Below are 275370 nucleotides of genomic sequence, written 5' to 3'. Positions count from 1 at the left end.
ACAGAAACACGGGAAGGCAGAGAGAAAGAGAGAGAGAGAGAGAGAGAGAGAGAGAGAGAGAGAGAGAGAGAGAGAGAGAGAGAGAGAAAACACACACATACACATACACATGTGGAGAAGAGGGGGCAGGGAGGTGGTTCAGGCCTGAGAGCTGCTCAGGTGCAGCTAGGACAGGGCTGAACTTCCCCAGCAGGTAAGGCCTGGCCTGCAGCCCAAGGTCTGAGCCCTCCCCTCCCTCCCCAGCATCCAGCTCTCTCTGTACTCAGTTACCTCACCCAGCTCCAGTTCTGACCAGCCCTTCTCTGTGTGTCCTAGAGTAGACAGAAGGTCCTAAAGGCAGAGCTGCTCTGAGGAGAGTGGGGACTTCTCTCACAGCCTACCTTCAGGGACAGCACTTTCTAATCTCAAGGGCCCTTTGGGTCTTGTTCGCACTATGGTCAGTAGTGATAAAAGACAACACATGAGATCCAGACCCAGACAGATGTTGTCAGAGTCCCAAGGGAGATACACACAGTGACAGATGACCACCGAGACACGCAGATGTGGATTCAGATAGGAGACAGACAGACAATAAGACAGAAAGGCAAGACACGGGACTTGGTACACAAATCTGGAGGGTGGAGTAAAGAGATCATGGATAGATTTTCTGCCAGTCCCACCTGCCTGCCCTCTAGTACCCCAGCCTGTCCTGGAGTCATGTTCTCTGGCTGCCACCCTGCTTTCCTGTTTCCACCCTTACTCACTCGTCATAGCAGTGGGCAGCTGTGAGAACCCAGTTGGGGTCCAACAGGACACCCCCGCATAAATATTGGGTGTATCGGTACACAGCCACATGCCAGGGTTGGGAATTCTTCTCACATTTAAATCCTCCAACAATTCGAGACTGGACAGGAGGTGCAGCATCTGCAACAGGGGCAGTGGGGGAGGGGAGGTTTGGCACAGATATTGAGGTTTACTGTTGCAGGACACAGTTAATCAGGGGAAATTGTCAGGGGATCCAGGCAAAGGACTTGTATATGGCTGGTCTTGTATATGGTGATCTGTGGGGACAGAAATAATTCTACAATCAGGAATTGGGTATAATGTCAGGCCACTTTATTGTTTTGGACCAAGGGTTGGAAGGGCAATGAGAGAGACAGAGAAAGACAGAGAGAGTGAGAGCGAGAGCGCGCGCGCGCGAGAGAGATTCATTTCATTTTTCCAATGAGAATCCTCTGATTTGGAATTTAGAGTCTCCAAGGCTTGAGAAGAAGTCAGAGCCTTGTCTGGGTTTTGGGAATTCTGGAAAGGGTGAGGTCTCAGGAAACGATTTCAATGAATAAATGAATCCAGGAAAGGGAGCTTGGGGTTGATTTGGGCTTTCTTGGATTGGGTATGAAGTGGCCAGTTGGGATGGGAGAGAATGAAGGTTTATAGATCAAAGGGGCAGGGTTAAGGCTAGGGTGTCTGCTCCTGTTCATGTCTGTGGTGGAGATGACATCTAAGAGGGGTGGGGCTCCCTAATAAAGGAGTTTGAGATGGGACGAGCAGTGAGAATTGGAATTTCTGAGGGTCTGTGACAGACAGGCTCTGCTTCCTGTGGAGGTGGACAAATGATATGGGTATTGGAGATGCTCAGGGTTCTCTTAGAGGCAGCCTCTGGACAGGAGTGGAAACTTAATTAGATCACATCAGACCACTGTGAGGCAGAGAGGAGGACCCAGCTGATATGAGGTACTAGGGTTAGGCATTGGGGTATTTGGGGAGTCCTGCACAGAGTTAGAACTAGAGCTGTGCAGTGGGGCTCCGATGAGAGGAGAGAGGAGCCTGCTGCGCAGGAAGGGAGGCATGAGGGGGAAGAGCAGGCCAAGGCACAGCATTTGGAAACAGAGGAAATCTTGGCAAGCCATGCATAGCCACACTTCTCTGTAACCTCAGTACACAGCAGGCTGAGGCAGAGGGATTGCCATTGACTGAAGTCAAGCCTGGGATACATCATGAGACACTAACTCAGAACTTATTCTCAAGAGCTGGGCAGGAGATGGCTTTGTTGCTACAAGATTGGCCATGTAAGCGTTAGAACCTGTGCTGAAGCTTCCAGAACCCAGGGAAAAAGTCAGGTGTGATGCTGTGTGCCTTTAACCCCAGAGCTGGGGAAGTGGAAACAGGAGGATTTCACCTGAGGCTTGCTGCATAGTCATCATAGCCTAACAGGAACTCCATACAGTGAGAGACGCAGCCCTAGGTGGTGAGTGATTGATGATCACTTGATGTCCACTTCTGGCGTCTACCACCTGACTCCTTCTCCAAAACCAGACTAACCCAAAAAGCCATTGGAAAGGTTCATACACATTTTCCCCACAGGACAAAGGGAACCCATCTTTTGTCACAAGCCAATTTGAGAAGTGATAGTTTTGGTAGAAATTGGGCAACCTAAGATGAGGGGGGCCAGTTGTCATCATGTGTAGAACACAGCTGAAAGATGGCAGCTGGTGAATAGCCAGTGACAATAGTGTGAGATTTAGGCAATCCCTGATTCAGGGGCTGTGTTATGAGGCTCTAGGAAAAACAATGAATTCTAGGGACATCTGATGTCCTAAGATCGGTAAGAGGTTGGGTTCCTTAGAAAGACTGGAGAAGCCCAGAGATGGTCAGCTATCTAAGGAAGAGGTGAAAGTTCTGGAAAGTGGGAGGGAACAAGGGCCTGTCCTGGGAGCAAGAACTGTGAGGGACTTGGCAGTGTACAGGGCCAGAGAGGAGCAGGTGGTGCTCATGATGTAGCTGGGGTGAGGAGAGAGGGGAAAGGGATGGCCAGGGCCAAAGGCAGCAGGAGAGTCAGGGCTGTGATCCCTCCCATTCCCTCATCTCACCAATCCCTCCTAGGGACAGGGCTAGGAACAGGATCAGGAACCACATGGTGACAGGTGTCCAGGAGCTGCAGGCAGTGAGCTTGGAGCTGTTGAGGCACCTCAGGGAGACTTTAAAAACCCTTATACTCCTCCCCTGTCCTGTTGCCACCCAGATGCTGACCAAAGCTATGTTCTTGCTGACAGAGTTGTACTTCCTTCTTGCACCCTCCTGGCTGTGGGAGGGGAGGGCCTCGTTGCACCTGCTGTCCTGTAGGCCTTAGGTCATCCTGGATATCTTCCCAGGGATGCGATTGGGTGGGGTAGGTCCTGCTGTTTCTGGAGCTGTTCGAGTTCTGGGGAACTTAGCCAGGTGACAAGGTCAGGGGCAATGTTGAGTTGGGTTGAAAGGCAGAGGAGCAAGTGATGCCCAACCCACAGCTCTAAGGAAGTTCCTGTACCTCAATACCTAGATTATTCTCAGAAAGTTGCAGTTAGAACAAAATCTTTTCACCAGTGATAGCCAAAATGGGTTCTAGTTCCCTGTAGATACAAACCATTTTTTTGGAATGTCAAAATGCTTGCTTTTCTGGACTTGGAACCCTGGATCACTGGTTTTATTGTTCCTATGAGAAGTTTGGGAGCTGGGTGTAGTGGTTCACACCTTTAATACCAGCATTTTGAAGCCAGAGCCAAGTGGATCTGTGTGATTTTAGGCTCTAGTATTCTGTGATGTAGACCAATCTATCTACATAGTGACTTTCAAGACAGTCAGGGTAATATGTAGAGCTTTCTCAAAACAACCCCCCAAAAATATAATGAGTAGAAGTTATGGTACACATTACCATTGCTTGATTACACATTACCCGCATCCCTGGGAAGATATCCAGGATGACCTAGGGCCTACAGGACAGCAGGTGCAACTCTTTTATTCAAAAGTATGAAAATTCAGGTTATTCCAGTGGAGTGTCACCCACCCTGAACCGTTTTGGGATAACAATGACCTTTCTCTTCCTCATTTCCTAGATCCTGAGCTACATTTTGAGAGTAGAGCAGCCCGGCTTATTTGAGACCCTTTCTCAAGAAACAGCAAACAGAAAATGTCACTTGCCTCCAGAAGCTTCAGGGTTAAGCTTGGTGGCTACATATTTTTGTGCATAACTTTGATCCCAGAACTTAGGTGTTAGGGGCTGGTGGATCTTTGTGAGTTCCAGGTTAGACTGGTACACATAGTGTATTCTGGCTAGTGAAACAACATAGGGAGACTTTGTCTCAAAAGTTAAAACATCAAGAATTCAGCATGGGTTCTGGTACAGAGAAGGAGAAATACCTAGCTTTATACACTTAGTTACTGTTGCAGGTTTCACACCAATCCCCTCTCATTGAGCATTTAGACTATTTCAGTTCTCATGGTAGTTAGCACATTTTACCTGGGTGTATGCATGTGTGTCCTGTAAGCTCCAATATGGGCAAGCTAGTCCTAATATGGGCAACTGAGGGGCTGGTGATCAATTGGCCACCTAGTTCTCCTCTGAGTCCTTGGCCTCTGTGTCCAAGTTCTTCTGAAAACTACACTGTTCTTTGCTCTAAAGTATGAGAGAGGAACCATGCATTCATCCACTTGTGAGTTCATTCATGCACTCCATCTTTTATGTATGTCGTCAAGGATACATAATCATGCTGGAGTGCAGCAGAACCTTTTGGTCCCTATCTGCATAGAATGGATCTCTGGTTGCAGGTGGACAAGGAGTCGGCAAATGAATGACAGATAGATCAACACGAGAGATTGTGTACAATCTGACTGTAATTTTTCAAGTCGAGATCATACTTTTTATATAGAAGAGTGACAAGAAACCAGGCGAGATTCATCCACCGAGTTACAGTGATACAATACAACAGGAATGTATACATCAAAAGAAGGAGGGGACCAGGCCACTGCCACTAAGAAGGGAGCCAGGTGTAATGCTAGTCTATTGTTAAGCCCAACACCAGGGGTTCTTAGTAAATGCCTGATTATGCTGTTTCTTTTGGACTAGTGAAGAAACCTGTCTCAGGGGGATTCCCTAACTCTTTCATGGTAAACCTACCTGTTTGCTAGGCCATTGTGTATTCCCTTGTTTGGGTGAGACTGGCTACTGTCCTAAGTAATCACTCTGCAGACCAGACTTGAGCTATTCCAGCTCCGTTTAGCTATGTCAGAATTCAATCTTTAAAGGCACTTATAATAAAAGAATACTAAAAGAGAGCACGTGGATCCATATACCACACTAACGCGGGGATATGGTATGAGTATACGGGTTATAAGAATGCCAGGGTTCCAGGAAGTTGAGTTTCCTTGAAACTCTTTGCCTTGTGAGTGCTTCCAGGCCTCTTGGCCTGTCAAGCAGACTTTCACTGGAGTGTGCATAGCACTGGAGTGTGAGATAGGTGTACTACATCAGAAGCGGCCAGTGCATGAGAACTGAAAGAGTAGAAGTGTTGCTGGAGATGGTCTGCAAAAAGCTTCCCCAGGGAACTGGTTGTAGATGAGAGGGGGAAATGGAAATGAGGAAGAGGATGAAGGTTTGCATGCCTTGACAGAGAGTGGAGAAATGATCCAGGTCCCGAGAACCTTCTCCCTCCCCAGCTGACCTGCTCTGTTCCTGGGTGGAGGGCTAAAATTTTGTTCTACATGGCTAGTCTCAAAGTTACATCTTCCTGGCAATTTTGTTGGTGTTCAATGTAATGGATGCGCAGATTCCCTATGTGCACCGTGCATACACTGGCTTCATTGGATTAACTTCAGGGAGCATAAGTGTGCCAATGTGGGACAATTCACTGGTCAGTGAATATATAGACTGGGGTTCCTTCAATTGGGTGGAAAAGGTGACTGTGGGGGAGAACCACTGGCTCCCTCCCAGTAGTCTTTCTCTGGGAGTTGGTTAGGGTTCAGAGTGGGTGCATCATTGATGGTGGGTAACTCTATGAGTGGCAGTAGAATTATTTTTGAATTTCTAGGTAGTGATTTTGGTATTGTGAATGGAGATGATTTTTTTCTTCTTCGTTTTCATTTGTTTTCTTTTCTTTTTTCTTTTCTTTTTTTTTTTGTGGATGAGGGTGTTGCTGAAGGCTGAACCCTGAACCTTACACACACAGGCCACAGGGTCTCTATCACTAAGATACAACCCCAGAAGAACCTCATTGGAGAACTCGAGACCAGTGCTGTACCTCTGAATCATTTCCTGCTCCTCCTTGTGGGATGGATTCTAGACAGCTACATTCCCTTCCTCTACCTTGTTTGTGACAGGCCTATGTAACCCAAGCTGGCCTCCAGCTCAATGTGCATCTGTAGACAACCATGATTTTCTGATCCTCCTCCCAAGTGCAGGGATCACAGGCATGTGCTGCAGACTCAGCTCAGCACAGTGCTGAGGATGAAATGCAGGATGTTCACAGCTAAGCAAGCATTCTGCCAACTAAGACACAACACCAGGACCCTTCGACTGGTTTTACCTCGTTTTTGGAGACAGAAGATCTATGTGTCTCTAACTGCTCAGGTAGAACATGAAAAGACACTCCTCCTCAGCTGCTGGAGTACCTAGCTTGGGCTCCCCATGCTGTGAGAGGAAGGAGAGAGAGAGAGCTAGAGAGAGAGAGAGAGAGAGGGAGAGAGAGAGAGCTAGAGAGAGAGAGGGAGAGAGAGGGAGAGAGATAGCTAGAGAGAGAGAGAGAGAGGGAGAGAGAGGAAGAGAGAGAGAAAGAGAAAAAGGGAGTGTTAGGGAGAGAGAGAGCTAAAGAGAAAGAGAGAGGGAGAAAGAGGGAGAGAGAGAGGGAGAGAGAGAGAGAGAGAGAGAGAGAGAGAGAGAGAGAGAAAGAGAGAAAAGGGAGTGTTAGGGAGGGAGAGAAAGAGAGAGACAGAGAGAGAAAGAGAGAGAATTGGGAGTGACTGTAGTTATCTCTCCAACTTCCTTCCCCAGTTTACATTCACATAAACAAGGGCTTCATATTTCTGGCCCTGGCACTATGCCTCATCCTCCTGCCCACCATGTTCCTCTCCTTTCCACCAATCTGCTGACACCTGAACAAGATAGACTTCATCTTCAGTTTCCTTAGCATTGGCATCGGTAGTGTTGGCAAAGAAAAGGGTGACTGTGATCCTCCACCCAACCCAACCCCAGAGCCTCCTCCTACTCAGAGGTGTGATTAGATTTCCAGTTCTGCTGCTCCTAGGGAGAGGGGGTGTCTCTGTGTCTTTCTTGGGCTTTCTCTGTATCCCAGGCTGGCTGTGGACTCACTTTGTAGTCCATGCTGGCTTTGATCATGCCATTTTCTTGCCTCAGCACCATAACTAGCTGCTTTTAAAATCTTCTGCCTACTATTGTGACTGATGCACTTTTCTCCCATTATCCTTTCCTCTCTGAGTATGTATCCATTTGTGGTGTGTGTGTGTGTGTGTGTGTGTGTGTGTGTGTGTGTGTACTTTTGGCAGGTCAGGGAGTTTTTTCCTTCTCTTTTTGGGTGTGATGGTGTTCCCTGTCTAGCCTTCTGTCCTTCTCTGGCCCCACCCCAATACAGGGCTCCTTATTCTCCTCAACCCAACTCTGTTTGTGATAAACTTCAATAGGCTGTGCCTGAGGCCACAGGTTTCCTACCAACTGGCCTTCTACCTGTGCTGGTGTGCCAGTGTCTTGATGCTGTGGCCAGGTGAGGTCCGGGCCTTGGATGGAAGGGCAGTGCCTAGGCTGGGCAGGGGCAGAGTCCAGGAAAGGGGGTCAGCCCCCAGGGCTCAGTTAGGGTTTGGGGTAGGGCTCTGAGTCAAGTGCTCATGGGGTCCCTTCCCAGAGGAACTTTGTCCTTCATCAACCAAGTAGTAATGTGGAGCTACAGTTTGCCTTCCATGGAGCAGAGGCTCAGCTACTTCTGTTGGGCCTTGAGACATCACTCATTGAAGTTGCAGCAGCAGTCCATTTTGGACAGGAACTTGGAGCCTGCCCAGAGGTTGTCTGTTGTAAACAGCTTTGTGCACTACCATGGAACTCTCCAACAGAGGGACTTGTCATCTTCTCAGGACACTGATGAGTTCCTGCAGCCAGATGTCTCAACCTCTGTCCCTGTAGTTCAGTTTCAATCAGACCTCCCTTGATGTCCCATTCTTCCCCTGAGAGCAGGTAGCACCCTCAGCACACAGGTGGCAAGACCAATTCCACTCGCTAAGGCCTACTTTTTTCTGACTATTGGCAGGGACCCTTCTCCCGAAGTTCTCTGATACTCTTAGCTGTGGCGTGTCCCTCTAAACAGACAGTGTTTTGTGGTCCTGTGCAGCAGCAGCAGCGTGGCCTTTTTCCCAAGATGGGTGATTCTCTGCACCACAGGACATGGTTCTACGTTACTCTTCATCTTTTGGTCCAGCCCTACCAAAGAAATACCCTCCAATGTCCCTTGGTTGAGACACTGCAGTCTAGCCTTTGGGGCAGTCTCTGCCCTTCTGTGGACAGATTCTTCTTCAGCTAGTTAAGGTTTTATTAACATAAAACCCCAGGCCAGTTCAAAAAACCCTGTTTGGCAGTCTGAATTCTCAGTGTCTGACTGTTTATCATCTCTTCCACTTCCAGTATAGGGTCAGGCCTAGCTGGAGTCAATCATTCTGATGTCTCTTATCTTTTCCTGTGTGATTTGCACATTTTTCTTGCCATAGGAGACACATGTGGCATCCCTGAGTTGGTCTGAGCCTTTTGTCTGCATTTGTCTCAACCCCATCCCCTTAGCCAACAGTACTTGTACATCTGTCCTTTGCTGATCTACTTTGGAAGTCCAAACCTTAGCTGAGGGATCCTTGATTTGGTCCTGCACTCCAGTAGGACAGAGAATGTCAGATCTTGAACTCATTTGTTGCATGGTGCATTTTATTGAGAACAGCAGATAATGTGACACTCAGGGGTTTTTGGCCATAGTGTCTTTTATCCAGGAGGCAAACTTAATAAGTTTGGTGTAGATGGCCGGCGCATTGGGTTTACCACATGGGACAGGACCCCATGATGTGATACCGTGGAGAATACCATCACAGATCAGTGGGCCTCCTGAGTCACCCTGAGAGAAGGACAGGGACAGGCATAAAGAAGCACCTGGCAGTTGGATTCTACTAGACAACCTGGAACTGACTCCCAGGGAGGAACACAGGGACTCTAAGAAGCAGCTCTGTTCAATAAGTGAGAGAATCCAGCTCTTGGGAGGCCAGATCTTACGAGGACATTGGGTTGTGGTGAGGGCCTCACAGGACCATCCACTAAGCCAAGTCACAGAGGAGAAATTGTACCAGCTACAGGATCCTCCCCTCCCAGGGCGCGTCCCTTCCATAGGGAAGGATGCAAAGAGCCTGCCTAGTCAGGGTGTTAAAGTGGGAACCCAGAACCTCAGTTCTCTCAGCCCTTCACCTCACTGCAGAGAGGGTCTGTCTTACCGCACAAGTGTCTTTGCCTCCACCCATCTCTCCTGCACACAGCATGACATCTGTGACTTTATGTAAGTAGGGTTTGGTACAGTTCTCATTGGGCAGGAGCTTGATGAACACACACTGAAGGTCATTTGGCTTTTGCCCTGTGGATCAGGGAGAAAGTGGGTGGTGAGCAGGGCCCAGTCCAGTTTTCTCTGCCCCTCCCCGACAACACGCTGTATCCTTGGACCATACTCACATTTCGTGGGTGTAATGCTGCCCCAGCCTGAGGCTAGGCATGTGCTCCCCAGCTTGGGCTCCTCAGTGGGCAGGTCGATGGGCTTCACAGCATCTGTGATGTCAGCAGGCTCGCTGAGACGGAGCAGCATCAGGTCATTGCTCTTGTCCTTAGGTTGCGGGATGTCATCATTCAGGAGGCTCATGTTGTAGTCAGGGTGAGGGAAGCTTTTGCTGACCCATCGGTGCTGAGCAGAGGGTTCACGTTGGAATAGCTTGTTTTTGCCCAGCCAAACATTATACTGGCTGGTGGCACTGGAAGGAGATGCAGGGAGTGAGAAGAGAGAATCAGGGTGATTGGTCAGAGTCAGAAGAGGGGGAGGAGGGAGGGAGGAAGGAAAAGAGAGTCAGGGATGGAAACACACAGAGACAGAAAGATACACACACACACACACACACATATACACACACACACACAGAGACAGAAACACAGAGAGACAGAAGGGTATATACATACATACATACATACATACATACATACATACATACATGCATACATAAGGAGTCAGAGAGGTAGAAAGAGACAGAGACAGGAAGGGAAGACAAAGGAAGAGGGGGCAGGGAGGAGGGGTAGGCATGAGAGCTGCTCAGGTGCAGCTAGGACAGGGCTGAACTTCCCCAGCAGGTAAGGCCTGGCCTGCAGCCCAAGGTCTGAGCTCTCCCCTCCCTCCCCAGCATCCAGCTCTCTCTGTACTCAGTTACCTCACCCAGCTCCAGTTCTGACCAGCCCTTCTCTGTGTGTCCTAGAGTGGACAGAAGGTCCTAAAGGCAGAGCTGCTCTGAGGAGAGTGAGGACTTCTCTCACAGCCTACCCTCAGGGACAGCACTCTCTATCCTCAGGGGCCCTTTAGGCCTGGTCCCCACTATGGTCTGTAGTGATATATGAGAACACATGAGACCCAGAACCAGAAAGGTGTGCCTAGTGTCCCAAGGCAGAGACACACAGTGACAGATGACCACGGAGACACTCAGACTTGAATACAGACAGGAGACAGAGAGATAAAAAGACAGAAAAGAAAAAAATAGGACTCTGAACACAAATCTGGAGGGTGGAGTAAAGAGAGATCAAGGAGGTCATGGATAGACTTTCTGCCAGTCTCACCCCACAGTCCTTCAGTACCCCAGCCTGGCCTGGAGTCATGTTCTCTGGCTGCCACCCTGCTTTCATGTCTCCACCCTTACTCACTTGCCATAGCAGTGGGCAGCTGTGAGAACCCAGTTGGGGTTCAACAGGACTCCCCCGCATATATATTTGTTGTAGCGGAACACAGCCACATGCCAGGGTTGGGAATTCTTCTCACATTTGAATCCTCCAACCACACGAGACTGGACAGGAGGTGCAGCATCTGCAACAGGAGCAATGGGGGAGGGGAGAGTTGGCACATGTAGGGAGGTCAACCCTTGATGGACACAGTTAAGCACTGCTGGGATCAGGGGAAATGGCCAGGGGATCTAGGGAAGGGACCAATATATGGGTGGTCCTGGATAGGGAGATCTATGCTGTGGTTACAGAAAGAACTCTTGAATCAGGGATTGGGTATAATGTCAGGCCAGTTTAGAGTTTCAGGTTAAGGGATGGCAGGTAAGCTTCAATTTTAGTCCAATGAGAATGAAATTCTCTGGTATGGAATTTAGAGTCTTCAAGGCTTGAGAAGAAGTCATGGCCTTGACTGGATTTTGGGAATTCTTGAAAGGTGAGGCCTCAGAAAATTAGATTTGAATGAATAAATGAAGCCAGCAAAGGGAGCTTGGGGTTGATATGGGGTTTCTTGGATTGGGCATGAAGTGGCAGCTGGGATGGAGAGATTGAGGAATTTCCAAGTAAAAGGAGCAGGGTCAAGGGTAAGGCTTGGGCTCCTGTTAGGGTCTGAGGTGGAGATCACATCTAAGAGGGGTTGGGCTCCCTAAGAAAGAATTTTGAGTTGGGATATGAAGTGAGAGAAGGAAATTCTGGGGGACTGTGAGGAAAAGGCTCTGCTCCTGTGCAGGTGGGCAAGTGGTCTGGGCATTGGATAGGATCATTGTTCTCTTAGGCAGCCCCAGGACAGGAGTGGAAAAGGAATTAAAGCCTCTGGACAGAAGTAAAAACTGTTAGATCAAGCGAGGCCATTGGGAGGCAGAGAGGAGGATACAATTATGTGAGGTACAAGGGTTAGGCATTGGGGTCTTTGGGGTGTGCTGCACAGAGTGGGAACTAGAGCTGTGCACTGGGCCTTTGATGAGATAGGATAAGAGTCTGCAGCTCAGGGAGTGAGGCATGAGGGGGAAGAGCAGGCCAAGGCACAGCATTTGGAAACAGAGGAAATCTTGGCAAGCCATGCATAGCTGCACTTCTCTGTAACCTCAGTACACAGCAGGCTGAGGCAGAGGGATTGCCATGGACTGAAGACAAGCCTGGGCTACATCATGAGACACTAACTCAGAACTTATTCTCAAGAGCTGGGTTGGAGATGGCTTGGTTGCTACTCGATTGTTCATGCAAGCATTAGGACCTGAGCTGAACCATCCAGAAAACAGGTTAAAAAGTCAGGTGTGAAGCTGTGTGATGGTAAACCTAGAGCTGGTTAGGTGGAAACAGGAGGATTCCCTTGAGTTTTGCTGGACAGCCATCTTAGCCTAAACAGAAGTCTCCATTCAGTGAGAGACCCTGCCAATGTTGTGAGTGATTGATGAAGTTACTTGTTCAAGTCTGGTGTCTGCCAACTGACCCCTTGTCCAAAAATGAGACTAAATCAAAAGGCCAGTGAGAAGTGACCCGGGCATTCTCTCCACACCAGAAAGGGAGGGGGAACCCATCTGACTTTATAAGCCAATTTGAGATGAGGAAGTTTTGGTAGAAATTGAGCTTCTTGGGAAGATGGGGGAATCAATTGTCATCAGGTAGCGAACACACATGAAAGCTGGCAGCTGCTGGACAGCCTAAGGTTCTAGTGGGGGATTTAGGCAAGCCTCTGATTCAAGGTTTGGGCTATGAGGCTCTAGGAAAAACAATGTACTGTAGTGAAATCTGATGTTCTAAGTTTGGTAAGAAGTTGGGTTCCTTAGAAAGACTGGAGAAGCACAGAGATGGTCAGGTGTCTAAGAAAGAGGAGAAAGTTCTGGAAAGTGGGAGTGGACAGACATCTGTCCTGGGAGCAAGGACTGTGAGGGACCTGGCACTGTGCAGGGCAGAGAAGGAGGAGCAGGTGGTGCTCATGATGTAGCTGGGGTGAGGGGAGAGGGGAAAGGAATGATCAGGGCCAAAGGCAGCAGGAGAGTCAGGGCTGTGACCCCTCCCTTCCCCTCATCTCACCAATCCCTCCTAGGGACAGGGCTAGGAACAGGATCAGGAACCACATGGTAACAGGTGTCCAGGAGCAGCAGGCAGTGAGCTTGGAGCTGTTGAAGATCCTCAGGAGACTTTAAAACCCTCATTCTCCCCACAGCCCCTCCCCTGTCCTGTTGCCACCCAGATGCTGACAAAGCACTGCCCTTGCTTACAGATTTGGACTCCCTGCTTCTACCCTCCTGGCTGTGGGAAATGGACAAAAATATGTACCCTCTGTACAATAGGCCCTAGGTCACCCTGGATATCTTCCCAGGGAGATTGGGTGGGGCAGGTCATGCTGTTCTTGGAGCTCTTGGTGTTCTGGGGACCTTAGCCAGATGGCAAGGTCAGGGGCAATGGTGAGTTGGTGTGAAAGGCAGATGGAGGAGCAAGTGATGCCCAACCCACAGCTCTAAGGAAGTTCCTGTACCTCACGTCCAAGATTATCCCCAGAAAGTTGCAGTTAGTACAAAATTTTTTACCAGTGATACCCAAAACGGCTGCCAGTTCCCTGTACATACAAATCCTATTTCTGAAAATGCCAAAATTCTTGCTTTTTTGGACTTCGAACTCTGTGTCACTGATTTTATTTTCCTATTAGAAGTTTGGGAGCTGGGTGTAGTGGTTCACACCTTTAATACCAGCACTTTGAAGCCAGAGCCAGGTGGATCTGTATGATTTTAGGCTCTAGTATTCTGTGATGTAGACCAATCTAGTCTACATAGTGACTTTCAAGACAGTCAGGGTAAAATATAGAGCTGTCTCAAAAAAACTAATAAAATAAAATAAATTAAAATGAAATAAAATAAACAAATAGAAGTTCACATTACCATGGCCTAATCACTCTTTTATTCAAACGCATGAAAACTCAGGTTATTCCAGGGGAGGGTCCCCCAGCCTGAACCATGTTGGGATAACTATGACCTTTTGCTTCCTCATTCCCTAGATTCTGAGCTACATATTGAGGTTATCCCAGCCTGGGCCATGTGAGACCCTTTCTCAAGAAACAGCAACCAGAAAATGTCACTTCCCTCCAGGAGCCTCATTGAGGGTTCAGCTTGGCAGCTGCATATTTTGGTGCACACCTTTGATCCCAGAACTTAGGAGTCAGGGGCTGGTGGATCTTTGTGAGTTCCAAGTTAGACTGCACACATAGTGTATTCAGGCCAGTGAAACTACACAGGGAGACTTGGTCTCAAATGTTAAAACATCAAGAAGTCAGCATGGGTTCTGGTACAGAGAAGGGGAAATACCCAGCCTTTGACACCTACTTACTGTTGCAGGTTTCAGACCCATCCCCTCTCGTTGAGCATCTAGACTATTTCAGCTATCATGGCAGTTAGCACATTTGACCTGGGTGCATGCATGTGTGCCCTGTAAGCTCCAAGAAGACCAGGCTAGCCCTAATCCAGGGTAAGTGAGGAGCTTGTGATCAATTGGCCACCTAGTTCTCCTCTGAGTCCTAGGCCTCTGTGCCCAAGTTCTTCTGAAAACTACACTGTTCTTTTTCCTACATGACACGTTGTAACCTCCCCCACCCCCTCAGCCTGAAACTCGTTTGCTCAGGTTTTACTGTTTGCCTGCTGCTCAATCGTTCTGCCACACCCACTGCTGGAGCCTGCCACCTTGCTGTTCTGGAGCCATACACGTGGTCACCCTGCAACTGGACTCCAGGATTATTTGGCGGGAACAACCCCCTCCTCCCTGCTTCATAACTCGGTGCTTGAATTAGTAAAATTGAGCTTTGATCAGAACACGATTGACTTAGCTCCGTTCTTTTTCCTGTCTGTCTAGTTCCTTTCTTTCAGCTAGAGCTGCCATCTCAGTCGTATTGTTCCTTTCGAGCTGCTGGTTGGTCCGCAACAGTTTGGTGCCAGAACAGAGACCTGAAGAATGGCAGAAGGACACTGAGAGAACGCTGTCCATGTGGAGCTCCACAGGAAAAGCAAATGGTCTTCATATGGGGCACCTGAGCAATGAATAAGTACATATGCTAGCGCTAGCTTAAAATTTCATTTTTTAAAAAGTGTTGCTGAGGGTGCGGTAGGATATGAACCAAGCTTGAATTGGTGCTAACCCAACGCTGGTTCTGCTTTGGTCAGCAGCGTATTAATCGGAACTAGAAACTGGAATTAGCAGCTTTTAGGAGCTGTTTCAGGCTGGAGAAGGTAGGATTTAAAGTTATGGATCAGGTTGTCCTTAGTCTTCAGGAGCTGTTTCAGGCCAGAGTAGTAAGGCTTGAAGTACAATTGGTAAGAAATTTTTTAGGTAGGATAGATAGCTGTTGCCCATGGTTCAAGGAAGAAGAAACAGTAGATTGCAGAACCTGGGAGAAAGTTGGTGAGGCCTTGAAAATCATTCAGGCAGACAATTTTACCTTAGGCCTCTGGGCGCTCGTAAATGATGCTATAAAAGATGCCACTTCTCCAGGGTTAAATTGTACCCAGGCAGAGCTTGCAGAATCTCAGGAAGAGTGCCTATTGGAGAAGGCTTTCTCAGAAAAGGGTCCTCTTAATTCTAAAATTGATAAATGTGAAAACTCTGATGATGAACTAATTTCTAACAAAAATCACTCAGATAGAGGAGCTGCCCATTATTTTGATGAGAATTGGTTTTCTTGTGAGTCTCCTGCTCCTCCTATGGTCCCCACCTCAGGAGGTGCTACTCATGGGGACATGCGACTAAGCAAATTAGACTTCAGAAACTGACAAATGAACTTCGGGAGCTAAAAAGGATGTCAGAAGGGGGGAAGAGTAACTCTTCTGAAGTTCACCAGGTGCCGCTAGAAAGAGCTGTGAGTCAGGGTCGTGGGAGAGGACAAAATATGTCTGATATGCTAGCCTTTCCTGTGGTCGAGGTAGTTGATCAGCAAGATACTAGGGCCAGACATTACCAGACTTTGGATTTCAAGTTGATAAAAGAGTTAAAAACGGCTGTTGTCCAATATGGCCCTTCAGCCCCATTTACTCAAGCGTTACTGAATACAGTTGTGGAGTCACACTTAACTCCCTCAGGTTGGAAGACTCTTTGTAAGGCTATCCTGTCAGGAGGAGATTTTTTGCTTTGGGATTCTGAATGGCGAGACGCCAGTAAGAAAACTGCCACTTTAAATGCTCAGGCTGGTAATTTAGACTGGGATAGCAACATGCTTTTAGGAGAGGGTCCATATGAGGGACAGACAAATCAGATTGATTTTCCCGTTGCAGTGTACACGCAAATTGCGGCAGCTGCATGACGTGCTTGGGGACGGTTGCCAGTCAAAGGAGATATTGGTGCAAGTTTAGCTAGCATTCGGCAGAGTTCTGATGAGCCATATCAAAACTTTGTGGACAGGCTTTTGATTTCAGCTAGTAGAATCCTTGGAAAGTCGGACATGGGAAGTCCTTTCATTATGCAATTGGCTTATGAGAATACTAACGCAATGTGCCGAGCTGTGATTCAACCGCATAAGGGACAGACAGATTTGGTGGGATATGTCCTTCTTTGCGCAGACATCGGGCCTTCTTGCGCGATTTCGCAGGGGACCCACGTACAAGCAATGTTCTCTCGGAAACGAGGGAATAATGATGTTTTAAATGTGGAAGTTTGGATTATTTTAAAAGTAATTGTCCTAAGAACAAAGGTGCCGAGGTTAGACAAGCAGGCTGTGCCCCAGGAATTTGTCCCTGGTGCGGGAAGGGCCGCCACTGGGCAAGAGAATGCAAGTCTAAACCAGGCGTTTTGAGCCGCCTGGTGCCAGGAAACGAGGGAAGGGGTCAGCCCCAGACCCTGACTTACTCGAAGAAAACAGCTATGGGGCTATAAATCTGCTGCCCAGCCAACAAGATCAGTTTTTGAGCTTGTCAGGTCAAACCCAGGAAATCCAAGACTGGACCTCTGTTCCATCATCCACGAAGTATTAACCCCAGAAATGGGAGTCCAAACTCTGCCTACCAGAGTCTTTGGACCGCTACCTGTAGAAACCTGTGGCTTTCTTTTAGGACGAAGCAGTTCTATTGTAAAAGGCCTGCAGATTTATCCAGGTGTTATAAATAATGATTATGAGAGAGAAATTAAAATCATAGCTGCTTCCCCTCATGGTGTTATAACTGTACCCGCTAATCAGAGAATTGCTCAACTTACTTGGATCCCTTTACGTCAGTCACTGTATAAATTCTTTAAAAATGAGAGAGGACAAAATAACTTTGACTCCTCTGGCGTAAACTGGGTGCAATCTATCACTAATCAGAGACCTAACCTTAAATTGACATTTGATGGAATAAGCTTTGAAGGATTAATAGATACTGGGGTCGATGTAACGATTATAAGAGGGCAGGACTGGCCCTCAAACTGGCCCTTGACTGATTCCTTAACTCACCTTCAAGGAATTGGTTATGCTAGTAACCCAAAACGTAGTTCCAAATTGCTAACCTGGAGAGATGGGGATGGGAAATCAGGAAAAATTCAGCCGTATGTTATGTCAAATTTGCCTGTAACTCTGTGGGGAAGAGATCTGTTGTCACAGATGGGCGTTATAATGTACAGTTCAAAGGAGATGGTGACTAAGCAGACATTCAGGCAGGGACCCCCGCCTGGTCATGGACTAATAAAGAAGGGACAGGGAATTAAGGTTTTTGAGGATCCTAAACCTCACTCTAACACAAGAGGTTTAAAGTATTTTCAGTAGCGGCCACTATCTTGCCTGCATCCCATGCCGAAAAAATCCAATGGCTTAATGATATTCCGGTGTGGGTAGATCAGTGGTCTTTACCTAAAGATAAAATAGAGGCCGCTTCTTTGCTAGTGCAGGAGCAGTTAGAAGCAGGACATTTGGTGGAGTCTCATTCTCTTTGGAATACACCAATTTTCATCATCAAGAAGAAATTGGGTAAGTGGAGACTGTTACAAGATTTAAGAAAAGTTAATGAAACCATGGTACTTATGGGAATTTTACAACTGGGGCTTCCCTCCCCAGTAGCCATTCCTAAGGGATATTATAAGATTGTTATAGATTTGAAAGATTGTTTCTTTACCATCCCTTTGCATCCAAAGGATTGTGAAAGATTTGCTTTTAGTGTTCCTTCTATAAATTTCAAGGAACCCATGAAAAGATATCAATGGACGGTTCTCCCACAGGGCATGGCTAATAGTCCCACCTTATGCCAAAAGTTTGTGGCACAAGCCATTCAGCCTGTTAGACAACAATGGCCAAATATTTACATCATTCATTTCACAGATGATGTCTTGATGGCGGGAAAAGACTCCTAAGATTTGCTTTTGTGTTACAAGGACTTACAAAAAGCCTTAGCTGATAAGGGATTGCAAATTGCTTCTGAAAAGATACAAACTCAGGATCCTTATAATTATTTGTGTTTTAGACTCACTGATCAAGCTGTTTTCCCCCAGAAGATTGTTATTCGTAGAGATAACTTAAGGACCTTAAATGATTTTCAAAAATTGTTAGGTGATATTAATTGGCTTCACCCCTATTTAAAGCTTACTACAGGGGAGTTGAAACCTTTATTTGATATTCTTAAAGGGAGTTCTAATCCCTCATCCCTAACCTCAGAAGGATTGCTGGCCTTACAGCTAGTGGAAAAGGCTATTGAAGAGCAATTTGTCACTTATATAGATTACTCCTTGCTGTTGCATCTGTTAGTTTTTAATATGACTCATGTGCCTACGGGACTGCTATGGCAGAAATTCCCTATAATGTGGATACATTTGAGGATCTCTCCTAAACGTAATATCTTGCCATATCACCAAGCAGTGGCACAAATGATTATCACTGGAAGAAGGCAGGCATTAACTTATTTCGGCAAAGAGCCAGATATCATTGTTCAGCCTTACAGTGTAAGTCAGGACACTTGGCTGAAACAGCATAGTACAGATTGGTTGCTTGCACAAATAGGGTTTAACAGAACTATAAACAGCCACTACCCCCAAGATAGGTTGATAAAAATTTTAAATGTATATGATGTGATATTTCCTAAAATGACTTCCTTACAGCCTTTATATAATGCTCTATTGATTTTTACTGATGGCTCCTCTAAAGGGCAAGCTGGATATCTTAATAATAATCAACAAGTTATCATAGAGACTCCTGGCCTTTCAGCTCAGTTAGCCGAATTAACAGCAGTACTAAAGGTCTTTCAGTCTGTACATGAGGCTTTTCATATCTTTACTGACAGTTTATATGTTGCACAATCAGTACCCTTATTGGAAACCTGTGGTACATTTAACTTCAGTACGCCATCAGGATCCTTATTTTCAGAATTGCAAAACATCATTCTCACCTGGAAAAATCCATTTTATATTGGCCACATACGATCTCACTCTGGTCTTCCTGGACCTTTAGCTGAAGGCAATGATTGCATTGACAGAGCTCTAATAGGAGAAGTCTTAATTTTGGATCCTGTTGCTTTGGCCAAATGTGATCATGAAAAGTTTCATCTCTCTAGCCAGACCTTAAGGCTCCGACATAAGATCACTAAGGAGCAAGTGAGAATGATTGTAAAACAATGTCCTAAATATATTACATTATCTCCAGTGCCACATTTAGGAGTCAATCCTAGAGGCCTTATGCCTAATCATATTTGGCAAATGGATATAACCCATTATGCAGAATTTGGAAAACTAAAACATATACATGTTTGTATCGATACTTGTTCAGGATTTCTTTTTGCTTCTCTGCATACAGGAGAGGCTACTAAAAACGTAATTGATCATTGCCTACAAGCCTTTAATGCCATGGGATTGCCTAAACCTATTAAGACAGATAACAGGCTGTCCTATTCTAGTAAAACTTATATTTCATTCTGTAAGGAATTCGGTATCAAACATAAAACTAGAATTCCTTATAACCCTATGGGACAAGGAATAGTTGAACATGCTCATTGCACCTTAAAGAATTGGCTTTTTAAGACAAAACAGGGCAGTTATATCCTCCATGGTCACCAAAGGCACACCTTGCCTTTACTTTATGTGTTCTAAATTTTTTGCAAACTGATATTAAAGGTCAGTGTGCAGCGGATCGCCACTGGCATCCAGTTACTTCTAATTCTTATGCATCGGTAAAATGGAAGGACCCGCTGACTAGTGAATGGAAGGGTCCAGATCCGGTTCTAATCTGGGGAAGGGGCTCGGTCTGTGTTTTTTCACGAGCAGAAGATGGAGTGGGGTGGCTGCCTGAGAGATTAATTAGTCAGCTGAATACAGATCCTGAATCTTCTTGTAAGTATCACTCTGAGGACTAAAATTCCTCTTTTGCATAGAATTCAGTTGGGAACTCAGGCTCCCAGGAGAGCTGTTTTCTTGCTACTCTCAGAGCCAGCTCCCCCACAGGAGGCTGGAGACTGAGCTTTAGCTTTACAATTTGCAACTGAATAAAGTACCTGGACTTCCCCAAAAGAAGCTTTGCATTGCTACTTTCTCATTGTCTAGATCTCATTTTCTCAAGCAGGTCAATCAACATCCTTCAGCCGGACTGCAGCTGGTGTGCATCCTGACCCCCAAGAGTGTACAGGTAGCGACTGCTATTTTCATTCAAAGGACATTCCAGCACGTTTTGTGGCTTTAGGTCTGATTTGAGATTTAGGTTTACTACAAGGGCTAGAAAGGCAGATATTTCAAATATTAGAAGAGATTGGTTTTTATTCTGATAGATGGGCTTAGTCCCTTAGCTGGTCTCTGGTTTTCCACCCTTGCTGTTACTGCAAGGTCCCCTTAGTTCCTCAGGCTGTGGAAATAACAGAGATGAGGAGGGTGATCTCCAGCTCTTAATTTAGCCACAAATTGTGGTGTTACTAATGACATAATTCTTGTCTAGGCCTTGCTAAATCTGAGGTTGACAATTCTCCTTTAGGAGTTGCACAGTACTCAGAACTGTGCATACTGATTCGTGATCATATGAATATAGTATGGGTACCACTTGGGTGCAGAAATTTACTGCAGGGGAAGGTCCAGCTTGACCATTTTTGGTTCCCTGTGAGATACACCTGGTTTGGATGGAGGTTGGTATCTAGTTCCAGTTACAACCAAAAATATCTTTCTAAGGCTCTGCCTCCCCTCCCCAAAAGATACCAAGAGCCACAAGTGTGGGTCGTGACAGCACCCACGGGAGGAATTGGGTCAATTTCCCCCCAAGCCAAGGTTAAAGCCCACTCATTACGGATGAGAAAATCATTTGATATCCTCAGTTAAGCGTGGCCTTATTAAACTTAATTAATATGGGGGGGGGGAGAGGTTGGAGACCATACCGTTAGAAGGGCAAGCCCTTCACAGCCTCCCACCCTAATATGCCAATTGTCCTTGTACTACGGAGCCAGTCATCACCCCCTCCTCCCTGTTCCCCAGGGAGGAATATCCACGTACTCTCCAGTGTTATTCATAATAAAGTGCCTTTCAAATTCGTACAGTCAACCTTCACCAGGGTTCCAACGCCCTGTAGCTGACTACTTAAAATTCAACGAGGAAGTTACCTATTCAGTAACTAATTAACATTATAAAAGACAAAGCCAATGGCTCAGGGCTAGTCTGCTAGTTGTTTACTAGGACAGAAAGGACAGTCTTTTCCAGATACGGTTTACCATAAGAAAAGTTAGGAAATCCCATGGAGACAGGTTTCTTCATTAAGCCCTAAGAATTCAGGCAGAACTATTGAGCATACATAAATTTTATGCCTCAGGCCAGCCTTTCCCTTTTTTTTTTTTTTTTTTTTTTTGATTAACAACAGGGAGGAGATGTAACCTCCCCCACCCCCTCAGCCTGAAACCTGTTTGCTCAGGTTTCACTGTTTGCATCTGGGTGGAGCCTGCCACTCAATTGTTCTGCCATGCCCACTGCTGGAGTGTCCCGCCTTGCTGTTCTGGAGCCATACACGTAGTCACCCTGCAACTGGACCCCAGGATTATTTGGTGGGAATTAACCCCTTCCCCCTGCTTCATAACTAGGTGCATGAATTAGTAAAATTGAGCTTTGATCAGAACATGATTGACTTAGCTCTGTTCTTTTTCCCGTCTGTCTAGTTCCCTTCTTTCAGCTCGAGCTGCCATCACAGTCATACTATTCCTCCCGAGCCGCTGGTTGGCCTACAACAACAAGTGAGGGAGGATGCATTCATCTACTTTTGTGTACATTCATGAGCTTGTTATTTTTTGTATGTCTTTATGCATATGTTATGATGCTGGAGTTTGAGATAGTTGTACTGCACCGGAAGAGCTCAGTGCATGAGAATAGAAAGAGTAGAAGTGGTGCTGGAGATGAGCTTCAAACAGTATCCACAGGGAACAGGTTGTAGATGAGAGGGGGATATGGAAATGAGGAAGAGGATGAAGGTTTGTATGCATTGAGAGAGGCGAGAAAAGATCCAGGTTCCCAGAATGTTTCCCTCCCTTGCTGACCTGCTCTGTTCCTGGGAGGAGGACTGAAATTTTGTCCTATGTGGCTGATCCCTCATGTTCATTTTCCTGGAAACTTGTTGGTGTTCAGTGTAATGGATGTGCGATTACCTATGTGTACTGAGCATACACTGGATTCATCTGCCTGCCTCTGGATTGACTCCAGGGGGCATAAATGTGCCAGGTGGGACAAATCACTGGTCAGTGAATATGTAGACTGGGGGTACATTCCATTGTGTTCTAGAGGTGACTGTTGGGGTGGGATACTGGCACTCTTTCACGACTCTCTCTGGGAGTCTAGGTTTGGGCTCACAGTGGGGACATCATTGTTGGATCACTCTATGAGTGGTAGTAGAGTTATTCTAGAACTTTTAGGTAATGATTTTGTTAATGTGAGTGGAGGTGATGTTTTTTCCTTTATATCTATTTTCTTGGGGGGGGGAGCAAGAGGGGGTTTCTGAAGTCATAACCCAGTGCCTTACAAAAACACTCCACAGGTCTCTACCACTGAGCCACACCCCTAGAAGAACCTCATTGGAGACTCTAGGCAGGTGCTGTACCTCTGAACCATTTCCTGACCCTCATTATGGAATGGATTCTAGACAGCTACATTTCCTTCTTCTGCACTGTTTGTAACAGGTCTATGTAGCCCAGGCTGACCTCCAGCTCAATGTGTACCTGTGGAGAACCATGATTTTCTGATCCTCCTCCCAAGTGCAGGGATCACAGGCATGTGCTGCAGACTCAGCTCAGCACAGGATCTGCATAGCTAAACAAGCATTCTGCCAACTAAGACACAACAAGACCCCTCGACTGCTTTTACCTTGTATTTGGATAAGATCTATGTGTCTCTAACTGCTCAGGTAGAACATGAAAAGACACTCCTCCTCAGCTGCTGGAGTACCTAGCTTGGGCTCCTCATGCTGTGAGAGGAAGGAGAGAGAGAGAAAGAGAGAGAGAGGTATATATAGAGAGAGCTAGAGAGAGAGGGAGAGAGACAGTGTTAGAGAGAGAGAGAAAAGAGAGAGAGAGAGAGAGAGAGAGAGAGAGAGAGAGAGAGAGAGAGAGGTTTGAATGTGTAATGACTGTAGTTATCTCTCCAAGTTTTCTTCCCAGTTTACATTCACATGAGCAAGGGCTTCATATTTCTGGCCCTGGCACTATGCCTCATCCTGCTGCCTACCATGTTCCTCTCCTTTCGACCAGTGCTGCTGCCTGAATATGATAGACTTCATCTTCAGTTTCCTCAGCATTGCCATTGGTAAGTGTTGGCAAGGACAAGGGTGACTGGGGATCCTCCACTCAACCCCAGAGCCTCCTCCTACCCAGAGGTGTGGCTAGATTTCCAGTTCTGTCTAGTATTTTGTCCTTCTCTCGCCCTTCTCTGGAAGAACTCTGATACACTTAGCTGTGCCCCTCTAAACAGACAGTGGTTTGTGGCCCTGTGTAGCAGCAGCAGTGTGGCCCTTTTCCTAAGATGGGTGATTCTCTGTGCCACAGGACATGGTTCTAAGTCACTCTTCATCCTTTTGTCCAACCCTACCAAAGAAATATCCTCCAGTAGCTCCTGGTGGAGGGACTGCAGCCTACCTAGCCTTTGGGGCTGTCCCTGCCCTTCTGTGTACAGACTCTTCTCCAGCGAGTCAAGGCTTTATTAACAAAACACCCCAGCCCAAAGCAAGAAACCCAAGAGCTGGGCAGGAGATGGCTTGGTGCTACAGGATTGGCCATGCAAGCATTAGGACCTGAGCTGAACCCCCCAGAACACAGGGAAAAAGTCAGGGGTGATGCTGTGTGATGGTAACCCAAGAGCTGGGTAGGTGGAAACAGGAGGATTCCCTTGAGGTTTCCTGGACATTCATGTTAGCCTACATAGGAAGTCTCCATTCAGTGAGAGATGCTGCCAATGTTGTGAGTGATTGATGAAGATACTTCTTGTCCAAGTCTACACCCACAGTGACATACCTATGCCAGCTGCGTCACATCTCCAAATGGTGCCACTCCCTGGTCTAAGAATATACAAACCATGACATTCCACTCCCTGGTTCCCATAGACTTGTTCAAACACATGAATCTATGGGGGGTGGGCATACTTAAACATAGCATAATGCAAAATGCATTTAGTCCAACTTTTAAGGTCCTCATAGTCTATAGCATTCTCAACAATGTTAAAAATCCAAAGTTCAAGGTCTCTTCTGAGATTCATCCAATCACTTAACTGTAATCCCCAAAGAAAGACAGGAAACCAGCTGGGCAAATTCCAAACTCTGTATCTCCATGGATGATGTCAAAGCGGTCTTCAGATCTCCACTCCTTTTTCATCTTTGTTGACTGCAACAAACTGCTTTCTCCTGGGCTGGTTCCACTCTCTCTGTTAGCAGCTTTCCTCAGCATGTATCCCATGGCTCTGGCATCTTTAACATCTTTGAGTCTCCAAGGCAATTTCATTGTTACAGCTTCTTGTTTCAGTGTCTGGGATTCCACTTGATCTTTTGGACTCCTCCTAAGGGCTGGCATCACTTCTCCAGCTCTGCCCTCTGTAGCATTCTAAGCTCAGATTGATCCACTCCACTACGGCTTCTGTTCTTGGTGATCATCACATAGTACTGACATCTTCCATACACTGGGGAGTTCCACTCCAACTAGGCTTCACAAATAGCCTCTCATAGGCTCTCTTCTTGGTGCCAAGCCTCAAATTCTTTGTATGACCCCTTCATTCCTGGGCCATCAACTACAGCTGAGGCTATACCTTCTCCGATGGCTTTCCATGACCTCTCACAGTGCCAAGACTCAGCTGTTCTTCATGACACCTTCATGCCTTCAAAACCAGTACCACCTGGGCTATTCTTACCAAGTCCAGCTGCAGCATGAGGTACAACCTTGGCTATCTCGGGAACACAGCTTCTTTGTGCTCCCAGAAAACACTTCCCAGAATATTTCACCTCAGTGATGCTGGTCTCTTCATTATCACTGCTAATTTCTTAGCTCCAGCTAACCAGCATCAATTGTCTCAGTAGTTCCTTTCCTCCTGTTCCTCTTCCTCCTCCTCCTCCTCCTCTTCCTCCTCCTCCTCCTCCTTCTTTGATATATGGAAGCTTATTAGCATCTTCTTCTTCTTTTTTAAAAATTAGATATTTTCTTTATTTACATTTCCAATGCTATCCCGTAATTTCCCTGTAACCTCCCCATGCCTTGCTCCCCTACCCACCCTCTCCTATTTCTTGGCCCTGGTGTTCCGCTGTACTGGGGCATATAAAGGTTGTAAGACCAAGAGGCCTCTCTTCCCAATGATAGCCGACTAGGCCATCTTCTGTTACATATGGAGCTAGACACATGAGCTCTGGGCGTACTGGTTGGTTCATATTGTTGTTTCACCTATAGGGTTGCAGTTCCCTTTAGCTCCTTGGGTACTTTTTTTAGCACCTCCATTGGGGGATCTGTGTTCCATCCAATAGATGACTGTGAGCATCCACTTCTGTGTTTGCCAGGCACTGGCAAAATAGCCATTCTGACTGGTGTGAGGTGGAATCTCAAGGTTGTTTTGATTTGCATTTCCCTGATGGTTAAGGATGTTGAACATTTTTTCAGGTGCTTGTCAGTATTCCTCACTTGAGAATTCTTTGTTTAGCTCTGTACTGCATTTTTAATGGGGTTATTTGAATTTCTAGAGTCCAGCTTCTTGTGCTCTTTGTATATATTGTATATTAGTCCCCTATCAGATTTAGAATTGGAAAAAATCCTTTACCAATCTGTTGGTGGCCTTTTTTTCTTATTGATAGTGTCTTTTGCCTTATAGAACCTTTGCAATTTTATGAGGTCCCATTTGTCAATTCTCAATCTTACAGCACAAGCCATTGCTGTTCTGTTTAGGATTTTTTTTCCCCTGTGTCCATATCTTCAAGGCTTTCCCCCACTTTCTCCTCTATAAGTTTCAGCATCTCTGGTTTTATGTGGAGTTCTTTGATCCCCTTAGACTTGAGCTTTGGACAAGGAGATAAGAAAGGATCAATTCGCATTCTTCTACATGATAACCACGAGTTGTGCCAGCACCATTTGTTGAATATGCTGTCTTTTTTCCCCACTGGATGGTTTTAGCTCCCTTGTCAAAGATCAAGTGACCATAGGTGTGTGGATTCATTTCTGGATCTTCAATTCTATTCCATTGATCTACCTGTCTGTCGCTGTACCAGTACCATGTAATTTTAATCACAATTGCTCTGTAGTGCAGCTTGAGGTCAGGCATGGTGATTCCACCAGAGGTTCTTTTATTGTTGAGAATAGTTTTTGCTATCCTAGGTTTTTTGTTATTCCAGTTGATTTTGCAAATTGCCCTTTGTAACTCATTGAATAATTGAGTTGGAATTTTGATGGGGATTGCATTGAATCTATAGATAGCTTTCGGCAGGATAGCCATTTTGACTATGTTAATCCTTCCAATCCATAAGCTTGGGAGATCTTTCCATCTTCTGAGATCTTCAATTTCTTTCTTCAGAGACTAGAAGTTCTTATCATACAGATCTTTCAATTCCTTTGTAAGAGTCACACCGAGGTATTTTATATTATTTGTGACTATTGTGAAGGGTGGTGTTGTTTCCCTAATTTCTTTCTCAGTCCGTTTATCCTTTGTGTAGAGAAAGGCCATTGATTTATTTAATTTCATTTTATATCCAGCTACTGCACTGAAGCTCTTTATCAGGTTTAGGAGTTTCCTGGTGGAACGTTTAGGGTCACTTATATATACACCATCATATCATCTGCAAATAGTGATATTTTGACTTCTCCCTTTCTCCCTTGATCTTTTGTTGTAGAATTGCTCTGGCTAGGACTTCAAGTACTATATTGAATAGGTAGAGAATAAGTGGGCAGCATTGTCTAGTTCCTTATTTTAGTGGGATTGCTTCAAGTTTCTATCCATTTAGTTTGTCGTTGGCTATTGGTTTGCTGTAGATTGCTTTTATTATGTTTTGATATGGGCCTTGAATTCCTGATCTTTCCATGACTTTTATCATGAAGGGGTGTTGGATTTTGTCAAATGCTTTCTCAGCATCTAATGAGATAATCATGTGTTTTTTGTCTTTGAGTTTGTTTATATAGTGGATTACGTTGATGGATTTCCATATATTAAACCATCCCTGCATCCCTGGGATGAAGCCCACTTGGTCATGATGGATGATCGTTTTGATGTTTTCTTGGATTATGTTTGTGAGGATTTTATTGAGTATTTTTGCATCAATATTCATAAGGGAAATTGGTCTGAAGTACTTTTTCTTTGTTGGTTCTTTGTGTGGTTTAGGTGTCAGAGTTATTGTGGCTTCATAGAATGAATTGGGTAGAGTACCTTCTGTTTCTATTTTGTGGAATAGTTTGAGGAGAGTTGGAATTAAGTATTCTTTGAAGGTCTGATAGAACTCTGCACTAAACCCATCTGGTCCTGGGCATTTTTTTTGGTTTGGAGACTATTGATGACTGCTTCTATTTTTTTTTTTTAAGGGGAAATGGGACTGTTTAGAAAGTTAATCTGCTCCTGATTTAACTTTGGTACCTGGTATCTGTCTAGGAAGTTGTCCACTTCATCCAGGTTTTCCAGTTTTGTTGAGTATAGCCTTTTGTAGTAGGATCTGATGATGTTTTGGATTTCCTCAGGTTCTGTTGTTATGTCTCCTTTTTCATTTCTGATTTTGTTAATTAGGATACTGTCCCTGTGCCCTCTAGTTAGTCTGGCTAAGGGTTTATCAGGGTTTATCTATCTTGTTGATTTTCTCAAAGAATCAGCTCCTGGTTTGGTTGATTCTTTGAATAGTTATTTTTTTTCCACTTGGTTGATTTCAGCCCTGAATTTGATTATTTCGTGCAATCTACTCTTCTTGGGTGAATTTCTTCCTTTAGTTCTAGAGCTTCTACATGTTCTGTCAGGCTGCTAGTGTATGCTCTCTCTAGTTTCTTTTTGGAAGCACTCAGGGCTATGAGTTTTCTCCTTAGGACCTCCTTCATTGTGTCCCATAAGTTTGGGTATGTTGTGGCTTCATTGTCACTAAACTCTAAAAAAGTCTTTAATTTCTTTTTTTATTTCATCCTTGACCAAGTTATCATTGAGTAGGTTGTTGTTCAGTTTTCATATGAATGTTGGCTTTCTATTATTTATGCTGTTATTGAAGATCAGCCTTAGTCTGTGGTGATCTGATAGGATGCATGGAATAATTTCAATATTTTTGTATCTGTTGAGGCTTGTTTTGTGACCGATTATATGGTCAGTTTTGGAGGAGGTACCATGAGGTGATGAGAAGAAGGTATATCCTTTTGTTTTAGGATAAAATGTTCTGTAGATATCTATTAAATCCATTTTTTCCCATAACTTCTGTTAGTGTGCATGTGTCTCTATTTAGTTTCTGTTTCCAGGATCTGTCCATTGGTGAGAGTGGGGTGTTGAAGTCTCCCACCATTGTTGTGTGAGGTTCAATGTATGCTTTAAGCTTTACTAAAGTTTCTTTAATGAATGTGGCTTTCCTTGCATTTGGAGCATAGATATTCCAAATTGAGAGTTCATCTTGTAGATTTTACCTTTGATGAGTATGAAGTACCCCTCCTTGTCTTTTTTGATAACTTTGGGTTGGAAGTCAATTTTATTCAATATTAGAATGGCTACTCCAGCTTGTTTGTTCGGACCATTTGCTTGGAAAACTGTTTTCCAGCCTTTTACTCTGAGGTAGTGTCTGTCTTTTTCTCTGAGGTGGGTTTCCTGTAAGCAGTAAAATGTTGGGTCCTGTTTGTGTAGCCAGTTTATTAGTCTATGTTTTTAAAAAAATTTTTTTATTGGAGAACTGAGTACATTGATGTTAAGAGAAATTAAAGAAAAGTAATTGTTGCTTCCTGTTATTTTTGTTGTTAAAGTTGGGATTCTGTTCTTGTAGCTGTCTTCTTTTAGGTTTGTTGAAGGATTACTTTCTTGCTTTTTCTAGGGTGTAGTTTCCGTCCTTGTGTTGATGTTTTCCCTTTATTATCCTTTGAAGGGCTGGATTCATGGAAATGTATTGTGTGAATTTGGTTTTTATCATGGAATACTTTGGTTTCTCCATCTATGGTAATTGAGAATTTTGCTGGGTATAGTAGCCTGGGTTGGCATTTGTATTCTCTTAGTGTCTGTATAACATCTGTCCAGGATCTTCTGGCTTTCACAGTCTTTGGTGAGGATCTGGTGTAATTCTAATAGGACTACCTTTATATGTTACTTGACCTTTTTCCCTTACTGCTTTTAATATTCTATCCTTATTTAGTGCATTTGTTGTTCTGATTATTATGTGTCAGGAGGAATTTCTTTTCTGGTCCAGTCTATTTGGTGTTCTGTAGGCTTCTTGTATGTTCATGGGCATCTCTTTCTTTGTGTTTGGCAAGTTTTCTTCTATAATTTTGTTGAAGATATTTGCTGGACCTTTAAGTTGAAAATCTTCATTCTCATCTACTCCTAGTATCCTTAGGTTTGGTCTTCTCATTGTGTCCTGGATTTCCTGGATGTTTTGAGTTAGGATCTTTTTGCATTTTGCATTTTCTTTGATTGTTGTGCCCATGTTCTCTATGGAATCTACTGCACCTGAGATTCTCCCTTCCATCTCTTGTATTCTGTTGCTTGCATCTATGGTTCCTGATTTCTTTCTATCTCCAGAGCTGTCTCACTTTTGGTTTTCTTTATTGTTTCTACTTCCTTTTTTTAGGTCTTGGATGGGTTTTTTCAATTCCATCGCCTGTTTGGTTGTGTTTTCCTGTAATTCTTCAAGGGATTTTTGTGTTTCCTCTTTAAGGACTTCTACATGTCTTTGAGTCATTAATGCCCTTCTTAAAGTCCTCTACCATCATCATGAGATATGCTTGTAAATCTGGCTCTAGCTTTTCAGGTGTGTTGGGGTATCCAGGACTGGTTGAAGTGGGAGTGCTTGGTTCTGATGATGGTGAGCAGTCTTGGTTTTTCTTAGTAAGATTCATACATTTGCGTTTTGCCATCTGGTAATCTCTGGCGTTCGTTGTTATAGTTGTCTCTGGCTGGAGCTTGTTTCTCCTGTGATTCTGTTAGCCTCTGTCAGTAGTCCTGGGAGTCCAGCTCTCTCCTGACTCTCAGTGTTCAGAGTACTCTCTGCAGGCAAGCTCTCCTCTTGCAGGGAAGGTGCACAGAGATTTTGCGTTCAGACCTGCCTCCTGGCTGAAGATGAAGGCCCGAATCAGGGCCTGTCCCAGAAGATGTGTTGCCTTCTGCAATCTGCATGCTCACCTGTACAGACTGGACTCCAAGGGACCTGAGAAACAAGATGGCTCCCTCACCTGCTCCAGGAGTCAGAACCCTTCTAAGCGGCTAACTCTCCTCTGGTGGGGAAGGTGCTCAGATATCTGGAGCCCAGAATAGGGCCTGTCCCAGAAGCTGTGTTGCTTCTGCAGTCCGCTCATTCACCGTCCTGTGGAAAGCCTTTTAGGGTACCACTTGGCAGGACTCTGACATTGGCTAAGGACAAAGAAGTGGGCTTCAGACAGGAATCTGACATTGGCCTAGGACAAGGAAGTAAGCTCAGGTAGGAATCTGACATTAGGGCAAGACTTTACCCTGTGATAGGGAAGTAGTATAAGGCAGGAATTTTAGTCTTAGGGTGGAACTAGGCCTCCAACAAGATTTTTGGGCTTGGATGAGGAAGTGGGCTCAAGTATTTTGGTCAATATGACAAGCCCTTTTGAACGTCTCTCAGGAGTAATCACAGGACTTAGCTTGCTGGTTTGTTAGTAGTTTCTTATCGTACTGCAGCTTTGTTCCTTATTGCATTGCTTGCCCAAAATACTTGCATGTATCCCATCCTGCAGGATTCAGTTATTTGTGTGTGCAAGGGGGACCACAAACCTGGAAGGAAATGGGAGGAAGTGAAGGAGAGGCAGGAGACCAAGTAGATTTCACCTATCAAGGTCTCAGTTTATTATGCTGAGGTGCCTTTAAAGCATACATCGAGGGGAATAAGAAGGGGTTGAAGGGGAATTTTACAAAGAACAAAGAAGCGGGCATCTGCTGACATGGGGCCCGAAGTCAGGCTCTGGGCAGCGGGCACTCTGCATCTTATCTCCAGAACATATATCCTCCTTGATAGCCTTGCATGTCAGGCCTGGCTCAGGCATAACTCATGTCCTTGGATGGCATGAGAATTCAGGAAGAGACAGGAAAGAGGGTACTATAATTCAGCTTTTACAGACTCAGGTGCCAGGAAGGGAATAGGGAGGAGGGAGTGATAACCAGCTCCTAGCATGAGGCCATTTGGCCTGTTAGGGAGATTGTGAAGGGCTCGCTTTCTCACGGGATGGTCTCTGACATGCATGTAATTAAAGTGGTATAAAAAGTGGGTTGGAAAATAAAAATTTGCCTTCAGGCTCATAATTGACTGGGGTCATGCTACAATGTTGTCTAACTGTCTTTTTTTTTTTTTTTTCTTTTTAATCCTCACACCTACGCTGGAGAACCTGTTGACTGACTGAGCAGGCTTGGTCAGATGGTGCCTCAATGTTGGAGCTCCAGTAAGTGGGATAGAGTGATGGACACTGCGGGAACTGGAAACATGTGCAAAGGAAAGTAAAGAAGATTTGGGCCAGCAGTGAATAAACCTTGGAGAAGGACAAGGGACAAGGTAAAGGCAAAATGTGTTTGGTGAAGAAACCTTGTAGAAGAACAAGGTAAAGGTAAAATGTGTTTTGTGTATGTGTTTAGAACTATGTGAAAATCTAGAGAAGCAAAGATAATTCTCATAGGTGCTTTTTACCCTGACTAGAGATAGTTTATACCTGAGACATGAGATAATGGGTTTGAGAAAAACAGTCCTCTCTGACTATCTGGGGATGATTTGGTGAAAGAGAAGGGAAATGAAGATAAGCTATTTCAGAGCTCTCCTAGAGACAGGAGGAGGTCGGGAGATGTACTGTCTCCTCTTTGGCTCCTACTGGAAGAATGTTTGGTTCTCGGTTTCTTAAGAAGGATATCTGGGTCCCTTTGGGACTTCTAGTTCTCTTTCTTCTTTGTCTATTGTCTGTCCTTGGCGAGCCAAGCCGTCCATGTCTGTCAAAACATGTGAAGTCTGTTTTCATTTTGTGGTTTGATAGATTGTTTGTTGTTCTGTGTTTCATGTTCAAAAGAAAAACCAGTTAAAACTTTATCTTCTGGTTGTTCAGCCCTTCATTTGGTTTTAACTCATTAAAAAAAAAAGAAAAAGAATAAACAAACAAACAAACAAACATTATCAGTTGGTCTTTGGAGCCTGTAATTAGGAGTCTAGCACAGCTGGAGAAGCCCTGCCAGGAGCATCTCTGAAAAGCCACTCTTAAAGGGATAAGGCGCTTTTTGAGTTCTATGGTAAGGGATCTGATGGCCGTTTCTCCTACAAAAACCTCTGTGACTGTGATGATTGTGTTCAACAGGTAGCAAGGAGCTCCTTTCTTGAAATTATAGCTAGAAAAATTAAGAATTTTGTTTGGTTTAAATAAGTAAATGTATGCAGCCATTTTCTTGTGCACGCCTGACTCGCCAGCAAGAACGACGCTGCAACAGGATCCTTCTGCACATGTTTATTGGGAGAGCTTGATTGCAGAGGTGAACAGACCCCAAGCCCCGAACTGGTGCTGCTTATATAGGCCTAGGAGAGGCGTGTGTCACACCCGGATTGGTTATGCATGGGTTAAGTTTACCACCTCATTTGCATGTCTCACATCTGATTGGTTAACTTGTCTCTCATCTGATTGGTTAACTTGTCTCTCATCTGATTGGTTAACTTGTCTCTCATTTGATTGGTTAATTCTCAAAACCTCATCTTGGCAAAAAAAACTTTACTGCCTATGTATACATGGTGGCCAGTGGTAGCCAGCGCCACCCTGTAACGGCACATGTGGCTTCCCACATCTCCCCCTTTTTGTTTTAATAAAATGAGGCTGAACTAAGCCTGTGCAATTATGTCCATCTGCAGCGGCTCCTGTTTTAGGTCGTTCCTCTAATGTCACAGCCTTACCCTTCATAGGGTAACCCTATCGCCACCGGGCCCCGTGTCTTAGGTTGGTCTATGCATGAAGAAAGTTGCCCATCTCTGGATACCGCAGTGCTGTGTGACAGTAACTGCTAAATGACCTAGGGCGAACTCTACAAAAGAGGCCAGCCAAAAAATGAATTAGTGGGGAAATCATGATCACCCTATCAAGTGCAATGAGGAAACCTCAGCCATGTGCAAGGGCTGATCAATGATCGTTGAGTCTCTCTCATCCCAGTGCAATGGATCCATAAATCCGTGGGGTGCAAGAGCAGAGAACTCAGATGCCGACTAATTCTTGAGCATAGATAACCAAACTTCAGGGGAGGCGCCATTTTCAATAGCTAAAAGTGCCTGAGTTATAATCACCTTGTCACGTTTTTGTTGGGTTCTGAATTTGCATACCAACCAGAGCATGAACACCAGTCCACAGCATATGGCAGCACCAAACAAAATCACTCCCACCCATTCCTTAAAGTAAGAAAAAGCAGAGGTAAGCCAAGAGGTAAAGTCTCCAAAGGTCACTGGTTCCACTCTGGTTCCATTAAGGTTCAGGATCTGTATCTGCAGCCTCGTCTGCAACCTTTCCAGCTCCTGCGACCAGTTCCCCTTCAGATAATTCGATAAGTCTGTACTTCTAATAAACTAATTATTAATATACCTAATGGGAGTAATGCACACATGCGGAGTGGATGCCACACAACTCATTTGTATGACATCCATCATCTGTTCCATGTTAATTTGTAAAATATCCACTCTCTGATTCACTAACATCAACCCTGAGGTGATATGAGAATCTGCTCTTTGAAGGGTAAGCAATGCCTCAGACGTTTTTTCTGCTATCTGACTTATGTTGTCAGCTGTATTAATTTGATTGGCCATAGCAGTTCCTGTGGTAACTGCTGATGCTGCGGACACCACAATGGCTGTAACGATGGCTGCTGTGACTCCAAAACCCCTCTTTTGCCGAACAAGACTCATAATTGGGAACTTCTCTGGATCTGCCTCAACAGGCACAGGGACAAAGGTTGGTAAATGTACCACTAAGGCTAAGAAATTAGTTCCATTCCAGCATTGTGTCAAAAAACAAGTGACATTTGTACAATCTAACCATTCTGTATTATTTTGAAATTCAGCCAAAATAAAGAAAAATGGAGGATTGACACAGACTTCTACTGGAGAAGTAGTCATATTTCTGATAACTCTATTAGATGTCACATTATCTAAATGAGCAGAGGTATTGGAAAGTGTGGCAGAAACATTCAATATCTCATGAAAGGTTCCAGTCAGCAATGCAAAGGCTGACAAACTGGTACTAGCACCTGCCTCATTACTTAAAATCCATTGGTATTATGGTCAAATATTTTCTTTCCCTGTAGCATCTCCTTTATCATTCATTACAGCAAAATCCAATGGTGGTGACAAAACAAAACCCTTTGCTATTTCTTTCCGAGGAAAAACATTTGATTGACAAGGTGAAAAAACTATAGGAAATGCAAGGTCCGGATGGCACCAAGGCACGATGTGTATAGCAGTAGCATTGCCAATAGGCCATCGTGATCTTTTGGGAATAGTCACATTTCCCTTTATCATAATAGTGGTGATGTTTATAGGTGAAGTTACATTATTTCCAACATCACCTGAGCCTGATTGTGCTCCTTGAACAACCTGCGTTAAAGCATTAAACAACACTCCAGAGCTCACTTTATTTTGGCTAATGGGATCTTCCCAATTAGAGATAATCTTTTTATTTAAAAATATACAGGGTGTAAAAGGTTTATCCAAATTATGCACAAAGCATAGTGTATAATTTAAATGAAAACTTGTACTATTATACACCCATGGCTCTCGAGGAGTTTGTCGTGCACAAGGCGCATCAAAAAAAAAAAAAAAAAAAAAAAAAGAATTGGAATGTACCGGTAAAGGTACTGGCCATGATCTTACTATGGCCCACAAAGGTATACTTATCCCTTTCTCAATCCTCAGGAGTAAGACTAACAGGATCATTTTGGGATTCATCTTGATCTTTCATGGTCCTTGTCAGTCGCTTTGGAACCCAAAGTGGATTTTCTTCACCCTGCGGAAAAACACAAATAGCTCCCCGGGATCTGATTAATATGGGATCCGGACCATACCATTTATTATCAAGGACATTTTTCCATTTTACCATTTCAATGGGCGATTGAGGCCATTGTCCGTGCCTTTCTGCTGGTGATCTTCCAGCATCATCCAATTTTTAAAAATTAAGAGTAAATATTGTAAGGGATAGAGCCATCTTTGGTGTCATAGCCTCTATTCCCCCTCTTTGTTTTTGCAAGTATTGTTTCAAAGTACGATGAGCTCTTTCAATAATGCCATGGCCCTGTGGATTATAGGGCAACCCAGTAATATGTTTCACTTGCATTTGTTTGCAAAATTGACTAAATTTAGAAGAAGTATATGCAGGATCATTATCTGTCTTTAGCACCAGGGGCTTGCCCCATGCAGCCCACGCCTCTAAGCAGTGGGATATGACATGAACTGCCTTTTCCCCTGTCAAGGTAGAGGCATGTAGGATACCAGAACTGGTATCGATGGACATAAGTACATATTTTAATTTCCCAAAAGCTGGGATATGTGTGACGTCCATTTGCCAAACATCTAGGGATCGCAATCCGCGAGGATTAATGCCCACGGAAGGTGCATTAATAAATTCTACACATTTACAATGTGTAGGACAATATCTCGGACTTCTGTTCGTGTGAGCTTAAACTTTTGTCGTAATGTAGAAGCAGGGACATGATAAAGTTGATGAAAATTTTTAGCACTTTCTATAGAACTTTGTGATAGGAAAACCATATCTCTGGTGGCTGAATCAGCAATTGCATTTCCCTTAACCATAGGTCCAGGTAATGATGTATGTGCTCTAATATGTTGAATGTAAAAGGGGTGCTCACGCATCAAAATACAATCTTATATTTTCATCAAAATTTCAGATACTGGACTAGACTGCTTAAAATTTCCGGCAGTCTCTAATGCTAGTACAGCATTAACCACATAAACAGAATCAGAGATAATATTTATGGGCATAAGAAATCTTTTAAAGACTTCTAAAACCACCAAACATTCTACTAATTGAGGGGCTCCTGGTGTAAATTGCAAACTTACAGCCTTTTCATTTATCACATAACTTCCAATTCCTGTTTTGGATCCATTGGTATAAATATCAATGGCTCCCTTTATAGGGGTATTAGCTGTTACCTTTGGAAATATCACTGGATACAATAACATAAAATGTAATAAAGGATGTTTAGGATAATGATTATCAATTAAGACAGAATAATTGCATCTAAGAATGGCCCATTCATCTATAGTCGCACACAATATTTGCATTTGTGCGGCAGTATAGGGAACAAATATGCTATCAGGCATTTTTCCAAAGTGAGTAATTGAACTTTTTATACCTTTATGGGCCATATTTGCCACCATGGTGGGATAATGCTCTATAGTCTTATTAGGGGATATATGTGGATGTATCCATACTAAAGGACCATCTTGCCATAACACAGCAGTTGGCAAATTTATGGTGCGTAATATGCATAGGCACAAAGGTTCTTGCTCATTTATACGATTTAACTGTGCTGTTTGGATCACTTTTTCTATCTTCCTAAGAACATCAGAAGCCTCAGGTGTTAATTGTCTCAATGAGGTAACATGTGATTCTCCTTCTAAAATTCGAAATAAAGGTTTTAATTCCGAAGTAGGGATCCTTAAGTAAGGTCTAATCCAATTTATATCTCCTAATAATTTTTGAAAATCATTTAGTGTCTTTAGATGATCTTTTCTTATACTAATCTTTTGTGGGGTGACACACCGTAAAGTAATAGTGGCTCCTAAAAAATGACTAACATTAGACTGCTGTACTTTTTCTGGTGCAATAATCAAGCCATTATTCTTTAAGTTTCATTAAACAAGCCATAAGCCTGCTGTATACTTTCTTCTTCAGGTCCACAAATCACAATATCATCCATGTAATGGCAAATTTTTAAGGAGGGGAAACCATCCCTAACCGGTTGCAAAGCTTTTCCTACATATAACTGACATATGGTAGGGCTATTTGCCATTCCTTGGGGTAATACCTGCCATTGATACCTTCTATCAGGCTCCATATGATTAATAGAAGGCAGGGTAAATGCGACTCTAGGTTTATCTTTCTTATTTAATGGAATGGAAAAGAAACAATCTTTAATATCCACTACTATAATTCTCCAATCCTTAGGTAGAGCTGAGAGTAGGGGGAGTCCTCTTTGTACAGGACCCATAACTTGCATTTGTGCATTAATGGCTCTTAGGTCATGTAACAATCTCCATTTACCTGACTTCTTTTTTTACAACAAAAATAGGGGTATTCCAGGTGATTGTGTGGGTTCTACATGTCCCAGGTCTAATTGTTCTTGTACTAATTCTTTAGCTGCTTTTAACTTCTCAGAGGGTAAAGGCTACTGAAGCACCCACACCACATCCTCCGTACACCACAGAATGGGCAAAGGCTCCTCAGCAGCCCCTAGAAAAACCCCAGCCCTTTCTTGTCTGCTTTTTTTGTGGCTTTAACTGGTGAAATTCTACCTTGTAAGTTTTTTACAAGACCTAGTCCAGGTATATATCCCATTCCTTTCATCATTTGCTTGCTTTTCTGAGAGTAATCACTAGTCAGTATAAAGTTCATGGCTGACAACACATCTCTTCCCCATAAATTTACAGGTAAAGGGAGTACATAAGGTTGAAAACGCCCTGTCCTTCCTTCTTTATCTTTCCATTGTAAGGATTTTGCACTCATAGTTGGGGTAGCCTCATATCCTAATCTTTATAAGCTATGTGACGATTGATTAACAGGCCAAGAAGCAGGCCACCAATTACTGGATACAATGCTTTTATCTGCTCCTGTATCCATTATACCTTGAAAGGTTTTTCCTTCTATTTGTAATTGTAAGGTGGGACGATTATCCAAATCTAAAGATATGTAGGCCACATTAGTTCCTGTAGAACCAAATCTCTTATCTCCTCGGGAGTTCTGGCTACTAGGGAACATGTTATGCAAACTAGGAAGAATCAGCAATTGAGCAATGTGATCTCCAGGAGAAATGGCTACGATACCTCGGGGTGCAGAACACATAATCTTAACTTGTCCCTCATAATCTGAGTCTATAACTCCAGGATGTATCATCAATCCTTTCAAAGCAGAAGAGGACCTACCCAACAGTAGGCCCACTGTATCCCTCAGTAAGGGACCTCTAAAATCTGATGAAATAGGCTGGCACTCCATTTGAGGTGTAAGAATTACTCTGGAGGTGGCACAGATGTCCAATCCTGCTGAACCCGGAGTGGCTCTCCTTGGTCTCTGGGTGGTCTCATAGACACTGTGGTCTGGAGTGCCCCATACATTTGGGGGCCCTGGGGACGGGGGCCTGTATTAGTCAGGGTTCTCTAGAGTCACAGAACTTATGGATAGTCTCTAGATAATAAAGGAATTTATTGATGACTTACAGTCGGCAGCTCAATTCCCAACAATCGTTCAGTCACAGCTGTGAATGGAAGTCCAAGGATCTAGCAGTTACTCAGTCTCACGCAGCAAGCAGGCGAAGGAGCAGGAGCAAGAGCTAGACTCCCTTCTTCCAATGTCCTTATATTGTCTCCAGCAAAAGGTGTAGCCCAGATTAAAGGTGTGTTCCACCACACCTTTAATCCCAGATGAAAGGCATAGCCCAGATTAAAGGTGTGTTCCTTAACTCGGAGATTCAATCTTCTGGAATCCATAGCCACTATGGCTCAAGATCTTCAAACCAAGATCCAGATAAGGATCTCCAAGCCTCCAGATAAGGGTCACTGGTGAGCCTTCCAATTCCGGATTGTAGTTCATTCCAAATATTGTCAAGTTGACAACCAGGAATAGCCACTACAATCCACCCCTTGTCAACTTGACACAAATAATATCTCATGTTCACATGAAACAATAACAAGGTTGTAAATACGCCTAACATGATATAACTATCCCTCGTACAATCGCAAACGCATTAGTAAATTTACAATGGGCATTCATATTACTTTATAATCCTCGTTTCTGCAACTGGTTACGTGGCCTTAATTGGTATTTATAACTACCTTCCTCTACTACCCATTCTGTATTTCCTTCACCTTCAGCCAGCACCTCAGCAGGTCTTGGCTCTTTTCCTGGAGGATTGACCCATACCTTCATTCCTGATGGGTCTGCGTCCTTTGTCATCCTGCTTGGATTAGGCTGTTGTAGTTTCCCATTGACTTTAATCACAGGACATGGTAGTACTAAGAGACGCCCTAAGGGATCTCCTGCACTCCAGACATAATCTTGCTTACCACCATTGTGAAGAGGTAATCCAATTTCCCCATGGTAATCTGGATCTATCACCCCTCCTAACACTGTTATTCCTTTTTTAGCCTGTTGGTTTAAGGGCATTAGAAGCCCAAAATGACCAGGGGGAAGTCTGAGCTTCCAGTTCAATGGAATGTTTGTTGTAGCTCCTGGTAGGAGCACTCCCCTCTCTGGAGCCAAAACTTCTAGGCCAGCAGAACCTAGAGTTATGGGGACAGGAAGCAAAAATTTTCCTAGAGGGTCACTAGGAGTGATAGTAAGTGGAACTATTCCGTTTTCCACCCCTTGATTCCTGGACCCATGAATCCTGGCTATGGGTGAAACTGTACCATATATCGAGCGCTGATTCAAAGCATATACTGCCTTCTGAAGAACTCTGCCCCAGCCTTCCAAGCTGTTACCACCTAATTGGCGCTGTAACTGCGTCTTCAAAAGGCCATTCCATCTTTCTATCAGCCCAGCTGCTTCAGGATGATGGGGAATGTGGTAAGACCAGTGTATTCCATGATCGTGGGCCCACTGTCGTACTTCTCTGGCTGTGAAATGAGTTCCTTGGTCAGAAGCAATACTGTGTGGAATACCATGACGATAGATGAGGCATTCTGTCAGTCCCTGAATGGTGGTTTTAGCAGAGGCTTTACGTGCAGGAAAGGCAAATCCATAACCAGAATAAGTATCTATTCCAGTAAGAACAAAACGCTGTCCTTTCCACGAAGGAAGTGGTCCAATGTAGTCAACCTGCCACCAGGTTGCTGGCTGGTCACCTCGAGGAATGGTGCCATATCTGGGGCTCAGTGTTGGTTTCTGCTGTTGGCAGATCTGGCAATCAGCAGCAGCTGTAGCCAGGTCAGCTTTGGTGAGTGGAAGCCCGTGTTGCTGAGCCCAAGCATAACCTCCATCTCGACCACCATGGCCACTTTGTTCATGTGCCCATTGAGCAATGACAGGGATGGCTGGGGAGAGAGGCTGACTGTCCACAGAACGGGTCATCTTATCCACTTGATTATTGAACTCCTCCTCGGCTGAAGTCACCTTTTGGTGAGCATTTACATGGGACACAAATATCTTCACATCCTTTGCCCATTTGGAGAGATCTATCCACATACTTCTTCCCCAGATGTCTTTCTCACCAATTTTCCAATTGTGATCTTTCCAAGTGCCTGACCATCCAGCCAATCCATTGGCTACAGCCCATGAGTCAGTGAATAATCGTACATCTGGCCATTTCTTCTTGCAAACAAACTGTAATACCATGTGTACTGCACGAAGTTCTGCCCACTGTGAAGATTTCCCTTCACCTGTGTCTTTCAAGGTTGTCCCAGAAAGGGGTTGTAATGCTGCAGCTGTCCACTTCTGGGTGGTGCCTGCATAACGTGCAGAGCCATCAGTAAACCAGGCTCTAGTCTTCTCCTCTTCGGTCAGTTGATCATAGGGAACACCCCATGAGGCTATAGGCGCATGCTTGGCAGCAGATGGCATTGTAACAGGAGTAGAAACCATAGGCATTTGAGCAACTTCTTCATGTAACTTGCTTGTGCCTTCAGGACCTGCTCTGGCCCGATCACGTATATACCACTTCCATTTGATAATAGACTGCTGCTGTGCGCGTCCCACTTTATGACTTGCAGGGTCTGATAGTACCCAGCTCATGATGGGTAGTTCAGGTCGCATAGTAACTTGGTGTCCTATTGTCAAACGTTCAGTTTCCACTAAGGCCCAATAGCAGGCCAAGAGCTGTTTTTCAAAGGGAGAATAGTTGTCTGCAGATGATGGTAGAGCTTTGCTCCAAAATCCCAAAGGTCTTTTCTGTGATTCACCTACAGGGGCCTGCCAGAGGCTCCAAACAGCATCTCTATCAGCCACAGACACCTCAAGTACCATCGGGTCTGCTGGGTCATATGGTCCAAGTGGTAGAGCAGCCTGCACAGCAGCCTGGACCTGTTGAAGGGCCTTCTCCTGTTCCAGGCCCCACACAAAGCTAGCAGCTTTCCGAGTCACTTGGTAAATAGGCCTAAGTAACACACCCAAGTGAGGGATGTGTTGTCTCCAGAATCCAAATAGGCCCACTAAACGTTGTGCTTCTTTCTTGGTTGTAGGAGGGGCCAGGTGCAATAACTTATCTTTCACCTTAGAAGGAATATCTCTGCATGCTCCACACCACTGGACTCCTAAGAATTTCACTGAGGTAGATGGTCCTTGAATTTTGGTTGGATTTATTTCCCATCCTCTGATACGCATATGTGTTACCAATGAGTCCAAAGTGGTTGCTACTTCCTGCTCACTTGGTCCAATCAGCATAATGTCGTCAATATAGTGCACCAATGTGATATTTTGTGGAAGATCCAAACGATCAAGATCCCTTCTAACTAAATTATGACACAGGGCAGGAGAGTTAATATATCCTTGAGGCAAAACTGTGAAGGTATACTGTTGGCCTTGCCAACTGAAAGCAAATTGCTTCTGGTGGTCCTTATGGACAGGTACTGAGAAGAAGGCATTTGCCAGATCAATAGCCGCATACCAGGTGCCAGGAGATGTGTTAATTTGCTCAAGTAACGAAACTACGTCTGGTACAGCAGCTGCAATTGGAGTTACTACCTGATTTAGTTTTCGATAATCAACTGTCATTCTCCATGATCCATCTGTTTTCTGCACTGGCCAGATAGGAGAGTTAAACGGAGATGTGGTGGGAACCACCACCCCTGCGTCTTTCAAGTCCTTGATAGTGGCAGTAATTTCTGCAATGCCTCCAGGAATACGATACTGTTTTTGATTCACTATTTTCTTTGGCAAAGGCAACTCTAAAGGCTTCCATTTGGCCTTTCCAACCATAATAGCCCTCACTCTACAGTTCAGGGAACCAATATGAGAATTCTGCCAATTTCTGAGTATATCTATCCCAATTATACATTCTGGAACTGGGGAAATCACCACAGGATGTGTCCGGGGACCTACTGGACCTACTGTGAGTCGGACATCAGTCAAAACTCCATTAATCACCTGCCCTCCATAAGCCCCTACTTTAACTGGAGGGCCACAATGTTTCTTGGGATCCCCTGGGATCAGTGTCAACTCAGAACCAGTATCCAGCAGACCCCGAAAAGTCTGATTATTTCCTTTTCCCCAGTGTACAGTTACCCTTGTAAAAGGCCGTAGGTCCCTCTGGGGAAGAACTGGAGAAAGGGTAACAGCAAAACCTTTGAGTGTCTTATCAAGATCCTTCCTCAGCGGAACCTGGCCACCCCTTCATTCAAGGGGTTCTGGATCTGCAAACTGTCTCAAGTCTGGAAATTGATTCACTGGCCGAGATTGCTGTTTACCACGATCTAATGTAGCCTTTCTTTCATTTGGCTGTTTACCACGATCTAATGTAGCCTTTCTTTCATTTGTTTGAGAATTTTTCTGCTTATACAGATCAAACAAATATGCAGTAGGCTTCCTATGTATTTCATTCCTGGAAACACCATGATTGGTTAGCCAGTACCAAAGGTCCAACCGAGTCATGCCATTATAAATTTCACCTCTCCTGTGCTGACCATTACTGGGTATGTTATTATAAACATTCTTTTGTCTACGCTGTCCATTATAATAACTAGAATCACCTTGTCTCGGGCGATTCAATGCTGCCACCTGGCCCTTGTTACCTCGGAATCCAACTAAACCCAGTGAATTTAATTCATCTAATTGAGCAGAAGCATCTCCAATGCTAAGATCTGGCACAAGGAAAAGGGAAAGAACAAAACCCTTCAAATGTGCTGGTGCCCCTCTCACCAATTTGCGTCTTATAGAGCTGGTGAAAGGCATATCTTCTGGACCTTCCCATTGTGGACAATTATGCTTTACACAATATATCCACTCTAGCATTGCAATTTCCCTAAGTCTTAAAATCCCTTCATCAACACTAAGCCATGGAATATCAGGCATCTCCAAGTCATTTCCAGTAGGCCATCTTTTGATAAACACCTCAGCCAACCATTCAAACAAACTTTTGACACCTTTTTTAACTATGCGAGCTTCCGTATTAAACCTAGAATCTCTACTCAGAGGACCCATGTCAATAAACTCAGCCTGCTCTAGTTTTATGTTCCTTCCACCCTTATCCCACACCCTTAAAATCCATTCCCACACATATTCACCAGGTTTCTGCTTGAATGAATTAGCAAACTCATTAAGCTCCTTAGTAGTGTAGCGAATTTCCTCATGGACTACACTTTCTACCTCCCCTCTAGGAGCCTGTTTTGCTTTGAGTCTGGTTACAGGTCTAGAAGAAACTATTGGTGGGCCGTGAGCAGACTCTGCAAAATTAATTTCCTCATGTGGGGAAGGCATTATTTCAAGAGGTGGGGCTGAGGGTACTACTTCCTCAGGTGGGGCAAACCCTTGAGAATCTGAGGATTCAAAATTCTCAGCTTCAACATGGTCTTCCCACACATCCCCATCCCATGTTGTAGGATCCCATTCTTTGCCAATTAGAGCCCTTACTTTAACTGTCGACACACTCTGAGGCTGAGACTTGAATTTTCGCTGTAGTTCAGCCAACCTTACAATGAGAGTTTCTGTTTGATTTTCTGCAACTTGAGCTCTATTGCTACAAGAGAGAAGATTCTCCTCAAGGACACACTTAGCAACTTTTAGATCGTTTACTTGTGTCTGGAGCCTTTCGATTTTATCACACAACTCCTTCCTTTCATTCATCATTTTTTCCACAGATACTAAGAGCAGCCAGCCAGTAAAATCATTTTTCGATTTTTTCCCCATCTTGTAGAAAGCTTTGTGCACTGAATCACCTAATTCATTAAGAAAATCAAGGGCATTAGCTTCTTTAAGTTCGGAATATAGTTTCAACCATGGGTCTTCAAAATTCTCTGAGCTCCCAGGAGGGAGAGAATCTGGAGAGGTTTCAATAGTTGAAAGTGCTGGTGGATCAACAAGCCAATTCCAGAATTTTAAAAGATTCATCCTTGTACTTCTGTTACTCTAGAACCACTCCTGGTACCAACTTCTGTATTAGTCAGGGTTCTCTAGAGTCACAGAACTTATGGATAGTCTCTAGATAATAAAGGAATTTATTGATGACTTACAGTCGGCAGCTCAATTCCCAACAATCGTTCAGTCACAGCTGTGAATGGAAGTCCAAGGATCTAGCAGTTACTCAGTCTCACGCAGCAAGCAGGCGAAGGAGCAGGAGCAAGAGCTAGACTCCCTTCTTCCAATGTCCTTATATTGTCTCCAGCAAAAGGTGTAGCCCAGATTAAAGGTGTGTTCCACCACACCTTTAATCCCAGATGAAAGGCATAGCCCAGATTAAAGGTGTGTTCCTTAACTCGGAGATTCAATCTTCTGGAATCCATAGCCACTATGGCTCAAGATCTTCAAACCAAGATCCAGATAAGGATCTCCAAGCCTCCAGATAAGGGTCACTGGTGAGCCTTCCAATTCCGGATTGTAGTTCATTCCAAATATTGTCAAGTTGACAACCAGGAATAGCCACTACAGGGCCCCTCACTCCATTTTTTGGCTGTTGCACTTTAAACTGAGGTATTGGCCTTCCTTTTATATCTCTGACTGATCTTCATTCATTTGCCCAATGTCTTCCTTTCCCACATTTTGGGCAAATACCTGGTACTTTCTTTTCAAACCTACTCTCTCTACCCTTTGTACCCTGCTTTTGCATATGACCTGTTTGTCCACAGTTATAGCAGGTTATTTCTTTTGTTTGTGCCATCAAGACTGCGGCAGCCAGCCCTGCATTTGAAAGGGGTTCTCTTATTTATCTACAGGCTTTCATCCACACTTGTAGTCCTTTGCCAAGGTGTGATAGCATTTCTGCATTCTTTGGTACATTGCTCATAAACTAGTTGTTCAATTAATGGCATTGCAGCCTCAGAATCACCAAATATGCTTCCTGCTGCTTCCATCATGTGAGCCACAAATTCAGAGAATGGCTCATTAACTCCCTGAATAATTTTTGTCAAATTACCAGATACCTCGATTAGGCAATGCTTTCCAAGCTTTCACTGCTGCCTGATTGATTTGATCATAGACCTGTACTGGGTATGCTAATTGATTGTTTGTCCATATACCCTGACCTGTAAGCATTTCAAAGCTCCATGCTGGTTTCCCTGCAGTAGCATTAGCACGGGCCTGACTCAAACACAGATCATGCCATATAGACTTTCAATCTAGATACTGTCCCATCGTAAGACATGCCTTTACCACACTCATCCAATCAAAAGGAGTCATGGCATTGTGAGCCAGTCTATCAATTTGGGACTGAGTAAATGAGGCATTAACTCCATAGGTCCTTACTGACTCTGCTAGCTCTTTCACTTGTTTATGCGATATTGGCTCATAATATCGCTGTTGAGCATGATCCTGAAAAACAGGAAAAGCCTGACATATTTTTCGCAACACTCTAGGAGTGCAAAAAGAGTGGCTATTGCCAATTGCTTTCTTATCTGCATAAGGCGGAGGAGGTGGGGGAGCACCAAAACTCCTCCCTATTGGACCAGATCTTTCTGCCTCATACTCCGCAGCCGCCTCCTCCAAATCTTCCTCCTCCCCTGCTGATAATTCCGAATCCTCTGAGCTAGACAATTCTAACAACTCAAAGTCCTCGAGAGGAGGGTAAATTGACTTAATTTTCTGTTCTTTATTTTTTTATACTATCTTTTGTATCTTTACATTTTGGTTTCCTTTTCTCCTTTTATTTCTCTTCCTTTACTTATCTTTCTGTGCACATCTTCTTTTTCATATCTCTCTGTTTCTGACATACTTTCCTGTTGCTCCTGTAAAAGTTGCTGTCCTTCCTTAACAGCTAGCTCACATTTCTTGTCCTGGATACAAGCCTTAATTAATTTCCATAACGGCCTTGTTCCTGCTTTCACTTTCCTGTCTGCTTCCTCTCTTGCTATATCTTTTCCCAGCTTTTCCCAACTACGTAGCGTCAGCGACCCAGTGTGGGCAAACCAAGGAGTGAGTCTGTCTGTCTATTTCTTTTAAAAACCTGCTCACTGTGCTTTCCGAAATTTTTAAACCCCTTTCTTTAAGCAAGGCTTGCACTGGCCCTTCTAAGGGCATAGACTGGCCAGTACCCATGATCGTCCTAGACTAAAGTGTTATCTATGTGAAATTATTCCCAGCAGATACACTCGTGCCCAGGGTGATGACAATTAAGGCAATGGCATAAAATTAAGGCAAGAAAGATAGCAAGCAGCACAACCCCAGTGACAATTATCGGATCTATTTCATAGGAGAGCATGCCTCTCAGAGACTCACATTAATTTCTTTATACTTACCGGTACCACTGTTCCCCAGCTGAAGAGTTCTGAATCCACACAGTCAAATCCTTCTCAACAGTCTGTTTTACGGAAACACTTCATTAACTGCTCCTTCCCCGCGATGCAGTTCTGAATCCTCCCTGTAGCAGGGGGTCTTCGCTTGTGCCTGAAGATGTCTCTTTTCCCGGGTTTCAGCACCACTTCTTGCGCCCTGACTCGCCAGCAAGAACAACGCTGCAACAGGATCCTTCTGCACACGTTTATTGGAAGAGCTTGATTGCAGAGGCGAAGAGACCCCAAGCCCAGAACTGGTGCTGCTTATATAGGCCTAGGAGAGGCGTGTCTCACACCTGGATTGGTTATGCATGGGTTATGCTTACCACCTCATTTGCATGTCTCACATCTGATTGGTTAACTTGTCTCTCATCTGATTGGTTAACTTGTCTCTCATCTGATTGGTTAACTTGTCTCTCATCTGATTGGTTAACTTGTCTCTCATCTGATTGGTTAACTTGTCTCTCATCTGATTGGTTAACTTGTCTCTCATCTGATTGGTTAATTCTCAAAACCTCATCTTGGCAAAAAAACTTTACTGCCCTATGTATACGTGGTGGCCAGCAGTAGCCAGTGCCACCCTGCAACGGCACATGTGGCTTCCCACACCATTTCATTTTTGTTTCTGAATGGTTTTAAAAGTATAAATATGTTCTATATGTCTTGATTACAGATTATTGACTTATAAGTTATAGGTTATGATTAAATTTTGTAACATTGGTAACAGAAAGTTGGCTTGAAACTGGCAACTCTGGTTTGGAATAATTCAGAACTACAAAACATGGCATGAGACAACCCTGGGAGACAGATCTCTAAAGATACACCTAAATTGGGCAATATTTTATGTAATTCTTATCCTAGAAACCAGATTTATAAAAGATGGGATAAATCCCTAAAGGGCAGTGTCTCTTTGAGGTATTAGAGGCTGAACCTTCTTGCATTTGCGTGCAGGAACGAGCAGCCAAGCTTTGTAGCATGGAGGTGATTCACTTGGTGTCTTTTGGAGAGACTGGATTGTTGGAAGTTGAGTTTTGTTTTCCAAAGTTCTGGCATGCTGTGTCTAGGCCGCCATCTCAGAATGACCCAGGCTTGCTAACTGCAGTTCAAAAGTGGGGAGACACTTAAAACTTGTAACATGAATGTAGTGCTTTTGGTATTGATTTTTAAAGAGAATGGATTGTTTACACTGTTAAAATTAGGGTTTGCTTCCCAAAATTGTGGCTGTGCTCTGGTGTTACAAGAGAAACTTAAAAATTATGGTTAAACTGCCAGTGTTCCATTCTCTGCAGTTTGCTGTTCAGGCACAGGCTCAGGATTCTGACTCGCACATATTTGTAATTGAGAAAAAATCTGACAGGTGGAGATTGTTGCAGGGTTTGCAAAAGGTTAATGAGACTATGGAACTTGTAGAGGCATTGTAATCTGGCCTGCCTACTCCATATAGAATTATTATGGATTTGTATTTATTACATTATGTAAAAAAATTTTGTCGCTGCTTCAATACAAGAAGTTAGGACTTTGTATCTTCCAGTGTATAGTATTTATTATATGGATATTTTATTAGCTGATCCTTCTGAGGAGGTTTTACTGCAAACTTTTGTTCTTATACAACAAGCTTACCAATTTTGGAGTAGTTGTTGCTCCAAAAAAGATTCAAAGGCAAATTCTTTTTCAATATTTGGAATATAAGTTATATCCTAAGCAAATTGTGGCACAGAAAATTCAAGTAAGAAAAGATAATCTACTTACTCTAAATGATTTTCAAAGGTTCTTAGGAGATATTAATTGCCTAAAACCTCATCTTTTTTTAAAAATATTTTTTATTAGGTATTTTCCTCATTTACATTTCCAATGCTATCCCAAAAGTCCCCCATACCCTTCCCCCCACTCCCTTACCCCCCCACTCCCACTTTTTGGCCCTGGTGTTCCCCAGTACTGGGGCATATAAAGTTTGCAAGTCCAATGGTCCTCTCTTTCCAATGATGGCCGACTAGGCCATCTTTTGATACATATGCAGCTAGAGTCAAGAGCTCCGGGGTACTGGTTAGTTCATAATATTGTTCCACCTATAGGGTTGCAGATCCCTTTAGCTCCTTGGGTACTTTCTCTAGCTCCTCCATTGGGGGCCCTGTGATCCATCTAATAGCTGACTATGAGCATCCACTTCTGTGTTTGCTAGGCCCTGGCATAGCTAAAACCTCAATTAAGGTTACTACAGGAGAACTTAAACTCTGTTTGATACCCTCAAGGGGATGCAAATCCTAATTCCTCTAGACAATTAACAGATGTGGGACGAATAGCTTTACAGAAAGTAGAGGAAGCTATTAGCCAATAACATACATTATATTGACTATGATCAATTGTTGAGTGCTTGTGTTATTGCTATAACTCATGCGCCATTGCAGCCCTTTTGCAAAAGGGACCATTAATGTGGATTCATCTTGTTCATCTCCAAAGAAAGTCTTAACACCTTAATATGAAGCTGTTGTTGTGTTAATGCAGAGTTGTAGGATGGAGTCACAGAATATTTTGGGAAATAACCTGATGAAATATTTATCCCTTATTCCAAACAGCAATTAAATTGGTTATTGCAATATTCTGATATTTGGCCTATTGCATGTACAAATTTTTTAGGCAAAATTAATAACCATTATCCAAAAGACAAATTGTTACAATTTGCCTCTATGCATGCTTTTGTATTCCCTGTAAACTTATGCATGCAGCCCATTGACAACACACTTAATGTATTTACAGATGGTTCATCTAATGGGAAGGCAGCATATGTGATTGGATCACATGTTCATTCTCTTGAATTCCCCCCTGCTTCAGCACAAATAATTGAGCTACATACTGTAGCTGCTGATTTTGAAATGTTGAAAAACCAAACATTTAATTTATATACTGGCAGCCAATATATAGCTCATGGTTTACAACTACTTGAAACCTTTCCTTTTTTAGATACTGGTAATTCTCAAATTTTACAATTATTTATGCAAATACAATTCAATTCAAGAGAACTTACAGTTCTTTATTTTGTAGGTCATTTAAGAGCTCATACTGGATTGCCTGGACCCCAGAGTGAGGGCAATGCCACAGCAGATTTGTATACCAGGATGGTTATAGGCCTTACACAGGAACAACTGGTCAAACAATCTCATTCTTTAATCATCAAAATAGTAATAGCTTGAGACAACAATTTGGTATTTCTAGAGAATGTACACGTCAAATTGTAAAGACTTGTTTTCAGTGTCCTCAGCTTCTACCTGTACCACATAATGGTGTTAATCCTCAAGGACTTATACCTAATCAATTATGGCAAATGGATATTACTCATACTTTTGATTTTGAAAAAAATCAAATGTATGTACATGTGACTTGACACCTTTTCAGGCTTTCTAATTGCAACTGTTTTAACAGGAGAAGCAACTAAAACTGTAATTAGTCATTGCCTATATCATTTCTCTCTGCTGGTTGTTTCAAATCAGATTAAAACAGGTAATGGAAATGGCTGTTACAGTCAAGCATTTGAGACTCTCTGTCAACAATTTAACCTTACCCATATTACTGGAATTCCTTGTAATCCTCAAGCACAGTGTATTGAGAAACAGGTATTGTGAAACTATCTTCATAAAATAAAAAAGGGGGAGTCATATCCACGTACACCACAAATTTATTTAAATCATGTTCTTTTTATTAAATTTTAAAAATTTGGATGCCAAGAAACTCTCTGAGTGTCTATGCCACTCTACAATCAGGCATACTCATGCCTAGGTGAAATGGAAGGATCCACAAGCACATGGCATGGTCCTGATCAGGTATGTTTAATATGGAGAAGAGGAAGGCACGTTTGTGTTTTTCCTTCAGGATGAGGAAGGAGCATGCTAGCTGCCAGACTGATTGGTGAGACATGCTAATGCTGGGGACAAAGAATGATGCTGACCTGTGAGCTTGCTGAGTGTCCTGACAATGGAGACAGGAAAGCTGTTTTGGGCATACATTCCTGACCTATCTTTGCTTGCCTATAACCCAGATTGGACAAGCTGCCTTGCTTCATGCTTTTAGACCTTGTGGGACAGAAAACATGGAGACTGGAAACTGCCTTCAAAAATTTAATAAAAAAGAAGTTATGATGAATCTTCCCTTTCCTTTAATGTAACCAGTTATTCTGATTCAATCATAGACTGGCCTACAAATCATCCAATATTGGACATAACAGTCTACATTTGGAAGGCTGCTTCTGGACATTTTTAGAGACATATTTGAAAGTTAGCTACAGTTCTCTATGATGCTATGTTAGTAAGAGATTGGGACAGGATCTAGTTTTCAAAGAAATGTTAGTGCTTGTTGTGTTAAAGTTCCTAATCTTTTATTAATTGGTCATGTCAAAATCACTTTTGTTTCTTCTACAGTATTTAATATGAGTTGTATTGAATGTACACTTTCTTTTTTTTTCTTTCCATTTTTTATTAGGTATTTAGCTCATTTACATTTCCAATGCTATACCAAAAGTCCCCCATACCCACCCACCCCCACTCCCCTACCCGCCCACTCCCCCTTTTTGGCCCTGGCGTTCCCCTGTTCTGGGGCATATAAAGTTTGTGTGTCCAATGGGCCTCTCTTTCCAGTGATGGCCGACTAGGCCATCTTTTGATACATATGCAGCTAGAGTCAAGAGCTCCGGGGTACTGGTTAGTTCATAATGTTGATCCACCTATAGGGTTGCAGATCCCTTTAGCTCCTTGGGTACTTTCTCTAGCTCCTCCATTGGGAGCCCTGTGATCCATCCATTAGCTGACTGTGAGCATCCACTTCTGTGTTTGCTAGGCCCCGGCATAGTCTCACAAGAGACAGCTACATCTGGGTCCTTTCGATAAAATCTTGCTAGTGTATGCAATGGTGTCAGCGTTTGGATGGTGATTATGGGGTGGATCCCTGGATAAGGCAGTCTCTACATGGTCCATCCTTTCATCTCAGCTCCAAACTTTGTCTCTGTAACTCCTTCCAAGGGTGTTTTGTTCCCACTTCTAAGGAGGGGCATAGTGTCCACACTTCAGTCTTCATTTTTCTTGAGTTTCATGTGTTTAGGAAATTGTATCTTATATCTTGGGTATCCTAGGTTTTGGGCTAATATCCACTTATCAGTGAGTACATATTGTGTGAGTTCCTTTGTGAATGCGTTACCTCACTCAGGATGATGCCCCCCAGGTTTATCCATTTGGCTAGGAATTTCATAAATTCATTCTTTTTAATAGCTGAGTAGTACTCCATTGTGTAGATGTACCACATTTTCTGTATCCATTCCTCTGTTGAGGGGCATCTGGGTTCTTTCCAGCTTCTGGCTATTATAAATAAGGCTGCTATGAACATAGTGGAGCATGTGCCCTTCTTACCAGTTGGGGCATCTTCTGGATATATGCCCAGGAGAGGTATTGCTGGATCCTCCGGTAGTACTATGTCCAATTTTCTGAGGAACCGCCAGACGGATTTCCAGAGTGGTTGTACAAGCCTGCAATCCCACCAACAATGGAGGAGTGTTCCTCTTTCTCCACATCCTCGCCAGCATCTGCTGTCACCTGAATTTTTGATCTTAGACATTCTGACTGGTGTGAGGTGGAATCTCAGGGTTGTTTTGATTTGCATTTCCCTGATGATTAAGGATGTTGAACATTTTTTCAGGTGCTTCTCTGCCATTCGGTATTCCTCAGGTGAGAATTCTTTGTTCAGTTCTGAGCCCCATTTTTTAATGGGGTTATTTGATTTTCTGAAGTCCACCTTCTTGAGTTCTTTATATATGTTGGATATTAGTCCCCTATCTGATTTAGGATAGGTAAAGATCCTTTCCCAATCTGTTGGTGGTCTCTTTGTCTTATTGACGGTGTCTTTTGCCTTGCAGAAACTTTGGAGTTTCATTAGGTCCCATTTGTCAATTCTCGATCTTACAGCACAAGCCATTGCTGTTCTGTTCAGGAATTTTTCCCCTGTGCCCATTTCTTCAAGGCTTTTCCCCACTTTCTCCTCTATAAGTTTCAGTGTCTCTGGTTTTATGTGAAGTTCTTTGATCCATTTAGATTTGACCTTAGTACAAGGAGATAAGTATGGATAGATTCGCATTCTTCTACATGATAACAACCAGTTGTGCCAGCACCAATTGTTGAAAATGCTGTCTTTCTTCCACTGGATGGTTTTAGCTCCCTTGTCGAAGATCAAGTGACCATAGGTGTGTGGGTTCATTTCTGGGTCTTCAATTCTATTCCATTGGTCTGCTTGTCTGTCTCTATACCAGTACCATGCAGTTTTTACCACAATTGCTCTGTAGTAAAGCTTTAGGTTAGGCATGGTGATTCCACCAGAGGTTCTTTTATCTTTGAGAAGAGTTTTTGCTATCCTAGGTTTTTTGTTATTCCAGATGAATTTGCAAATTGCTCCTTCTAATTCGTTGAAGAATTGAGTTGGAATTTTGATGGGGATTGCATTGAATCTGTAGACTGCTTTTGGCAAGATAGCCATTTTTACAATGTTGATCCTGCCAATCCATGAGCATGGGAGATCTTTCCATCTTCTGAGATCTTCTTTAATTTCTTTCTTCAGAGACTTGAAGTTTTTATCATACAGATCTTTCACTTCCTTAGTTAGAGTCACGCCGAGATATTTTATATTATTTGTGACTATTGAGAAGGGTGTTGTTTCCCTAATTTCTTTCTCAGCCTGTTTATTCTTTGTGTAGAGAAAGGCCATTGACTTGTTTGAGTTAATTTTATATCCAGCTACTTCACCGAAGCTGTTTATCAGGTTTAGGAGTTCTCTGGTGGAATTTTTAGGGTCACTTATATATACTATCATATCATCTGCAAAAAGTGATATTTTGAGTTCCTCCTTTCCAATTTGTATCCCCTTGATCTCCTTTTGTTGTCGAATTGCTCTGGCTAATACTTCAAGTACTATGTTGAAAAGGTAGGGAGAAAGTGGGCAGCCTTGTCTAGTCCCTGATTTTAGTGGGATTGCTTCCAGCTTCTCTCCATTTACTTTGATGTTGGCTACTGGTTTGCTGTAGATTGCTTTTATCATGTTTAGGTATGGGCCTTGAATTCCTGATCTTTCCAGAACTTTTATCATGAATGGGTGTTGGATCTTGTCAAATGCTTTTTCTGCATCTAACGAGATGATCATGTGGTTTTTGTCTTTGAGTTTGTTTATATAGTGGATTACATTGATGGATTTTCGTATATTAAACCATCCCTGCATCCCTGGAATAAAACCTACTTGGTCAGGATGGATGATTGCTTTAATGTGTTCTTGGATTCGGTTAGCGAGAATTTTATTCAGGATTTTTGCATCGATATTCATAAGAGAAATTGGTCTGAAGTTCTCTATCTTTGTTGGATCTTTCTGTGGTTTAGGTATCAGAGTAATAGAGGCTTCATAAAATGAGTTGGGTAGAGTACTTTCTACTTCTATCTTGTGAAAAAGTTTGTGCAGAACTGGAATTAGATCTTCTTTGAAGGTCTGATAGAACTCTGCACTAAACCCGTCTGGTCCTGGGCTTTTTTTGGCTGGGAGACTATTTATAACTGCTTCTATTTCTTTAGGGGATATGGGACTGTTTAGAAGGTCAACTTGATCCTGATTCAACTTTGGTACCTGGTATCTGTCCAGAAATTTGTCTATTTCGTCCAGGTTTTCCAGTTTTGTTGAGTATAGCCTTTTGTAGAAGGATCTGATGGTGTTTTGGATTTCTTCAGGATCTGTTGTTATGTCTCCCTTTTCAGTTCTGATTTTGTTAATTAGGATTTTGTCTCTGTGCCCTCTAGTGAGTCTAGCTAAGGGTTTATCTATCTTGTTGATTTTCTCAAAGAACCAACTCCTCGTTTGGTTAATTCTTTGAATAGTTCTTCTTGTTTCCACTTGGTTGATTTCACCCCTGAGTTTGATTATTTCCTGCCGTCTACTCCTCTTGGGTGAATTTGCTTCCTTTTTTTCTAGAGCTTTTAGATGTGTTGTCAAGCTGCTAGTATGTGCTCTCTCCCGTTTCTTCTTGGAGGCACTCAGAGCTATGAGTTTCCCTCTTAGAAATGCTTTCATTGTGTCCCAAAGGTTTGGGTAGGTTGTGGCTTCATTTTCATTAAACTCTAAAAAGTCTTTAATTTCTTTCTTTATTCCTTCCTTGACCAAGGTATCATTGAGAAGAGTGTTGTTCAGTTTCCACGTGAGTGTTGGCTTTCTGTTATTTTTTTTTGTTATTGAAGATCAGCCTTAGTGCATGGTGATCTGATAGGATACATGGGACAATTTCAATATTTTTGAATCTGTTGAGGCCTGTTTTGTGACCTATTATGTGGTCAATTTTGGAGAAGGTACCATGAGGTGCTGAGAAGAAGGTATATCCTTTTGTTTTAGGATAAAATGTTCTGTAGATATCTGTCAGATCCATTTGTTTCATCACTTCTGTTAGTTTCAGTGTGTCCCTGTTTAGTTTCTGTTTCCATGATCTGTCCATTGGTGAAAGTGGTGTGTTGAAGTCTCCCACTATTATTGTGTGAGGTGCAATGTGTGCTTTGAGCTTTACTAAAGTTTCTTTAATGAATGTGGCTGCCCTTGTATTTGGAGCATAGATATTCAGAATTGAGAGTTCCTCTTGGAGGATTTTACCTTTGATGAGAACGAAGTGCCCCTCCTTGTCTTTTTTGATGACTTTGGGTTGGAAGTCAATCTTATCAGATATTAGGATGGCTACTCCAGCTTGTTTCTTCATACCATTTGCTTGGAAAATTGTTTTCCAGCCTTTTATTCTGAGGTAGTGTCTATCTTTTTCTCTGAGATGTGTATCCTGTAAACAGCAAAATGTTGGGTCTTGTTTGTGTAGCCAGTTTGTTAGTCTATGTCTTTTTATTGGGGAGTTGAGACCATTGATGTTAAGAGATATTAAGGAAAAGTAATTGTTGCTTCCTGTTATTTTTGTTGTTAAAGTTGGCATTCTGTTCTTGTGGCTGTATTCTTTTAGGTTTGTTGAGGGATTACCTTCTTGTTTTTTCTAGGGCATTGTTCCCGTTCTTGTATTGGTTTTTTTCTGTTATTAACCTTTGAAGGGCTGGATTCGTGGAGAGATAATGTGTGAATTTGGTTTTGTCGTGGAACACTTTGGTTTCTCCATCTATGGTAATTGAGAGTTTGGCTGGGTATAGTAGCCTGGGCTGGAATTTGTGTTCTCTTAGTGTCTGTATAACATCTGTCCAGGCTCTTCTGGCTTTCATAGTCTCTGGTGAAAAATCTGGTGTAATTCTGATAGGCTTGCCTTTGTATGTTACTTGACCTTTTTCCCTTACTGATTTTACTATTCTATCTTTATTTAGTGCATTTGTTGTTCTGATTATTATGTGTCGGGAGGAATTTCTTTTCTGGTCCAGTCTATTTGAAGTTCTGTAGGCTTCTTGTATGTTCATAGGTATCTCTTTCTTTATATTTGGGAAGTTTTCTTCAATAATTTTGTTGAAGATGTTTGCTGGTCCTTTGAGTTGAAAATCTTCATTCTCATCCACTCCTATTATCCGTAGGTTTGGTCTTCTCATTGTGTCCTGGATTTCCTGGATATTTTGAGTTAGGATCTTTTTGCATTTTCCATTTTCTTTGATTGTTGTGCCGATGTTCTCTATGGAATCTTCTGCACCTGAGATTCTCTCTTCCATCTCTTGTATTCTGTTGCTGATGCTCAAATCTATGGTTCCAGATTTCTTTCCTAGGGTTTCTATCTCCAGTGTTGCCTCACTTTGAGTTTTCTTTATTGTGTCTACTTCCCTTTTTAGGTCTAGTATGGTTTTGTTCATTTCCATCACCTGTTTGTATGTTTTTTCCTCTTTTTCTGTAAGGACTTCTACCTGTTTGATTGTGTTTTCCTGTTTTTCTTTAAGGACTTGTAACTCTTTAGCAGTGTTCTCCTGTATTTCTTTAAGTGATTTATTAAAGTCCTTCTTGATGTCCTCTACCATCATCATGAGATATGCTTTTAAATCTAGGTCTAGGTTTTCGGGTGTGTTGGGGTGCCCTGGACTGGGCGAAGTGGGAGTGCTGGGTTCTGATGATGGTGAGTGGTCTTGGTTCCTGTTAGTAGGATTCCTACGTTTACCTTTCGCCATCTGGTAATCTCTGGAGTTAGTAGTTATAGTTGACTCTGTTTAGAGATTGTTCTTCTGGTGATTCTGTTACCGTCTCTCAGCAGACCTGGGAGACAGATTCTCTCCTCTGAGTTTCAGTGCTCAGAGCACTCTCTGCTGGCAAGCTCTCTTACAGGGAAGGTGCGCAGATATCTTGTTTTTGGACCTCCTCCTGGTCGAAGAAGAAGGCCCAAAACAGGGCCTCTCTCAGAAGCTGTGTTGCTTTGGCAGTTCCCAGAAGCTGTCCGGTTCTCTGGCGCACCCTCTAACCTGTTCAGACTAATTTCCTAGGTCCCGCGGAGTCCCGGAACCCAGATGGCGACCGCTGCTGCTGAGGCTGAGGCCGCCTCCCAAGCCAGGCGGACACCTGTCCTCTGGTCCGGACGGTGGCCGGCTGTCTGCGGCCCGCCAAGGGTGCTGCCTCAGCGGCTCTGTGCTTCTGCCCGTCCCAGAAGCTGTCCGGTTCTCTGAATGTACACTTTCTAAGTGTGTTAGTGTGCTGAAACCTGGCTTGTCTGTTATGGTGGTCTATCAGCCAGATTTTGTTTTATTGCCTGTGAATATTACAGGACCATGGTATTCTGAAAAAAAGCTTTCAGGTACTAGAAGAAGTGAGTCAGGTTTTAAGCACAAACAAGAGGATTGTGGGCTTCATTATTGCTGGTATAGCAGCTTTAATTAAGTTAGTAACTGGCACCACTACCCCAATTGCTTTGATAAAAGAAGCTTAGACAGCTACTTTTGTTAATCATTTAGCAAAAAATGCTACTAATGTCCTGAGTATTCAGGAGGATTTAGATAGGCATTTGGAACAATGGATTGACTCTTTACAATACTATTCAAATTATTAGATAGGAGGTCCAGTGCTTAAAAATAGAAAGACATCTTCATTGTCATGCCAAATAACCCGTGGATTTGTGTTACTTCTAAAATTTACAATGATAGTCACTACAGTTGGGAAAGGGTTCAAAGCCACTTGCAGGGTGTTTGGCATAAAATCCCAACACCTCCCTGGATATTTTACCTTTGAATAGTGAGATTATGAATTAAAGACTGCTACTCTGCTAAGCTTTGCTGCAGATACTGGTAGGATTATTCATGGCCTGATGTCAGTATTTCTGTCATGGTCAAGCTTCAAGAATGGCATATATGACTTGATCATGCTAGCCCTTCTTGTCCAAGGAATACTCTTATTCCTGCCCATCGTGTTAAAGTTTGCCTTTAACAGCATCAACATGTTATCAGCCCAAGTACATGGCTAGAAACTAAGAATGAACCCACAAACAGAGTTATCAAATTAACAGGCTGGCAAGCCAAGGATGGGTAAGATTCTGCACAAGGACTTTGCCAACCTAAGACAGAGGCATGTGCCAAAAGGCCAAGTTTGTTTATATGAGAGGAAGGAGAGAGGGAGGTAGGGAGAGAGAGAGTGAGAGAGGAAGATAGATGGATAGATAGATAGATAGATAGATAGATAGAGAGATTGGAATTCCTAATGACTATAGTTATCTTCCTATCTACCTTCCCAGTTTTTATTCACATGAGCAAGGGCTTCATATTTCTTGCTCTGGCACTGTGTCATCCTCCTGCATACTATGTTCCTCTCCTTTCTACCACTCTGCTGCTGACTGAACAAGATAGACTTCATCTTCAGTTTTATTAGCATTGGCATCTGTAAGTGTTGATAAGGACAAGAGTGACTGGGGAGGCTTCACTCAACGCCAGAGCCTCCTCCTACTCAGAGTTGTGGCTAGATTTCCAGTTCTGTCTAGCCTTCTGTCCTTCTCTGGCACTTCTCCAGAAGTTCTCTGATACTCTTAACTGTGGCAAAGTCCCTCTAAACAGACAGAGGTTTGTGGTTCTGCAGCAGCAGCATTGTGGCCCTTTTTCCAAGATGGGTCATTCTCTGCCCCACAGGACATGGTTCTAAGCCACTCTTCATCCATTGGTCCAGCCCTACCATAGAAATCCCCTCTAATGGCCCCTGGGAGTGGAGCCTACCTAGCCTTTGGGGCAGTCCCTGCTCTTCTGTGGACAGACACTTCTCCAGTAAGTCTATAGTTTATTAACATAACACACCAGCCCTACTCCAGAAACCTAGGTAGGCAGTCTGAATTCTCAGTGTCTGACTGTTTATCATCTTTTTGGCTTCCAGTATAGTGTCAGGGCTAGCTGGAATCTCCCATTCTGATCTCTCTAGCCTTATCCTCTGTTATCTGAACATTTTCTTTGCCAGAGGAGACTCAAGTGGCATCCCTGAGTTGGTCTGAGCCTTTTGTCTGCATTTGTCTCAACCCCATGTCCTCAGCCAACAATACATGTACTCCTGTCCCTTACTCATCTACTTTGGAAGTCCTGACCTTAGCTGAGGGAACCCTGGTTGTATACCGCACTCCAGTAGGACGGAGAATGTCAGACCTTGAACTCATTTGCTTCATGTTGGGTTTTATTGAAAACATGGAACAATGTGACACTCAAGCATTTTTCATCATAGTATCTTTTATCCAGGAGTTGAACTTAACAAGGTTGGTGTAGATGGCTGATACACCAGGTATACCGCATGGGTCAGGGCCAATTGATACGGTTCCTTGGAGAACACCATCACAAATCAGTGGGCCTCCTGAGTCACCCTGAAAGAAGGACAGGGACAGGAGTAAGGCAGGGCCTGGCAGTTGGATTCTAGTAGACAACCTGGAACTGACTCCCAAGGGGATTAATACAGGGACTCTAAAGATAGCTCTATTCAGTAGCTGAGGGAATCCAGCTCTTAGGTGGCCATCTCTTCCAGGAACATGAGGTTGTGGTGGGGGTGGATTGAAAAATCCCTAAGGCAAATCACATTGAAGAAATAGTACCAGCTACAGGATCCTCCCCTCCCAGGGCACATCCCTTCCATAGAAAAGGATGCATAGAACCTGCCTAATCAGGGTATTGAAGTGGTAACCAAGAACCTCAGTTCCATCTTTCAGCCCTTCACCTCACTGCAGAAAGGGGCTGTCTCACCACACAAGGGCCTTTGTCTTCACCCATCTCTATTGTACACAGCATGACATCTGTGACTTTCAGTAGGTAGGCTTTGGCACAGTTCTCATTGGGCAGGAGCTTGGTGAACATACACTGAAGATCATCTGGCTTTTGCCCTGTGTTTCAGGGAGAAAGTGGGTGGTGAGCAGGGCCCAGTCCAGTTTTCTCTGCCCCTCCCTTACACCAAGCTGTATCCTTGGACCAGACTCACATTTTGTGGGTGTAATGCTGCCCCAGCCTGACACTAGACATGTGCTATCCAGCTTGGGCTCCTTTGTGGGCAGGTCGATGGGCTTCACAACATCTGTGATGTCAGCAGGCTTGCTGAGGCGGAGCAGCATCAGGTCATTGCTGAAGTCAGCCCCAGGAGGTAACTTTTCAAAGGTCAGGAGGGTCATGTTGAAGCCAGGGTGAGGGAAGCTTTTGCTGACCAATCGGTTTTGAGCAGAGGGTTCCTCTTGGAATAACTGGTTTTTGCCCAGCCAAACCTCACACTCACTGGGGGGTAGGGAAGGAGATGGAGCAAGTAAGAGGAGGCAATGGGGAGATTGGTTAGAATAAATAGGAAGGGGTGGGGGAGGAGGGAGAGTGGAAGGAAGAGAGTCAGGGAGAGAAACACATACAGACAGAAAGATACACACACACACACACACACACACACACACACACACACACTCAAAGAAACAGATATAGAAAAACAAACAGAGAGACAGAAAGGCACATACATACACAAACACATACATACATACATACATACATACATACATACATACATATAATCACACATACATACATATAGAGTCAGAGACACAAAGAGATAAAGAAAAGAACAGAAGACAAGGGAATTGGGGGCAGGGAAGAGGGGTAGGCCTGAGAGCTTCTCAGGTGAACTTCCCCAGTAGGTAAGGCCTGGCCTGCAGCCCAAGGTCAGAACTCTCTCAACTCATCCCTCATCATCCAGCTCTCTCTGTACTCAGTTACCTCACCCAGCTCCAGTTCTGACCAGCCCTTCTCTTTGTGTCCTCAGAGTGGACAGAAGGTCCTAAAGGCAGAGCTGCTCTGAGGAGAGTGAGGACATCTCTCACAGCCTACCCTCAGGGACAGGATGTTCTATCCTGAGAGGCCTTGTAGGCCTGGTCCCCACTATTGTCAGCAGTGGGAAAATAGAACACATGAGACCCAGTCCCAGACAGTTGTGGGCAGAGTCCCAAGAGACACACAGTAACAGATGTCCTTGAAAACAGAAAGATGTGAATACAACATGAGACAGAAAGACAATAAGGCAGAAAAGAAAGAAACAGGACTCTGAACACAAACCAAGATGCAGGAGGAAAGAGAGACCCAAGAGGTCATGGATAGACTTTCAGCCAGTCCCAACCCACTGCCCTTCAGTACCCCAGCCTGTCCTGGAGTCATGATCTCTGGCTGCCACCCTGCTTTTCTGTCTCCACCCTTACTCACTCGACATAGCAGTGGGCAGCTGTGAGAACCCAGTTGCGGTCCAACAGGACTCCCCCGCAAATGTGTTCCTTGTGGTAGTACACAGCCACCTGCCAGGGTTGGGAATTCTTCTCACATTTAAATCCTCCAACTATTCGAGACTGGACAGGAGGTGCAGCATCTGCAACAGGAGCAACGGGGGAGGGGAGAGTTGGCACATGTACCATTTGCAGGACACAGCTAAGCAGGGCTGGGATCTGGGGACGTGGCCAGGAGATCTGGGGTAGAGACCAATATATGGCTGGTCCTGGATAGGGAGATGTATGCTGTAGGTACAGAAATAACTCTTGAATCAGGAATTGGGTATAGTGTCAGGCCATTTTATAGTTTTGGGTTAAGGTATGTAAGGGAAGCAAAACAGACAGACGGAAAGAGAGAGAAAGAAGAGAGAGAGAGAGAGAGAGGGAGAGAGAGAGAGAGAGAGAGAGAGAGAGAGAGAGAGAGAGAGAGAGAGAGAGAGCTTTCCAGTTTTTCTTAGTCCAATGAGAATGATATCTTCTGATATGGATTTTAGAATCTCCAAGGTTTATAAAGAAATCACAGCCTTGGTTGCGTTTTTGGAATTCTGGAATGTTGAGGCTTCAAAAAACTAGATATGAATGAATAAATCCAGGAAAGAGAGCTTGGGGTTGATTTTGGGTTTCTTGGATTGGGCATGAAGAGGCAGCTGGGATGAAGAGATTGAAGAATTTCCAGGTAAAGGAGCAGGGTCAAGGCTAGGGCATGGGCTCATTTTAGGTTCTATGGTGGAGATGACACCTAAGAGGTGTGGGGCTCCCTAAGACAGGAGTTTGAGACAGGACAAGCAGTGAGAGAAGGAAATTCTAGGGGTCTCTGACAGACAAGCTCTTCTTCCTGTGGAGGTGGAGCAAATGATCTTGGTATTTAAGAGGCTCAGGTTTCTCTTGGACGCAGTCTCTAGACAGACCTGGAGACACAGTTAGATCAAGTGCGGCCACTGTGAGTCAGATTGGAGGACACAGCTGATATGAGATACTAGCGTTAAAATTGGGGTTTTTGGGGTGTCCTGCACAGAGTGGGAACTAGAGCTGGGCAATGGGGCTCTGATGAGATAGGACAGGAGCCTGCAGCACAGGGAGGGAGGCATGATGGAGAGGAGGCAGGCCAAGGCACAGCACTTGGAAACAGAGGAAAGTTTAGCAAACCACACATAGCTGCACTTCTCTGTAACCCTAGTACAGAACAAGCTGAGGCAGAGGGATTGCCATGGACTGAAGACAAGCCTGGGGTACATCATGAGACACTAACTCAGAACTTATTCCCAAGACTTGGGCAGGAGATGGCTTGGTTGCTACATTATTGGCCATGTAAGCGTTAGGATCTGACCTGAATCCTCCAGAACAGAGGTAAAAAGTCAGGTGTGATGCTGTGTGCCTGTTACCCCAGAGCTGGGGAGGTAGAAACAGGAGGGTTTCCCTGAGGCTTGCTGCGTAGTCATCATAGCCTAAGTGGAACTCTCCATTCAGTGAGAGATGCTGCCAATGTTGTGAGTGATTAATGAAGATATTTGTTCTCCACATCTGAGGTCTGCCACCTGATTCCTCTTCCAAAAACCAGACTAAACCTAAAAGCCAGCGAGAAGTGACCCGGGCATTCTCTCCACACAAGAAAGGGAGGGGGAACCCATCTGACCTTTCAAGCCAGTTTGTGAAGTGAATGTTTTGGTAGAAACTGCACATCTACAAAAGAGAAGATGGGGGAGCAATTGTCAGGATGTGGAGAACACAGCTGAAGGCTGGCAGTTGCTGGACAGCCAGTGGCACCAGTGTGAGAATTAGGCAATTCCTGATTAAGGGGTTGGGCTATGAGGCTCTAGGAAAAACAATAAACTTGAAGGACATCTGAGGTCCTAAGATTTGTAAGAGTTTGGGTTCCTTAGAAAGACTGGAGAAGGCCAGAGATAATCAGGTGTCTAAGGAAGAGGGGAAAGTTCTGGAAAGTGAGAGTGGACAGGGGCCTGTTCTGTGAGCAAGGACTGTGAGGGACCTGGCAGTGTGCAGGCAGAGAAGGAGGAGCAGGTGTTGCTTCATGATGTAGCTGGGATGAGGGGAGAGGGGAAAGGGATGGCCAGGGCCAGAGCCAGCAGGAGAGTCAGAGCTGTGACCCCTCCCATTCCCTCATCTCACCAATCCCTCCTAGGGACAGGGCTAGGAACAGGATCAGGAACCACATGGTAACAGGTGTCCAGGAGCTTCAGGGAGTGAGGTTGGAGCTGTAGAGGCTCCTCAGGAGATTTTAAATACCTGAGTTCTCCCCACAGCTCCTCCCCTGTCCTGTTGCCACCCAGATGCTGACTAAGCCCTGCCCTTGCTGACAGAGGTGGACTCTCTGCTTGCACCATCCTGGCTGTGGAATGGGAGGGCCTCGTTGTACCCACTGTACAGTAGGCCCTAAGTCACCCTGAATACCTTCCCAGGAATGAGATTGGTTCGGGCAGTGCCTGTTGTTCCTGGAGCCATTTGAGTTCTGGGGACCTTAGCCAGATGGCAAGGTCAGGGGCAATGGTGAGTTGGTGTTAAATGAGGATGGAGGAGCAAGTGACTGCCAACCCCCAGTTCTAAGGAAGTTCCTGTACCTCAAGTCCAAGATTATCCCAAGAAAGTAGCTGTCAGAACAAGTTTTTTCACCAGTGATAGCTGAGAAAACTCCAAGTTCCCCGTAGATACAAATCCTGTTTTTGAGAATGTCAAAATGCTTGCCTTTCTGGACTTGGAACTCTGGATCGCTGATTTTATTGTTCCTTTGAGAAGTTTGGGAGCTGGGTATAGTGGTGCAAATCTTCAGTACCAGCAAGCTGAAGCCAGAGCCAGGTGGTTCTGAGTGATTTTAGGCTCTAATATTCTGTGATGGAGACCATCTTAGTCTACGTAGTGACTTTTAAGACAGCCAGGTTTATATATAGAGCTGTCTCAAAACAAACCAATAAAACATAATAAATAGAAGTTATGGTACACATTACCATGGCCTGATCACTCTTTTATTCAAAAGTATGAAATCTCAGGTTATTCCAGTGGAAGGTCATCCACCCTGAATAGAGTTGGGATAACAATGACCTTTCACTTCCTCATTTCGTAGATCCTGATCTACATTTTGAGGTTAGCGCAGCCTGGGCCATGTGAGACACTTTCTCAAGTAACAGCAAACAAAAAATGTCACTTCCCTCCAGGAGCCTCATTAAGGGTTCAGCTTGGCAGCTGCAAATTTTGGTGCACATCTTCCATCCCAGAACTTAGGAGTTAGGGGCTGGTAGATCTTGGTGAGGTCCAGGTTAGACTGGTACACATAGTGTACTCAGGCCAGTGAAACAACGCAGGGAGACTTTGTCTCAATCATTAAAACATCAAGAAGTCAGCATGGGTTCTGGTGCAGAGAAGGGGAAATACCCAGCTTTTGACACCTACTTACTGTTGCAGGTTTCAGACCCATCCCCTCTCGTTGAGCATCTAGACTATTTCATCTCTCATGGCATTGAGCACATTTGACCTGGTTGTATTCATTTGTCCCCTGTAAGCTGCAAGAAGGCCAGGCTAGCCCTAATCCAGGCTATATGAGGAGCTGGCAATCAACTGGCCTCCAAGTTCTCCTCTGAGCCCTAGGCCTCTGTGCCCAAGTTCTTCTGAAATCTACACTGTTCTTTTCTCTAAAGGACAAGAGAGGAAGCATGCATTCATCCACTTGTGAGTACATTCATGCCCCTGATCTTTAATGTATGTCTTCAAGCATACATAATCATGCTGGAGTTTGAGATAGGTGTACTGCACCGGAAGAGCTCAGTACATGAGAATAGAAAGAGATGAAGTGGTGCTGGAGATGAGCTGCAAACAGAATCCACAGGGAACTGGTTGTAGATGAGGGGGATATGGAAATGAGGAAGAGGATGAAGGTTTGTATGCATTGAGAGAGAGGGGAGAAAAGATCCAGGTTCCCAGAATTTTTACCCTCCCCAGCTGATCTGCTCTGTTCCTGGAAAGAGGACTGAAATTTTATCCTACGTGGCTGGTCCCTCATGTTTATCTTCCTGGTAACTTTGTTGGTGTTCAGTGTAATGGATGTGCAATTATCTATGTACACTGAGCATACACTGGATTCATTTGCCTCTGGTTTGATTGCAGGGGGCATAAATGTGTCAATGTGGGACAAATCACTGGTCAGTGAATATACAGACTGGGGGTTCCTTCCATTGTGTTCTAGAGGTGACAGTGAGGGTGGGATACTGCCACTCTTCCAGGAGTCTTTCTGGGGGTCTAGGTTTTGGCTCCCAGTGGGGACATCATTGTTGGTGGGACACTCTATGAGTGGCAGCAGAGTTATTTTACAATTTCTAGGTAATGATTTTGTTAAGGTGAGTATAGGTGATGTTTCTATCTTTATATCTATTTTTTGTGGGCGAGCAGGATGGGGTTGCTGAAGTCAGAACCCAGTGCCTTACACAAACCCTCCACAGGGTCTCTACCACTGAGTCACAACCCCAGAAGAACCTCATTGGAGGACTCTATGCAGGTGCTGTATCTCTGAACCATGTCCTGCCCCTTATTGTGAGATGGATTCTAGACAGCTATATTTCCTTCCTCTGACTTGTTTCTAACAGGTCTATATAGCCCAGGCTGTGCTCCAACTCAATGTGTATCTGTGGACAACCATGATTTTCTGATTCTCCTCCCAAGTTCATTAATCACAGGCATGTGCTGCAGACTCAGCTCAGCACAGTGCTGAGGATGAAATGCAGGATGCTCACAGCTAGGCAAGCATTCTGCCAACTAAGACACAACACCAGGACCCCTTGACTGCTTTTACATTGTATTTGGAGATATATAAGATCTAAGCGTGTCTAAACTGCTCATCCAGGATTTGAAAAGACACTCCTCCCTAGTTGTACCTAGGTTGGCCTCCTCATGGTGTGAGAGGAAGGAGAGAGAGATCGAGAGAGAGATCGAGAGAGAGAGAGAGAGAGAGAGAGAGAGAGAGAGAGAGAGAGAGAGAAAGAGAGAGAGAGATATGTTGGAATGACTAAGTCCTGTAGTTATCTTTCTAAACTTCTTCCCCAGTTTATATTCACATGGGCAAGGGCTTCATATTTCTGGCCCTGGCACTATGCATCTTCCTCCTGCCTACCATGTTCCTCTCCTTTTGACCAGTCTGCTGCTGACTGAATAAGATAGACTTCATCTTCAGTTTCCTCAGCATTGCCATTGGTAAGTGTTGGCAAGGACAAGGGTTACTTGGGATCCTCCTCTCAACCATACAGCTTCCTCCTACTCAGAGTTGTGGCTAGATTTCCAGTTCTGTCTAGCCTTCTGTCCTTCTCTGGCCCTTCTCCCGAAGTTCTCTGATACTCTTAGCTGTGGCTATGTCCCTCTAAACAGACAGTGGTTTCTGGTCTGAGCAGCAGCAGCATAGTGGCCCATTTTTCAAGATGGTTGATTCTCTGCCCACAGGACATGGTTCTAAGTCACTCTTCAACCTTTGGTCCAGCCCTACCAAAGAAATCCCCTCCAGTGGCCCCTGGTGGAGACACTGCAGACTACCTTTTGAGGCAACTCCTGCCCTTCTTGGGATAGACTCTTCTTCAGTGAGTCAAGGTTTTATTAACGTAAGTCAAAGCTTAATTAATCTAACACCCATGCCACCTTCCTGGCTTCCCCAACTCAATACGACTTGATCTGTTGTCTAAATCTTTGTGTCTGACTGTTTATCATCTCTTCTGCTTCTAGTGTAGGCTTGAGCATAGCTAGAGTAGACCTTTCTGATGTCTCTAACCTTTACCTGTCTGATCTGAACACTTTTCTTGCCATAGGAGACTCATGTGGCATCCCTGACTTAGTCTGAGTCTTTTGTCTTCATTTGTCTCAACCCTATCCCCTTAGCCAACAGTACATATACACCTGTGCCTTGCTGATCTACTTTAGAAGTCCTGATCTTAGCTGAGTGAACCATGACTGGGTACCGCACAGCAGAATGTCAGGACTTGAACTTACTTGATGCATGGTGTGCTTTATTGAGAAAAGGGGACAATGTGACCCTCAGGTGTTTTTTGTCATAGAGTCTCTTATCCAGGTGTTGAACTTAACAAGTTTGTTGTAGATACTTGGGAAAGCAGGTGTATCACATGGAACATAACCCCATGATTTGATACCTTGGAGAAAACCATCACAGATCAGTGGGCCGCCTGAGTCACCCTGAAAGAGGGACAGGGACTGCAGTAAGACAGGTCCTGGCAGTTGGATTCTACTAGACAACCTGGAACTGACTCCCAGTGGAGGAATACAGGGACTCTAAGAGGCAGCTGTGTTCAAAAGGTGAAAGAATACAGCTCTTAGGGGGCCATCTCTTCCAGGGACATGGGGTTGGGGTGAGGGGCTCACAGGACCATCCCCTAAGACAAGTCACAGGGAAGAAATAGTACCAGCTACAGGATTCCCCCCTCCCAGGGCGCATCCCTTCCTTAGGGAAGGATGCAAAGAGCCTGCCTAGTCAGGGTGTTGAAGAGGGAACCAAGAACCTCAGTTCTCTCTTTCAGCCCTTCACCTCACTGCAAAAAGGGGCTGTCTCACCTTGCAAGTGTCTTTGCATCCATCCATACTTCATGCACACAGCATGACATCTGTCACCTTCATTTTATGTGTTTTGTCACAGTACTCATTAGGCAGGAGCTTGAGGTTCACACATTGGAGAGCATCTGGATATTTGAGTGTGAATCAGGAGGCAAGAGGTTGTTGAGCAAGGGCCAGCTCAGTCCTCTCTGTCCCTCACCCCCACCCTTCTCTGTTGCTTGGACCAGACTTACAATTGACAGGTGTAATGCTGCCCCAGCCGGAGGCTAGGCATGTGCTCCCAGCTTGGGTTCATATTTCTGGCCCTGGCACTATGCCTCATCCTCCTGCCCACCATGTTCCTCTCCTTTCCACCAGTCTGTTGCAGCCTGAATAAGATAGACTTCATCTTCAGTTTCCTCAGCATTGGCATTGGTAAGTGTTGGCAAGGACGGGGGTGATTGTGACCCTCCACCCAAACCCAGAGCCTCCTCCTACCCAGAGTTGTGGCTACGTTTCTAGTTCTGCTGCTCCTAGGGAGAGGGGTGTCTCTGTGTCTTTCTTGGGCTTACTCTGTATCTCAGGCTGGCTGTGGACCTACTCTGTAGTCCATGCTGGCTTTGAATATGGCATTCTCTTGCCTCAGCCTCAAAAGTAGCTGGGATTAAAAGCTTATGTCCAGAATAGTGATTGATGGCCATGTCTCCCATTTTCTATTCCCCTCTGACTATGTATCTATTTGTCCTGTCTGTGAGTGTGTGTGTGTGTGTGTGTGTGTGTGTGTCTGTGTGTGTTTGTATGTATGTGTATAAAAACCTGTGTCTATTTGTGTCAAGTCAGGGAGGTTGTCTATGTATCTCTCCTTTTGGTGGGGGATGGTGTTCCCTGTCTAGCCTTCTTTCCTCCTCTCGCCACACCCTAGTGCAGGGCTCCTGATTTTCCTTAGCCTGACTCTCTTTCTGGTAAACTGCAATAGAATTTGCCCGAGGCCACAGGTATCCTACCAGCTGGCCTTCTACCTGTGCTGGGGCACCAGGACTTGATGCTTTGGGCTGGTGAGAGTGCGACCCTGATGGAAAGGCAGGGTCTGGGCAGGGCAGAAGTGGAGCCCAGAAGAGGGGGACAGCATGCAGAGTGGAGTTTATGCACAGACTGGGGCTCAATGGGCCTTACTCAATCTGTGTGAATTAAGGTCTCAGACAGATTGGCATAGAGTCAGGGAGCATTGATAGACAGACACAGACAGGAGAGAGTGTGTTGTATCTGAATGTAATGCCACAAAGTGAACATCAGTCTTATATAATACAGAAAAGAAAGGGGTAGGATATCACAGCAGGCAAAGTACACTGAAGCTATCTGAGTCAAAATAGGGGAATGACTTCAAAAGGACTTACAGGTACCAGGTAATATTTACAGTAAAGATAAAACAGCCCTCCCTATGGTCAGCTAATGACAGATAAGGATTTCACACCCTTGTCACAATTTGTGTTACTCCTTTGAGCCTTGTGAAAGCTAGCACCAGGGGGTTCTGCTCTAGCAGACCTTCTCATGAATAATGCAATATCAAACCCCCCCCCCCCATTTCCTAGGCCTTGGTAAATTCTTGCATATGAGTATAACTTGGCTGTTCTTTTAAGTATCTGTAGGGAATCTCCATTTGTCAGAAGAATTCACCATCTTGCTTCTAATATGCAATGTAGCCTGCTATACCTGGCTGTACTGGAGATTCTTAGTATACTTTGCTAAGCTTGCTCTGAGATTTCTAACTCTTATCCAGTAAAATACTGTAAGAACACATGCAAGATCCTCCAGATTGCAGGGACAAATCTGGAGCATTCTAGCTATGGGAATGAAAGCCAAGGTTCCAGGAGGCTGAGTTTCCATGAAACTCTTTGCCTCGTGAGTGCTTCCAGGCCTCTTGGCCTGTCAAGCAGACTTCACTGGAGTGCGCAGAGCATTCTCCCCCTTTCGTTTTATTTTTCAGCCGAAGTTCCAGAATGTCCTGCTTCATTGTAGCTACAGATCTCAGAAGTACTCTAAAGATGAGTGGAAACACAATGATTACCAATAAAATGATCCGTTCAGCAGGTCCAGTTAATCAAGGTTCTTGAGGGGACCTTCTCCTAAGAACCAAATGGGGGTTAGAGAGAGATGAGAACCTTGTGCAATGAACGACACACGGAAGCAGTCTGAGTAACATCAAGGTCTCACTGTATTAGCAAGGCTCAAGGTTTAAATGCACAAGCAAAAAGGGGAAGTACTTCTCAGCAGGAGGAATGGGGCAGCAGACAGTGAGACAGTTCCCTGCCTCTTCGCTCGAGTGTCGCAGACGTTGGGAGGTAAACCTAGGCATTCAGTTGTTGTCCCATTAACTATCCAAAGAGGCAGTCTTTTAAGGAGAGAGGAATAAGAGTTTAAAAAAAGGGATTTAATAAAATATTTTTGTTTTGTGGACGAGAGATGTCCATGGCTGGTATTGAATGGTTCTGAAATACACCCTTTAACTTAGAATAAAGTAGGCAAAGAAATCAATAGTTTAATAAAACAAGGAGAAGATGTCCCTGAGTCCTTTTTTAGTTATTGGGGAATCATCAGAGATCTCCTTAAACAGGCAGAAGAGGGCGGAGAAGGTGCTCGCCTCCTAGCCCTTACTAAAGATTTTTTAGAAAACTCCCGATCACTGTCTCGCAAAAGCTAAACTAAGCCGCAGGCGAATCGGAGGTCATCGATTATCGATGCCCGTTCACAGTATCTGTATTAGAAGGTTTAGCAGGAGAAGGCTACTTGATACCCAGTGAATGGAATAAAGTTGTTCAGTCTGTCCTCACTAGAAGCCAATATTTAACTTGAAAGTCAGAGTTTGTGGAAGACAGCCTCCTGGACTGCTGATAAAATCTGTGGTAAAGGCAATTTCGCTGCAGACATAAAACAATTAGGGCTCTCCCCTGGTGTCCTTGCCCAGACAGCACAAGCGGCCCTGAGAGCTTGGCGCACTGTCCCTGCAGCAGGGACGCTAACTACACCCCTAACCAAGATTATACAAGGGCCCCAAGAGTCCTATGCACAGTTCGTTGCCAGATTGCATGAAGCAGCTGAGAGAATTTTGGGACTTGAGGAAAGTGAGGGTCTGTTAGTCCGACAACTTGCTCTTGAAAACACCAATTCGGCATGTAGGGCTGCCCTGAGAGGTAAAACCAAGAGTTTAGATATAAATGGTATGATCAAGCTTTGTAATGAGGTAGATGTGTTTTCTCAACAAGTTTCTATTAACCTGGCCATTGGGGCTGCTCTAACTCCAGCTCCAAGATTGGTGTCAAGCCCCATTGGCCCGAGTTAGAAGTAGACATCTGTGTCCTCACATTGGGTGCAGATGCTGCCTGGGGCACCCCTGATTATTATATGCCTCAATTAACAGCAGTTAACACAGGTGAATTTGGTCCCCCTCCCCAAAAGACGTTTTTTCTCGTCATCGGCCGAGTGTCCAGACTTTTACAAGGCCTAACAGTGACTCCTACAGTGGTTGACACTGACTACCATGGGGAGATAAAAATCTTAGTCACCGCCATGCAGGGGCCATTTACCCTTAAGGCTACAGAGCGCATAGCCCAAGCCCTACCACTCCCACTATTCGGCCATTTCCCTTATATGAAAGAGGAGCAAAGACCATCCTCCCCGGGATCCTTGGAAGTCTACTGGGCACAGAAAATAACTGATTCACGGCCCATGCTGACTTTGTTTCTAGAGGGCAAACAGTTTCAAGGGCTCCTAGATACCGGGGTAGATGCGACAGTAATTTCCTCAACACATTGGCCTGCAGCCTGGCCCTTACAGCCCACTAAGGGATGGTGTAATCCACTGATCATAAAATTTACTGCTAAGGGGAAGAACTTAGAGGCTTGGGAAAGTTCTCGACCTCTCACCTGGGGCCTAAGATTGTATCAAGATAACTATGATAATGGCCTGACCTTTAAGGTTCAGCTTCTTAAAACCATCCCTAACAATCATAAAGCATCCATAGGACTTCCAGGCACCCGCCCCCCTGTTCCTGCCCCAGGGTGTGCTACAACCCTGTTTCAGCCCACTCTCCCTGCGGGGAGGCCCCCCTCTTCCACTGATTTACTGTGGTCTATATTGAATGCTTCTGCTTTAGCCTTATTTGGAAATTTTACCCTGCTTTCAGATGCTAGGCAGCTTCCCTTCGAGTCAGTTCAGCTTACCTTGACAGAACTCTCTGGGGTAAGAAGTTGTGTGTTGGGCCCAGACATGCTTCCTCCGAGGCCCTTGCTAGAGATTTGCAATAACACATTTAGAGTGAATAAAAATGGGTTTTAAAGAGATTTCGTAAAGGTCAAAATATAGCTCAATTCTTACTGTTACCTTATTTACAACTCCCCAATCCTACATTGTGTCAAAAAATTTATAGATTAGGTTTTATTGAAAGTTAAGAAATCATTTCCTAAAACATATATAATTCATTTTGTCGATGGTGTTTTTGTTGGTTGCAGAAAATAGAGAGCATTTTTGCAGATGGCTATAAAATATTTGACTAAGTGTGGACTGATGATGGCTTCAAAAAAGATTTAGCATGGTAAACTTTTAGGCTATTTGAGACATTTAGTGTATAGAGATTGTGTGTTTTCTCAAAAATTTGCCCTCAGATTAAATAAATTAAAAGTTTTGGATGCTTGCCAGAAGCTGTTAGAAAATTTTGGATTTTAAGCTTGGTTTGACAAGCTGCCTCTTACAAGCAGGAAAGGAAAGGAAGGGATAGAGGAAAATGGATTTTAGAACTCTCCCAGGGACAGAGAGAAATCGGGGGACGCCCTGTTTTATCCTCTCTGGCCCCTACAGGAGGAGTTCTCTACCCTCTTTATGTTGTCTATGTTTGGTGCACAAATCATGTCAATTCATGTATGTTTTTTGTCTCGTTGTCTGAATGATTGTTTCGTTGTCTGAATGACTGACTGACTGTTTTATGTTTCCTGTTAAAAAGAAAAGAAAAAAATGGTTAAAAACTTTACCTGCTAATTCACTCTCAGTTTGCACAACAGAGGCTGAGAGAGGCCCCTCACTTTAGCCAAAAATCAAGCACAGCAGGAGAGGTCCTGCTGAAAAACTTGTTTTTAAAGAAAAAGAATCTACAACCTCTTAGTTCTAAGGCAAATAAGATAATAGTTGTTTTTTCCTTAAAAAAAAATCTCTGCAATTTTGTGATTATTGTGTTTAGCAAATGACAAAGTGTGTTTTTATCTTATAGCTATAAAAAGTAAAATTCTTTGATTGATCTAAATTTATAAGATTTGTGTAGCCACTTCATTTGGTTTTTGATTGGTCTTAAAGGTATAAATATGATCTGCATATCTTGGTCATAGAGAATTGGCTTATAAGTTATTTGGGTATGATTAAAAAGGTGTAACACTGGTTACAAAGTTAGCTTAAAAGTAGTAACTCAGGGCTAGAGTCATTTTCAAACAAAAGCACCTGGCATAAACCAGCCCAGAAAACTGGTCCTCTAAAGATACTTCTAAATTGAGATAAAATTTTATGTAATTCTTATCCTAGAAAGTAGGCTTATAGAGATAAGATTTTAAAACTATGTCTCTTTAATGGAACATTAAAATTTACACTGTCACGCATTCATAAATTGGCAGCCAAACTTCATAACGTGATAGTGATGTTTCTAGTATTGACTTTAAGGAGAATAAATTGTTTAAAATTGGGTCTTGCTTTCCACAGGTTATAGATATATTCTAACATTGCAACAGAAACTTAAAAATTATGGTTAAAATTGCCAGTGTTCCATTGACTGCAGCTTGCAGTTTGATTACAAATTTAAGATCTTTAATTCACCTGTATATTGTAATTAAGATAATTATAAGAGTAATCATCCTTAAGAAAGAGTATCAAAAATTAGAGACATAGACAGTTAAATTGTTTCTCTAAAATTGGTCCTTATTGCAAGAGGGCCAAGATGCTCAGATTAAAAAATATTTTATGTTTAAGTTAATGCAGGGCTCAAGACAGCCCCAAGGAAGCTTGTGGCCTTCTTTTATTTTGCAAACAGTGCCTGAGAAAGTTTCCCCTGTGTTCAAAGGGAATTTCTTCTTAGCTTTGTTGCAGATCTATTCAGATGTTTAAAATAATGCTTAAATTCAAAGAGTTTTGCTTTCAGTGAACTGGTGATCACTAGATAATTTTGCCTGTAGGTATGGCTAACATAGCTTTACAATATGTAAAAAAATTTTATTGTCTGCTTCAATTAAAAAAAGCAAAGAGTTTAAATCTTTCAGTATATATTGTTTCCTAGGTAGAAAGTATTTTATTAGCTAATGCCTCTAAAGGGAAGTTTAAAGTTCTAGGGAATAGTTGTTGCTCCATAAGATTCAGAGGCAATATATTTTTAATATCTAAGATTTTAGTTACAGAAAAATCTAAGAAAGAGAAATTAATCTAAGAGAAGAGAAATGCTTCAAAATTTTCATTTTCAAAACCTCCAAGAGATGTTTTGTCAACAATTTAATGTTACACATGTTACTGAGATATTTTATAATTCTCAAAGACAAGGTATTGTAAAACTTTAAAAACTATACCTTCTTTAAAAACAAAGAAGGGGGGGAATTATATCCCTGTGCACATTATTTGGATCACATCTTTGTTTTTGGAAAAACTGGATATAATAGTGTCTAGGGCAGATAAAAAGGATCCACTTATTGGCACTTGCCATGATCCTGTTCAGATACTTAATATGGGGAAAAGGGGGAATGTTTCTGTTTTTTCCACAGAATGCTACAAGAGCATGCTAGCTTCCAATGTGACCTGTGAGTGCCCTGACAGTGGTGACCAGAAAACTGTGTTGAGTGCACAAAAGAGGAGGAATCGGAGAGCAGCCACTTACAAACAGATAAAGAAACTTCGTATCTCCACCATGGGCTGCAGCAAGGAGTACCAACCTGGTGCCAACTTAAAATAAAAACAACTAAAAAAGCTGACTTGTGAGGCAAAAAGACTGGTACAGAGAATGTACAAAGATGCTTTCGTCAGAGACACTGTTTTTTGCCATTCAGGCCAGCTCCTTATAGCTATGAAAGTTTGTGTACCTTACCTATATGCTTATTGTTAGATAATTTTAAGAGTTAAGATCGCCAATCTTGGCAAGTCTTTTTATATTCATTGTAATTCTTGTCAATTAACTAATTGTGCAGAGCCTAATTTAGATAAGGAATCTACCGTTATGTTTTTGTTAGAGAACTGCTTATGTTTTGCTGCCTATTAGAGTTAGGAAACGATCCTTGGTTTAAAGATCTGGGAATGCAAACTTTGAAAAGGTATCTACCACAGCCTTAGTTCAGCAGCTGCATACTGCACATTTTTGTTAATGATAAGCATAGGAATATTTCCATAGTTTTGTCAGAGCAACATATTATATAGATAAAAATTTGGAGGCAAAGGATGCCTTAGAAGTAGTAGTCTTAGCATAGGACAGGATATAGCATCCTAGAAAGTCCTTGAGCTGATCATGGGCTTGGAATTCAGGGAGAGTGTTGCCTATTCAGTGACATTCAGAATAGCCTCTGGCATTACACTATCACTTTGAATAAAAGCTAGGTCACTGCCTTACACAGGAATTTACCATCAACTAGGAAGAAGGAAGTTAAGACCTAAAGAGGAACCAGAGTAGATACTTAGAGCTATAGATAGCTGAGTTGCACCCATACACAAATATTTACAATGGCCTAGGGGGAAGGTAGACTACCAAAACTGGTTTTTCAACCTCCCCCTGGCTTTCGACCTTGTTGCCCTCCCTTTTGGGGCCCCTATTGGGACTCCTATTATTGATTTCCTTAGGTCCTTGGGCATTTCAAAAATTGACCCGATTTGTTAAATCTCAAATTGATTCATCTCTTTCAAGCGCATTTGTTTCAGTTCATTACCATCGGCTGGACGTTGGTGATAACAAGCAGGTTACTGGAGAAGAGGCAGACGCAGATGCCGATTCATCACCCTCTTCTTGGGGAGAGAGACTCAATTTCCATAAAATGCTTAAGTAAGACCATTCCCCTCCCCCTAAATTTGGCCATTAGTCTCATGCCATGAATCATTTATAGATTGCCGTAGTCTGTGCTTCCGACATGGTTATATACATTCTCGCCACATTGAAAACTAAACAGTCATCCCAGGCTAGACACATCGTAAAATTAGAACTTAAAGCCGTCGCCCATGAGAGTTGTAAGACTAAGTACTGCACAGAGATTAGTCTGGAAGCTGTTAGACAGTCTCTGAGAGGCATGTCTGATTGCATGAAGGTTGAGTGCCCTAGGGTCGTTCCCCCAGAAAAAACGGCACGGGAGCAGGTTGGGGTTACTCTGGGTAAAGATCTGTGGGCCTGAGAGTCAATCCTGTACATGGCCCCTAACATTACACACTGGGGATCAGACCTCTACCTCTACCCACAGAGCTTGCTTCGTTCCTAAATCCCTTGGCTGGCCCAGGTTATACCCAACAGACTGGGACCATTAATTCAAGCCTCATAGATGACTTGTCTTTGTGTCCTTTGTGGTTTTAGAGAATCACCCAGTGAGCAAACAGACGTTTAGGCAGTCATTAAAAACGTGGCTACAAATTTATTATACAATATGCCTTTATAAAAATATTAAAACGGGGGAAATATTGGGAGCTATTAAGACAACACAATTGTCCTGATCTCTCAATTGGGCCTCTCCCCCCGAGAAGAGAAGGGGGTCAAAAGCGGGCCACTGGACGCACCGCTCCGAGAACAACCACAGATTGTTCCAGCCCTAAGTCAGCGCCGGATGTCCTGACCTCAAGATGTACCCTGATACCGCCAAGTTCCTGCTTCCCCCTGTAGTCACCAAAAGAAAAATTTCTGCTGCCCCATCCCTCCTGCTGAGAAGTACTTCCTCTTTTTCCAATGCCCCATCCCTCCTGCTGAGGTGCATTTCCTCTGCACCATTCCTCCCGCTGAAAGGCACTTCTCCTTTTGCTTGTGCATTTAAACCTCGGGCGTGGCTAATACATTGGGGGTCTTGATGAAATCCAGAACAATTCCGTGTCGTTATTCACACAAGACCCTCGTTTCTCTCTACCCCACCCCCCCAATTTGGTTATTAGGAGAAGGTCCCCTCAAGACCCTCGAATAACTGGACCTGCTGGACGGGTCAGATTGTACCCTAGGCGACAGGTATCCTATCAGCTGGCCTTCTACCTGTGCTGGTGCACCAGGTCTTGATGCATTGGGCTGGTGAGGGTGGGGCCTCCGATGGAAGGGCAGGGTCTAGGCAGGGCAGAAGTGGAGTCCAGAAGAGGGGGACAGCATCCAGAGTAGAGTTGGGACTTGCGGTGTGGCTTTGATTAGAGTACCCACGAGGTCTCTTCCCTCAGGAAATTTGTCCTTCCTCAACCATGTGCAGATGTGGACCTACAGTTTGCCTTTCATGGAGTGGAGGCTCAGCTATTTCTGTTGAGCCTCATGACACCAATGATTGCTGTTGCAGGAGCAGACCATTTTGGGCAAAAATGCTGGGACCCTGCTCAGAGGCTGTAAGCTGTAACCAACTCTGTAAATTACCACAGGGCTCCCCAATTGAGGGACACGGCAACTTCTAAGGACTCTGATGATTCCCTGCTGCCAGATGCCTGAAGCTCTATCCCTGTGATTCAGTTTCCATCAGACCTCCCTTGAGGTCTTGAGGAATTGCCATGGACTGAAGACAATCCTGGGCTACGTCATGAGACACTAACTCAGATCTTATTCCCAAGAGATGAGCAAGCCATGGCTTGGTTGCTACAAGATTGGCCATGTAAGCATTAGAACCTGTGTTGAAGCTTCCAGAACCCAGGGGAAAAGTTAGGTGTGATGCTGTGTGCCTTTAACCCCAGAGCTGGGGAGGTGGAAACAGGAGGATTCCCCTGAGGCTTGCTGCACAGTCATCATAGCCTAACAGGAACTCCATACAGTGAGAGACGCATCCCTAGGTGGTAGTGATTGATGATCACTTGATGTCCACTTCTGGTGTCTACCACCTGACCCCTTCTCCAAAACCAGACTAACCCTAAAAGCCATTGGAAAGGTACATACACATTTTCCCCACAGGACAAAGGGACAGAACCCATCTTTTGTCACAAGCCAATTTGAGAAGTGATAGTTTTGGTAGAAACTGGGCAACCTAAGAAGAGGGGGGCCAGTTGTCATCATGTGTAGAACACAGCTGAAAGCTGGCAGCTGCTGAATAGCCAGTGACACTAGTGTGAGATTTAGGCAATCCCTGATTCAGGGGCTGTGTTATGAGGCTCTAGAAAAAACAATGAATTCTAGGGACATCTGATGTCCTAAGATCGTTAAGAGGTTGGGTTCCTTAGAAAGACTGGAGAAGCCCAGAGATGGTCAGCTATCTAAGGAAAAGGTGAAAGTTCCGGAAAGTGGCAGGGAACTGGGGCCTGTCCTGGGGGCAAGAACTGTGAGGGACTTGGCAGTGTACAGGGCCAGAGAGGAGCAGGAGTTGCTCATGATGTAGCTGGGGTGAGGGGAGAGGGGGAAAGGGATGGCCAGGGCCAAAGGCAGCAGGAGAGTCAGGGCTGTGACCCCTCCCATTCCCTCATCTCACCAATCCCTCCTAGGGTCAGGGCTAGGAACAGGATCAGGAACCTCATGGTAACAGGTGTCCAGGAGCAGCAGGCTGTGAGCTTGGAGCTGTGGAAACTCCTCGGGGAGACTTTAAAACTCTCATTATCCTCCACAGTCCCTCCCCTGTCTTATTGCCACCCAGATGCCTACCAAAGCTCTGTTCTTGCTGACAGAGTTGTACTTCCTTCTTGCACCCTCCTGGATGTGGGAGGGGAGGGCTCTGTTGCACCTGCTCTCCTGTGGGCACTAAGTAATCCTGGATACCTTCCCAGGGATGAGATTGGTGGGGCAGGTCCTGCTGTTTCTGGAGCTGTTTGAGTTCTGGGGACCTTAGCCAGGTTGCAAGGTCAGGTTCAATGTTGAGTTGGATGAAAGGCTGATGGAGGAGCAAGTGACTCCCACCCACAGCTCTAAGGAAGTTCTTGTACCTCAAGACCAAGATTATCCCCAGAAAGTTGCAGTTAGAACAAAATTTTTTCACCAGTGATAGACAAAACGGGTTCTAGTTCCCTATAGATACAGACCATTTTTTTGAGAATGCCAAAATGCTTGCTTTTCTGGACTTGGAACCCTGGATCACTGATTTTATTGTTCCTATAAGAAGTTTGGGAGCTGTGTTTAGTGGCTCACACCTTTAATACCAGCCTTTTGAAGCCAGAGCCAAGTGGATCTGTGTGAATTTAGGCTCTAGTATTCTGTGATGTAGTCCAATCTAGTCTACATAGTGACTTTCAAGACAGTCAGGGTAATATGTAGAACTGTCTCAAAACAAATTAAGAAAAACATAATAAATAGAAGTTATGGTGCACATTGCCATGGTTTGATCACTCTTTTATTCAAAAAAAATATGAAAACTAAGGTTATTCCAGTGGAGTTTCACTCAACCTGAACAGTGTTGGGCCAACAATGACCTTTCTGTTCCTGATTTCCTAGATCCTGAGCTACATTTTGAGGGTAAATCAGCCCGGCTTATTTGAGACCCTTTCTCAAGAAACAGCAACCAGAAAATGTCACTTGCCTCCAGAAGCTCCAGGGTTAAGCTTGGCAGCTGCATATTTTTGTGCATAACTTTGATCCCAGAACTTAAGAGTTAGGGGCTGGTGGATCTTGGTGAGTTCCAGGTTAGACTGGTACACATAGTGTATTCAGGTCAGTGAAACAACATAGACTTTGTCTCAAATGTTAAAACATCAAGAATTCAGCATGGGTTCTGGTACAGAGAAGGAGAAATACCTAGCCTTATACACTTACTTACTGTTGCAGGTTTCACACCAATCCCCTCTCATTGAGCATCTAGACTATTTCAGTTCTCATGGTAGTTAGCACATTTTACCTGGGTGTATGCATGTGTGCCATGTAAGCTCCAAGATGGGCAAGCTAGTCTTAATATAGGCAACTGAGGGGCCGGTGATCAATTGGCCACATAGTTCTCCTCTGAGTCCTTGGCCTCTGTTCCCAAGTTCTTCTGAAAACTACACTGTTCTTTGCTCTAAAGTATGAGAGAGGAACCATGCATTCATCCACTTGTGAGTTCATTCATGCACTCGATCTTTTATGCATGTCTTCAAGCATACATAATCATGCTGGAGTGCCCCAGACCCTTTTGGTCTTTGTCTTCGTAGAATGGATCTCTGGGAGCAGGTGGACAAGGAGTCGGCAAATGAATGACAGACAGATCAACACGAGAGATCATGTAGAATCTGAATGTAATTTTTCAAGTTGAGATCATATTTTTATACAGAAACCAGGAGAGATATATCCAAGAAGTTACAGCGACACACTACAAAAGGAATGTATACATCAAAAGAAGGAGGGGACCAGGCCACTGCCACTAAGAAGGGAGCCAGGTGTAATGCTAGTCTATTGTTAAGCCCAATACCAGGGGTTCTTAGTAAATGCCTGATTATGCTGTTTCTTTTGGGCTAGTGAAGAAACCTGTCTCAGGGGGATTCCCTAACTCTTTCATGGTAAACCTACCTGTTTGCTAGGCCATTGTGTATTCCCTTGTTTGGGTGAGACTGGCTACTGTCCTAAGTAATCACTCTGCAGACCAGCCTTGAGCTATTCCAGCTCCGTTTAGCTATGTCAGAATTCAATCTTTAAAGGCACTTATAATAAAAGAATACTAAAAGAGAGCATGTAGATCCATACACCAGACTAATGCGGGGATAGGGTATGAGTATACGGGTTATGAGAATGCCAAGGTTCCAGGAGGTTGAGTTTCCTTGAAACTCTATGCCTCTTGAGTGCTTCCAGGCCTCTTGGCCTGTCAAGCAGACTTTCACTGGAGTGTGCATAGCACTGGAGTGTGAGATAGGTGTACTACATCAGAAGCGGCCAGTGCATTGAGAACTGAAAGAGTAGAAGTTTTGCTGGAGATGGTCTGCAAAAAGCTTACCCAGGGAACTGGTTGTAGATGAGAGGGGGAAATGGAAATGAGGAAGAGGATGAAGGTTTGTATGCCTTGACAGAGAGTGGAGAAATGATCCAGGTCCTGAGAACCTTCTCCCTCCCCAGCTGACCTGCTCTGTTCCTGGGTGGAGGGCTTAAATATTGTTCTACATGGCTGGTCTCACAGGTCCATCTTCCTGGCAATTTTGTTGGTGTTCAATGTAATGGATGTGCGGATTCCCTGTGTGCACCATGCATACACTGGCTTCATTGGATTAACTTCAGGGAGCATAAGTGTGCCAATGTGGGACAATTCACTGGTCAGTGAATATATAGACTGGGGTTCCTTCAATTGGGTGGAAAAGGTGACTGTGGGGGAGAACCACTGACTCCCTCCCAGTAGTCTTGCTTGGAGAGTTGGTTAGGGCTCACAGTGGGTGCATCATTGATGGTGGGTAACTCTATGAGTGGCAGTAGATTTATTTTTGAATTTCTAGGTAGTGATTTTTGTAATGTGTGTGGAGATGATTTTTTTCTTCTTTGTTTGTATTTGTTTTCTTTTCTTCTTTTTCTTTCTGTCTTTTTTTTTTTTTTTTTTTTTTTTTTTGTGGATGAGGGTGTTGCTGAAGGCAGAACCCTGAACCTTACACACACAGGTTAAAGGGTCTCTATCACTGAGGCACACCCCCAGAGAAACCTCATTGGAGAACTCTAGGCCAGTGCTGTACCTTTGAACCATTTCCTGCCCCTACTTTTGGGATGGATTCTAGATAGCTACATTCCCTTCCTCTGCCTTTTTCTGTGACAGTTCTATGTAACATGTCTATGAAAGATCTAAGCGTGTCTAAACTGCTCATCCAGGATTTGAAAAGGCACTCTTCCTCAGCTGGTGGAGTACCTAGGTTGGGCTCCTCATGATGTGAGAGGAAGGAGAGCAAGAACTAGAGTGAGAGACAGACAGAGAGACAGAGAGAGAGAGACAAAGAGAGAGACAGAGAGAGAAAGAGACTGACACACAGAGAGAGACAGAGAGAGAGAAAAAAGGGAGGGTTGGGGAGAGAGAGAGAAAAAGAGAGAATTGGGAGTGACTGTAGTTATCTCTCCAACTTCCTTCCCCAGTTTACATTCACATAAACAAGGGCTTCATATTTCTGGCCCTGGCACTATGCCTCATCCTCCTGCCCACCATTTTCCTCTCCTTTCCACCAATCTGCTGACACCTGAACAAGATAGACTTCATCTTCAGTTTCCTTAGCATTGGCATCGGTTAAGTTATGGCAAAGAAAAGCGTGACTGTGATCCTCCACCCAACCCCAGAGCCTCCTCCTACTCAGAAGTGTGGCTAGATTTCCAGTTCTGCTGCTCCTAGAGAGAGGGGTGTCTCTGTGTCTTTCTTGGGCTTTCTCTGTATCCTAGGCTGGCTTTGAATATGCCATTCTCTTGCCTCAGCATCATAACTAGCTGCGATTAAAATCTTCTGCCTACTATTGTGACTGATGGACTTGTCCCCCATTATCCTTTCTACTCTGAGTATGTATCCATTTGTCGTGTGTGTGTGTGTGTGTGTGTGTGTGTGTGTGTACTTTTGGCAGGTCAGGGAGTTTTTCTCTGTCTCTCTCCTTTTGGGTGTGGTGGTGTTCCTGTCTAGCCTTCTGTCCTTTCCTGGCCCCACCCCAATACAGGGCTCCTTATTCTCCTCAGCCTAACTCTGTTTGTGGTAAACTGCAATAGGATGTGCCCAAGGCCACAGGTATCCTACCAGCTGGCCTTCTACCTGTGCTGGTGTGCCAGTGTCTTGATGCTGTGGCCAGGTGAGGTCCAGGCCTTGGATAGAGGGGCAGTGCCTGGGCTGGGCAGGGGCAGAGTCCAGGAAAGGGGGTCAGCCCCCAGGGCTCAGTTAGGGTTTGGGGTGGGGCTCTGAGTCAAGTGCTCATGGGATCCCTTCCCAGAGGAACTTTGTCCTTCATCAACCAAGTGCTAATATGTAGCTATAGTTTGCCTTCCAAAGAACAGAGGCTCAGCTACTTCCATTGGGCCTTGAGACACCACTCATTGCAGTTGCAGCAGCAGTCCATTTTGGACAGGACCTTGGAGCCTGCCCAGAGGTTGTCTGTTGTAAACTGCTTTGTGCAATACCACGGGCATCTGCAACAGAGGGACTTGTCATCTTCTCAGGACACTGATGAGTTCCCGAAGCCAAATGTCTCAACCTCTATCTCTGTGGTTCAGTTTCCATCAGACCTCCCTTGATGTCCCATACTTCCCCTGAGAGCAGGTAGCACCATCAGCACACAGGTGGCAAGACCAGTTCTACTCACTAAGGCCTACTCCTTTCTGACTGAGTATTGGCAGGGACCCTCCTCCTGAAGTTCTCTGATACTCTTAGCTGTGACTTGTCCCTCTAAACAGACAGTGTTTTGTGGTCCTGTGTAGCAGCACTAACAGCAGTGTGGCCCTTTTCCTAAGATGGGCGATTCTTCGTCCCACAGGACATGGTTCTAAGTCACTCTTCACCTTTGGTCCAGCCCTACCAAAGAAATCCAGTCCAGTGTCCCTTGGTTGAGACACTGCAGCCTACCTAGCCTTTGGGGCAGTCCCTGCTCTTCTGTGGACAGACTCTTCTCCATTGAGTCAACACTTCATTACAATAACACCCCAGCCCAGCTCAAGAAACCCAGGTAGGCGGTCTGAATTCACAGTGTTTGACAGTTTATCATCTTTTCTGCTTCCAGTATAAGGTCAGCCCTACTTGGAGTCAATCACTCTGATGCCTCTAACATTTTCCTTTGTGATTTGCACATTTTTCTTGCCATAGGAGACACATATGGCATCCCTGAGTTGGTCTGAGCCTTTTGTCTGCATTTGTCTCAACCCCATCCCCTTAGCCAACAGTACTTGTACATCTGTCCCTTGCTGATCTACTTTGGAAGTCCAGACCTTAGCTGAGGGATCCTTGATTTGCTACCCCACTCCAGTAGGACAGAGAATGTCAGACCTTGAACTAATATGTTGCATGGTATATTTTATTGAGAACAGCAGATAATGTGACACTCAGGGGTTTTTGGCCATAGTGTCTTTTATCCAGGAGGTAAACTTAATAAGTTTGGTGTAGATGGCCGGTGCATTGGGTTCACCACATGGGGTAGAGCCCCATGATGTGATACCTTGTAGAACACCATCACAGATCAGTGGGCCTCCTGAGTCTCCCTGATAGAAGGACAGGTACAGCAGTAAGGCAGGGCCTGGCAGTTGGATTCTAGTATACAATCTGGAACTGGCTCCCAGGGAGGAATACAGGGACTCTTAAGAGGCAGCTCTGTTCAATAGGTGAGGGAATCCAGCTCTTGGGATCCCAGATCTTGTGAGGACATTGGGTTGAGGTGAGGACCTCACAAAACAGTCCCCTAAGACATGTCACAGAGGAGAAATAGTACCAGCTACAGGGTCCTCCCCTCCCAGGGAACATGCCTTCCACAGGGAAGGATAAAAAGAGCCTGCCTAGTCAGGGTGTTGAAGTGGGAACCAAGAAACCCAGTTCCCTCTTTCAGCCCTTCACCTCACTGCAGGGAGGGGCTGTCTCACCTTACAAGTGTCTTTGCCTCCATTCATCTCTCCTGCACACAGCATGACATCTGTCACCTTCAGTATATGGGCTTTCACACAGACCTCATTAGGATGGAGCTTGATGGACACACACTGGAGATCATTTGGGTTTTGGTCTTTGGATCAGGAAGAAAGTGGGTGGTAAGCAGGGCCCAATCTAGTCCCGTCTGCCCCTCCTCCACACCAAGCTGTTGTGCTTGGACCTGACTCACATATTAACTGGTTAATGCTGCCCCAGCCTGAGGCTAGGCATGTGCTCCCCAGCTTGGGCTCCGTAGTGGGCAGGTCGATGGGCTTCACAACATCTGTGATGTCAGCAGGCTTGCTGAGGCGGAGCAGCATCAGGTCATTGCTTAAGTCGGCCCCAGTAGGTACACTTTGGAGGAGGCTCATGTTGAAGTCAGGATGAGGGAAGCTTTTGCTGACCAATCGGTGCTGAGCAGAGGGTTCATCTTGGAATAGCTTGTTTTTGCCCAGCCAAATATTATACTTGCTGTGGGGCAGGGAAGGAGATGGAGGGGGTGAGTGGAGAGAAACAGGGAGATTGGTCAGCATCAGCAGAAGAGCTGGAGGAGGGAGGGAGGAAGGGAGAGTCAGAGACAGAAACACACACAGACAGAAAGATACACACACACACACAATCACACACACACACAATCACACACACACACACAATCACACACACACACACAGAGAGAGAGACAGAGACACACAGAGAGAGAGAAATAGAGAAATAAACAGAGAGAAATAAACAGAAAGGTACATACATACATACATGCATTCATACATACATATAGATTTAGAGAGGCAGAGAGAGCAAATACAGGAACAGAAGACAAGGGTAGAAAGGGTAGGCCTAAAATCTGCTCAGGTGCAGCTAGGACAGGGCTGAACTTCCCCAGCAGGTAAGGCCTGGCCTGCAGCCCAAGGTCTGAGCCCTCCCCTCCCTCCCCAGCATCCAGCTCTCTCTGTACTCAGTTACCTCACCCAGCTCCAGTCCTGACCAGCTCTTCTCTGTGTGTCCTCAGAGTGGACAGAAGGTCCTAAAGGCAGAGCTGCTCTGAGGAGAGTGAGGACTTCTCTCACAGCCTACCCTCAGGGACAGCACTCTCTATCCTCAGGGGCCCTTTAGGCCTGGTCCCCACTATGGTCAGTAGTGATATAAGAGGACACATGAGACCCAGAACCAGAAAGTTTGTGCCCAGTGTCCCAAGGCAGAGATACACAGTGACAGATGGCCACGGAGACACTCATATGTGAATACAGACAGGAGAGAGACAGATAATAAGAGAGAAAAAAAAAAAGAAACAGGACTCTGAACACAAACCTGGAGGATGGAGTAAAGAGAGACCCAGGAGGTCATGGATAGTTTCAGCCAGTCCCACTCCCCTGCCCTTCAGTACCCCAGCCTGTCCTGGAGTCATGATCTCTGGCTGCCATCTTGCTTTCCTGTCTCCACCTTTACTTACTCTTCATAGCAGTGGGCAGCTGTGAGAACCCAGTTGCGGTCCAACAGGACTCCCCCGCATAGGTACTCATCTAAGTAGTACACAGCCACCTGCCAGGGTTGGGAATTCTTCTCACATTTAAATCCTCCAAGTATTCGAGACTGGACAGGAGGTGCAGCATCTGCAACAGGCGCAATGGGGAAGGGGAGATTTGGCACATGTAAGGAGGTGTACCATTGGGGGACACAGCTAAGCAGGGCTGGGATCTGGGGACATGGCCAGGGGATCTGGAGTAGGGACCAATATATATGGCTGGTCCTGCATAGGGAGATGTATGCTGTGGGTACAGGAAGAACTCTTGAATGAGGAATCGGGTATAGTGTCAGAGCACTTTAGAATTTTAGGTGAAGGGATGGCAAAGAAGCTTCATTCTTAGTCGAATGAGAATGAAATCCTTTAATATGGAATTTAAAGTCTCCAAGGCTTGAGAAGAAGTCTTGGCCTTGGCTGGGTTTTGGGAATTCTGGAAGGTGAGGTGTCAGAAAATTAGATTTGAATGAATAAATGAATCCAGGAAAGGGAGCTTGGGGTTTATTTTGGGTTTCGTTGATTGGGCATGAGGTGGCAGCTGGGTTGGAGAGATTGAAGAATCCCAGGTAAAAGGAGCAGGGTCAAGGCTAGTGCGTTGACTGCTGTTTGGGTCTGCAGTGGAAATGACATCAAGAGGGGTGGGGCTCCCTCAGAAAGGAGTTTGATATGGGACAAGCAGTGAGAGAAGGAAATTCTGGGGGTCTGTGAGGAAAAGGCTCTGCTCCTGTGGAGGTGGGCAAATCATCTGGGTATTGGAGAGGCTCAGGGTTCTCTTAGGCAGCCCCAGGACAGGAGTGGAAAAGGAATTAAAGCCTCTGGACAGAAGTGGAAACATAGTTAGATCAAGACAGGCCACTGTGAGGCAGAGAGGAGGAGCCAGCTGATGTGAGGTACTAGGGTTAGGCATTGGGGTCTTTGGGGTGTCCTGTAGAGAGTGGGAACTCGAGCTGTGCATTGGGGCTCTGATGAGATGGGACAGGAGCCTGCAGCACAGGGAGGGAGATATGAGAGGGAAGAGCAGGCCAAGGCATAACATTGGGAACAGAGGAAATCTTGGCAAGCCATGCATAGCTGCACTTCTCTGTAACCTAAGTACACAGCAGGCTGAGGCAGAGGGATTGCCAGGGATGAAGACAAGCCTGGGCTACATCATGAGACACTAACTCAGAACTTATTCCCAAGAGCTGGGCAAGCGATGGCTTGGCTGCTACAGGATTGGCCATGCAAGCATTAGGACCTTAGCTGAACCTTGCAGATCCCAGGAAAAGAGTCAGGTGTGATGCTGTGTGCCTGTAACCCCAGAGCTGGGTAGGTGGAATCAGGAGGATTCCCTTGAGTTTTGTAGAACAGTCATCTTAGCCTAAACAGAAGTCTCCATTCAGTGAGAGCCCCTGCCAATGTTGTGAGTGATTGAGGAAGATACTTGTTGTCCAAGCCTTGTGTCTGCCAATTGACCCCTTGTCCAAAAATGAGACTAAATAAAAAAGCTAGTGAGAAGTGACCCGGGCATTCTCTCCACACCAGAAATGGAGGGGGAACCCATCTGACCTTACAAGCCAATTTGAGTAGAGGGAGTTTTGGTAGAAACTGAACATCTTGGGAAGATGGGGCACCAGTTGTCAGGATGTGGAAAACATATCTGAAGGCTGGCAGCTGCTGGACAGCCTAAGGCTCTAGTGTGGGATTAGGCAAGCCTCTGACTCAGGGTTTGGGCTATGAGGCTGTAGGAAAAACAATGAACTGTAGGGAAATTTGAGGTCCTAAGTTTAGAAAGAGGGTGGGTTCCATAGAAAGACTGGAGAAGCCCAGAGACGGTCAGGTGTTGAGAAAAAGGAGATAGTTCTGGAAAGTGGGAGTGGACAGGGGTCTTTCCTGGGAGCAAGGACTGTGAAGGTCCGATCACTGCATAAGGCAGAGGAGGAGGAGGAGCAGGTGGTGCTCATGATGTAGCTGGGTTCAGGGGAGAGGGAAAAGGTATGGCCAGGGCCAATAGCATCAGGAGAGTCAGGGCTGTGACCCCTCCCCTTCCCGTATCTCACCAATCCCTCCTAGGGACAGGGTTAGGAACAGGATCAGGAACCTCATGGTAACAGGTGTCCAGGAGCTGCAGGAGGTGAGCTTGGAGCTGTGGAGGCTCCTCAGGGAGACTTTAAAAACCCTCATTCTCCCCCACAGCCCCACCCCTGTCCTGTGGCAGCCAAATGCTGACCAAAGCTCTTCCCTTGCTGACAGAGGTGGATTCCCTGCACTTACCCTCCCTGCTGTGGTAAGGGGCGGTCCTGTTGCACCTGATGTCCAGTAGGCCCTAGGTCACCCTGGATACCTTCCCAAGGATAAAATCGGGTGGGGCATGGACTTTTGTTTCTGGAGCTGTTAGTGTTCCAGGGACCTTAGCCAGATGTCAAGGTCGTGGCAATGGTGAATTGGTGTTAACGGAGGGTAGTGGAGCGAGTGCTGCCTAACCCACACCTCTAAGGAAGGTCCTGTACCTCAAGTCCAAGATTATCCCAGAAAGTTGCAGTTAGAACAGAGTCTTTGCACAAGTGGTAGCCTAGAGGGCTGCAAGCTCCCTGTAGATACAAATCCTTCCTTGGAGAATGCCAAAATGCTTCATTTTGGACTTGGAAGTTGGATCACTGATTTTACTTTTCCTATTAGGAGCTGAATTCCAGAAATTCAAATAACCTCATTAAAAATTGCTAAACAAAGAATTCTCAATCAAGGAATACTGAAAGACTGAGAAGTACTTGAAAAAATGTTGAGCATACTTAATCATCAGGGAAATGCAAATCAAAACAACCCTGAGATTCCACCTTACACCAGTCAGAATGGCTAGGATCAAAAATTCTGGTGACAGCAGATGCTGGCGAGGATGTGGAGAAAGAGGAACACTCCTCCATTGCTGGTGGGTTTGCAAGCTTATACAACCACTCTGGAAATCAGTCTGGAGGTTCCTCAGAAAACTGGACACTACTGGTAGATCCAGCAATACCTCTCCTGGGCATATACCCAGAAGATGTTCCAACTGGTAATAAGGATACATGTTATACTATGTTCATAGCAGCCCTTTTTATAATAGCCAGAAGGTGGAAAGAACCCATATGTCCCTCAACAGAGGAAATGGATACAGAAAATGTGATGCATTTACACAATGGAGTACTACTCAGCTATTAAAAACAATGAATTTATGAAATTCTTGGGCAAATGGATGTATCTGGAGGATATCATCCTGAGTGAGGTAACCCAATCACAAAAGAAGTCACTAGATATGCACTCACCAATAAGTGGATATTAGCCCAGAAACCTAAAATACCCAAGATACAACTTCCAAAACACAAGAAAATCAGGAAGATAGACCAACTCATGGATACTTCATTCCTCCCTAGAATAGGGAATAAAATATCCATGGAAGGAGTTGCAGAGACAAAGTTTAGAGCTAAGAAGAAAGGATGGACCATCCAGAGACTGTCCCACCTGGGTGTCCATCCCATAATCAGCCACCAAACACAGACACTATTACATACGCCAGCAAGATTTTGCTGAAAAGACCCTGATATAGCTGTCTCCTATGAGGCTTTGCCAGTGCCTGGCAAATAAAGAAGTGGATGCTCACAGTCATCATTGGATAGAACACAGGGCCCCCAATGAAGGAACTAGAGAAAGTACCCAAGGAGTTGAATGGGTCTGCATCCCTATAGGTAGAACAACAATATGAACTAATCAGTACCCCCAGAATGCGTGTCTCTAGCTGCATATATAGCAGAAGATGGCCTAGTTGGCCATCATTGGGAAGAGAGGACCCTTGGTCTTACAAACCTTATATGCCCCAGTACAGGGGAAAGCGAGGGCCAAGAAGTGGGAGTGAGTGGGTAGGGGAGCAGGGCAGGGGGGAGTGAATAGGAGACTTTTGGGAAAGCATTTGAAATGTAAATGAAGAAAATATCCAATTAAAAAAAGGAAGTTTGGGACCTGGGTATAGTGGTGCACACCTTCAATACCAGCACTTGGAAGCCAGAGCCAGGTGGATCTGTGTGATTTTAGGCTCTAGTATTCTGTGATGTAGACCATCCTAGTCTACATAGTGCCTTTCAAGACAGCCAGGATTATATATAGAGCTGTCTCAAAACAAACCAATAAAATATAATAAATAGAAGTTATGGTGTACATTACTATGGCCTGATCACTCTTTTATTCAAAAGTATGAAAACTCAGGTTATTTCAGCTTAGAGTCACCCACCCTGATCAATGTTGGGGTCACTATAACTTTTCCCTTCCTCATTTCCTAGATCCTGAGCTACATGTTGAGTAGAGCCAAGCCTGGGCCATGTGAGACCCTTTCTCAAGAAACAGCAACCAGAAAATGTCCCTTCCCTCCAGGAGCCTCATTAAGGGTTCAGCTTGGCAGCTGCTATTTTGGTGCACACCTTTGATCCCAGAACTTAGGAGTTAGAGGCTGGTGGATCTTGGTGAGGTCCAGGTTAGACTGTGCACATAGTGTACTCAGGCCAGTGAAACTACACAGGGAGACTTTGTCTCAAACGTTAAAACATCAAGAAGTCAGCATGGGTTCTGGTACAGAGAAGGGGAAATACCCAGCCTTTGACACCTACTTACTGTTGCAGGTTTCAGACCCATCCCCTCTCGTTGAGCATCTAGACTATTTCAGCTCTCATGGCAGTTAGCATGTTTGACCTGGGTGTATGCATGTGTTCCCTGCAAGCTCCAAGAAGGTCAGGCTAGCCCTAATCCAGGGTAAGTGAGGAGCTGGTGATCAATTGGGCCCCTAGTTCTCCTCTGAGTCCTTGGCCTCTGTGCCCAAGTTTTTCTGAAAACTCCACTGTTCTTTGCTCTAAAGGACAAGAGAGGAAGCACGCATTCATCCACTTGTGAGTTTTTTCATGCACTCAATCTTTTATGTATGTGTAGTGCATCAGAAGAGGACAGTGCATAAGAATGGAAAGAGTTGAAGTGGTGTTGGAGATGAGGTTCAAACAGACTCCACAGGGAAATGGTTGTAGAGGAGAGGGGGAAAAATGAAAGGAGGAAGAGGATGAAGGTTTGTAGGTGGAGAAGCATACCAGGTCCGCAGAACCTTCTCCCTTTCCAGCTGACCGGCTCTGTTCCTGGGAAGAAGACTGAAAATTTGTCCAACGTGTCTGGTCCCAGAGGTCCATCTTCCTGGGAAATTTCTTAGTGTTCAGGGTAATGGATGTGTGGATTACATATGTGCCCCCTGCATACAATGTCTTCATTGGCCTCTGGATTGGCTTCAGGGGGCATAAGTGTGCCAATGTGGGACAATTCACTGGTCAGTGAATATATAGACTGGGTTTCCTTCCATTGGGTGGTAAAGGTGACTGTGGGGTTGCACTGGCTCTCTCTCATGATGCTTTCTGGGGGAGTAGGTTAGGGCTCACAGTGGGTGCATCATTGATGATGGGTAACTCTATGAGTGGCAGTAGAGTTATTTTTGAATTTCTAGGTAGTGATTTTAGTAATGTGACTGAAGATGTTTTCTTTTCTGTTTTTTCTTTTTTGTGTGTGTGTGTGTGGGAGGGTGTTGCTGAAGGCAAAACCCTGAACCTTACACACAAAGGCCACAGGGTCTCTATCACTAAGCTACACCCCCAGAAGACCCTCATTGGTGGACTCTAGGCAGGTCCTGTACCTCTGAACTATTTCCTGCTCCTCATTGTGGGATGGATTCTAGACTGCTACATTCCCTTCCTCTGCCTTGTTTGTGACAGGCCTATGTAGCCCAGGCTGGCCTCCAGCTCAGTGTGTATCTGTGGACAGCCATGATTTTCTGATCCTCGTCCCAAGTGCAGGGATCACAGGCATGTGCTGCAGACTCAGCTCAGTGCTGAGGATGAAATGCAGGATGCTCACAGCTAGACAAGCATTCTGCCAACTAAGACACAACACCAAGACCCCTCAACTGCTTTTACATTTTATTTAAAGACAGATAAGATCTATGCGTCTGTAAATGGCTCAGGCAGGATATCAAAAGACACTCCTCCCCAGCTGCTGTAGTACCTAGGTTGGGCTCCTCATGGTGTGAGAGGAAGGAGAGCAAGAACTAGAGAGAGAGAGAGAGACAGAGACAGAGACAGACAGACAGACAGACAGACACAGAGATAGATTGAGAGACAGAGAGACAGAAAGAGAGAGAGAGAAAGAGAGAGAGAGAGAGAGAGAGAGAGAGAGAGAGAGAGAGAGAGAGAGAGAGAGAGAGAGAGAGAGAGAGAGAATTGGGAGTGACTGTAGTTATCTCTCCAGCTTCCTTCCCCAGTTTACATGCACATGAACAAGGGCTTCATATTTCTGGACCTGGCACTATGCCTCATCCTCCTGCCCACCATGTTCCTCTCCTTTCCACCAATCTGCTGACACCTGAACAAGATAGACTTAATCTTCAGTTTCCTTAGCATTGGCATCCCTAAGTGATGGCAAAGAAAAGGGTGCTGTGATCGACCACCCAACCCCAGAGCCTCCTCCTACTCAGAGGTGTGGCTAGATTTCCAGCTCTGCTGCTCCTAGGGAGAGGGGTGTCTCTGTGTCTTTCTTGGGCTTTCTCTGTATCCTAGGCTGGCTTTGAACTCACTCTATCGTCCATGCTGGCTTTCATTATGCCATTCTCTTGCCTCAGCATCATAACTAGCTGCGATTAAAATCTTCTGCCCACTATTGTGACTGATGGACTTGTCCCCCATTTTCCTTTCTGCTCTGAGTATGTATCCATTTGTGTGGTGTGTGTGTGTGTGTGTGTGTGTGTGTGTGTGTGTGAGTGTCTACTTTTGGCAGGTCAGGGAGTTTTTCTCTGTCTCTCTCCTTTTGGGGGTGTGGTGTTCCCTGTCTAGCCTTCTGTCCTTCTCTGACCCCACTCCAGTACAGGGCTCCTTATTCTCCTCAGCCTGACTGTGTGTGGTCAACTGCAATAGGTTGTGCCCGAGGCCACAGGTATCCTACCAGCTGGCCTTCTACCTGTGCTGGTGTGCCAGTGTCTTGATGCTGTGGCCAGGTGTGGGAGGGGCCTCAGATGGAAGGGCGGTGCCTGTGCAGGGCAGGGTCGGAGCCCAGGAAAGGGGGTCAGCCTCCTGGGCTTAGTTAGGGTTTGGGGTAGGGCTCTGAGTCAAGTGCTCATGGGGTCCCTTCCCAGAGGAACTTTGTCCTTCATCAACCAAGTAGTAATATGGAGCTACAGTTTGCCTTCCATGGAGCAGAGGCTCAGCTACTTCCATTGGGTCTTGAGACACCACTCATTGCAGTTGCAGCAGCAGTCCATTTTGGACAGGAACTTGGAGCCTGCTCAGAGGTTGTCTGTTGTAAACATCTTTGTGCACTACCATGGAACACTCCAACAGAGGGACTTGTCATCTTCTCAGGACACTGATGAGTTCCTGCAGCCAGATGCCTCAACCTCTGTTCCTGTGGTTCAGTTTCCATCATACCTCCCTTGATGTCCCTTACTTCCCCTGAGACCAGGTAACACCCTCAACACACAGGTGGCAAGACCAGTTCCACTCTCTAAGGCCTACTCCTTTCTGACTGAGTATTGGCAGGGACCCTTCTCCCGAAGTTCTTTGATACTCTTAGCTGTGACTTGTCCCTCTAAACAGACAGTGTTTTGTGGTCCTGTGCAGCAGCAGCAGCGTGGCCTTTTTCCCAAGATGGGTGATTCTTCGTCCCACAGGACATGGTTCTAAGTTACTGTTCATCTTTGGTCCAGCCCTACCAAAGAAATCTAGTCCAGTGTCCACTGGTTGAGACACTGTAGTCTAGCCTTTGGGACAGTTTCTGCCCTTCTGTGGACAGGCTCTTCTCCATCAAGTCAAGGCTTCATTAACATAAAACTGCAGCCCAGCTAAAAAAAACCCAGTTTGGCAGTCTGAATTCTCAGTGTCTGACTGTTTATCATCTCTTCTGCTTCCAGTATAGGGTCAGGCCTAGCTTGAGTCAATCATTCTGATGTCATTAATCTTTTCCTGTGTGATCTGAACATTTTTCTTGCCATGGGAGACACATGTGGCATCCCTGAGTTTGTCTGAGCCTTTTGTCTGCATTTGCCTCAACCCCATCCCCTTAGCCAACAGTACATGTACATCTGTCCCTTGCTGATCTACTTTGGAATTCCAGACCTTAGCCAAGGGATCCTTGATTTGGTCCTGCACTCCAGTAGGACAGAGAATGTCAGACCTTGAACTCATTTGTTGCATGGTGCATTTTATTGAGAACAGCAGATAATGTGACATTCAGGGGTTTTTGGCCATAGTGTCTTTTATCCAGGAGGTAAACTTAATAAGTTTGGTGTAGATGGCCGGCGCATTGGGTTTAGCGCATGGGATAGAGCCCCATGATGTGATACCTTGTAGAACACCATCACAGATCAGTGGGCCTCCTGAGTCACCCTGAGAGAAGGACAGGGACAGGAGTAAGGAAGCACCTGGCAGTTGGATTCTTGTAGACAACCTGGAACTGACTCCCAGGGAGGAACACAGGGACTCTAAGAGGCAGCTCTGGTCAGTAAGTGAGGGAATACTGCTCTTGGGAGCCCAGATCTTATGAGGACATTGGGTTGTGGTGAGGGCCTCACAGGACCATCCCCTAAGCAAAGGCACAGAGGAGAAATAGTACCAGCTACAGGATCCTCCCCTTCTAGGGCACATCCCTTCCATAGGGAAGGATGCAAAGAGCCTGCCTAGTCAGGGTGTTGAAGTGGGAACCCAGAACCTCAGTTCTCTCAGCCCTTCTCCTCATTGCAGAGAGGGTCTGTCTTACCGCACAAGTGTCTTTGCCTCCACCCATCTCTCCTGCACACAGCATGACATCTGTGACTTTATGTATGTAGGCTTTGGCACAATTTTCATTAGGCAGGGGCTTGATGAACCCACACTGGAGATCATTTGGGATTTGCCCTGTGGATGACAGGGAAAGTGGGTGGTGAACAGGGCCCAGTCCAGGCCCCTCTGCACCTCCCCTACACCTAGCTATGTTTCTTGGAGCAGACTCACATTTCGTGGGTGTAATGCTGCCCCAGCCTGAGGCTAGGCATGTGCTCCCCAGCTTGGGCTCCTCAGTGGGCAGGTCGATGGGCTTCACAGCATCTGTGATGTCAGCAGGCTTGCTGAGGCGTAGTAACATCAGGTCATTGCTGTAGTCATCCTCAGGATGTGGGGTGTGGTCATTCATGAGGCTCATGTTGTAGTCAGGGTGAGGGAAGCTTTTGCTGACCAATCGGTGCTGAGCAGAGGATTCATGTTGGAATAGCTTGTTTTTGCCCAGCCAAACATTATACTGGCTGGTGGCAATGGAAGGAGATGCAGGGTGTGAGAGGGGAGTATCAGGGTGATTAGTCAGAGTCAGAAGAGAGGGAGGAAGAAAAGAGGAAGGAAGGGAGAGTAAGGGAAAGAAACACACAGAGACAGAAATATACACACACCACACACACACACACACACACACACACACACACACACACACACACACACACGAAACAAATACAGAAAAACAAACAGAAACAGAAAGGAACATACATACACAAACACATACATACATTTATACATACACACATACATACATACATACATACATACATACATACATACATACATACATACATATTGAGTCAGAGAGGCAGGAGGGACATAGAAGGAACAGAAGACAAGGGAATTGGGGACAGGGAGTCCGGACAGACCTGAGAGCTTTTCAGGTGAACTTCCCCAGCAGGTAAGGCCTGGCCTGCAGCCCAAGGTCGGAACTCTCTCGACTCATCCCTCATCATCCAGCTCTCTCTGTACTCATTACCTCACCCAGCTCCAGTTCTGACCAGCCCTTCTCTGTGTGTCCTCAGAGTGGACAGAAGGTCCTAAAGGCAGAGCTGCTCTGAGGAGAGTGAGGACATCTCTCACAGCCTACCCTCAGTGACACCACTCTATCCTCAGGGGCCCTTTAGGTCTTTCCCCCACTATGGTCTGTAGTGATATAAGAGAACACATGAGACCCAGAACCAGAAAGGTGTGCCTATTGTCCCAAGGCAGAGACACACAGTGACAGATGACCACGGAGACACTCAGACTTGAATACAGACAGGAGACAGAGAGATAAAAAGACAGAAAAGAAAGAAATAGGACTCTGAACGCAAACTTGGAGGGTGTAGTAAAGAGAGACCCAGGAGGTCATGGATAGACTTTCTGCCAGTCCCACCCACCTGGTCTTCAGTAATCCAATCTGTCCTGGAGTCATGTTCTCTGGCTGCCACCCTGCTTTCATGTCTCCACCCTTACTCACTTGCCATAGCAGTGGGCAGCTGTGAGAACCCAGTTGGGGTTCAACAGGACTCCCCCGCATATATATTTGTTGTAGCGGAACACAGCCACATGCCAGGGTTGAGAATTCTTCTCACAGTTAAATCCTCCAACAATTCGAGACTGGACAGGAGGTGCAGCATCTGCAAAGTGGCAATGGGGGAGGGGAGAGTTGGCACATGTAGGGAGGTCAACCCTTGATGGACACAGTTAAGCACTGCTGGGATCAGGGGAAATGGCCAGGGGATCTAGGGAAGGGACCAATATATGGCTGGTCCTGGATAGGGAGATCTATGCTGTGGGTATAGAAAGAATTCCTGAATCAGGGATCAGGTATAATGTCAGGCCAGTTTAGAGTTTTATGTTAAGAGATGGCATGTAAGCTTCAATTTTAGTCCAATGAGAATGAAATTCTCTGGTATGGAATTTAGAATCTTCAAGGCTTGAGAAGAAGTCATGGCCTTGGCTGGGTTTTGGGCATTCTTAAAAGGTGAGGCCTCAGAAAATTGGATTTGAATGAATAAATGAAACCAGGAAAGGGAGCTTGGAGTTGATTTGGGGGTTCTTGGATTGGGCATGAAGTGGCAGCTAGGATGGAGAGATTGAGGAATTTCCGGGTAAAAGGAGCAGGGTCAAGGCTAGGGCGTGGGCTCCTGTTAGGGTCTGTGGTGGAATTGACATCTAAGAGGTGTGGGGCTCCCTAAGAAAGGATTTTGAGTTGAGACAAGCAGTGAGAGAAGGAAATTCTGGGGGACTGTGAGGAAAAGGCTCTGCTCCTGTGCAGGTGGGCAAGTGGTCTGGGCATTGGATAGGATCATTGTTCTCTTGGAGGCAGCCCCAAGACAGGAGTGGAAAAGGAATTAAAACCTTTGGACAGAAATAAAAACAGATCAAGTGAGGCCACTGGGAGGCAGAGAGGAGGATCCAATATATGAGGTACAAGGGTTAGGCATTGGGGTCTTTGGGGTGTGTTGCACAGAGAGAGAACTAGAGCTGTGTATTGGGGCTCTGATGAGATAGGACAGGCACCTGCAGCTCAGGGAGTGAGGCATGAGGGGGAAGAGCAGGCCAAGGCACAGCATTTGGAAACAAGAAATCTTGGGAAGCCATGCACTGTAACCTCAGGACACAGCAGGCTGAGGCTGAGGCTGAGGGATTGCCATGGACTGAAGACAAGCCTGGGCTACATCATGAGACACTAACTCAGAACTTATTCCCAAGATCTGGGCTGGAGATGGCTTGGTTGCTACTCGATTGGTCATGCAAGCATTAGGACCTGAGCTGAACCATCCAGAACACAGGGAAAAAGTCAGGTATGATGCTGTGTGCCTGTAAACCCAGAGCTGGTTAGGTGGAAACATGAGGATTCCCTTGAGTTTTGCTGGACAGCCATCTTAGCCTTAACAGAAGTCTCCATTCAGTGAGAGCCCCTGCCAATGTTGTGAGTGTTTGATAATGATACTTGTTGAAGTCTGGTATCTGCCAACTGACCCCTTGTCCAAAAATGAGACTAAATCAAAAAGCCAGCGAGAAGTGACCCGGGCATTCTCTCCACACCAGAAAGGGAGGGGGAACCCATCTGACTTTATAAGCCAATTTGAGATGAGGAAGTTTTGGTAGAAACTGAGCATCTTGGGAATATGGGGGATCAGTTGTCATCAGGTGGTGAACACAGAGGAAGGCTGGCAGCTCTGGACAGCCTAAGGTTTTAGTGGGGGGTTTAGGCAAGTCTCTGACTCAAGGTTGGGGCTATGAGGCTGTAGGAAAAACAATGTACTGTAGGAAAATTCTTGTTTTAAGTTTGGTAAGAAGTTGGGATCCTTAGAAAGACTGTAGAAGAACAGAGATGGTCAGGTGTCTAAGAAAGAGGAGAAAGTTCTGGAAAGTGGGAGTGGACAGGGGCCTGTCCTGGGAGCAAGGACTGTGAGGGACCTGGCAGTGTGCAGGGCAGAGAAGGAGCAGCAGGTGTTGCTTCATGATGTAGCTGCGCTGAGGAGAGAGGGGAAAGGAATGATCAGGGCCAAAGGCAGCAGGAAAGTCAGGGCTGTGACCCCTCCCTTCCCCTCATCTCACCAATCTCTCCTAGGGACAGGGCAAGGAACAGGATCAGGAACCTCATGGTAACAGGTGTCCAGGTTCCGCAGGCAGTGAGCTTGGAGCTGTTGAAGATCCTCGGGAGACTTTAAAACCCTCATTCTCCCCACAGCCCCTCCCCTGTCCTGTTGCCACCCAGATGCTGACAAAGCACTGCCCTTGCTTACAGATTTGGACTCCCTGCTTCTACCCTCCTGGCTGTGGGAAATGGACAAAAATATGTACCCTCTGTACAATAGGCCCTAGGTCACCCTGGATACCTTCCCAGGGAGATTGGGTGGGGCAGGTCATGCTGTTCCTGGGGCTGTTGGAGTTCCGGGGATCTTAGCCAGATGGCAAGGTCAGGGGCAATGGTGAGTTGGTGTGAAAGGCAGATTGAGGAGCAAGTGATGCCCAACCCACAGCTCTAAGGAAGTTCCTGTACCTCAAGTCCAAGATTATCTTCAGAAAGTTGCAATTAGAACAAGATTTTTTCACCAGTGATATCCAAAACGGCTGCCAGTTCCCTGTAGATACAAATCATTTTTTTGAGAAAGCCAAAATTCTTGCCTTTTTTCACTTTGAACTCTGTGTCACTGATTTTATTGTTCCTATGAAAAGTTTGGGAGCTGGGTGTAGTGGTTCACACCTTTAACACCAGCACTTTGAAGCCAGAGCCAGGTGGATCTGTGAGATTTTAGGGTCTAGTATTCTGTGATGTAGACCAACCTAGTCTACATATTGACTTTCAAGACAGTCAGGGTAAAATATAGAGCTTTCTCAAAACAAACCAATAAAATAAAATAAAATAAAATAAAATAAAATAAAATAAAATAAAATAAAATAAACAAATAGAAGTTATGGTGCAGATTACCATGGCCTGATCACTCTTTTATTCAAAAGTATTAAAACTCAGGTTATTCCAGGTGAGTGTCACCCACCCTGAGCAGAGTTGGGGTCACAATGTCCTTTCTCTTCCTCATTTCCTAGATCCTGAGCTACATTTTGAGGTTAGCCCACCCTGGGCCATGTGAGACCCTTTCTCAAGAAACAGCAACCAGAAAATGTCCCTTCCCTCCAGGAGCCTCATTGAGGGTTCAGCTTGGCAGCTGCATATTTTGGTGCACACCTTTGATCCCAGAACTTAGCAGTCAGGGTCTGGTGGATCTTGGTGAGGTTCAGGTTAGACTGTGCACATAGTGTACTCAGGCCAGTGAAACAACACAGGGAGACTTTGTCTCAAATGTTAAAACATCAAGAGGTCAGCATGGATTCTGGTACAAAGAGGGGGAAATACCCAGCCTTTGACACCTACTTACTGTGGCAGGTTTCAGACCCATCCCCTCTCGTTGAGCATCTAGATTTTTTTCAGCTCTCATGGCAGTTAGCACATTTGACCTGGGTGTATTCCTGTGTGCCCTGTAAGCTCCAAGAAGACCAGGCTAGCCCTAATCCAGGGTAAGTGAGGAGCTGGTGATCAATTGCCCACCTAGTTCTCTTCTGAGTCCTAGGCCTCTGTGCCCAAGTTCTTCTGAAAGCTACACTGTTCTTTGCTCTAAAGGACAAGAGAGGAAGCATGCATTCATCCACTTGTGAGTACATTCATGCACTTGATCTTTTTGTATGTCTTCAAGCATACATAATCATGCTGGAGTTTGATAGGTATACTGCACTGGAAGAGTCCAGTGCACGAGAATGGAAAGAGATGAATGGGTGCTGGAGATGTGCTTCAAACAGCATCCATAGGGAACTTGTTGTAGATGAGGGGGATATGGTAATGAGGAAGAGGGGAGAAAAGATCCATGTTCCCAGAATGTTTCCCTCCCCTGCTGACCTGCTCTGTTCCTGGGAGGAGGACTGAAGTTTTGTCCTATGTGGCTGGTCCCTCACGTTAATCTCTCTGGTAACTTTGTTGGTGTTCAGTGTAATTGATATGCACCTATGTGCACTGTGCATTCAGTGGATTCATCTGCCTCTGGATTAATTGCAGTGGGAATAAATGTGCCAATGTGGGACAAATCACTGTTCAGTGAATATATAGACTGGGGGTTCATTACATTGTGTTCTAGAGGTACCTGTTGGGGTGGGATACTGCCACTCTCCCAGGAGTCTTTCTGGGGGTCTAGGTTTGAATTCATAGTGGGATATCATTGTTGGTGGATCACTCTATGAGTGGCAGTAGAGTTATTTTAGAATTTTTAGGTAATGATTTTGTTAATGTGATTGGAGGTGGTGTTTTTTCCTTTATATCTATTTTTTTTTTTTGCGGGGGAGAAAGAGGGGGTTTCTGAAGTCAGAACCCAGTGCCTTACACAAACACTCCACAGGTCTCTACCAGTGAGCCACAACCCCAGAAGAACCTCATTGGAGACTCTAGGCAGGTGCTGAATCTCTGAACCATTTCCTGCCCCTTATTGTGGGATGGATCTAGACAGCTACATTTCCTTCTTCTGCACTGTTTGTGACAGGTCTATGTAGCCCAGGCTGACCTACAGCTCAATGTGTATCTGTGGACAACCATGATTTTCTGATCCTCCTCCCACTTGCAGACATCACAGGCATGTGCTGCAGACTCAGCTCAGCACAGTGCTGAGGATGAAATGTAGGATGCTCACAGCTAGACAAGCATTCTGCCAACTAAGACACAAAACCAAGACCCCTTGACTGCCTTTACCTTGTATTTGGAGACAGATAAGACCTATGTGTCTCTAAACTGCTCAGGCAGGACATGAAAAGACACTCCTCCCCAGCTGCTGGAGTACCTAGCTTGTGCTCCTCATGCTGTTAGAGGAAGGAGAGAGAGAGAGAGAGAGAGAGAGAGAGAGAGAGAGAGAGAGAGAGAGAGAGAGAGAGAGAGGTTTGAATGAGTAATGACTGTAGTTATCTCTCCAAGTTTCCTTCCCAGTTTACATTCACATGAACAAGGGCTTCATATTTCTGGTCCTGGCACTATGCCTCATCCTCTTGTCTACCATGCTCCTCTCCTTTCGACCTGTCTGCTGCCGCCTGAACATGATAGACTTCATCTTTAGTTTCCTCAGCATTGCCATTGGTAAGTGTTGGCAAGGACAGGGGTGACTGGGGTTCCTCCACTCAACCCCAGAGCCTCCTCCTATCCAGAGGTATGGCTAGATTTCCAGTTCTGTCTAGCCTTCTGTCCTTTTCTGGCCCTTCTCTGGAAGAACTCTGATACTCTTAACTGTGGCTATGTCCCTCTAAACAGACAGTGGTTTGTGGCCCTGTGTAGCAGCAGCAGTGTGGCCCTTTTCCCAAGATGGGTGATTCTCTGCCCCATAGGACATGGTTCTAAGTCACTCTTCATCCTTTTGTTCATCCCTACCAAAGAAATACCCTCCAGTGGCTCCTGGTGGAGGGACTGCAGCCTACCTAGCCTTTGGGGCTGTCCCTGCCCTTCTGTGTACAGACTTCTCCATGAAGTCAAGGCTTTATTAACCTAACACCCCAGCCCAACTCAAGAAACCCAAGTAGGCAGTCTGAATTTGCACTGTCTGACTATTTATCATCTCTTTTGTTTCCAGTATAGGGTCAGGCCTAGCTGGAGTCTCCCTTTCTGATCTCTCTAGCCTTATCCCCTGTGATCTGAATATTTTCTTTGCCAGAGGAGACTCAAGTGGCATCCCGAGTTGGTCTGAGCCTTTTGTCTGCATTTGTTTCAACCCCATGTCCTCAGCCAACAGTACATGTACTCCTGTCCCTTGGTGATCTACTTTGGAAGTCCTGACCTTAGCTGAGGGAACCCTGGTTGTATACCACACTCCAGTAGGAAGGAGAATGTCAGACCTTGAACTCATTTGCTTCATGGTGGCTTTTATGGAGAACATGGAACAATGTGACACTCAGGCACTTTTTGTCATAGTGTCATTTATCCAGGAGTTGAACTTAATAAGTTTAGTGTAGACGCTTGGTATACAAGGTGAACTGCGTGTTATAGTGCCATTGATGGAGAACACCATTATAATATAGTGCCATGATGGAGAACACCATCACAGATCAGTGGGCCTCCTGAGTCACCCTGAAAGAAGGACATGAACAGGAGGAGGGCAGGACCTGGCAGTTGGATTCTTGTAGACAACCTGGAACTGACTCCCAGGGGAGGAATACAGGGACTCTAAGAGGCAGCTCTGTTCAATAGGTGAGGGAATACTGCTCTTGGGAGCCCAGATCTTTCGAGGACATTGGGTTGTGGTGAGGGCCTCACAGGACAGTCCCCTAAGCCAAGTCACAGAGGAGAAATAGTACCAGCTACAGGATCCTCCCCTCCCAGGGCGCATCCCTTCCATAGGGAACGATGCAAAGAGCCTGCCTAGTCTGGGTGTTGAAGTGGGAACCAAGAACCTCAATTCCCTCTTTCAGCCCTTCCCGTCACTGCAGAAAGGGTATGTCTCACCTTGCAAGTGTCTTTGCCTCCATCCATCTCTCCTGCACACAGAATGACATCTCTGACTTTCTCTGTGGGCTTTGGCACAGTTCTCATTAGGCAGAAGCTTGAGATTCATACACTGGATGTCATCTGGCTTTTGGATTGCGGATCAGGGAGAAAGTGGGGGGTGTGCAGGGCCCAGTACCGTTTCCTCTGCCCCTCCCCCACACCCAGCTGTGTTGATTGGACTAAACTCACATTTGGTAGGTGTAATGCTGCCCCAGACTGAGGCTAGGCATGTGCTCCCCAGCTTGGGCTCCTCAGTGGGCAGAGCGATGGGCTTCACAACATCTGTGATGTGAGCAGGCTTGCTGAGGCTGAGCAGTATAAGGTCATTCTGTAGTCGTCCTCAGAATGTATGGTATAGTGCATCAGGAGACTCAGGTTGAAGCCAGGGTGAGGGAAACTTTTGCTGACCAATCGGTGCTGAGCAGAGGGTTCATCTTGGACTAGCTTAATTTTTGCCCAGCCAAACCTCAAACTGGCTGGGAGACAAGGAAGGAGATAGAGCAAGTAAGAGAAGGCAATGGGGAGATTGGTCAGAATAAATAGGAAGGGGTGGGGGAGGAGGGAGGGAGGAAGGAAGAGAGAGTCAGGGACAGAAACACAGAGACAGAAAGATACAACCCCCCCACCCCTCCCCACAGAAACAGATACAGAAAAACAGAGAGATAGAAAGGCACATACATACGTACATACATACACATACACTCTCTCTCTCTCTCTCTCTCTCTCTCTCTCTCTCTCTCTCTCTCTCTCTCTCAAAGAAACAGATACAGAAAAACAAATAGAGAGACAAAAAGGCACATACATATACAAACACACACACACACACCTACACACACACACACACAGACACACACACACAACCTAGAAATAAATACAGAAAAACAAACAGAAACAGAAAGGCACATACATACACAAACACATACATACATACATACATACATACATACATACATACATACATACATATTGAGTCAGAGAGGCAGGAGGGACATAGAAGGAACAGAAGACAAGGGAATTGGGGGCAGGGAGTCCGGACAGACCTGAGAGCTTTTCAGGTGAACTTCCCCAGCAGGTAAGGCCTGGCCTGCAGCCCAAGGTCAGAACTCTCTCAACTCATCCCTCATCATCCAGCTCTCTCTGTACTCAGTTACCTCACCCAGCTCCAGTTCTGACCAGCCCTTCTCTGTGTGTCCTCAGAGTGGACAGAAGGTCCTAAAGGCAGAGCTGCTCTGAGGAGAGTGAGGACATCTCTCACAGCCTACCCTCAGGGACAGCACTCTCTATCCTCAGGGGCCCTTTAGGTCTTTTCCCCACTATGGTCTATAGTGATATAAGAGAACACATGAGACCCAGAACCAGAAAGGTGTGCCTAGTGTCCCAAGGCAGAGACACACAGTGACAGATGACCACGGAGACATTCAGACTTGAATACAGACAGGAGACAGACAGACAATAAGGCAGAAAACAAAGAAACAGGACTCTGAACACAAACCAAGATGCAGGAGGAAAGAGAGACCCAGGAGGTCATGGATAGACTTTCAGCCAGTCCAACCCCACTGCCCTTCAGTATCCCAATCTGGCCTGGAGTCATGATCTCTGGCTGCCACCCTGCTTTCCTGTCTCCACCCTTACTCACTCTTCATAGGAGTGGGCAGCTGTGAGAAACCAGTTGGGGTCCAACAGGACATCCTCTCATCTGTGTTCATTGTTGTGATACACAGCCATCCGCCAGGGTTGGGAATTCTTCTCACAGTTAAATCTGCCAACCACACAAGACTGGATGGGAGGTGTAGCATCTGCAACAGGGGCAATTGGAGAGGGGAGATTTGGCACATGTAGGGAGGTGTACCATTGGGGGACACAGTTAAGCTGGGCTGCAATCACAGGACATGTCCAGGAGATCTGGAGTAGGGACCATTATATGGCTGGTCCTGGATAGGGAGATCTATGCTGTGGGGACAGAAATAACTCTTGAATCAGGAATCGGGTATAGTGTCAGGTCACTTTATAGTTTTGGGTTAAAGAGTGGTGGGGAAGCAAGAGAGAGAATGAGAGAGAGAGAGAGAGAGAGAGAGAGAGAGAGAGAGAGAGAATGAACTCCAGTATATTCTTAATCCAATGAGAATGATATCCTCTGATATGGAATTTAGAGTCTCCAAGGTTTAAGAAGACGTCACGGTCTTGGCTGAGTTTTGGGAATTCTGGAATGTGAGGTGTCAGAAAACTAGATTTGAATGAATACATGAACCCAGGAAAGGGAGCTTGGGGTGGATTTGGGGGTTCTTGGATTGGGCATGAAGTGGCAGCTGTGATGAAGAGATTGAGGAATTTCTAGGTAAAAGGAGCAGGGTAAAGGCTAGGGCGTGGGCTCATTTTAGGGTTTGTGGTGGAGATGACATCTAAGAGGGGTGGGGCTCCCTAAGAATGGAGTTTGAGATGGGATAAGCAGTGAGAGAAGGAAATTCTGGGTGTCTGTGACAGACAGGCTCTGCTTCCTCTAGAGGTAGGCAAATGATCTGGATATTGGAGAGTCTCAGGGTTCTCTTGGAGGCAGGCCCATGACAGGACCCATTCCCTCTTGTTGAGCATCTAGACTATTTCAGCTCTCATGGCAGTTAGCATATTTGACCTGCGTGTATTCATGTGTGCCCTGTAAGCTCCATGATGGCCAGGCTAGCCCTAATCCAGGGTAAGTGAGGAGCTGGCAATCAATTGTTCACTACCTCTCGGCCTCTGTATCCCTGTTCTTCTGAAAACTCCAGTCTTCTTTGCTCTAAAGGACAAGAGAGGAAGCATGCACTTGTGAGTTCATTCATGCAGTTGACCACTTATGTATGTTGTCAAGCATACATGATCATGCTGGAGTTTAAGATAGGTGTACTGCATCAAAAGAGGACAGTGTATGAGAATGGGTAGAGTTAAAGTGGTACTGGAGATGAGGCTCAAACAGCTTCCACAGGGAACAGGTTGTAGATGAGGGGGAAAAGGAAATGAGAAAGAGGATGAAGGTTTTTATGCATCAAGAGAGCAGAGAAAAGATCCAGGTCCCCAGAACCTTCTCCTTTCCCAGCTGACCTGTTCTATTCCTGGGAGAAGGAAGGATAGTTGGTCCTACATGGCTGGTCCCTCATCTCCATCTTCCTGGCAACTTTGTTGGCGTTCAGCATGGTGGATGTGCAGATGGCCTATTGAAAATCGGTACACTGGCTTCATAGGTCTCTGAATTGACTGTATTGGGTATATGTGTCCCAACATGGGCCTGTTTGCTGGTCAGTGTATACATAGACTGGGGGGGGGGGGTTCTTCTATTGGGTTGTAGAGGTGACTGTGGGGGAGGGCCACTGGCACTCTCCCAGGAGTCTCTCTGGGGGTGTAGGTTGGAGCTCACAGTAGGGGCATCACTGATGGTGGGTAACATTATGAGTGGCAATAGAGTTATTTTAGAATTTCTAGGTAGTGATTTTGTTAATGTTGTGTAGGTGATGTTTTTCTTCTCTTTTTTGGAGGGGGGAGGGGCGGGTGTTGGGGTTGCTGAAGGCAGATCCCAGAGCCTTACACATACAGACCACAGGGTCTCTACCACTGAGCCACATCCCCAGAAGAATGTCTTTGGAGGACTCTTGGCAGGTGCTCTACCTCTGTACCATTCTCTGCCCTTTATTGTCCCATGGATTCTAGACAGGTAGTGAGGCACATTCCCGTCCTCTGCCTTGTTTGAGACAGGATTTCATGTGACCCAGGCTGGTCTCCAGCTTAATGTGTAGCTGTGGACAACTATAATTTTCTGATCCTCCTCCCAAGTGCAGGGATCCCAGGCGAGGGCTGCCAGACTCAGCTCAGCACAGTGCTCAGGGTGAAATGCAGGATGCTCACAGCTAGGCAAGCATTCTGCCAACTAAGACCCAACACCAGGAACTCTGGACTGCCTTTACCTTGTATTTTGAGTTAAGATCTACGTGCCTCTATACTGCTCAGACACAGCCTTGAAAAGGCACTCCTCCCCAGCTGCTACAGTATTTATTTTGGGCTTCTCAGGGTGTGAGAGAAATAAGAGAGAGAGCTAGAGAGCAAGAGAGTGAGGTAGAGAGAGAGATGGGGTAACTGCAGTTATCTCTCTGACTCTCCTTCCCAGTTTACATTCACATGAGCAAGGACTTCATATTTCTGGTCCTGGCACTATGCCTCATCCTCCTGCCCACCATGTTCCTCTCCTTTCGACCCATCTGCCACCACCTGAACAAAATAGACTTCTTCTTCAGTTTCCTCAGCATTGGCATTGGTAAGTGTTGACAAGGACAGGGGTGACTGGGGATCCTCCACCAACCCCAGAGTTTTCTCTTATCCAGAGGTGTGCCTAGACTTCCAGTTCTGCAGCTCTGAGGTAGAGGGGTGTCTCTATGTCTTTCTTGGTCATACTTTTTTGAACAGACAGTATGACCAAGGCAAGTCTTATTAAAAAAAAACACTTATTTGGGGCTGGCTTACAGATTCAGAGGTTCAGTTTGTTACCATCAAGGTGGGAGCATGGCAACATCCAGGCAGGCATGGCGCAGGCAGAGCTTAGAGTTCTATGTCTTCATCCATTGGCTGTTAGTGGAAGACTGACTTCCAGGCAACTAGGGTGGAGGTCTTAAGCCCGCATCCACAGTGACACACCTATTCCAACCAGGTCACATCTTCAAATGGTGCTACTCCCTGGTCCAAGAATATAAAAAACATGACATTCCACTCCTTGGTCCCCATAGATTTGTTCAAACACATGAATCTATGGGGAAGGGCATAATTAAACAGCATAATGCAAAATGCATTTAGTCCAACTTTTAAAGTCCTCATAGTCTATAGCATTCTCAACAATGTTAAAAATCCAAAGTTCAAGGTCTCTTCTGAGATTCATCCAATCACTTAACTGTAATCACCAAAGAAAGACAGGAAACCAGCTGGGCAAATTCCAAACCCTGTATCTCCATGGATGATGTCAAAGTGGTCTTCAGATCTCCACTCCTTTTTCATCTTTGTTGACTGTAACAAACTGCTTTCTCCTGGGCTGGTTCCACTCTCCCTGTTAGTAGCTTTCCTCAGCATGTATCCCGTGGCTCTGGCATCTTTAACATCTTTGAGTCTCCAAGGCAATTTCATTGTTACAGCTTCTTGTTTCAGTGTCTGGGATTCCACTTGATCTTTTGGGCTCCCCCTAAGGGCTGGCATCACTTCTCCAGCTCTGCCCTCTGTAGCATTCTAAGCTCAGGTTGATCCACTCCACTACAGCTTCTGTTCTTGGTGATCATCCCATAGTACTGGCATCTCCCATACACTGGGGTGTTCCACTCCAATTAGGATTCAGAAATAGCCTCTTATAGTCTCTCTTCATGTTGCCAAGCCTCAAATTCTTTGTATGACCCCTTCATTCCTGGGCCATCAACTACAGCTGAGGCTATACCTTCTCCGATGGCTTTCCATGACCTCTCACAGTGCCAAGCCTCAGCTGTTCTTCATGACACCTTCATGCCTTCAAAACCAGTACCACCTGGGTGATTCTTTCCAAATCCAGCTGCAGCATGAGGTACAACCTTGGATATCTCTGGAACACAGCTTCTTTGTGCTCCCAGAAAACACTTCCCAAAAGATTTCACCTCTGCGGTGCTGGTCTCTTCATAATCACTGCTAATTTCTTAGCTCCAGCTAACTAGCATGTGAGGAGCGGGTGTGGATGTGGCCCCAAGATGGTATCCGGGACTGCTGCCAAGTCTTATGACTGGCACCTGACTTCCTCATATCCCCCAAGAAAGCCATGTACCTTGAGCTGCATTGTGCAGATGCACCACGACGTAAGATCGGATGATGTGATGAATGTAGTCCTGAGCCAATGAACTGTGCCTACATGGACTGGGGTGAGGGGGAGTGCACTGGAGGTGATAAAGGGGGAAGGCCGAGAGAGGTCGGGGCATTCTTTTTCCTGCACATTGTGAAGTTCCTGAATAAACTGCCTTGAGAAGGACGTCAGTTTCGTCGCTTCTTTTCTCCTGGTTGGAGATGGTAGCGACAAGTGGTGGCCCGTACGGGGATGTGACGAGTCCAGAACTCTCAGCAGTCAGGGTAGCAGGCTGGAAAGCTCCCAGGTAAGTGGGACAATTCAAGTTCTCGGTTAGAGACTATTAGGTTCCAGGATTAGGAACTATTGAGGTTCTCAGAGTGAGACAATTAAAGTTATACCAAGCACTATGGGAAACACAATATCAGGACATTCTGTTTGTCAGGCCTTAAAAGACCTCCTAAAGGTAAAAGGCATTGGGCCAAAAAAGGAAGCCCTAGAAAATTTTCTGGAAGCAGTAGATCAGGTGGCCCCATGGTTCCCAGTCTCTGGTCACCTTACTGGACTAAGCTGGGAGAAGTTAGGTAAAGATTTGAAGTTTGCAGAGGAACAGGGAATCCTCACAAAAATGGTTCTACCGGTATGGAAGTTAGTTCGCAACTGTATAGAGGACAAGGAAAGATATGGAGCTGAGCTGCAGAAGGGGAATGAGGCGTTGAACCAAGTAAGAGAGGAGAGATCACAGAAGTCTGATGCCGAAAGCAATTCTAGCGAAGGGGACATGTCTGAAGATGACTTGGAAAGCATAGCAGACAGTTTAGAAAAAGTGAAAGTAAAAGTACAGCCATTGGCTCCCGGCATCTGCGTTATGTTCCAGAAGGTGCCACAGGGCGTAGTTTGCATCCTGAAGCATGGTGAAAGCTAAGTGCTCATTGCTTCCCAGTTTTCCAGGATGCTCAAGGAGCTTGATTCCATGAGCCACTAGATTGGAAGGTAATTCAAAGACTGGCGGAAGGGGTATGAGCCTACAGGGTCAGTGCTGCTTTCGTTATTGCTCAACTTGAATCTCTGCATCACTATTGTCTAACTCCTAGCGATTGGCAGAATCTGGCACGAGCCTGTCTTTCCTCTGGACATTATCTTGACTGGAAAACATTCTTTATAGAATATTCAGGTGAACAGGCCACTCAGAACGCGAGTGCAGGACAAGCGGCCTGGGATCAGGATATGTTATTAGGTCAAGAAAGATTCGCCGCTGCACAGATTAACTACCCTATACAAGTTTATGAACAAATTAATAAAATAGGAACTAAGGCTTGAAAGTCCCTCCCTAACAAGGGAGAGGTTAGTGGTAATTTAACAAAAATCCTTCAAGGACCCACGGAGCTGTTTGCAGACTTTGTGGCCAGAGTGGTAGAAGTGGCAGGGAGGGTGTGTCTGGAGATCCTGATACGGTGATGCCATTAGTGAAACAGCTGATTTTTGAACAATGTACAAAGGAATGTAGAAAAGCCATTAACCCATATGAACATAAGGGGCTTGAGATATGGATGAGGATCTGTAGAGAGCTAGGAGGCCCGTTAACTAACGCAGGGCTGGCTGCTGCAGTTGTGCAGGTCTCCCAAGGAAAGAATGGGTCTAGGAATACAGGCCGTTTAAAATGCGGGCAACCTGGTCATATAAGGCGACAATGCTCACAACAGACTGGAACAGGAGGCCAGCGGCCTCGGGTACCTGGACTTTGTCCAAAATGTAAAAAGGGAAATCATTGGGTCCATGAGTGTCGCTCAGTGAAGGATATTCATGGGCAGCCAATCGAGGATTGCGGCACTTGGCCAAAAAATGGGAGACAGGGGCCCCGACCTCAGGGCCCTCAAATATATGGGGTAGTCACAGAGGGATGGCCTAATTTGAGACCACCAATGCAGTGCAACAACCCAGAAGGGCCACAAGAGGAAGCGCAGGGCTCAACCTCAGTTCTGCCACCCTACTCTTATTAACCCCCCCCCCATGGGAGTCCAGCTGATGGATTCAGATTTCAAAGGCCCTCTACCAGCAGATACAGTAGGGTTGATCTTAAGAAGGAGCTCTGTAACAATGCAGGGCCTGATAGTCCATCCTGGAGTCATAGATTCAGATTATATAGGACAAGTCAAGATCATGGTCTCTTCACCTATGGGCATAGTAGCCATCTCCCCCAGAGATCACATAGCTCAGTTGCTTTTATTACCTAGTTGTCATTCACAGTTCCCAGCTAAGGAGGAAGAAAGAGGGGACAAGAGATTTGGCTCTACTGGCACTTCTGCCAATTTTTGCTCCCTAGATTTAGATGAAAGACCTTTATTGCAGCTTATCATAGAGGGAAAATCTATTTCTGGGCTGTTGAACACTGGCGCAGATCACAGTATCATCAGCGTCAAGGATTGGCCCTCTGGTTGGCCAAGTCAGCGATCAGAGCAAACCCTGAGAGGACTTGGATATGCTCAGATGCCAGAAATGAGTTCTCACCATCTAAGTTGGTGTGACAAGGAAGGGCATTCAGGGCATTTCCAGCCCTATGTGCTGCCCGTCCCTATTTCATTATGGGGACATGGTTTGATGAAAAAGATGGGTTTTAAACTGACCAATGAAGGACCATATAGCACCCAAACCCAGCGAATGATGTTGCATTCGGGATATAAGCCTGGTAAAGGTTTGGGTCGCCATTTAAAGGTAGGCTATCCCTGATACCGTTTGAGAGGAAGAATGACTGAGCCGGTTTGGGTTTTTCCTAGGGGCCACTGAGGGAGCTCTACCCATTACTTGGAAGACTGAGGAACCAGTGTGGGTTCCTTAGGGGCCACTACCCTCAGAGAAATTAACAGCAGCACAAGAGCTGGTTAGGGAACAGTTGAACCTAGGCCATATCAGACCCTCTACTTCCCCCTGGAATACCCCGATTTTTATTATCAAGAAAAAGTCGGGAAAATGGAGGTTATTACATGATTTGAGAGAAGTTAATAAACAAATGGTAATTATGGGACCTGTACAGAGGGGATTACCCCTTCCTTCTGCCTTACCCAGAAATTGGCCTTTAATTATTTTAGATATTAAATATCCTGAGCTTATCCCCGTCCCACAGGAAATAAACACAGGACATGCCAGATTCTTCCGTGGTTAACTTTACTTCATAAAATATTGAGGTAGATAAAGAAGGCTCAGAAAGTGTGTGGCTTAAATACTTTTTGGTGACGTGTCTAAACTAGGACTGGTAGCTACACCCACGAACCTCATGCACCCTAGGGATAGGCTAAACGCCCCAGGGGTTGGGCTAGTGCCCTGGGGGATGGACCGGTGCCCCGGAAATGGGCTGGTGACTTTTGGCGGGTTTTTGCTCTTTGCACATGCGCATATAGCTTGTTCTTTGTTTAGGTGGCATAAGGCACTGCAGAGCCAGCGCCATCTTATGATGGTAAATGTTATTGCGGCTCTCCACATCTCCCCCTTTATGTTTTAATAAAAATGAGGCTGGTCTAGGCCTCTGTAGTTACATCCATCTGCTGTGGCCCCTGTTTTAGGTCATTCCTCCAATGTCACAGCCTTACCCGTTATCGGGTAACCCTATCACCACCGGGCCCCATTGTCTTAGGTTGGTCTGTGCATGAGGAAAGTTGCCCATCTCTGGATACCACAGTGCTGTGTGACTATAACTGCTAAATGGCCTAGGGTGAACTCTACAAAAGAGGCCAGCCAAAAATGAATTAGTGGGGAAATCATGATCACCCTATCACATGCAATGAGGAAACCTCAGTGATGTGCAAGGGCTGATCAATGACCATTGAGTTTCTCTCATCCCAATGCAATGTATCTGCAAATTCGTGGAATGCAAAGGCAGAGAACTCAAATGCCAACTAATTCTTGAGAATAGATAGCCAAATTTCAGGGGAGGTTCCTTGCTCTATGGCAGCAAGTGCTTGAGCAATTACCACCTTGTCACGTTTTTGCTGAGATCTGAGTTTGCATACCAGCCATAGAAGAAACACTAGTCCACAACACAGGGTTGCGCCAAACAGAGCCACCCCCACCCATTCTTTGAAGTGAGAAAAATGCAGAGGTAAGTCAAGAGGTGAAGTCTCCAAGGGTCACTGGTTCCACTCTGGTTCCAATAAGGTTTAGGATCTGTATCTGTAGCTTTGTCTGCAACCTTTCCAGCTTCTGCGACCAGTTCCCCTTTCAGATAATTCGATAGATCTGTACTTTTAATAAAAGAATAATTAGTATATCCAACAGGAGTAATGCACATCTGTAAAGTTGATGCCACACAACTCATTTGCATGATCCTGAGGCAATATGAGAATCCACCCTTTGCAGGGTAAGCAATGCCTCAGATGTTTTTTTCTGTTATCTGACTTATGGTATCAGCAATATTGACTTGATAGGCCATAGCAATTTCTGTAGTAACTGTGATGCTGCAGACACTGCAATGGCAGTAACAGTGGCGGCTGTGATTCCAAAATCTCTCTTCCGCCGGACAAGACTCATGATTGGGAACTTCTTTGGATCTGCCTCAACAGGCACGGGGACAAAGGTTGGTAAATGTACCACCAAGGCTAAGAAATTAATTTCATTTCAGCATTGTATCAAAAAACAATTGACATTTGTAGAATCTAACCATTCTGTATTATATTGAAATTCAGCCAATATAAAGAAACGTGGAAAACTGAAACAGACTTCTATTGGAGGAGTAGTCATATTTTCGATAACTCTATTAGATGTCACATTATCCAAATGAGTAGAGATATTGGAAAGATTGAGGCCATTGTCCATGCCTTTCAGCTGGTGACCTCCCAGCATCATTACCTTTTTATGAACTTTTTCCTTACTCAAAGCCTCTAGTTCCTTTACCGGATAACGGCTTTTCTTTTCCTGAACTTTCTCCTTATTTCTTTTCTCTCCCCGGGAATTTATTCCCAAACTTTTCACTTCCTCAGACTCAAGGTCTTTGGAAGGGCTTTGCTTCCTGTGCACATTTTTCCTTTTTAGAGCTCTTAACCTTTCATACCACTCCGTTTCTGCCATACTGTCTTGTAACTCTTCCAATATTCCCTGCCCTGTTATTATTGCTGGACGGCATCTCTCATTTTCCAGGCATAATCTCACTAGTTTCCATAATGGCATGGTCCCTGCCTTTAATTTCCCATTCTGTTGTTCCTTAGCTAAGTCTTTCCTTAATTTCTCCCAAGAGGAAAGAGTTAACGACCCTGAACACACGTACCAAGGTGATATACGTTCAATTTTTTCTGATGAATGTCTCTAAGGTTTTTGTAGAGATTTTTATCTCACGCTGCTTTAAGACACACTGGAGCGCTGTAATCACAGAATGTGTAGTTCCCATACTGCTCCTTTATCTACAGGAGAGGCTTAAATATGGGACAAGCACTGCGGCTTATCTACGTCCGTCTGACCGTGCTTAACAGCAGTTAAAAATTTTTCAGCACCACTTCTGGTGAGTGCAGGATTAAACCAGGAGAAATAGGGTTAACACAGCCAGCACAAGAACAAAAGGCTTTCAGTGCTGCCTTCCAGTTAAGGGGAGGGATTAAGAAGGATCAAAAGTTACTCACAGTATCCACCACGGTTCTGAACCTGTTCCGGTTGGTCGGAGGGTCTCCTCTCTGGTGCTGCGCGTTGTTAAGGCGTTTGTTCCCGGGTTTCGGCACCAAATATCCTGAGCTTATCCCCGTCCCGCAGGAAATAAACATAGGACACGCCAGATTCTTCCGTGGTTAACTTTACTTCATAAAATATTGAGGTAGATAAAGAAGGCTCAGAAAGTGTGTGGCTTAAATACTTTTTGGTGACGTGTCTAAACTAGGACTGGTAGCTACACCCACAAACTTCATGCACCCTAGGGATAGGCTAAATGCCCCAGGGGTTGGGCTAGTGCCCTGGGGGATGGACCCGTGCCCCAGAAATGGGCTGGTGACTTTTGGCGGGTTTTTGCTCTTTGCACATGCACATATAGCTTGTTCTTTGTTTAGGTGGCATAAGGCACTGCGGAGCCAGCACCATCTTATGATGGTAAATGTTATTGCGGCTCTCCACAATTAAAGATTGGTTTTTTTCCATTCCATTGCATCCTCAGGATGCAGTCAGATTTGTTTTTACAGTGCCCTCTATTAATCATGTGGAGCCTGATGAGAGATTTGAATGGGTTGTTTTGCCTCAGGGCATGGCTAATAGCCCCACATGTGTCAACTTTATGTAGATTCTGCTCTTAAAGGGGTAAGAGATCAATTTCCTAGGTTGAAGTGTTATCACTATATGGATGATATACTTCTTGCTGCACCCACAGAGGAGATGTTGGAACACGCATATAGTGCAGTGATCCAAAAATTAAAAGAAAAGCAGTTGGTTGTAGCCCCGGAAAAGGTTCAGAAAGGAAAAGTGGTGAATTATTTAGGAACTAAAATTTTTGATAGTCAAGTATCTCCCCAGAAAATTCAGATTCGGATGGATAATTTGAGGACATTGAATGATTTTCAAAGGCTATTGGGGGATATACAGTGGGTACGTTCCTATTTGGGCCTAACCAACAAACAATTACAACCATTATATGATATTTTACCGGGAGATATAGAATTAAATTCTCCCCGGCAGCTTATTGATTCTGCCCGCGTAGTGTTAAGTTTGGTCAAAAAGGGCATTCAAACAGCAGCATTAAAGAGAAGAGATCTGTTCAGTCCTATTATTTTGTGCATCCTGCCCTCGGAGACCCAGCCTACTGGAGTCCTCTGGCAGAGCGCCCCTTTGCTATGGATACATCCCAAGATTTTACCCGCAAAAATCTTGTCTTATTATCCTGCCTCAGTAGCCTTTGGCCTTGATTGGCCTACAACAATGTATTCAATATTTTGGCAATCCCCCTCAGGAATTGATTGTTCCATATAATATGAAGCAAATAGAAGTATTATCAGCTACTGTTGATGATTGGGCAATTTTGAGATGTAGCTTTATGGGGAAGATGGATAATCATTTCCCTAAGGATCCCATTTTGCAGCTGATTAAAGCTCATCCAGTTGTTTTTCCACAAATTACTTCTTGAGTGCCATTGCCTGGTCAGACACAACAGATCTGGTGCCCACACGGGACTGAGAAATGGCAGAGGACATTTGGAAGAAGCACTGCTGATTTGGAGCTCCATAGAAGAAGAAAATAATTAAAGGAAATTCATACCGGAGACGGTCGGTATGGGCTAAGTTGAAACAGTGTTTAACCTGAGAGCTAATTCACTTAGGTTCAGCAGTGAAGCTTATCAGGAGCTAGGAACTTAACAGGCAGTTAGCTGTAGCTCCCAGAAGCTACATTTTTTAAGTGTGAGAAAAGAAAGGGTTTATTAAAAGGAAATTAATAATCAGGCGGATGGCCACAGTTAAAAACTGCATCATGCAGGAGGAAAATGTCCCAAAAAGCAGAGAGAAATTTCAGGAGTGCCATGCTTTGTACTCTCTTGGCTCTACAGCAGAAGTACTCTGCCCCTTTTGTGCCTTTGTCTAATGTCTGGTGCACCAGTCTGTTCATGTGTTCAATTCATGTATGTTCATGTTCCAGTCTGAATGAATGGATGTTCTATGTTTTATGTTGGATAATAAAGATGGCTAAAATACTTTATCTGCAATGCTGCCACGTGCTTCAACCAGGAAACAGACACATGGCAGGAGGGCCCCTGCTGGAAAAACTGTTCGTTATAGGAAAAAAGGGAGAGTCTACAGCCTCTTAGTTTTGGGGTAAAAAGCTGATAAATGGTTTTTTCCTGGAGGGTTCTCTACAATCGTGATTAATGTGTTTGGCAAATGATAAAGTGCTTTTTACTCCATGATTGTAGCTAGAAAAATTTATATTCTCTGATTGGTCTAAATGTAACTGCTTCATTTGTTTGTTTGTTTGTTTTTATTGGTAATGTGCTCTGCGTGTTTTCACTATCAGCTCATAAGTTATGGGTTAAGATTAATAATTGTTACATTGTTAACAGATTGTTAGTCTTAAAATTGATAACTCAAGTTTAGAGTCCTTCCAACACATGGCATAGGGCAGGCCAAGAGGCTGGGTCTCTAAGGATATTTCTAGTTGAGATAATAATTAATGTGGTTCCTATCCTAGAAAGTAGAATTTAAGATAAGATTTAAAGCAATGTCTCTTTATTAAAGCATTAAAGCTTGCATGTATTCATAGGTATTAATTGGCAGCTAAACTTCATAATATGATAGTAATGCTTCTAATATTAATTCTAAAGTAATAAATTGTTTTGAAATTGGGTTTTACTTTCCCAAAGTTAATGTTACAAAAATAAACTTAATAATTCTTTACAGATCTAGCCAGATGCTGTTTTAATAAAGTTCAAATTCATAGTTTATAAAGAGTCAATCTGACCGTAAAATTTATCAAGGCATTACAATCTGGTTTGCCTAACTTTTATATAGTTATTATAAATCCGAAAGTTTGTTTCTTTTTCTCTCTCCTTTGCATCTTAACGATTGTAAAGGTTTTGCTTCTAGTGAGTTTGTAATAACTAAAATATTTTGCCTCTAGTATGGCTAAATATTGATCTAAATTATGTAAGAAATTTTTATCATTTCTGCTTCTATACAAGAAGCCAAGAGTTTTAACCTTTCAATGTATATTGTTTCCTAAGTGGAAAATGTTTTATTAACTAATGCTTCTCAAGGGAAGTTTACTTTAAATCCTTGCTCTCACCCAAAAGATTCAGAGACAATATCCTTTTATTACTTAGGGTTTTAGTTTACTACAAAAGGTTTTACAAAAAATAAAGAAAGCTTTTACAATTGTTATTAATAATATTCATTGGTAATTAAATATTAGCTGTGCCCAAAACAATTCCTTGGCCAAAAAAAACATTATTGTAAAGCCATTTTTTTCATCCTCCCAGCCGATTGTTGGCCCACGTGGGCCCAGCTAGCTGCTGGCTGCTGTGGGGCAGGGCCCTGAGACACACAGTTTCCCAGAGCTATAGTAATGCGACATAAGGCGGGCAGCTTTACAAGGAACTCAGGAGAGGGCAGCGCTCACCTTTGCCCCATGAGCCCCGAGCCTCCACATGTCCCAACCAGAGTAGCCATATTTTCAAGAGTAGTCATATTTTTTCCGCTAAGGCCCGGGGTGCTCTGCCACCCTGGTTTGAGTTTTCTAGCCTGAGAAAAAGGCCGAATTGGCGGCAGCGGTAACAAAAGCGGCTGTGGCAGCAGGGCCAGCTCCGCCCCAGTGCCAGGACCATAGCTGCCGCTTGACATAGTGGTGCTTCAGGCGCACTTCTCTTCTTTAGAGATACAGGCCTCAGCAGCGGGTTATAATCCAGAGTCCTTTTCAGAGTGACTCCACATGCAAGGTATAAGGCGGCCAGGGCTAAAGAGGACTTAGGGCAAAATCCCCCCCACCCCCAAGTACCCTGTGGTTATCAGGCCCTAGACCACAGAGCCATGACAAGGCAGGTGGGCAGGACCGAGATAGCACTCACCTCAAAACACAGTTTCAACATCCTATTTATACCACTGTAGTACTAATAAAAAATTGTAAAGTATATTTGTATATTTTTTAAAAAACCTATACAAAGGTTCCTTGTTCTATACAGCAATTTATTTGGTTATTACAAAATATTAATAATTGACCTATTACACACCATCATTTTAAATAGATTAACAATCAATATCTCAAGGATAAGTTAATTGTTTTTATACATGCTTTTATATCTTCTATAAATTCATGCATGCATACATCCCAATTATTGTGTTTAATAACAACCCCTATATGAGACGTAAGTAAATGTAAATTAGATCACATGCTTAGTCTCTTAAGTTTCCCCCTGTTTTAGCACAAATAATCTGGTTGTGTGCTATAGATGGTGTTTTAAAATGTTGAACAATCAAACCTTAATTTGTATATTAATAGTCAATGCTATATCTCAGAGCTCACAATTGCTTAAGATTGTTCGTCCCTCAAATGCTATTATTCTCAAATGCTATTATTCTCAAATTTGCAATTGCTTATGTGTATACAACTCATAGTAAAAATGCTGTCCTTTTAAGAAGGCGGTTTTTAGACATTTATTAAATTGTTCTAATACCTGGACATTTTAAAACAATGCCAGGATAGATTTATATCTCAGACAGTCTATAGGTCATACATATAAGGTAGATTAAATATATAACCTCGTTCTTTGTATATTGATAACAGCAATGGTTTAAAATAATATTTTAATATTCTTAAAAATTGTGCATGTATAATTCTTTCCTTTTAGTGTCCTCAGTTACTACTTGTTTCCACATAATAGTGTTAATTCTTGAGGACTTATACTTAATGATTTGCTACAAATAAATGCTCTTATTTCTAGTTAATAAATAAATAAATTATGCACATATGACTCTTAATAACTTTTCAAGCTTTCTAGTTACAACCGCTCCTTAAGAGAAACGATTAAAAGTACAATTAGTCACTGCCCCCTATTCAGTCAAGTATTTATAATGTTTTGTCAACAAGTTATTAAGTCGAAAGATTAGACATTGTAAAACTTTAAAACTTTAACTTCTTAAAAGACAAAGAAGGGGGAAATTGTATCCCCATACATACTATTTAGTGCAGTCCCATGCACACTATTTAAATGATACCTTTATTTTCAAACCTTGAAATTTAAATGTCAAAGAATTTAATAAATGCTTTATAGTATCTTAAAAGGATCTACTTATTGGCTTATAGATTGATCCTAAACAGCTACCTTATTAGGGAAGGGAAAAACAGGTTCTCTCCACAGAATGCTGCAGAACCATGATGGTTAATTCATGTAATGAGCTGGCAGGTAAGTTGACTCAGTGCCCTGATTGAAGTGACTAGGACACTAAATTAGATTCATGTTTTAGATCCATCCTTGCTTGCCATTTTTCCAGTTTAGACTAGCTTCAAGCCTTTTAACTTTATGGCAAAAGAACATCAAAGACTATATTCTGAGTTAATAAGATTAGTCCTTTAATAGAGTCATAATGATTTTTCTCTTTTCTTCATTGTGACAAGTCATTCTAACTCAATCTTAGACTGGTCTAATATTTAGTCCAATATTAGAGATTCCTATTGTAGATAACTATATTCTTAATTACCTAGCAAAGTTAATTCAGAGCACATCCCCCACTTCCAGAGAATCTCTGGCCTTTTTACTAATTCTAAAACCAGCCCAGAGACTGAGCTTGAGCATTACTAATTTGAAAATGAATAAAGTACCTGAACTTCCCCAAAAGAAGCTTTGTGATGTTACTCTTCACTGTCTAAGATTTTTGTCTTTCAAGCAGGTCAATCTACACCTTCAGCTGGCCTGCAGTAGACCTGCATCCCTGCCCCCAAGAGCGTACAGGTGGCAACTGCTATTTTCATTCTAAAGACATTCCAGCACGTATTGTAGCTTTAGGTCTGATTTGAGATTTAGATTTACTACGAGGGCTAGAAAGGCAGAAATTTCAGATATTAGAAGAGATTGGTTTTTATCCTGATAGACGGGCTTAGTCCCTTAGCTGGTCTCTGGTTTTCTACCCTTGTTTGTTATTGCAAGGTCCCCTTAGTTCCTCAGGCTGTGGGAATAACAGAGATGAGGAGGGTGACCTCCAGCTCCTAATATAGCCCAAGAGCCACAAATTATGGTGTTACTAGTGATGTAATTTTGGTCGAGGCCTTGCTAAATCTGAGGTTGACAATTCTCCTTTAGGAGCTGCACAGTACTCAGAACTGTGCATACTGATTCATGATCATATGAATATAGTATGGGTACCGCTTGGGTGCAGAAATTTACTGGAGGGGAAGATCCAGCTTGACCATTTTTGGGTTCCCTGTGAGATACACCTGGTTTGGATGGAGGTTGGTATCTAGTTCCAATTACAACCCAAAATATCTTTGTAAGGCTCTGCCTCCCCTCCCCAAAAGATACCAAGAGCCACAATTGTGGGTCGTGACAGCACCCATGGGAGGAATTGGGTCAATGTTACCCCAAGCCATGGTTAAAGCCCACTCATCTAAGGATGAGAAAATCATTTGATCACCTCAGTTAAACGTGACCTTATTAAACTTAATTAATAGGGGGGGACAGAGGTTGGAGACCATACCTCTAGAAGGGCAAGCCCTTCACAGCCTCCCACCCTAAAAAGCCAATTGGCCTTGTGCTACGGGCTGGTCGTCACCCCCTCCTCCCTGTTCCCCGCCTGTCATCCAAGAATGTGGAGGAATATCCACGTACTCTCCTTCAGTGTTATTCATAATAAAGTGCCTTTCAATTCGTACAGTCAGGCTTTGCCAGGGTTCCAAAGTCGTATAGCTGACTACTTGGTTTTCAGATAAAAATTTCTACAAGGAAGTTACCTATTCAGTACTAATTAGCATTATAAAAGTCGAAGCCAACAGCTCAGGGCTAGTCTGCTAGTTGTTTACTAGGACAGAAAGGACAGTCTTATCCAGATTCAGTTTACCATAAGAAAAGTTAGGAAATTCCACTGAGACAAGTTTCTTCATTAGGCCCTAAAATTCAGGCAGAACTATAGGGCATGAATAAATTTTATGCCTCAGCCCAGCCTTTTCTTTTTTATAATAACAACAGGGAGGAGAGGTAACCTCCCCTCCCCAACCTGTTTGCTCAGGTTTCAGTGTTACAGAGCATAGGGGCAGAGCTTGCCGCCCTATCTTCCTGCCACTCCCACTGCCACTGCCTGCCAACTAGCTGTTCCGGAGCTATCACGTGTTCACCTGCAACTTTACTCCAAGATGATTTGGCGGGAAAGGGCCCCTTCCCTTGCTTCATAACTGAGTGTCAGAAATAGTAAAATTGAACCTTGATCAGACTGACTGTCTTGGTTTCGTCTCTCTCTCACGCCGCCTAGCCCTCATCTTCTCTTCCAGGTTTCCAAGATGCTTTTCCAGACTAGAACACAGACATGTGAGCCGCTGGTCGCATACAACAACAGGAACTGGTTGTTGATGAGAGGGGTAAATGGAAAGGAGGAAGAGGACAGAGGTTTGTATGCTTCAAGAGAGAGTGGAGAAAAGGTCCAGGATCCCATAGCTTTCTCCATCCACAGCTGACCTGCTCTGTTCCTGGGAGAAGGAAAGTTGGTTCTACGTGGCTGGGCCCTCATCTCCATCATCCTGCAACCTTTGTTCCTGTTCAGTGTAGTAGATGGCCACATGGCCTAATTGGTCAGTCTTTACACTGGCTTCATCTGTCTCTGCATTGACTGCAGGAGGCATAACTATGCCTTCGTGGGCCAATTCACTGGTCAGCTTATACATCACTGGTGGGTCCTTCTATTGGGTGCTAGAGGTGACTCTGAGGGTGGAACATTGGCACTCTACCATTTGTCTCTCAGGAGGAGTAGGTTCCGGCTCACAGTGGGGGCATCATTGTTGGTGGTTAACTCTATGAGGGGCAGGAGAGTTATTTTACAATTCATAGGTAGAGATTTGGTCATGTGAGTGGATGTGATGTTTTTCTCTTTTTCTTTTTTGGGGAATTTGGGAAGGGGATTGCTGAAGGCAGAATCCAGAGCCTTACACACACTCCCCAGGGGCTTTACCACTCAGCCACACCCCCATAAGAACCCCATTGGAGGACTCTAGAACTCTGAACCATGCCCTGACCCTCATTGTGGGATGTATTCTAGACTAGGGCTGGCGTCCATTACCTTCCTCTGCCTTGTTTGAGACAGGGTCTATGTAGCTCAGGCTGGCCTCCAGCTCAATGTGTAGCTGCCGACAACCTTGTGTTTCTGATCATCCTCCCAAGTGCAGGGATCCTAGGCACAGGCAACCAGACTCAATCAGACTCAGTTCAACACAGTGCTCAGAGTGAAATGCAGGACTGCTCACCCGCTAGGCAAGCATTCTACCAACTAAGAGCCAATATCAGGACGCCTCGACTGCTTGTACCTTGGATTTTGAGATAAGATCCATGTGTCTCTAAACTGCTCAGGCACATCTTTGAAAAGGCACTCCTCCCCAGCTGCCTCAGTACTTAGGTTAATCTCCTCATGGAAAGAAGAGAGAGACATAGAGAGAGAGCAATCGAGTGAGAGTGAAAGAGGGAGGGAGGGAGGGAGGGAGGGAGGGAGATATTTTGAGGTAACTGCAGTTATATCACTGACTCTCCTTCCCAGTTTTCATTCACATGAACAAGGGCTTCATATTTCTGGCCCTGGCACTATGCCTCATCCTCCTGCCCACCAGGTTCCTCTTTTTTCCACCAGTCTACCTCTGCCTGAATAAGATAGACTTCATCTTCAGTTTCCTCATAATTGGTATCATTAAGTGTTGGAAAGGACAGGGGTGATTGGGGATTCTCCACCCAACCCCAGAACCTCCTCCTACTCAGAGGTGTGGCTAGATTTCCAGCTCTGCTGCTCCTAGGGAGAGGGGTGTCTCTGTGTCTTTCTTGGGCTTTCTCTGAGGCTCAGGCTGACTGTGGACTCATCCTGTAGTCCATGCCAGCTTTGAATATGCCATTCTCTTGCCTCAGCTTCATATGTAGCTGGGATGAAAAGCTTATGCCCACTATTGTGACTGATGGCCTTGTCCCCCAGTTTCCTTTTTCCTCTGAGTATGTATCCATTTATCGTGTGTGTGTGTGTGTGTGTGTGTGTGTGTGTGTGTGTGTGTGTTTACTTTTGGCAGGTCAGGGAGTTTGTCTCTGTCTTTCTCCTTTGGGATGGTGGTGTTCCCTGTCTAGCCTTCTGTCCTCCTCTTGACCCACCCAATGCAGGGCTTCTGATTCTCCTAAGCCTGACTCTCTTTGTAGTCAACTAGAATAGGCTGTTCCCTAGGCAACAGGTATCCTATCCACTAGCCTTCTACATGTGCTGGTGCACCAGGTCTTGATGCTGTGGGCCCGTGAGGGCGGGGCCTCTGATGGAATATCAGGATCTGGGCAGGGCAGAAGTGGAGCCCAGAAGAAGGAAAAAGCATCCAGAGTGGAGTTGGGACTTGGGGTGTGGCTTTGAGTAGAGTAACCCATGAGGATTCTTCCCTCAGGAAATTTGTCCTTCCTCAACCAAGTGCAGATGTGGAGCTATAGTTTGCCTTCCATGGAGTGGAGGCTCAGCTATTTGTGTTGGGCCTTGTGACACCAGTGGTTGCTGTTGCAGGAGCAGTCCATTTTGGGCAAAAATTTCAGGAGTTTGCCCAGAGGCTGTCAGCTGTAACCAGCTCTGTAAATTACCATAGGGCTCCTCAATATAGGGACACGGCAACTTCTCAGATCACTGATGAGTCCCTGCATCCAGATGCCTCCACCTTTATCCCTGTGATTTAGTTTCCATCAGACCTCCCTTGAGGTCCCATACTACCCCTGAGAGCAGGTTGCACCCTTGGGACATGGGTGACAAGCCCAGTTTCCCAGGCTAGGGCTTACTCATTGCTGCCTGAGTCTTCCCTGGGACCCTCCTCAGGAAGACCTCCAGTACTCTCAACTAAAGCTATGTCCCACTTAGCAGACACTGGTTTGTGGTCCCATGCAGCTGGAACAGTGTGTCCCTTTACCCAAGATGGGTGACCCTCTGCCCCACAGGACATGGTTCTAACTTACTCTTCATCCTTTGGTCCAGTCCTACCAGAGACATCCCCTGCAGGGTCCCAGGTGGAAACTGTGCAGTCTAGCCTTAGGACTAGTCCCTGCCCTTCTGTGGACAGACTCCTACCCAGGAAGTCAAAGCTTAATTAATCTAACACCCCTGCCTCCTTCCTGGCTTCTCCAACTCAATACAACTTGGTCTGTTGTCTAAATTCTTTGTGTCTGACTGTTTATCATCTCTTCTGCTTCTAGTGTAGGCTTGAGCATAGCTAGAGTAGACCTTTCTGATGTCTCTAACCTTTACCTGTCTGATCTGAACATTTTTCTTGCCATAGGAGACTCATGTGGCATCCCTGACTTGGTCTGAGCCTTTTGTCTTCATTTGTCTCAACCCTACCCCCTTAGCCAACAGTACATATACACCTGTCCCTTGCTGATCTACTTTAGAAGTCCCGATCTTAGCTGAGTGAACCATGACTGGGTACCGCACAGCAGAATGTCAGGACTTGAACTTATTTGATGCATGGTGGGCTTTATTGAGAAAGGGGGACAATGTGATGCTCAGGTGTTTTTTGCCATAGTGTCTCTTATCCAGGTGTTGAACTCAACAAGTTTGTTGTAGATGCCTGGGAAATCAGGTATACCACATGGAACATAACCCCATGATTTGATACCTTGGAGAAAACCATCACAGATCAGTGGGCCTCCTGAGTCACCCTGAAAGAAGGACAGGGACAGCAGTAAGACAGGACCTGGCAGTTGGATTCTACTAGACAACCTGGAACTGACTCCCAGTGGAGGAATACAGGGACTCTAAGAGGCAGCTCTGTTCAATAGGTGAAAGAATACAGCTCTTAGGGGGCCATCTCTTCCAGGGACATGGGGTTGGGTGAGGGGCTCACAGGACCATCCCCTAAGACAAGTCACAGAGAAGAAATAGTTCCAGCTACAGGGTCCTCCCCTCCCAAGGCGCATCCCTTCCTTAGGGAAGGATGCAAAGAGCCTGCCTAGTCAGGGTGTTGAAGTGGGAACCAAGAACCTCAGTTCTCTCTTTCAGTCCTTCACCTCACTGCAGAAAGGGGCTGTCTCACCTTGCAAGTGTCTTTGCCTCCATCCATACTTCATGCACACAGCATGACATCTGTCACCTTCATTTTATGTGTTTTGTCACAGTACTCATTAGGCAGGAGCTTGAGGTTCACACATTGGAGATCATCTGGATATTTGAGTGTGAATCAGGAGGCAAGAGTTTGTTGAGCAAGGGCCAGCTCAGTCCTCTCTGTCCCTCACCCCCATCCTTCTCTGTTGCTTGGACCAGACTCACACTTGCAAGGTGTAATTCTGCCCCAGCCGGAGGTTACATGTGCTCCCCAGCTTGGGTTCCTCAGTGGGCAGGGCGATGGGCTTCACAACATCTGTGATGTCAGCAGGCTTGCTGAGGCGGAGCAGCATCAGGTCATTGCTGTAGTCATACTCAGGATCTTGTATGTGGTTCTTAGGGTTGCTCATGTTGTAGCCAGGGTGAGGGAAGCTTTTACTGACAAGGTGCTGCTGAGCAGAGAGTTCATCCTGGCGTAAGTTGTTTTTGCCCAGCCAAATCTCATAATTGCTAGAGGGCATGGAAGGAGATGGAGGGATTGAGATGAGGTAACCAAGGAGAGTGGGCAAGGTACAGGGGAAGATGTGGAGAAGGGAGGGAGGAAGAAGAAAGACTCAGAGACAGAAACACGGGAAGATAGTCAGTCACACAGTCAGAAAGACAGACAGGCAGGCAGACAGACAGACAGACAGACACACACACACACACACATACATGGAAGAAGGGGACCGAGAGAAGTGTCAGGCCTGAGTGCTGTACAGGTGCAGCTAGGACAGGGATGAACTTCCCCAGCAGGTAAGGCCTGGCCTGCAGCCAAAGGTCTGAGCTCTCTGCTCACTCCCCAGCATTCAGCTCTCTCTGTACTCAGTTACCTCACCCAGCTCCAGTTCTGACCAGCCCTTCTCTGTGTGTCCTCAGAATGGACTAAAGGCTGATCTGGTCTGAGGAGTGTGAGGACTTCTCTTACAGCCTATCCTCAGGGACAGCACGTTCTAATCTCAAGGGCCCTTTAGACCTGGTCCCCACTATGATTAGTAGTGATAAATGAGAACACACGAGACCCAGAACCAGACAGGGCTTTGCAGATTCCCAAGGGGGAGACACACAGTTTCAGATGTCCAAAGAGACACTCATGTGAATACAGACAGGAGACAGACAGACAATAAGACAGAAAAGGTAGTAACAGGGCTCTGTACACAAACCTGGTTGAAGAAGTAAAGAGAGACCCAGGAGGTCATGGATAGACTTTCAGCTAGTCCCACCTGCCTGCCCTTCAGTACCCCAGCCTGTCCTGGAGGCATGTACTCTGGCAGCCACCCTGCTTTCCTGTCTCCACTCTTACTCACTCGTTATAGCAGTGGGCCGCTGTGATAACCCAGTTGGGGTCCAACAGAACACCCCCACATGAATAATTGTTGTAGCTGTACACAGCCACATGCCAGGGTTGGGAATTCTTCTTACATTTAAATCCTCCAACCACACGAGACTGGACAGGAGGTGCAGCATCTGCAACAGGCGCAATGGGGGATGGGAGGTTAGGCACAGATAGAGAGGTGTACTCTTGGAGCACACAGTAATCAGGAGAAATGGTCAGAGAATCTGGGCAAAGGACCCGTATATGGCTGGTCTTGGATATGGTGATCTTTGCTGTGGGGACAGAAATAACTCTAGAATCAGGAATTCGGTATAGTGTCAGTCCAGTTTATAGTTTTGGACTAAGGAGCATAATGAGAGAGAGAGGGAGAGAGAGAGAGGGGAGAGAGAGAGAGAGAGAGAGAGAGAGAGAGAGAGAGAGAGAGAGAGAGAGAGGGAGGGAGGGAGAGAGAGAGAGAGAGGGAGAGAGAGAGAGAGAGAGAGAGAGAGAGAGAGAGAGAGAGAGAGAGAGAGAGAGAGAGAACACCAGTTCATTTTTAGCCCAGTGAGAATCCTCTGTATTGGAATTTGAAGTCTCCAACTCTTGAGAAAAAGTCACCCTCTTGGCTGGGTTTTGGGAATTCTGGAAGGTGAGGTGTCAGAAAACTAGATTTGAATGAATAAATGAATCCAGGAAAGGGAGCTTGGGGTTGATTTTGGGTTTCTTGGATTGGCCATGAAGTGGCAGTGGGATGAAGAGATTGAGGAATTTCCAGGTAAAAGGAGCAGGGTCAAGGCTAGGGCATGGCTCTTGTTAAGGTCTGTGGTGAAGATGACATTTAAGAGGGGTGGAGCTCCCTAAGAAAGGAGTTTGAGATGAGACAAGTATTAAGAGAAGGAAATTCTAGGGTCTCTATAGGAAAGGATCTTCTTCCAGTGGAGGAGGGCAAATGATCAGGGTATTAGAGAGGCTCAGGTTTCTCTTGGAGGCAGCCTCTGGACAGGAATGGAAACATAGAGCAAGTCAGGCCACTGTGAGGCAGAAAGGAGGGCACAGCTGATGTGAGGTATAAGGGTTAGGCATTGGTGTCTTTGGGGTGTCCTGCTCAGAGTGGGAACTAGAGATGCTGTGGGACTCCAGCAAGACAGGATAGGAGCCTGTGGCCCAGGGAGTGATGCATAAGGGGGAAGTGCAGCCAAGGCACAGGATTTGGAAACAGGAAATTTTGGCAACCCATGCATAGCTGCACTTTTCCGTAACCCCAGTACACAGCAGACTGAGGCAGAGGGATTGCCATGGATGAAGACAAGCCTGGGCTGCATCATGAGACACTAACTCAGAACTTATTTCCAAGAGCTGGGCTGGAGATGGCTTGGTTGCTACAGGATTGGCCATGCAAGCATTAGGACCTGAGCTGAACCATCCAGAACACAGGGAGAAAGTCAGGTGTGATGCTGTGCACCTGTAACCCCAGAGCTGGGTGGGTGGAAACAGGAGGATTCCCCTGAGTCTTGCTGGACAATCATCTTAGCCTAAACAGGAAGTTTCCAAACAGTAAGAGACGCTGCCTGAGGTGGCGAGTGATTGATGACAATAATTGATATCCACACCTGGCTTCTGCCACTGGACTCCACTTACAAAACCCAGACTAAACCAAAAAACCATTGAGAAGGGATATGGACATTTTCCCCACACCAGAAAGAGGGGGAACCAACTTATGTCACAATCCCATTTGAGAAGTGAAAGTTTTGGTAGAAACTGAGCAACTTGGGAAGATGGGGGACCTGTTGTCAGGATGTGGAGAACACAGCTGAAGGCTAGAAGCTGCTGGACAGCCTAAGAGCTACTGTGGGAATTAAGCAATGCCTTGACTCAGGGGTTGGGCTATGAGGCTCTAGGAAAAACAATGAACTCGAGGAACATCTGAGGTCCTAACTTTGTTAAGAGGTTCGGTTCCTTAAAAAGACTGGAGAAGGACAGAGATGGTCAGGTGTCTAAGGAAGAGAAGAAAGTTCTGGAAAATGGGAGTGGACAGGGGCCTGTCCTGTGAGCAAGGAATGTGAGGGACTTGGCAGAGTGCAGGGCAGAGAAGGAGGAGCAGGTGGTGCTCATGATGTAGCTGGGGTGAGGGTAGAGGGGGAAAGGGATGGTCAGGGCCAAAGGCAGCAGTGGAGTCAGGGCTGTGATCCCTCCCATTCCCTCTTCTCACCAATCCCTCCTAGGGACAGGGCTAGGATCAGGATCAGGAACCACATGGTAACAGGTGTCCCAGAGCTGCAGGCAGTGAGCTTGGAGCTGTTGAGGCTCCTCAGGGAGACTTTAAAACCCTCATTCTCCCCACAGCCCCTCCCCTGTACTGTTGGCACCCAGATGCTGACCAAAGCTCTGTCCTTGCTGACAAAGTTGTATTTCCTGCTTGAACCCTCCTGGGTGTGGGAGAGGAGGGCCTCGATGCACCCAGTGTACAGTAGGCCCTAGGTCACCTTGGGTACCTTCTCAGGGATGAGATTGGATGGGGCAGTGCTTTTTGTTCCTGGAGCTGTTCGAGTTCCGGGGACCTTAGCCAGATGGAAAGGTCATGGGAGATGGTGAATTAGTGTGAACCAAGGGTAGTGGAGCAAGTGATGTCTAACCCACACTTATAAGGAATGTCCTCTATGTCAAAACCAAGATTATCCCCAGACAGTAGCAGTTAGAACAAAATCTTTGCACCAGTGATAACCAAGACGGCAGAAAGTTCTCTGTAGATACAAATCATTTTTTTGAGAATGCCAGAATTCTTGCCGTTTTGGACTTGGAAGTTGGGATCGCTGATTTTATTGTTCTTATTAGAAGTTTAGGAGCTGGTTGTAGTGGTACACACCTTCAATACCAGCATATTGAAGCTAAAGCCAGGTGGATGTGTTGATGATGAGAGGGGGAAATGGAAATGAGGAAGAGGATGAAGGTTTGTATGTATTGAGAGTGAGTGGAGAAAAGATTCAGGTCTCCATAGCGTTCTCTCTACCCAGCTGACCTGCTTTATTCATGGGAGGAGGAACAATAGTTTGTCCTTTCTGGCTGGGTCCTCATGTCCGTCCTCCTGTCAACTTAGTTGGTGTTCAGCTGGATGTTTGGATTATCTATGTGCACGATCCATACACTGGCTTCCTCTGCCTCTGGATTGATTGCAGGAGGCATATGTGTGCCAATGTTGACCAATTTGTTCATCAATGTATACATAGACTGGGAGGTCCTTCCATTGGGTGCTAGAGGTGACTGTGAGGGTGGGACACTGGCATTCTCCCAGGAGCCTTTCTGAGGAACAGGTTAGTGCTCTCAGTGGGTGCATCATTGTTGGTGGGTAACTCTATGAATGGCAATAGAGACTATTTAGAATTTCTAGGTAGCGATTTTTGTAATTTGAATGGATGTGATGTTTTTTCTTTTTTCTTTTACTTTTTGGGGATTGGTGGTTGGAGTTGCTGAAGGCAGAACCCAGAGCCATATACACACAGGCCACAGGGTCTCTACTACTGAGCCACACACCTAGAAGGACTTCATTAGAGGATTCTAGGCAGATGCTCTACCTCTGAACTATGCCCTGCCCCTCGTTGTGGGATGGATTCTAGACAGCTACATTCCATTCCTCTGACTTGTTTGAGACAGGGTCTCATGTAGCCCAGGATGGCCTCTAGCTCAAAAATGTATCTGTGGATAACCATGATTTTCTGATCCTCCTCCCAAGTGCAGGGATCACAGCACGTGCTGCAGACTCAGCTCAGCACAGTGCTGAGGATGAAATGCAGGATGCTCACAGCTAGGCAAGCATTCTGTCAACTAAGACACAACACCAGGATCCCTGGAATGCCTTTACCTGGTATTTGGAGACAGATAAGATCTATGTATCTCTAAACTGCTCAGGCAGGTCATGAAAAGGCACTCCTCACCAGCTTCTGGAGTACCTAGGTTGGGCTCCTCATGGTGTGAGAGAAAGAAGAGAGAGAACGAGAGAGGGAGAGAGAGAGAGAGAGATAGAGAGAGAGAGAGAGAGAGAGAGAGAGAGAGAGAGAGAGAGAGAGAGAGAGAGAGAGAGATGTGGGAGTGACTAGTTATCTCTCTAACTTCCCTCCCCAGTTTACATTCACATAAAAAAGGGCTTCATATTTCTGACCCTGGCACTATACCTCGTCCTCCTGCCCACCATGTTCCTCTCTTTTCCACCAGTCTGTTGCAGCCTGAATAAGATAGACTTCATCTTCAGTTTCCTCAGCATTGGCATTGGTAAGTGTTGGCAAGGACAGGGGTGACTGTGACCCTCCACCCAAACCCAGAGCCTCCTCCTACCCAGGGGTGTGGCTAGATTTCTAGTTCTGCTGCTCCTAGGGAGAGGGGTGTCTCTGTGTCTCTCTTGGACTTACTCTGTAGCTCAGGCTGGCTGTGGACTCACTCTGTAGTACATGCTGGCTTTGAATATGGCATTCTCTTGCCTCAGCATCATAAGTAGCTGGGATTAAAAGCTTATGTCCAGTATAGTGACTGATGGCCATGTCTCCCAGTTTCTATTCTCCTCTGACTATATATCTATTTGTTCTCTCTCTCTCTCTCTCTCTCTCTCTCTCTCTCTCTCTCTCTCTGTGTGTGTGTGTGTGTGTGAGTGTCTGTGTGTGTTTGTATGTATGTGTATAAAAACATGTGTCTATTTGTGTCAAGTCAGGGAGGTTGTCTCTGTCTCTCTCCTTTTGGGGTGGTGGTGGTGGTGTTCCCTGTCTAGCCTTCTGTCCTCCTCTTGCCCCATCCTAGTGCAGGGCTCCTGATTCTTCTCAGCCTGACTCTCTTTCTGGTCAATTGTAATAGATTGTGCCCTAGGTGACAGGTATCCTACCAGGTGGCCTTCTACCTGTGCTGGTGCACCAGGACTTGATTCTTTGGGCTGGTGAGAGTGGGGCCTCCGATAGAAGGGCAGGGTCTGGGCAGGGCAGAAGTGGAGCCCAGAAGAGGGGGACAGCATCCAGATTGGAGTTGGTGCCACAGACTGGGGCTCAATGGGCCTTACTCAATCTGTGTGAATTAAGGTCTCAGACATATTGGCATAGAGTCAGGGAGCATTGATAGACAGACACAGACAGGAGAGAGTGTGCTGTATCTGAATGTAATGTCACAAAGTGAACATCAGTCTTATATAATACAGAAAACAAAGGGGTAGGATGTCACAGCAGGCAAAGTACATTGAAGCTGTCTGACACCAAACAGGGGAATGACTTCAAAAGGACTTACAGGTACCAGGTAATATTTACAGTAAAGATAAAACAGCCCTGCCTGGGTCAGATAAGGATTTCACACCATTGTCACAATTTGTGCTACTCCTTTGAGCCTCATGAAAGCTAGCACCAGGGGGTTCTGCTCTAGCAGACCTTCTCATGAATAATGCAATATCACAACCCCCCTATTTCCTAGGCCTTGGTAAATTCTTGCATATGAGTATAACTTGGCTGTTCTTTTAAGTATCTGTAGGGAATCTCCATTTGTCAGAAGAATTCACCAACTTGCTTCTAATATACAATGTAGCCTGCTATACCTGGCTGTACTGAAGATTCTAAGTATACTTTGTTAAGCTTGCTCTGAGATTTCTAACTCTTATCCAGCAAAATACTGTAAGAAAGCATACAAGAGCCTCCATGACATTGCAGGGACAAATCTGGAGCATCCTAGCTGTGGGAATGAAAGCCAAGGTTCCAGGAGGCTGAGTTTCCTTGAAACTCTTTGCCTCGTGAGTGCTTCCAGGCCTCTTGGCCTGTCAAGCAGACTTCACTGGTGTGGGCAGAGCATACTCCCCCTTTCATTTTATTTTTCAGCAGAAGTTCCAGAATGTCCCACTTCATTGTAGCTACAGATCTCAGAAGTACTCTAAAGATGATTGGAAGCACAATGATTACTAATAAAATAATGCCAATAATAATAGCAAGTAGGATTATATATGGAACCCAATCCAGGGGATTCATTGTACTTAGGTTATTTTTTAAATCTCTGGCCAATTCATCAATGTTCCAAGTGTCTAAGTGACTTCTGCTAATATCTGAATTTTGTGCATTTCTAGCCTTAATACTTGCTATTGAAAAAAATATAAAAGCAAAATTCTAGGCCTTTAGGCCCAGGCTTGGGAATGTGACCTCTGTGACTCAATGCTCCAAGGTATGCTTATCATAAAACAGATAGCAACATTCCTCCACCCACCCGCTTCCTGGGTTCAAAGAGTGTTCATTCAAAGAATGTGCTATTGTTAGGGGCTCTTAGAAACTGTCTTGAGAGATAACCCAAACAATTACCAGGTATTCCTTGTGACTCTTGTGACTTTGCACTTTCTTGTGACTCTTAACTGGTATCTTTGGTATTTTCCAACAATGCCCTCCTCACTTCCTTGAGTTGTGGTTTCTTCCTTTAAATACCCCCTTACCCAGCTACTTGGGGTGCCATGGTCCTTTACCCCTGCGTGTTGTATGACTGTGGGCCCGAGAGCGCTCTTGAATTAAAAGTCCTCTTGCAGTTTGCAGCAAGACCATTTCTCGTGAGTGATTTGGGGGTGTCGCCTCTCCTGAGTCAGAATGTGGGGGAGTCCTCATGTTGCCGGTCTTTCATTTGGTGCATTGGCCAGGAATCACGACCATCCCTCACATCTGAGAACCGACTTGGAGGTATGTGGATCCCCTCTTTTTTTATGCAAATGAATTTCCTATTTATTTATCTAGATCTTCATATTCTATCACTGTTCTTTTTTCCCCACTTTTATTAGGTATTTAGCTCATTTACATTTCTAATGCTAAACCAAAAGTCCCCCATACCCACCCACCCCCACTCCCCTACCCACCCACTCCCCCTTTTTGGCCCTGGCGTTCCCCTGTACTGGGGCATATAAAGTTTGCGTGTCCAATGGGCCTCTCTTTCCAGTGATGGCCGACTAGGCCATCTTTTGATACATATGCAGCTAGAGTCAAGAGCTCCGGGGTACTGGTTAGTTCATAATGTTGTTCCACCTGTATGGTTGCAGATCCCTTTAGCTCCTTGGGTAATTTCTCTAGCTCCTCCATTGGGAGCCCTGTGATCCATCCATTAGCTGACTGTGAACATCCACTTCTGTGTTTGCTAGGCCCCGGCATAGTCTCACAAGAGACGGCTACATCTGGGTCCTTTCGATAAAATCTTGCTAGTGTATGCAATGGTGTCAGCGTTTGGATGCTGATTATGGGGTGGATCCCTGGATATGGCAGTCTCTACATGGTCCATCCTTTCGTCTCAGCTCCAAACTTTGTCTCTGTAACTCCTTCCATGGGTGTTTTGTTCCCACTTCTAAGGAGGGGCGTAGTGTCCACACTTCAGTCTTCATTTTTCTTGAGTTTCATGTGTTTAGCAAATTGTATCTTATATCTTGGGTATCCTAGGTTTGGGGCTAATATCCACTTATCAGTGAGTACATATTGTGTGAGTTCCTTTGTGAATGTGTTACCTCACTCAGGATGATGCCCTCCAGGTCCATCCATTTGGCTAGGAATTTCATAAATTCATTCTTTTTAATAGCTGAGTAGTACTCCATTGTGTAGATGTACCACATTTTCTGTATCCATTCCTCTGTTGAGGGGCATCTGGGTTCTTTCCAGCTTCTGGCTATTATAAGTAAGGCTGCTATGAACATCTCGTGTGCGTGCCGGCGTGTGAATCTGTTTTGAATGTCTGTTTTCTGAACTGAACATGTGAACATGTGCTTGTTGTGTTGGATTGTTTGTGTCTTGTCCTATGTTTCTGTAGCATGGTGCAGTCTAAGTTTTGGATTCTGATCCATCTGAGTTTATACTGATCAGCCTGAGTTTGGATGCACCTGAGTTTGGTTTCTCTGGTTCTGGTTGTCTACGTGGAAGCAGAGGACAGTGTTTGTACACAATGGGGTTTTCTGAAATGCATGCAGTTTGTATTTGCAGCTGTCCTTTAGGGCCGTAAGGACTGGAGGACTGTGGTCGGCAGATGTGCTAGGAGGCCTGCAGGCTGCAACCCTGGAAGACATTCCACGGGTAGAAGGGGGTCGAAGAGGACTCTGACACCCGTTCAGAAGGGGGTGGATGTGGAACCTCACCCCCTCGGAGGTGGCGTTTGGCTGGCTTGATAAGTCCAGACGCAGACACGTGTGTTCAGACATACTAGTGTCTTGTGTCTTTGTTTTGTTTCTGTTCTTTTCTGATTTTTGTTATGGGGTAGAGAGTATCAATTGGCCTTTGGAGCCCTGCACCTGTAGTTAGGAGTCTAGTATGGCTGGAGAAGCCCTGCTAGGAGCTGATTGTAAATGCTGCTCTTAAAGGGACCAGCAGCTTCTCAAGTTCTATGGTAAGGTAACTGATGGCTGTCTTTCCTACAAAAATCTCTGTGCTTGTGATTATTAGATTCATCAGGTGACAAGGTGCTCCTCTCTGGAAATTACAGCTAGAAAAATTAAGAATTGTGTTTGATTTAAATAAGCAAATGTATGCAGCCATTTCATTTTTGTTTCTGAATAGTTTTAAAGGTATAAATATGTTTTACATGTCTTGGTTATAGATTATTGGCTCATAAGTTATTGGTTATGATTAAAAATTTGTAACATTGGTAACAAAAAGTTGACTTAAAATTGATAACTCTGGGTTAGAGTAATTTAGAACTACAACATGCAGCATGAGACAACTCATGGAAACAGGTCTCTAAAGATACGCCTGAATTGGGTAATATTCTAGCAAGTAATGTTTTTGGAGTTCATTTTTAAAGAGAATGGATTGTTTTCACTGTTAAAATTGGGTTTTGATTCTCAAAATTGTGGTTGTACTCTCGTGTTACAAGAGAAATTGAAAGCTTCTCCCAAATCAGAGCCATCAGATAAATCCATCAGCTCCTCCAAAATCTATGAAGCCTCCTGAGTGGCCTAGTCCTGAGTAGCCTAGTCCACAACCTTCCCCTTGTCCACAGCCTCAATCCCCTGATGATGGGGAACCCTGAACCCCTCAGGGGGGTGGGAGGAGGACCGCTGCAGGTACATGGAGCTGCAGAGTGCAGAGTCCGGGTGGACTCGGGACCCGCCCAAACTTCAATCCCTTTAGTACTGGTCATTTTCCTCTGCAGGTATTTATAACTGGAAAACTAACCACCCCCTTTCTCAGAGGATCCCCAATGCCTCACAGGGTTGGTGGAGTTCCTTATGTTCTCTCATCAGCCTACTTGAAATGATTGTCAACAGCTGTTGCAGATGCTCTTCACAACTGAAGAGCGAGAGAGAATTCTGTAAGAGGCTAGAAAAATAGCCCGAGAGCCAACGGGCGGTCTACACAGCTACAAAATGAGATTGACATGGGATTCCTTTTGACTAACCCCAGTTGTGACTGCAACATGGCCGAAGGTAGCGAGAGCTTAAAAAAATCTATCTCCAGGTTCTGGTCTCCAAGGTGCCTCAAGACGGGCCCACTAATTTGGCTAAGGTAAGAGGTAATGCAGGGGTCGATCGAACCTCCCTCAGTGTTCCTTGAAAGGCATATGAAAGCCTTCAGGCGGTTCACTCCCTTTGATCTTACCTCGGAAGCCCAGAAGGCTCAGTGGCCCTGGCCTTCATAAGGCAGTTGGCTCCCGATATCAGAAAGAAACTTCAGAGATTAGAAGGTGTATTACAAGAGGGAGACAATTACGCAATCTAGTGAAAGAGGCAGAGAAAGTGTGTGTGTGAGAGAGACAGAGGTGGGAGGCAGAAGAAAGAGAAAGCAGGAGGGATCATAGACAAGAAAGAAATTTGACTAGAATCTTGGCCACAGTGGTAGGAGAGAAAGAAAAGACAGGATCTAGACAGGAAACCTGGGCAACAGAAGACTGAGCCTCAGCTAAAAAGGCTCAGCTGTGTCAGACTGAAGTTACTTGTTTGGGATACACCCTTCGAGACGGGAAGCAGTGGCTAAAGAAAGCCAGAAAAAAGATTGTAACTCAGACCCCCACCCCAACTACACCAAGGCAAGTAAGAGAATTCTTGGGTACCACTGGCTTCTATAGACTCTAGATACCTGGGTTGGCGACCTTAGCTGCCCTGTTATACCCCCTAACCAAGGAAGGGGAGGTGTTTGTGTGGACCCCAGATCACCAGAAAGCCTTTGAAGAAATTAAAAAGGCCCTACTGACGGCCAGCCTTGGCCTTTGCCTGACCCAACCAAGCCCTTCACTCTTAATGTGGAAGAAAGAGCAGGGGTCGTCAGTGGAGTCCTTGCTCAGACTTTGGGACCTTAAAAAAGGCCAGTGGCTTACCTATCCAAGAAGTTACACCCTGTTGCCAGCAGGTGGTTTTCTTGCCTGGAAGCTATTGCTGCCATAACTCTGCTTGTCAAGGATGCTGATAAGCTCACTCTGGGACAGCAAATAACTGTAGTGGCACCCCACACTCTTGAAAGCATTATCCGACAGCCCCCTGATGGATGGATGACTGAATGAGTGACCTTCACTCCTCCTGCTGTCTTCACTCCCACTACCCTACTACCTGAGACTTCACCTACTCATCATTGCACTGACATTCTGGCAGAAGAAACTGGTACTCAAAATGATCTGAAGGATCAGATCAGCCTTGGTCTGGGAGTTTGAGCTGATACACGGATGGCAGTAGCTTCCTGGTTAAAGGTAAGCAGAAGGTGGGGACAGCAGTGCAGTGGTGGACAGAAAGCAAGTGATCTAGGCCAGCAGCCTCCCTGAAGGGACTTCAGCCCAGAAAACCGAACTTGTGGCTTTGGTACAAGCTCTATGAATGGCAAAAGGGAAGTCTACACTGACAGCAGGTATGCTTTTGCCACTGTATGGAGCAATATACAGACAAAGAGGGCTGTTGACATCTGCAGAAAAAGACCTAAGATGCTGTGGCTAAAGGAAATCAGATGGCAGATCTAACCACCAAACAGGTGGCCCAAGGAGCAGTGATCCTGGCAGTCAAGGAGCCTAAAGATTATTATGATGCCAGAGAGACCAGCTTTAGATACACCCCTGAGCACTAGCAAGTTATGGACAAATTAGGACTGGTAAAGGAAACCCTGTATGAAATAGTAGAAACAGAAAAAGGGAAACTAGTCCTCCCATGGGAAGAAGAACACAAATATGTTACCAACTTACTTTACTTGACCCACTTGGGGGCAAAAAAATTAAAAGGTGTGGTTAGGTCCTTTGACTACTATGTTACAGGACTCTCTGATTTGGCAGAAGAAATAGTCAAAAGCTGCAAGGCCCGTGCTATGACTAATGCAGGATACTCCATGTATATACTCCTGAGAAGAGGCTCAGGGGCGATTGGCGTTTTCAAGAGCAAGTTGTTGGACTAACAGACCCTCATTTTACTCAGGTCCCAAAATTCTCTCAGCTGCTTCCAGCAATCTGGCAACGAACTGTGCATAGGACTCTTGGGGCCCTTGTGTAATTTTGGTTAGGGGCATAGTTAGCGCCCCTGCAGCAGGGACAGCACGCCAAGCTCCCAGGGCCTCCTGTACTGTCTGGGCGAGGACACCAGGGGAGAGCCCTAATTGTTTTTTGTCTGCAGCGAAATTGTCTTTACAGCAGATTTTATCAGCAGTCCAGGAGGCTGTCTTACTAGTAGGATTCTTTCTATTATTTGCAGCCAAATTTTCTCCTCTGTCCACAAACTCTGACTTCCAAGTTAAATATTGGCCTGTAGTGAGGACAGACTGAACAACTTTATTCCATTCATTGGGTATCAAGTAGCCTTCTCCTGCTAAACCTTCTAATATAGATACTGTGAACGGGGCATTAACCCCATGATTTTTGACTGCTGAATGAAGATCTTTTACATGTCTCAGTTTTAGCTTTTTGTTGGTGTCCAACCCTTCATCGGGGGACATGCCACCCTCATCAGAATCAGAGTTTGCTTGATCCTCCTCCTCATCACTCTCTGGTTCCCCCTGATCTTTATCGGAGGAGCCAGTGGGGGGGGCCCTCATGACCTGGAGCAGCCTGATGGGCTTGAGCTCGAGTGAAGACAGGAAAAGCCAATTTTTTATTCCCTTGTTTTTGAGAGGGACCTTTGGGGCCAGTTTGAGGATTTTTTGAGATGGGACCTTGAAGGTTCCCCATGAGGGCTCTTTGTAGACCCTGAGTCTCTAGACTGAGGTATTGTAGCTCCTTTTGAAGCTCTAGAACATCTTTAAGATTGGTGATCTGAGTCTGAAGGTCTCTTTTAGTTTGAAGTAATTGCTGAACGGACAAAGGGGCCAGCGATACAGGCCGAGGATTAGGCAGAGGATTAGGGGGTAAGGGGGGCAAATAAGGAGGGGGTGGAAATTGAAGGGCTCGATGGTAAGATAGGCACCGGGCCCGGGACCATAGTGGTCTTGTTCGTATTTAAAGGCTTCCTCATCTAATTCTGCCTCCGAGGCAGGATCGAGGGGTTCATCTGACAACTCCTTATACAAAATGGGGTAAATCCTTTTTGGTCTAACAGGGGGTCGAGCAGTAGCCTCTTTTCTAGAATCTAATGTAATTTGGGAGAAAGAGGGGAAGGCAGGGAGTCCTTAGGGATCAGGGCATCGATAATCGATGACGGCTGAGACTGACGATTCACCTGCGGCTTAGTTTTGCTTTTGCGAGACTGTGATCGGGAGTTTTCTAAAAAAATCTTCAGTAAGGGCTAAGAGGTGGGTGCCTTCTCCGCCCTCTCCTGCCTGTTTAAGGAGTTCTCTGACGATTCTCCAATAGCTAAAATAGGACTCAGGGACATCTTCTCCTTGTTTTATCAAAGCATTGATATCTTTGCTTACTTTATTCCAAGTTAAAGGGTGTATTCCAGGACTGTTCAATACCAGCCATGGACATCTCTCGTCCACAAAACAAAAAAATTTTATTAAATCCTTTTTCTTAACTCTTATCCCTCTCTCCTAAAGAGACCCCTTCATCTCTTGAATAAAAACTGTCTCTTTGGACAGAACATTCCCCATGGTGAACGGGACAACAACTTTATGCCCGGGCTTACCTCTCAACGTCCGAGACACTCTAGGGAAGTGGTGGGGAACCGTCTCACTGTCTACTCGGCACCTCTTGAATCCGTTGTCTGGAGGATGGTCGTACCTTGTGACCCATGTCTGGTGCCACTTGACCCATCCAGCAGGTCCAGTTATTTGAGGGTCTCAAGAGGACCTTCTCCTAAGAACCAAATGGGGGGAGGGAGAGACTAGAACCAAGTGCAGTGAATGACACATGGAAACAGTCTGATTAGCATCAAGGTCTTACTGTATTAGCAAGGCTCAAGGCTTAAATGCACAAGTAAAAGGGGAAGCACTTCTCAGCAGGAGGGATGGGGCAGCGGAAAATTTTCTTTTGGCAACTACACGGGGAAGCAGGAACTTGGTGGTATCAGGGTACATCTTGAGGTCAGGACATCTGGAGCTGACTTAGGGCTGGAACATTCTGTGGTTGTTCTTGGAACGGTGCATCGGTGGCCTGCTTTTGACCCCCTTTTCTTCTCGGGGGGGAGAGGTCCAATTCGGAGATGAAGACAATAGAGTTGTCTTATAGCTCCCAACACATTACCATGGCTTGATCATTCTTTTATTCAAAAGTATGAAAACTAAGGTTATTCCAGTGGATTGTCACCTACCCTGAACCGTGTTGGGATAACAATAACCTTTCTCTTCCTCATTTCCTAGATCCTGAGCTACATTTTGAGGGAAGACCAGCCCAGCTTATTTGAGACCCTTTCTCAAGAAACAGCAAACAGAAAATGTCACTTACCTCCAGAAGCTCCAGGGTTCAGCTTGGCAGCTACATATTTTTGTGTATACCTTTGATCCCAGAACTTAGGTGTTAAGGGCTGGTGGATCTTTGTGAGTTCCAGGTTAGACTGGTACACATAGTGTATACAGGCCAGTGAAACAACATAGGGAGACTTTGTCTCAAAAGTTAAAACATCAAGAATTCAGCATGGGTTCTGGTACAGAGAAGGAGAAATACCTAGCTTTATACACCTAGTTATTTATACACCTAGTTACTGTTGCAGGTTTCACACCAATCCCCTCTCATTGAACATCTAGACTATTTCAGTTCTCATGGTAGTTAGCACATGTTACCTCGGTGTATGCATGTGTGTCCTGTAAGCTCCAAGATGGCCTAGCTAGTCCTAATATAGGCAACTGAGGAGCTGGTGATCAAATGGCCACCTAGTTCTCCTCTGAGTCCTTGGCCTCTGTGCCCAAGTTCTCCTGAAAACTACACTGTTCTTTGCTCTAAAGTACGAGAGAGGAACCATGCATTCATCCACTTGTGAGTTCATTCATGCACTCCATCTTTTATGTATGTCTTCAAGCATACATAATCATGCTGGAGTGCCCCAGACCCTTTTGGTCTTTGTCTTCGTAGAATGGATCTCTGGTTGCAGGTGGACAAGGAGTTGGCAAATGAATGACAGACAGATCAACACAAGAGATCGTGTAGAATCTGAATGTAATTTTTCAAGTTGAGATCATACTTTTTATATAGAAGAGTGACAAGAAACCAGGCGAGATACATCCAAGGAGTTTCTGTGACACAATACAAAAGGAATGTATACATCAAAAGAAGGTGGGGACCAGGGCGCTGCCACTAAGAAGGGAGCCAGGTGTAATGCTAGTCTATTTTTAAGCCCAACACCAGGGGTTCTTAGTAAATGCCTGATTATGCTGTTTCTTCTGGACTAGTGAAGAAACCTGTCTCAGGGGGATTCCCTAACTCTTTCATGGTAAACCTACCTGTTTGCTAGGCCATTGTGTACTCCCTTGTTCGGGTGAGACAGCTTACTGTACTAAGTAATCACTCTGCAGACCAGCTTTGAGCTATTCCAGCTCAGTTCTTTGTAATGCCTAATTAGTTTCACTGTCTCTACTAGAGTAAAGTTGAATGTTACTGAATAGGTAACACTGTTACTGAATTCCTACTAAATTCCAAGTTTGTTGGATTCAAGGATTATCTGGGATGTTGGAACACTGGCAAAGGCTTATCTATGTCAGAATTCAATCTTTAAAGGCACTTATAATAAAATAGTACTAAAAGAGAGCACGTGGATCCATATACCAGACTAAGGGGGGGTTGGGGGGGGACAGGGTATGATTATACGGGTTATGAGAATGCCAAGGTTCCAGGAGGTTGAGTTTCCTTGAAACCCTATGCCTTTTGAGTGCTTCCAGGCCTCTTGGCCTGTCAAGCAGACTTTCACTGGAGTGTGCATAGCACTGGAGTGTGAGATAGGTGTACTACATCAGAAGTGGCCAGTGCATGAGAACTGAAAGAGTAGAAGTGTTGCTGGAGATGGTCTGCAAAAAGCTTCCCCAGGGAACTGGTTGTAGATGAGAGAGGGAAATGGAAATGAGGAAGAGGATGAAGGTTTGTATGCCTTGACAGAGAGTGGAGAAATGATCCAGGTCCTGAGAACCTTCTCCCTCCCCAGCTGACCTGCTCTGTTCCTGGGTGGAGGGCTAAAATTTTGTTCTACATGGCTAGTCTCAAAGTTACATCTTCCTGGCAATTTTGTTGGTGTTCAATGTAATGGATGTGCAGATTCCCTATGTGCACCGTGCATACACTGGCTTCATTGGATTAACTTCAGGGAGCATAAGTGTGCCAATGTGGGACAATTCATTGGTCAGTGAATATGTCAACTGGGGTTCCTTCAATTGGGTGTTAAAAGTGACTGTGGGGGAGAACCACTGGCTCCCTCCCAGTAGTCTTTCTCTGGGAGTTGGTTAGGGTTCAGAGTGGATGCATCATTGATGGTGGGTAACTCTATGAGTGGCATATATATATATATATTCCCCCCCATGGGAGGGTGTTGCTGAAGGCAGAACACTGAAACTTACACACACAGGCCACAGGGTCTCTATCACTAAGCTATACCCCCAGAATAACCTCATTGGTGGACTCTAGGCAGGTGCTGTACCTCTGAACCATTTCTTATCCCTCTTTGTGGGATGGATTCTAGACAGCTACATTCCTTTCATCTGCCTTGTTTGTGACAGGTCTATGTAGCCCAGGCTGGCCTCTAGCTCAATGTGTATCTGTGGATAACCATGATTTTCTGATCATCCTCCCAAGTGCAGGGATCACAGGCATGTGCTGCAGACTCAGCTCAGCACAGTGCTGAGGATGAAATGCAGGATGCTCACAACTAGAAAAGCATTCTGCCAACTAAGACACAACACCAAGACCCCTTGACTGCTTTTACCTTGTATTTGGAGAGAGATAAGATCTATGAGTCTCTAAACTGCTCAGGCAGGACATCAAAATACACTCCTCCCCAGCTGCTGGAGTATGTAGATTGGGCTTCTCATGGCGTGAGAGGAAGGAGAGCAAGAAATAGAGAAAGAGAGAGAGAGAGAGAGAGAGAGAGAGAGACAGACAGACAGACAGACAGAGACAGAGACAAGTGAGAGAGACAGGGAAAGAGAGAAAGAGAAAAAAGGGAGGTTAGGGAGAGTGAGTGAGAGAGAGAGAGAGAGAGAGAGAGAGAGAGAGAGAGAGAGAGAGAGAATTGGGAGTGACTGTAGTTATCTCTCTAACATCCTACCCCAGTTTACATTCACATGAACAAGGGCTTCATATTTCTGGCCCAGGCACTATGCCTTATCCTCCTGCACACCATGTTCCTTTCCTTTCCACCAATCTGCTGACACCTGAACAAGATAGACTTCATCTTCAGTTTCCGTAGCATTGGCATCGGTAAGTTATGGCAAAGAAAAGGGTGACTGTGATCCTCCAACCAAACCCAGAGCCTCCTCCTATTCAGAAGTGTGGCTAGATTTCCAGTTCTGCTGCTCCTAGGGAGAGGGGTGTCTCTGTGTCTTTCTTGTGCTTTCTGCGTATCCCAGGCTGGCTTTGGACTCACTCTGTCGTCCATGCTGGCTTTCAATATGCCATTCTAAGTCACTCTTCATCCTTTGGCCAACCCTACCAAAGAAATCCCATCCAGTGTCCACTGGTTGAGACACTGCAGTCTAGCCTTTGGGGCAGTCCCTGTCCTTCTGTGGACAGACTCTTCTCCCTCAATTCAAGGCTTCATTAACATAAAACCCCAGCCCAGTTCAAAAAACCCAGATTGGCAATCTGAATTCTCAGTTCTGACTGTTTATCATCTCTTCTGCTTCCAGTATAGGGTCAGGCCTACTTGGAGTCAATCATTCTGATGTCTCTAATCTTTTCCTGTGATCTGAACATTTTTCTTGCCATAGGAGACTTACGAGCATTCCTGAGTTATTCTGAGCTTTTTGTCTGCATTTGTCTCAACCCCATCCCCTTAGCCAAGAGTACATGTACATCTGTCCCTTGCTGATCTACTTTGGAAGTCCAGACCTTAGCCGAGGGATCCTTGATTTGGTCCTGCACTCCAGTAGGACAGAGAATGTCAGACCTTGAACTCATTTGTTTCATGGTGTATTTTATTGAGAACAGTAGATAATGTGACACTCAGGGGTTTTTTGCCATAGTGTCTTTTATCCAGGAGGTAAACTTAATAAGTTTTGTGAAGACGCCTGGCGCATTGGGTTTAGCGCATGGGATAGAGCCCCATGATGTGATACCGTGGAGAACACCATCACAGATCAGTGGGCCTCCTGAGTCACCCTGAGAGAAGGACAGGTACAGCAGTAAGGCAGGGCCTGGCAGTTGGATTCTAGTAGACAACCTGGAACTGACTCCCAGGGAGGAACACAGGGACTCTAAGAGGCAGCTCTGGTCAGTCAGTGAGGGAATCCAGCTCTTGGGAGCCCAGATCTTATGAGGACATTGGGTTGTGGTGAGGGCCTCACAGGACCATCCACTAAGCCAAGTCACAGAGGAGAAATAGTACCAGCTACAGGATCCTCCCCTCTCAGGGCACATCCATTCTATGGGGAAGGTTTCAAAGAGCCTGCCTAGTCAGGGTGTTGAAGTGGAACCCAGAACCACAGTTTTCTCAGCCCTTCACCTCATTGTAGAAAGGGGCTGTCTCACCTTGCAAGTGCCTTTGCCTCCACCCGTCTCTCCTACACACAGCATGACATCTGTGACTTTATGTACGTAGGCTTTGGCACAGTTCTCATTGGGCAGGAGCTTGATGAACACACACTGAAGATCATTTGGGATTTGGTCTTTGAATCAGAAAGAAAGTAGGTGGTGAGCAGGGTCCAGTCCAGTTTTCTCTGCCCCTCCCCCACACCAAGCTGTATCCTTGGAGAAGACTCACATTTTGTGGGTGTAATGCTGCCCCAGCCTGAGGCTAGGCATGTGCTCCCCAGCTTGGGCTCCTCAGTGGGCAGGTCGATGGGCTTCACAGCATCTGTGATGTCAGCAGGCTTGCTGAGACGGAGCAGCATCAGGTCATTGCTCTTGTCCTCAGGATGTGGGATGTGGTCATTCAGGAGGCTCATGTTGTAGTCAGGGTGGGGGAAGCTTTTGCTGACCCATCGGTGCTGAGCAGAGGGTTCACGTTGGAATAGCTTGTTTTTGCCCAGCCAAACATTATGCTGGCTGGTGTCACTGGAAGGAGATGCAGGAAGTGAGAAGAGAGAATCAGGGTGATTGGTCAGAGTCAGAAGAGGGGGAGGAGGGAGGGAGGAAGGAAGAGAGTCAGGGACAGAAACACACAGAGACAGAAAGATACCACACACACACACACACACACACACACACACACACACACACACACAGAGAGAGAGAGAGAGAGAGAGAGAGAGAGAGAGAGAGAGAGAGAGAGAGAAAAACACAAACAGAGAGACAGAAAGGCATATACATACATACATACATACATACATACATACATACATACATACATATGTAAGAGAGGCAGAAAGAGACAGAGACAGGAACAGAAGACAAGGGAAGAGGGGGCAGGAAGGAGCAGAAGGCCTGAGAGCTGCTCAGGTGCAGCTAGGACAGGGCTGAACTTCCCCAGCAGGTAAGGCCTGGCCTGCAGCCCAAGGTCTGAGCTCTCCCCTCTCTCCCCAACATCCAGCTCTCTCTGTACTCAGTTACCTCACCCAGCTCCAGTTCTGACCAGCCCTTCTCTGTGTGTCCTCAGAGTGGACAGAAGGTCCTAAAGGCAGAGCTGCTCTGAGGAGAGTGAGGACTTCTCTCACAGCCTACCCTCAGTGACAGCACTCTCTATCCTCAGGGGCCCTTTAGGCCTTTTCTCCACTATGGTCTGTAGTGATATAAGAGAACACATGAGACCCAGAACCAGAAAGGTGTTCCTAGTGTCCCAAGTCAGACACACAGTGACAGATGACCACAGAGACACTCAGACTTGAATACAGACAGGAAACAGAGATAAAAAGACATAAAAGAAAGAAATAGGACTCTGAACACAAACCTGGAGGGTGGAGTAAAGAGAGACCCCTGAGGTCAAGGATAGACTTTCAGGCAGTCCCACCCCACTGCCCTTCAGTAATTGAATCTGTCCTGGAGTCATGATCTCTGGCTGCCACCCTGCTTTCATGTCTCCACCTTTACTCACTTGCCATAGCAGTGGGCAGCTGTGAGAACCCAGTTGGGGTCCAACAGGACTCCCCCGCATATATATTTGTTGGAGCGGAGCACAGCCACATGCCAGGGTTGAGAATTCTTCTTACATTTAAATCCTCCAATTATTCTAGACTGGACAGGAGGCGCAGCATCTGCAACAGGAGCAAAGGGGTAGGGGAGAGTTGGCACATGTAGGGAGGTCAACCCTTGATGGACACAGTTAAGCACTGCTGGGATCAAGGGAAATGGCCAGGGGATCTAGGGAAGGGACCAATATATGGCTGGTCCTGGAAAGGGAGATCTATGCTGTGGGTATAGAAAGAACTCTTGAATCAGGAATCGGGTATTTAGGCCAGTTCAGAGTTTTAGGTTAAGGGATGGCAGGTAAGCTTCAATTTTAGTCCAATGAGAATGAAATTCTCTGGTATGGAATTTAGAGTCTTCAAGGCTTGAGAAGTCGTCACGGTCTTGGCTGGGTTTTGGCAAGTCTTGAAATGTGAGGCCTCAGAAAATTGGATTTGAATGAATAGATGAAACCAGGAAAGGGAGCTAGATGTTGATTTGGGGTTTCTTGGTTTGGGAATGAAGTGGCAGCTGGGATGGAGAGATTGAGGAATTTCCAGGTAAAAGGAGCAGGGTCAAGGCTAGGGCTTGGGCTCCTGTTAGGGTCTGCGGTGGGGATGACATCTAAGAGGGGTGGGGCTCCCTAAGAAAGGATTTTGAGCTGGGACATGCAGTGAGAGAAGGAAATTCTGGGGGTCTGTGAGGTGGGCAGGTGATCTGGGTATTGGATAGGATCAGGGTTCTCTTGGAGGCAGCCCCAAGACAGGAGTGGGACTTTTGGGATAACATTGGAAATGTAATTGAGGAAAATATGTAATAAAAACAAACAAACAAACAAACAAACAAATAAATAAATAAATAAATAAATAAATAAAAGGAATTAAAGCCTCTGGACAGAAGTAAAAACAAGTTAGGCCACTGGGAGGTAGAGAGGAGGATCCCATTATGTAAGGTACAAGGGTTAGATATTGGGGTCTTTGGGGTGTGCTGCACAGAGTGGGAACTAGAGCTGTGCACTGGGCCTTTGATGAGATAGGATAAGAGTCTGCAGCTCAGGGAGTGAGGCATGAGGGGGAAGAGCAGGCCAAGGCACAGCACTTGGAAACAGAGGAAATCTTGGCAAGTCATGCATAGCTGCACTTCTCTGTAACCTCAGTACCCAGCAGGCTGAGGCAGAGGGATTGCCATGGACTGAAGACAAGCCTGGGCTACATCATGAGACACTAACTCAGAACTTATTCCCAAGAGCTGGCCTGGAGATGGCTTGGTTGCTACACGATTGGTCATGCAAGCATTAGGACCTGAGCTGAACCATCCAGAAACCAGGGAAAATGTCAGGTGTGATGCTGTGTGCCTGTAGCCCCAGAGCTGGTTAGGTGGAAACAAGAGGATTCCCTTGAGTTTTGCTGGACAGCCATCTTAGCCTTAACAGAAGTCTCCATTCATTGAGAGACCATGCCAATGTTGTGAGTTATTGATGAAGACACTTGTCAAAGTCTGGTGTCTGTCAACTGACCCCGTGTCAAAAATGAGACTAAATCAAAAAGCCAGTGAGAAGTGACCCGGGCATTCTCTCCACACCAGAAAGGGAGGTGGCTATGGGGGTGGTATAGCATTGCAAATGTAAATGAGCGAAATACCTAATAAAAAATGGAAAAAAAAAAAAAAAAAGAAAGGGAGGGGGAACCCATCTGACCTTACAAGCCAGTTTAAGAGGAAGTTTTGGTAGAAACTGAGCATCTTGGGAAGATGGGGGATCAGTTGTCATCAGGTGGTGAACACAGATGAAGGCTGGCAGCTGCTGGACAGCCTAAGGTTCTATTGGGGGATTTAGGCAAGCCTCCGACACAAGGTTTGGGTTATGAGGCTCTAGGAAAAAGAATGTACTGTAGGGAAATCCAATGTTCTAAGTTTGGTAAGAAGTTAGGTTCTTTAGAAAGACTGGAGAAGCACAGAGATGGTCAGGTGTCTAAGAAAGAGGAGAAAGTTCTGGAAAGTGGGAGTGGACAGGCATCTGTCCTGGGAGCAAGGACTGTGAGGGACCTGGCACTGTGCAGGGCAGAGAAGGAGGAGCAGGTGGTGCTCATGATGTAGCTGGGGTGAGGAGAGAGGGGAAAGGAATGATCAGGGCCAAAGGCAGCAGGAAAGTCAGGGCTGTGACCCCTCCCTTTCCCTCATCTCACCAATCCCTCCTAGGGACAGGGCAAGGAACAGGATCAGGAACCTCATGGTAACAGGTGTCCAGGTTCCACAGGCAGTGAACTTGGAGCTGTTGAGGATCCTCGGGAGACTTTAAAAACGCTCATTCTCCCCATAGCCCCTCCCCTATCCTGTTGCCACCCAGATGCTGACAAAGCACTGCCCTTGCTTACAGATTTGGACTCCCTGCTTCTACCCTCCTGGCTGTGGGAAATGGAGGGCCCTGTTGTACCCTCTGTACAATATGCCCTAGGTCACCCTGGATACCTTCCCAGGGAGGAGATTGTGTAGGGCAGGTCATGCTGTTCCTGGGGCTGTTGGAGTTCCGGGGACCTTAGCCAGATGGCAAGGTCAGGGGCAATGGTGAGTTGGTGTGAAAGGCAGATGGAGGAGCAAGTGATGCCCAACCCACAGCTCTAAGGAAGTTCCTGTACCTCATGTCCAAGATTGTCTTCAGAAAGTTGCAATTAGAACAAGATTTTTTCACCAGTCCAAAACCGCTGCCAGTTCCCTATAGATACAAATCATTTTTTTGAGAATGCTAAAATTCTTGCCTTTTTGCACTTTGAACTCTGTGTCACTGATTTTATTGTTCCTATGAGAAGTTTGGGAGCTGCGTGTAGTGGTTCACACCTTTAACACCAGCACTTTGAAGCCACAGCCAGGTGGATCTGTGTGATTTTAGGGTCTAGTATTCTGTGATGTAGACCAACCTTGTCTACATATTGACTTTCAAGACAGTCAGGGTAATATATACAGCTTTCTCAAAACAAACCAATAAAATAAAATAGAATAAGATAAGATAAAATAAAATAAAATAAACAAATAGAAGTTATGGTGCAGATTACCATGGCCTGATCACACTTTTATTCAAAAGTATGAAATCTCAGGTTATTCCAGGGGAGTGTCACCCACCCTGAATAGAGTTGGGATAACAATGACATTTCACTTCCTCATTTCGTAGATCCTGATCTACATTTTGAGGTTAGCGCAGCCTGGGCCCTGTGAGACCCTTTCTCAAGTAACAGCAACCAGAAAATGTCACTTCCCTCCAGGAGCCTCATTGAGGGTTCAGCTTGGCAGCTGCATATTTTAGTACACACCTTTGATCCCAGAACTTAGGTGTCAGGGGCTGGTGGATCTTGGTGAGGTCCAGGTTAGACTGTGCACATAGTGTACTCAGGCCAGTGAAACAACACAGGGAGACTTTGTCTCAAACGTTAAAACATCAAGAAGTCAGCATGGGTTCTGGTACAGAGAAGGGGAAATACCCAGCCTGTGACACCTACTTACTGTTGCAGGTTTCAGACCCATCCCCTCTCGTTGAGCATCGAGTCTATTTCAGCTCTCATGGCAGTTAGCACATTTGACCTGGGTGTATTCCTGTGTGCCCTGTAAGGTCCAAGAAGACCAGGCTAGCCCTAATCCAGGGTAAGTGAGGAGCTGGTGATCAATTGCCCACCTAGTTCTCTTCTGAGTCCTAGGCCTCTGTGCCCAAGTTCTTCTGAAATCTACACTATTCTTTGCTCTAAAGGACAAGAGAGGAAGCACGCGTTCATCCACTTGTGAGTACATCCATGCACTTGATCTTTTTGTACGTCTTCAAGCATACATAATCATGCTGGAATTTGAGATAGGTGTACTGCACCGGAAGAGTCCAGTGCATGAGAATGGAAAGAGTTGAAGTGGTGCTGGTGATGAACTTCAAATAGCATCCACAGGGAAGTGGTTGTAGATGAGAGGGGGATATGGAAAGGAGGAAAAGGATGAAGGTTTGTATGCATTGAGAGAGGGGAGAAATGATCCAGGTCCCTGAATGTTTCCCTCCCCAGCTGTCCTGCTCTGTTCCTGGGAGGAGGACTGAAATTTTGTCCTACGTGGCTGGTCCCTCATGTCCATCTTCCTGGAAACTTGTTGGTGTTCAGTGTAATGGATATGTGATTATCTACGTGCACCGAGTATACACTGGATTCATTTGCCTCTGGATTGACTGAAGGGGGCATAAATGTTCCAATGTTGAACAAATCACCGGTCAGTGAATATGTAGACTGGGGGTTCATTCCATTGTGTTCTAGAGGTGGCTGTGTGGGTGGGATACTGCCACTCTTCCAGGAGTCTTTCTGGGGGTCTATGTTTGGGCTCACAGTGGGGACATCATTGTTGGTGGATCACTCTATGAGTGGCAGTAGAGTTATTTTTGAATTTCTAGGTAATGATTTGGTTAATGTGAGTGGAGGTGATGTTTCTTCCTTTATATCTATTTTTTTATGGGAGAACAGGAGGGGGTTTTGAAGTCAGAACCCAGTGCCTTACACAAACACTTCACAGGGTCTCACTCACTGAGCCACAACCCCAGAAGAACCTCATTGGAGACTCTAGGCAGGTGCTGTATCTCTGAACCATTTCCTGCCCCTTAGTGTGGGATGGATTCTAGACAGCTACATTCCCTCCCTCTGCCTTGTTTGTGACAGGTCTATGTAGCCCAGGCTGACCTCCAGCTCAATGTGTATCTGTGGATAACCATGATTTTCTGATCCTCCTCCCAAGTGCAGGGATCACAGGCATGTGCTGCAGACTCAGCTCAGCACAGTGCTGAGGATGAAGTGCAGGATGCTCACAGGTAGACAAGCATTCTGCCAACTAAGACACAACACCAGGACCCCTCAACTGCTTTTACCTGTTTTTGGAGACAGATAAGACCTATGTGTCTCTAACTGCTCAGGTAGAACATGAAAAGACACTCCTCCTCAGCTGCTGGAGTACCTAGCTTGGGCTTCCCATGCTGTGAGAGGAAGGAGAGAGAGAGAGAGAGAGAGAGAGAGAGAGAGAGAGAGAGAGAGAGAGAGAGAGAGAGAGAGAGAGAGAGAGAGAGAGAGGTTTGAATGAGTAATGACTGTAGTTATCTATCCAAGTTTCCTTTCCAGTTTACATTCACATGAGCAAGGGCTTCTTATTTCTAGCCCTGGCTCTATGCCTCATACTCCTGCCTACTATGTTCCTTTCCTTTCAACCAGTTTGTTGCCGCCTGAACATGATAGACTTCATCTTCAGTTTCCTCAGCATTGCCATTGGTAAGTGTTGGTAAGGACAAGGGTGACTGGGGATCCTCTACTCAACCCCAGAGCCTCCTCATACCCAGAGATGTGGTTAGATTTCCAGTTCTGTCTAGCCTTCTGTCCTTCTCACGCCCTTCTCCGGAAGAACTCTGATACACTTAGCTGTGGCTATGTCCCTCTAAACAGACAGTGTTTTGTGGTCCTGTGCAACAGCAACAGCGTGGCCCTTTTCCCAAGATAGTTGATTCTCTGCACCACAGGACATGGTTCTAAGTTACTCTTCATCCTTTTGTCTATCCCTACCAAAGATATTCCCTCCAGTGGCTCTTGGTGGAGGGACTGCAGCCTACCTAGCCTTTGAGGCTGTCCCTGCCCTTCTGTGTACAGACTCTTTTCCAGTGAGTCAAGGCTTTATTAACAAAACACCCCAGCCCAACTCAAGAAACCCCTGTAGGCAGTCTGAATTCGCAGTGTCTGACTGTTTATCATCACTTTGGCTTCCAGTAAAGGGTCAGGCCTAGCTGGAGTCTCCCATTCTGATCTCTCTAGGTTTTTCCTCTGTGATCTGAACATTTTCTTTGCCAGAGGAGACTCAAGTGGCATCCCTGAGGTGGTCTGAGCCTTTTGTCTGCATTTGTCTCAACCCCATGACCTTAGCCAACAGTACATGTACTCCTGTCCCTTGCTGATCTACTTTGGAAGTCCTGACCTTAGCCTGAGGGAATCTTGATTGTATACCGCACTCCAGTAGGACAGAGAATGTCAGACCTTGAATTCATTTGCTTCATGGTGGGTTTTATGGAGAACATGAAACAATGTGACACTCAGGCATTTTTTGTCATAGTGTCATTTATCCAGGAGTTGAACTTAATAAGTTTAGTGTAGACGCTTGGTATACCAGGTGAACCACGTGTTATAGTGCCCATGATGGAGAACACCATTATAATATAGTGCCATGATGGAGAACACCATCACAGATCAGTGGGCCTCCTGAGTCACCCTGAAAGAAGGACAGGGACAGGAGGAAGGCAGGACCTGGCAGTTGGATTCTTGTAGACAACCTGGAACTGACTCCCAGGGAGGAATACAGGGACTCTAAGAGGCAGCTCTGTTCAATAGGTGAGGGAATACTGCTCTTGGGAGCCCAGATCTTTCGAGGACATTGGGTTGTGGTGAGGGCCTCACAGTACCACCCCCTATGCCAAGTCACAGAGGAGAAATAGTACCAGCTACAGGATCCTCCCCTCCCAGGGTGCATCCTTTCCATAGGGAAGGATGCAAAGAGCCTGCCTAGTCAGGGTGTTGGAGTGGGAACCAAGAACCTCAGTTTCCACTTTCAGCCCTTCACCTCACTGCAGAAAGGGGCTGTCACACCTTGCAAGTGTCTTTGCCTCCACCCACCTCTCCTGCAGACGGCATGGCATCTGTGGCTTTCTCTATGTGGCCTTTGGCACAGTTCTCATTGGGCAGGAGCTTGATGAACACACACTGGACATCATCTGGCTTTTGCCCTGTGGTTCAGGGAGAAATTTGTTGGTGAGCAGGGGTCAGCTCATTCCTCTTTGCCCCTCCCTGACACCCAGCTCTGTTTCTTGGAGCAGACTCACATTTGGTGGGTGTAATGCTGCCCCCGCCTGAGGCTAGGCATGTGCTCCCCAGCTTGGGCTCCTCAGTGGGCAGGGCGATGGGCTTCACAGCATCTGTGATGTCAGCAGGCTTTCTGAGGCAGAGCAGAATCAGGTCATTCTGTAGTCGTCCTCAGAATGTACGGTATAGTGCATCAGGAGACTCATGTTGAAGCCAGGGTGAGGGAAGCTTTTGCTGACCAATCGGTGCTGAGCAGAGGGTTCCTCTTGGAATAGTTTGGTTTTGCCCAGCCAAACCTCATACTGGCTGGGAGACAGGGAGGGAGTTGGAGCAAGTAAGAGGAGGCAATGGGGAGATTGGTTAGAATAAATAGGAAGGGGTGGGGGAGTAGGGAGGGAGGAAGGAAGACAGAGTCAGGGACAGAAACACACACAGACAGAGATACACACACACACACACACACACACACACACACACACACACCCCTAGAAACAGTTACAGAAAAACAAACAGAGACAGAAAGGCACATATATACGTACATACACAAACACACACACACACATACATACATACATACGTACATACATACATACATACATACATATTGAGTCAGAGAGTCAGAAGGGACAGAGACAGGAACATAAGACAAGGGAAGAGGGGGCAGGAAGGAGCAGAAGGCCTGAGAGCTGCTCAGGTGCAGCTAGGACAGGGCTGAACTTCCCCAGCATGTAAGGCCTGGCCTGCAGCCCAAGGTCTGAGCCCTCCCCTCCCTCCCCAGCATCCAGCTCTCTCTGTACTCAGTTACCTCACTCAGCTCCAGTTCTGACCAGCCCTTCTCTGTGTGTCCTAGACTGGACAGAAGGTCCTAAATGTAGAGCTGCCCTGAGGAGAGTGAGGACTTCTCTCACAGCCTACCCTCAGGGACAGGACGTTCTATCCTGAGAGGCCCTTTAGGCCTGGTCCCTACTATTGTCACTAGTGATAAAAGAGAACACATGAGACCCAGACAGGTGTGGACAAAGTCCCAAGGGAAAGACACACAGTGGCAGATGACCATAAAGACAGTAAGATGTGAATACAGACAGGAGACAGATGGACAATAAGACAGAAAAGTTAGAGGGCTGGTGAGATGGCTCAGCGGGTAAGAGCACTGTCTGCTCATCTGAAGGTCCTGAGTTCAAATCCCAGCAACCACATGGTGGCTCACAGCCATCCGTCATGAGATCTGATGCCCTCTTCCTGCACATCCAAACACAGCTACAGTGTACTTATGTATAATAATAAATCTTACTTTAAAAAAAAGACAGAAATTTCATAAATTCATTCTTTTTAATAGCTGAGTAGTACTCCATTGTGTAAATATACCACATTTTCTGTATTCAATTCCTAGGCAAATGGATGGACCTAGAGGGCATCATCCTGAGTGAGGTAACACAATCACAAAGGATCTCACACAATATGTACTCACTGATAAGTGGATATTAGCCCAAAACTTAGGATACCCAAGATATAAGATAAAATTTGCTAAACACATAAAACTCAAGAAGAATTAAGACCAAAGTGTGGACACTGTGCCCCTTCTTAGAATTGGGAACAAAATACCCATGGAAGGAGTTACAGAGACAAAGTTTGGAGCTGTGACGAAAGGATGGACCATCTAGAGACTGCCATATCCAGGGATCCACCCCATAATCAGCTTCCAAACACTGACACCATTGAATATACTAGCAAGATTTTGCTGAAAGGACCCAGATATAGCTGTCTCTTGTGAGACTATGCCGGGGCCTAGCAAACACAGAAGTGGATGCTCACAGTCAGCTATTGGATGGATCACAGGGCTCCCAATGGAGGAGCTAGAGAAAGTACCCAAGGAGCTAAAGGGATCTGCAACCCTATAGGTGGAACAACATTATGAACTAACCAGTACCCAGGAGCTCTTGACTCTAGCTGCATATGTATCGAAAGATGGCCTAGTCGGCCATCACTGGAAAGAGAGGCCCATTGGACACACAAACTTTATATGCCCCAGTACAAGGGAATGCCAGGGCCAAAAAAAAAAAAAACGGGAATGGGTGTGTAGGGAAGTGGGGGGGGGATGGGGTACTTTTGGGATAGCATTGGAAATGTAATTGAGGAAAATACGTAATAAAAAATATTAAAAATTAAAAAAAGAAAGAAAAAGAAAAATAAACAGGAAAGGAAAAGTGAAAAAAAAAGACAGAAAAGATAGAAACAGGACTCTGAACACAAATCAAGATTCAGGAGGAAAGAGACACCCAAGAAGTCATGGATGTCAAGTCCCACCCCACTGCCCTTCAGTACCCCAGCCTGGCCTGGTGTCATGATCTCTGGCTGCCAATCTGCTTTTCTGTCTCCAAGCTTACTCACTGTTCATAGCAGTGGCAGCTGTGAGAACCCAGTTGGGGTCCAACAGGACTCCCCCGCATATGTGTTCATTGTAGTGTTACACAGCCACATGCCAGGGTTGGGAATTCTTCTCACATTTAAATCCTCTAACTATTCGAGACTGGACAGGAGGTGCAGCATCTGCAACAGGAGCAATGAGGGAGGGGAGAGTTGGCACATATAGGAAGGTGTACCATTGGGGGACACAGCTAAGCAGGGCTGGGATCTGGGGACATGGCCAGGAAATCTGGAGTAGGGACCAGTATATGGCTGGTCCTGGATAGGGAGATCGATGCTGTGGGGACAGAAAGAACTCTTGAATCAGGAATTGGGTATAATGTAAGGTCACTTTATAGTTTTGGGTTAAGGGGTGGCTAGGAGAGAGAGAGAGAGAGAGAGAGAGAGAGAGAGAGAGAGAGAGAGAGAGAGAGAGAGAGAGAATTCCAGTTTATTCTTAGTCCAATGAGAATGATATCCTCTGATATGGAATTTAGAATTTCCAAGGTTTAAGAAGAAGTCACAGCCTTGGCTGGGTTTTGGGAATTCTGGAAGGTGAGGTGTCAGAAAACTGGATTTCAATGAAAAAATGAATCCAGGAAAGGGTGCTTGGGGTTGATTTTGGGTTTCTTGGATTGGGCATGAAGTGGCAGCTGGGATGGAGAGAATGAGGGTGTCCAGAGCAAAGGGGCAGCAGGGTCAAGGCCAGGGCGTGGGCTCATTTTAGGATCTGTGGTAGAGATGACATCTAAGAGGGGTGGGGCTCCCTAAGAAAGAAGTTTGAGATGGGACAAGCAGTGAAAGAAGGAAATTCTGGGTGTCTGTGACAGAAAGGCACTGCTTACTGTGGAGGTAGTCAAGTGATCTGGGTATTGGAGAGGCTCAGGGTTCTCTTGGAGGAAGCCCCAAGACAGGAGTGGAAACATAGTTGGAGCAAGTTAGGCCACTGTGAAGCAGAGATGAAGACACACTTATGTGAGGTACTAGGGTTAGGCATTGGGGACTTTTGGTGTTTCATGCCAGAGTGGGTACTAGAGCTGTGCAATGGGGCTCTGGAGAGAGGAGACAGGAGCCTCAGGCTCAGGGAGGGAGGGATGAGGGGGAAGAGCAGGACAAGGCACAGCATTGGAAACAGGAAATCTTGGCAAGCCATGCATAGATAGACACACTTCTCTGTAACACAGCAGGCTGCGGCAGAGGGATTGCCATGGATGAAGACAAGCCTGGGCTATATCATGAGACACTAACTCAGAACTTATTTCCAAGAGATGGGCAGGAGATGGCTTGGTTCCTACAGGATTGGCCATGCAAGCATTAGGACCTGAGCTGAACCCTCCAGAACACAGGGAAAACGTCAGGTGTGATGCTATGTGATGATAACCCCAGAGCTGGGGAGGTGGAAACAGGAGGATTCCCTTGAGGTTTGCTGGACATTCATGTTAGCCTAAATAGGAAGTCTCCATTCAGTGAGAGATGCTGCCAATGTTGGAGTGACTGATAAAGATACTTCTTGTCCAAGTCTAGTGTCTGCCAACTGACCCTTTCTCCAAAAATGAGAGTAAACCAAAAAGCCAGCGAGAAGTGACACAGGCATTCTCCCCACACCAGAAAGGGAGGGGTAACCCATCTGAGCTTACAAGCCAATTTAAGAAGAGAAAGTTTTGGTAGAAACTGTGTGACTTGGGAAGATGGGGGACCAGTTGTCTGGATATGGAAAATACAGCTGGAGGCTGGCAGATGCTGGACAGCCTAAGGCTCTAGTGTGGCATCTAGGCAAGCCTCTGACTCAGGGGTTGACCTGTTCTATTCCTGGGAGGAGGAAGGATAGTTGGTCCTACATGTCTGGTCCCTCATCTCCATCTTCCTGGCAACTTTGTTGGTGTTCAGCATGGTGGATGTGCAGATGGCCTATTGAAAATTAGTACACTGGTTTCATTGGCCTCTGGATTGACTGTATTGGGTATACGTGTCCCAACATGGGCCTGTTTACTGGTTAGTGTATACATAGAATGGGGGGTTCTTCTATTGGGTTGTAGAGGTGACTGTGGGGGAGGGCCACTGGCATTCTCACAGAAGTCTCTCTGGGGGTGTAGGTTAGGTTCACAGTAAGGGCATCACTGATGGTGGGTAACTTTATGAGTGGCAATAGAGTTAGTTTAGAATTTCTAGGTAGTGATTTTATTAATGTTGTGAAGGTGATGTTTTTCTTCTCTTTTTGGGGGGCTGGGGGTGGGGGCGGGGGCGGGTGTTGGGGTTGCTGAAGGCAGATCCCAGAGCCTTTCACACACAGGCCACAGGGTCTCTACCACTGAGACACATCCCCAGAAGAATGTCATTGGAGGACTCTAGGCAGGTGCTCTACCTCTGTACCATGCCCTGCCCTTTATTGTCCCATGGATTCTAGACAGGTAGTGAGGTACATTCCCTTCCTCTGCCTTGTTTGAGACAGGGTCTCATGTAGCCCAGGCTGGCCTCCAGCTCAATGTGTAGATTTGGACAACCATGATTTTCTGATCCTCCTCCCAAGTGCAGGGATCCTAGGCATGGGCTTCCAGATTCAGTTCAGCACAGTGCTCAGGGTGAAATGCAGGATGCTCACAGCTAGGCAAGCATTCTGATAACTAAGACCCAACACCAGGACCTCTGGACTGCCTGTAGCTTGTATTTTGAGATAAGATCCATGTGTCTATATACTGCTCAGGCACAGCCTTGAAAAGGCACTCCTCCCCAATTGCTACATTACTTATTTTGGGTTTCTCAGGGTGTGAGAGAAAGAAGAGAGAGAGCAAGAGAGTGAGAGAGTGAGGTAGAGAGAGAGATGGGGGTAACTGCAGTTATATCTCTGACTCTCCTTCCCAGGTTACATTCATATGAGCAAAGGCTTCATATTTCTGGTCCTGGCACTATGCCTCGTCCTCCTGCCCACCATATTCCTCTCCTTTCTACCCGTCTGCCACCAGCTAAACAAAATAGACTTCATCTTCAGTTTCCTCAGCATTGGCATTGGTAAGTATTGGCAAGGACAGGGGTAACTCGGATCCTCCACCAACCCCGAGATTTCTCTTATCCAGAGGTGTGCCTAGATTTCCAATTCTGCAGCTCTGAGGTAGAGGGGTGTCTCTATATCTTTCTTGGGCTGGCTGTGGTCTCACTCTTTAGTCCATGCTGTCTTTGAATTGCCTCAGCATCATAAGTACCTGGAATTAAAAGCTTTTGCCCACTATTGTGACTGATGCCTTGTCTCCTAGTTTATATTCCCCTCTGAGTATGTACCCATTTGTCCTGTGTGTGAGTGTATGTGTGTGTGTGTGAGTGTGAGTGTGTGTGTATCTACTTGTGGCAAGTCAGGGAGTTTGTTTCTGTCTCTCTCGTTTTGGGGGTTGTGGTGTTCCCTGTCTAGCCTTCTGTCCTTCTCTGGTCCCACTCCAGTGCACGGCTCCTGATTCTTCTCAGCCTGACTCTCTTTGTAGTTAACTGCAATAGGCTGGGCCTGAGGTCACAGGTATCCTACAAGCTGGCCTTTTACCTGTGCTGGTGTGCCATGGTCTTGATGCTGTAGGATGGTGTGGGCATGACCTCTGATTGAAGGGCAGGGCCTCAGATGGAAAGGCGGTGTCTGGGCAGGGCAGGGATGGAGCCGAGAAAAGGGGGTCAACCTCCAAGATCAAACTGAGGCTTGGGGTGGGACTCTGTGTCTAGTACCCACGGGGACTTTGCCTTTCCTCAACCAAGTGGGGATTAGCAGCTGCAGTACACCTTTCATGGAGTGGGGGCTCAGCTACTTCCATTGGGACTCCTGACACCACTCATTGCAGTTGCGCAACAGTCCATTTTGAACAGGAACTTGGAGCCCACCCAGAAGTTTTCTGATGTAAACAATTTTGTGAACTACCACGGGGCTCTCCAACAGAGGGACTTGTCAACTTCTCAGGACACTGATGAGTCCCCATGGCCAGATACCTCCACCCTGTGGCTCAGTTTCCATCAGACCTCCATTTCGGTCCCATACTTCCCCTGAGAGCAGGTAGTACCCTTGGGACACGGGTGGCAAGCCCAGAACTACTCGCTAGGGCCCACTCCTTTCTGACTGAATATTGGCCGGGACTCTCCTCTGGAATCTTCCAATCCTCTCAGATGCTCCTCTGTCCCTCTGAGCAAACACTGGTTTGGACACAAGCAGCATGAACAGTGTGGCCCTTTTCCCAAGATGGGTGATTCTCTGCCCCACAGGACATGATTCTAAGTCACTCTTCATCCTTTGGTCCAGCCCTACCAAAGAAATCCCATCCAGTGTCCCCTGGTTGAGACACTGCAGCCTAGCCTTTGGGGCAGTCCATTGCCCTTCTGTGGACAGACTCTTCTCCAGCGAGTTAAGGCTTTATTAATATAACATCCCAGCCCAACTCAAGAAACCCAGTTAGGCAGCCTGAATTCACAGTGTCTGACTGTTTATCATCTCTTCTGCTTCTAGTATAGGGTCAGGCCTAGCTGGAGTCAATCATTCTGATGTCTCTTACCTTTAACTCTATGATCAGAACATTTTTCTTGCCATAGGAGACTCATGTGGTATATTAGTTAGGGTTTTACTGCTGTGAACAGACACCATGACAAGTCTTATAAAAAACAACATTTATTTGGGGCTGGCTTACAGGTTCAGAGGTTCAGTCCATTACCATCGAGGTGGAAACATGGCAACATCCAGGCTGGCATGGTGCAGGAGGGGCTGAGAGTTCTATGTCTTCATCCATTGGCTGTTAGTGGAAAACTGACTTCCAGGCAACTAGGGTGAGGGTCTTAAGCCCACACCCACTGTGACACACCTATTCCAACCAGGTCAAATCTCCAAATGGTGCCGCTCTCTCGTCCAAGAATATACAAACCATGACATTCCACTCCCTGGTCCCCATACACTTGTTCAAACACATGAATCTATGGGGAGGTCATACTTAAACATAGCATAATGCAAAATGCATTTAGTCCAACTTTTAAAGTCCTCATAGTCTACAGCAGTCTCAATAACCTTAAAAATCTAAAGTTCAAGGTCTCTTCTGAGATTCATCCAATCACTTAACTTTAATCCCCAAGAAAGACAGGAAACCAACTGGACAAACTTTAAACTTTTCATGTGTTTTGCAAATTGTATCTTGGGCATTCTAAGTTTCTGGGCTAATATACACTTATCAGTGAGTGCATAGCAAGTGACTTCTTTTGTGATTGGGTTACCTCACTCAGGATGATATCCTCCAGATCCATCAATTTGTCCAAGAATTTCATAAATTCATTGTTTTTAATAGCTGAGTAGTACTCCATTGTGTAAATGTACATTTTCTGTATTCATTCCTCTGTTGAGGGACATCTGGGTTCTTTCCAGCTTCTGGGATTATAAATAAGGCTGCTATGAACATAGTGGAGCATGTGTTCTTATTACCAGTTGGAACATCTTCTGGGTATATGCCCAGGAGAGGTATTGCTGGATCTTCTAGTACTATGTCCAATTTTCTGAGGAACAGCCAGTCCGATTTCCAGAGTGGTTGTACAAGCTTACAATTCCACCAGCAATGGAGGAGTGTTCCTCTTTCTCCACATCCTCGCCAGCATCTGCTGTCACCTGAATTTTTTATCTTACCCATTCTGAGTGGTGTGAGGTGGAATCTCAGGGTTGTTTTGATTTGCATTTCCCTGATGGTTAAGGATGTTGAACATTTTTTCAAGTGCTTTTCAGCCCTTTGGTATTCCCCACTTGAGAATTCTTTGATTAGCTCTGTACCCTATTTTTAAATGGGGTTATTTGAATTTCTGGAGTCCAGCTTCTTGTGCTCTTTGTATATATGGGATATTAGTCCCGTATCAGATTTAGGATTGGAAAAAATCCTTTCCCAATCTGTTGGTGGCCTTTTTGTCTTATTGACAGTGTCTTTTGCCTTATAGAAGCTTTGCAATTTTATGAGGTCCTATTTGTCAATTCTTGATTTTACAGCACAAACCATTGCTGTTCTGTTTAGAAATTTTTTCCCCTGTGCCCATATCTTTGAGGCTTTCCCCCACTATCTCCTCTATAAGTTTCAGTGTCTCTGGTTTTATGTGGAGTTCTTTGATCCACTTAGACTTGAGCTTTGGACGAGGAGATAATGGATCAATTCGCATTCTTCTACATGATAACTGCCAGTTGTGCCAGCACCATTTGTTGAAAATGCTGTCTTTTTTTCCACTGGATGGTTTTAGCTCCCTTGTCAAAGAACAAGTGACCATAGGTGTGTGGATTCATTTTTGGGTCTTCAATTCTATTCCATTGATCTACCTGTCTGTCACTGTACCAGTACCATGCAGTTTTTATCACAATTGCTTTGTAGGTCAGGCATGGTGATTCCACCAGAGGTTGTTTTATTGTTGAGAATAGTTTTTGCCATCCTAGGTTTTTTGTTATTCCAGATGAATTTGCAAATTGCCCTTTCTAACTCAGTGAAGAACTGAGTTGGAATTTTGATGGGGATTGCATTGAATCTGTAGATATCTTTTGGCAGGATAGACATTTTGACTATATTAATCCTGCCAATCCATGAGCTTGGGAGTTCTTTCTATCTTCTGAGATCCTCTTCAATTTCTTTCTTCAGAGACTTGAAGTTCAGAGATCTTTTACTTCCTTAGTAAGAGTCACACCGAGGTATTTTGTATTATTTGTGACTATTGTGAAGGGTAGTTTTGTTTCCCTAATTTCTTTCTCAGTCCATTTATCCTTTGTGTAGAGAAAGGCCATTGATTTATTTGAGTTCATTTTATATCCAGCTACTGCACTTAAGCTGTTTATCAGGTTTAGGAGTTCTCTGGTGGAACTTTTAGGGTCACTTATATATACTATCATATCATCTGCAAATAGTGATATTTTGACTTCTTCCTTTCCAATTTGTATCCCCTTGATCTTCTTTTGTTTTCGAATTGCTATGGCTAGGACTTCAAGTATTGTATTGAATAGGTAGGGAGAAAGTGGGCAGCCTTGTCTAGTTCCTGATTTTAGTGGGATTGCTTCAAGTTTCTATCCATTTAGTTTGTTGTTGGCTACTGGTTTGCTACAGATTGCTTTTATTATGTTTATATATGGGCCTTGAATTCCTGATCTTTCCATTACTTTTATCATGAAGGGGTGTTGGATTTTGTGAAATGCTTTCTCAGCATCTAATGAGATAATCATGTTGTTTTTGATTTTGAGTTTGTTTATATAGTGGATTACGTTGATGGATTTCCATATATTAAACCATCCCTGCATCCCTGGGATGAAGCCTACTTGGTCATGATGGATGATCGTTTTGATGTGTTCTTGGATCCTGTTTGCAAGGATTTTATTGAGTATTTTTGCATCCATATTCATAAGGGAAAGTGGTCTTAAGTTCTCTTTCTTTGTTGGATCTTTGTGTGGTTTAGGTATCAGAGTAATTGTGGCTTCATAGAATGACATGGGTAGTAAACCTTCTGTTTCTATTTTGTGGAATAGTTTGAGGATAGTTGGAATTAGGTCTTCTTTAAAGGTCTGATAGAACTCTGCACTAAACCCATCTGGTCCTGGGCATTTTTTGGTTGGGAGACTATTGATGACTGCTTCTATTTTTTTTTATAGGGGAAATGGGACTGTTTAGAACGTTAATCTGCTCCTGATTTAACTTTGGTACCTGGTACCTGTCTAGGAAGTTGTTCATTTCATCCGGTTTTCCAGTTTTGTTGAGTATAGCCTTTTGTAGTAGGATCTGATGATGTTTTGGATTTCCTCAGGTTCTGTTGTTATGTCTCCTTTTTCATTTCTGATTTTGTCAATTAGGATACTGTCCCTGTGCCCTCTAGTTAGTCTGGCTAAGAGTTTATCTATCTTGATGATTTTCTCAAAGAACCAGCTCCTGGTTTGGTTGATTCTTTTAATAGTTATTTTTGTTTCCACTTGGTTGATTTCAGCCCTGAGTTTGATTATTTCCTGCAGTCTACTCCTCTTGGGTGAATTTGCTTCCTTTAGTTCTAGAGCTTTTAGGTGTGCTGTCAGGCTGTTAGTGAATGCTCTCTCTAGTTTCTTTTTGGAGGCACTCAGGGCTATGAGTTTTCCTCTTAGGACTGCCTTCATTGTGTCCCATAAGTTTGGGTATGTTGTGGCTTCATTGTCATTAAACTCTAAAAAGTCTTTAATTTATTTCATCCTTGACCAAGGTATCATTGAGTAGATTGTTGTTCAGTTTCCACATGAATGTTGGCTTTCTATTATTTATGCTGTTATTGAAGATCAGCCTTAGTCTATGGTGATCTAATAGGTGCATGGGACAATTTCAAAATTTTTTATTTGTTGAGGCCTGTTTTGTGACCAATTATATGGTCAGTTTTGGAGAAGGTACCATGAGGTGCTGAGAAGAAGGTATATGCTTTTGTTTTAGGATAAAATGCTCTGTAGATATCTCTTAAACCCATTTGTTTCATAACTTCTGTTAGTGTGCATGTGTCTCTATTTAGTTTCTGTTTCCAGGATCTGTCCATTGGTGAGAGTGGGGTGTTGAAGTCTCCCACCATTATTGTGTGAGGTTCAATGTATGCTTTAAGCTTTACTAAAGTTTCTTTACTGAATTTGGCTGCCCTTGCATTTGGAGCATAGATATTCAGAATTGAGAGTTTATCTTGTAGATTTTACCTTGATTAGTATGAAGTGTCCCTCCTTGTCTTTTTTGATAACTTTGGGTTGGAAGTCAATTTTATTCGATATTAGAATGGCTAATCCAGCTTGTTTCTTTAGATCATTTGCTTGGAAATTGTTTTCCAGCCTTTCACTCTGATGTAGTGTCTGTCTTTTTCCCTGAGGTAGTTTTCCTGTAGGTAGTAAAATGTTGGGTCCTGTTTGTGTAGCCAGTCTATTAGTGTTGTGTCCGGCCAGTGGCTCACATGTCTGGGTTCTGTTCTGGAAAGGCATCTTGGAATCTGGAAGAGAAGAGGGAGCTAGGCAGAGGAGAGAAAAATGAAGCTAAGACAAAATTCTGATCAAAGCTCAACTTTACTAATTCGAGTTATGAAGGAGGGGGAAGGGGCTAATTCCCGCCAAATAATCCTGGGGTCCAGTTGCAGGGTGACCACGTGTATGGCTCCAGAACAGGTAGTTGGCAGGCATCGGCAGTGGGAGTGGCAGGATGATAGGGCGGCAAGCTCCGCCCCTATGCTCTCTAACACTGAAACCTGAGCAAACAGGTTTGAGGCTGGGGACAGGAGGTTACATATTAGTCTATGTCTTTTTATTGGGGAATTGAGTCCATTGACTTTAAGAGAAATTAAAGAAAAGTAAATGTTCATGGACATCTCTTTTTTTAGGTTTGGGAAGTTTTCTTCTATAATTTTGTTGAAGATATTTGCTGGCCCTTTAAGTTGAAAATCTTCATTCTCATCTACTCCTATTATCCTTAGGTTTGGTCTTCTCATTGTGTCCTGGATTTCCTGGATGTTTTGAGTTAGGATCTTTTTGCATTTTCCATTTTCTTTGATTGTTGTGCCCATGTTCTCTATTGAATCTACGACACCTGAGATTCTCTCTTCCATCTTTTGTATTCTGTTGCTTGCATCTATGGTTCCTGATTTCTTTCCTAGAGTTTCTATCTCCACAGTTGTCTCACTTTGGGTTTTCTTTATTGTTTCTACTTCCCTTTTTAGGTCTTGGATGGTTTTGTTCAATTCCATCGCCCGTTTGGTTGTGTTTTCCTGTACTTCTTTAAGGGACTTTTGTGTTTCCTCTTTAAGGACTTCTACCTGTCTGTGAGTTATTAATGCCCTTCTTAAAGTCCTCTACCAGCATCATGAGATATGATTTTAAATCTGAATCTTGCTTTTTGGGTGTGTTGGGGTATCCAGGACTGGGAGGTGGGAGTGCTGAGTTCTGATGATGGTGAGCAGTCTTGGTTTCTCTTAGTAAGATTCTTACATTTGTTTTTCGCCATCTGGTAATCTCTGGTGGTAGTTGTTATAGTTGTCTCTGGCTGGAGCTTGTTCCTCCTGAGATTCTGTTAATATCTGTCAGTAGTCCTGGGAGTCCATCTCTCTCCTGACTATCAGTGGTCAGAGCACTCTCTGCAGGCAAGGTCTCCTCTTGCAGGGAAGTTGCACAGAGGTCTGGCATCCAGACCTGCCTCCTGGCTGAAGATGAAGGCCTGAAACAGGGCCTGTCCCAGAAGTGTTGCCTCTGCAGTCTTCGAGCTCACCTGCACAGACTGGACTCCAAGGAACCTGAGACACAAGATGGCTCCCTCACCTGCTCCAGGAGTCAGAGCCCTCTTAAGCAGATAACTCTTCTCTGGTGGGGAAGGTGCTCAGATGTCTGGAGCCCAGAATGGGGCCTGTCCCAGAAGCTGTGTCGATTCTGCAGTCCACACGCTAATCTGAGCAGACTGGTCACTGAGGGACCTGGGACACAGATGGTTCTCTCAGCTGCTCTTGAGTTCAGAGCCCTCCCAGGCTGCCACCTCTCCTCTCGTGGGGAAGGTGCTCTGATGTCTGGAACCCAGAACAGGGCCTGTCCCAGAAGCTGTGTCGCTTCTGCAGTCAGCTCTTTCACCCTCCTGTGGAAAGCCTTTTGGGGTACTGCTTGGCAGGAGTCTGACATTGGCTAAGGAGAAAGAAGTGGGCTTCAGACAGCAATCTGACATTGGCCTAGGACAAGAAAGTAAGCTTAGACAGGAATCTGATATTAGGGCAAGACTTTACCCTGTGATAGGGAAGTAGGATAAGGCAGGAATTTTAGTCTTAGGGTGGAACTAGGCCTCCAACAAGATTTTTGGGCTTGGCCGAGGAAGTGGGCTCAAGTATTTTGGTCATTATGATAACACCTTTTTAACAACTATCAGGAGTAAATCACAGGACTTCACTTGCTGGTTTGTTCCTTATTGCATTGCTTGCCCAAAATACTTGCATGTAATTAAAGTGATATAAAAAGTGGGTTGCAAAATAAAAATTTGCCTTCAATCTCATAATTGACTGGGGTCATACTACAATGTTGTCTAACTGTCTTTTTTCTTTTTAATCCTCACTCCCGTGCTGGAGAACCTGTTGACTGACTGAGTGGGCTTGGTCAGATGGTGCCTCAATGTTGGAGCTCCAGTAAGTGGGATACAGTGGTGGACACCACGGCAACTGGAAACATGTGCAAAGGAAAGTAAAGAAGATTTGGGCCAGTGGTGAATAAACCTTGTAGAAGGACAAGGGACAAGGTAAAGGTAAAATGTGTTTGGTGAATAAACCTTGAAGAAGGACAAGAGACAAGGTAAAGGTAAAATATGTTTGGTGAATAAACCTTGTAGAAGAACAATGTAAAGGTAAAATGTGTTTTGTGTATGTGTTTAGAGCTATGTGAATATCTAGAGAAGCAAAGGTAATTCTCATAGGTGCTTTTTACCCTGACTAGAGATAGTTCATACCTGAGACATGAGAGAATGGGATTGAGAAAAGCAGTCCTCTCCCACTATCTGGGGACGATTTGGTGAAAGAGAAGGAAAATGGACATAAGCTGTTTCAGAGCTCTCCTAGAGGAGGAATGCTTGGTTCTCAGTCTCTTAAGAAGGATATCTGTGTCCCTTTGGGACTTCTAGTTCTCTTTCTTCTCTGTCTATTGTCTGTTCCTGGCGAGCCAATCCATCTATGTCCGTCAACAAATGTGAAGTCTGTTTTCATTTTGTGGTTTGATTGATTGTTTGTTGTTCTGTGTTTCACGTTCAAAAGAAAAACCAGTTAAAACTTTATCTTCTGGCTGTTCAGCCCTTGATTTAATTTAAACTCATTTCAAAAAGAAAAAAAAAAAAAAAAAGAAAAAAAGAAAAAGAAAAAAAAGAATAAATAAATAAATAAATAAACAAACAAACAGTATCATTTGGTCTTTGGAGCCCTACACCTGTAGTTAGGAGTCCAGCACAGCTGGAGAAGCCCTGCCAGGAGCATCTCTGAAAAGCCACTCTTAAAGGGACAAGGCACTTCTCGAGTTCTATTGTAAGGGAACTGATGGCCTTTTCTCCTACAAAAACCTCTGTGACTGTGAATATTGAGTTCGAAAGGTAACAAGGAGCTCCTTTCTTGAAATTACAACTAGAAAAATTAAGAATTTTGTTTGGTTTAAATAAGTAAATGTATGCAGCTCTTTCATTTTTGTTTCTGAATCTTTTTTTTTTTTTTTTTTTTTTTTTTTCGAGACAGGGTTTCTCTGTGTAGCACTGGCTGTCCTGGAACTCACTCTGTAGACCAGGCTGGCCTCGAACTCAGAAATCCAACTGCCTCTGCCTCCCGAGTGCTGGGATTAAAGGCGTGCACCACCACGCCCGGCTTCTGAATCGTTTTAAAAGTATAAACATGTCAAAAGGCGGAGATGTCAGAGACCATCCCATGAGAAAGCGAGCCCTTCACAAACTCCCTGACAGGCCAATGTCCTCGTGCTAGGAACTGGTTATAGCTCCCTCCTCCCTATTCCCTTCCTGGCACCTGAGGCTGCAAAAGCTGAATTATAGCCCCCTCTTCCCTATCTCTTCCTGAACTCCCATGCCATCCAAGGGTATGAGTTACATCTGAGCCCAGCCTGACACCCAAGGCTGTCAAGGAGAATCTATATTCCGGAGATAAGATGCAGAGTGCCAGCCTGAGCCTGACTTCAGCCCCCATGTCAGCAGATGCCCACTTCTTTGTTCTTTGTAAAATTCCCCCTCGACCCCTCCCCTATTCTCCTCGATGTATGCTTTAAAAACAAATTCCTCAGTCTAATAAACGAGACCTTGACAACTTTGCTTGGTCTCCTGCTTCTCCTCTTCCAATCCCATTTCCTTCCAGGTTTGCGGTCTCCCTCGTACCCACGAATAACTGAATCCCACGGGATGGGATAATTATAGATTATCAGCTTACAAGTTATAGGTGATGATTAAATTTTGTAACATTGGTAACAGAAAGTTGGTTTAAAACTGACAACTCTGGTTTGGAGTAATTCAGAACTACAACACATGGCATGAGACAACCCAAGGAGACAGGTCTCTAAAGATACACCTAAATTGGGCAATATTTTATGTAATTCTTATCCTAGAAACCAGATTTATAAAAGATGGGATAAATCCCTAGAGGGCAGTGTCTCTTTGAGGTATTGGGGGCTGCACCTTCTTGCATTTGTGTGCAGGAAAGGGCAGCCAAGCTTTGTAGCATGGAGGTGATTCACTTGGTGTTTTTTGGAGACTGGATTGTTGGAAGTTGAGTTTTGCTTTCCAAAGTTCTGGCATGCTCTGTCTAGGCCGCCATCTCAGAATGACCCAGCCTTGCTGACTGCATTTCAAAAGTAGGGAGACACTTAAAACTTAAAATCGTGAAAGTAGTGCTTTTGGTGTTGATTTTAAAAGACAATGGATTGTTTACACTGTTAAATTAGGGTTTGCTTCCCAAAATTGTGGCTGTGCTCTGGTGTTAAAAGAGAAACTTAAAAATTATGGTTAAACTGCCAGTGTTCCATTCTCTGCAGTTTGCTGTTTGAGTACAGGCTCAGGATTCTGACTCACACATATTTGTAATTGAGAAAAAAATCTGGCAGGTGGAGATTGTTGCAGGGTTTGCAAAAGGTTAATGAGACTATGGAACTTGTAGAGGCATTGTAATCTGGCCTGCCTACTCCATATAGAATAATTATGGATTTGGAGGATTATTCTTTATTCCTTTGCACCCTAATGATTGTAAAGGGTTTGCTTTTAGTCAGTTTGTAATTTGAAAGAGCCCATGAATCAATATCATTGGAAATTTTTGCCTCAAAGAATAGCTAATAGTCTTACATTATGTAAAAAATTTTTGTCGCTGCTTCAATACAAGAAGTTAGGACTTTGAATCTTCCAGTGTATATTATTGATTATGTGTATATTTTATTAGCTGATCTTTTTGAGGAGGTTTTACTGCAAACTTTTGTTCTTATACAACAAGCTTACAAATGTTAGAGTAGTTGTTGCTCCAAAAAAGATTCAAAGGCAAATTCTTTTTCAATATTTGGAAAATAAGTTATATCCTAAGCAAAGTGTGGCACAGAAAATTCTAGTAAGAAAAGATAATTTACTTACTAAATGATTTTCAAAGGTTGTTGGGAGATAATAATTGCCTAAAACCTCATCTTAAGCTTACTACAGGAGAACTTAAACCTCTGTTTGATATCCTCAAGGGGATGCAAATCCTAATTCCCTGAGACAGTTAACAGATGAGGGATGAATAGCTTTACAGAGAGTAGAGGAAGCTATTAGACAATAACATACATTCTGTAGACTATGATCAATTGTTGAGTGCTTGCGTTATTGCTATAACTCATGCGCCATTGCAGCCCTTTTGCAAAAGGGACCATTAATGTGGATTCATCTTTGTTTGTCTCCAAAGAAAGTCTTAACACCTTATTATGAAGCTGTTGCTGTGTTAATACAGAGTTGTAGGTTGGAGTCACAGATATATTTTGGGAAAGAACCTGATGAAATATTTATCCCTTATTCCAAACAGCAGTTAAATTGGTCATTGCAAAATACTGATATTTGGCCTATTGCATGTACAAATTTTTAGGGAAAATTAATAACCATTATCCAAAAGATAAATTGTTACAATTTGCCTCTACGCATGCTTTTGTATTCCCTGTAAACTTATGCATGCAGCCCATTGACAATACACTTACTGTATTTACAGATGGTTCATCTAATGGGAAGGCAGCATATGTGATTGGAAAACATGTTCATTCTCTTGAATTTCCCCCTGCTTCAGCACAAATAATTGAACTAGCTGCTGAGTTCTGCTGCTTGCAGGAATTAGAACATGACCCACTTGTACTATTACATTGTCACTGGCTTTCTGTTTTCTAAACCCTTTCACTGCCTAAGCTTGGCTATCCTGGGTCTTGCTCTGTAGATTGGCCTTGAATGCAGAGATTACTATGCCTGTCTCCTGGGAATAAAGGTGTGTACCACCATGTCTGGATCTAAATTTATCTGGGTAGGATCTTGCTCCAAGATCCCACTCAATCTGTTATCTCCTAGAACACAGGATTTTGCTCTATTTCACTTCCTGGTACCCCATTAAGACTCAAAGCATATATTTGATATTTTTCCTTTCTAAGCTTGTTATGCTTCTTCAAACTACTCTTCATAAGACTTAACCAGAAAACAAAGTCTCTGCTGAGGTTTTTGGAAACGTCCTTTGTCAATACAATTAATCTGAGCCTCTTCACCTTAGCCTCAGGCAGACTTTTCAGACATGAGCAAAAAGTAGCCACATTCTTCATCAAAATAACACAAAAGCAGTCTTCATGCCACATTCTAAAATTCTTCTCCTTTGAAATCTCTTGGGCCAGGTCAACGCAGTTCAAATTACTCCCAGCAACTAAGTCTTCCATATTCCTACTAGGATGACCCATTGAGCCCCATTTAAAGCATTCCACTGCTTTCCAAATCCAAAGTCACAGAATCCCAAAATTCTTTCAAATAAAAGCATGGTCAGGCCTATCAGAGCAATACCCCAGTCCCTGGAACCAACTTCTATATTAGTAGGGTTCTCTAGAGTCACAGTACATATGGATAGTCTCTATATAGTAAAGGAATTTATTGATGACTTACAGTCTCCAGTCCAATTCCCAACAATGGTTCAGTAGTAGCTGTGAATGGAAGTCCAAGGATCTAGCAGATGCTCAGTCCCACAGAACAAGCAGGCGAAAGAGCAAGAGCGTGACTCCCTTCTTCCAATGTCCTTATATGGTCTCCAGCAGAAGGTGTAGCACAGGTTAAAGGTGTGTGCCACCACACCTTTAATCCCAGATGACCTTGAACTCGGAGATCTCCCTGTCTTAATCTTCTGGAATCTATAGCCACTATGCCTCAAGATCTCCACACTAAGATCCAGGTCAGAAACTTCTATCACCCAGCCTCCAGATTAGGGTCACTGGTGACCCTGCCAATTCTGGATTGTAGTTCATTCCAAATATAGTCAAGTTGACAACCAGGAATAGCCACTACATGTGGCATTCCTGACTTGGTCTGAGCCTTTTGTCTGCATTTGTCTCAACCCTATCCCCTTAGCCAACAGTACATGTACATCTGTCCCTTGCTGGTCTACTTTGGAAGTCCTGACCTTAGCTGAGGGAACGCTGATTGGTTACTGAACTCCAGTAGGACAGAGACTGTCAGACCTTGAACTCATTTGTTGCAGAGTGGATTTAATTGAGAACAGGGGACAATGTGACACTTAGGCGTTTTTTGCCATAAGTGCTGAGGTGGAGCAGCAGCAGGTCATTGGTGACGTTGGTTCCAGGAGGTATGGTTTGGAGCATCAGGAGGCTCATGTTGAAGCCATGGTGAGGGAATTGTTTGTGAACAATCGGTGCTGAGCAGAGGGTTCATCTTGGAATAGCTTGATTTTGTCCAGCCAAACATTATACTGGCTGGTGGGGAAGGGAAGGAGATGGAGCAAGTGAGAGGAGGCAATGGGGAGATTGGGTAGAGTAAATAGGAAGGGGTTGGGGAGGAGGGAGGGAGGAAGGAAGATAGAGTCAGGGACAGAAACACTCACAGACAGAAAGATACACAAACACATACACACAGAAACAGAGACAGAAAAACAGAGAGACAGAAAGGCTCATGCATGCATACATACATACATACATATATACATATATACATACATACAGAAGCAGAGAGACAGAAGGGACAGAGACAGGAACAGAAGAGAAGGGAAGAGGGAGCAGGGAGGAGGGATAGGCCTTAATGCTGCTCAGATGCAGCTAGAACATGGATGAACTTCCCCAGCAGGTAAGGCCTTGCCTGCAGCCCAAGATCTGAGCTCTCCCCACTAACCCCCCAGCATCCAGGTCTCTCTGTACTCAGTTACCGGACCCAGCTCGAGTTCTGACTAGCCCTTCTCTGTGTGTCCTCAGAATGGACAGAAGGTCCTAAAGGCAGAGCTGCCCTGAGGAGAGTGAGGACTTCTCTCACCCTCAGGAAAAGCACGTTCTACCCTGACCCTGAGCGGCCTTTATGTCTGGTCCCCAGAATTTTTCGTATTGATAAAAGGGAACTCATGAGACAGACCCTGACAGGTGTGGGCAGAGTCCCAAGGGAGAGATACACAGTGACAGATGGCCACGAAGACAGTAAGATGTGAATATAAACAGGAGAAAGATGGACAGTAAGGCAGAAAAGAAAGGAACAGGACTCTGGAACCCAAGTCTGGATGCAAGAGTAAAGAGAGACCCAGGAAGTCATGGATAGACTTTCAGCCAGTCCCATCTCCATGCCCTTCAGTACCCCAGCCTAACCTGTAGTGATGATCTCTGGCTGCCAATCTGCTTTCCTGTCTCCACCTTTACTCACATGTCATAGCAGTGGGCAGTTGTGAGAACTCAGTTGGGGTCTGTATTAGTCAGGGTTCTCTAGAGTCACAGAACTTATGGATAGTCTCTAGATAGTAAAGGAATTTATTGATGACTTACAGTCGGCAGCCCAATTCCCAACAATGGTTCAGTCGCAGCTGTGAATGGAAGTCCAAGGATCTAGCAGTTACTCAGTCTCACGCAGCAAGCAGGCGAAGGAGCAAGAGCAAGAGCTAGACTCCCTTCTTCCAATGTCCTTATATTGTCTCCAGCAGAAGGTGTAGCCCAGATTAAAGGTGTGTTCCTTAAACTCGGAGATTCAATCTTCTGGAATCCATAGCCACTGTGGCTCAAGATCTTCAAACCAAGATCCAGATAAGGATCTCCAAGCCTCCAGATAAGGATCACTGGTGAGCCTTCCAATTCCGGATTGTAGTTCATTCCAAATATTGTCAAGTTGACAACCAGGAATAGCCACTACAATCCACCCCTTGTCAACTTGACACAAATAATATCTCATGTTCACATGAAACAATAACAAGGTTGTAAATACGCCTAACATGATATAACTATCCCTCGTACAATCGCAAACGCATTAGTAAATTTACAGTGGGCATTCATAGTACTTTATAATCCTCGTTTCTGCAACTGGTTACGTGGCCTTAATTGGTATTTATAACTACCTTCCTCTACTACCCATTCTGTATTTCCTTCACCTTCAGCCAGCACCTCAGCAGGTCTTGGCTCTTTTCCTGGAGGATTGACACATACCTTCATTCCTGATGGGTCTGCGTCCTTTGTCATCCTGCTTGGATTAGGCTGTTGTAGTTTCCCATTGACTTTAATCACAGGACATGGTAGTACTAAGAGCCACCCTAAGGGATCTCCTATACTCCAGACATAATCTTGCTTACCACCATTGTGAAGAGGTAATCCAATTTCCCCATGGTAATCTGGATCTATCACCCCTCCTAACACTGTTATTCCTTTTTTAGCCTGTTGGTTTAAGGGCATTAGAAGCCCAAAATGACCAGGGGAAAGTCTGAGCTTCCAGTTCAATGGAATGTTTGTTGTAGCTCCTGGTAGGAGCACTCCCCTCTCTGGAGCCAAAACTTCTAAGCCAGCAGAACCTAGAGTTATGGGGACAGGAAGCAAAAATTTTCCTAAAGGGTCACTAGGAGTGATAGTAAGTGGAACTATTCCATTTTCCACCCCTTTATTCCTGGATCCATGAATCCTGGCTATGGGTGAAACTGTACCATATATCGAGCGCTGATTCAAAGCATATACTGCCTTCTGAAGAACTCTGCCCCATCCTTCCAAGCTGTTACCACCTAATTGGCGCCGTAACTGCGTCTTCAAAAGGCCATTCCATCTTTCTATCAGACCAGCTGCTTCAGGATGATGGGGAATGTGGTAAGACCAGTGAATTCCATGATTGTGGGCCCACTGTCGTACTTCTCTGGCTGTGAAATGAGTTCCTTGGTCAGAAGCAATACTGTGTGGAATACCATGACGATAGATAAGGCATTCTGTCAATCCATGAATGGTGGTTTTAGCAGAGGCATTACGTGCAGGAAAGGCAAATCCATAACCAGAATAAATATCTACTCCAGTAAGAACAAAACGCTGTCCTTTCCATGAAGGAAGTGGTCCAATGTAGTCAACCTGCCACCAGGTTGCTGGCTGGTCACCTCGAGGAATGGTGCCATAACTGGGACTCAGTGTTGGTTTCTGCTGTTGGCAGATCTGGCAATCAGCAGCAGCTGTAGCCAGGTCAGCTTTGGTGAGTGGAAGCCCGTGTTGCTGAGCCCAAGCATAACCTCCATCTCGACCACCATGGCCACTTTGTTCATGTGCCCATTGAGCAATGACAGGGATGGCTGGGGAGAGAGGCTGATTGTCCACAGAACGGGTCATCTTATCCACTTGATTATTGAACTCCTCCTCGGCTGAAGTCACCTTTTGGTGAGCTTTTACATGGGACACAAATATCTTCACATCCTTTGCCCATTTGGAGAGATCTATCCACATACTTCTTCCCCAGATGTCTTTCTCACCAATTTTCCAATTGTGATCTTTCCAAGTCCCTGACCATCCAGCCAATCCATTGGCTACAGCCCATGAGTCAGTGAATAATCGTACATCTGGCCATTTCTTCTTGCAAACAAACTGTAATACCATGTGTACTGCCCGAAGTTCTGCCCACTGTGAAGATTTCCCTTCACCTGTGTCTTTCAAGGTTGTCCCAGAAAGGGGTTGTAATGCTGCAGCTGTCCACTTCTGGGTGGTGCCTGCATAACGTGCAGAGCCATCAGTAAACCAGGCTCTAGTCTTCTCCTCTTCAGTCAGTTGATCATAGGGAACACCCCATGAGGCTATAGGCGCATGCTTGGCAGCAGATGGCATTGTAACAGGAGTAGAAACCATAGGCATTTGAGCAACTTCTTCATGTAACTTGCTTGTGCCTTCAGGACCTGTTCTGGCCCGATCACGTATATACCACTTCCATTTGATAATAGATTGCTGCTGTGCGCGTCCCACTTTATGACTTGCAGGGTCTGATAGTACCCAGCTCATGATGGGTAGTTCAGGTCGCATAGTAACTTGGTGTCCTATTGTCAAACGTTCAGTTTCCACTAAGGCCCAATAACAGGCCAAGAGCTGTTTTTCAAAGGGAGAATAGTTGTCTGCAGATGATGGTAGAGCTTTGCTCCAAAATCCCAAAGGTCTTTTCTGTGATTCACCTACAGGGGCCTGCCAGAGGCTCCAAACAGCATCTCTATCAGTCACAGACACCTCAAGTACCATCGGGTCTGCTGGGTCATATGGTCCAAGTGGTAGAGCAGCCTGCACAGCAGCCTGGACCTGTTGAAGGGCCTTCTCCTGTTCCAGGCCCCACACAAAGCTAGCAGCTTTCCGAGTCACTTGGTAAATAGGCCTAAGTAACACACCCAAGTGAGGGATGTGTTGTCTCCAGAATCCAAATAGACCCACTAAACGTTGTGCTTCTTTCTTGGTTGTAGGAGGGGCCAGGTGCAATAACTTATCTTTCACCTTAGAAGGAATATCTCTGCATGCCCCACACCACTGGACTCCTAAGAATTTCACTGAGGTAGATGGTCCTTGAATTTTGGTTGGATTTATTTCCCATCCTCTGATACGCATATGTGTTACCAATGAGTCCAAAGTAGTTGCTACTTCCTGCTCACTTGGTCCAATCAGCATAATGTCATCAATATAGTGCACCAATGTGATATTTTGTGGAAGATCCAAACGATCAAGATCCCTTCTAACTAAATTATGACACAGGGCAGGAGAGTTAATATATCCTTGAGGCAAAACTGTGAAGGTATACTGTTGGCCTTGCCAACTGAAAGCAAATTGCTTCTGGTGGTCCTTATGGACAGGTACTGAGAAGAAGGCATTTGCCAGATCAATAGCCGCATACCAGGTGCCAGGAGATGTGTTAATTTGCTCAAGTAACGAAACTACGTCTGGTACAGCAGCTGCAATTGGAGTTACCACCTGATTTAGTTTTCGATAATCAACTGTCATTCTCCATGATCCATCTGTTTTCTGCACTGGCCAGATAGGAGAGTTAAACAGAGATGTGGTGGGAACCACCACCCCTGCATCTTTCAAGTCCTTGATAGTGGCAGTAATTTCTGCAATTCCTCCAGGAATACGATACTGTTTTTGATTCACTATTTTCTTTGGCAGAGGCAACTCTAAAGGCTTCCATTTGGCCTTTCCAACCATAATAGCCCTCACTTTACAGTTCAGGGAACCAATATGAGAATTCTGCCAATTTCTGAGTATATCTATCCCAATTATACATTCTGGAACTGGGGAAATCACCACAGGATGTGTCCGGGGACCTACTGGACCTACTGTGAGTCGGACATCAGTCAAAACTCCATTAATCACCTGCCCTCCATAAGCCCCTACTTTAACTGGAGGGCCACAATGTTTCTTGGGATCCCCTGGGATCAGTGTCAACTCAGAACCAGTATCCAGCAGACCCCGAAAAGTCTGATTATTTCCTTTTCCCCAGTTTACAGTTACCCTTGTAAAAGGCCGTAGGTCCCTCTGGGGAAGAACTGGAGAAAGGGTAACAGCAAAACCTTTGAGTGTCTTATCAAGATCCTTCCTCAGCGGAACCTGGCCACCCCTTCATTCAAGGGGTTCTGGATCTGCAAACTGTCTCAAGTCTGGAAATTGATTCACTGGCCGAGATTGCTGTTTACCACGATCTAATGTAGCCTTTCTTTCATTTGGCTGTTTACCATGATCTAATGTAGCCTTTCTTTCATTTGTTTGAGAATTTTTCTGCATATACAGACCAAACAAATATGCAGTAGGCTTCCTATGTATTTCATCCCTGGAAATACCATGATTGGTTAGCCAGTACCAAAGGTCCAACCGAGTCATGCCATTATAAATTTCACCTCTCCTGTGCTGACCATTACTGGGTATGTTATTATAAACATTCTTTTGTCTACGCTGTCCATTATAATAACTAGAATCACCTTGTCTCTGGCGATTCAATGCTGCCACCTGGCCCTTGTTACCTCGGAATCCAACTAAACCCAGTGAATTTAATTCATCTAATTGAGCAGAAGCATCTCCAATGCTAAGATCTGGCACAAGGAAAAGGGAAAGAACAAAACCCTTCAAATGTGCTGGTGCCCCTCTCACCAATTTGCGTCTTATAGAGCTGGTGAAGGGCATATCTTCTGAACCTTCCCATTGTGGACAGTTATGCTTTACACAATATATCCACTCTAGCATTGCAATTTCCCTAAGTCTTAAAATCCCTTCATCAACACTAAGCCACGGAATATCAGGCATCTCCAAGTCATTTCCAGTAGGCCATCTTTTGATAAACACCTCAGCCAACCATTCAAACAAACTTTTGACACCTTTTTTAACTATGCGAGCTTCCGTATTAAACCTAGAATCTCTACTCAGAGGACCCATGTCAATAAACTCAGCCTGCTCTAGTTTTATGTTCCTTCCACCCTTATCCCACACCCTTAAAATCCATTCCCACACATATTCACCAGGTTTCTGCTTGAATGAATTAGCAAACTCATTAAGCTCCTTAGTAGTGTAGCGAATTTCCTCATGGACTACACTTTCTACCTCCCCTCTAGGAGCCTGTTTTGCTTTGAGTCTGGTTATAGGTCTAGAAGAAACTATTGGTGGGCCTTGAGAAACATCAGTAGTGAAAGTCATTGCTGGTTTATCAGACTCTGCAAAATTAATTTCCTCATGTGGGGAAGGCATTATTTCAAGGGGTGGGGCTGAGGGTACTACTTCCTCAGGTGGGGCAAACCCTTGAGAATCTGAAGATTCAAAATTCTCAGCTTCAACATGGTCTTCCCACACATCCCCGTCCCATGTTGTAGGATCCCATTCTTTGCCAATTAGAGCCCTTACTTTAACTGTTGACACACTCTGAGGCTGAGACTTGAATTTTGGCTGTAGTTCAGCCAACCTTACAATGAGAGTTTCCGTTTGATTTTCTGCAACTTGAGCTCTGTTGCTACAAGAGAGAAGATTTTCTTCAAGGACACACTTAGCAACTTTTAGATCGTTTACTTGTGTCTGGAGCCTTTCGATTTTATCACACAACTCCTTCCTTTCATTCATCATTCTTTCCACAGATACTAAGAGCAGCCAGCCAGTAAAATCATTTTCCGATTTTTTCCCCATCTTGTAGAAAGCTTTGTGCACTGAATCACCTAATTCATTAAGAAAATCAAGGGCATTAGCTTCTTTAAGTTCGGAATATAGTTTCAACCATGGGTCTTCAAAATTCTCTAAGCTCCCAGAAGGGAGTGAATCTGGAGAGGTTTCAATAGTTGAAAGTGCTGGTGGATCAACAAGCCAATTCCAATATTTTAAAAGATTCATCCTTGTACTTCTGTTACTCTAGGACCACTCCTGGTACCAACTTCTGTATTAGTCAGGGTTCTCTAGAGTCACAGAACTTATGGATAGTCTCTAGATAGTAAAGGAATTTATTGATGACTTACAGTCGGCAGCCCAATTCCCAACAATGGTTCAGTCGCAGCTGTGAATGGAAGTCCAAGGATCTAGCAGTTACTCAGTCTCACGCAGCAAGCAGGCGAAGGAGCAAGAGCAAGAGCTAGACTCCCTTCTTCCAATGTCCTTATATTGTCTCCAGCAGAAGGTGTAGCCCAGATTAAAGGTGTGTTCCTTAAACTCAGAGATTCAATCTTCTGGAATCCATAGCCACTGTGGCTCAAGATCTTCAAACCAAGATCCAGATAAGGATCTCCAAGCCTCCAGATAAGGGTCACTGGTGAGCCTTCCAATTCCGGATTGTAGTTCATTCCAAATATTGTCAAGTTGACAACCAGGAATAGCCACTACAGGGTCCAACAGGATACCCCCACATTATATATTTGTTGTAGTGGTACATAGCCACCGGCCAGGGTTGGGAATTCTTCTCCCATTTAAATCCTCCAACCACCCAAGACTGGACAGGAGGTGCGGCATCTGCAACAGGGGCAATGGGGGAGGGGAGAGTTGGCACATGTAGGGAGGTGCACTTTTGGGGGACAGAGTTAAGTAGGGCTGGGATCAGGGTATATGGTCGTTCTGGAGAAGCAACCCAGAACCCAGTTGTGGGGGAACAATTGTCAGGATGTGGAGAACACAGCTGAAGGCTGGCCATTGCTGGACAGCCAGAGGCGCTAGTGTGAGATTTAGGCAATTCCTGATTAAGGGGTTGGGCTATGAGGCTCTAGGAAAAACAATGAACTTGAAGGACATCTGAGGTCCTAAGATTTGTAAGAGGTTGGGTTCCTTAGAAAGAGTGGAGAAGGCCAGAGATGGTCAGGTGTCTAAGGAAGAGGATAAAGTTCTAGAAAGTAGGAAGGAACAGGGGCCTGTACTCAGTGCAAGAACTGTGAGGGACCTGGCACTGTGCAGGGCAGAGAAGGAGGAGCAGGTGTTCCTCATGATGTAGCTGGGGTGAGGAGAGAGGGGAAAGGAATGGCCAGGGCCTAAGGAAGTTGGGGAGTCGGGGCTGTGACCCCTCCCATTCCCTCATCTCACCAATCCCTCCTAGGGACAGGGCAAGGAACAGGATCAGGAACCACATGGTAACAGGTGTCCAGGAGCTGCAGGGAGTGAGTTTGGAGCTTTTGAGGCTCCTTGGGGAGACTTTAAAAACTCTCATTCCTCCCACAGCTCCTCCCCTGCCATGTTGGCAGCTGGATGCTGACCAAAGTTCTTCCTTGTGACAGAGGTGGACTCCATGCACTACCACTCGTTGCACCTGCTGTACAGTAGGCTGTAGGTCACCCTGTTTACCTTCTCAAGGATGAGATTGGATGGGGAAGGACCTGCTGTTTCTGGAGTTGTTAATATTCCGTGTACCATAGCCAGATGGCAAGTTCAGGGGCAATGGTGAGTTGGGTTGAATGGAGGATGGAGAAGCAAGTAACCCTCAACCCCCATTTCTAAGGAAGGTCCTATACCTCAAGACCAAGATTATCCCCAGAAAGTTAAAGATACAAAAGATTATTTGCACAAGTGATAGCCTAGAGCGCTGCAAGCTCTCTGCAGATACAAATCCTTTCTTGGATAATGCCAAAATGCTTCCTTTTTGGACTTGGAACTCTGGATCACTAATTTTACTGTTTTATTAGAAGTTTGGGAGCTGGGTATAGTGGTGCACTCCTTCAATACCAGCACTTTAAAGCCAGAGCCAAGTGGATCTGTATGATTTTAGGTTGTAGTATTTTGTGATGTACACCATCCTAGTCAGCATCGTGACTTTCAAGACAGCCAGGGTAATATATAGAGCTTTTTCAAAACAAACCAATAAAATAAAATAAAATAAAATAAAATAAAATAAAATAAAATAAATAGAAGTTATGGTGCAGATTACCATGGCTTGATCACTCTTTTATTCAAAAGTATGAAAATTCAGACTATTCCAGGGGAGTGCCACCCACCCTGAACAGAGGTGGGGTCACAATGTCCTTTCTCTTCCTCATTTCCTAGATCCTGAGCTATATTTTGAGGTTAGCCCAGCCTGGGCCATGTGAGACCCTTTCTTAAGAAACAGCAACCAGAAAATGTCACTTCCCTCCAGGAGCCTCATTAAGGGTTCAGCTTGGCAGCTGCATATTTTGGTGCACACCTTTGATCCCAGAACTTAGGAGTCAGAGGCTGGTGGATCTTGGTGAGGTCCAGGTTAGACTGTGCACATAGTGTATTCAGGCCAGTGAAACTAACTACACAGGGAGACTTTGTCTCAAATGTTAAATCATCAAGAAGTTTCATGGGTTCTGATACAGAGAAGGGGAAATACCCAGCCTTTGACACCTACTTACTGTTGCAGGTTTCAGACCCATCCCCTCTCATTGAGCATCTAGACTATTTCAGCTCTCATGGCAGTTAGCACATTTGACCTGGGTGCATGCATGTGTGCCCTGTAAGCTCCAAGAAGGCCAGGCTAGCCCTAATCCAGGGTAAGTGAGGACCTGGTGATCAACTGGCAACCAAGTTCTCTTCTGAGTCTTAGGCCTCTGTGTCCAAGTTTTTCTGAAATCTACACCGTTCTTTGCTCTAAAGGATGATAGAGGAAGCACGCATTCATCCACTTGTGAGTACATTCATGCGCCTTATCTTTAATGTATGTCTTCAAGCATACATAGTCATGCTGGAGTTTGAGATAGGTGTACTGCACCGGAAGAGTCCAGTCCATGAGAATGGAAAGAGTTGAAGTGTTGCTGAAGATGAGTTTCAAACAGCATCCACAGGGAAGAGGTTGTAGATGAGAGGGGGATATGGAAAGGAGGAAGAGGATGAAGGTGTGTATGCATTGAGAGAGAGGGGAGAAAAGATTCCGGTCCCAGAATTTTTCTCCCTCCCCTGCTGTCCTGCTCTGTTCCTGGGAGGAGGACTGAAATTTTGTCCTACGTGGCTGGTCCCCCATGTTCATCTTCCTGGTAAATTTGTTGGTGTTCAGTGTAATGGATGTGTAGATTATCTACGTGCACTGAGCATACACTGGATTTATTTGCCTCTGGATTGACTGCAGGGGGCATAAATGTATCAATGTTGAAAAAAATCACTGGCCAGTGAATATATAGACTGGGGGTACATTCCATTGTGTTCTAGAGGTGACTGTTGGGGTGGGATACTGGCACTCTTTTACGATTCTCTCTGGGGGTCTAGGTTTGGGCTCACACTGGGAACATCATTGTTGGATCACTCTATGAGTGGCAGTAGAGTTATTTTTGAATTTCTAGGTAATGATTTTGTAAATGTGAATGAGGTTGATGTGTTTTTCTTTTATATCTATTTTTTATGAGAGAGGAGGAGTGGGTTTCTGAAGTCAGAACCCAGTGCCTTACACAAACACTTCACAGGGTCTCACTCACTGAGCCACAACCCCAGAAGAACCTCATTGGAGACTCTAGGTAGATGCTGTATCTCTAAACCATTTCCTGTCCCTCACTGTGGGATGGATTCTAGACAGCTACATTCCCTTCCTCTGCCTTGTTTGTGTCAGGTCTATGTAGCCCAGGCTGGCCTCCAGCTCAATGTGTATGGAGTGATAACCATGATTTTCTGATCCTCCTCCCAAGTGCAGGGATCACAGCATGTGCTGCAGACTCAGCTCAGCACAGTGCTGAGGATGAAATGCAGGATGCTCACAGCTAGGCAAATATTCTGCCAATTAAGACACAACACCAAGACCTCTCTAGTGCCTTTACCTTGCATTTGGAGACAGATAATATCTGTGTGTCTATAAACTCCTCAGGCAGGACATGAAAAGACACTCCTCTCCAGCTGCTTGAGAACCTAGGTTGGTCTCCTCATGGTGTGAGAGGAAGGAGAGAGAGAGTTATAGTTAGAGAGTTATAGTTAGAGTTAGAGTTATAGTTAGAGTTATAGTTAGAGTTAGAGTTAGAGTTAGAGACAGAGAGAGGGGGGAGGAAGGGAGGGAGGGAGGGAGAGAGAGAGAGAGAGAGAGAGAGAGAGAGAGAGAGAGAGAGAGAGAGAGAGATTGGAATTCCTAATGACTGTAGTTATCTTCCTACCTTTCCTCCCCAGTTCATATTCACATGGGCAATGGCTTCATATTTCTGGCCCTGGCACTGTGTCATTCTCCTGCATACTATGTTCCTTTCCTTTTGACCACTCTGCTACTGCCCTAACAAGATAGACTTCATCTTCAGTTTCATTAGCATTGGCATCGGTAAGTTTTGTCAGGGCCAAGGGTGACTGGGGATCCTTCACTCAACCCCAGAGCCTCCTCCTACTCAGAGTTGTGCCTAGATTTCCAGTTCTGTCTAGTCTTCTGTCCTTCTCTGGCCCTTCTTGAGAAGTTCTCTGATACTCTTAACTGTGGCTAAGTCCCTCTAAACAGACCATGGTTTGTGGTCCTGCAGCAGCAGCAGCATTGTGGCCCTTTTTCCAAGATGGGTAATTCTCTGCCCCACAGGACATGGTTCTAAGTCACTCTTCATCCATTGGTCCAGCCCTATCAAAGAAATCCCCTCTAATGGCCTCTGGGAGTGGAGATACTTCAGCCTACCTAGTCTTTGGGGGCAGTCCCTGCCCTTTGTGGACAGACTCTTCTCCAGTGAGTCTACATTTTATTAACATAACACTCCAGCCCAACTCAAGGAAGTTGGTAGGCAGTCTGATTTTGCAGTGTCTGACTGTTTATCATTTCTTCAGCTTCCAGTATAGGGTCAGGGCTAGCTGGAGTCTCCCATTCTGATCTCTCTAGTCTTATCCTCTGTGATCTGAACATTTTCTTTGCCAGAGGAGACTCAAGTGGCATCCCTGAGTTGGTCTGAGCCTTTTGTCTGCATTTGTCTCAACCCCATGTCCTTAACCAACAATACATGTACACCTGTCCCTAGCTAATCTACTTTGGAAGTCCTGACCTTAGCTGAGGGAACCTTGGTTAGGTACTACACTCCAGTAGTACAGAGAATGTCAGACCTTAAACTCATTTGCTTCATGGTGGGCTTTATTAAGAACATGGGACAATGTGACACTCAGGCATTTTTCATCATAGTATCTTTTATCCAGGAGTTGAACTTAATAAGGTTGGTGTAGATGGCTGGTACACCAGGTTTACCGCATGGTTCAGGGCCATTTGATGTGGTTCCTTGGAGAATACCATCACAAATCAGTGGGCCTCCGGAGTCACCCTAAAGAAGGACAGGGACAGAAGTAAGGCAGGGCCTGGCAGTTGGATTCTAGTAGACCACCTGGAACTGATTCCCAAGGCGATTAATACAGGGACTCTAAAAGTAGCTCTATCAGTAGGTAAGGGAATCCATCTCTTGGGTGGCCATCTCTTCCAGGGACATGGGGTTGTGGTGAGGGGTGGATTGGACAGTCCCCTAAGACAAATCACAGTGAAGAAATAGTATCAGCTACAGGATCCTCACCTCCCAGGACACATCCTTTCTATAGGGAAGGATGCAAAGAGCCTGCCTAGTCAGGGTGTTGAAGTGGGAACCCAGAACCTCAGTTCTCTCAGCCCTTCACCTCACTGCAGAGAGGGTCTGTCTTACCGCACAAGTGTCTTTGCCTCCACCCATCTCTCCTGCACACAGCATGACATCTGTGACTTTCTGTAGGTAGACTTTGGCACAGTTCTCATTGGGGAGGAGCGTGATGAACACACACTGAAGATCATCTGACTTTTGCCCTGTGGATCAGGGAGAAAGTGGGTGGTGAGCAGGGCCCAGTCTAGTGTTTTCTGCCCCTCCCCCACACTCAGCGTTGTTCCTTGGAGAAGACTCACATCTTGTGGGTGTAATGCTGCCCCAGCCTGAGGCTAGGCATGTGCTCCCCGGCTTGGGCTCCTTTGTGGGCAGGGCGATGGGCTTCACAACATCTGTGATGTCAGCAGGCTTGCTGAGGCGGAGCAGCATCAGGTCATTGCTGAAGTCAGCCCCAGGAGGTGTTGTTTGAAGCATCAGGAGGCTCATGTTGAAGCCAGGGTGAGGGAAGCTTTTGCTGACCAATCGGTGCTGAGCAGAGGGTTCCTCTTGGAATAACTTGTTTTTGCCCAGCCAAACCTCATACTGGCTGGGAGACAGGGAGGGAGATGGAGCAAGTAAGAGGAGGCAATGGGGAGATTGGTTAGAATAAATAGGAAGGGGTGGGGGAAGAGGGAGGGAGGAAGGAAGAGAGAGTCAGGGACAGAAACACACACAGACAGAAAGATACACACACACACACTCAAAGAAACAGATATAATAAAACGAACAGAAACAGAAAGGCACATACATATACAAACACACACACATACATACACACACACACACACATACATACATACATACATACATACATACACGCATATAGAGTCAGAGAGACAGAAAGAGATAAAGACATGAACAGAAGACAAGGGAAGTGGGGGCTGGGAGGACAGGCAGGCCTGAGAACTGCTCAGGTGAACTTCTACAGCAGGTAAGGCCTGGCCTGCTGCCCAAGGTCGGAACTCTCTCGACTCATCCTTCATCATCCAGCTCTCTCTGTATTCAGTTACCTCACCCAGCTCCAGTTCTGACCAGCCCTTCTCTGTGTGTCCTCAGAGTGGACAGAAGGTCCTAAAGGCAGAGCTGCTCTGAGGAGAGTGAGGTCTTCTCTCATAGCCTACCCTCAGGGACAGGACGTTCTATCCTGAGAGGCCCTGTAGTCCTGGTCCCTACTATTTTCGGCAGTGATAAAAGAGAACACATGAGACGCAGACCCAGACAGGTGTGGGCAGAGTCCCAAGGGAGAGACACACAGTGACAGATGGCCATGGAGACAGTAAGATGTGAATACAGACAAGAGACAGAGAGACAATAAGGCAGAAAAGAAAGAAACAGGACTCTGAACACAAACCAAGATGCAGGAGGAAAGAGAGTCCAGGAGGCCATGGGTAGACTTTCAGCCAGTCCCACCCCACTGTCCTTCAGTACCCCAGCCTGGCCTGAAGTCATGTTCCTTGGCTGCCAATCTGCTTTTCTGTCTCCACCCTTACTCACTCGACATAGCAGTGGGCAGCTGTGAGAACCCAGTTGCGGTCCAACAGGACACCCCCACAAATGTGTTCCTTTTGGTAGTACACAGCCACCTGCCAGGGTTGGGAATTCTTCTCACAGTTAAATCCTCCAACCACCCGAGACTGGAGAGGAGGTGCAGCATCTGCAACAGGAGCAATGCGGAGGGGAGAGTTGGCACATGTAGGGACGTCTACCATTGGCGGGACACAGCTAAGCAGGACTGGGATCTGGGGACATGTCCAGGGGATCTGGGGTAGAGACCAATATATGGCTGGTCCTGGATAGGGAGATTTATGCTGTGGGTACAGAAAGAACTCTTGAATCAGGAATTGGGTATAGTGTAAGGTCATTTTATAGTTTTGGGTTAAGGTAAGGTAGGGAAGCAAGAGAGAGAGAGAGAGAGAGAGAGAGAGAGAGAGAGAGAGAGAGAGAGAGAGAGAGAGGAAAGAGAGAGAGAGAGCTTTCCAGTTTATTCTTAGTCCAATGAGAATGATATCTTCTGATATGGAATTTAGAGTCTCCAAGGTTTATAAAGAAGTCACAGCCTTGGTTGGGTTTTGGGAATTCTGGAAAGGTGAGGTTTCAAAAAAACTAGATATGAATGAATAAATTAATCTAGGATAGAGAGCTTGGGGTTGATTTTCGGTTTCTTGGATTGGGCATGAAGTGGCAGCTGGGATGAAGAGATTGAGGTATTTCCAGGTAAAGGAGCAGGGTCAAGGCTAGGGCGTGGGCTCATTTTAGGTTCTGTGGTGGAGATGACATCTAAGAGGTGTGGGGCTCCCTAAAGGAGTTTGAGACAGGACAAGCAGTGAGAGAAGGAAATTCTATGGGTCTCTGACAGACAGGCTCTGGTTCCTGTGGAGGTGGAGCAAATGATCTTGGTATTTGAGAGGCTCAGGGTTCTCTTGGACGCAGCCTCTGGACAGACTTGGAGACACAGTTAGATCAAGTCAGGCCACTGTGAGGCAGATTGGAGGACACAGCTGATGTGAGATACTAGCGTTAAGCATTGAGGTTTTTGGGGTGTCCTGCACAGAGTGGGGACTAGAGCTGGGCAATGGGGCTCTGATGAGATGGGACAGGAGCCTGCAGCACAGGGAGGGAGGCATGATGGAGAGGAGGCAGGCCAAGGCACAGCACTTGGAAACAGAGGAAAGTTTAGCAAACCACGCATAGCTGCACTTCTCTGTAACCCCAGTACAGAGCAGGCTGAGGCAGAGGGATTGCCATGGACTGAAGACAAGCCTGGGCTACATCATGAGACACTAACTCAGAACTTATTCCCAAGACTTGGGCAGGAGATGGCTTGTTTGCTACAGGATTGGCCATGTAAGCATTAGGACCTGAGCTGAACCCTCCAGAACAGAGATAAAAAGTCAGGTGTGATGCTGTGTGCCTGTAACCCCAGAGCTGGGGAGGTAGAAACAGGAGGATTTCCCTGAGGCTTGCTGCATAGTCATCATAGCCTAAGTGGAACTCTCCATTCAGTGAGAGATGCTGCCAGAGATGTTGTGAGTGATTAATGAAGATATTTGTTCTCCACATCTGAGGTCTGCCACCTGATTCCTCTTCCAAAAACCAGACTAAACCTAAAAGCCAGCGAGAAGTGACCCGGGCATTCTCTCCACACAAGAAAGGGAGGGGGAACCCATCTGACCTTTCAAGCCAGTTTGTGAAGTGAATGTTTTGGTAGAAACTGCACATCTACAGAAGATGGGGGAGCAATTGTCAGGATGTGGAGAACACAGCTGAAGGCTGGCAGCTGCTGGACAGCCAGTGGCACCAGTGTGAGATTTAGGCAATTCTTGATTAAGGGGTTAGGCTACGAGGCTCTAGGAAAAACAATGAACTCGAGAGACATCTGAGGTCCTAAGATTTTTAAGAGGTTGGGTTCCTTAGAAAGACTGGAGAAGCACAGAGATGATCAGGTGTCTAAGGAAGAGGAGAAAGTTCTGGAAAGTGAGAGTGGACAGGGGCCTGTTCTGTGAGCAAGGACTGTGAGGGACCTGGCAGTGTGCAGGGCAGAGGAGGAGCAGGCGTTGCTCATGATGTAGCTGGGGTAAGGGGAGAGGTGAAAGGGATGGCCAGGGCCAAAGCAGCAGGAGAGTCAGGGCGGTGACCCCTCCCCCTTCCTCATCTCACCAATCCCTCCTAGGGACAGGGCTGGGAACAGGATCAGGAACCACATGGTAACAGGTGTCCAGGAACTGCAGGCAGTGAGCTTGGAGCTGTTGAGGCTCCTCAGGAGATTTTAAATACCCTCATTCTCTCCATAGTCCCTCCCCTGTCCTGTTGACACCCAGATGCTGACTAAGCCCTGCCATTGCTGACAGAGGTGGACTCCCTGCTTGCACCCTCCTGGCTGTGGAATGGGAGGGCCTCATTGCACCCTCTGTACAGTAGGCCCTAAGTCACCCTGGATACCTTCCCAGGGATGATATTGGGTTGGGCAATGCCTGTTGTTCCTGGAGCTGTTCGAGTTCCGGGGACCTTAGCCAGATGGCAAGGTCAGGGACAATGGTGAGTTGGTGTTAAAGGAGGATGGAGGCACAAGTGACTCCCAACCCCCAGTACTAAGGAAGTTCCTGGACCTCATGTCCAAGATTATCCCAAGGAAGTAGCAGTTAGAACAATTTTTTTCACCAGTGATAGCCAAGACATCTCCAAGTTCCCCATAGATACAAATCCTGTTTTTGAGAATGTCAAAATGCTAGTCTTTCTGGAATTGGAACTCTGGATCACTGATTTTATTGTTCCTATGAGAAATTTGGGAGCTAGGTATAGTGGTGCAAATCTTCATTATCAGCAAGTTGAAGTCAGAGCCAGGTGGATCTGTGTGATTTTAGGCTCTAGTATTCTGTGATGTAGACCATCCTAGTCTACATACTGCCATTCAAGACAGCCTGGGTAATATATAGAGTTTTTTCAAAACAAACCAATAAAATAAAATAAAATAAAATAAAATAAAATAAAATAAAATAAAATAAACAAATAGAAGTTATGGTGCAGATTACCATGGCCTGATCACTCTTTTATTCAAAAGTATTAAAACTCAGGTTATTCCAGGTGAGTGTCACCCACCCTGAGCAGAGTCGGGGTCACAATGTCCTTTCTCTTCCTCATTTCCTAGATCCTGAGCTACATTTTGAATTTAGCCAAGCCAGGGTTCATGTGAGACCCTTTCTCAAGAAACAGCAACCAGAAAATGTCACTTCCCTCCAGGAGCCTCATTGAGGGTTCAGCTTGGCAGCTGCATATTTTGGTGCACACCTTTGATCCCAGAACTTAGGAGTCAGGGGCTGGTGGATCTTGGTGAGGTCCAGGTTAGACTGTGCACATAGTGTATTCAGGTCAGTGAAACTACACAGGGAGACTTTGTCTCAAACGTTAAAACATCAAGAAGTCAGCATGGGTTCTGGTACAGAGAAGGGGAAATACCCAGCCTTTGACACCTACTTACTGTTGCAAGTTTCAGACCCATCCCCTCTTGTTGAGCATCTAGACTATTTCAGCTCTCATGGCAGTTAGCACATTTGACCTGGGTGTATTCCTGTGTACCCTGTAAGCTCCAAGAAGGCCAGGCTAGCTCTAATCCAGGCTCCATGAGGAGCTGGCAATCTAAGTTCTCCTCTGAGTCCTAGGCCTCTGTGCCCAAGTTCTTCTGAAAACTGCACTGTTCTTTGCTCTACATGACAAGAGAGGAAGCACGCATTCATCCACTTGTGAGTACATTCATGCACTTGATCTTTTTGTATGTCTTCAATCATTCTGGAGTTTGAGATAGGTGTACTGCACCGGAAGAGTCCAGTCCATGAGAATGGAAAGAGTTGAAGTGTTGCTGGAGATGAGCTTCAAACAACATCCATAGGGATGTAGATGAGAGGAGGATATGGGAATGAGGAAGAGGATGAAGGTTTGTATGCATTGAGAGAGAGGGGAGAAAAGATCCAGGTCCCAGAATTTTTCTCCCTCCCCTGCTGTCCTGCTCTGTTCCTGGGAGGAGGACTGAAATTTTGTCATACATGGCTGGCCCCTCATGTTCATCTTCCTGGAACTTTGTTGGTGTTCAGTGTAATGGATGTGTGGATTATCTATGTGAACTGATTGTACAGTGGATTTATCTGCCTCTGGATTGACTGCAGGGGTCATAAATGTGTCAATGTGGGACAAATCACTGGTCAGTGAATATATGCACTGGGGGTTCATTCCATTGGGTACTAGAGGTGACTGTTGGGGTGGGATACTGGCACTCTTTTATGATTCTCTCTGGGGGTCTAGGTTTGGGTTCACAGTGGGGACATCATTGTTGGTGGATCACTGTATGAGTGGCAGTAGAGTTATTTTAGAATTTCTAGGTAATGATTTTGTTAAGGAGAGTGTAGGTGATGTTTCTTCCTTTATATCTATTTTTGGGGGGCAGGAGGATGGGGTTGCTGAAGTCAGAGCCCAGTGCCTTACACAAACTCTCCACAGGTTCTCTATCACTAAGCCACACCCCCAGAAGAATCTCATTGGAGGACTCTATGCAGGTGCTGTACCTCTGAACCATGTCCTGCCCCTTATTGTGGGATGGATTCAAGACAGCTATGTTCCCTTCCTCTGACTTGTTTGTGACAGGTCTATATAGCTCAGGCTGACCTCCAGCTCAATGTGTATCTGTGGACAACCATGATTTTCTGATCCTCCTCCCAAGTGCAGGGATCACAGGCATGTGCTGCAGACTCAGCTCAGCACAGTGCTGAGGATGAAATGCAGGATGCTCACAGCTAGGCAAATATTCTGCCAACTAAGAAACAACACCAAGACCCCTTGACTGCTTTTATCTTGTATTTGGAGATAGATAAGATCTATGTATCTCTAAACTGCTCATCCAGGATTTGTAAAGACACTCCTCCCCAGCTGCTGGAGTACCTAGGTCGGGCTCCTCTTGCTGTGAGAGGATGGAGAGAGAGAGAGAGAGAGAGAGAGAGAGAGAGAGAGAGAGAGAGAGAGAGAGATTGGAATGACTAAGTCCTGTAGTTATCTTTCTAAATTTCTTCCCCAGTTTACATTCACATGAGCAAAGGCTTCATATTTCTGGCCCTGACATTATGCCTCTTTCTCCTGCCTACCATGTTCCTCTCCTTTCGACCAGTCTGCTGCTGACTGAACAAGATAGACTTCATCTTCAGTTTCCTCAGTATTGTCATCGGTAAGTGTTGGCAAGGACAAGGGTGACTTGGGATCCTTCACTCAACCACAGAGCTTCCTCCTACCCAGAGTTGTGGCTATATTTCCAGTTCTATCTAGCCTTCTGTCCTTCATGGCCCTTCTCCAGAAGTTCTCTGATACTCTTAGCTGTGGCTATGTCCCTCTAAACAGAAAGTGGTTTCTGGTCTGAGCAGCAGCAGCATAGTGGCCCTTTTTTCAAGATGGGTGATTCTCTGCACAAAGGACATGGTTCTAAGTCCACCCCTACCAAAGAAATCCCCTCGAGTGGACCCTGGTGGAGACACTGCAGCCTAGCTTTGAGGCAATCCCTGCCCTTCTGGGGACAGACTCTTCTCCAGTGAGTTTACATTTTATTAAAATAATACTCCAGCCAAATGTAAGAAACCAAGATAGGCAGTCTGAATTCGCAGTGTCTGACTGTTCATCATCTCTTCTGTTTCCAGTATAGGGTCAGGCCTAGATGGAGTCTCGCATTCTGATCTCTATAGCCTTTTCCTCTGTGATCTGAACATTTTTCTTGCCAGAGGAGACTCAAGTGGCATCCCTAAGTTGGTCTGAGCCTCTTGTGTGCATTTGTTTCAACCCCATCCCCTTAGCCAAGAGGACATATACACCTGTCCCTTGCTGATCTACTTTGCAAATCCTTACCTCAGCTACGGGAACCTAGGTTGTGTACCTCACTCCAGTAGGACAGAGAATGTCAGACCTTAAACTCATTTGCTTCATGGTGGGTTAAAAAAAAAACATGGGACAATATGATATTTGGGCATTTTTTTGTCATAGTATCTTTTATTCAGGAGGTGAGCATCTTTGGTGTAGATGCCTGGGAAAGCAAGTGTACAACATGGTTCAGGGTCATTCAATGTAGTACCTTGGAGAACACCATCACAGATCAGTGGGCCTCCTGAGTCACCCTGAAAGAAGGACAGGGAAAAAATTAAGGCAGAGCCTGGCTGTTGGATTCTAGTAGATAACCTGGAACTGACTCCCAGGGCAGGAATACAGGGACTCTAAGAGAAATCTCTGTTCAATAGATGAGGGAATTCAACTCTTTGGAGCCCAGATCTTATGAGAATATTGGGTTGTGGTGAGATGCTCACAGGACCATCCCCTAAGACAAGTCTAAGAGGAGAAATCATACCAGCTACATGATCCTCCCCTCCCAGTGCACATCCCTCCCATAGGGAAGGATGCAAAGAGCCTGCCTAGTCAGGGTGTTGAAGTGCGAACCAAGAACCTTGTTCTCTCTTTCAGCCCTTCACCTCACTGTAGGGAGACACTTTCACCTTGCAAGTGTCTTTGCCGCCACCCATCTCTCTGCACACAACATGACATCTGTCACCTTCTCATTGTAGTTTTTGACACAGTCCTCAATAGGCAGAAGCTTGATGGACACACACTGCAGATCATCTGGTTATTGTACTGTGGATCAGGGGGAATTGGGTGGTGAGCAGGGCCCAGTCCAGTTTTCTCTGCCCCTCTTCCACACCCTGCTGTATTAGTTATACCACCCTCATATTTAGTGGGTGTAATGCTGTCCCAGCCTGATGCTAGGCATGCACTACTGAGCTTGGGCTTCTTAGTGGGCAGGTCGATGGGCTTCAGAATATCTGTGATGGCAGCAGGCTTGCTGAGGCGGAGCAGCATCAGGTCATTGCTAAAGTCGTCCTCAGGATGTAGTTTTTTGTTCATCATGAGGCTCATGTTGAAGCCAGGGTGAGGGAAGCTTTTGCTGACCAATCGGTGCTGAGCAGAGGGTTCCTCTTAGAATAGGTTGTTTTGCCCAGTCAACCCTCAAACTGGCTGGTGGGCAGGGAAGTAGATGGAGCAAGTGAGAGGAGCCTAAGGGGAGATTGGGTAGAGTAAATAGGAAGAGTGGGGGGGGGGTGAGGGAGGGAGGAAGGAAGAGAGAGTCAAGGACAGAAACACACAGAGACAGAAAGACACACACACACACACACACACACACACACACACACACACACACATACGAAAAAGATAGAGAAAAACAAACAGAGAAACAGAAAGGCACATACATACATAAATACACAAACATACATACATACATACATACATACATACATATATACATACATACATAGGCAGAGAGGCAGAAGGGACATACACAGGAAGAGAAGACAAGGGAGGAGTGGGCAGGGAGGAGGGGTAGGCCTGAGAGCTGCTCAGGTGCAGCTAGGACAGGGCTGAACTTCCCCAGTAGGTAAAGCTTGGCCTGCAGCCCAATGTCTGAGATCTCACCACTCATCCCACAGTATCTATCTCTCTCTGTACTCAGTTACCTCACCCAGCTCCAGTTTTGACCAGCCCTTCTCTGCGTGTCCTAGAGTGGACAGAAGGTCCTAAAGGCAGAGCTGCTCTAAGTAAGTGAGGACTTCTCTCACAGCCTACCCTCAGGGACAGCAAGTTCTATCCTCAGGGACCCTTCAGGTCTGGTCCCCACTATGATCAGTAGTGATAAAAGAGAACAGATGAGACCCAGACCCAGACAGGGCAAGGAGAGTCCCAAGGGGACACACACAATGACAGATGGCCATGGAGACAGTAAGATTTGAATACAGACATGAAGTAGACAGACAATAAGACAGGGGAAAAAAAGAAAGAAACAGGACTCTGAACACAAACCTGGATGCATGAGGAAAGAGAGACCCAGGAAGTCATGGATAGACTTTCAGCCAGTCCCACCCCCCCCCACCTCAGTACCCCAGCCTGTCTTGGAGTCATGATCTGTGACTGCCACCCTGCTTTCCTGTGTCCACCCTTACTCACTGGACATAGCAGTGAGCAGCTGTGAGAACCCAGTTGAGGTCTAACAGGACTCCCCCACATATGTGTTTCTTGTAGTTGTACAAAGCCACCTGCCAGGGTTGGGAATTCTTCTCACAGTTATATCCTCCAACCACTCGAGACTGGACAGGAGGTGCACATCTGCAACAGGGGTAATCAGGGAGGGCAGAGTTGGCACATGTAGGGAGGTGTACCATTGGGGGACATAGCTAAGCAGGGCTGGGATCTGTGGACATGTCCAGGTGATCTGGGGTAGAGACCAATATATGGCTGGTACTGGATAGGGAGATAGATGTATGCTGCGGGGACAGAAATAACTCTTGAATCAGGAATTGGGTATAATGCCAGGTCACTCTATAGTTTTGGGTTAAGGGACAGAAAGGGAGGGGAGAGAGAGAGAGAGAGAGAGAGAGAGAGAGAGAGAGAGAGAGAGAGAGAGAAGAGAGAGAGAAAGAAAGAGAGAGAGAGAGAGAGAGAGAGAGAGAGAGAGAGAGAGAGAGAGAGAGAATTCCAGTTTATTCTTAATCCCTTGAGAATGATATCCTCTGATATGGAATTTAGAGTCTCCAAAGTTTAAGAAGAAGTCACAGTCTTTGCTGGGTTTTGGGAATTCTGGAAAGGTGAGATATCAGAAAACTAGATTTGAATAAATAAATAAATCCAGGAAAGGGAGCTTGGGGTTGATTTTGGGATTCTTGGATTGGGCATGAAGTGGCAGCTGGGATGAAGAGATTGAGGAATTTCCAGGTAAAAGGAGCAGGGTCAAGGCTAAGGCGTGGGCTCATTTTAGGTTCTGTGGTGGAGATGACATCTAAGAGGGGTGGGGCTCCCTGAGAATGCAGTTTGAGACAGGACAAGCAGTGAGAGAAGGAAATTCTGGGGGTCTGTGAGGAAAAGGTTCTGCTCCTGTGGAGGTGGGCAAGTGATCTGGTTATTGGAGAGGCTCAGGGTTCTCTTGGAGGCAGCCTCTGGACAGGTGTGGAAAAGGAATTAAAGACTCTGGATGGAAGTGGAAACATACTTAGAGCAAGTCAGGCTACTTTGAGGAAGAGCAGAGGACCCAGTTGATGTGAGGTAGTAGGGTTAGGCATTGGGGTCTTTGGGGTGTCCTGCACAGAGTGGGAAATAGAGCTATTCAGTGGGGCTCTAGAGAGAGGAAACAGGAGCCTCTGGCTCAGGGAGTGAGGCAAGAGAGGAAAGATAAGGCCAAAGCACGGCATTTGGAAACAGTAAATCTTCGCAATCCATGCACAGACCAACTTCTTTGTAACCTCCGTACACAACAGGCTGAGGCAGAGGGATTGCCATGGACTGAAGTCAAGCCTGGGCTACATCATGAGATACTAACTCAGAACTTATTCCCAAGAGCTGGGAATGCAATGGCTTGGCTGCTACAGGATTGGCCATGCAAGCATTAGGACCTGAGCTGAACCCTCCAGAAGACAGAGGAAAAGTCAGGTGTGATGTTGTAGCCTGTAACCCCAGAGCTGTGTAGGTGGAAACAGGAGGATTCCCTTGAGTCTTTCTGCACAATCATCTTAGCCTAACAGGAAGACTCCATTCAGTGAGAGACCCAGGCCCAGGTGGCCAGTGATTGATGAAGATATTTCATGTCCACATTGGGTGTCTGCAAAATCACCCCTTCTCCAAAAACAAGACTAAACAAAAAGCCAGTGAGAAGGGACATGGACAGTTTCCCCCAGCAGAAAGGGGTGGAACCAATCTTATGTCACAAGCCAATTTGAGAAGTGAAAGTTTTGGTAGAAACTGGCCAACTTGAGATGATGGGAAACCAGTTGTCATCATGTGGAGAACACACTTGAAAGCTGGCAGCTGCTAGACAGCCAATGACAGTAGTGTGGGATTAGGCAAGTCCATGATTCAGGGCTTGGGCTATGAGGCTCTAGGAAAATCAATCAACTGGAGGGACATCTGAGGTCTTAATTTTTGTAAGGGGTTGGCTTCCTTAGAAAGACTGGAGAAGCCCAGAGATGGTCAGGGGACTAAGAAAGAGTAGAAAGTTCTGTAAAGTGGGAAGTATGCTCGGTGCAAGAACTGTGGGGGACCTGGCAGTGTACAGGGCCAGAGAAGGAGGAGCAGGTGGTGCTCATGATATAGCTGAGGAGAGGGGAGAGGGGAAAGGGATGGCCAGGGCCAAAGGCAGCAGGAGAGTCAGGGCTCTGACCCCTCCCATTTCCTCATCTCACCAATCCCTCCTAGGGACAGGGCTAGGAACAGGATCAGGAACCACATGGTAACAGGTGTCCAGGAGCTGCAGGAGGTGAGCTTGGAGCTGTGGAGTCTCCTCAGGGAGACTTTAAAACCCTCATTCTCCCCCACAGCCCCTCCCCTGTCCTCTTTCTACCCAGATGCTGACCGAAGCTCTGTCCTTGCTGACAGAGTTGTACTTCCTGCTTGCACCCTCCTGGCTGTGGGATGGGAGGGCCTCGTTGCACCCACTGTACAGTAGGCCCTAGGTCACCCTGGACACCTTCCCAGGGATGAGATTGGGTGGGGCAGGACCTGCTGTTTCTGGAGCTGTTTGAGTTCCGGGGACTGTAGCCAGATGGCAAGGTCAGGGGTGATGGTCAGGAAGTGTGAAAGGAGGATGGAGAAGCGAGTGACCCCCAACTCACAGCTCTAAGTAAGGTCCTGCACCTCAATAAGAAGGTTACCCTACAAATCAGTAGTCTGCACAAATTCTTTGCACCAGGGATAGCCAGGAGAGCTGCAAGCTCCCTGCAGATAAAAATTCTTTATCTGAGAATGCCCAAATGCTTCCTTTTTGGACTTGGAACTCTGGATCACTGATTTTATTGATTCTATGAGAAGTTTCAGAGCTGGGTGTAGTATTGCACACCTTCAATACCAGCACTTTGAAGCCAGAGCCAGGTGGATCTGTGGGATTCTAGGCTCTAGTAGTCTGTGATGTAGACCATCTTAGTCTACATAGTGAGTTTCAAGACAGCCAGGGTAATATATAGAGCTGTCTCAAAACAAACCAATAAATTAAAATGAATAAAAGTTTTGGTACATATTACCATGGTCTATTGACACTTTGGTTCAAGAATATGAGAACTCAGGTTTTTCCAGTTTTGTGTTACCCACCCTAAACAGTGTTGGGATAACAATGACCATGTTCTTCTTTGTTTCCTAGATCCTGAGCTACATTTTGAGGTTAGCCCACCCTGGGCCATGTGAGACCCTTTCTCAAGAAACAGCAACCAGAAAATGTCACCTCCCTCCAGGAGCCTCATTGAGGGTTCAGTTTGGCAGCTGCATATTTTGGTGCACACCTTTGATCCCAGAACTTAGCAGTCAGGGGCTGGTGGATCTTGGTGAGGTCCAGGTTAGACTGTGCACATAGTGTACTCAGGCCAGTGAAACTACACAGGGAGACTTTGTCTCAAATGTTAAAACATCAAGAAGTCAGCATGGGTTCTGGTGCAGAGAAGGGGAAATACCCAGCCTTTGATACCTACTTACTGTTGCAGGTTTCAGACCCATCCCCTCTTGTTGAGCATCTAGACTATTTCATCTCTCATGGCAGTTAGCACATTTGACCTGGGTGCATGCATGTTTTCTCTCTAAGCTCCAAGAAGGCCAGGCTAGCCCTAATCTAGGGTAAGTGAGGAGCTGGTGATCAACTGGCAACCAAGTTCTCTTCTGAGTCCTAGGTTTCTGTGCACAAGTTCTCCTGAAAACTCCACTGTTCTTTGCTCTAAAGGACGAGAGAAGAAGCATGTATTCCTCCATTTGTGAGTTCTTTCATTCACTCAATCTTTTATGTATGTCTTCAAGCATACATAATCATGCTGGAGTTTAAGATAGGTGTACTGTATCAGAAGAGGCCAGCTCATGAAAATGGAAAGAGTTGAAGTGGTCCTGGAGGTGAGCTGCAAACAGCTTCACAGGAAACAGGTTGTAGATGAGAGGGAGAAATGGAAAGGAGGAAGAGCATGATTATGATTTGCACTCGGAGGTGGTGGAGAATAGATCCAGGTCCCCAAAACTTTCTCCTTCCCCAGCTGACGTGCTCTGTTCCTGCAAGGAGAAAGAAAGTTGGTTCTACATGGCTGGTCCCTCATATCCATGTTCCTGGTAACGTTGTTGGTGTTCAGCATGGTAGATCGGTTGATGGCATATGTACATGGTCTGGCTTCATATGCCTATGGATTGACTGCAGGAGGCATAAGAGTGTCAACATGGGACAATTCACTGGTCAGTGTATACATAGATGGGGGGTTCTTCTATTGGGTGCTAGAGGTGACTGTGGGGGTGGGACACTGGCATTCTTACTGGAGTATTTCTGCGGGAGTAGGTTAGGTCTCACAGTAGGTGCATCATTGATGGTGGGTAACTCTATGAATGGCAGTAGAGTTATTTTAGAATTTCTAGGTAGTGATTTTGGTAATGTGAGTGGAGATGCTGTTTTTCTTTTCTTTTCTGGGGGGGGGGGAGGAGAAGGTTGCTGAAGGCAGAACTCAGAACCTTACACACACACTCCACAGGGTCTCTATCACTGAGCTACACCCCCAGAAGAACCTCACTGGAGGACTCTAGGCAGGTGCTTTCCCTCTGAACAATGCCCCAGCCCTGATGGAGTACTTAGGTTGGGTTTCTCACAGTGTGAGAGGAAGGAGAGAGTGAGAGAGCAAGAGCGAGAGAAAGAGATAGAGGAGTGGAGGGAGAGAGGGTTGGAAAAAGAAAGAGAGAGAGAGAGAGAGAGAGAGAGAGAGAGAGAGAGAGAGAGAGAGAGAGAGAGAGAGAGAGATTGGGGTAACTGTAGTTATCAAACAAGGGCTTCATATTTCTGGCCCTAGTACTATGCCTCATTCTCTGGACCACCATGTTCCTCTCCTTCTGACCAGTCTACCACTGCTTGAACAAGATAGACTTCATCTTCAGGTTCCTTAGCATTGGCATCGGTAGTGTTGGCAAAGGAAAGGGTGACTGTGATCCTCCACCCAAACCCAGAGCCTCCTCCTACCCAGAGGTGTGGCTAGGTTTCCAGCTCTGTTCCTCCTAGGGAGAGGGGTGTCTCTGCATCTTTCTTGGGCTTTCTCTGTATCCCAGGGTGGCTTTGGACTCACTCTGTCGTCCATGCTGGCTTTCAATATGCCATTCTCTTGCCTCATCATCATAAGTAGCTGCGATTAAAATCTTCTGCCCACTATTGTGACTGATGAACTTGTCCCCCATTTTCCTTTCTGCTCTGAGTATGTATCCATTTGTCGTGTGTGTGTGTGTGTGTGTGTGTGTGTGTGTGTGTGTGTGTGTCTACTTTTGGCAGGTCAGGGAGTTTGTCTCTGTCTCTTTCCTTTTGGGAGTGGTGGTATTCCCTGTCTAGCCTTCTGTCCTCTTCTGACCCCACCCCAGTACAGGGCTCCTTATTCCCCTCAGCCTGACTCTGTTTGTGGTTGATGCTGTGGCTAGGTGAGGGCGAGGCCTCAGATGGAAAGGCAGTGCCTCCAAAAGGCAGGGTGGAGCCCAGGAAAGGGGGTCAGCCTCCTGGGCTTAGGGTTTGGGGTAGGGCTCTGAGTCAAGTTCTCATGGGGTCCCTTCCCAGAGGAACTTCGTCCTTCCTCAACCAAGTGCTAATGTGGAGCTACAGTTTGCCTTCCATGGAGCAGAGGCTCAGCTACTTCCATTGGGCCTCGAGACATCACTCATTGCAGTTGCAGCAGCAGTCCATTTTGGACAGGAACTTGGAGCCTGTCCAGAAGTTGTCTGTTGTAAACAGCTTTGTGCATTACCATGGAACTCTCCAACAGAGGGATATGTCATCTTCTCAGGACACTAATGAGTTCCTGCAGCCAGATGCCTCAACCTCTGTCCCTGTGGCTCAGTTTTCATCAAACCTCCCTTGATGTCCCATACTTCCCCTGAGAGCAGGTAGCACCTTCAGGCTCAGGACACAGGTGGCAAGACCAGTTCCACTCGCTAAGGCCTACTCCTTTCTGACTGAGTATTGGCAGGGACCCTTCTCTGGAAGTTCTCTGATACTGTTAGCTGTGGCTTGTTCCTCTAAACAGACAGTGTTTTGTGGTCCTGTGCAGCAGCAGCAGCAGTGTGGCCCTATTCCCAAGATGGGTGTACTGGCTAGTTTTGTGTCAACTTGACACAGCTGGAGTTATCACAGAGAAAGGAGCTTCAGTTGAGGAAATGCCTCCATGATATCCAACTGTAAGGTATTTTCTCAATTAGTGATCAAGGGGGAAAGGTCCCTTGTGGGTGGGACCATCTCTGGGCTGGTAGTCGTGGTTCTATAAGAGAGCAGGCTGACCAAGCCAGGTAAAGCAAGCCAGTAAAGAACATCCCTCCATGGCCTCTGCATCAGCTCCTGCTTTCTGACCTGCTTGAGTTCCAGTCCTGACTTCCTTGGTGATGAACAGCAATGTGGAAGTGTAAGCCGAATAAACCCTTTCCTCCCCAACTTGCTTCTTGGTCATGATGTTTGTGCAGGAATAGAAACCCTGACTAAGACAATGGGTGATTCTCTGTGCCACAGGAAATGGTTCTAAGTCACTCTTCATCCTTTGGCCAACCCTATCAAAGAAATCCCATCCAGTGTCCACTGGTTGAGACACCACAGGCTAGCCTTTGGGGCAGTCCCTGTCCTTCTGTGGACAGACTCTTCTCCCTCAATTCAAGGCTTCATTAACATAAAACCCAGCCCAGTTCAAAAAACCCAGATTGGCAATCTGAATTCTCAGTGTCTGACTGTTTATCATCTCTTCTGCTTCCAGTATAGGGTTAGGCCTACCTGGAGTCAATCATTCTGATGTCTCTAATCTTTTCCTGTGATCTGAACATTTTTCTTGCCATAGGAGACTTACGAGCATTCCTGAGTTTGTCTGAGCCTTTTGTCTGCATTTGTTTCAACCCCACCCCCTTAGCCAATAGTACATGTACACCTGTCCCTTGCTGATCTACTTTGGAAGTCCAGACCTTAGCCGAGGGATCCTTGATTTGGTCCTGCACTCCAGTAGGACAGAGAATGTCAGACCTTGAACTCATTTGTTTCATGGTGTATTTTATTGAGAACAGCAGATAATGTGACACTCAGGGGTTTTTTGCCATAGTGTCTTTTATCCAGTTGGTAAACTTAATAAGTTTTGTGTAGACTCCCGGCGTATTGGGTTTGCCACATGGGATAGGGCCCCATGCTGTGATACCATGGAGAACACCATCACAGATCAGTGGGCCTCCTGAGTCACCCTGAAAGAAGGATAGGGTCAGGAGCAAGAAAGCACCTGGCAGTTGGATTCTAGTAGACAACCTGGAACTGACTCCAGGGAGGAACATAGGGACTCTTAAGAGGCAGCTCTGGTCAGCAAGTGAGGGAATCCAGGTCTTGGGAGCCCAGATCTTATGAGGACATTGGGTTGTGGTGAGGGCCTCACAGGACCATCCCCTAAGCAAAGTTACAGAGGAGAACTACTACCAGCTACAGGATCCTCCCCTCCCAGGGTGCATCCCTTCCATAGAGAAGGATGCAAAGAGCCTGCCGAGTCAGGTAGTTGAAGTGGGAACCAAGAACCTCAGTTCTCTCTTTCAGCCCTTCACCTCACTGTAGGGAGGGTCTGTCTCACCTTGCAAGTATCTTTGCCTCCACCCATCTCTCCTGCACACAACATGACATCTGTCACCTTTTGATTGTGGTTTTTGACACAGACCTCATTAGGCAGGAGCTTGATGGACACACACTGGAGATCATCTGGGGTTTGGACTGTGGAGCAGGGGAAAAGTGGGTGGTGAGCAGGGCCAAATCCAGACCCCTCTGTCCCTCCCCCACACCGAGCTGTGTTGCTTGGAGAAGACTCACATTTCGTGGGTGTAATGCTGCCCCAGCCTGAGACTAGGCATGTGCTCCCCAGCTTGGGCTCCTCAGTGGGCAGGGCGATGGGCTTCACAGCATCTGTGATGTCAGCTGGCTCGCTGAGGCGTAGTAACATCAGGTCATTGCTCTCATCGTCCTCAGGTTCTGGGTTGTGGATTATGAGGAGGCTCATGTTGTAGTCAGGGTGGGGGAAGCTTTTGCTGACCATTCGGTGCTGAGCAGAGGGTTCACGTTGGAATAGCTTTGTTTTGCCCAGCCAAACATTATACTGGCTAGGGGACAAGGCAGGAGATGGAGGGAGTGAGATGAGAGAATCAGGGTGATTGGTCAGAGTCAGAAGAGGGGGAGGAGGGAGGGAGGAAGGAAATGAGACTCAGGGAAAGAAACACACAGAGACAGAAAGATACACACACATACACCACACACACACACACAGAAACACAGAGAGACAGAAAGGCATATACATACATCATACATACATACATACATACATACATACATACATACATACATAAGGAGTCAGAGAGGCAGAAAGAGACAGAGACAGGAACAGAAGACAAGGGAAGAGGGGGCAGGGAGGAGCAGCAGGCCTGAGAGCTGCTCAGGTGCAGCTAGGACAGGGCTGAACTTCCCCAGCAGGTAAGGCCTGGCCTGCAGCCCAAGGTCTGAGCCCTCCCCTCCCTCCCCAGCATCCAGCTCTCTCTGTACTCAGTTACCTCACCCAGCTCCAGTTCTGACCAGCCCTTCTCTGTGTGTCCTAGAGTGGACAGAAGGTCCTAAAGGTAGAGCTGCTCTGAGGAGAGTGAGGACATCTCTCACAGCCTACCCTCAGGCACAGCACTCTCTATCCTCAGGGGCCCTTTAGGTCTTTTCCCCACTATGGTCAGTAGTGATATAAGAGGACACATGAGACCCAGAACCAGAAAGGTGTGCCTAGTGTCCCAAGTCAGACACACAGTGACAGATGACCACGGAGACACTCAGACTTGAATACAGACAGGAGACAGAGAGATAAAAAGACAGAAAAGAAAGAAACAGGACTCTGAACAAAATCCTTGGAGGATGGAGTAAAGAGAGACCCAGGAGGTCATAGATAGACTTTCTGCCAGTCCCACCCACCTGGCCTTCAGTATTCCAGCCTGTCCTGGAGTCATGATCTCTGGCTTCCACCCTGCTTTCCTGTCTCCACCCTTACTTACCTGACATGGCAGTGGGCAGCTGTGAGAACCCAGTTACGGTCCAACAGGACTCCCCCGCATATATATTTGTTGTAGCGGTACACAGCCACATGCCAGGGTTGGGAATTCTTCTCACAGTTAAATCCTCCAACAATTCGAGACTGGACAGGAGGTGCAGCATCTGCAACAGGAGCAATGGGGGAGGGGAGAGTTGGCACATGTAGGGAGGTCAACCCTTGATGGACACAGTTAAGCACTGCTGGGATCAGGGGAAATGGCCAGGGGATCTAGGGAAGGGACCAATATATGGCTGGTCCTGGATAGGGAGATGAATGCTGTGGGTATAGAAAGAACTCTTAAATCAGGAATCGGGTATAATGTCAGGCCAGTTTAGAAATTTAGGTTAAGGGATGGCAGGAAAGCTTCAATCTTAGTCCAATGAGAATGAAATTCTCTAGTATGGAATTTAGAGTCTTCAAGGCTCGTGAACAAGTCACAGCCTTGGATGGGTTTTGGGAATTCTTGAAAGGTGAGGCCTCAGAAAATTAGATTTGAATGAATAAATGAAACCAGGAAAGGGAGCTTGGGGTTGATTTGAGGTTTCTTGGTGTGGGCATGAAGTGGCAGCTGGGATGGAGAGATTGAGGAATTTCCAGGTAAAAGGAGCAGGGTCAAGGATAGGGCCTGGACTCCTGTTAGGGTCTGTGGTGGAGATGACATCTAAGAGGGTGGGACTCCCTTAAAAAGGAGTTTGGGTTGGGACAAGCAGTGATAGAAGGAAATTCTGGGGGACTGTGAGGAAAAGGCTCTGCTCCTGTGCAGGTGGGCAAGTGGTCTGGGCATTGGATAGGATCATTGTTCTCTTAGGCAGCCCCACTACAGGAGTGGAAAAGGAATTAAAGCCTCTGGACAGAAGTAAAAACTGTTAGATCAAGCGAGGCCACTGGGAGGCAGAGAGGAGGATCCAATTATGTAAGGTACAAGGGTTAGGTATTGGGGTCTTTTGGGGTGTCCTGTAGAGAGTGGGAACTAGAGCTGTGCATTGGAGCTCTGATGAGATGGGACAGGAGCCTGCAGCGTAGGGAGAGAGGCATGAGTGTTAAGAGCAGGCCAAGGCACAGCATTTGGGAACAGGATATCTTGGCAAGCCATGCATAGCTGCACTTCTCTATAACCTCAGTACCCAGCAGGCTGAGGCAGAGGCATTGCCATGGATGAAGACAAGCATGGGCTACATCATGAGACACTAACTCAGAACTTATTCCCAAGAGCTGGGCTGGAGATGGCTTGGTTGTTACACAATTGGCCATGCAAGCATTAGGACCTGAGCTGAACCCTCCAGAACACAGGGAAAAAGTCAGGTGAGATGCTGTGTGCCTGTAACCCCAGAGCTGGGTAGGTGGAACCAGGAGGATTCGCTTGAGTTTAGCTGGACAGTCATCTTAGCCTAACAGAAGTCTCCATTCAGTAAGAGACCCTCCCATTGTTGGGGGACCAGTTGTCATCATGTAGCAAACACAGATGAAGGCTGGCAGCTGCTGGACAGCCTAAGGCTCTAGTGTGGGATTAGGCAAGCCTCTGACTCAGGCTTAGGGCTATGAGGCTCTAGGAAAAACAATATACTGTAGGGAAATCTGAGGTCCTAAGTTTGGTAAGAAGTTGGGTTACTTAGAAAGACTGGAGAAGCTCAGAGATGGTCAGGTTTCTAAGAAAGAGGAGAAATTTCTGGAAAGTGGGATTGGACCCGCATCTGTCCTGAGAGCAAGGACTGTGAGGGACCTGGCACTGTGCAGGGCAGAGAAGGAGGAGCAGGTGATGGTTCATGATGTAGCTGGGGTCAGGGGAGAGGAGAGAGGGATGGCCAGGGTCAAAGGCAGCAGGAGAGTTAGGGCTGTGACCCCTCCCTTTCCCTCATCTCACCAATCCCTCCTAGGGACAGGGCTAGGAACAGGATCAGGAACCACATGGTAACAGGTGTCCAGGAGCTGCAGGAGGTGAGCTTGGAGCTTTTGAGGCTCTTCAGGATATTTTAAATACACTCATTCTCCCCACAGCCCCACCCCTGTCCTGTTGCCACCCAGATGCTGACTAAGCCCTGCCCTTGCTGACAGAGGTGGACTCCCTGCTTGCACCCTCCTGGCTGTGGAATTGGAGGGCCTCGTTGCGCCCGCTGTACAGTAGGCCCTAGTTCACCCTGGATACCTTCCTAGGGATGAAACTGGTTTGGGCAGTGCCTGTTGTTCCTGGAGCTGTTTGAGTTCCGGGGACCTTAGCCAGATGGCAAGGTCAGGGACAATGGTGAGTTGGTGTTAAAGGAGGATGGAGGAGCAAGTGACTCCCAACCCCCAGTTCTAAGGAAGTTCCTGTACCTCAAGTCCAAGATTATCCCCAGAAAGTAGCAGTTAGAACAAGATTTTTTTCACCAGTGATAGATGAGACGGCTGCCAGTTCACTGTATATACAATTAATTTTTTTGAGAAAGCCAAAGTTCTTGCCTTTTTGCACTTTGAACTCTGTGTCACTGATTTTATTGTTTCTATGAGAAGTTTGGGAGCTGGGTGTAGTGGTTCACACCTTTAATACCACATTTTGAAGCCAGAGCCAGGTGGATCTGTGTGATTTTAAACTCTAGTATTATGTGATGTAGACCAACCTAGTCTACATATTGACTTTCAAGACAGTCAGGGAAATATATACAGCTTTCTCAAAACAAACCAATAAAATAAAATAAATAGAAGTTATGGTGCAGATTACCATGGCTTGATCACTCTTTTATTCAAAAGTATGAAAACTCAGTTTATTTCAGGGGTGTGTCACCCACTCTGAACAATGTTGTGGTCACTATGACATTTCCCTTCCTCATTTCCTAGATCATGAGTTACATGTTGAGTTTAGCCAAGCCTGAGTCATGTGAGACCCTTTCTCAAGAAACAGCAACCAGAAAATGTCACTTCCCTCCAGGAGCCTCATTAAGGGTTCAGCTTGGCAGCTGCATATTTTAGTGCACACCTTTGATCCCAGAACTTAGGAATCGGGGGCTGGTGGATCTTGGTGAGGTCCAGGTTAGACTGTGCACATAGTGTACTCAGGCCAGTGAAACTACATAGGGAGACTTTGTCTCAAACGTTAAAACATCAAGAAGTCAGCATGGGTTCTGGTACAGAGAAGGGGAAATACCCAGCCTTTGACACCTACTTACTGTTGCAGGTTTCAGACCCATCCCCTCTCGTTGAGCATCTAGACTATTACATCTCTCATGGCAATTAGCACATTTGACCTGGGTACATGCATGTGTGCCCTGTAAGCTCCAAGAAAGCCAGGCTAGCCCTAATCCAGGGTAAGTGAGGACCTGGTGATCAACTGGCAACCAAGTTCTCTTCTGAGTCCTAGGCCTCTGTGTCCAAGTTTTTCTGAAATCTACACTATTCTTTGCTCTAAAGGATGATAGAGGAAGCACACATCCATCCACTTGTGAGTACATTCATTCACTTGATCTTTAATGTATGTCTTCAAGCATACATAATCATGCTGGAGTTTGAGATAGGTATACTGCACCAGAAGAGTCCAGTGCATGAGAATAGAAAGAGATGAAGCGGTGCTGGAGATAAGCTTCAAACAGCATCCACAGGGAACTTGTACATGAGGGGGATATGGAAATGAGGAAGAGGGTGAAGGTTTGTATACATTGAGAGAGAGAGGGGAGAAAAGATCCAGGTTCCCAGAATTTTTTCCTTCCCCAGCTGACCTGCTCTGTTCCTGGGAGGAGGACTGAAATTTTGTCATACATGGCTGGTCCCTCATGTTCATCTTCCTGGTAACTTCGTTGGTGTTCAGTGTAATGGATGTGCGATCACCTATGTGCACCATGCATACAGTAGATTCATCTGCCTCCGGATTGATTGCAGGGGTCATAAATATGCCAATGTGGGACAAATCACTGGTCAGTGAATATATAGACTGGGGGTTCCTTCCATTCTGTTCTAGAGGTGACTGTGGGGGTGGGATACTGCCACTCTCCCAGGACTCTTTCTGGGGGTCTAGGTTTGGGCTCACAGTGGGGACATCATTGTTGGTGGGACACTCTATGAGTGGCAGCAGAGTTATTTTAGAATTTCTAGGTAATGATTTTGTTAAGATGAGCATAGGTGATGTTACTATCTTTATATCTATTTTTTGTGGGGAGGAGGATGGGGTTGCTGAAGTCAGAACCCAGTGCCTTACACAAACACACCACATTGTCTCTACCACTGAGTCACAACCCCAGAAGAACCTCATTGGAGGACTCTATGCAGGTGCTGTACCTCTGAACCATGTCCTGCCCCTTATTGTAAGATGGATTCTAGACAGCTATGTTCCCTTCCTTTGACTTGTTTGTGACAGGTCTATGTAGCCCAGGCTGGCCTCCAACTCAATGTGTATCTGTGGACAACCATGATTTTCTGATCCTCCTCCCAAGTGCAGGGATCACAGCATGTGCTGCAGACTCAGCTCAGCACAGTGCTGAGGATGAAATGCAGGATGCTCCCAGCTAGACAAGCATTCTGCCAACTAAGACACAACACTAGGACCCCTTGACCTCTTTTACCTTGTATTTGGAGATAGATAAGATCTATGTGTCTCTAAACTGCTCATCCAGGATTTGAAAAGTCACTTCTCCCCAGCTGCTGGAGTACTGAGGTTGAACTCCTCATGCTGTGAGAGGAAAGAGAGAGAGAATTAGGGAGAGATCTAGGGAGAGAGAGAGAGAGGGAGAGAGGGAGAGAGCGAGGTTAGAATGACTAAGTCCTGTAGTTATCTTTCTAAATTTCTTCCCCAGTTTACATTCACATGGGCAAGGGCTTCATATTTCTGGCCCTGGCACTATGCATCTTCCTCCTGCCTACCATGTTCCTCTCCTTTCGACCAGTCTGCTGCCGACTGAACAAGATAGACTTCATCTTCAGTTTCCTCAGTATTGCCATCGGTAAGAATTGGCAAGGACAAGGGTGACTGGGGATCCTTCACTCAACCAAAGTGCTTCCTCCTACCCAGAGTTGTGGCTAGATTTCTAGTTCTATCTAGCCTTCTGTCCTTCATGGCCCTTCTTCAGAAGTTCTCTGATATTTTTAGCTGTGACTATGTCCCTCTAAACACACAGTGGTTTCTGGTCCTGAGCAGCAGCAGCCCTTTTTAGTAGCCCTTTTTCCAAGATGGTTGATTCTCTGCCCAAAGGACATGGTTCTAAGTCACTCTTCAACCTTTGGTCTACCCCTACCAAAGAAATCCCCTCCAGTGTCCCCTGGTGGAGACACTGCAGCCTAGCCTTTGAGGTAATCCCTGCCCTTCTGGGGACAGACTCTTCTCCAGGGAGTCAAGGTTTTTATAACATAACACTCCAGCCTAACTTAAGAAACCCAGGTAGGCAGTCTGAATTCGCAGTGTCTAACTGTTCATCATCTCTTCTGTTTCCAGTATAGGGTCAGGCCTAGATGGAGTCTCGCATTCTGATCTCTATAGCTTTTTCCTCTGTGATCTGAACGTTTTCCTTGCCAGAGGAGACTCAAGTGGCATCCCTGAGTTGGTCTGAGCCTCTTGTGTGCATTTGTTTCAACCCCATCCCCTTAGCCAAGAGGACATATACACCTATCCCTTGCTGATCTACTTTGCAAATCCTGAATTCATCTGAGGGAACCTAGGTTGTGTACCTCACTCCAGTAGGACAGAGAATGTCAGACCTTGAACTCATTTGCTTAATGTTGTTGTTGTTTTTTTTTTTTAAACATGGGACAATGTGATATTTTTGTATTTTTTTTGTCATAGTATCTTTTATTCAGGAGGTGAACTTAATAAGTTTGGTGTAGATGCCTGGGAAAGCAATTGTACCACATGGTTCAGGGTCTTTTAATGTAGTACCTTGGAGAACACCATCACAGATCAGTGGGCCTAATGAATCTCACTGAAAGAAGGACAGGGACAAAAGTAAGGCAGGGCCTGGCAGTTGGATTCTAGTAGACAACCTGGAACTTACTCTCAGGGGAGTAATACAAGGACTCTAAGAGGCAGCTCTGTTAAATAGGTGAGGGAATACAGCTTGTGGGAGCCCAGATCGTATGAGAACATTGGGTTGTGGTGAGGGGCTCACAAGACTGTCCCCTAAGACAAGTCTAAGAGGAGAAATCATACCAGCTACAGGATCCTCCCCTCCCAGGGCACATGCCTTCCACAGGGAAGGATGAAAAGAGCCTGCCTAGTCAGGGTGTTGAAGTGGGAACCAAGAACCCAGTTCTCTCTTTCAGCCCTTCACCTCACTGTAGGGAGACACTTTCACCTTGCAAGTGTCTTTGCCTCCACCCATCTCTCCTGCACACAGCATGACATCTGTCACCTTCTGATTGTGGTTTTTGACACAGTCCTCAATAGGCAGGAGCTTGATGGACACACACTGCAGATCATCTGGTTTTTGTACTGTGGATCAGGGGGAAATTGGGTGGCGAGCAGGATCCAGTCCAGTTTTCTCTGCCCCACCCCCACACCCAGCTGTGTTGTTTGTACCACCCTCATATTTAGTGGGTGTAATGCTGCCCGAACCTGAGGCTAGGCATGTGCTACTGAGCTTGGGCTCCTCAGTGGGCAGGTCGATGGGCCTCACAACCTCTATGATGGCAGCAGGCTTGCTGAGGCAGAGCAGTATCAGGTCATTGCTGAAGTCCTCCTCAGGATGTAGTTTTTCGTGCATGATGAGACTCAAATTGAAGCCAGGGTGAGGGAAGCTTTTGCTGACCAAATGGTGCTGAACAGGGGGTTCATCTTGGAATAGGTTGTTTTTGCCCAGTCAACCCTCAAACTGGCTGGTGGGCAGGGAAGTAGATGGAGCAAGTGAGAGGAGTCAACGGGGAGATTGGGTAGAATAAATAGGAAGGGGTGGGGGAGGAGGGAGTGAGGGAGGAAGGAAGAAAGAGTCAGGGACAGAAACACACAGACAGAAAGATACATACACACACACACAAACACACACACACTAAACAGATAGAGAAAAACAGAGAAACAGAAAGACACATATATACATACATAAATACACAAACATACATACATTCATACATACATATATACATACATACGTATATACATACATACACACATACATACATACATACATATATACATATATACATACATAGGCAGAGAGTCAGAAAGGACAGACACAGGAAGAGAAGGTAAGGGAGGGAGGGGGCAGGGAAGAGGGGTAGGTCTGAGAGCTGCTCAGGTGCAGCTAGGACAGGGCTGAACTTCCCCAGTAGGTAAGGCTTGGCCTGCAGCCCACGATCTGAGATCTCACCACTCATTCCCCAGTATCCATCTCTCTCTGTACTCAGTTACTTCACCCAGCTCCAGTTCTGACCAGCCCTTCTCTGCATGTCCTAGAGTGGACAGAAGGTCCTAAAGGCAGAGATGCTCTAAGTGGAGTGAGGACTTCTCTCACAGCCTACCCTCAGGGACAGCAAGTTCTATTCTCAGGGACCCTTCAGTCCTGGTCCCCACTATGATCAGTAGTGATAAAAGAAAACACATGAGACCAGACCCAGACAGGGCAAGTAGAGTCCCGAGGGGACACACACAGTGACAGATGGCCACGGAGACAGCAAGATTTGAATACAGATATGAGATAGACAGATAATAATAAGGAAAAAAAGAAACAGGACTCTGAACACAAACCTGGATGCATGAGAAAAGAGAGACCCAGGAAGTCATGGATAGACTTTCAGCCAGTCCCACCTCCCTGTCCCTCAGTACCCCAGCCTGTCTTGGAGTCATGATCTGTGACTGCCACCCTGCTTTCCTGTGTCCACCCTCACTCACTGGATATAGCACTGGGCAGCTGTGAGAACTCAGTTGAGGTCTAACAGGACTCCCCCACATATGTGTTCCTTGTAGTTGTACACAGCCACTTGCCAGGGTTGGGAATTCTTCTCACAGTTAAATCCTCCAACTACTCAAGACTGGACAGGAGGTGCGCATCTGCAACAGGGGCAATCAGGGAAGGCAGAGTTGGCACATGTAGGGAGGTGTACCGTTGGGGGACATAGCTAAGCAGGGCTGGGATCTATGGACATGTCCAGGGGATCTGGGGTAGAGACCAATATATGGCTGGTACTGGATAGGGAGATGTATGCTGTGGGGACAGAAATAACACTTGAATCGGGAATTGGGTATAGTGTCAGGTCACTTTAATAGTTTTGGGTTAAGAAACAGCAAGGTAGAGAGAGAGGGGGGGGGAGGGGAAGGGAGAGGGAGAGGGAGAGGGAGAGGGAGAGGGAGAGGGAGAGAGAGAGAGAGAGAGAGAGAGAGAGAGAGAGAGAATTCCAGTTTATTTTTAGTCCAATGAAAATGATATCCTCTGATATCGAATTTAGAGTCTCCAAGGTTTAAGAAGACGTCACGGCCTTGGCTTGGTTTTGGGAATTCTGGAAAGGTGAGGTGTCAGAAAACTAGATTTGAATGAATAAATAAATCCAGGAAAGGGAGCTTAGGGTTGATTTGGGGTTTCTTGGATTGGGCATGAAGTGGCAGCTGGGATGAAGAGATTGAGGTATTTCCAGGTAAAAGGAGCAGGGTCAAGGCTAGGGCGTGGGCTCATTTTAGGTTCTGTGGTGGAGATGACATCTAAGAGGGGTGGGGCTCCCTTAAAAAGGAGTTTGAGATGGGACAAGCAGAGAGAGAAGGAAATTCTGGGGGTCTGTGAGGAAAAGGCTCTGCTCCCTGTGGAGGTGGGCAAATCATCTGGGTATTGGAGAATCTCAGGGTTCTCTTGGAGGCAGCCTCTGGACAGGAGTGGAAAAGGAATTAAAGACTCTGGACAGAAGTGGAAACACACTTAGAGCAAGTCAGGCCACTTTGAGGCAGAGCGGAGGACCCAGCTGATGTGAGGGTCTTTGGGGTGTCCTGCACAGAGTGAGAACTAGAGCAATTCAGTGGGGCTCTGGTGAGAGGAGACAGGAGCCTCCGGCTCAGGGAGTGAGGCAAGAGAGGAAAGAGGAGGACAAAGCACGGCATTTGGAAACAGTAAATCTTTGCAAGCCATGCACAGCCACACTTCTCTGTAGCCTCATTACCCAGCAGGCTGACACAGAGGGATTGCCATGGACTGATGTCAAGCCTGGGCTATATCATGAGATACTAACTCAGAACTTATTCCCAAGAGCTGGGAATGCGATGGCTTGGCTGCTACAGGATTGGCCATGCAAGCATTAGGACCTGAGCTGAACCCTCCAGAACACAGGGAAAAAGTCAGGTAGGATGCTGTGTGCCTGTAACCCCAGAGCTGGGTAGGTGGAACCAGGAGGATTCCCTTGAGTTTTGCAGAACAGTCATCTTAGCCTAAACAGAAGTCTCCATTTGTGAGAGACCCTGCCAATGTTGTGAGTGATTGATGAAGATACTTGTTGTCCAATGCTAGCGTCTGCCAACTGACCCTTTCTCCAAAAATGAGACTAAACCAAAAAGCCAGCGAGAAGTGACATGGGCATTCTCTCCACACCAGAAAGGGAGGGGTAACCCATCTGACCTTACAAGCCAACATGAGAAGAGGAAGTTTTGGTAGAACCTGAGCTTCTTGGGATGATGGGGGACCACTTGTCATTATGTGGCAAACACAACTGAAGGGTGGCAGCTGGTGGACAGTCTAAGACTCTAGTGTGGGATTTAGTCAATCCTCTGACTTGGGGTTGAGGTATAAGGATCTATGAAAAACAGTGAACTGTAGGGAATTTGAGGACCTAAGTTCAGTAAGAAGTTGGTTTCCATAGAAAGACTGGAGAAGCCCAGTTATTGTGAGGTGTCTAAGAAAGAGGAGAAAGTTCTGGAAAGTGGTGGACAGGGGCCTGTCCTGGGAGCAAGGACTGTGAGGGACCTGGCAGTGTATAGGGCAGAGAAGGAGGAGCAGGTGTTGTTTCATGATGTAAGTGGGGTGAGGAGAGAGGGGAGAAGGGAAAGGGATGGCCAGGGCCAAAGACAGCAGGAGAGTCAGGTCTATGACCCGTCCCCTTCCCTCATCTCACCAATTCCTCCTAGGGACAGGGCTAGGAACAGGATCAGGAACCTCATGGTAGTAGGTGTCCAGGAGCAGCAAGCAGTGAGTTTGGAGCTGTCGAGGCTCCTTGGGGAGACTTTAAAAACTCTCATTCTCTCCCACAGCCCCACCCCTGCTGTGTTGGCAGCCAGATGCTGAATAAGCTTTGCCCTTGATGACAGAGGTGGACTCCATACACTCCCCCTTCCTGCTGTGGTAGGGGAGGGTTCCATTGCACCTGCTGTTCCATAGGCCCTAGGTTACCCTGGATACCTTCACAAGGATGAGATTGGGTGGGGAAAGACCTGCTGTTGTTAGTGTTCTGGGGACCATTGCCAGGTGGCAAGGTCGTGGCAATGGTGAATTGGTGTTAACGGAGGGTAGTGGAGCGAGTGCTGCCTAACCCACACCTCTAAGGAAGGTCCTGTATCTGAAGTCCAAAATTATCCCAGAAAGTTGCAGTTAGAACAAAATCTTTACACCAGTGATAGCCATATGGCTGCAAGCTCCCTGTAGATACAAATCATTTTTTGGAGAATGCCAAAATTCTTGTCCTTTTGGACTTGGAACTCTGGATCACTGTTTTTATTGTTCCTAGATCCATCCCATAATCAGCCACCAAACCCAGACACTATTGCATATGCCAGCAGGATTTTGCTGAAAGGACCCTGATATAGCTGCCTATTGTGAGCTATGCCAGTTCCTGGCAATCACAGAAGTTGATGCTCACAGTCAGCTATTGGATGGATCACAGGGCCCCCAATGGAGGAGCTAAAGAAAGTACCCAAGGAGCTGAAGGGGTCTGCAACCCTATAGGTGGAACAACAATATGAACTAACCAGTACCCCCAGAGCTCATGTCTCTAGCTGCATATGTAGCAGAAGATGGCCTAGTTGGCCATCATTGGGAGGAGAGGCCCCTTGGTCTTGCAAACTTTTTATTCCCCAGTACAGGGGAACACCAGGGCCAAGAAGTGGGAGTGGGTGGGTAGGAGACCCGGGGGTGGAAGTTATAAGGGACTTAAGGGATAGCATTTGAAATGTAAATGAACAAAACACCTAATAAAAATTGAAAAAAAAAAAAAAGAAATTTAGGAGCTGGGTATAGTGGTGCATACCTTCAATTGAAAGAACAACGTGAGGACTCCCCTACGTTCTGACTCAGGAGAGGCGACACCTCAAATCCCCAACAAGAAATGGTCTTGCTGCAAACTGCAAGAGGACTTTTATTCAAGAGCACTCTTGGGCCCACGGTCATACACCATGCAGGGGTAGAGGACCGTGGCACCCCGAGGTGCTGGGTAAGGGGGTATTTAAAGGAAGATACCACAACTCAAGGAGGTGGGGAGGACATTGTTGGGAAATACCAAAGATACCAGTTAAGAGTTACAAGGAAGTGCAAAGTCACAGAAGTCACGAGGAATACCTGGTAATTGTGCAGGCTATCTCTCAAGACAGTTTCTAAGAGCCCCTAACAATATCACATTTGCACAATGGGTTCCAGCAGTGGTCAGGGTGGGTCAGGGTGACTTTCTTTGAATGAGCACTCTTTGAACCCAAGAAGCGGGTGGGTGGAGGAATGTTGCTATCTGTTTTATGAATAGCATACCTTGGAGCATTGAGTCACAAAGGTCACATTCCCAAGCCTGGGCCTAATGGCCTAGAATTTTGTTTTTACATTATACTTTTTCACAATACCAGCACTTTGAAGCCAGAGCCAGGTGGATCTGTGTGATTTAGGCTCTAGTGTTCTGTGATGAAGAGCAACCTAATCTACATAGTGAGTTTAAAGACAGCCAGGGTTATATATGGAGCTGTCTCAAAACAAACCAATAAAATAAAATAAATAGAAGTTTATGGTGCCTTTAAATGACCTGAAAACTCTTTTATACAAAAGTATGAAAATTCAGGTTATTCCAGGGTAGTGTCACCCACCCTGAGCAGAGTTGGGGTCACAATGTCCTTTCTCTTCCTCATTTCCTAGATCCTGAGCTACATTTTGAGGTTAGCCCAGCCTGGGCCATGTGAGACTCTTTCTCAATAAGCAGCAACCAGAAAATGTCACTTCCCTCCAGGAGCCTCATTAAGGGTTCAGATTGGCAGCTGCATATTTTGGTGCACACCTTTGATCCCAGAACTTAGAAGGCAGGGGCTGGTGGATCTTGGTGAGGTCCAGGTTAGACTGGTACACATAGTGTACTCAGGCCAGTGAAACAACACAGGGAGACTTGTCTCAAATGTTAAAACATCAAGAAGTCAGCATGGGTTCTGGTGCAGAGAAGGGGAAATACCCAGCCTTTGACACCTACTTACTGTTGCAGGTTTCAGACCCATCCCCTCTCATTGAGCATCTAGACTATTTCAGCTCTCATGGCAGTTAGCACATTTGACCTGGGTGCATGCATGTATTCTCTCTAAGCTCCAAGAAGGCCAGGCTAGCCCTAATCCAGGGTAAGTGAGAAGCTGGTGGTCAATTGGCCACCTAGTTATCCTCTGAGTCCTTGGCTTCTGTGCCCAAGTTCTTCTGACAACTACAGTGTTCTTTGCTCTAAATGACGAGAGAGGAAGAATGTATTCATCCATTCATGAGTTCTTTTATACACTTGATCATTTATGTATATCTTCAAGCACACATAATCATGATGGAATTTGAGATAGGTGTACTGCATCAGAAGAGGCCAGTGCATGGGAACTGAAAGAGTAGAAGTGTTGCTGGAGGTGAGCTGCAAACAGCATCCACAGGGAACTGGTTGTAGATGAGAGGGGGAAATGGAAATGAGGAAGAGGATGAAGGTTTATATGTATTGAAAGTGAGTAGAGAAAAGATTCAGGTCTCCATAGCGTTCTCTCTACCCAGCTGACCTGCTTTATTCATGGGAGGAGGAACAATAGTTCGTCCTTTCTGGCTGGGTCCTCATGTCCGTCCTCCTGTCAACTTAGTTGGTGTTCAGTGTGCTGGATGTTTGGATTATCTATGTGCATGATCCGTACACTGGCTTCCTCTGCCTCTGGATTGATTGCAGGAGGCATATGTGTGCCAATGTTGGCCAATTTGTTCATCAGTGTATACATAGACTGATATATACATATACATCCATTGGGTGGTACAGGTGACTGTGAAGGTGGGACACTGGCATTCTCCCAGGAGTCTTTCTGGGGGAGTAGGTTAGGGATCTTGGTGGGTGCATCATTGTTTGTGGGTAACTCTATGAGTGGCAGTAGAGACTTTAGAATTTCTAGGTAGTGAATTTTGTAATTTGAATGGATGCGATGTTTTTTTCTTTTATCTTTTTCTTTTTGGGAATTGGTGGTTGGAGTTGCTGAAGGCAGAACCCAGAGCCTTATACACACAAGCCAAAGGGTCTCTACCACTGAGTCACACACCTAGAAGAACCCCATTGGGGGAATCTAGGCAGATGCTATACCTCTGAACTATGCCCTGCCCCTCATTGTGGGATGGATTCTAGACAGTACATTTCATTCCTCTGCCTTGTTTGAGACAGGGTCTCATGTAGCCCATGCTGGCCTCCAGTTCAATGTGTATCTGTGGACAACCTTGATTTTCTGATCATCCACCCAAGTGTAGGAATCACAGGCATGTGCTGCAGACTCAGCTCAGCACAGCTCTGAGGATGAAATGCAGGATGCTCACAGCTATACAAATCTTCTGCCAACTATGACACAATACCAGAACCCTTGGAATGCCTTTACCTTGTATTTGGAGACAGATAAGTTCAATGTGTCTCTAAACTGCTCAGTCAGGACATGAAAAGGCACTCTTCTCTAGCTTCTGGAGTACCTCCTAGGTTGGGCTCCTCATGGTGTGAGAGGAAGAAGCAAGAGAACAAGAGAGAGAGAGAGAGAGAGAGAGAGAGAGAGAGAGAGAGAGAGAGAGAGACAGAGAGAGACAGAGAGAGACAGAGAGAGACAGAGAGAGACAGAGAGAGACAGAGAGAGACAGAGAGAGACAGAGAGACAGAGAGAGAGAGCCCACCATGTTCCTCCCCTTCCCACCAGTCTGCTGCATCCTGAATAAGATAGACTTCATCTTCAGTTTCCTCAGCTTTGACATTGGTAAGTGTTGGCAAGGACAGGGGTCACTGGGGATCCTCCACCCAAACCCAGAGCCTCCTCCTACCCAGGGGTGTGGCTAGATTTCCAGTTCTGCTGCTCCTATGGAGAGGTGTGTCTCGGTGTCTTTTTTGGGCTTTCTTTGTAGCTCAGGCTGGCTGTGGACTCACTCTGTAGTCCATGCTGGCTTTGAATATGGCATTCTCTTGCCTCAGCATCATAAGTAGCTGGGATTAAAAGCTTATGCCCACTATAGTGACTGATGGCCATGTCTCCCAGTTTCTATTCCACTCTATGTATCCATTTGTCCTGTCTCTCTCTCTCTCTCTCTCTCTCTCTCTCTCTCTCTCTCTCTCTCTCTCTCTCTGTGTGTGTGTGTGTGTGTGTGTGTGTGTGAGAGAGAGAGAGAGAGAGAGAGAGAGAGAGAGAGAGAGAGAGAGAGTCTCTGTGTTTGTATGTATGTGTATAAAAATGTGTATCTATTTGGGGCAAGTCAGGAAGGTCTTCTCTGTCTCTCTCCTTTTGGGGGAGGGGGATGTTTCTTGTCTAGCCTTTCATCCTCCTCTTGCTCCACCCCAGTGCAGGGCTCCTGATTCTCCTCAGCCTGACTCTCTTTGTGGTCAACTGCAATAGATTGTGCCCTAGGTAACAGGTATCCTACCAGCTGGCCTTCTACCTGTGCTGGTGCACCAGGTCTTGATGCTTTGGGCTGGTGAGAGTGGGGCCTCCGATAGAAGAGCAGGGTCTGGGCAGGGAAGAAGTGGATCCCAGAAGAGGAAGACAGCATCCAGATTGGAGTTGGTGCCAAGGACTGGGGCTCAATGGGCCCTACTCAATCTGTGTGAATCAAGGTCTCAGACAGATTGGCATAGAGTCAGCGAGAATTGACAGACAGACACAGACAGGAGAGAGTGTGCTGTATCTGAATGTAATGTCACAAAGTGAACATCAGTGTTATATAATACAGAAAAGAAAGGGGTAGGATGTCACAGCAGGCAAAGTACACTGAAGTTTCCTGACACAAAATGGGAATGACTTCAAAAGGACTTACAGGTACCAGGTAATATTTACAGTAAAGATAAAACAGCCCTCCCTATGGTCAGCTAATGACAGGTAAGGATTTCACACCCTTGTCACAATTTGTGCTACTCCTTTGAGCCTCATGAAAGCTAGCACCAGGGGGTTCTGCTCTAGCAGACCTTCTCATGAATAATGCAATATCACAACCCCCCCCCCATTTCCTAGGCCTTGGTAAATTCTTGCATATGAGTATAACTTGGCTGTTCTTTTAAGTATCTGTAGGGAATCTCCATTTGTCAGAAGAATTCACCATCTTGCTTCTAATATGCAATGTAGCCTGCTATACCTGGCTATACTGGAGATTCTTAGTATACTTTGCTAAGCTTGCTCTGAGATTTCTAACTCCTATCCACTAAAATACTGTAAGAAAGCATACAAGAGCCTCCATGACATTGCAGGGTCAAATCTGGAGCATCCTAGCTATGGGAATGAATGCCAAGGTTCCAGGAGGCTGAGTTTCGTTGAAACTCTTTGCCTCGTGAGTGCTTCCAGGCCTCTTGGCCTGTCAAGCAGACTTCACTGGAGTGGGCAGACCATTCTCCCGCTTTCGTTTTATTTTTCAGCAGAAGTTCCAGAATGTCCTGCTTCATTGTAGCTACAGATCTCAGAAGTACTCTAAAGATGAGTGGAAACACAATGATTACTAATAAAATAATGCCAATAATAATAGCAAGTAGGATTATATATGGAATCCAATCCAGGGGATTCAATGCACTTAGGTTATTTTTTAAATCTCTGGCCAATTCATCAATGTTCCAAGTGTCTAAGTGACTTCTGCTAATATCTGAATTTTATGCCTTTCTAGCCTTAATATTTGCTATATCCTGCCCTATTGCTAAGACTACTACTTCTAAGACAATAACTTTTATCTCCAATTTTTTTATCTATAATATGCAGCCCTGACAAATCTATGGAAATATTCCTATGCATATCATTTCTGAATATTTAAACCAAGGATCATTTTCTAACTCTACAGGCAGCAAAACATAAGCCTGACTCTCTTTGTGGTCAACTGCAATAGATTGTGCCCTAGGCGACAGGTATCTTATCAGCTGGCCTTCTACCTGTGCTGGTGTACCAGGTCTTGATGCTTTGGGCTGGTGAGAGTGGGGCCTCCGATAGAAGAGCAGGGTCTGGGCAGGGTAGAAGTAGAGCCCAGGAGAGGGGGACAGCATCCAGTGGAGTTCAGATTTCTGGTGTGGCTTTGAGTAGAGTACCCACGAGGTCTCTTCCCTCAGGAAATTTGTCCTTCCTCAACCAAGTGCAGATGTGGAGCTAGAGTTTGCCTTTCATGGAGTGGAGGCTCAGCTATTTCTGTTGGGCATCGTGACAACAGTGGTTGTTGTTGCAGGAGCAGGCCATTTGGGCCAAAAATTCTGGGAGTCTTCCCAGAGGCTGTAAGCTATAATGAGCTCTGTAAATTACCGTAGGGCTCCCCAAGAGAGGGACACGGCAACTTCTAAGGACTCTGATGAGTCCCTGCTGCCAGATGCCTCCACCTCTATCCCTGTGAATCAGTTTCCATCAGACATTCCTTGAGGTCCCTCACTACCCCTGAGAGCAGGTAGCACCCTCGGGACACAGTTGGCAAGCTCAGTTCCTTGGGTTAGGGCAAACTCCTTGCTGCCTGAGTCTTCCCAGGGACCCTGCTCAGGAAGTACTCCAGTACTCTCAACTGAGGCTATGTCCTACTTAGCAGACACTGATTTGTGGTCCCATGCAGCTGGAACAGTGTGTCCCTTTACCCAAGATGGGTGATTCTCTGCCGCACAGGACATGGTTCTAAGTCACTCTTCATCCTTTGGTCCAGCCCTACCAGAGACATCCCCTCCAGGGGCCCCAGGTAGACACTGTGTAGCATAGCCTTGGGACTAGTCCCTGCCCTTCTGTGGACAGACTCCTACCCAGGAAGTCAAAGCTTAATTAACCTAACACCCCTGCCTCCTTCCTGGCTTCCCCAACTCAATAAAACTTGGTTTGCCATCTAAAATCTCTATGTCTGACTGTCTATCATCTCTTCTGCTTCCAGTGTAGGCTTGAGCATAGATATAGTTGAACTTTCTGGTGTCTCTAAATTTTTGCTCTGTGATCTGAGCATTTTCCTTGCCAGAGGAGGTTCAAGTGGCATCCCTGAGTTTGTCTGAGTTTTTGTCTGCATTATTCTCAGTCCCATCCACTTAGCCAACTGTACTTGTACACCTGTCCCTTGCTGATCTACTTTGGAAATCGTGACCTTAGCTGAGGGAATCATGATTGGGTACCACACTCCAGTAGGACAGAGAATGTCAGACCTTGAACTCATTTGTTGCATAGTGAATTTTATTGAGAAAGGCAGACAGTGTATCACTCAGAGGTTTTTTGCCATAGTGTCTTTGATCCAGGAGGTAAACTTAATAAGTTTGGTGTAGACGCCCGGCTTTTTGGGTTCACCACATGGGGTAAAGCCCCATGATGTGATACCTTGGAGAACACCATCACAGATCAGTGGGCCTCCTGAGTCTCCCTGAAAGAAGGACAGGGACAGGAGTAAGGCAGGGCCTGGCAGTTGGATTCTACTCAACAAGCTGGAACTGACTCCCAGGGGTTGAACACAGGGACTCTAAGAGGCAGCTCTGTTCAATAGGTAAGAACACAGATCTTAGAAGGCCATCTCTTCCAGAGACATGGGGTTGGGGTGAGGGGTTGACTAGACAGTCCCCTAAACGAAGTCACAGAGGAGAAATAGTACCAGCTACAGGATCCTCCCCTCCCAGTGCACATCCCTTCCATAGGGAAGGATGCAAAGAGCCTGCCTAGTCAGGGTGTTGAAGTGGGAACCAAGAACTTCAGTTCCCTCTTTCAGCCTTTCCCCTCACTGCAGAAAGGGACTGTCTCACCTTGCAAGTGTCTTTGCCTCCATCTGTCTCTCCTGCACACAGCATGACATCTGTCACCTTCTCTATGTGGGCTTTGCCACAGTCCTCATTAGGCAGGAGCTTGAGGTTCACACACTGGAGATCTTTTGCATTTTGGACTGTGGATCAGGAGGCAAGAGGGTGGTGAGCAGGGGCCAGCTAAGTCCTCTCTGCCCCTCCTCCACACCCAGCTGTGTTGCTTGGACCAGACTCACACTTGAAAGGTGTAGTGCTGCCCCAGCCTGAGGCAAGGCATGTGCTCCCCAGCTTGGGCTCCTCAGTAGGCAGGGCGATGGGCTTCACAACATCTGTGATGTCAGCAGGCTTGCTGAGGCGGAGCAGCATCAGGTCATTGCTGTAGTCATACTCAGGATGTCGGATGTGGTTTCTATGGAGGCTCCTGTTGTAGCCAGGGTGAAGGAAGCTTTTGCTGACCAATCGGTGCTGAGCAGAGGGTTCCTCTTCGTATAGGTTGTTTTTTCCTAGGGAAACCTTGTTCTCTCTAGAGGGCATGGAAGACATGGAGGGATTGAGAAGAGTCAATCAAGGAGAGTAGGGGAAGTACAGGGGAAGATGGGGAAGAGGGAGAGAGGACAAAAAAATACTCAGAGATAGGAACACAAGAAGACAGATAGACATGCACATATCTGGAAGAAGGGGCAGGGAGGAGCAGAAGGCCTGAGAGCCGCTCGGGTGCAGCTAGGACAGGGCTGAACTTCCCCAGCAGGTAAGGCTTGGCCTGCAGCCCAAGGTCTGAGCCCTCCCCTCCCTCCCCAGCATCCATCTCTCTCTGTACTCAGTTACCTCACCCAGCTCCAGTTCTGACCAGCCCTTCTCTGTGTATCCTAGAGTGAACAGAAGGTCCTAAAGGCAGAGCTGCTCTGAGGAGAGTGAGGACTTCTCTCACAGCCTACCCTCAGGGACAGCACTCTCTATCCTCAGGGGCCCATTGGGCCTGGTCCCCACTATGGTCAGTAGTGATAAAAGAGAACACATGAGACCCAGACCCAGACAGATTTTGTTAAAGTTCCAAGAAAGAGACACGCAGTGACAGATGGCCATGAAGACACTCTGATGTGAATACAGACAGGAAACAGACAGACAGACAGACAATAAGACAGAAAAGAAAGAAACAGTACTCTGAACCCAAGACTGGATGGAGGAGCAAAGAGAGACCCAGGATATCACAGATAAACTTTCATCCAGTCCCACCCCCCTGCCCTACAGTACCCCATCCTGTCCTAGAGTCATGATCTCTGGCTATCACCCTGCTTTTCTGTCTCCACCCTTACTCACTCGTAATAGCAGTGGGCAGCTGTGAGAACCCAGTTGGCATCCAACAGGACACCCCCGCATATATATTCGTTGTAACGGTACACAGCCACATGCCAGGGTTGGGAATTCTTCTCACATTTAAATCCTCCAACAATTCGAGAGTGGACAGGAGGTGCAGCATCTGCAAAGTGGCAATGGGGGAGAGGAGAGTTGGCACATGTAGGGAGGTGCACTTTTGGGGGACAAAGTTAAGCAGGATGGGGTTCAGGGGACATTGTCAGGTGATCCAGGCAAAGGACCCATATATGGCTGATCTTGGATAGGGAGATCTATGCTGTGGGGACAGAAATAACTCTAGAATCAGGTATCAGGTATAGTGTCAGGCCACTTTATAGTTTTTAACTAAGGGACAGATGGGCAATGAAAAGAGAGAAAGAGACACACAGAGACACACACAGAGACACAGAGAGAGAGAGAGACAGAGAGAGACAGAGAAACAGAGAGACAGACAGGAGACAGAGAGACAGAGAGAGACAGAGAGACAGACAGAGAGACAGAGACAGGAGACAGAGAGACAGAGAGAGACAGAGAGAGAGAGACAGAGAGACAGAGACAGAGAGACAGAGACAGAGAGACAGAGAGACAGAGACAGAGAGACAGAGAGACAGGGACAGAGACAGAGAGACAGAGAGAGACTTCCTGTTCATTTTTATTCCAATGAGAATCCTCTGGTTTGGAATTTAGAGTCTCCAAGGCTTGAGAAAAGGCCACTGCCTTGGCTGGGTTTTGGGAATTCTGGAAAGGGTGAGGTCTCAGGAAACTGGATCTCAATGAATAAATGAATCCAGGAAAGGGAGCTGGGGTTGATTTTTGGTTTCTTTGGTTGGGTGTGAAGTGGCAGCTGGAATGGAGAGAGTGAGGGGATCCAGATAAAAGGTGCGTGGGCTCCTGTTTGTGTCTGTGGTGGAGATGGCATCTAAGAGGTGTGGATCTCCCTAAGAAAGGAGTTTGATATGGGACGAGCAGTGAGAGGTGGAAAATCTGGGGGTCTATGACAGACAGTATCTGCTTCTTGTGGATGTGGGGCAAGTGATATGAGTAGTGGAGAGGCTCAGGGTTCTCTTGAAGGTGGCCTAGGACTGGAGTGGAAACATGGTTACAGCAAGTCAGGCCACTGTGAGGCAGAGAGGAAGACACTTTGATGTGAGGTAGTAGGGTTAGGCATAGGGGTCTTTCTGGTGTCCTGCAAAGAGTGGGAATTAAAACTGTGCTGTGGGGCTCTAGGGAGACAGGACAGGAGCCTGTGGCGTGAGGAGTGAACCATGAGAGGGAAGAGCAGGCCACGGCACAGCATTTGGAACAAGAGGAAATCTTGGCAAGCCATGGCATAGATAGACACACTTCTCTGTAACCTCAGGACACAGCAGGCTGAGGCACAGGGATTGCCATGGACTGAAGACAATCCTGGGCTACATCATGAGACACTAACACAGAACTTATTCCCAAGAGCTGGGCTGAAGATGGCTTGGTTGCTACAGGATTGGCCATGTAAGCGTTAGGATCTGACCTGGACTCTCCAGAACACAGGGAAAATGTCAGGTGTGATGCTGTGTGCCTGTAACCCCAGAGCTGGGGAGGCAGAAATAGGAGGATTTCCCTGAGGCTTGCTGCATAGTCATCATAGCCTAAGTGGAACTCTCCATTCAGTGTGAGTCCCATCCTGAGGTGGTGAGTGAGTGATGAAGATACATGTTGTCCTTGTCTAGCGTGTCCCACCTGACCCCTTCTCCAAAAACCAGAGTACACCAAAAAGCCATTGGATAGGTACATGCACATTTTCCTCACCGCACAAAGAGGAGTAACCAATCTTTTGTCACAGGCCAATTTGAGAAGTGAAAGTTTTCGTAGAAACTGGGCAACCTAAGAGGAGTGGGACCAGTTGTCAGGATGTGGAGAACACAGCTGAACGCTGGCAGCTGCTGGACAGCCTAAGGCTCTAGTGGGGGATTTAGGCAAACCTCTGTCTGACTCAGGGGTTGAGCTATGAGGCTCTAGAAAAAAAATGAACTCAAGAGACATCCCAAGCACTAAGGTTGGTAAGAGGTTGGGTTCATTAGAAAGACTGGAGAAGCCTAGAGGTGGTGAGGTGTCTAAGAAAGAGGAGAAAGTTCTGGAAAGTGGGAGGGAACAGGGGCCTGTCCTGGGAGCAAGGACTGTGAGGGACTTGGCAGTGTACAGGGCAGAGAAGGAGGAGCAGGTGGTGCTCATGATGTAGCTGGGGTGAGGGGAGAGGTGAAAGGAATGATCAGGGCCAAAGGCAGCAGGAGAGTCAGGGCTGTGACCCCTCCCTTTCCCTCATCTCACCAATCCCTCCTAGGGACAGGGCTAGGAACAGGATCAGGAACCTCATGGTAACAGGTGTCCAGGAGCAGCAGGCAGTGAGCTTGGAGCTGTGGAGGCTCCTCAGGGAGACTTTAAAAACCCTCATTCTCCCCCACAGCCCCACCCCTGCCCTGTGGCAGCCAGATGCTGACTAAAACCCTGCCATTGCTGACAGAGGTGGATTTCCTGCACTCACCCTCCCTGCTGTGGGAGGGGAGGGCCCTGTTGCACCCACTGTACAGTAGGCCCTAGGTCACCTTGGATACCTTCCCAGGGATGAGATTTGGTGGGGCAGGTCCTGCTATTCCTGGTGCTGTTTGAGTTCCTGGAGCCGTAGCCAGATGGCAAGGTCAGGGGCAATGGTCAGTTGGTGTTAAAGGAGGATGGAGGAGCAAGTGATGCCCAACCCACAGCTCTAAGAAAGTTCCTGTACCTCAAGTCCAAGATTATTCCAGAAAGTAGCAGTTAGAACAGATTATTTGAACAAGTGATAGCCTAGAGGGCTGAAAGCTCCTTGCAGATACAAATTCTTTTTTTGAGAATGCCAAAATGCTTGCCTTTTTCCCATAGAATTCTGGATCACTGATTTTATTGTTCCTATGAGAAGTTTGGGAGCTGGGTCTAGTGGTTCACATCCTCAATACCAGCAATTTGAAGCCAAAGCCAAGTAGATCTGTGTGATTTTAGGCTCTAGTATTCTTTGATGTAGACCAACCTAGTCTACATAGTGACTTTCAAGACAGCCACGTAATAGAGCTGTCTCAAAACAACCCACATAAAATAAAATAAAATAAAATAAAATAAAATAAATAGAAGTTATGGTGCACATTATCATGGCATGATCAATGTTTTATTCAAAAGTATGAAAATTCATGTTATTCCAGTGTAGAGTATACCACCCTGAACAATGATGTGGGTCCCTATAACTTTTCCCTTCCTCATTTCCTATATCCTAAGTTACATATTGAGTTTAGCCAATCATGGGCTCATGGGAGACCCTTTCTCAATAAACAGCAACCAGAAAATGTCACTTCCCTCCAGGAGCCTCATTAAGGGTTCAATTTGGCAGCTGCATATTTTGGTGCACACCTTTGATCCCAGAACTTAGCAGTCAGGGGCTGGAGGATCTTGGTGAGGTCCAGGTTAGACTGTGCACATAGTGTATTCAGGCCAGTGAAACAACACAGGGAGACTTTGTCTCAAATGTTAAAACATCAAGAAGTCAGCATGGATTCTGGTACAGAGAAGGGGAAATACCCAGCCTTTGACACCTACTTACTGTTGCAGGTTTCAGACCCATCCCCTCTCATTGAGCATCTAGATTATTTCAGCTCTCATGGCTGTTAGCACATTTGACCTGGGTGTGTGCATGTGTGCCCTGTAAGCTCCAAGAAGGCCAGGCTAGCCCTAATCCAGGGTAAGTGAGGAGTTGGTGATCAGTTGGCCACCTAGATCTCCCCTGAGTCCTTGGCTTCTGTGCCCAAGTTCTTCTGACAACTACACTGTTCTTTGCTCTAAAGGATGAGAGAGGAGAAATGTATTCATCCACTTGTGAGTTCTTTTATGTACTTGATCTTTAATGTATGTCTTCAAGCATACATAATCATGCTGGAGTTTGAGATAGGTGTACTGCACCGGAAGAGTCCAGTGCATGAGAATGGAAAGAGTTGAAGTGGTGCTGGAGATGAGTTTCAAACAGCATCCACAGGGAACTGGTTGTAGATGAGTTGGGAGAAACGAAAGGAGGAAGAGGATGAAGGTGTGTATGCATTGACAGAGAGTGGAGAAGCATACCAGGTCCAGAGAACCTTCTCTCTTCCCAGCTTACCTGCTCTGTTCCTGGGAGAAGGACTGAAATTTTTTCCTATGTGGCTCCTCCCACAGGTCCATCTTCCTGGCCACTTTGTTGGTGTTTGGTGTAATGGATGTGCGGTTTACCTATGTGCTTGGTGCATGCGATAGCTTCATTGGCATCTGGATTGGCTGCAGGGGGCATAATTTTGCCAACGTGGGACAATTCACTGGTCAATGAATTTATGGACTGGGGTTTCCTTCCATTGGGTGGTAAAGGTGACGTTGGGGAGAGCCACTGACACTCTCCCAAGAGTCTTTCTGGGTGTGTAGGTTAGGGCTCACAGTGGGGCATCATAGATGGTGGGTAACTCGACAAGTGACAGTAGAGTTATTTTATAATTTCTAGGTAGTGATTGTGGTAATGTGAGTGGAGATGATTTTTTCCTTTTTGTTTTTGTTTTGTGGGGAAGGGTGTTGCTGAAGGCAGAACCCTGAACCTTACACACACAGGCCACAGGGTCTCTATCACTAGGCTACACCCCCAGAAGAACCTCATTGGTGGACTCTAGGCAGGTGCTCTATCTCTGAACTATTTCCTGCCCCTCTTTGTGGGATGGATTGTAGACAACTACATTCCCATCCTCTGACTTGTTTGTGACAGGGTCTCATGTAACCCAGGCTGGCCTCCAGCTCAATGTGTATCTGTGGACAACAATGATTTTCTGATCCTCCTCCCAAGTGCAGGGATCACAGGCGAGGGCTGCCAGACTCAGCTCAGCACAGTGCTCAGGGTGAAATGCAGGATGCTCACAGGTAGGCAAATATTCTGCCAACTTAGGCACAACACCAAGACCCCTCGACTGCCTTTACCTTGTATTTGGAGACAGATAATATCTGTGTGTCTCTAAACTGCTCAGGCAGGACATGAAAAGACACTCCTCTCCAGCTGTTGGAGAACCTAGGTTGGGCTCCTGATGGTGTGAGAGGAAGGAGAGAGAGAGCTAGAGAGGGGAAAGAGAGAGTGGGAGGGGGTGGGGTGGGGTAACTGCAGTTATCTCTCCAACTTCTCTCCCCAGTTTACATTCAAATGAGTAACAGCTTCATATTTCTGGCCCTGGCACTATGCCTCATTATCCTGTCCACCATGTTCCTCTCCTTTCGACCAGTCTGCTGACACCTGAACAAGATAGACTTCATCTTCAATTTCCTCAGCATTGGCATCCTTAAGTGTTGGCAAGGACAAGGGAAACTGGGAATCCTTCACCAAACCCCAGAGCCTCCTCATACCCAGAGGTGGGGCTAGATTTCCAGTTCTACTGCTCTTAGGGAGAGGGGTGTCTATGTGTCTTTCTTGGGTTTTCTCTGTAGCTCAGGCTGGCTGTGGACTCACTCTGTAGTCTATTCTGGTTTTGAATATGCCATTCTCTTGCCTCGGCATCATAAATAGCTAGGATTAAAAACTTATGCCCACTATTTTTGACTGAAGGCCTTGTCTCCCAGTTTCTATTCCCCTCTGAGTGTATATCCATTTGTCCTGTCTGTGTGTGTGTGTGTGTGTGTGTTTTATGTGTATACACATGTGTGTTTACTTGTGACAAGTCAGGGAGTTTGTCTCTGTCTCTCTCATTTTGGGGGTGGTGGTGTTTCCTGTCTATCCTTCTGTCCTCCTCTCGCCCAACCCCAGTGCAGGACTCCTGATTCACCTCAGCCTGACTCTCTTTGTGCTCAAATGCAATAGGCTGTGCCCGAGGCCACAGGTATCCTACCAGCTGGCCTTCTACCTGTGATGGTGTCTTGATGCTTTGGGCTGGTGAGGGCAGGGACTCAGATGGAAGCTTGGGGTCTGGGCAGGGCAGAAGTGTAGCCTAGATGAGGGGGACAGCATTCAGAGTGGAGTTGGGACTTGGGGTGTGGCTTTGAGTAGAGGACCCATGAGGACTCTTCCTCAGGAAATTTGTCCTTTCTCAACCAAGTGCAGATGTGGAGCTACAGTTTGCCTTCCATGGAGTGGAGGCTCAGCTATTTGTGTTGGGCCTCGTGACACCAGTGGTCGTTGATGCAGGAGCAGACCATTTTGGATAAAATTTTTGAGAGTCTGTCCAGATGATGGCAGCTGTAACCAGCTCTGTAAAATAACATAGGGCTCCCCCAATAGAGAAACACCACAACTTCTAAGGACACTGAAGAGTCTCTGCAGCCAGATGTCTCTACCTATATTCCTGTAATTCAGTTTCCATCAGATCTCCCTTGAGGTCTCTTAATTCCCCTGAGAGCAGGTTGCACCCTTGGGACATGGGTGACAAGCCCAGTTCCCCAGGCTAGGGCCTACTCCTTGCTGCCTGAGTCTTCCCAGGGACCCTGCTCAGGAAGTACTCCAGTACTTTCTCAACTGAGGCTATGTCCCACTTAGCAGACACTGGTTTGTAGTCCCATGCAACTGGAACAGTGTGTCCCTTTACCCAAGATGGGTGACTCTCTGCCCCAAAGGACATGGTTCTAAGTCACTCTTCATCCTTTGGTCCAGTCCTACCAGGGACATCCCCTCCAGGGGGCCCAGGTGAACACTGTGTAGCCTAGCCTTGGGACTAGTCCTGCCCTTCTGTGGACAGACTCCTACCCAGGAAGTCAAAGCTTAATTAACGTAACACCCCTGCCTCCTTCCTGGCTTCCCCAACACAGTACAACTTGGTTTGCTGTCTAAATTCTCTGTGTCTGACTGTTTATCATCTCTTCTGCTTCCAGTGTAGGATGAGCATAGCTACAGTTGAACTTTCTGATGTCTCTAACTTTTTGCTCTGTGATCTGAGAATTTTCCTTGCCAGAGGAGACTCAAGTGGCATCCGTGAGTTTGCCTGAGCCTTTTGTCTACATTTGTTTCAACCCTGTCCCTTTAGCCAACAGTACATGTACACCTGTCCCTTGCTGATCTACTTTGGAAATCCTGATCTTAGCTGAGGGAATCATGATTGGGTATCACACTCTAGTAGGACAGAGAATGTCAGACCTTGAACTCATTTGTTGCATGGTGGATTTTATTGAGAACAGACAGTGTGTCACTCAGGGGTTTTGGGCCAAAGTGTCTTTGATCCAGGAGGTGAACTTAATAAGTTTGGTGTAGACGCCCGGCTTTTTGGGTTCACCACATGGGTTATAGCCCCATGATGTGAGACCTTGGAGAACACCATCACAGATCAGTGGGCCTCCTGAGTCTCCCTGAAAGAAGGACAGGGACAGGAGTAAGGCAGGGCCTGGCAGTTGGATTCTACTCAACAAGCTGGAACTGACTCCCAGGGGATAAACACAGGGACTCTAAGAGGCAGCTCTGTTCAATAGGTAAGAACACAGATCTTAGAAGGCCATCTCTTCCAGAGACATGGAGCGGGGGTGAGGGGTTGACTAGACAGTCCCCTAAGCGATGTCACAGAGGAGAAATAGTACCAGCTACAGGATCCTCCCCTCCCAGTGCACATCCCGTCCATAGGGAAGGATGCAAAGAGCCTGCTTAGTCAGGGTGTTGAAGTGGGAACCAAGAACCTCAGTTCCCTCTTACAGGCCTTCACCTCACTGCAGGGAGGGTCTGTCTCACCTTACAAGTGTCTTTGCCTCCACCCTTCACTCCTGCACACAGCATGACATCTGTGACTTTCTGTACATAGGCTTTGTCACAGTCCTCATTAGGCAGGAGCTTGAGGTTCACACACTGGAGATCTTTTGCATATTGGACTGTGGATCAGGAGGCAAGAGGGTGGTGAGCAGGTGCCAGCTAAGTCCTTTCTGCCCCTCCTCCACACCCAGCTGTGTTGCTTGGACCAGACTCACACTTGACAGGTATAATGCTGCCCCAGCCTGAGGCAAGGCATGTGCTCCCCAGCTTGGGCTCCTCAGTGGGCAGGGCGATGGGCTTCACAACATCTGTGATGTCAGCAGGCTTGCTGAGGCGGAGCAGCATCAGGTCATAGCTGTAGTCGTCCTGAGGATTTTGGATGCGGTTCCGATGGAGGCTCATGTTGTAGCAAGGGTGAAGGAAGCTTTTGCTGACTAATCGGTGCTGAGCAGAGGGTTCATCTTGGTATAGGTTGTTTTTGCCCAGCCAAACGTTGTTCTTTCTAGAGGGCATGAAATGACATGGAGAGATTGAGAAGAGGCAACCAAGGAGAGTTAAAAAGTATAGGAGAAGAGGGGAAAGAGGGAAGCAGGAAGAGAAAGACTCAGAGAGAGAAAAACACAAGACAGACAGACACACACACACTTGGAAGAGGTAGTAAGGAGGAGTGGCAGACCTGAGAGCTGCTCAGGTGCAGCTAGGACAGGTCTGTACTTCCCCAGCAGGTAAGGCCTGACCTGCAGCCCAAGGTCTGAGCTCTCTCTTACCTTCCTAGCATCCAGGTCTCTCACTGAACTCAGTTACCTCACCCAGCTCCAGTTACGACCAGCCCTTCTCTGTGTGTCCTCAGAGTGACAGTAGGTCCTAAATGCAGATCTGGTCTAAGGAGAGTAAGGACTTCTCTCACAGCCTACCTTCATGGACAGCACTTTCTATCATCAAGGGCTGGTTAGGATTTGTCCCCACTATGGGCAGTAGTGATACAAGAGAACACATGAGACCCAGACCCAGACAGATGTTGTCAGAGTTCCAAGGAAGAGACACACAGTGAGAGATGGCCAGGAAGACACTCTGATGTGATACAGACAGTAGACAGACAGACAGACAGACAGACAGACAGACAGACAGACAAAAAATAAGACAGAAAAGAAAGAAACAGTACTCTGAACCCAAGGCTGGGATGGAGGAGCAAAGAGAGACCCAGGATATCATGGATAGACTTTCAGCCAGTCCTAACCACCTGCCCTACAGTACCCCAGCTTGTCCCGTCGTCATGATCTATGGCTGCCACCCTGCTTTTCTGTCTCCACCCTTACTCACTCATAATAGCAGTGGGCAGCTGTGAGAACCCAGTTGGCATCCAACAGGACTCCCCCGCATATATATTCCTTGTAGCGGTACACAGCCACATGCCAGGGCTGGGAGTTCTTCTCACATTTAAATCCTCCAACTATTCGAGACTGGACAGGAGGTGCAGCATCTGCAAAGTGGCAATGGGGGAGGGGAGAGTTGGCACATGTAGGGAGGTGCACTTTTGGGGGACAAAGTTAAGCAGGACAGGGTTCAGGGGACATTGTCAGGTGATCTGGGCAAAGGACCCGTATATGGCTGGTCTTGGATAGGGAGATCTATGCTGTGGGTACAGAAATAACTCTAGAATCAAGAATTGGGTATAGTATCAGGCCACTTTATAGTTTTTTTTAATTATTATTATTTTTTATTAGGTATTTTCTTCATTTAAATTTCCAATGCTATCCCAAAAGTCCCCCATACCCTCCCCCCACATTCCCCTACCCACCCACTCACACTTCTTGGCCCTGGTGTTCCCCTGTACTGAGGCATATAAAGTTTGCAAGACCTATGGGCCTCTCTTTCCACCTGAGGAATACCGAATGGCTGAGAAGCACCTGATAAAATGTTCAGCATCCTTAATCATCAGGGAATTGCAAATCAAAACAACCCTGAGACTCCACCTCACACCAATCAGAATGGCTAAGATCAAAAATTCAGGTGACAGCAGATGCTGGCGAGGATATGGAGAAAGAGGAACACTCCTCCATTGTTGGTGGGATTGCAAGCTTGTACAACCACTGTGGAAATCACTTTATAGTTTTTGACTAAAGGACAGATGGGCAATGAGAAAGAGAGAAAGAGAGAGGGACAGAGAGAGAGACAGAGAGAGAGAGAGACAGTGAGAAAAAGAGACAGAGAGAGCATGAGACAAAGACACTGACAGAGAGAGACAGAGAGAGACTTCCTGTTCATTTTTATTCCAATGAGAATCCTCTGATTTGGAATTTAGAGTCTCCAAGGCTTGAGAAAAGACCACTGCCTTGGCTGGGTTTTGGGAATTCTGGAAAGGGTGAGGTCGCAGGAAACTGGATCTCAATGAATAAATGAATCCAGGAAAGGGAGCTGGGGTTGATTTTTGGTTTCTTTGGTTGGGTGTGAAGTGGCAGCTGGAATGGAGAGAGTGAGGGGATCCAGATAAAAGGTGCGTGGGCTCCTGTTTGTGTCTGTGGTGGAGATGGCATCTAAGAGGTGTGGATCTCCCTAAGAAAGGAGTTTGATATGGTGCGAGCAGTTAGAGGTGGAAAATCTGGAAGTCTGTGACAGACAGGATCTGCTTCTTGTGGATGTGGAACAAGTAATATGAGTATTGGAGAGGCTCAGAGTTCTTTTTGAGGCAGCCTCAGGACAAGACTGGAAACATAGTTACAGCAAGTCAGGCCACTCTGAGGTAGAGAGGCAAGCCAAGCTGATGTGAGGTACTAGGGTTAAGCATTGGGGTCTTTGTGGTGTCCTGCACAGAGTGGGAGCTAGAACTGTGCAGTGGAGCTCTAGGGAGATGGGATGGCAGCCTTACTCTCAGGCAGTAAGGCATGAGAGGGAAGAGCAGGCCAAGCCACAGCATTTGGAAACAGGAAATCTTGGCAAGCCATGCATAAGCCGCACTTCTCTGTAACCCCAGTAAACAGCAGGCTGAGGCAAAAGAATTGCCATGGACGGAAGAGAAGCCTGGGCTACATCATGAGACACTAACTCAGATCTTATTCCAAAATGCTGGACTGGAGATGGCTTGGTTGCTACAAGATTGCTCATGTAAACCTTAAGACTGGAGCTAAACCTTCCAGACCCCAAGGAAAAAGTCAGGTGTGATGCTGTGCACCTGTAACCCCAGATCTGGGGAGGTGGAAACAGGAAGATTCCCCCGAGGCTTGCTGCACAGTCATCTTAGCCTAACAGGAACTCTCCATACAGTGAGAGACCCAGTCTCAGGTGGCGAGTGATTGATGAAGATACATGATGTCCATGTCTGGTGTCTCCAACCTGATCCCTTCTCTAAAAAACCAGACGAAACCAAAAAGTCATTGGATAGGTATATGCACATTTTTCCCACAGCACAAAGGGGAGTAACCCATCTTATATCACAAGCCAATTTGAGAAGTGAAAGTTTTGGTAGAAACTGGGCAATTTAAGAAGAGTAGCACCAGTTGTCAGGATGTGGCAAACACAGTTGAAGCGTGGCAGTTAGAGGATTTAAGCAGGCCTCTGACTTAGAGTTTGTGTTATGAGGCTCTAGGAAAAATAATGAACTGTAGGGAAATCTGAGGTCCTAAGTTTGGTAAGAGGTTGGGTTCCTTAGAAAGACTGGAGAAGACCAGAGATGGTTATGTGTCCAAGGAAGAGGAGAAATTACTGGAAAGTGGGAGGGAACAGGGGCCTGTCCCGGGAGCAAGGAATGTGAGGGACCTGGCAGTGTACAGGGCCAGAAAAGGAGGAGCAGGTGGTGCTCATGATGTAGCTGGGGAGAGGGGCAAGGGGAAAGGGACAGCCAGGGCCTAAGTAAGCAGGGGAGTGAGGGCTGTGTCCCCTCCCATTCCCTCATCTCACCAATCCCTCCTAGGGACAGGGCTAGGAACAGGATCAGGAACCACATGGTAACAGGTGTTCAGGAGCAGCAGGCAGTGAGCTTGGAGCTGTTGAGGCTCCTTAGGGAGACTTTAAATCCCTCATTCTCCCCACAGCCCCTCCTCTGTCCTGTTGCCACCCAGATGCTGACAAAGCCCTGCCCTTGCTGACAGGGTTGGATTCTCTACTTGCACCATCCTGGCTGTGGTAAGGGATGACCTCGTTGCACCCACTGTCCAGAAGGCTCTAGGTCACCCTGGATACATTCCCAAGAATGAGATTGGGAGGGCAATTCCTGCTGTTTCTGGAACTGTTAGTGTTCCGGGTACTGGAGCCAGATGGCAAGGTCGTGGAAATGGTGACTTGGTATGAATGGTGGGTAGTGGAGCAAGTGCTGCCTAACCCACAACTTTAAGGAAGGTCCTGTACCTCAAGTCCAAGATTATCCCAGAAAGTTGCAGTTAGAACAGAGTCTTTCACAAGTGATAGCCTAGAGGGCTGCAAGCTCCCTGCAGATACAAATCCTTTCTTGGAGAATGCCAAAATGCTTCCTTTTTGGACTTGGAACTCTGGATCACTGATTTTATTGTTTCTAAGAGAAGCTTGGGAGCAGTGTATAGCAGTGCACTCCTCTAATACCAGTACTTTGAAGCCAGGTGGATCTGTGTGATTTTAGGCTCTAGTATTCTGTGATGTAGACCAACCTAGTCTACATAGTGACTTTCAAGACAGCCAAGGTTATATATAGAGCTGTCTCAAAACAAACCTATAAAATAAAATGAATAAAAGTTATGGTGCACATTACCATGGCCTGATCAGTCTTTTATTCAAAAGTATGAAAATTCAGGTTATTCCAGGGGAGTGTCACCTGTCCTGAACAATGTTGGGGTCACTATGACTTTTCCCTTCCTCATCTCCTAGATCAGGAGCTACATTTTGAGGTTAGCCAAGCCAGGGTTCATGTGAGACCCTTTCTCAAGAAACAGCAACCAGAAAATGTCACTTCCCTCCAGGAGCCTCATTAAGGGTTCAGCTTGGCAGCTGCATATTTTGGTGCACACCTTTGATCCCAGAACTTAGGAGTCAGGGGCTGGTGGATCTTGGTGAGGTCCAGGTTAGACTGTGCACATAGTGTATTTAGGCCAGTGAAACTACACAGGGAGACTTTGTCTCAAACGTTAAAACATCAAGAAGTCAGCATGGGTTCTGGTACAGAGAAGGGGAAATACCCAGCCTTTGACACCTACTTACTGTTGCAGGTTTCAGACCCATCCCCTCTTGTTGAGCATCTAGACTATTTCAGCTCTCATGGCAGTTAGCACATTTGACCTGGGTGTATTCCTGTGTGCCCTGTAAGCTCCAAGAAGGCCAGGCTAACCCTAATCCAGGGTAAGTGAGGACCTGGTGATCAACTGGCCACCAAGTTCTCCTCTGAGCCCTAGGCCTCTGTGCTGAAGTTTTTCTGAAAATTGCACTGTTCTTTGCTCTAAAGGACAAGAGAGGAAGCCTGCATTCATCCACTTGTGAGTACATCCATGCACTTGATCTTTTTGTATGTCTTCAAGCACACATAATCATGCTGGAGTTTGAGATAGGTGTACTGCACCGGAAGAGTCCAGTGCATGAGAATAGAAAGAGATGAAGTGGTGCTGGAGATGAGCTCCAAACAGCATCCACAGGGAACAGGTTGTAGATGAGGGGGAATATGTAAATGAGGAAGAAGATGAAGGTTTGTATGCATTGAGAGAGAGGGGAGAAAAGATCCAGGTCCCAGAATTTTTTCCCTCCCTTGCTGTCCTGCTCTATTCCTGGGAGGAGGACTGAAATTTTGTCCTACGAGGCTGGTCCCTCATGTTCATCTTCTTGGTAACTTTGTTGGTGTTCAGTATAATGGATGTGTGAATACCTATGTGCACCGAGCATACACTGGATTCATAGCCTCTGGATTGACTGCAGGGGGCATAAATATGACAACGTGGGACAAATCTCTGGTCAGTGAATATATAGACTGGGGGTTCATTCCATTGTGTTCTAGAGGTGGCTGTGTGGGTGGTATACTGCCACTCTCCCAGGACTCTTTCTGGGGGTCTAGGTTTGGGCTCACAGTGGGGACATCATCGATGGTAGGTCATTCAATGAGTTGCAGTAGAGTTACTTTAGAATTTCTAGGGAATGATTTTGTTAATGTGAGTGGAGGTGATGTTTTTTCCTTTATACCTCTTTTTTATGGGAATTTCTGAAGTCAGCACCCAGTGCCTTACACAAACACTCCACAGGGTCTCTACTACTGAGCCACACCCCCAGAAGAACCTCATTGGAGACTCTAGGCAGTTGCTGTACCTCAGAACCATTTCCTGACCCTCATTGTGGGATGGATTCTAGACAGCTACATTCCCTTCTTCTGCACTCTTTGTAACATGTCTGTTTAGCCCAGGCTGACCTCCAACTCAATGTGTATCTGTGGACAACCATGATTTTCTGATCCTCCTCCCAGTTGCAGGGATCACAGGCATGTGCTGCAGACTCAGCTCAGCACAGTGTTGAGAATGAAATGCAGGCTGCTCACAGCTATGCAAATATTCTGCCAAAAAAAGATACATCAAGACCCCTCGACTGCTTTTACCTTGTATTTAGAACAGAAAAGATCAATGTGTCTCTAACTTCACAGTCAGAACATGAAAAGACATTCCCCCACTCCCTTCCAGCTGCTGGAGTACTTAGGTTGTGCTCCAATGGTGTGAGAGGAAGGAGAGAGGAAGCTAGACTGGGGGAGGGGAGGGAGAGAGAGAGGGGGGGAGAGAGAGAGAGAGAGAGAGAGAGAGAGAGAGAGAGAGAGAGAGAGAGAGAGAAAGAGAGAGAGAGAGAGGTTTGAATGACTAATGACTGTAGTTATCTTTCCAACTTTCCTCCCCAGTTCACATTCACATGAGCAAGGGCTTCATAATTCTGGCCCTGGAACTATGCTTCATCCTCCTGCCCACCATGTTCTTCTCCTTTCGACCAGTCTGCTGCTGCCTGAAGAAGATAGACTTCATCTTCAGTTTCCTTAGCATTGGAATCAATATGTGTTGGCAAGGACAAGGGTGTCTGGGGATCCTCCATTTAACCCCAGTGCCTCCTCCTACCCAGAGTTGTTGGTAGATTTCCAGTTCTGTCTATCTTTCTGACCTTCTCTGGCCCTTCTTCGGATTCTCTGATACTCTTAGCTGTGGTTATGTCCCTCTAAACAGACAGTGGTTTGTGGTCCTGTGCAGCAGCAGTGTGGCCCTTTTCCTAAGATGGGTATTACTCTGTCCCACAGGACATGGTTCTAAGTCACTCTTCATCCTTTGATCCAGCCCTACCAAAGAAACCCCCTCCAGTGGCCACTGGGAGCAGAGACACTGCAGCCTACCTAGCCTTTGGGGCAGTCCCTGCCCTTCTGTGCACAAATTCTTCTCCAGCGAGCCAAGGCTGTATTAACAAAACACCCCAGCCCAACCTAAGAAACTCAGGTAGGCAGTCTGAATTCGGAGCGTCTGACTGTTTATCATCCCTTCGGCTTCCAGTATAGGATCAGGCCTAGCTGGAGTCTCCCATTCTGATCTCTTTAGACTTTTCCTCTGTGATATGAACATTTTCTTTGCCAGAGGAGACTCAAGTGGAATCCTTGAGTTGGTCTGAGCCTTTTGTCTGCATTTGTCTCAACCCCATGTCCTTAACCAACAGTACATGTACACCTGTCCCTTGCTGATCTACTTTGGAAGCCCTCACCTTAGCTGAGGGAACCTTGGTTGTGTACTGTATTCCAGTAGGATAGAGACTGTCAGACCTTGAACTCATTTGTTGCATAGTGGATTTTATTGAGAACAGAGGATAATGTGACACTTAGGCATTTTTCGTCATAGTGTCTTTTATCCAGGAGTTAAACTTAATAAGTTTGGTGTAGATGCCCGGCGCATTGGGTTTACTGCATGGGATAGAGCCCCATGATGTGATACCTTGTAGAACACCATCACATATCAGTGGGCCTCCTGAGTCTCCCTGAAAGAAGGAAAGGGACAGCAGTAATGGAGGACCTGACTTTGGAGTCCTACTTGACAACCTGGAACTGACTCCCAGGGAGGAACACAGGGACTCTTAAGAGGCAGCTCTAGTCAGTAGGTGAGGGAATCTAGCTCTTGGGACCTCAGATCGTATGAGAACATTGGTTTGTGGTGAGGGGCTCACAAGACTGTCCCCTAAGACAAGTCTAAGGTGAGAAATCATGCCAGCTACAGGATCCTCCCCTCCCAGTGCACATCCCTTCCATAGGGAAGGATAAAAAGAGCCTGCCTAGTCAGGGTGTTGAAGTGGGAACCAAGAACCTCAGTTCCAGCTTTCAGCCCTTCACCTCACAGCAGAAAGTGGCTGTCTCACCACACAAGTGTCTTTGCCTCCATCCATCTCTCCTACACACACCATGACATCTGTCACCTTCTTATTGTGGTTTTTGTCACAATTCTCATTAGGCAGGAGCTTGAGGTTCACACACTGGAGATCTTTTGCATTTTGGACTGTGGATCAGGAGGCAAGAGGGTGGTGAGCAGGGGCCAGCTACTTCCTCTCTGCCCCTCCTCCACACCCAGCTGTGTTGCTTGGACCAGACTCACACTTGAAAGGTATAGTGCTGCCCCAGCCTGAGGCAAGGCATGTGCTCCCCAGCTTGGGCTCCTTAGTGGGCAGGGAGATGGGCTTCACAACATCTGTGATGTCAGCAGGCTTGCTGAGGTGGAGCAGCATCAGGTCATTGCTTAAGTCGGCCCCAAGAGGTATTTTTTGGATCATCAGGAGGCTCATGTTGAAGCCAGGGTGAGGGAGCTTTTGCTGACCAATTGGTGCTGAGCAGAGGGTTCATCTTGGAATAGCTTGTTTTTGCCCAGCGAAACATTATACTTGCTGGGAGCAGGTAAGGAGATGGAGCAAGTGAGAGGAGGCAATTGGGAGATTGGGTAGAGTAAATAGGAAGGGGTGGGGGAGGAGGGAGTGAGGAAGGAAGAGAGAGTCAGGGACAGAAACACACAAAGATAGAAGATACACACACACACAAAGATACAGAAAAACAAACAGAGAGATAGAAAGGCACGTACATACAGACATACATACATGCATACATACATACAGAGGCAGAGAGGCAGAAGGGACAGAGACAGGAACAGAAGACAAGGGACGAGAGAGGAGGGATGAGGGGTAGGCTTGAGAGCTGCTCAGGTGCAGCTAGGACAGGGCTGAACTTCCCCAGTAGGTAAGGCCTGGCCTGCAGCCCAAGGTCTGAGATCTCTTCACACATCCCACAGTATCCAGCTCTCTGTGTACACGGTTACCTCACCCAGTTCCAGTTCTGACCAGCCCTTCTCTGTGTGTCGTAGAGTGGACAGAAGAGCTGCTCTGAGGAGAGTGAGGACTTCTCTCACCCTCAGGGAAAGCACGTTCTATTCTCAAGGGCTCTGTAGGCCTGGTTCCAACTATTTTTCATATTGATAGAAGATAACTCATGAGACAGACCCAGACAGGTTTGGGCAGAATCCCAAGGCAGAGACACACAGTGACAGATGGCCACGAAGACAATAAGATGTGAATATAGACAAGAGAAAGATTGACAATAAGACAGAAAATAAAGAAACAGGACTCTGGAACCCAAGTCTGGATGCAAGAGTAAAGAGAGACCCAGGAAGTCATGAATAGACTTTCAGCCAGTCCCATCCCCTGCCCTTCATACCCTATCCTGTCCTGTAGCCATGATCTCTGTCTGCCATCCTGCTTTCTTGTCTCCACCCTTACTCACTCATCATAGCAGTGGGCCGCTGTGAGAACCCAGTTGGGGTCCAACAGGACACCCCCACATATATATTTGTTGTAGTGGTACACAGACACATGCCAGGGTTGGGAATTCTTCTCCCATTTAAATCCTCCAACCACCTGAGACTGGACAAGAGGTGCAGCCTCTGCAACAGGGGCAATGGGGGAGGGGAGACTTGGCTCATTTAGGGAGGTGCACTTTTGGGGGACAGAGTTAAGCAGGGATGGGATCAGGGGATATGGGCACGGGTTCTGAAGAAGTGATCCAATATGGCTGGTCTTGGATAGGGAGATGAATGCTGTGGGTACAGAAATAACTCTAGAATCAGGAATCAGGTATAGTGTCAGGCCACCTTATAGTTTTTTTTACTATGGGATAGAAGGGCAATGAGAGAGAAAGAGAGGGGGGAGATGGAGAGGTAGAGAGAGAGAGGAAGAGGGAGAGGGAGAGGAAGAGGGAGAGGGAGAGGGAGAGAGAGAGGGAGAGGGAGAGAGAGAGGGAGAGGGAGAGGGAGAGGGAGAGGGAGAGGGAGAGGGAGAGGGAGAGGGAGAGGGAGAGGGAGAGGGAGAGGGAGAGGGAGAGGGAGAGGGAGAGGGAGAGGGAGAGGGAGAGGGAGAGGGAGAGGGAGATGGAGTTTCTTTAGAGGTTTCTTTAATTGGGCATGAAGTGGCAGCTGGGCTGGAGAGAATGAGGGTTTCCAGAGCAAAGTTGCAGGGTAAAGGCTAGGGCATAGGCTCCTGTTCATGTTTGTGGTGGAGATGACTTCTAAGAGGGGTGGGGCTCCTTAAGAAAGGATTTTGAGTTGGGACAAGCAGTGAGAGAAGGAAATTCTGGGGGTCTGTGAGGAAAAGGCTCTGCTTCCTGTGGAGGTGGGCAAATCATCTGAATATTGGAGAGGCTCAGGGTTCTCTTGGGGGCAGCCTCTGGACAGGGTCAAAAAGTAGTTAGAGCAAGTCAGGGCACTCTGAGGCAGAGAGGAAGACGCAGCTGATGTGAGGAACTAGGGTTAGGCATTGGGGTCTTAGGTGTGTCTTGCACAGAGTGGGAACTAATGCTGTCCTGTGGGGCTCCAGCAAGATGGGATAGGAGCCTGTAACACAGGGAGTGACAAATGAGGGGGAAGAGGAGGCCAAGGCACAGCATTTGGAAAGAGAGGAAAGTTTAGCAAACCATGCATAGCTGTATGCTCTGTAACCCCAGCACACAGCAGGCTGAGGCAGAGGGATTGTCGTGGATGAAGACAAGCCTGGGCTACATTATGAGACACTAACTCAGAACTTATTCCCAAGAGCTGTGCAGGAGATGGCTTGGTTGCTACAGGATTGGCCATGCAAGCATTAGGACCTGACCTGAACCCTCCAGATCCTAGGGAAAAAGTCAGGTGTGACGCTGTGTGATGGTAACCCCAGAGCTGGGTATGTGGAAACAGGAGGATTCCCTTGAGATTTGCTGGACAGTCATCTTAGCCTAAACAGGAAGTCTCCATTCGTGAGAGACACTGCCAATGTTGTGAGTGATTGATGAAGATAATTGTTGTCCAAGTCTAGTGTCTGCCAACTGACCCTTTCTCCAAAAATGAGACTAAACCAAAAAGCCAGCGAGAAGTGACATGGGCATTCTCTCCACACCAGAAAAGCAAGGCTACCCATCTGACCTTATAAGCCAACGTGAGAAGAGGAAGTTTTGGTAGAACCTGAGCTTCTTGGGAAGATGGGGGAGCAGTTGTCATCATGAGGTGAACATAGGTGAAGTCTGGCAGGTGTTGGACATCCTAAGGCTCTAGTGTGGGATTTAAGGGGTTGAGGTATAAGGATCTAGGACAAACAATGAACTGTAATGAAATCCAAGGTCCTAAGTTTGGTAAGAGGTTGGGTTCCTAGAGAGCCTGGAAAATGCCAGAGATTGCCAGGTGTCTAAGAAAGAGGGGAAAGTTCTGGAAAGTGGGAGTAGACAGGGGCCTGTCCTGTGAGCAAGGACTGTGAGGGACCTGGCAGTGTACAGGGCAGAGAAGGAGGAGCAAGTGTTGCTTCGTGATTGAGCTGGGGTGAGGGAAGAGGGGAAAGGAATGTCTAGGGCCAAAGGCAGCAGGAGAGTCAGGGCTGTGACCCCTCCCACTTCCCTCATCTCACCAATCCCTCCTAGGGACAGGGCTAGGAACAGGATCAGGAACCACATGGTAACAGGTGTCCAGGAGCTGCAGGAGGTGAGTTTGGAGCTGTTGAGCCTCCTCAGGGCGACCTTAAAACCCTCATTCTCTCCACAGCCCCTCCCCTGTCCTGTTGCCACCCAGATGCTGACAAAGGCCATCAGTTGCTGACAGAGGTGGACTCCCTGCAGTCCCACTCCCTGCTGTGGTGAGCAAGGGCTCCATTGTACCTGCTGTCCAGTAGGCCCTAGGTCACCCTGGTTACCTTCCCAAGGATGAGACTGGGAGGGCAATTCCTGCTGTTTCTGGAACTGTTAGTGTTCCCGGTACCGGAGCCAGATGGCAAGGTCGTGGCAATGGTGAATTGGTGTGATAGGAGGGTAGTGGAGCGAGTGCTGCCAAAACACACCTCTAAGGAAGGTCCTGTACCTCAAGTCCAAGATTATCCCAGAAAATTGCAGTTAGAACAGAGTCTTTCACAAGTGATAGCCTAGAGGGCTGCAAGCTCCCGGCAGATACAAATCCTTTCTTGGAGAATGCCAAAACGCTTTCTTTTTGGACTTAGAACTCTGGATCACTGATTGTATTGTTCCTGTGAGAAGTTTGAGAGCTGGGTATAGTGGTGCACACATCCAATACCAGTACTTTGAAGCCAGAGCCAGGTTGATCTGTGTGATTTTAGGCTCTAGGATTCTGTGATATAGACCAACCTAGTCTAAATAGTGACTTATAAGACAGCCAGAATATAGATAGAGCTATCTCAAAACAAACCTATAAAATAAAATGAATAAAAGTTATGGTACACATTACTATGGCCTGATCAGTCTTTTATTCAAAAGTATGAAAATTCAGGTTATTCCAGGGGAGTGTCACCTGTCCTGAACAATGTTGGGGTCACTATGACTTTTCCCTTCCTCATCTCCTAGATCGGGAGCTACATTTTGAGGTTAGCCAAGCCAGGGTTCATGTGAGACTCTTTCTCAAGAAACAGCAACCAGAAAATGTCACTTCCCTCCAGGAGCCTCATTAAGAGTTCAGTTTGGCAGCTGCATATTTTGGTGCACACCTTTGATCCCAGAACTTAGGAGTCAGGGGCTAGTGCATCTTGGTGAGGTCCAGGTTAGACTGTGCACATAGTGTACTCAGGCCAGTGAAACAACACAGGGAGACTTTGTCTCAAATGTTAAAACATCAAGAAGTCAGCATGTGTTCTGGTGCAGAGAAGGAGAAATACCTAGCCTTTGACACCTACTTACTGTTGCAGGTTTCAGACCCATCCCCTCTCGTTGAGCCTCTAGACTATTTCAGCTCTCATGGCAGTTAGCACATTTGACCTGGGTGTATTCATGTGTGCCCTGTAAGCTCCAAGAAGGCCAGGCTAGCCCTAATCCAGGGTAAGTGAGGACCTGGTGATCAATTGGCCACATAGTTCTCTTCTGAATTCTAGGCCTCTGTGCCCAAGTTTTTCTGAAATCTACACTGTTCTTTGCTCTAAAGGACAAGAGAAGAAGCATGCATTCATCCACTTGTGAGTACATTCATGCAATTAATCTTTAATGTATGTCTTCAAGCATACATAATCCATGCGGGAGTTTGAGATAGGTGTACTGCACCGGAAGAGTCCAGTGCATGAAAATGGAAAGAGATGAAGTGGTGCTGGAGATGAGCTTCAAACAGCATCCACAGCAAACAGGTTGTAAATGATGGGGAATATGTAAATGAGGAAGAGGATGAATGTTTGTATGCATTGAGAGAGGGGAGAAAAGAGTCAGGTCCCAGAATTTTTTCCCTCCCCTGATATCCTGCCCTGTTCCTGGGAGGAGGAATGAAATTTTGTCCTACAAGGCTGGTCCCTCATGTTCATCTTCCTGGAAACTTTGTTGGTGTTCAGTGTAACGGATGTGCAATTACCTATGTGCACCATGCATACAGTGGATTCATCTGCCTCCGGATTGATTGCAGGGGGTATAAATGTGACAACGTGGGACAAATCACTGGTCAGTAAATATGTAGACTGGGGGTTTATTCCATTGTGTTCTAGAGGTGGCTGTGTGGGTGGGATACTACCACTGTCCCGGGAGTCTTTCTGGGGTCTAGGTTTGGGTTCACAGTGGGGACATCATTGTTGGTGGGACACTCTATAAGTTGCAGTAGAGTTATTTTAGAATTTCTAGGGAATGATTTTGTTAATGTGAGTGGAGGTGATGTCTTTTTCCTTTATACCTCTTTTTTTTCCCATTTTTTATTAGGTATTTAGCTCATTTACATTTCCAATGCTTATAGGGGAGGAGGAGGGGGTTTCCGAAGACAGCACCTAGTGCCTTACACAAACCCTCCACAGGGTCTCTACTACTGAGCTACACCCTCAGAAGAACCTCATTGGAGACTCTAGGCAGGTGCTGTATCTCTGAACCATTTCCTGTCCCTCATTGTGGGATGGATTCTAGACAGCTACATTCCCTCCCTCTGCCTTGTTTGTGAGAGGTCTATGTAGCCCAGGCTGACCTCCAGCTCAATGTGTATCTGTGGACAACCATGATTTTCTGATCCTCCTCCTACTTGCAGACATCACAGGCATGTGCTGCAGACTCAGCTCAGTACAGTGCCGAAGATGAAATGCAGGAAGCTCATATCTAGGCAAATATTCTGCCAACGAAGACACAACACCAACACAGTTGACTGCTTTTACCTTTATTTGGAAAGAGATAAGATTTATTTGCCTCTAAACTGCTCAGGCAGAATACGAAAAGGCATTCTTCCCCATCTCCTGGAGTACCTAGGTTGGGCTCCTCATGGTGTGAGAGGAAGGAGAGAGAGAGATAGAGAGAGAGAGAGAGAGCTAGAGAGAGAGAGAGACAGACAGAGAAACAGAGTAAGAGGAGAGAGAAAGGGAAAGAGAGAGACAGAGAGGAGAGAAAGGGAGAGAGAGAGAGAGAGAGAGAGAGAGAGAGAGAGAGAGAGAGAGAGAGAGAGAGATGTCTGAAGTTATCTCTCCAACTTCCTTCCCCAGTTTACATTCACATGAACAAAGGCTTCATATTTCTGGCCCTCGCACTATGCCTCATCCTCCTGCCCTCCTTTTGACCAGTCAGCTGCCTCTTGAACAAGATAGACTTCATCTTCAGTTTCCTCAGCATTGGCATCAATATGTGTTGGCAACGACGGTGGTGACTGGGTTTCCTCCACTGAAACTCAGAGCTTCCTCCTACCCAGAGTTGTGGCTAGATTTCCAGTTCTGTCTAGTCTTCTGTCCTTCTCTGGCCCTTCTCTGGAAGTTCTCAGAACTCTTAGCTGTGGCTATGTCACTCTAAACAGACAGTGGTTTGTGGTCCTGAGCATAAGCAGCAGTGTGGCCCTTTTCCCAAGATTGGTGATTCTCTGTCCCACAGGACATGGTTCTAAGTCACTCCTCAACCTTTGGTCCAGCCCTAACATAGAAATCCCCTCCAGTGGCCACTGGGAGCAGAGACACTGCAGCCTACCTAGCCTTTGGGGCAGTCCCTGCTCTTCTGGGGACAGACCCTTCTCCAGTGAGTCAAGGCTTTATTAACATAACACCCCAGCCTAATTCAAGAAACCCAGGGTTGTCAGTCTGAATTCGCAGTCTCTGACTGTTTATCATCCCTTCGGCTTCCAGTATAGGGTCAGGCCTAGCTGGAGTCTCCCATTCTGATCTCTCTAGCCTTTTCCTCTGTGATCTGAGCATTTTTCTTGCCAGAGGAGACTCAGTGGCATTCTTGAGTTGGTCTGAGCCTTTTGTCTGCATTTGTCTCAACCCCATGTCCTTAGCCAACAGTACATGTCCACCTGTCCCTTGCTAATCTACTTTGGAAGTCCTGACCTTAGCTGAGGGAACCTTGGTTGTGTACCTCACTCTAGTAGGACAAAGAATGTCAGACCTTGAACTCATTTGCTTCATGGTGGGTTTTATTGAGAACATGGGATAATGTGACACTCAGGAATTTTTCGTCATAGTATCTTTTATCCAGGAGTTGAACTTAATAAGGTTGGTGTACATGGCTGGTACACCAGGTTTACCGCATGGTATAGGGCCTGTTGATGTGATACCTTGGAGAACACTATCACAGATCAATGGGCCTCCGGAGTCACCCTAAAGAAGGACAGGGACAGGATTAAGGCAAGACCTGGCAGTTGGATTCTAGTAGACAACCTGGAACTGATTCCCAAGGGGATTAATACAGGGACTCTAAAAGTAGCTCTATCAGTAGGTGAGGGAATCTAGCTCTTGGGTGGCCATCTCTTCCAGGGACATGGAGTTGTGGTGAGTGGTGGATTTGACAGTCCCCTAAGACAAATCACAGTGAAGAAATAGTACCAGCTACAGGATCCTCCCCTCCCAGGGCGCATCCCTTCCATAGGGAAGAATGCAAAGATTCTAGTCAGGGTGTTGAAGTGGAAACCAAGAACTTCAGTTCTCTCTTTTAGCCCTTCACCTCATGGCAGGGAGAGGCTGTCTCACCTTGCAAATGTTTTTGCCTCCACTCATCTCTCCTGCACACAGCATGACATCTGTCACCTTCACATTGTGGTTTTCTATACAGTTCTTAATAGGCAGGAGCTTGAGGAACACACACTGGAGATCATCTGGCTTTTGCCCTGTGGATCAGGGAGAAAGTGGGTGGTGAGCAGGACCCAGTCGAGTGTTCTCTGCCCCTCCTCCACACCCAGCATTGTTCCTTGGAGAAGACTCACATTTCGTGGGTGTAATGCTGCCCCAGCCTGAGGCTAGGCATGTGCTCCCCAGTTTTGACTCCTTCGTGGGCAGGGTGATGGGCTTCACAGCATCTGTGATGTCAGCAGGCTTGCTGAGGCGGAGCAGCATCAGGTCATTGCTGAAGTCAGCCCCAGGAGGTATCTCTTTGAGTGTCAGGAGGCTCATGTTGAAGCCAGGGTGAGGGAAGCTTTTGCTGACCAATCGGTGTTGAGCAGAGGGTTCCTCTTGGAATAACTTGTTTTTGCCCAGCCAAACCTCATACTGGCTGGGAGACAGGGAGGGAGATGGAGCAAGTAAGAGGAGGCAATGGGGAGATTGGATAGAGTAAATAGGAAGGGGTGTGGGAGGAGGAACGGAGGAAGGAAGAGAGTCAGGGACAGAAACATACACAGACAGAAAGATACACACACACACACACACACACACACACACACACACACACACACACACTCAGAAAAAGATACAGAAAAACAAACAGAGAGACAGAAAGGCACATAAATACATACATACATACACAAACATACATACATACATACATACATACATACATACATACATACATACATACATATGTAAGAGAGACAGAAAGAGATAAAGACAGGAACATAAGACAAAGGAAGAGGGGGCAGGAAGGAGCAGAAGGCCTGAGAGCTGCTCAGGTGCAGCTAGGACAGGGCTAAACTTCCCCAGCAGGTAAGGCCTGGCCTGCAGCCCAAGGTCTGAGCTCTCCCCTCCCTCCCCAGCATCCAGCTCTCTCTGTACTCAGTTACCTCACCCAGCTCCAGTTCTGACCAGCCCTTCTCTGTGTGTCCTAGAGTGGACAGAAGGTCCTAAAAACAGAGCTGCTCTGAGGAGAGTGAGGACTTCTCTCACACTCTACCCTCAGGGACAGCACTTTCCATCCTCAGGGGCCCTTTAGGCCTGGTCCCCAGTATGGTCAGTAGTGATAAAAGAGAACACACAAGACCCAGACCCAGACAGGTGTGGGCAGAGTCCCAAGAGAGGGACACACAGTGACAGATGGCCACGGAGACAGTAAGATGTAAATACAGACAGGAGCTGTCTGACAATAAGACAGAAAAAAAAAAAAAAAGAAAAGAAACAGGAATCTGAAGGCAAACCTGAGGGTGGAGTAAAGAGAGATCCAGGAGGTCATGGATAGACTTTCAGCCAGTTCCACTCCACTGCCCTTCAGTACCCCAGCCTGGCCTGGAGTCATGTTCTCTGGCTGCCAACCTGCTTTCCTGTCTCTACCCTTACTCACTCGACATAGCAGTGGGCAGCTGTGAGAACCCAGTTGCGTTCCAACAGGACTCCCCCACAAATGTGTTCCTTGTTGTCATACACAGCCACCTGCCAGGGTTGGGAATTCTTCTCACAGTTAAATCCTCCAACCACCCGAGACTGGAGAGGAGGTGCAGCATCTGCAACAGGGGAAATCGGGGATGGGAGATTTGGCACATGTAGGGAGGTGTACCTTTAGGGGAACAGCTAAGCAGGGCTGGGATCAGGGGACATGGCCAGGGGATCTGGGGGAAGGGACCCATATATGGCTGGTCCTGGATAGGGAGATGAATGCTGTGTGTACAGAAATAACTCTTGAATCAGGAATTGGGTATAATGTCAGGTCACTTTATAGTTTTGGGTTAAGGGAAGACAGGTGAGAGAGAGAGAGAGAGAGAGAGAGAGAGAGAGAGAGAGAGAGAGAGAGAGAACATTCCAGTTTATTCTTAGTCCAATGAGAATGATATCCTCTGATATGGGATTTAGAGTCTCCAAGTTATAAGAAGAAGTCACAACCTTGGCTGGGTTTTGGGAATTCTGGAAGGTGAGGTGTCAGAAAACTAGATTTGAATGAATAAATAAATCCAGGAAAGGGAGCTTGGGGTTGATTTGGGGTTTCTTGGATTGGGCATGAAGTGGCAGCTGGGATGGACAGATTGAGGAGTTTCCAGGTAAAAGGAGCAGGGTCAAGGTTAGGGCGTGGGCTCCTGTTAGGGTCTGTGTTGAAGATAACATCTAAGAGGAATGGGGCTCCATAAGAAAGGATTTTGAGTTGGGACAAGCAGAGAGAGAAGGAAATTCTGGGGGTCTGTGAGGAAAAGGCTCTGCTTCCTGTGGAGGTGGGCAAGAGATCTGGGTATTGGAGAGGCTCAGGGTTCTCTTGGAGGCAGCCTCTGGACAGGTGTGGAAACATAGTTAGAGCAAGTCAGGCCACTGTGAGGGAGAAAGGAGAACCCAGCTGATGTGAGGTACTAGGTAAGGCATTGGGGTCTTTGGGGTTTCCTAAACAGAGTAAGAACTAGAGCTATGCAGTGGGGCTCCGCTGAGAGGAGACAAGAGCCTCCGGCTCAGGGAGTGAGGCATGTGAGGGAAGAGGAGGCCAAAGCAGAGCATTTGGAAACAGGAGATCTTGGCAAGCCATGCATAGCTGCACTTCTCTGTAACCTCAGTACACAGCAGGCTGAGGCAGAGGGATTGCCATGGACTGAAGACAAGCCTGGGCTACATCATGAGACACTAACTCAGAACTTATTCCCAAGAGCTGAGCAGGAGATGGCTTGCTTGCTACACGATTGGTTATGCAAGCATTAGGACCTGAGCTGAACCATCCAGAAACCAGGGAAAATGTCAGGTGTGATGCTGTGTGCCTGTAAACCCAGAGCTGGTTAGGTTGAAACAGGAGGATTCCCTTGAGTTTTGCTGGACAGCCATCTTAGTCTAAACAGAAGTCTCCACTCAGTGAGAGACCCTGCCAATGTTGTGATTGATGAAGATACTTGTTCAAGTCTGGTGTCTGCCAACTGACCCCTTGTCCAAAAATGAGACTAAATCAAAAAGCCAGCGAGAAGTGACCCGGGCATTCTCTCCACACCAGAAAGGGGGGGGCTACCAATCTGACCTTACAAGCCAATGTGAGAAGAGAAAGTTTTGGTAGAAACTGAGCAGCTTGAGGAGATGTGGGACCAGTTGTCATCATGTGGTGAACACGGCTGAGGGGTGGAAGCTGCTGGACAGCCTAAGGCTCTAGTGTGGGATTTAGGCAAGCCTCTGACTCAGGGATTGAGCTATAAGGATCTAGGAAAAACAATGAACTGTAGTGAAACCTGAGGTCTTAAGTTTAGTAAGAGGTTGGGTTCCTTAGAAAGCCTGGAGAAGCCCAGAGATGATCAGGTGTCTAAGAAAGAAGAGAAAGTTCTGGAAAGTGGGAGTGGACAGGGGCCTGTCCTGTGAGTGACTTGACAGTGTGCAGGACAGTGAAGGAGGAGCAGGTGTTCCTCATGATGTAGCTGGGCTGAGGGGAGAGGGGAAAGGAATGATCAGGGCCAAAGGCAGCAGGAGAGTCAGGGCTGTGATCCCTCCCTTTCCCTCATCTCACCAATCCCTCCTAGGGACAGGGCTAGGAACAGGATCAGGAACCTCATGGTAACAGGTGTCCAGGAGCAGCAGGCAGTGAGCTTGGAGCTGGTGAGGTTCCTTGGGGTGACTTTAAAAACCCTCATTCTCCCCACAGCCCCTCCCCTGACCTGTTGCCACCCAGATGCTGACTAAAAGCCATCTCTTGCTGACAGAAGTGTATTCTCTGCACTCCCCTTCCCTGCTGTGGTAAGCATTGGCTCTGTTACACCTGCTGTCCAGTAGGCCCTGGGTCACCCTGGATACCTTCCCAAGGATGAGATTGGGAGGGCAATTCCTCCTGGTGTTGGAACTGTTAGTGTTCCGGGGACCATTGCCAGATGTCAAGGTCGTGGCAATGGTGAATTGGTGTGAACGATGGGTAGTGGAGTGAGTGCTGCCTAACCCACACCTCTAAGGAAGTTCTTGTACCTCAAGACCAAGATTATCCCAGAAAGTTGCAGTTAGAACAGAGTCTTTCACAAGTGATAGCCTAGAGGGCTGCAAGCTCCCTGCAGACACAAACCCTTTCTTGGAGAATGCCAAAATGCTTCCTTTTTGGACTTGGAACTCTGTGTCACTGATTTTATTGTTCCTATGACAAATTTGGGAGCTGGGTGTAGTGGTGCACACCTCCAATACCAGCACTTTGAAGCCAAAGCCAGGTGGATCTGTGTGATTTTAGACTCTAGTATTCTGTGATGTAGACCAACCTAGTCTACATAGTGACTTTCAAGACAGCCAGGGTAATATATAGAGCTGTCTCAAAACAACCCAAATAAAATAAAATAAAATAAAAAAATAAAATAAAATAAATAGAAGTTATGGTGCACATTACCATGGCCTGATCAGTCTTTTATTCAAAAGTATGAAATCTCAGGTTATTCCAGGGGAGTGTCACCCACCCTGAGCCATGTTGGGATAACAATGACCTTTCTCTTCCTCATTTCCTAGATCCTGAGTTACATGTTGAGTTTAGCCAAGCCTGGGCCATGTGAGACCCTTTCTCAAGAAACAGCAACCAGAAAATGCCCCTTCCCTCCAGGAGCCTCATTGAGGGTTCAGCTTGGCAGCTGCATATTTTGGTGCACACCTTTGATCCCAGAACTTAGCAGTAAGGGGCTGGTGGATCTTGGTGAGGTCCAGGTTAGACTGTGCACATAGTGTACTCAGGCCAGTGAAACTACATAGGGAGACTTTGCCTCAAATGTTAAAACATCAAGAAGTCAGCATGCGTTCTGGTACAGAGAAGGGGAAATACCCAGCCTTTGACACCTACTTACTGTTGCAGGTTTCAGACCCATCCCCTCTCGTTGAGCATCTAGACTATTTCAGCTCTCATGGCAGTTAGCACATTTGACCTGGGTGTATTCATGCGTGCCCTGTAAGCTCCAAGAAGACCAGGCTAGCCCTAATCCAGGGTAAGTGAGGACCTGGTGATCAACTGGCCACCAAGTTCTCCTCTGAGCCCTAGGCCTCTGTGCCGAAGTTTTTCTGAAAACTGCACTGTTCTTTGCTCTATAGGATGAGCAAGGAAGCATGCATTCAAGCACTTGTGAGTACACTCATGCACTTGATCTTTCTGTATGTCTTCAGGCACACATAATCATGCTGGAGTTTGAGATAGGTGTACTGCACCGGAAGAGTCCAGTGCATGAGAATGGAAAGAGATGAAGTGGTGCTGGAGATGAGCTTCAAACAGCATCCACAGGGAAGAGGTTGTAGATGAGAGGGGGAAAAGGAAAGGAGGAAGACGATGAAGTTCTGTATGCATCAAGAGAGATTGGAGAAAAGATCTTGTTCCCCATAGCTTTCTCCCTCCCCAGCTGACGTGCTCTGTTACTGGGAGTAGGAAGGGAAGTTGGTCCTACATCTCCATCTTCCTGGTAACTTTGCTTGTGTTCAGTGTAGTGGATGGATGAGATGGCCTATGTGCACGGTCTTTACACTGGTTTCATCTGCCTCTGCATTGACTACAGGGTGCATAAGTGTGCCAAAGTGGGCCAATTCACTGGTCAGTTTATACATCACTGGGGGGGGGGGTCCTTCTATTAGGTGCTAGAGGTGACTCTGAGGGTGGGCCATTGGCACTCTCCCATTTGTCTCTCAGGGGGAGTAGGTTAGGGCTCACAGTGGGGGCATCATTTTTGGTGGTTAACTCTATGAGTGGCAGGAGAGTTATTTTACAATTCATAGGTAGAGATTTGGTCATGTGAGTGGATGTGATGCTTTTTTTTCTTTTGGGGGGGGTGGGGCTTGGGGAGGGTGTTGATGAAGGCAGAACCCATACCCTTACACACACTTCCCAGGGGCTTTACCACTCAGCCACATCCCCAGAAGAACCTCATTGGAGGACTCTAGGCAGGTGCCCTACCTCTGAGCCATGCCCTGCCCCTCATTGTGGGATGGATTCTAGACAGGTGCTGAGGTACATTCCTTCCTCTGCCTTCTTTGAGACAGGGTCTCATGTAGCCCAGGCTGGCCTCCAGCTCAATGTGTAGCTGCAGACAACCTTGTGTTTCTGATCATCCTCCCATGTGCAGGGATCCCAGGCTCGGGCTGCCAGACTCAGCTCAGACTCAGCTCAGCACAGTGCTCAGGGTGAAATGCAGGATGCTCACAGCTAGGCAAGCATTCTGCCAACTAAGACCCAACCCCGGACCTCTGGACTGCCTTTATCTTGTATTTCGAGATAAGATCTATGTGTCTCTAAACAGCTCAGGAAGGCCTTGAAGTAGAACTCCTCCCCTGTTGTTGGAGTACATAGTTTCACCTCCTCATGGTGTGAGAGAAAGAAGAGAGAGAGCTAGAGAGTGAGAGACCGTCTGAGGAAGAGAGAGAGGGGTGGTGGTTGTAACTGCAGTTATCTCTCTGACTCTCCTCCCCAGTTTACATTCACATGAGCAAGGGCTTCATATTTCTGGCCCTGGCACTATGCCTCATCCTTCTGCCCACCATGTTCCTCTCCTTTCGACCAGTCTGCCGCTGCCTGAACAAGATAGACTTCATCTTCAGTTTCCTTAGCATTGGCATCAGAAAGTGTTGGCAAGGACGGGGGTGACTGGGGATCCTCCACTCAACCCCAGAACCTCCTCCTACCCAGAGACGTGGCTAGATTTCCAGCTCTGCTGCTCCTAGGGAGAGGGGTGTCTCTGTCTTTCTTGGGCTTTCTTTGTAGCTCAGGCTGGCTGTGGATTCACTCTGTAGTCCATGCTGGCTTTGAATATGGCATTCTCTTGCCTCAGCATCATAAGTAGCTGGGATTAAAAGCTTATGCCCACTATTGTGACTGATGGCCTTGTCTCACAGTTTCCTTCCACCTCTGAGTGTGTATCCATTTGTCGTGTGTGTGTGTGTGTGTGTGTGTGTGTGTACATGTGTCTATTTGTGGCAGGTCACGGAGGTTTTCTCTGTCTCTCTCTTTTTTTGGGAGGGGGTGTTCCCTGTCTAGCCTTCTGTCCTTCCCTGGCCCCACCTCAGTGCAGGGCTCCTGCTTCTCCTCAGCCTGATTCTCTTTGTGGTCAACTGCAATAGGCTGTGCCCAAGGCCACAGGTATCCTACCAGCTGGCCTTCTACTTGTGCTGATGCACCAGGTCTTGAGACTTTGTGCTGGTAAGGGCAGGACCTTGGATGGAAGGTCGGTGCCTGGGCAGGTCAGGGTGGAGCTCAGAAAAGGGGGTCAGTCTCCAGGGCCAAATTGGGCCTTGGGTTGGGTCTCTGTGTTGAGTACCACCGGGATCCCTTGCCACAGGAACTTTGTTCTTCCTCAACCAAGTGTGAATGTAGAGCTACAGTTTGCCTTCCATGGAGCAGAGGCTCAGCTACTTCCATTGGGCCTTGAGACACCACTCATTGCAGTTGCAGCAGCAGACCATTTTGGACAGGAATTTGGAGCCTGCCCAGAAGCTGTCTGCTATAAACAGCTTTGTGAACTACCATGGGGCTCCTCAAGAGAGGGATGCCTCAACCTCTCAGGACACTGACGAATCCCCGCTGCCAGATGCCTCCACCTCTGTCCCTCTAGCTCAGTTTCCATCAGACCTCTCTTGAGGTCCCATACTTTTCCTGAGAGCAGGTAGCACCCTTGGGACACAGGTGGCAAGCTCCGCTCCACGCGCTAGGACCTACTTCTTGCTGCCTGAGTCTTCCCAGGGACCCTTCTCTGAAAGTCCTCTAATACTTTCAGCTGTGGCTGTGTCCTTCTTAGCAGACAGTGGTTTGAGGTCCTGAGCAGCAGCATCAGTGTGGCCCTTTTCCCAAGATGAGTGATGCTCCTCCATGTTCCATAGCTACTCTTCATCCTTTGGTCCAGCCATATCAGAGACATCCTCTCCTGGGGCTCCAGGTGGACACTCTGCAGCCTGGGCTTGGGGCTAGGCCCTGCTGTTCTGTGGACAGACTCTTCCCCAGGGAGTCAAGTCTTAACTAACATAACACCCCTGACCAAGTCAATAAAACTAAGTCAGAAGTCTAAATCCTCAGTGTCTGGCTGTTTATCATCTCTTCTGCTTCCAGTGTAGGGTCAGGCCTAGCTACAGTTGACCTTTCTGATGTCTCTAACCTTTTCTTTTGTGATCTGAACATTTTTCTTGATAGTGAAGACTCATGTGGCATCCCTAGCTTGGTCTGTGCTTTTGTTTGTATTTGTGTCAACCCCATTCCTTTAGCCAACCGTACACGTACTCCTGTTTCTTGCTGATCTACTTTAGAAGTCCTGACCTTAATTGAGTGAACCTTGATTTGGTCCTGCACTTCAGAAGCCTAGAGAATATCAGAATTTGAACTCATTTTACTGTGTGGTGTGTTTTATTTAGAACAGGGGACAATGGACACTCAGGGTTTTTGTTTTTGTTTTTGTTTTTTTTGCCATAGTGTCTTTTATCCAGGAGGTGAACTTAATAAGTTTGGTGTAGATGCGTTCTCTGCATTGGTTAAATCGCCACGATGTGATACCATGGAGAACACCATCACAGATCAGTGGGCCTCCTGAGTCTCCCTGAAAGGAGAGGGACAGCAGTAAGTCAGGACCTGGCAGTTGAGTTTTACTTGACAACCTGGAACTGACTCCCAGGGGAGGAATACAGGGACTCTAAGAGGCAGCTCTGTTCAATGGGTGAGGGAATCCAGCTCTTGGGGGCCCAGATCTTAAGAGGATATTAGGTTGTGGTGAGGGATGCACAGGACAGTCTTCTAAGACAAGTCAAAGACAAGAGATAGTACCAGCTACAGGACCCTCCCCTCCCAGGGTGCATCCATTCCATAGGGGAGGATGAGAAGCACCAGGCTAATTAGGGTTTTGAAGTGGGAACCAAGAACCTCAGTTCCCTCTTTCAGACCATCACCTCACTGCAAGGAGAGCCTAGCTCACCTTGCAAGTGTTTTTTTTTTTTTTTTTCCATCCATCTCTCCTGCATACAGCATGACATCTGTCACCTTCACTCTCGGTTTTGGCACACTCCTCATTAGGCAGGAGCTTGAGGTTCACACACTGGAGATCTTTTGCATTTTGGACTGTGGATCAGGAAGCAAGAGGGTGGTGAGCAGGGGCCAGCTACATCCTCTCTGCCCATCCTCCACACCCAGCTGTGTTGCTTGCATCAGACTCACACTGGTAGGGTGCCATGGTGCTCCAGCCTGAGGTAAAGCATGTGCTCCCCAGCTTGGGCTCCTCAGTGGGCAGGCCGATGGGCTTCACAGCATCTGTGATGTCAGCTGGCTTGCTGAGGCGGAACAGGATCAGGTCATTGCTGAAGTCATAATCATGATGTTGGATGTGCTTTGTCACAAAGCTCATGTTGAAATCAGGGTGAGGCTTGGCAAGCCATGCATTGCTGACACGCTGGTACTGAACATTTCCTTCTTTGTTGAATAGTTTGGTTTTGCCCAGCCAAACCTCATACTGGCTGGGGGGGGGGGGGTGCAGGGAAGTAGATGGAGCAAGTGAGAGGAGGCAACCAGGGAGAAGGGGCAGAGTCAGGGACAGAAACATACACAGAAAGACACACACATACACACACATATAGAAATAGACAGAAACACAAAAAGAGACAAAAAGGCACACACATACATGCAGAAAGAGACAGAGAGGGTGAGAGTTGGCACAGATAGGGAGGTATTCTGCTGTGGGACATTTAAACAGGGCTGGGATGAGGTGACATGGCTAGGGGATCCGGGAAGGGACACATATATGTCTGTTCCTGTATAGGGAGATCTATGCTGTTGGGATAGAAAGAACTCTTAAATCAGGAATGGGGTATATTGTCAGGCCACTTTATAGTTTTGGGCTAAGGGATGGCAGGGAAATAGAGAGGGGAGCATTTCAGTTCATTTTTAGTCCAATGAGAATGAAATCCTTTTATTTGGAATTCAGTGTCTCCAAGGCTTGAGAAGAAATCAGGGCCTTGGCTGGGTTTTGGGAATTCTGGAAAGGGTGAGGTCTCAGGAAACTAAATTTGTATAAATGAATCCAGGAAAGGGAGCTTGGGGTAGATTTGGGGTTTCTTGGATTGGGCATGAAGTGGCAGCTGGGATGAAGAGATTGAGGAATTTCCAGGTAAAAGGAGCAGGGTCAAGGCTAGGGCATGGGCTCCTGTTAGGGCCTGTGGTGGAGATGACATCTAAGAATTGTGGGGCTCCCTAAGAATGGGGTTTGAGATGGGACAAGCAGTGAGAGAAGGAAATTCTGGGGGTCTGTGACAGACAGGATCTGCTTCCTGTGGAGGTGGGCAAATGGTCTAGGTATTGGAGAGGCTCAGGGTTCTCTTGGAGGCAGCCTCTGGACAGGAGTGGAAACATAGATCAAGTCAGGCCACTGTGAGGCAAAGAGGAGGACCCAGCTGATGCAAGGTACTAGGGTAAGGCATTAGGGTCTTTGGGGTGTCCTGCACATAGTGAGGACTAGAGCTGTGCAGTGGGGATCTGGCAAGATGGGACAGGAGCTGATGAAGGGTAGAAACACTGAGGAGACTGGGGCTCAGGCCAGGAGGCATCAGAGGGAAGAGGGGGCCAACGCAGAGCATTTGGAAACAGAGGAAATCTTGGCAAGCCATGCATAGCTGCACTTCTCTGTAACCTCAGTACACAGCAGGCTGAGGCAGAGGGATTGCCATGGACTGAAGACAAGCCTCGGCTACATCATGAGACACTAAGAACGTATTCCCAAGAGCTGGGCAGGAGATGGCTTGGTTGCTACAGGATTGGCCGTGTAAGCATTAGGACCTGAACTGAACCTTCCAGAACACAGGGAAAAAGTCAGGTGTGATGCTGAGTGATGGTAACCCCAGAGCTGGGGAGGTGGCAGCAGGAGGATTCCCCTGAGGCTTGCTGCACAGTCATCTTAGCCTAACAGGAACTCCATACAGTGAGAGACCCATCCTGAGGTGGCAAGTGATTGATGAAGATACTTGATGTCCATGTCTGGTGTCTACCACCTGACTCCTTCTCCAAAACCCAGACTAAACTAAAATCCCAGAAAGAAGGAACATGGGCATTTTCCCCACACCATAAGTGGGTGGGCCCATCTGACCTCACAATCCAATTTGAGAAGTGAAATTTTGGTAGAAAATGAGCATCTTGGGAAGATGGGGGACCAGTTGTCAGGATGTGGAGAACACAGCTGAAGGCTGGCAGCTGCTGGACAGCCTAAGGCTCTAATGTGGGATTTAAGCAAGCCTCTGCCTCAGGGGTTGGGCTATGAGGCTCTAGGAAAAACAATGAACTCAAGAGACATCCGAGGTACTAAGGTTGGTAAGAGGTTGGGTTCCTTAGAAAGACTGGAGAAGGCCAGAGATGGTCAGGTGTCTAAGAAACAGGAGAAAATTCTGGAAAGTGGGAGTGGACAGGGGCCTGTCCTGGGAACAAGGAATGTGAGGGACCTGGCACTGTGCAGGGCAGAGAAGGAGGAGCAGGTACTCATGATGTAGCTGGGGTGAGGGGAGAGGGGAAAGGGATGGCCAGGGCCAAAGGCAGTAGGAGAGTCAGGGCTGTGACTCCTCCCATTCCCTCATCTCACCAATCCCTCCTAGGGACAGGGCAAGGAACAGGATCAGGAACCTCATGGTAACAGGTGTCCAGGAGCAGCAGGCAGTGAGCTTGGAGCTGTAGAGGCTCCTCGGGGAGCCTTTAAAAACCCTCATTCTCCCCCACAGCCCCACCCCTGCCGTGTTGGCAGCCAAATGCTGGCCAAAGCCCTGCCCTTCCTGACAGAGTTGGACTCCCTTCTCTCACCCTCATGGCTGTGGGAGGGGAGGGCCCCATTGCACCTGCTCTCCTGTAGGCCCTAGGTCACCTTGGATACCTTCCCAGGTCTGAGATTGGGTGGGGCAGGTCCTGTTGCTCCTGGAGCTGTTCATGTTATGGTGACCTAAGGCAGATGGCAAGGTCAGGGGCGATGGTGAAGGGGTATGAAAAGAAGGTGGAGCCAGTGATCCCCAACCCACTGCTCTAAGGAAGGTCATATACCTCTAGTCCAAGGTTACCCTAGAAACCAGCAGTTAGCACAAGTTCTTTGCACCATTGATATCCAAGATGGCTGCAAGCTTCCTGCAGATACACATCCTATTTTGGAGAATGCCAAAATGCTTCCTTTTTGGACTTGGAACTCTGGATCACTGATTTTATTGTTCCTGTGAGAAGTTTTAGAGCTAGGTGTAGTGGTGCACACCTTTAATACCAGCACTTTGAAGCCAGAGCCAGGTGGATCTGTGTGATTTTAGGCTCTAGTATTCTGTGATGTAGACCAACCCAGTCTACATAGTGACTTTCAAGACAGCCAGGGTAATATATAGAGCTGTCTCAAAACAAACCAATAAAATAAAATAAAATAAAATAAAATAAAATAAAATAAAATAAAATAAATAGAAGTTATGGTGCACATTACCATGGCCTGATCACTCTTTTATTCAAAGCATGAAAATTCAGTTTATTCCAGTGGAGTGTCACCCACCCTGAACAGTGTTGGGTTCACAATGACCGTTCTCGTCTTTGTTTCTTAGATAAGGATATTCAAGTTCATATCCTTCAAAGTCCCAAAGATCTGAACTAAGTGCCTTCCCTGGGCAGGATTGTCACCTCAGAACCTTCGTGGTGGTGCAAATGTGGTACCTCAGCACTTGGGAAGGGGACTCATGAGGATCTGGAGCTCAAGATCAGCTCAGCTACATAGCAAATTCTGAGTCAGTCTACATGAGACCTTGTCTTCCAAAAGAAGCTTGTGTTGGGGTTGTGGGACGGGGATGTAGGCTGACTGATATACTCATTGTAGAGAATGCTCGAGGTCCTGGCCTAGAGCCACGGTGCTGTGTATAACCAGGTAAGGTGGTGCATGCCTGTAAAGCCAGCATGTGTGATGTGTGTAAAGGCAGCAGGATCAGAAGTTCAAAGTCATCCTTCACTAACAGGAGAGATAAATAAATAAATAAATAAATAAATATTACATGGCTGGCGAGATGGCTCAGGCAAGGTGTTTGCTACCAAGCTGGACAACTTTTAAATTCCATCTTCATTGGTAGAAGGAAGCCAACTCTCAAAATATGTCCTTTGACCACCACACCCCCACAGAAACACACACTAAAGACCTGTAATAAAAAACAGTATTATCAGAAATTGCCATGATAATCCTTCACTCAATCTAATCTGTTGATTTCAATGATCCAAATCAAGGGTTTCAACATTCAGTGACCCTAAGAATCACATTTTGGGATCTCTGAAGACAGTCAGAAACTGGACTCCTATATCCTTGGTGGTAAAGCTGCAGGCTTCAAACCTGAGCCCTGGGTACAACCAGCAAGGCAGTTCACTGCGTCTAAACCTGTATTGTACGTTACCAATGCAGCCGAGGCAGAGTGTTTGCCTTATTGCCTTAGCCGCCAGGAAGCCTAGAACTAATGGTGGATCTTGGAAATCTAGTATTGGGTCCTCTTCCTGAGATGTACAGCTCATGAGCGTGGACAAAGTGCCAGACACAGTTCTGATCAGCTAAGATGCACAACTCATTTAATCTTCATAGACACCCTAGTAGACAAGTATTATGGTGACCTATTTCACAGATGGAAAAGCCAAGGATGAGTGAGGTCACGCCCCTGATCCGGCATTTGACATCTAATTCAAATGAGCAAAGGCATACATGAAGCTGTGTATTCTCGCCCAGGGAAGGGGACACTGGGTGACATGCAACAGTAGACTTTATATCCTAGCCCTCCACCCATTTCCTGTCATACAATGTGGGGGTTGGTCTAGTGCTGCTTATACGCAATGCTAAATTCTGTACCCCAAGATCTGGTTGTTCCAAGACTAGTAGATACCAACTTTTGTTGTGTGAACCTTGCCCCTCCCCCCAAGTTATCCATGATTGATTAATAAAGATGTCCACAGCCTGTAAGCAGAAGAAACAGGCAAGGCTGGAAGTTCCTGGGCTAGGGGTCTCAGAGAAGACTATGAGAAGAGAAGAAGGACACGGGAAAAGGAAGAAGTTGCCATGGGATAGATGGACTGTGAGAGCATGGCCACAAGGGACGCCCCTTGGAGTAGGAGCAGCCCAGGTGAAACATGGCGAGTCATATCTCAGGGTTATTGACAGGGAAGTAGACAAAATAGAACAGAGGGCTGGTATCTGCTGCCCAGCTGCTTTAAGGCTTATTGTAAATATAAAGGTTTTATTTGGGAACTAAATGATCTAAAATGGTGTTGAAACCCCCAAATTTTATTTACCACAACAATACCTAAAGAAAGAAAGTCACACCCTTACAGAGAAAGTTGGATCAACACTATGGATCAACACTATTTTCTTTTCTTTTTCTTTTTTTAAAGAGAAGGTTTCACTGTGTAGCCCTGGCTATCCTGGAACACATTTTGTAGTACAAGCTGGCCTCAAAGTCAGAGATCTACCTGCCTCTGATTCCTGAGTGCTGGGATCAAAGACCCTCCGCAGCCACCACTGCCACCCTACCAAAACTGTTTTCTTCTAAACAGGTGACATCAGGAGGGAAGAGGCCCTGGCTAACAGCAAATATTGATATGCAGAGGGTCTCGGCTCTGTCTCAGGCAGGAATGGTGCTGCTGGCCAGCTACGGGGGATTCTTGGTCAGAGTCCCAGGTGGTCCATGAGGGTCGTAGGTGGTGGGCCAATGAGTCAGTACCTTCTCACATTTTCCCAGATCCACTCCAAGTAGCTGCAGACTTTTGTGTAGACGCCAGGCTTGGTGGTAGTATCACAGGGGACATCGCCCCAGGAGACAATGCCCTGCAGGGCACCCCCACAGACCAAGGGTCCTCCGGAGTCACCCTGTGGGTGCAGGGAGGGGTTTTCCTCAATATTTCATTCCATGTAGTGAGAGGATGCACACCTGCTCCTCCTGCCTTAACCTCCCAAGGGCTGGGGCAACAGGTGTGCACTGCCATGCCGGTTTTCTGTGGTGCTGGAGATGGAACCCAGGTAACTGTACCAACTGAGTTATAATCCAACCCATTGTCACCCCTATTCTAACTAACCACTACTCTTCATCTCAATGAAACCCCAAGCTAATCCCAGTCCAGGAAACGCCAACATTAACTCAAAACAATCTAAGCCTCCTCTGATTCAACACAACCCAAGAGAACTCACTCCCCTGTGTTCAGTACCCAGCCCCACTCAGTTCAAGTCAGATACCCTCCATGATATCTAGAATCACACTTGAGTTCCCACCCTGACTTCCCTCAATGGTGAACTATAAGCTGTAAACTAAATGAACTCCTTTCTCCCCATGTTGTTTTGGTCGGAGTATTTTATCACAGCAACAGTAAACCAAGCTAGGATACACCCCATTCCCTCCTTTTACCACAAATACCCTCTCTTTTCTAACCTCACAGGAGTCCGTGCCACCGCCTTCGACGCCGGCACACACCATGGTGGGCAACACTCGACCCGGGTAGTCCTTGTTGCAAGATGCTTCAGAGATAATGCTGATGTTGGCACAATGCAACGTATCAGGGAGTCTCACTGAGGAGGACAGATGGCTTTGAGTATATTTAATTCCTTTGGTTCTTGTTCCCTCCATTCAAGAACCCCTGGGGACAACATTGCTGGAATTTCTATCTCCAGTTCCATCCTTCCACTCACCGTGTGACTTCTGGCTCCCTGTGGCTCCAGGGTTGTTGTCTGATAACAGACCCCAGCCTGACACCACGCAGTCCTCACCGATAAGAGGGCAACGTCTGGGCAGCGCCACAGGACGCACGTAGGCTGTCAGCCGGGCAGGTTTGAAAAGTCGCAACAGCATAATGTCATGGCGGTGGGTGCGAGCCTCGTAGCCCGGATGTGGAATGATGCGAGAGACGGAGCGCAGTTGCTCTGGACCATCGAACTTGCGGAGATTGTGCTCACCCAGGCGCACTCTCATGAAGCTGTGTGATCGAGTAGGAGGAGACAAAGTGGTCAGAGAAGATAACCTGGGATCTTCGGAGAACTTTCTCCTTTTCTCAAGTCCTTGAAGCCAGTGGTTCCAACCGTGACCTCTCCAGAGCCCAGGAGTTTCACGGGGTGTGATGGTTCATGCCTTTAACCCCAACACTTGGGAGGCAGAGGCAGGGGGATTTCTCTAAGTTGTGGACCAGCTTGGTCTACACGGTGAGTTCTAGAGCAAACTGGGTTGCACAGTCAAAACAAACAAAAAACAAACTAACAAACTAAAAAGAAAGAAGAAAAGAAGGAAAGAGAGAAAGAAAGAATGAAGGAAAGAAAGAGAGGAAGAAAGAAAGAAAGAAAGAAAGAAAGAAGGAAAGAAAGAGATGGAGAGAGAGGGGGGGGATAAGAAAGGAAGTAGCTCAGGAGTCCCATACAAGGTACACACATGGAACTTAGCCTCTAGATCTGGCCTCTTTCCTTCCTTCAGAATAGAAAATCCTCACCACCTAGATCCCTCCTCTATCAGGGGCCCCAAAGATGGGTCATTTGCTGTCTTCTTCTCCTTTAGGAGCCTACAGAGGCAGAATCCACCCCCCTTCCCACCCAGGCCTTTACTTCCAGCCTACCCATCCTTCAGAAACCAAGAACTTGGGTTAACTTCCCCCACCAAAGTCCCACAGTCTATGCACCCCAAACCTAGAAGTTTCCAGTTGCAGCCACACCCCACACGACCTCCCCATCCCCTTTCAGGATCCCATCCCACCCCCCACCCCTTCCTTTATACCGGGTTTGGCAGTGGGCGGCAGTCAACACCCAGCGTGGTGAGATGAGGAAAGCGCCACAATTAAACCGGCCACGTTCGAAGAGGGCTACTTGCCAGGGCTGTGAATGGGGCACACACTCCTCGCCTTCTAGCACCTTGTCGCCATCCTGCGCTGTGGGGAGACACAGGTAGATCTCTCCTGAGGCCTGGGTTTTCAGGATTCCTGCCCTCTCCTCAGCCTATCATCACAGGCTTAACCCAGATCCCCCTCCTTTTGTTCATTAAGATATCCCTGCTCAGGGTTGGGGATGGCTCCTGGGTAAGGTGCTTGCTGCCAGCAAGAGTTCGGATTGCTCTTGGGTTAAGAGCTTAGCTTGCTTTTGCTGTGGGCCTGATTAGAGTTCCCAGCATCAACTTGAAACGCTAACTCCAGGGAATGGATTTGACACTTTCTTTTGGCCTTCAGGAACACCTACAAACACACATTCGCACGCACCGGTGCGCCCCCCCCCCCCACGCATGCATGCGCTCCTGTGCACACACACAATTAAAAAGGAATAAATATTTAAAACAAAGAAAAATAAGAAGTGTCAGAGGAAGACACCGATGCTATCGCCTGGTTTCCACCCACACGGCACAAGTGAGTCTCTCTCTCTCTCTCTCTCTCTCTCTCTCTCTCTCTCGCGCACACACACACACACACACACACACACACACACACTCCCATTTGTCTTGAAGTTTGTATTCTGGTTTTGACAATTGTTGCCTGTACTTGCCGCAGGAGGCCTTGACGCCTGGGTTTGCATGTGCGCATGCGCGTTTGCATGTGCACATATGCGCATGGAAGTCAGAGGACAATCTCCAGTGCCATGAGCACCTCGAGTACTGAGACTAGATTACTCTCACTGAACCAGGGCTCACTGACTGTGCTAGGCTGGCGGGCCAGTGAGCCTCAGGAACTCACTGTGTCTGCCCCCGCCATCCGGTGCTTCATTACGTATGGCTTATGACATATTCTGGGGATTAAACTCAGATCCGCAAACCTGTACAGTAACCTGCTCACTGACTGAACTGCCTCCCCAGCCAGACTTGGGACTCTTGATGCTTGTTTTTCTCAATTGTAAAAGATGGGGAGGGCCATGAAAATAAGAAGGGGTCCACGGGTGTCTGTGTGTGTGGTGAATTGTGCCTGGCACATTGTAACTACTGTGACATTATGAATTGATTTTTTTCATTCAGTATTTTGAGGCAAAGTCTCACTGGGTTGCACAGCTTGGCTTAAAACTTGTAGTGTAACCGGGGTGGTCTGAACGGTATTCAGTCTCCCAGGTTCTGGGATTACATTTGTTACTTTAAACAAAGGGCACCTATTTATTTATGGGGGTGTCCGTGTGGATGTTCAGGTTGGTGATGGCAGGTGTGATTAAAGTATGACAGACATCTGCGCAGATCTAGTTACAACAGCCAACATCAAACCGCAATTTAAAGGCTGGGGACATGACTCATTTGGTAAAGTCCTTGCCTTGCCAGCATGAGGCCACATTTTCAGTCCCAAGCACCCCAGTAAAAAGTCAGGCATGGTGGCGCACGCTTATAGCTTCATAAGCTCCAGTGCCTGCAGTCAATCAGATCCCTGGAGCTCTCTGGCCAGACAGCCTGGCCTAACCAGTGAGCACTGGGCTACTGACGAACTCTGTCAAAAAAACTAAGGTGGGCCTGGAGAGATGGCTCTCTGGTTAAGAGCAGGAGCTGCTGCTATTGCAGAGGATTCAGTACCCACATGGTGGCTCGTGACTATCTGTAATTCCAGTTCCAGGGAATCTGATGACCTCTTCTTACCTCCGAGGGCATCAGGCACACACACAAAGTGCATACACATGAATGCAGACAAAATACTCCTACACATAAAATAATAAAATAAAACAAGGCAGAGAGTGCCTGGCATGCATGTGCACATACTGGGTATATATACATGTGCATACAATGAAAAAAATGTGTTTCACCCACAAGCCATTTTATAGAACTCAGGGACCCAGATACTTATCCAGAGGGTGAATACTCAGATATGGACAGTTCTCCACCAGCTCAGATCCTATCAGATACAAAGCTGAGATTTCAAGATCAAAGACACCAAGCTGGAGAGCACAGAATGGGAAGACAGGGCCACTAATGTCTAAGGATACTCTTTGAAGTTCACAAGGTGTGGAGGGGGATCTTGCTTATGTCTCTGGACAGCAAGCACACACAGACACACAGACACACACAGACATACACGAGAGAGAGAGAGAGAGAGAGAGAGAGAGAGAGAGAGAGAGAGAGAGAGAATATAACATAATCAGGACATTTGAGGCCATAATTTCTTTTACTGAGCAATGTGCTTGCCCCACTCCTCCAAGGTCAAGATCATGACAGATACCTACTCCTGGGCTGGACTGTTACAACCAAGCCAACTGTCTACACTCTGCCTTCTGCCCTCCAAGGTCAGGAATAGGGCCAAAGGGCCTGGGAGGCTGTGAGAACGTAGATGTGGCAGTCAAGGTGCTTAACAGAGGAAGGGTGAGGTCACCCTGTGGAGGAGGGCAGTGGCTGAACAGGTGGGCATCCAGCTGCACCCGGCTAGTCCCAGCTGGAGGAGGGTGGAGGCTCTGGCTGGGTGCAGCAGGCAGCTGAAGCACAGCCCAGGGAGAGCCCAGGGGGAGGCTTGCCCTCCCTGGGCAGAGGTCATGTGGGCAACAGGAGGATCGTTAATGGACACCCCTCCAATTTTCTCCAGGGCAGAAAGCATAAGGTTACAGTGAAAATTTCCACAAGAGGTTTGGTAGAGGTTGGTCTGGACTTGGCCTGTCACCCAGGGTGACCTTGGTTTAGTGGCCATCCCTGAGTCCAACCCGCTCCCCCATAAACGAAGGCAGTAGTGGTTGTCCTTCCACTGTATGGGTCCCGAACTCCATTATTCAGGCCTGACAGCAAGTACCATCTGTATCATCTCAAAAGTTATGACCTTGTTTTGGGAGACAGGTTTTCTCACTAAACATAGAGCTTGTAGATTGACTGGTCTGGATAGCCAGCAAGCCCCAGGGATTCCCCTGTCTCCACCTCCAAGCTCTGGGATTTTACAGGCATGCTGCCGGGCTTTTCAAGTGGGTACTGGGGATCTAAACGCAGACACTCACTTTATCCACTGGGCCATTTCCCCAAGCCCTCAGCCTCACGTGGTCGCTATGTGGAAATGCCGTGCACCTGCCTGGAGTGTCCAGATTGTCCCATTATGCTCACACACCTCCTAGAGCACCACGCTGGATTCTTAGGGAGGACACTTGCCTCCATCCTATGGCTGGGAAACCAGACTTGTAGTGTTGATGAACTGGCAGCCACGGTATTCAAACCTAGATTCTGGGCTCTTGGTGTCTCAACCATCCTGATTTCTTGTCCCATGTATCACCTATGTGATGTTATTGGGACTTCACCATGACTGTCCTGGGTATAAAGCACTTGAGGCTCAGGGAGGTCAAAGAGTTTCCCCAAGGTTACATGGCAAGAAAGATCATCCTTGGAACTCAGGTTCAAGGGCTCAGGTGGCCCAGAACTTCTGGTGACTCAGGATTGAGGATCAGAGACATTTAGCTGGTGGCTCAGGTAGAAATGGGCATAGGGTTATAAGGGGTCTGTGGGTGCAGTATGGGTTAGCAGGTCCTAAGGTGCAGATACTCTGGGGGAAGGAGCACCCTATTTGATCAGACCAGTACCTGACTTTGGTGCCCCTCACCTGCAGACACCAGCAAGACGAAAGCAAGGAGAAGCCACATTGCAGAAGAAGGTCCGGGTCTTAGAGATCTGAGGGTCGGGGATGACAAAAACTGGGGTAAGTCTAGATCCATCTGTCCCTGTCTCCCTTCTGTAGACAGAAGTGCATCTCTGGTGTGGGACACACTTTTCTTCTGTCTTTTGTGACAGTGTTTTCCTATATGTCCCAGGCTGGCCTCAAACTCAAGCTCCTCCAGCCTCAGCCTCCTGACTGTTGAGAGGACCAGAATGATGTTAGACTAAGAGGCCTGCCTTCCATCTCCTGTAGCCTCCACCTGTGTCCTCTCCTGCCTTCCATCTCCTGTAGCCTCCACCTGTGTCCTCTCCTGCCTTCCATCTCCTGTAGCCTCCACCTGTGTCCTCTCCTGCCTTCCATCTCCTGTAGCCTCCACCTGTGTCCTCTCCTGCCTTCCATCTCCTGTAGCCTCCACCTGTGTCCTCTCCTGCCTTCCGTCTCCTGTAGCCTCCACCTGTGTCCTCTCCTGCCTTCCATCTCCTGTAGCCTCCACCTGTGTCCTCTCCTGCCTTCCATCTCCTGTAGCCTCCACCTGTGTCCTCTCCTGCCTTCCATCTCCTGTAGCCTCCACCTGTGTCCTCTCCTGCTCCCTATCCCTGGAGGGGCCTCTGTTCCTTTTGGCATTGGCAGACCCCAGCATTATTCAATAGCCACCTGGGTCTCTCTCTCTCTCATCCCCGTGGCCCTGGGTCAGGACTCTATCCAGCCTCTCATGGGGACAGACTCCTGGGTCCCCTTTAGTCTAGCACTCCTGTACACAAAGCCCTAGAGAGCTTACCTCCCTCCTTCCCTTCCTTCTTTCTTTCCTCTCTCCTTCCTCTTGGGTACAGGGGTCAGGGTAGGGTGCTGACCTAAGCAGCTGGATAACTGCACTGAGCCATACCCCTCCTCCCTTATTTGATGGAGTCTAGAAATGCCCTCTACCACCAAGCTACATCCCCAGCCCTCTTTTTGCTATTCACTGTGAGACAGAATCTCACTAAGTTACCCAGGCTAGCCTTGAACTCTCCACCTTCATGCCTTAGTCTCTCAGGTGTCGGATGACAGGCTTTCACTACCACATCTGGCTTCTACAGCAGAGCTGAGGACTCCTTTCTCCTGCTCACAGCTTCCCATGGACCTCTAATAGTTCTTAAATAAAGTCCCATATGCTCAGCAGTACTTAGAAAGGCTGAAATGCCTCCTCCCCTTCCAGCCTGCCCAGCTGGGTCTCTGTGACCTTGCCCTAGGCGTAGCCAGTGCTGGAATTCGGCCTGCAGTTTTACACCCAGACATTGCTCAGCTTGTCCCTTGTCTTGACCTTCTCTGACCCCCTCCCTCCCCAGACTCTCTGTGGTATCTCCTAATCAGACTGAGAACTCCTAAGCAGACCCCACCGGACTGACCCTGGATTCCCAGGTGTTAGAGTTAAACACCCAGTGTTAGGGTCTGGTCCACGGAGAAACCTCAGGAAATTTGGGGGAGTGAATTCTAGTCCTTCTCATCTTGCTATTCTCTCTTCCACCTCAGTCTGAAAGACCTGGGAAGCCTTGGAAGAGCAAGACATGGCAATCCAGAGGCAATGTCATTAAGATTCCATGGCCCCTGTCCTGCCCCTGCATGGTAGCAGTGACCTGGCTGTTCACCACTCCTTATCCTCAAGGAGGATGGAGTCAGGTCAGACCCTCCTGTCCCCAGCTCTGGCCAGCTTGAAACCTGGCACTGGGGACACTTTAGGGAGGTTGTTCTGAACTGACTTGACCAGTGATAAGTGCTGGCCATGTTCTTGGCTCTGTAACAAGTGTTTTCAGGGATGTCCTCCTGGTTCACCCTATTCCCTCCCCCCGCCCCCCTCAGCCTAGGCTCTTTCTAGAAGCTTCGAGACATTTTCTTGGTTCAAATTCAACTTGAAGCAACAGGAAAAGGACACAGAAGACCCAAATCCCTTGACAACTGGTCATTCAGGGTAGTATTTGCCTCCTGGACACCAACACATCTGCAGGGTCCCCCTCTCCAATCTCACCCACTTTCCCAAGTTCTCTCTCAAAGATCTCACCCCCTCCGGGTCCTCCAGTGACATCGGGGCAGCTGGGATGCCGGAAGGGGAGCAGACACTGAAAGCCTGCTTTTATAAGCTCCTAGCCCAGCCTGGGTCTCGGGGTGGGGCTGGGTAGAGTGGAGAGAGAGGCAGTGGAGGGCCAGGTTTACAGGCTGGACGCCATGGTGACTGGTGGGATGGGAGACGAGGTTCCTATAATGAGCGTTTATTAGTCTGAAGCCGTTGTCTGAGTCTGCAAGGAGAAATTCCACCCAGGGGCAGTTCCCTCGGAGGGAGGGGACAGGAGGGCAAGAGCAGAAGCTGGGATGGCAGTGCAGTGCAGAGACAGAAATTCTGGGTAGCACTGGAAGCTGATTTTTAAGGTCATGCTTCTTGGACCCCAGAGAGACTTTTAGAGCTTTGGTCTTTTTGTTGTTTTGAGACAGGCTCTTGCGTAAGTGGTTCAGGCTAATCTGACTTTAGACTTGAGATCCTTCTGCCTCAGCCTCCCAAAGGCTGGGATGACAGGTGTGGGCCACCATACCATCTTGAATCTGGACTTATGTTAGCATATGGACTGGGAAGGTCTCGGATCTGGTTGTCATGACCTGAAGTCTAGAGTGTGAGTTTAAATCTTTCTGTTTTGTTTTGTCTTGTTTTCGAGACAGGGTTTCTCTGTGTAGCCCTGGCTACCCTAGAATTCACTCTGTAGACCAGGCTGGCCTCAGACTCAGAGATCTGCCTGCCTCTGCCTCCCAAGAGTGGGGATCAAAGGTGTGAACCACCACCGCCTGGTTAATTAATTTTAGATTTATTCATCAAAATATATTAAATTTTCACACACACGCACATGTGCATGCATAAGCCAGATATCAACTCTGGGTGTCTCCCAGAAATGACTTAGGGAGTTTTGAAAAATTTTTCTAATTTTTTATGTGTATGCTTACATGTGTGGGCTTGTGTGCAGGTGCTCCTGGAGGCAGAGGCATCGAATGCCGCAGGAACCAGAGTTACAGAAGTTTGGTTGTGCTGCTTGCTACCTGACATGGGTGTTGGGAACGAGACTTAGGTTCCCTGGAAGAGCAACCTGTATTCTTAATGCTGAGCCATCTCTCCAGCCCCTCTACCGTGTCTTTTGAGCAGAGTCTCTCAGTGAGACTTGGAGCTTCCTGATAGACCCAGGCTAACTGGTCACCCAGCTCCAGAGACCCACCTGTCCCCATCTTCCCAGTGCTGGATGACAAGCTCTCGTTGGTTTTCTGTGTAGGTCCTGAGTATTGAACTCAGGTCCTCAGGCTTGCATGCCAAGTACTTTGTTAACTGAACCATGTTGTGATAGAGAGTTTACTTTTGAAATCTGAGGTTCAATGCCTGAAGTAATCCACAGCCTGGGCTCAGAACTGTGAATAGCTTTTGAGATCTCAGGCTTGTATTTTGCATTTTTTTCCTTCTTCTGATGTCATTTCCATGTCTTCTTCTTCTTCCTCCCCCTCCTCCCTCCCCTCCCTCTTTCTCTCCTCCCCGCCTCTTGATTCCATCATAGCATCACAGAAAACAGATATGATGGTGCAAGTCTGCAATTCTAGCCCTTGAGGGAGTGAGGCAGGATGATCAGGAGTTCATAATATGCTTGCCTACACAAGTGAGTTTGAGGCTAGCTTGGGATACTGATTGCTTCAAATAACAACAGCAAAACAAAATAAAACAAAGCACACCCCCAAAAAACCCAAAACCCCAAAGAACAAATCCTGTATGATCCAGGCCCAGTATCACAAGCCTGTATACTGTAATGCCAGCACTTAGGAAGTAGGGACGGGAAGGAATGGAAGGTTTGGGGCCAGCCTGGGCTGTTCAGCCTGAGGAATGGTGAAATACTATCTTAACAGACAGACAAAAGAGTCTGGACTCAAGACAGCTTGGCTTCTGACTCTGGATCTCTGCAGTATTGGCTGTGCAGCATCTCAGCATGCACTGAACAACTAGGTTACGGGGTCTTAGTTTTTTGGATTCTGAGGTGGTCCTGAGATCTGGAACTTGGCCTCTAGGCTCTGTATTGGGACCAGGAGTCATCACAGAGATGACCCAAGGCTTCTGGTATTTGTGGCTGGCTCCTGGTGTCTCAGAACCCCCAGAGGGCCTTGAGCAATTGCCTAGAACCTCGATAATGAGAAGGTCCCTCGAGCAGGAGGGACTGAGCTGAGGTCACAAAGCCAAGCATGACACCAGTTACAAGCTCTGTCCCTCCCTAGGTCTGGGAAGCTGTTGACGTTCTGGGACAAACCTGAACAGCTGGCTCAATTCCCCCTGGAGATGCAGGACACACACATCTTTAGAACATTGACTTTCAGATTTTAGGATGTTTTGTCTGTGTCCACAGAAACCCGGGAACTCAAGGTGTAGAACTGTCTGGAATCACAGGTCTCCAGGCACTCTGGAGCTTCAGATCACCCAACCCCCACCCCCATTTCCGGTCTCCATCCTAGACCTACAGACACTGTGGACCCCCAAGGCTAAGCCGTTCTAGAAGTCTCTCAAGTCCACTTGTCTCCTTGCCACGTTCCGCGTTGCCTAGCTTCACGCTGAGATGAGCTTCAGCCGGGCCATTTTTCTGTGGGACTCAGGCTGCTGCCCGATGCTGTCTGTCCTCAGATTACTGTGTCCTCTTGTGTGATGGTTCCTGGGCTTCATCCTTTAATCCAGCAAAATTGAAGCTCAGATTGGGAGTGGCCAAAGCTATGCAGAAGGCCAAGGAGAGGGGGGTCTAGAGTTCCTCTCCCCAGCTTCCAGCCAGCTCCTCGGAACACCCTGTGGCCAGGGGAAGGGGGTGCTAACTGGGGTTATACTGAGGGCTCCGGGTGGGTCTGGGGAAGGAGCTGGAACTAAACTTTCCAGTATGACACATGTTACTGTGAGCCGCCCAGGCTCCAAGCCTCTAAGACACACAAAAGGACAACCTAGGATCTCTCACACCCTGCCAAGTACTGTCTGGGGTGTGGGCTTTGGGAGTATCTGTCCTGCCCCCTAGCGGTGACTTCATCTGCATGTCCTCCTGCCAGCCCCAGGCTGGTTGCAACTCTCCTCTTGGGTATCATGGCAGACCCAGAAGTCTTTGAGCCTCCACCAAGCCTGCGTGTGTTGTTCTTCCTCCTCCCCTGCTCCCCCTCTGCAGTCTCCCCTGCCTCCTCTTCCTCCTTTTCTCCTTTCCACCCCACCTCCTCCATCTCCCAGTTTTCTTTATATTTCTCCTTTCCTGCCTCCATCTTCCTCCTCTCTACCCTTCCCCTTGTCTTCCTCTGCCTGCTCCTCTTCTCCCCCTTCCATTTGCCCCCTCTTTCCTCCTCTTCTTGTTCTTTCTTTCCCTTTAACCTCTCGAGAAGTCTTTCCTCGATCAGCTCCCATGGCTCACGTATGTAAAGCTCAGGCCGCCCTTCAAACACTAACGTTTAGCCTTCGGCAGCCACCTGCTTCCTGGTTCTCCCTTCCCTGATGTCTCCAGGAGCCTGGCTCATTTCTCCCGCTGAAACTCTCTTCTAGCTTGCCCAGCATCTACCCTCTGTCCTCGCCGTTACTTAGTCTGGAGCCTGGAGTGAGCCTACTAACATATCAACCTGCTGGTTGTCAGGTTCTCCTGGTACCTCTCAGTTCGGGCCTGCTACAGGATCCTCAAAGCTGGGGTACCCTGCTCTTTCCCCAACTGTTATTCCCTAAACAATATCAGCCATTCTGGCTACCCATTTTGGCCCACTTGGCCTTTTGGTCTCTTGGCTTCTTGGCTCCTGGCTCCCCCCACGTGACCCGGCTCAGTCTGCCCTCTCTGGACCCTTGGGTTCTCCCTCGTGCCTACAATAAGCCTTCTCCTCACCACACCTCGGAACAGTCATGTCGTCCTTCTATTTCTGTTCTTCATTCACTAACCTCTTCCCTCTTGCGGTTCACCCACCCCAGCCGTTTCCTGCTCGCCTCTCCAGGTCCTCACATTTCTGCCCTCTCCTCTGGCTTCAGCTCACATTCTAATCTTTACTGCTCTGTCACCTCACCCTCCTCCCTGTCTTCTCACCTGCAGTCTGCCCACTCCGTCCACCACCACTTGGTCTCCACAGCGTCCCAGGCTCACAGCCCTTCTGTGATGTTTCTATCATTCTTGAACAAGGGCCCTGTCTTAGTCTGGAGGTGCAGGCTTTTGAGGTGTCTTTGCTTGAGACAGTGCTTGTGAGTCCTGGTGCTGGGGACAGCAGATGTCTGACGTGAAGGAACCTGACCTCCCAAGCCCCATCCTTCGCCTGTTCAGTCACAGATGCCTTCAGAGACTCAAATTGGATTCACAGAGCCTGGCCCAGACACCATTCTATTAACTTAGTTATTTTCTAGTATCAGCAGTGTGTGTGTTTGTGTGTGTGTGTGTGTGTGTGTGTGTGTGTGTGTGTACTGCAGGATATTTGCTCACATTATGAACTTGAACATTGTATTAGTTACTGAAAAGCCCTGTTTCTAGTTGTGGTGTGGCTCAGCCCTCTGGCTGGAATATAGACAAGTCCTTACTACAAACTTTTAATCCCAAACAATGAAGGTCAAGTTTGTTTGTAGAAGGAAGCATACATGTTTGAAAGGATGTTTAATTGCGTGGTAGACAAAGTGACAAATCAGATAAAGATCTGACAGAATAGGATATGTCCAACTCTCATGAGGAGAGAGGGAAGGAAAGCTACTTAAGAGAGTGGGGAGGGGGAGAAGGCCAGATTAAATCAGTTAGTGTGGAGAGGAATTTTGAGCCAGAAGAGCTGTGTTGAACCAGCCAATCAAAGCTCAAAAAGAACTAAGAAGGGTGAGCGTTTTCAGCAGGAAGTCTCACATAAAATCAGGCTAAGGGTTAAAAACCAGCTAACGGGATTCAGGCCCTGGCTCTGGAGCAAGGTGGGCTGAGTTTACATCCTGACCAGACACACGATGCTTCATGTCTTTGGACACATCACTTAGCCTTTCTGTGCTGTGTTTTCCTCATTTATGAGGGAGGGGCATAAGTCCTCTCTACAGCAGTGTTGGTGGCTGGGGTCCCCGCTGGCTGGGGGTCAGTGTTGAGCTACAGTATCTGGGCACAAAACTCATGGGAGTAGACGGAGTCAGTGGAAGAAGACATTTTATTTTGTTTTTTGATTCTTACTTTCTTTTTGTTTTTTCGCACAAGGTTTCTCTGTGTATCCCTGGCTGTCCTGGAACTCAGTCTGTAGACCAGGCTGGCCTCGAACTCAGAAATCTACCTGCCTCTACTTCTTCCCAAGTGCTGGGATTAAAGATGTGCACTGCCATCCCTGGCTGTTTCTTTTTAATCTGGTACGCATGACATCCTTTTCTGCATCCCTAAAGCTCCTCAACCACAACCCTGTTTACGGTTGAGGAACTTGAGGCATGGGAGAGGTGGGTGAGTGTGGAAGGTCCCAGTGGGAAACAGCACCACAGAGCAAAGAACAGGGTTTTCCCAAGTCCTCATTGCCCAGGGTGTTGTGCTGTGAAAAGTGGAAGGTCGGTTTTGTACTTAGAGGGACTAGCCACTAGGTGGCACCAGGGTGTGTCCACAGGAAGTCTTTTCCTCTATCTAATAGAAGAGGCAGCCTCCTTGAACCTTGTGTCTGAGGGACAAGAGCCAGGAATTGTCCTGTGTCTGAGAGAGGACGCTAAAGTCTGGGCCCGTGTTTCTCAGAAGGAGAGCTTGGGTCTAGGCCCCTGGGTCTCAGGGATGAGGGCGTGTGTGTGTGTGTGTGTGTGTGTGTGTGTGTGTGTGTGGACTTCTGGGTTTGAGGGAGAGGATCCAGGGCCTGGAGCTTTGGGTTTGAGTGATTGAGGGATGGGGTCTGGACTCCTTTGTCTAGAGGAGAGCTGGAGTCTGCACTCCAGGGATGCTGAAAGAGGGATAATCTTGGCCAAAAATATGAAGAGCATTTGAGGGTGTAGGTTGAGTACATGCGCCTGTCTC

The 275370-nt window shown here is 46.3% G+C and overlaps 12 protein-coding genes and 10 pseudogenes across 22 annotated transcripts in view; all 22 read right to left on the bottom strand.

Annotated features, from left to right (window-relative positions):
* Positions 1-2951, bottom strand: part of Klk1b3 (kallikrein 1-related peptidase b3) — a 4161-nt gene extending 1210 nt beyond the window's left edge. The window contains exons 1-2 of the mRNA NM_008693.2: positions 2850-2951; positions 744-903 (exon numbers count right to left, since the gene is read on the bottom strand). Coding sequence (NP_032719.1) covers positions 744-903; positions 2850-2895 — 206 coding nt within the window. The 5' untranslated portion in view covers positions 2896-2951. The remainder of the gene's footprint in view (positions 1-743; positions 904-2849) is intronic.
* A 5735-nt stretch (positions 2952-8686) lies between these two features.
* On the bottom strand, positions 8687-12908 carry Klk1b24 (kallikrein 1-related peptidase b24). Of its 2 annotated transcripts, none has more exons than XM_006540674.3 (5): positions 12824-12908; positions 10718-10877; positions 9494-9777; positions 9262-9398; positions 8687-8891 (listed from the first exon to the last, which is right to left on the bottom strand). In XM_006540674.3, exons 1-5 carry the CDS (start codon positions 12867-12869, stop codon positions 8736-8738), a joined length of 783 nt encoding a protein of 260 aa, XP_006540737.1. In that variant the 5' UTR covers positions 12870-12908; the 3' UTR covers positions 8687-8735. The 2 variants fall into 2 exon arrangements, with proteins under 2 accessions (XP_006540737.1, NP_034773.1); NM_010643.2 differs by having other exon boundaries at positions 8690-8891; positions 9494-9786; positions 12824-12906.
* A 46623-nt stretch (positions 12909-59531) lies between these two features.
* On the bottom strand, positions 59532-78888 carry Klk1b16 (kallikrein 1-related peptidase b16). 2 transcript variants are annotated; one of them, XM_017321999.1, is made up of 5 exons: positions 78804-78888; positions 61592-61751; positions 60342-60628; positions 60110-60246; positions 59532-59736 (listed from the first exon to the last, which is right to left on the bottom strand). In XM_017321999.1, exons 1-5 carry the CDS (start codon positions 78847-78849, stop codon positions 59581-59583), a joined length of 786 nt encoding a protein of 261 aa, XP_017177488.1. In that variant the 5' UTR covers positions 78850-78888; the 3' UTR covers positions 59532-59580. The 2 variants fall into 2 exon arrangements, with proteins under 2 accessions (XP_017177488.1, NP_032480.1); NM_008454.3 differs by lacking the exon at positions 78804-78888 and adding an exon at positions 63778-63852.
* On the bottom strand, positions 67829-68497 carry Klk1b23-ps (kallikrein 1-related peptidase b23, pseudogene; annotated as a pseudogene).
* A 5331-nt stretch (positions 78889-84219) lies between the features above and the next one.
* Klk1b22 (kallikrein 1-related peptidase b22) lies at positions 84220-88469 on the bottom strand. Its single transcript, NM_010114.2, has 5 exons — positions 88395-88469; positions 86287-86446; positions 85030-85310; positions 84797-84933; positions 84220-84421 (listed from the first exon to the last, which is right to left on the bottom strand). The coding sequence occupies exons 1-5, from the start codon at positions 88438-88440 to the stop codon at positions 84266-84268; spliced, it is 780 nt and encodes a 259-aa protein (NP_034244.1). The 5' UTR covers positions 88441-88469; the 3' UTR covers positions 84220-84265.
* A 6089-nt stretch (positions 88470-94558) lies between these two features.
* Klk1b21 (kallikrein 1-related peptidase b21) lies at positions 94559-196526 on the bottom strand. Of its 6 annotated transcripts, NM_010642.3 has the most exons (5): positions 98733-98850; positions 96643-96802; positions 95367-95653; positions 95134-95270; positions 94559-94763 (listed from the first exon to the last, which is right to left on the bottom strand). In NM_010642.3, the coding sequence occupies exons 1-5, from the start codon at positions 98776-98778 to the stop codon at positions 94608-94610; spliced, it is 786 nt and encodes a 261-aa protein (NP_034772.1). In that variant the 5' UTR covers positions 98779-98850; the 3' UTR covers positions 94559-94607. The 6 variants fall into 6 exon arrangements, with proteins under 6 accessions (NP_034772.1, XP_017177490.1, XP_017177489.1 ...); XM_017322001.1 differs by lacking the exon at positions 98733-98850 and adding an exon at positions 196458-196526 and having other exon boundaries at positions 95134-95662; XM_017322000.1 differs by lacking the exon at positions 98733-98850 and adding an exon at positions 129237-129301 and having other exon boundaries at positions 95134-95662.
* On the bottom strand, positions 103368-103650 carry Klk1b15-ps (kallikrein 1-related peptidase b15, pseudogene; annotated as a pseudogene).
* On the bottom strand, positions 125089-129338 carry Klk1b14-ps (kallikrein 1-related peptidase b14, pseudogene; annotated as a pseudogene).
* On the bottom strand, positions 144430-148852 carry Klk1b27 (kallikrein 1-related peptidase b27). Its single transcript, NM_020268.3, has 5 exons — positions 148756-148852; positions 146502-146661; positions 145233-145525; positions 145001-145137; positions 144430-144631 (listed from the first exon to the last, which is right to left on the bottom strand). Exons 1-5 carry the CDS (start codon positions 148799-148801, stop codon positions 144476-144478), a joined length of 792 nt encoding a protein of 263 aa, NP_064664.1. The 5' UTR covers positions 148802-148852; the 3' UTR covers positions 144430-144475.
* Klk1b19-ps (kallikrein 1-related peptidase b19, pseudogene) lies at positions 153173-155961 on the bottom strand (annotated as a pseudogene).
* On the bottom strand, positions 171988-173199 carry Klk1b28-ps (kallikrein 1-related peptidase b28, pseudogene; annotated as a pseudogene).
* Positions 179566-180322, bottom strand: Klk1b18-ps (kallikrein 1-related peptidase b18, pseudogene; annotated as a pseudogene).
* Positions 184173-188464, bottom strand: Klk1b26 (kallikrein 1-related petidase b26). Of its 2 annotated transcripts, NM_010644.3 has the most exons (5): positions 188377-188464; positions 186214-186373; positions 184980-185266; positions 184747-184883; positions 184173-184377 (listed from the first exon to the last, which is right to left on the bottom strand). In NM_010644.3, exons 1-5 carry the CDS (start codon positions 188420-188422, stop codon positions 184222-184224), a joined length of 786 nt encoding a protein of 261 aa, NP_034774.1. In that variant the 5' UTR covers positions 188423-188464; the 3' UTR covers positions 184173-184221. The 2 variants fall into 2 exon arrangements, with proteins under 2 accessions (NP_034774.1, XP_006540738.1); XM_006540675.4 differs by lacking the exons at positions 186214-186373; positions 188377-188464 and adding an exon at positions 185730-185852.
* On the bottom strand, positions 192208-196503 carry Klk1b12-ps (kallikrein 1-related peptidase b12, pseudogene; annotated as a pseudogene).
* On the bottom strand, positions 201267-205265 carry Klk1b11 (kallikrein 1-related peptidase b11). The gene is made up of 5 exons (NM_010640.2): positions 205192-205265; positions 203293-203452; positions 202079-202365; positions 201846-201982; positions 201267-201471 (listed from the first exon to the last, which is right to left on the bottom strand). The coding sequence occupies exons 1-5, from the start codon at positions 205235-205237 to the stop codon at positions 201316-201318; spliced, it is 786 nt and encodes a 261-aa protein (NP_034770.1). The 5' UTR covers positions 205238-205265; the 3' UTR covers positions 201267-201315.
* Positions 209566-213375, bottom strand: Klk1b10-ps (kallikrein 1-related peptidase b10, pseudogene; annotated as a pseudogene).
* Klk1b9 (kallikrein 1-related peptidase b9) lies at positions 220766-225081 on the bottom strand. The gene is made up of 5 exons (NM_010116.1): positions 225000-225081; positions 222657-222816; positions 221576-221862; positions 221343-221479; positions 220766-220969 (listed from the first exon to the last, which is right to left on the bottom strand). Exons 1-5 carry the CDS (start codon positions 225043-225045, stop codon positions 220814-220816), a joined length of 786 nt encoding a protein of 261 aa, NP_034246.1. The 5' UTR covers positions 225046-225081; the 3' UTR covers positions 220766-220813.
* A 4742-nt stretch (positions 225082-229823) lies between these two features.
* On the bottom strand, positions 229824-234391 carry Klk1b1 (kallikrein 1-related peptidase b1). Its single transcript, NM_010645.3, has 5 exons — positions 234310-234391; positions 231736-231895; positions 230631-230917; positions 230398-230534; positions 229824-230024 (listed from the first exon to the last, which is right to left on the bottom strand). The coding sequence occupies exons 1-5, from the start codon at positions 234353-234355 to the stop codon at positions 229869-229871; spliced, it is 786 nt and encodes a 261-aa protein (NP_034775.1). The 5' UTR covers positions 234356-234391; the 3' UTR covers positions 229824-229868.
* On the bottom strand, positions 238146-242362 carry Klk1b2-ps (kallikrein 1-related peptidase b2, pseudogene; annotated as a pseudogene).
* Klk1b8 (kallikrein 1-related peptidase b8) lies at positions 246198-250476 on the bottom strand. The gene is made up of 5 exons (NM_008457.3): positions 250406-250476; positions 248291-248450; positions 247005-247291; positions 246772-246908; positions 246198-246402 (listed from the first exon to the last, which is right to left on the bottom strand). The coding sequence occupies exons 1-5, from the start codon at positions 250449-250451 to the stop codon at positions 246247-246249; spliced, it is 786 nt and encodes a 261-aa protein (NP_032483.1). The 5' UTR covers positions 250452-250476; the 3' UTR covers positions 246198-246246.
* A 4738-nt stretch (positions 250477-255214) lies between these two features.
* Klk1b7-ps (kallikrein 1-related peptidase b7, pseudogene) lies at positions 255215-256130 on the bottom strand (annotated as a pseudogene). The gene is made up of 3 exons (NR_033120.1): positions 256031-256130; positions 255792-255934; positions 255215-255419 (listed from the first exon to the last, which is right to left on the bottom strand). The product of NR_033120.1 is annotated as a kallikrein 1-related peptidase b7, pseudogene (transcript).
* A 4976-nt stretch (positions 256131-261106) lies between these two features.
* Positions 261107-271737, bottom strand: Klk15 (kallikrein related-peptidase 15). 2 transcript variants are annotated; one of them, NM_174865.2, is made up of 6 exons: positions 269421-269467; positions 267332-267399; positions 263587-263737; positions 262518-262801; positions 262261-262397; positions 261107-261704 (listed from the first exon to the last, which is right to left on the bottom strand). In NM_174865.2, the coding sequence occupies exons 2-6, from the start codon at positions 267369-267371 to the stop codon at positions 261552-261554; spliced, it is 765 nt and encodes a 254-aa protein (NP_777354.1). In that variant the 5' UTR covers positions 267372-267399; positions 269421-269467; the 3' UTR covers positions 261107-261551. The 2 variants fall into 2 exon arrangements, with proteins under 2 accessions (NP_777354.1, XP_006541016.1); XM_006540953.2 differs by lacking the exon at positions 269421-269467 and adding an exon at positions 271684-271737 and having other exon boundaries at positions 261290-261704.
* Positions 271738-275370: the final 3633 nt, after the last annotated feature.

Source organism: Mus musculus, chromosome 7, assembly GCF_000001635.26.
Source record: "Mus musculus strain C57BL/6J chromosome 7, GRCm38.p6 C57BL/6J".
In the NCBI taxonomy this organism is placed as follows: Eukaryota; Metazoa; Chordata; class Mammalia; order Rodentia; family Muridae; genus Mus; species Mus musculus.
This window is presented reverse-complemented; position numbering and strand designations above follow the sequence as displayed.

Coding starts and splice junctions, on each gene's coding strand:
- Klk1b24 (NM_010643.2), bottom strand. CDS start 12,869: ATGTGGTTCCTGATCCTGTTCCTAGCCCTGTCCCTAGGAGGGATTG. Junction 10,878..12,823: donor CCTGTCCCTAGGAGGGATTG/GTGAGATGAGGG, acceptor CTCCTGTTGCAG/ATGCTGCACCTCCTGTCCAG. Junction 8,892..9,261: donor GAGGCAAAGACACTTGTGCG/GTAAGACAGACC, acceptor TCCTTCTCTCAG/GGTGACTCAGGAGGCCCACT.
- Klk1b16 (XM_017321999.1), bottom strand. CDS start 78,849: ATGAGGTTCCTGATCCTGTTCCTAGCCCTGACCCTAGGAGGGATTG. Junction 61,752..78,803: donor CCTGACCCTAGGAGGGATTG/GTGAGATGAGGG, acceptor CTCCTGTTGCAG/ATGCTGCACCTCCTGTCCAG. Junction 60,247..60,341: donor CAGCATTACACCCACAAAAT/GTGAGTCTGGTC, acceptor CCTGAAACACAG/GGCAAAAGCCAGATGATCTT.
- Klk1b22 (NM_010114.2), bottom strand. CDS start 88,440: ATGAGGTTCCTGATCCTGTTCCTAACCCTGTCCCTAGGAGGGATTG. Junction 84,934..85,029: donor CAGCATTAACCAGTTAATAT/GTGAGTCAGGTC, acceptor CCTGATCCAAAG/ACCAAAACCCAAATGATCTC. Junction 84,422..84,796: donor GAGGCAAAGACACTTGTAAG/GTGAGACAGCCC, acceptor TCCTTCTATCAG/GGAGACTCAGGAGGCCCACT.
- Klk1b27 (NM_020268.3), bottom strand. CDS start 148,801: ATGAGGTTCCTGATCCTGTTCCTTGCCCTGTCCCTAGGAGGGATTG. Junction 146,662..148,755: donor CCTGTCCCTAGGAGGGATTG/GTGAGATGAGGG, acceptor CTCCTGTTGCAG/ATGCTGCGCCTCCTGTCCAG. Junction 144,632..145,000: donor GAGGCAAAGGCACTTGCAAG/GTGAGACAGCCC, acceptor TCCTTCTCTCAG/GGTGACTCAGGAGGCCCACT.
- Klk1b26 (NM_010644.3), bottom strand. CDS start 188,422: ATGTGGTTCCTGATCCTGTTCCCAGCCCTGTCCCTAGGAGGGATTG. Junction 184,884..184,979: donor CAGCATTACACCCACAAGAT/GTGAGTCTTCTC, acceptor CCTGATCCACAG/GGCAAAAGTCAGATGATCTT. Junction 184,378..184,746: donor GAGGCAAAGACACTTGTGCG/GTAAGACAGACC, acceptor GTCCTTCTTTAG/GGTGACTCCGGAGGCCCACT.
- Klk1b21 (XM_017322001.1), bottom strand. CDS start 196,503: ATGTGGTTCCTGATCCTGTTCCTAGCCCTGTCCCTAGGAGGGATTG. Junction 96,803..196,457: donor CCTGTCCCTAGGAGGGATTG/GTGAGATGAGGA, acceptor GCCACTTTGCAG/ATGCTGCACCTCCTGTCCAG. Junction 94,764..95,133: donor GAGGCAAAGACACTTGTGCG/GTAAGACAGACC, acceptor TCCTTCTCTCAG/GGTGACTCAGGAGGCCCACT.
- Klk1b11 (NM_010640.2), bottom strand. CDS start 205,237: ATGTGGTTCCTGATCCTGTTCCTAGCCCTGTCCCTAGGAGGGATTG. Junction 201,983..202,078: donor CAGCATTACACCCACGAAAT/GTGAGTCTTCTC, acceptor CCTGCTCCACAG/TCCAAACCCCAGATGATCTC. Junction 201,472..201,845: donor GAGGCAAAGATACTTGCAAG/GTGAGACAGACC, acceptor TCCTTCTTTCAG/GGTGACTCAGGAGGCCCACT.
- Klk1b9 (NM_010116.1), bottom strand. CDS start 225,045: ATGAGGTTCCTGATCCTGTTCCTAGCCCTGTCCCTAGGAGGGATTG. Junction 221,480..221,575: donor CAGCACTACACCTTTCAAGT/GTGAGTCTGGTC, acceptor CCTGATCCACAG/TCCAAAATGCAAAAGATCTC. Junction 220,970..221,342: donor GAGGCAAAGACACTTGCAAG/GTGAGACAGTCC, acceptor TCCTTCTTTCAG/GGAGACTCAGGAGGCCCACT.
- Klk1b1 (NM_010645.3), bottom strand. CDS start 234,355: ATGTGGTTCCTGATCCTGTTCCTAGCCCTGTCCCTAGGAGGGATTG. Junction 230,918..231,735: donor GCTGCCCACTGCTATTATGA/GTGAGTAAGGGT, acceptor CATGCCCTCTAG/AAAGAACAACGTTTGGCTGG. Junction 230,535..230,630: donor CAGCATTATACCTGTCAAGT/GTGAGTCTGGTC, acceptor CCTGATCCACAG/TCCAATATGCAAAAGATCTC.
- Klk1b8 (NM_008457.3), bottom strand. CDS start 250,451: ATGAGGTTCCTGATCCTGTTCCTAGCCCTGTCCCTAGGAGGGATTG. Junction 247,292..248,290: donor GCTGCCCACTGCTATGTCGA/GTGAGTAAGGGT, acceptor CCTGTCTCCCAG/CCAGTATGAGGTTTGGCTGG. Junction 246,909..247,004: donor CAGCATTACACCCACGAAAT/GTGAGTCTTCTC, acceptor CCTGATCCACAG/GGCAAAAGCCAGATGATCTC.
- Klk15 (XM_006540953.2), bottom strand. CDS start 267,371: ATGTGGCTTCTCCTTGCTTTCGTCTTGCTGGTGTCTGCAG. Junction 262,802..263,586: donor GCCGCCCACTGCCAAACCCG/GTATAAAGGAAG, acceptor TCGATCACACAG/CTTCATGAGAGTGCGCCTGG. Junction 262,398..262,517: donor AGGGAGCCAGAAGTCACACG/GTGAGTGGAAGG, acceptor TGTCCTCCTCAG/TGAGACTCCCTGATACGTTG.